This window comes from Protopterus annectens, chromosome 1.part1, assembly GCF_019279795.1.
Source record: "Protopterus annectens isolate FY-2018-M chromosome 1.part1, PAN1.0, whole genome shotgun sequence".
NCBI lineage: Eukaryota > Metazoa > Chordata > Ceratodontiformes > Protopteridae > Protopterus > Protopterus annectens.
The window spans coordinates 1825247252-1825535609 of record NC_056726.1 but is presented as its reverse complement, the minus strand read 5'-3'; the positions used below and the strand labels follow the sequence as shown (position 1 = coordinate 1825535609).

At 43.1% G+C, this 288358-nt stretch overlaps 1 protein-coding gene across 1 annotated transcript; it reads left to right on the top strand.

Moving 5' to 3' along the window:
• The first annotated feature begins 77805 nt into the window (after nt 1–77805).
• On the top strand, nt 77806–257366 carry MRPS15 (mitochondrial ribosomal protein S15). Its single transcript, XM_044084816.1, has 5 exons — nt 77806–77855; nt 130286–130370; nt 193110–193168; nt 200065–200256; nt 257160–257366. The coding sequence occupies exons 1-5, from the start codon at nt 77844–77846 to the stop codon at nt 257280–257282; spliced, it is 471 nt and encodes a 156-aa protein (XP_043940751.1). The 5' UTR covers nt 77806–77843; the 3' UTR covers nt 257283–257366.
• The last annotated feature ends 30992 nt before the right edge of the window (nt 257367–288358 follow it).

Sequence of the window (288358 nt, the reverse complement as noted above, 5' to 3'; positions counted from 1 at the left end):
CACAATAGCAATTTCGATTACTGGCATTTTCGCTCATCTGTGCGTTCACGGTAAAATCTTTTCGATTTTATAATATAGACCCTAGAACTTTACTGCTGCTGAAGAGTATGTTTCTCTAAAGCTTTTGAGGTTGATAGTTTGCTTGGTGCTATTCCTTTACTGGACAGATAAGTTCCCTTTGGGGAAAAATATTGCTCTGATGCTGTCGGTGTCGTTACTAATCACAGAAGGGTCTAGGATCCGACCTCGGATCTGAGCTGGCAACTAAAGAGGACCACTCCTGAGCTCAAGGTCCTCCCCTTCCCAAGATCCCTTGCTACCCACAACCCCCCAGATATCATTTGCCGTGATTTCGTTCAGAGTTGCTTCCTACAGCTCAGGTTTCCAAGTTGCATATAAGTGCTAATGTTAAGTTGTCAATCTCGCCTTCATTCTTGCTGGATGGGTTTGGAGCCGATCCTCAGCTCCGACTCGGCCACTCTAAAAGCTCGAGAGCTAGTTCCACCGGCTCAAGGCTCCCCTATATCCCACAATGCTAGGTGGTAACTCCTCAGATCTCGTTTGCCGCTACAGTGATCGAGGTGCGTTCCTACCGGCTCAGGTTAGTTTTTTGAAAAGAAACTAGTTTTCTTAGCTTTTTTCCCCTTTTTAAGTTAGTTTTTTCCAAATAGTTATATTGTGAAGTAGTCCCAAAACTCTCTAGAAATTTTCCCTCGGGCCTTAGGCCCAGTCCCTCCCTTCTATTAGTGAGTGACTGTGTTTTCTAGGATTTTATTTCTCTAACTTAATTTAGTTTAATTTATTTCTAAGTGTAATCGGTGTGTGTGTGTTTGTGTGATTGCACTTTTCCCCTTAGACATGTCTAAGGAATCAAAGGTCTCGGGCTTTAAGAAGTGTGACTCGTGCTGTCAGAGGATGTCTCTGACAGACGGTCACACTTCTTGTGTGTACTGCCTGGGACCTTTGCACCTGCAGGACTCGTGTGCTGTTTGCCATGGCTTCAGCCCTAGAGTCCTGCAGGAGCGAAAAAATAAACTTATTTTAAGGGGCTTATTAAAGCCTGAGGGTCCCTCGACTTAGTCCTCGGGGAAACCCTCTAAGCCTTCCAGACCTTCGGCTCCAGCCTCTGAGCCGTCTTCTGGGGTCCTGGGCTGTTGAACATCGGCTCCGGCTGGAGCCGATGAACCTCGAACACATGCCCCTACGGTGTCCTCAGCTCCGGCCGGAGCCGAGGAAGACATAACCGAGTCGGCTCCGATCAAGTTGTCGGAACCGACATCTAGAAAAAGGTCCCGATCTCCATCTATCGGCTCCGTTCATTCGGCTCCAGCATCACCTTTGCTGTCTGAACGGAGCCATAGATCCCACTCTTCTAGGTCTTCCAGGTTATCGGACCATGACCTTCAGAGTAGTGAGTCGACTTCTTAAGTCCGAGGCACTAGCCCAGATGCTTCAAAGTCCGACTCAACAGTCGAGAACTATTCCCATCGCTCAAAATGTTCCTCCTCTGACTCTCTTGAGTTCGGAGCCAGGCGGCTTCGGACCCGAGACTCAGGTGGCGTCGGAACCGATACCTTTGTCTTCGGTTCCGTCGTCTGCTCCGATGTCTTCCTTGGAAGAATCTCGGCGCCGGACTTCCCTCGTCGGCTCCGAGGCGGTGGCATCGGACCCTTGTCCGACCCCGTTTTCCCTCGGGTGCCCGGCTGGTGAGTTCGGCTCCGACGCCGGCCTCGGAGCCATCACTGTCGGTGCCGGGGGAGGTTTTCAGTTTTTGGAGCGGAGACCTCCGGCTCCGCCTGACAGGGGTGCCTTCGAGGTCATGAGGAGCGTGTTAGAACCAGGTTCAACTCCACAGTCGGCTCCTTCTGCCCCTCCCCCCCCCGTGCCTCCGGTGGTTTCTACTCACTCTCATCCCGACCGTAGAGAGCCAGCTCCTCAAGTTTCCCCAGTGGGATCTCCTCCTCTTCGAGGCCTCTCCTGACCCGGTAGGAGAGCCCTAGGAAGAGGCAGTGCAAGAGGAAGCACATTGACTCCCTGAGTCTGTCACCTCTGACACTGATTTAGAGGATTCTGAAGGTTCCCCTCGTTCCCCCTCTGAAGATGTCTCCTTTGCAGACATCCTTGAAATCTTAAAACAGAGGGGGAATTGGCCATCCCTCAACCCTTCAGAGGATGAATCAGTGTATCTTGAGGCGTTTGGCTCTCGCCCTTCCACCTCCTGGGTGTCCCCTCCCTTTGACCCCCTTATGCAAGTGGTGGCAAAGAAGGCTTGGGCGGCTCTTGATTCAGTGGAACCCACCCCCAGGAGACCATCAAAATTCATTCTGACCCCCAAGGACAAAGAATTTTTAACCAAAGGCATCTCTGTTGATGCTATGGTGGTGGCTGCGGCCACCAAGAAGGAGTTAGCTGATACTTCAGTGCCTGTTCATCCTCCTAACAAGGAGTCTAGGTCGATGGACAGGTACGGGAAGCGGATGTTCTCGTCAGCGACCTTTACTATGAGATCGCTGAATTACCTGTGTCATTTTACTCGTCTTCAGAGGGATTTGCTCAAGGAAGTGAGTGAAATGTTGAAGGACTCAACAGCTGCGGGTTTTCAATATAGAATGAACTCTCAGCTGGCAACCCCTAATTCTATAACTAACTCCTCCATGCGCCTCCTTTCATATGCGGTGGATGGAGCATGTAGAGTGGCAGGTACAGGTGTAGCCTTGCGTAGGCACGCCTGGATGCGGCTTTGTAACTTTGCAGACCCTTTCAAGGCGTCCTTCACTAATTCCCCCTTTGACGTATCATCCCTCTTTGGTCCTCAAGTGAAGGAAACCCTGACTAGGTGCGAGACTGATGGCAAAACTCTCTCTACCGTCGGAGTCCGTTTTTCTACTCCTTCTAGACCTTACCCCAAAGGCCAGAAGGGGGGAAAGATGTGGTTCCGCAAACAATCTCAAGGAGATTTGCCTGGCCTTTACAAAGTGATTCCCCTCTAGTGGCAGAGGGAAGAATAATGGTAGACGCCTGGCCCTAGAGACAGAGGGGCCAAAATCAGGGCAGTCGAGAATCCTTTTCCGACAAGCCCTTTCAGCATCCCTGAGGTGTTGCCCGACTGTCCACCTTCGGAGGCAGTCGGGGGAAGATTGTCGCTGTACCCAGAAGCCTGGCTATCCCTAACTCAAGACAAGTGGGTGCAGTCTATCATTTCCAAAGGCTACAGAATCCCTTTCCTTTTCATTCCGAAGCAATCCAAAAATCCCTTCCAGGCGTTCCACCCAGTCAAAGGAGCAAGCAGCATTAGAAATTTCAAAGCTGCTGCAAAGAGCCATTCAACCAGTTCCAGCAGACCAAACAGGATCCGGAATCTACTCCAAATTCTTTTTGGTTCCAAAGAAAACAGGGGACTGGAGACCCATCTTGTCAAGAAAACAAAGTTCCGGATGGTCATGCTGCAGTCCATTCTACCCCTTTTGGGGCGAGACAACTGGATGTGCTCGATAGATCTCCAGGATGCGTACTATCACATCAGAATGAGTTGACGCTCCAGGAGGTTTCTCCGCTTCAGGCTGGGAACCAGTCATTTTCAATTCAGAGCCCTGCCCTTTGGTCTCACTACAGCCCCCCGAGTGTTTACCAAATGCATGGCAGTGGTAGCCTCTCATCTGAGACGACAAGGATTCCAGGTGTTTCCGTATTTAGACGACTGGCTCCTTACAGCCCCCACCAAGCATCTCTTACTTCTCGCCAGAGACTACACCTTTCACACATGTCAGGCACTAGGCATTTCAATAAACTACGAAAAGTCTGTCTTGTCGCCTTGTCGTGTTATTTCCTTCATAGGTGCAAATCTAGACACAGTCAATATTTCAGCCAGACTCACAGAGCAGAGAATAGCAGACATACACAGACAGGTCTCTCTTGTCTTGCAGAGCAACAAAGTCAAAGCCAGACTGATCCTGAAAGTCTTAGGGATTATGGCGGTGGCCACCCCCCTTCTACCATTAGCTCGCTTCCATATGAGAATTTTACAATGGATGCTTTTCACACAGTGGTCTTACCAAAGACTTCCAATGTCCCATCCTATTCGGATAACTCAATCGTGCAAGAATCATCTCTCTTGGTGGATCACATCTCCCCAGCTCCTTCTAGGGAGACCTTTTGTCCCTCCCCCTCCGGTTGCTACAGTGACAACGGACGCCTCCCTGATCGGGTGGGGGGGGGCATTACCAGGGCAGGACAGTCCAGGGCATGTGGCAACCGTTCGAGTGCCACTTGCACATAAACGTCCTAGAGAGGAGAGCAGTGCTTCTAGCGTTGCAAGCCTTACAAGACTCTCTTCCCAAGGGAACTATAGCAATTCAAACAGACAACATGTCTGTAGTGTGGTACATCAACAAACAAGGCGGAACCAGATCCTACCCCCTATGTCGAGAAGCACTCAGACTGTGGCAATGGGCGATTTCTTCTCAGCGATTTCTGTTAGCAACGCACATCCCCGGGAGGTCCAATGTGATTGCAGACAAATTGAGCAGAGCTATTCTCATGTGGTCTCTGAAGAATTCAGTGTTGGGGGAAGTTTTTCGAAAGTGGGGCCGGCCTTGCTGCGACCTTTTCGCTACTCCCCAAAACAGCAAGTGCGATGATTTTTTCACCCTCTTTCCCCAACCAGGCCACCCCAGCAGAGATGCTCTAGTGCACGTTTGACCCCGGGGACTTCGGTATGCTTTTCCTCCCTTCCCACTGATATCTCAGCTGATACAGAAAGCCATCGCTCAGGAAGCTTCCATGATCCTCATTGCCCCTTACTGGCCTCAACAGGTTTGGTTCCCATTTCTCCACCGCTATCTGTTGGAGCAACCTTGGCATCTGGACCCAGTTCCAGACCTCTTGACCCATCAGTCGGGTCAGTTGCACCACTCCCTTCCTTTTCTGAACCTCACAGCGTGGTTCCTCCAATTCCAACCTTAGCCAGACTTCCTCTGATATCTCACTCAGTTAAAGATATCTTGATAGCCTCTCATAAATCTTCCACTTGGAAGATTTATCATAACAAGTGGAAACGTTTTTCCTATTGGGCGCATTCAAAGAATATAGATCCTTTCACTGCTTCCATTCAATCAGTCCTAGACTTTCTAGCCGAACTTTTCCACTCAGGTTCGTCTCCGTCTACCATTAGAGTTCAATTGGCAGCAATTTAGAACTTTCATGTTGGAGTCTCAGAGTCCTCCATTATGTCTCACAAACTCTGCAAAGCCTTTTTAAAGGGAGTTTTTTCTCCTCAAACCACCCATCAGAGATCCTTCTCCCCAATGGGATCTTAACTTGGTTCTGACGTCCTTAATTCTTTCCCCCTTTGAACCTGCGGCTTCATGTTCAATGCAGTTACTTTCTTGGAAAACACTCTTTTTAGTAGCTATCACTTCAGCTAGAAGAGTCTCTGAACTCCATGCTCTGTGTAGTCGACCCCCTTATCTTGTATTCCACAAGGATAGGGTGTCCTTGCGTACTAACCCGACTTTTTTGCCCAAGGTAGCTTCACTGGCAAATTTGAATCAAACCATTGAGCTTCCTGTTTTCTTCCCTAATTATTCTAATAGGTCAGAACAAAAGTTACACTGTTTAGATATTCATCGCCAACTTAAGTACTATCTAGACAGGACCAAACAATTCAGGAAATCTGACCAACTGTTTGTTTCTTATGCAGAAGGTAGAATGGGCCTTCCAGTTTCTAAAGTATCTCTCTCTAGATGGCTTACTTCTTTGATTACCCTAGTGTATGAGATAAGACATCAACAGTTGCCATCCAAACCCAGGGCTCATTCAACTAGAGCTTTAGCCACTTCTATAGCTTTCCAAGATAGGCTGCCTATTGATTCGATTTGTTCTGCAGCTACTTGGGCTTCTCCCCATACCTTCATTTCTCATTATAAGTTGGACTTGGCCTCTAGAGACCGGGCCAACTTTGGTTCCACTGTACTCAAGAGTCTGTTCCGATAGGCCACCCGGGACAAGGTGCTAGGGACGCGGTCCCATCCAGCAAGAATGAAGGCGAGATTGACAACTTAACATTTAGAAGTTATGTACCTACCATAACGTTCCATGTTAGTTGTCTTCTTCTCGCCTTCTTTCTTGTGTCCCACCCTCTTTCCCCTAGCCAGGACAGACCTAGAGGAGTTTTTCTTTGTTCCTTATGGAATTTTCTTGCTGGGCTTAGCTTACAAACGAGATCTGAGGAGTTACCGCCTAGCATTGTGGGATATAGGGGAGCCTCGAACCGGTGGAACTAGCTCTCGAGCTTTTAGAGTGGCCGAGTTGGAGCCGAGGATCGGCTCCAAACTCATCCAGCAAGAAAGAAGACGAGAAGAAGACAACTAACATGGAACGTTATGGTAGGTACATAACTTCTAATTTTTCTCTTTCTTCTTTGAGGTTTCTTTCTTATCTTGCCCATCTCCTCTTGCCCCTTTTTCAGGTTAGGTTCCTCCCCTCCAGGTAATGTTTTAAGTCTCCTTCTATGCCCCTTTTCTTTCCCGGGTCTTAAAAAGCCAAGGCTATCGGGTCGCAGTTCCCCGAATTCGAGTCCAGCCTTTTTGCTTTGGATCTGGGCTGTTCTGCTGTGAAAGCCCCAGGTCCCTCTGTCTGATCCGAGAACTGGAGGCCTCAGAGGTCCCTGGATCTGACCCGACCCAGACCTCTCTCAGATCCGACCCTGTCTTCGTATCCATCTGTGGTGCCATTATGTTCCGTGGATCCAAACAGGCCTTTGGATCCGGCGGTTTTGTCAGATCCAGACATTATTGATTGCTCTCCCTCCAGATCCAGGATATTGGTCTCCCTCCTGAGACCGCAGACCCACAGCTGGGTCGGGGCATTCCTCCATCTCTTCCAGATCCACCTAGACCTTACTCGCCTTAGACATAAATGGAATGATGCGGAACTTTCTCAAAGCCCAAATCGAGTTGGGCTTGTTGCCATCCCCTGCTCAATTGCCTAGGGGATGGTCTCCCTCCATGAAACTCTCTCTTCTCGGCAAACCTATCCGGGTTCAGACCTTCAGGATCAGAGCATTCAGGATGAGAGGCTGTTGGTGTCGGGCATGTCTTCCCTTCCCACACTGTCAGAGCCCCTGACTGGTTCACTTCCATTGCTGTTGGAGCTGGCTGTGCCTCTGCCCTGTGAGGTTGGTGCAGTTTCCCAGGGAGTGGGGTCAGGTTCGGAGTTTTCGGACCATTCCCTCTCTCTGAGTGCCTCCTACCTGGAAAGCTCGGGGACCGATATCATCTGGAGATGTTGCTGTTGTGTCGGGGTCACCTCTTCCTTCCCAGGCAGCTGCTGCAGGTGGTGAGGAGGGAAGGGGTGTCGGCCTTCCGGGCAATAGAGAGGATAGTCTCTGGCTGGGCAGCAGCCTCTCCTTTGGCTCTAGGTCCTACCCAGTCCTTCTCAACGTTAGGTGGTGAGGCCTCATCATCCTTCCAGGGTCAGCGCTCCCATGAGCGCCTTCAGATGGGCATTACCCCCCTCGGGGTCCCTACCTCTTCCAAGTACTTCCCAGAGCCCACCGTGGAGGAGCCTACAAGGAAGAGGATGTGCAAGAGGAGACACTTGGACTCCCCTAGAGAGTCCCTCACCAAAGAGACAGATTTCAAGGAAGGAGATTGGTTCCAACAGGCTTCCATTTCACGAGATGTCCTTTGGGGACATCCTCAAGATCTTTAAGCAGAGAGGCGGTTGGTCGTCCCCCGAGTCTTCAGAGGAATCTGTGTTTTTGAAGGCCTTTGGGACAGGCCCATCTTATGAGTGTGTCTCCCTGCCGATGAGCTTGTCCAGCTCATCTCCGACAGGGCTTGGAAGGAGCAGGACACAGTGGACCCATTTCCCAAGAAAGCTGATAAGTTCTGAATTCCCCCCAAGGACAAGGCTTTTTGGAGCAAGGATGTCTCCATTGTTGCTATTGTGGTAGGCACAGCTACTAAAAAGGAGCTCTCTGAGTAGAGCATTATGGTCCTTCCCCTGAACAGGGAGTCTAGGGAGATTGACTTTTGCTCCGGCTACGTTTGGACTGAGAGCAACCAATTACATGGTACACTTTACCCGGCTGCAAACGGACTTGGTATCGGAGCTCTCTACTTCCCTTTCTGAGTTGCTGCCTCAGAGTCTTAAATTGGTCTCTCTGAAGTTGTCCACTCTAACTTCCCTGGTTAACGCCTCGATGAGGTTGATCTCCAATGTAGTGGTGGCCACCTCTCGAGCGGTGGGCATGGGCATTGCTATTGGGCATCATGCCTGGCTTTACCTTTGCAGGTTTGCTCAACCCTTCAAGGCTTAATTCACTAACGCCCCTTTTGACAGGTCAATCTTGTTTGGGCCTTCCATCAAAGAAACCATAACCTGTAGTGAGCAGGAAGGAAAGACACTGTCCGTGGTCATGTTCAAATTCTCTACACCCCAATGATCCTTTCCCAAAAATCAGGGGGGGTAGTAAGAAACTGTGGTTCTGCAGATCTCTGTCCTCCTTCCAGGATGCTCCTCAGAATCCTTCCTACAGCTGGGGAAGAGGGTTTGACAGCAGACGCTGCCCCAGAGGCAAGGGGAGGGGGTCCACAGAGGCAAGGCTCCAGGGAACCCTTCTCAGGGAAGCCCCTGAGCACTCCTGAAGTGCTGCCCGACTGTCCTGCCCTAGAGACAGTCGGGGGTTGACTCTCCCTCCACCCACTATCCTGGACAAGTATCTCAGATCATAATTTCTATGGGTTACTTCATACCATTTTTCAGCCCCTTCCAGTTCAAAGATCTTTCCCGGATGTTCCACCCCACCAGAAGGAGCTGGCCCTTCTCGAAGTTCAAGATCTCCTTTAAAAAAGAGCCATCCAAGAGGTCCAAACAGGAAGAGGGTCTGGAACTTACTCTCGCTTCTTTTTGGTGCTCAAGAAAACTGGGGATCCTATGTCCCATTTTGGTCCTTGGCAAACTAAACTTGTCAGTCAAGTAGTTGAAGTTCCGGATGGTCACTGTTTAGTCCATTTTACATCATCTGTGCAAGGACGACTGGATGTGCTCGGTGGATCTCAAAAGATGCGTACTATCATATCAGAATCGATAGAAGCTCCATGAGATACCTGCGTTTTCGACTAGGGGCCAGTCACTACCAGTTCAGAGCCCTGCCCTTAGGACTCACCACAGCCCCCTGGATATTTACCAAATGCATGGCAGTGATAGCAGCTCATTTCCAACTGTAAGGTTTCCAGATCTTTCTGTACCTGGACGATTGGCTCCTCACGGCCCCCACAATGCATCAACTCACACTGGCCACTGATTACACTCTCAGGCTCTTTCAGGATCTAGGCATTACAGTCAACTGTCCAAATCCCATCTTGCCCCATGTCAGAACCTGGAGTTCATCGAGGTCCTTCTGGACACTGTGTCAGAGACTGCAGCACTTCCCCTATGCAGAGTTCAGATTATTGGAGACCCGGTCCGTCAGTTGCGTGCTAAATTATTAGATGCACCTCTTCAAAAAGATGTATTGTTTGGTGTTAAAGCTGAGGAGGTGCTAAAGAAAATGGAGGAAAAAGCAAATCAATGCAAAGCGGTGAAAGATTTCCCTGCAGGTACAGCTCCAACGCTTAGCATGAAATCATCTTTCAAAAATTTCCAGCCGCCCACAGACCTCAAAGAATACAGGCATCCAAGGCAGGGGTGAAGGCAACCAAAAGGATCTTTCAGGAGCAGCCAGACACAGGCACCAACCAAGAATTGGAGAAAGATAAGATAGAGTAGAAAGATCAACAGACACAATGGCTTGACCTAACCCTGCCAAGCACAAACTTTTAGGCAGCAGCACAGCATTAAGGAAAAAAAACGTTATTCTTAAAAAAAAAAGACATGTTACAAAGGACAAAATATTCAATTGATTATAGACACAGCCTTTCACACTACAGTACACTTCTCAAAATTCCAAGAGAGCATGCCAAACCTAAAACAAAGGCACAAAAGAAAAACAAAACTCTAATAAACATGAGCTGACATGAAAGCAATTCAAGAGTAAACAGAAAGAACAAGGTCTTTCCAGAATTCAGACTATTCCACCATTCAAGATTTGACAACCTTGGAGAGACCAAAGAATTAAATCCATCCTATTGCTATATCTACAATGCTCAATTGCTAAGATGCTCACATTACAGCAGCTTCTTCCCTGCTGGGCAAGAGTCTTGCTGGGCAACATTGGACCTCAAGGAGGCATACCTGCATGTCCGGCGTTTGTAATAAAAGTGTTGAACTACCTGGGATACACAGTCAACAAAAGAAATCAAAACAATACAACAAATAATTTTTTCTGTGTACCTCAAGCAACTCAAATAATCACAACAGACGCCTCTAGATATGCCTGGGGGAGCCACATGACAGATCAGTGCATTCAGGGAAAATGGGACCGAAAAGAAAGCACTCACATCAACCAGTTTTCACAAAGATAACTCAGGCATGGGGACAGTGGACTAGATCTCTTTGCTACCCAGAAATTGCCAGTTGAAAAAAAATTTGTTCAGGACCTTATCATCCACAGGCCTGGAAAGTAGATGCTTCTTCTTGAGCAACATTGACCAGTGGTCTATGCCTTCTCTCTTCCTCTGCCTCTGCAAAAATTATTCTATTAGCCAGAGCAGAGAGGCCGATTCTCATTGCTCCATTGCTCGCTATTAACACTGGTATCTGCTCCCTGAAGAGCCTGCTGACATTCCCACCATGGATCTTGATTTCCCAACCGTTCTCTCTCTCCAGGAGGAGGTGACATCATCTTGGAGGCCAGAAGACCTTCTACTAGAGAGGAAACACTCCGCCAAAATGAAACGATTTTTGCCTGGAATCAAGAAAGGGACCAAGAATCCTTAGGTAATAAATCAATTTACAGTACCCTTACTGTACCTAGAAACAATGGACTTTCCTTCTCCTCTTCTCAGATCCACACTTCAGCCATTTCTGCACAATACAACACACATCCTCCTTCCTCTCGAGGGCAAAAGAATATAAAACCCCCAAGAAAACCACCCAGTCCTGCTTGGGGACCCTTCCTCCCTTGAGCCAGCTTCTTCAACAGAGTTACAGTACTTGTCATGGAAAACAGCCTTTCTTCTGGCTATCACCTCAGCCCCTCATGGCTGTGCAGCCATTCATCATTTTCCATCAAGACAGAGTTTCCTTTTACCAACCCCCTTTATACTATTAAAGGTCTAATCCACAAAACAAAGGAGTATTTGGACAGAACAAAGACATTCAGGAAATCTGAGCAACCAAACAGACAATTTCAAAATGGATAGCCCACTGCATCATTTCATGGAAAAACTGTGCCTGCATGCATTCCACCAGAGCCACAGCTACCTCTGCAGCCTTCCATGGGTCCCTACCAAGGACACACCTGGAGTTCAGTGCACACTTTCTCCAAGCACTATCACCTCCTACTATACTCAAAATCTAGGCCATAGCAGTCCTGCAGGGCATCCTAGCTCCTCCTAGTTCCACTTAGTGCCTACCACCCTTACTTAGCTTTGGGATTCTACCCATCTGTTATGACTGCAGCTGTATGCCATAAATGTAGATGTTCGATTGCTCATACAGCTGCAGTCCAGCCTCCATCCCCTCTTAGGACAGGCCTTATGACAAACACTTTTCATACAACCTTTTTGGGGTATTCTTTTATGGTGTATTTGCTTGCAACTACTGTTTTTTTATTTATCAACATTGTATCTTTGCATAACATTATATTTGCCTTCCCTGACATCTGGGGCAAGAAAAACTGAAGAAAATGGCTTTTATACCCCTGCCGCGACTGACGTCAGGAAGAAGCGGCGACAACCGGCCGCGACCTAGACTTTGGAATTCAAGGACCTGCCTGACGGCAGGATAACCCATCTGTTATGACTGCAGCTGTATGAGCACTCGAACATCTACATTTATGGTAGGTACAAAACTGTACTTTAGTGCCTCTCACCCAGTATCATATGAGGGTTCTGCAGTGGACCCTAGATGTGCAATGGTCAGTTCAGTTTCAACCCATGTTCAGGACTTCTCAGACAGGCAGACATCACCTTGTTTGGTGGCTCCAAGCTCAGGATTTTCTTCTAGAAAGACCTTTCTGGCTTCTCCAATCCAAGGCCACAGTGACTACGGATGCCTCCCTGTTGGGGTGGGGGGTGCATTTTTGGGGAAGGACAGATGGTTCAAGGCACGTGGTCCCCATTAGAGACCAAATTGCACGTAAATGTCTTGGAGATGAGAGCAGTCCTTCTAAAGTTGCAAGCCTTTCTGGACTGTCTCCCTTTCAAGACCTTTGCAGTTCAAACGGACAACATGGCGGTGGTCTGGTATATCAATAAGCAGAGTGGGATACGGCCTTATCCTCTGTGCAGAGAGATAATGAAAGTGTGGGAATGGGCATGGTCTTCCAGGCGCTTTTTTCTTGCAATGCACATTCCCGGCATTTCCAGTGTATTAGCCGACAAGCTCAGCAGATATATCCTGAGTCCTCGCAAGTGAAACCTGAACCCATCAGTGGCACGTTGAATGTTCGACTGGTGGGGTCTCCCTTGCTGTGATCTTTTGCCTCTCTGATCAGCCACAAATGCGGCAACTACTTTGCCATGATCCCCCCATGGGAGAGTCGCCCAGGGACACTCTGGCTCACGATTGGCCACCGGGACTGCTATATGCTTATCGCCAGCTCCTCTCATTCCCAACGTTTTACAGAAAACCCATTGCCTATAGACTCCTCTCATCCTCATTGCCCCCTTCTGGCTTCGTCAGGCATAGTTTTTCCTCCTCTGGTCTCATCTGAAATATCCACCCTGGATATTAGATCCCATTCCGGATTTCATTTCCCATCTGTGGGGGGCTTCCTCTTCCCAAACTCCAGTCTCTTCATCTGATTGCTTGGTTCCTCCACTTCCAGTGATTCTACCCTGTCCAGGCTTCCTTCTCCAGTTAAAGAGCATTATCTTGGCCGCCCAAAAAACATCCACCAAGAAGGTATATTCCAGCAAATGGAAGAGACTTTCTCTATGGGCCAAGCAATCTAGATCCTTTTTCAGCTTCTATCCCAGACATATTTTTGTTTATGGCCTCTCTTTTTTAGCAAGGGGCCAGTTTCTCTACAATTAGACTCCAGTTGGTGGCTATATCGAATTTCCATTTGAATGAAAGTCTTTTCTTTCAGGCTGTGTAAGGCCTTCCTCAAAGGGATCTTTCTTCTCAGACCTCCTATCAAGGATCCCTCTCCTCCATGGGATCTCACTCTGGTGTTGCAGTCTTTGACATAGAAGCCCTTTGAGCCTGCGGCTACCTGTGATCTTAATTTCCTGTCTTGAAAAATGGCATTCTTGATGGCTGTTACTTTGGCCAGAAGGGTCTCGAGTTGCAGGCTCTCTGTATGTAAGCCCCCTTCATGGTGTTCCATAAGGACAGGGTGCGTCTCAGGACCAATCCTTCATTCATCCCTAAAGTAGCTTCGGAGGCTAACCTCAACCAATCTGTTCAGCTTCCTGTGTTCTTCCCCAGTTTCTCACTAACAAAGGAGAATATCAGTTGCATTGTCTGGACGTCCTTGGACAGTTACATTTTTACCTCAAGAGAACTGAAAACAAGCTCTTTGTTGCCATCTGTCTGGCCAGGAAAGGTCAAGCTGTTTCTAAGGTATCTATTTCCGCTGGATCGCCAGCTGTATCTCTTACGTTTATGAAAACAGACACCTGGAGCTTTCCGGACCACTTAAAGCCCACTCTACTAGGTCAGTAGCCACATCTTCTGTCTTCATGGCAAAACTTTCTTTAGAAAGATAGAGATTTGCTCCGCTGTTGCTAACCCCCATACCTTTGTTACATATTATAAGTTGGATTTGGTGTCCAGGAGCATGGCTTCCTTTGGTTCCTCTGTGCTCCGACATCTCCTTCCCTGAGATCTCCCATGGTTCATAGTAGCTGGGGAAACTGACCCATCCATGATCAATAATGAAACAGTTACGTACTTAACATTACTTGGAATCTGTGCTTTCCAGTGTCATTATTCATCACATTTCCACCCTCCTTCCCCCTTCTTGTAGAGATTTAGGAGTTATGGATGGATGTGTTCCTTGGCAGTTCTTTTTCTTTATAGGAAGTCTCCTTTCTTCCTAACCAGCAAACTTGACCTGAGGGCTGTAGGTAGCAAGGGAACTTGGGAAGGGGAGGAGCTTGAGCTCAGGAGCGGTCCTCTTAGTTGCCGGCTCGGATCCTAAACCCATCCGTGATGAATAATGACACTGGATAGCACAGATTCCAAGTTATGGTAAATACACAACTCTTTTTTGTGTTTCTTCAAGAAAGTTGTTTTAAAGCTAGGAACTGCCACAAGACTGTATCATACTGTTTTCTTTTAATTTGTTCCTGTTAGTATAAATGTTGTATAAAGTAATTGAAGACCATTTTGCGATAGAGACAGTGTTTTTATTTTACTTTTTGGGTCTGGCAAAGTTTTTTACTGTGCTTTTCTGTGAAAAGTGACTTTTTGTAATTCTTACCATCATTTACTGCTTGTCTAACAGGAAGGAGGCACCATTTTTGCCTTTAGCATGGAACAAACTACCATTCCCATAGTCAGCCCTTCATCCAGCCACAAAAAGAAAAAGTTAGTGAACAGCCTTTGCCACCACTGTAGGCTAATAGTTTGCCTCAGTCACAGATGTGTGACTCGGCTGTGACCATTTGTTTTACCTCAGACCACCACTCATCTTTTACCACACATCTCTGTGGTGTAACCTACAACCACTATGAACTCTGGGTTAGCCACCCACTCAGTGGACAAGAGAGAGCTGTTGCTGTCATTCTTAGAAGAGGGAACAGGGAAGGCTTCCCTTTTGTGTTAGAATGCTGTACCCTCCCTAGGGAAACTACTGCTGTGATTAGTAACATGGTTGATCCCATTTTTCCTGTCAAAAAAAGAAAACTAAGCATGTGTTGTTACTCAGATTTCCTTAAACAGGAGTAGTTTACTGGGTCTGGCTAACGGCTTTTGTCTTTCTTGTAAAGTAGTTTCTCCTGAAGAGAGTCAAGATTATGTTTCTAAATAAGAAGATGAAGGGACAGATGCTGTTTTTTTTCTCCAGATTTCTGATTCACACTCAGAGGAGAGTTTTTTTCCTGATTCTCCCAGGTGGGGGGGGGGGTCCTCTTTCTCTTGAGACTATTGCTAGAATGTGCCATTGTTTTCAGTGGGAGAATATGGAGGTTTCTCTTTTCCTCGGAAAATAGTATGAATTGCTACAGAAGGAATTTCCAGAACCTATACTATTTCTCTTGTTCTGTCTGGTTTAGAGGATGTATGTGTTAATTGCCTGCAGTTTTCCCTGATAGTCAATTAGCTGCCCCTGAAAAAGCAGCTAGTATGTATAATGTTCCTCAGTATTTTACATTTTTATACACTATTCCCAAACCTGTCCCAGCAGCTAGCAGCTATAGCTTTAGTTGATCCTACTGCTTGTAAGCACTTATTTTCTGTGTACTGTTTTTGGTAAGGCTGGGAAAATTATTGATAAGTATGGGAAAAAGTATGCAGTTCTGCCACTTTGATTTTCAGAATTTTGAATTGCCAGTCAAGTATGTTAGTTTTTTCCTAATTGTGAAAGTATGAGGAATGTTTTATCTACAACTGCTTCTTATAAGGAAAAATGTGCTTTAAATAAATTACTTTCTTATACTACACAAGTCACTAGTGATTGCTTGAATTCTGTGTACGACTCTGCTGATACTTCTTCTACAGCTCTAGTCACTGGTGCTGTTTTAAGGTTTACATGGCTATATTCTTGGAACCCCCCAAAATGATAAAAATCATTTTAAATTCCTTTCTGGGGTAGAGATTTAGTTTATGGCCCCTCTGCTGCAGGGTGATAAAAAGTGTGGTAAAAGGGATAAAGCTGATCCAGTGAATTTCTAAAGATTTTTTATCCCTCCTTTTCTAAATTTTCTAAGGGTTTCTCTAACTTCTCATCCAGTTTTGGCTAAAAGCAGAATAAGCCATTTCAACAAAACACAGGTAAACAGACAATCTGAAGTAGTTAACTTCATTTGTTCATCAACCTGTGGGTATCGGATCTGAATCGGATCCGAGCCGGCAGCTTTATTCAGCTAAGATCCGAGCTCCAAGCTCCTCCCTCTTACCCATAACCCCCTGCTATCCTTCTCTGTCCTCAGATCTCATTTGCCGTGGCTTATTCAAGCACCTAGAACGAGTTCCAGGCGTAGGGTTTCGTGAGATTTTGAAGAAAAATTCCTCTGTTTTTTTACCTAGTTTTTAGTTTAATTGTTAACGAGTGAGTGTTGTTCCCTTTTGTAGTTGATTTAGCTCATTTTTGTTGCTAAAACTTTATATATTTTCAGTTACTGTAGTCTCCCTCTTTCCGTGTGTGTGAAGGTGTGTTTGGGTTAGGCCCTTTTACAACTATGGCCGAGGCCCTAAAACTTTCTTTTCTAAATGCACCGTGTGTGGCCATAAGCTATCCCTGGTGGATGGCCACACTCTGTGTGTTATCTGCCTTGGGGCTGATCATCTTTCTTTTGGCTGCACTATTTGTACAGCCTTCAACCCCAGAGCTTTGAGGGATAGGAGGTCGAAGTTGATTCTGGCAGGACTTCTGCCCCCGGACTCTGCTTTGTCCTCTTCTCCCTTGGCAGCACCGGCTGCTACCGCAGCGGTGCTGCCTTCCATCCTTGCTCCCCTGGCCAGGACTCACCCTCCCACCGAGGCTCAGGAGAACAGGGAATCTAGGAGGGAGAGAAAAAAGGACAAGCACCACAAGCGGTGAGCCGAAGCTTCCTCTTCGGCTCCGCCAGCGAAGCAGCTAGTCTCTCTCCTAGGGCATCCGGGCCTTCTCCTTCCCGGCTCCATTCACCCCGTTTTTTCCCCGGGGCTGGAGGAGAAGGAGACCTGGTCGCCTTTGAGGCGTCACTCCAGGCCTGCCTCGGTGGCCTCGTCAAGATCAACAAGAAGCTTGTCAGATGCAGATATGGGCCGGATGATGCATAGGTTTCTCCAGGCCCAACTGCAGATGGGAGTGATCCTGCCTCCCCCCCCCCCCTCCGGGGGGGAGCTCAACCCCCTTTTTCACCCCGATTGCTCCTTCTTCGACCCACTTGGGTTTGGAGCCGCCGGATCAGGGGCAACATCGGGGGGGGAGGCTTCGGCCACCCTTTTCGGATCCGAGCTCTCGGAGCTGTGAGCTGAGCTTGGGATCCGGAGGTGTTATTTGTCTTCGGCTCAGATTCGGTCGGAGCACACAGGCCCTTCGGATCCGACTGCATCGGCGCCGGCTCCAGTCCGCACCTCGGATCCGAATGGGCTGCTCTCGGAGCTTAGAGAGAGCAGTTCTCCTTCGGCGTTCGATGTTGTGGAGTGGGTCTTGTTGAGGGACTCGAGGCCCCAGGCTCCTGCTGCGGTTCCACCCATCACTCCCTCTCAGACGGGCCTACCTTCCATCACCCGGCCCCAGGGACAGCCTACGCCTACGTCCCAGATGGTTCCCTTAGAGGAACAGGATGTGGTTGGTGAGGCATCCTCGGACAGCCCCCCCGAGGAGGTTCCTCACAAACGTAAGTGCAAGAGGAGGCACTTGGACTCACCTGAGTCCCTGACAGAGAGGACACAGACTTAGAGGAAGGGGAAGGTTCCCCAAGATCACCCCCCGAGGACGTCTCCTTTGGAGACATTATGGAAATGCTTCGTATTAGAGGGGGGGTGGTCAGCCCAAAAGCCTTCCTCCGATGAGTCTGTGTTTCTGGAGGCATTTGACACAGGCCCATCTACCTCTTGGGTGTCCCCTCCTGCCGATCCCCTTGTAGGTCTGATCACTACCAGGGCATGCAAGGAACCAGACACTGTGGAGCCCATACCAGAGAGACCTGACAAAATTCTTAGATCACCCACAGATAGGACAGTTTGGAGCAAGGGTGCTCCAGTAGATGCCATGATAGTGGCAGCTGCCACCAAGAAGGAACTGGCCCAGGAGAGTTCCTCGGTCCATCCTCCCGACAAGGAGTCACAAACGATGGACCGTATAGGGAAGCAGATGTTTGCTTCAGCCACCTTCTCTGTAAGGTCGCTGAACTACATGGCACATGTGATACAACTCCAGCAGGATCTCATCAAAGAATATGCAGGGTCGCCCACAAAGTCCATGTCGGCCGAGGATAAGAAAGTATTCTCAGCCCGAATGGCCAAGTCCATTTCGAACACTTCTATGCGTCTCCTTTCCCATGCCACTGAAGGAGCCGCTAGAGCTAGCGGAGCGGACATTGTCTTATGGCGGCATGCTTGGCTCCACCTCTGCGACTTTGCGGAACCCTTCAAGGTGTCCTTCGCAAATGCCCCTTTTAACGGCTCTTCGCTGTTTGGCAAGACCGTCCGCGACATGCTGGTCCAGAGCGAGAAAGACGGGAAGACGTCTGCCATCGAGATCCACTTCTCAGCTCCCCAGAGGTCCTTCTCCAGGAACCAAAGGGGACAAAAGAAGATGTGTTTCCGGAAATCTCAACAGTCCTGTTTCGCTCCGGAGTCCTCATCCTTCAGAGGCAGAGGAGGACAGGATGGACGCCAGCCCAGAGGCAGATGGGGACTGAAGAATTTCAGGTTGCGAGAACCCTTTTCGGATCGGCCCGCACAGCAACCCTGAGGGGGTTACCCGGCTGCTCCACTCTGGAGACAGTCGGGGGATGCTTCTCGAGGCACCTAGCAGTTTGGGGTCAATTACAATGGATCGCTGGGTGCTTCGAATCATATCCAGAGGTTATACTATCCCTTTTCTGAATCGTCCTCTCAGACTCCGGAGCCTCCCCAATGTCCCACCCAATCAAAGGGAGGCAGCAGCTGCAGAAATAAAGCAGCTGCTAGAAAAAAGAGCAATCCAGCCCATCCCCCAAGACCAGTCCGGATCAGGCTTCTACTCCAGGTTCTTTTTGGTGCCAAAAAAGATGGGGGACTTAAGACCAATCCTTGACCTGTCCTTTCTGAACATAGCAGTCGCCAAAGAAAAATTCTGGATGGTCACCATTCAATCCATTCTCCCACTCCTACAGGAGAACGACTGGATGTGCTCTATAGACCTCAAGGATGCGTACTACCACATTTTGATGGATAGACGATCCAGGAGGTTTCTCCGCTTCTGGCTGGGAGCCAGTCACTATCAGTTCAGGGTCCTTCCCTTTGGTCGCACCACAGCCCCCAGGGTGTTCACCAAAGTGATGGCAGGTGTAGCGGCCCACCTGAGGCTTCAGGGAATACAGGTCTTTCCATACCTAGACGACTGGCTCCTCACCGCCCCCACCAGGCATCTACTCTGTTCAGCCAGGAATTACTTCCTTCACTTGGTCTCTCATCTGAGAATTTCTATCAATCTCAAGAAATCCTCCCTCCAGCCAACTCAGACCTTAGATTTCATAGGGGCCAGGCTAGATACAAACCTGTTGAGGGCCTTCGTAACTCCGGACAGGCTTCGAACTTTGACATTCCATGGGATGGCTCTCTTACAACCCCCCCCCCAGCGGAATTGGTCCTGAGGGCACTAGGTTCCATGGCAGCTGCCATCAGTCTTTCACCATTGGCTCGTCTAAACATGAGGGTCCTGCAATGGACATTGCAGGTCCAATGGTCCATCCTGCAACATCCGCTAAGTACGGCTATCCCCCTCAGCAATGCTTGCAAGAGGTCCCTACTCTGGTGGATCCAATCCTCGGATCTCTGGGAAGGGCGCCCCTTTTCTATGACCCCACCCCAAGCCACGGTGACCACAGACGCTTCTCGCCTCGGGTGGGGGGGGCATTGCATGGGCAGAACCGTCCAAGGCATGTGGGCACACTCAGAGACCTTGTTGCACATCAGTGTCCTAGAGATGAGGGCAGTGCTTTTAGCGTTGCAAGCACTTCAGGCCCTTCTTCCCTTGGGGACAATTGCGATTCAATCAGACAACATGTCAGTAGTCTGGTATATCAACAAACGGGGGGGGACCAGATCCTATCCGCTGTGTCGAGAGGCCATGAGAGTTTGGGAATGGGCGATCACCACCAACCGCTTTCTCATAGCAATGCACATTCTGGGTCAGTCCAACATTTTGGCAGACAAGCTGAGTCAAACCATCCTCTCACCTTACAAGTGGTCTCTGAACCCGAGAGTAGCGAAGCAGATGTTTGTCAAGTGGGGTCAACCTTGCTGCGATCTTTTCGCGTTGCCTTTGAACGCAAAGTGCAGCAAGTACTTCGCTCTACTTCCCCCACCAGGGGAATCCCCCAGAGATGCTCTAGTCCATGCAAGGCCATCCGGTCTACTTTATGCTTATCCACCTCTTCCCCTCATGGTAAGATTCTTGCAGAAAGCTCGTCAGTTGAAGAGCAGAGTGATCCTCATAGCCCCATTCTGGCCTCGTCAAATGTGGTTCCCTTGCCTATGGTCTCATCTGGTCAATCCTCCATGGATTCTGGATCCCTCTCCGGATCTGATTTCTCACCCCCTGGAGTTGACAACTCCAAACCTGGACAATCTCAAGCTCACAGCTTGGTTGATCCAGTTCCAATCACAGCTAGGACTCCCGGTATCTCCTCTTCCGTTAAAGCTATTCTAGTAGCCGCTCATAAACCTTCAACCAGAAAGGTCTATAAGAGCAAATGGAAACGTTTTTCGATCTGGGTGGAACATAGACATATGGATCCCTTTACAGCCCCGATACCAGCTGTATTAGAGTTTTTGTCGCACTTATTTGATCAAGGTGCCAGCTCCTCCACCGTCAAAATCCAATTAGCAGCAATTTCACACTTTCATGTGGGAAATGATCTCAGTTCATTAGCTTCTTCCAAGATCTGCAAAACCTTCGTAAAAGGTACTTTCCTATTAAGGCCTCCTGTGAAGGATGCAGTTCCTCCGTGGGATTTAACCCTTGTTCTTCAGGCTCTTACTGGCCCCCCTTTGAACCTGCAGCTTTACTGGACAATTAAATACTTATCTTGGAAGATGGCTTTTCTCATTGCCATCACTTCAGCTAGAAGGGTTTCAGAGCTTCAAGCCCTTTGCGCCAAACCTCCATATCTGGTCTTCCATAAAGATAGAGTTTCCCTCAGGACCAATCCCTCCTTCTTACCTAAAGTCGCCTCCGAGTCGAACATTAATCAATCTATCAATTTACCAGTGTTTTTCCCGAATTATTAAAACAAAGGTGAATACAAATTACACTCTTTAGATGTGCACAGACAATTGAGGTTCTATTTACACAGGACTGCTGGTCATAGAAAATCTGAGCAACTCCTTGTATCCTTTGCTAAACCCTTTTTGGGCAATCCTGTGTCAAAAGCTACATTGTCCAGATGGATTTCACAATGTATACTTCTTGCATATAAGAGTTCTGGCCGACCAGAACCTGTCGGAGTTCATGCCTATTCCACTCGATCGATTTCAACTTCTGCTGCCTTTTGGTCAAGGGTGTCCTTGGATGATATTTGTTCGGCAGCCACTTGGGCTTCATCCCATACCTTTATTATACATTACAAGCTGGATTTAATTTCCAGAGGAAGGGCGTCCTTTGGCTCTGCAGTGCCCCGGAATATTCTTCCATGAGGACCTCCCATGTTTAGGTAGCTGGGGGACTCTGTCCCACAGGTCGATGAACAAATGAAGTTAACTACTTCAGATAAAGAAGTTATGTACTTACCATAACGTTCCATCTGAGTAGGTAACGTTCCATCTGAGTAGGTAACTTCATTTGTCAGCAACCAACCCCCCCTCCGTCCCCCTAACCTGTAGTTCGTCCCTTTTAGGACCTTGTCTTCTCTGTACAAGATGACATCAGGTTAGGATGTTTAGTTGATCCTGATTGTAGTAGTTTATAAGCTAAGCAAACTCGATGTGAGGACAGAGAAGGATGGCAGGGGGTTATGGGTAAGAGGGAGGAGCTTGGAGCTCGGATCTTAGCTGAATAAAGCTGCCGGCTCGGATCCGATTCGGATCCGATACCCACAGGTTGCTGACAAATGAAGTTACCTACTCAGATGGAACGTTATGGTAATTACATAACTTCTTTTTTAAGAAGTAATGGCAAGGGGGTTCCAAAAAGAAGCCCCTAATCTCCCAAAACCAAGGAAGGTTTGACAAGTCTGAATGACTATTCGAGAGTTCTGATCCCTGCCCACCCTGTCCCCTTTTTTCTTCCGGAGTGATAGAATCAGTTCTTGGTGGGGAAGGGTTTTTATTCAAGTATGTTCTTAGAAAGAAAATGCTTGGAAGACCAGTCCTGTGTCCTCCTTTCCTAAACGTTTTCTATAGTGCCCAAATTCAAAATGATGTCACTTCACAACCCGTTACCTCTTTTTTTTTTTCTCTTTAAACCTTACTGGTAGCATTAGACTCAAAAGATGCTTATCAGCACACCCCTCTTCATCCAGATCTTATACATTTCATAAGGTTTTCTGTGTCTGGATAACATCATCAGTTCTCTTTCTACCCTTTAGACTATCCATTGTACCAAGAGTGTTCACAAAGGGTCTTGCTCCAGTTAATGCTTATTGCAAGCTACCGGTTGCCCATATTTTTTTCATATTTAGACTTGCTTATCTTTGCAGAGTGTTTTCCAAAGTTTCAGGAGTCTCTCTCTTGCTGGAATTCCAAGAGAACACACAGTCTTTTTTGGCTCCTTTATACGGGATTGTGTTCCTGGGATGTCACCTAGACACCTCAGTTCAAAGAGCCTTTCTTCCTCGGGAAAAAAGTAGATCTTTATCTAGATCTATGTTTAAGGTTTTCCACTCAACCTTCGATCACTGTGAGGGAATACCTCAGGATTTTGGGTCTCGGTGCTTCTGTGATCCTCATGATGCCCCTGGCAAGACTCCACTTGAAAAAGCTGCAGTAGTATCTGAAGTCTCTCTGGTTCCAGCACCATTGGCCTTTGTCTTTTCAAATCTCAATGCTGAGTTTGTCAAAAGAAAAATCATTTGGTGAAGACAACAGATAGCCTTAAGTCTGGGTCTCCCATTCTTCCTCCCTGCTCCAAAGCAGTCAGGCACTACAGACATCTTGGATATTGCTAGATGAGCAGTTGCTGGAGAGAAAAGAGTGTAGAGTGTTTGGGACACCAAGGACAGACACAAGCACATAAGTATCAGAGATGCTTGCTGTGATCAAGGTACTCAACTGTCTGAATTATCTTTGGACCCCCGGACCTCTTCAAGTTGTTACAGACAGTACCAGAGTCACTTGACACATCAACAAGCAGAAGGGGAACTAGGTCGTACCCTCCCCTTGTAGACTAGCCATGTTAGCTTGGGATATAGCTTCACAGCACACTCTTACTCTACAGGCATCCTACATTACGTCAGAGCAAAACTGAGTGGCAGACAAGCTGATCAGGACCAGGGTATGCCCTTACAAATGGAAACTAGATCAAGAGGGTCTTCCAGTATTTGATCCAGTTTTAGGAAGTTCCTCAAGTAGACTTCTCTGTATGAGCAACCAGCTGGTGAGATTCTATCCCTGGACTCCATGCAAGAAGGCCTGGAAGATGGATGCTTTTTCTTTTCCTTGGACAGGAATGTTTCTAAAGGGTCTATATTAGATACTCGAACATTTGAAAGTTTGACTGTCATATGGTCGACACCATATGATCAAACTTTCAGAAGTTCGAATATCTAATAAAAAAAAACTACACAAAACACTTACCTGAACGCTCTAAGAGGGGGGCAAGCCCTCCTGAACCCCCCACACACCCCGTTCTTTAAATATACCAACTTCGAGAATCTTCCCAATCTGCGCTGTATGGAGATCTCCGCTACAATGTTTGAACATTCAAAAATCCGATCATATGGTGCTGACCATATGAGACTCAAAATTTTGGATGTTCGAACGTTCATTGTGGAGCATTTCTATATGCTTTTCCCCCCTTTCCACTAACATCCACTGCACTTCTGAAGATTCAGAAGGAATCCCCAAGATCATTGTGGTGTCTCCCTTCTGGCCTATGCAGCCATGGTTCTCCCTTCTTTTGGGAATGGCCAGGCGCATTTACCACAGGCTTCCTCCCAGACTAGATGTACTCGTACAAGAACAGGCATGTTTGATGCACTGTGCCATCTGTCAGCTTCATTTGGCTGTCAGGATGATAGGGTCTTAATTCTCTTTAGGAACTTGTTTACTGAGGATGTGCAGCAGGTACTAATGGAGGCAGGAAAGCCTGCTACTAGAAAATCATATATTAGCAAATGAAAGAGGTTTTCTAGTTGGTGCCAACAACGTAACCAGCACCCATCCAGGGCTAGATGTTCTCTGGTTTTATAATATTTGTGTGAGTTTTTAACCTATAGCATTTCTTATTCCTCTATTAAGATTCATGGTTTCTCCCTCTTTTAATGCAGTCTCATGTCAACATTTTTTGAAAGGGAATTTGCACATGAGGCCTCCAAGCAAACGTGGCCCCTCCTTGGGATCTTTCTTTTGTGTGAGAGACCCTAACACTTGTTCAATGGCTGACTTGAGGATTCTTAACATGGAAAACAGTTTTACTGATTGCTCTGAACTGTGCAAGCAAAGTATTGCAAGATCTCACAGTGAGTTTTACCCTCTGTCAGTTTCCACAGGGTTTCTTTGCAAGTTAGTATTTCTTTTAAAGGATATCCAAGGTTACTTTAAGCTAAACTATCCATGTTCCTGTGTATTTTCCTGAACCTAAAAAGGAGTAAAAAAGAATGTTTCATACCGTGGATGTCCACGGACATCTTCACGGAACTAAATCTTTCAGCGCTTTGGGTCATTTGTTAATTTCTTGTAAAGATAAGACAACTTTTGTCAGAAGAGACCATTTTCAAATCCATTGATCTGAAGTAGTTAACTTCATTTGGGCATCAACCTATGGGTTTTCGGATCCATATTGGATCCGAGCTGGCAGTTTTCAACAGCAGAGATCCGAGCTCCAAGCTCCTCCCCTACCCATAATCCCATGCCAACCCTCCGTGACCCCAGATCTAGTTTGCCGCGGTTGAAGCCAGCAGCTTGATCCTTGAGTTCCAGGCGTTAGTGAAGATTTGTGAGAAAAATTTGATCTTTTCTTTACCCTTTCTGTCAAAAAAGAGTGGTGCATGTGTGATTAGCTTCCCCTTGTAGTTTTTCTCTTCAATTTTATTTTCAGCTTATCCCCCCCCCCCCTTGTGAGAGTGTTAGGGCGTGTCTCTGTGCGTGATTGGGGCCTAGTGTGTGTGTCTTTCCTTACAGTAATGTCTGAGGCCCCAAAGACATTTTTTTCTAAATGTACCAAGTGTGGCCATAAGCTATCCCCAGCGGATGGCCACACTCGGTGCGTGTTGTGCCTTGGGGTTGAACACCTCTCCTCTGGATGTGCTATTTGAATGGCGTTCAACCCCAGGGCACTTAAATACCGGAGGTCGAAGTTGATTCTGGTGAGACTTCTGCCCCCGGACTCGTCTCCGACCTCTGGTCCCCCCGTGGCACCTGCAGCAGCTGCGGCAGTACCCACGATTGCTTCCTTTCCCCTGGCCGGGACTCAACCTCCCACCTCGGGCCAGGAGGATAGGGAAGCCAGAAAAGAGAAGCATAGGGAGAAGCACCACAAGTGGCGGGCCGAGGCTTCTACATTGGCCCCGCCAGCTAAGCGGGCTTCTCCCTCCAAGACCTCCGAGCCTTCTCCTTCCCAGATCTGGTCACCTTGCTCCTCACCGGGGCCGGAGGAGGCCCGATCTCCCTCGAGGTCATCGAGGTGGCACTCCCATCCCGCCTCGGTGGCCTCCTCTAGGTCTACTAAAAGCCTAACGGACGCAGATTTGGACCGGATGATGAGAAGATTCCTCCAGGCCCAACTGCAGGTGGGAGTGCTCTTGCCTCCCCCCCTCTGGGGGGGGAGCTCAACCCTTTTTTTTGCCCCGATCGCTCCTTCTCCAACCCGCTTCTCAGGTTTGGAGTCCTCGGAGCCGAGCGGCGTTGGAGCCTGGGATGTGTCAGCGCCGACCTATCGGGTACTTCGCCGCTGACAGCGCCCCCAAGCCTGTCTGGTCCCTTTTCGGCGGATCTGAGCTCTCGGAGCCGAGAGCTGAGCTTCAGATCCGAGGGTGTCAGTCTGCCTTCGGCTCCATCCAGGTTGGAGCAGACTGGCCCGTCGGATCTGAAAGCGTCGGCCCCGATCCGCTCATCGGACCCGAGGGAGGGTTTGCTCTTGGATCCCAGAGAGAGCAGCTCTCCTTTGGCTTTCGACATGGTGGAGAGGGCTCTGTTGAGGAATTCCAGGCCCCTGGCCACAGCTACGGCTCCGCCCCACACTCCCTCTCAGTTGGCTCCGGCTTCCATCACCCGGCCCCAGGGACAGCCTGCTCTAACGTCCCAGGTAGTTCCCTTGTTGGGACAAGATGAGCCTGGTGAGGCCTCCTCGGATAGCCCTCCCAAGGAAGTCTCTCACAAGCGCAAGTGCAAAAGGAAGCACTTGGACTCCCCTGAGTCCTTAACCGAGGACACAGATTTGGAGGAAGGGGAAGGCTGCCCAAGATCACCCCCCGAAGACGTCTCCTTCGGAGACATCATGGAGATGCTCAGGATAAGGGGAGGGTGGTCCACCCCAAAGCCTACCTCGGATGAATCTGTGTTCCTGGAGGAGTTTGAAGCAGGCCCATCTACCTCTTGGGTGTCCCCTCCAGCCAACCCCCTGGTAGACCTGATCACTACCAGGGCGTGGAAGGAGCCAGACACTGTGGATCCCGTCCCGAAGAGACCTGACAGGATTCTTAGTCCCCCCTCCGACAGAGTGCACTGGAGTAAGGGATCCCCAGTAGATGCCATGTTGGTGGCGGCCACCAAGAGGGAACTGGCCCAAGAAAGTCCCTCGGTCCATCCTCCTAGCAAGGAGTCTTGGGTGATGGACTGCCTTGGGAAGCGAGTCTTCAGTTCAGCTACCTTCTCGGTAACTGAACTACATGGCACATGTCATATGGCTCCAGCGAGACCTCATTAAAGAGTACGCTGGGTCGCCCCCGGAGTCCATGTCGGCGGAGGACAAGCAGATGTACTCTGCCCGAATGGCCACTCTTCGGTCGATTTCTAATACCTCTATGCGGCTACTATCCCATGCTATGGAAGGAGCCGCTAGAGCTAGCGGAGCGGGCGTCGTCATGAGGCGACAGGCGTGGCTCCGACACTGTGATTTCATGGAACCCTTTAAGGCATCTTTCGTTAATGCCCCATTCGATGGTTCTGCCCTCTTTGGCAAAACTGTACGCGAAACTTTAGTCCAGAGCGAGAAGGACGGGAAGACGTTATCTACCATCGGAGTCTGCTTCTCTGCTCCCCAGAGGTCTTTCTCCAAGAACCAAAAGGGACAGAAGAAGATGTGGTTCCGGAAGTCGCAACAGTCCCATGATGCTCCGGACACCCAGTCCTTCCGAGGCAGAGGAGGACAGGGTGGACGACGCCCTAGGGGCAGAGGGGGTCCAGAGAATCATTCTCTGATCGGTCCACGCAGCAACCCTGAGGGGTTACCCGACTGCTCCACTCTGGAGGCAGTCGGGCGACGTTTTTCGAGGCACCTGGCAGCTTGGGAGTCCATCACGACAGATCGCTGGGTGCTTCATATCATATCCAGAGGTTACCAAATCCCGTTTCTTCATCCCCCTCGCAATCCCAGATTCCTCCCCGATGTCCCCCCCGATCAGAGGGAGGCCGCAGCTGCGGAAATCCAGCAGCTGCTAGAAAAAAGAGCCATTCAGCACGTACCCCCAGACCAGTTTGGATCGGGCTTTTACTCCAGGTGGTTCTTGGTGCCAAAAAAGACGGGGGACTTGAGACCAATCCTCGATCTATTCCTCTTGAACCTGTCCGTAACCAAGGAAAAGTTCCAGATGGTCACACTTCAATCTATTCTCCCCCTTTTGCAGGAGAACGACTGGATGTGCTCTATAGACCTCAAGGATGCATACTACCACATCTTGATGGACAGATGCTCCAGGAGGTTCCTTCACTTCCGGCTAGGAGCCAGCCATTACCAATTCAGGGTCCTTCCCTTTGGTCTCACCACAGCCCCCAGGGTGTTTACCAAGGTTTTATCAGTGATAGCGACCCACCTGAGACTCCAGGGAATTCAGGTCTTCCCCTACCTGGACGACTGGCTCCTGACTGCCCCCACAAGGCATCTACTCTGCGTGGCCAGGGACTCCTTCCTCCGCCTAGCTCCCCGGATGGAGATCACAATCAATGTAGAAAAATCTTCCCTTCTGCCGACACAAATCATAGACTTCATCGGGGCCAGATTGGATACAAACCGGTTCCTAGCCTTCTTGACTTCAGACCGGCTTCAAACTCTGAGACTCCATGTGTGGGCCATTCTTCAATCTCCAGCTCCCTCAGCAGTGTTGGTCCTGAGGGCCCTAGGGTCGATGACGGCTGCCATCAACCTGCTGCCCATGGCACGTTTGAACATGAGGGTCCTACAGTGGACCCTCCAAGTCCAATGGTCCTTCCTGCATTACCCTCTAAACCATCCCATTCGCCTCTGCAGTGTTTGCAGGAAAGCCCTTCTGTGGTGGCTCCAATCCCCGGACCTCCTCAAAGGTCGGCCCTTTGTTATGCCCCATCCCCTAACCACGGTGACCACGGACACCTCTCGCCTTGGATGGGGGGGGGGGCATTGTCTAGGCAGGACAGTCCAAGGCACGTGGAACCACATGGAGACCTCACTGCATATCAATGTCCTAGAGATGAGGGCGGTGATGTTGGCGTTGCAAGCATTCCAGAGTCTTCTCCCCATTGGGACTATTGCAGTCCAGACGGACAACATGTCGGTAGTCTGGTATATCAACAAACAAGGGGGAACCAGGTCCTATCCACTTTGCCGAGAGGCCATGAGAGTGTGGGAATGGGCGATCTCCACCAACCGCTTTCTCATAGCGACGCACATTCCGGGACGGTCCAACATCCTTGTGGACAAACTGAATCGCACAATTTTATTGCCATACAAGTGGTCTCTGAATCCCGAAGTAGCGAAACAAATATTCTCCAAATTGGGTCAACCTTGTTGCGATCTCTTCGCTTCTCCCTCAAACACAAAGTGCAACGACTACTTCGCTTTAATTCCCCCACCCAGGGAATCCCCCCCGAGACGCTCTGGTTCATGCTTGGCCACCCGGTCTCCTCTATGCTTACCCTCCTCTTCCTCTAATGCTGAAGTTCTTACAGAAAGCCAGACTGCTGAGGAGCAGAATAATCCTCATTGCCCCAATCTGGCCTTGTCAGGCTTGGTTCCCTTATTTACGGTCTCATCTAGTGAATCCTCCCTGGATTCTGGATCCCATCCCGGATCTGATCTCGCACCCGTTAGACCTCCCGACCCCGAATCTGGACGATCTGAAGCTAATGGCTTGGTTGCTCCAGTTCCAGTCCTAGCTAGGACTCCCGGTATCTCTTCCCCGGTCAAAGCTATCTTAGTGGCAGGCCCACAAGCCGTCTACTAGAAGACTGTATGATAGCAAATGGAAATGGTTTTCTATTTGGGAGGAGCAACAAAACTTAGACCCTTTTACGGCTCCGTTGCCTGCGGTGTTAGACTTTTTGTCAGGACTTTTTGACCAAGGAGCCAGCTCATCTACGGTCAGCGATCAGCTGGCAGCTATTTCGCACTATCACGTGGGGAGTGACCTAGGCCCTTTGATTTCAACCAGATTGTGTAAGGCCTTTTTGAAGGGTACCTTCCTACTAAGACCCCCCCGGTGAAGGATGTAGTCCCTCCTTGGGATCTAGCGCTTGTGCTCCAGGCTTTGACAGCTCCTCCCTTTGAGCCTGCAGCCTCAGTGGATCTCAAACTGTTATCCTGGAAAACAGTATTTCTCATCGCTATCACTTCGGCCAGAAGGGTGTCTGAGCTACAAGCCCTTTCCGCCAAGCCGCCATATTTTATTTTTCACAAAGATAGAGTATCCCTCAGGACCAACCCCTCTTTTCTTCCTAAGATTGCTTCCAAATCAAATATCAATCAAACCATTAATCTACCGTTCTTTTTTCCCAATTACCAAAACAAAGGCGAATACAAGTTGCACTCGTTGGATGTTCATAGAAAACTACGTTTCTATTTACACAGAACAGCTGGTCATAGGCAATCAGACCAGCTGTTCATTTCCTTTGCAAAATCTAATTTTGGAAAATCAGTTTCAAAAGTCACACTGTCCAGGTGGGATATCACAATGTATTCTTCTAGCATATGAAAGTTCTGGCGGGCCCGCACCCCAGGGAGTCCACGCCCATTCTACTAGGTCAATTTCAACATCTGCTGCATTTTGTTCTAGGGTTTCATTGGATGAAATTTGTTTAGCAGCCACTTGGGCTTCATCTCATACCTTTATAAATTATTATAGGTTGGACCTGGTCTCCAGAGGGAGAGCATCCTTGGCTCTGCAGTGCTCCGGAACATCCTTCCATGAGGACCTCCGAAGAATTAGGTAGCTGGGGACTCTGTCCCATAGGTTGATGCCCAAATAAAGTTAACTACTGCAGATTAAGATGCTATGTACTCACCATAACGTTCCATCTGAGTAGGTAAACTTCATTTGGCAGCAAACGTCCCTCCCTCCTTCCCCCTGACCATCGGATGTTTGTTACTATTTGGTCATCTGATTGTATCGAGGTCAGACCATAGGCTGGATATTTGGTGCAGGTGTTGCATTAGGCAAACTCGATCTGAGGTCATGGAGGGTTGGCAGGGGATTATGGGTAGGGGGAGGAGCTTGGAGCTCAGATCTCTGATGTTGAAAACTGCCGTCTCAGATCCGATATGGATCCGAAGACCCATAGGTTGCTGCCAAATGAAGTTTACCTACTCAGATGGAACGTTATGGTGAGTACATAACTTCTTATTATATTCACTATACCAGACAGGGTCCAGGCCCACTCTTCTAGAGCCTTGGCATCCTCTACAGCTTTTTTTGGAAAGAGTTGCATTCTAGAAGCATTCTAGAAGCTGCTGCTTCGTCCTCTGCACATACTTTTACAAGGCACTATAAGCGTGATTCTTTCTCCTGGTCTAGCCTTTGCTAGGACCATTTTCCAGGGGCTGCTGGACTCCAGTATAGTAAGCTAGGGTAATCTCTTTTAGCTAAGGCTACCGCAACAGTAATCAGTATGATGAACACAGTTCAGTTGTTTATATAAATTTGCCTTAACAGCAGATGCTCAAATGATCACTGCTGCAGTAGCAGCCTCCCTTCCTGCTTGTCTCCTTGTTTTTTTATGTTTTTTTTTTATGTGCCAGGAGGTGGACATCTATGCCTGACATTGTTCTTTCAGAACTTAGCCTCCTCCTGTCTGTTGGCAGGAAAGCTCTGAAGGGCCTAGCACCCAAACTTGTCTTTTAATCAACTCAGTTTGAGCTGTCCGGCAGTTTGGGCTCATAAAAGGTACTCCTGAAGCTTTGGAAGCTGGCTGGTTGTTGTATACTTGGCAGGATATAACCCATATAGCTAAGGCTACTGTAGGATCGATCATTTGAACATCTACAGTTATGGTAAGTTTACTTGCAGAACTGTATTTTCATGTTGTTTTAGGTATTATGTATCTAAGAAAAGCATGTGTAAAATAAAAAAAAATAGAAAAATAGTGAGGTTTTAACTTCTTCATGTTGTACTGTCATTCTACTGAGGCTATAAGTGATTCTTCTGATCCATAAATCACTTGTTATATGTGCTATAGGGGGTAGGGGGGCCAGGTGGCATCCTCTCTTTCTCCGTAGACATTTGACCCCTGTTGTAAAGCATGCTGTATGCAGATGGCACATGCTTTTCCTTTTCTTGTTAGTGTTCCTCACTATAATCAGGCACCAGAAATGCATAATCGTCCGCATGAATAACCAGGCGTCAGAAATGCCTAGTTAAGTGTGAACAGTACAGTACTGTATTCCTTGATCTGTGTTTCACTTTACATGTTTGCGTATTCTATTCCATTTACTTCACTAATGTAAAGAGCAATAGGTATAACAGTTAAATGGCGCTACCTGCATTAACTGTGGTGTTCAATGTGTTGTTTTGACTGTGTGTTTCTGTTTTTGCTTGTGTGCATAGACACTGTTTAATTAGTATTTGTCTCATGCATTATAGGTTCATAGGTTCATAGTATTTGTCTCATGCATTATAGGTTCATAGGTTCATACTAGGCTATCTGCCCTAGGGCATTTATAAGCCTAGCCAGAATGTGTTTGGCTTTCGCCACCCATTTTAAATTTATTTTGCTATGCCCTTTTTCGAGGTTAGTATACTGTGCCTCTGTCTAACAGTGATACAGAAGTGATACCCGGGGTAAACCTACGATCTCCCATCCACTCATCAAGATTCCTCTTGAAGAGAGTCAAAGAGGGACTCTGCCTAACCTGGACTGGGATTTTATTCCAGAGTGAAGGGAGCCTCTGGGTTATGAATCTGTCCCTCCAGCATGTCCTATTTATTTCAGTGCTGAGGTTCAAGTCTCTGGAGCGCGTAGCTCGATGGGATTTGGATTTTCTGAGGTGCAGCATGTCTATTAATTCCGGGTTGGACATGGCTTTATACGTCAGGCACAGATCGCCTCTGAACAGGCGGTATGCCACTGAGTAGAGCTGGAGTTTCTTTAACCGGGCAGCATATGGCATCTGTTTGAGCCCTTTGATCCTCTTGGTGAGGTACTTTTGGGGTCTTTCCAGTTGCTGCAGGTGTCTGGTAAGGTACATCCCAAAAGGGACATTGTACTCAATTATGGGCCTGATGAGGGATGAGTAAAGAGGCACGGCCCCCTGATCTAGATGTGAATCCCTTCATGATTAGGTGGGCTATATAAAATGTTTTTCTAACCACTTTGGCCACGTGGTTGTCAAATGAGAGATTGCTATCAACTTGGGTCCCCAGGTCCCTAATTACTTCTTCTGTACTTAATGGATTACCGTCTATGTGGTAATTTGTGGGCAATTTGTTTTTGCCAAAGGGGATGACCATACACTTTTTGGCATTTAGCTCGAGGCCATGGCTCTTGTACGGCATACTGTTACTCCTGTTGGAGTGCTCTATGCAGTTGCTTCCCTTCATGTCCAAGTCATTCACATATCCTACAATTATTTCACCCTTCTGCCTACTGTTTCACACTCATCCTGTTGTGTTTTGTATATGCCTTGATTACTGTTCTGAGAATTGTGTGTTTACTTTGATTATCTATATAGTAGGTAACACTTTCCTTGCTGCTGCGTTCACCATTAAGATGTCTGTGTAATAAGTCATCCCTTGCAAAATGACACTGCCAGCTGTTTTATTAGATGTAAGAGACGTATGTAGACTGCAGGAGAGGGTGATGCGTCTTCCGTTCAAGTAACTATATAGCAGTTAGTCGTGTTGTAACTGCCTTAACACAACTGGTGAATAACAAAGCCCAGATACTTACTGTGTTCAGGTTCACTGTGTTGTTTTTTATTCTGTGTTTGATGTCATTTTATCTATTATATGCATTAGAATTCAGAATGTCCAGAGATATCCTTGTATACCATTGGCAGGTGTCTGTAACATACCAATGAGTTGTTTGCATGGAATGCTGCATAGCTGTCTTTCAGTGTGGTGGTAGTCTGTCATGGTTTTATCAAAACAACATGCTGTACTGATGCACATTTGAAGGTTATGCCAGTATATCATGGTCTTATTAATGTTCAGCAGATGTTCGTGTTACACTGCTGCAGTCATTACACTTGGGTTATCCTGCCGTCAGGCGGTTCCCCAGTCGGCCTGAGTTCCAAAGTCCTGGTCCGGCATCGGTTGCTGTCGCCTCCTCCCTGACTTCAGTGCGACAGGGGGTATATAAGATGCAGCCGACGCCATTTTCTTCAGTCTTTCTTGCCGCGCGGTGCCCGAAGCAGAAGCAGTTTGCAAGTGCCAGTCGGCTGACTCCTGAGATTTTCTTCCGAATCCAGAATCGAAGTCTTCTACAAAGCTAAATACCCCATTGGGGAAACTTTTTCTTGCCTCAGACCGATGTCAGTAAAAGTTAATAACTGTATTTCTTATGGGAAGCAAATACCTCATAAGGATTTCCACTCCTATTGTATTCCATGCCTAGGCCCAGACCATGACGTCACTGGTTGTCGGTTTTGTGCTAGGTTTAACAAGCGCACTATTAAACGTCGGTTTGATTTTGCCCGACATTATTTTGGCAGAAAATTCAATTGCACCATGCTGTCAGAACTTCCGATGACCGGATTACATAAAAAGCACAAAGAGAAGGACAGGCATTAGAGGCCCAAAACTGACAACGAGGCCTCTTCTAAGCCGATCGCCGGTTCTCCGGTTTTCAGTGAGGCGCCTACGCAGCCCCTGACGACCGCTTCCACAGAACCACAGACTGCCTCCGACTCCCACGTGGAGCTGGCTGGGCCTTCGGATGCTGCATGTTTTCAGCCTACCGAAACTAACCCTTCTGAGGGAACCAAAGTAGCTGAGCAATCCACAGCCTCAGAGGGTGTCTTCAGACCTACCCAGTTAACCATTAAAACCCTCTGCTAAGTTTAAGGCTCCCTTAAAAACAAAGAAACAGGTGCAGCATTCTCCAGGACAGGCTTCCATGCCTAAGAAACAAATGCTCAAAATGTCCGAAGACCTAATCACCCTGATCAGGGGGTCCCATCCCCCTCCTGATAAAAGGCCCAGACAGGATGCAGACTATGAATCTTCTGACCAGGTGTCCATTTCTTCAGATTCATCCTCAGACCTAGGATATTCCTTACCCCCTTATGAGGAATCAGTTCCATCAGCCTCTCCGCCAGAGGACTACTCCTTTGGGGAGACCTTACATACCATGAAAGAGCATTTCCATTGGGAAGGCCAGGATTACTCAGAATCCAAGAAAAGTCTCAGAGACTTCCTTTTATTGCCTCAACACAGACCCCTTGCTATTCCGCCAGTGTTGGATATTGTGGATGATGTGTACACTGAATCCAGCTTAAACCCTGACTCCTTACCTCCAGCCCCAGTTAAACCTGATAGATATTACAGAGTCCCTGACTCTCACAAATTTCTGTATAAAAGCCCTATTGCTGACCCTGAAACTATTTCTCAGGGACCCAAAGGGATTAAGGCCTCATCAGCAAAAAACCCAGTTTCCTCTGACAGAGATTCCAGAGCATTAGACAGATGGGGAAAGAAAGTATATATGTCTGCAACTTTAGCAATGAGAGCCTTAAATTGCCAGTTTCACATGTTAAAATATTAGCAATTTTTGATGTCTCGGTTGAAACAAAAGATGCTTCCAGATTCAGATCCTCCTAATTTTAAAGAAATGCAAGATTTATTGCATGCAGCTGAACAAGTCGGACACATACTTTGCAATGTGGGTTTGATTCCTTAGAGGCCTCCTGTAGAGCAGCAGTTACAAGTTCTGTCATTAGAAGGCATGCTTGGTTAAAAGAACATACGTTACCAGATCATGTTAAGGCAAAATTATTGGATGCACCTTTGCAGCGGGATGTGTTGTTTGGAGTTAAGGCAGAGGAGGTATTAAAGAAGATGGAGGATAAGGCAAAATCTATGCAAACGGTGAAGGATTTCTTACAGGTTCAGCCTCCTTGTTTTAGCAGAAATTGGCCAACAAAGAAGTGGTCCTTTCCAGTCACAGACAGATACAGGTGTCCAAGAGGTAGAGGTCAAGCACAAGGTCCTTACAGGCCTCGACAATGGGGTACACCAGGCCAGAAAGTAGGGGAAGACAGGCCACAACCTTATAAAAAGCAGCCTCAATGACTTCCCACTACAGGTGACAAACAGCTCTCTTGGCAGCCCCCTTAGGAGGAAAACTGGCACTTTTCTATCACAATTGGCATTGCATCACCAAAGACAAATGGGTTCTCAACATTGTATCTCAAGGTTACAGGTTCCACTTTCACTCTTTGCCAAGGTTAAAAGGAATGCCAAATCTGCCACCAAATCAATGGGCAGAGGCTCAAAAACAAATTACAGCACTCATGGACATGAGAGCCATTCAAAAGGTACCACCACAGGAGCAAGGACAAGGATTTTATTCAAGACTCTTTCTGGTTCCCAGAAAGGACAAAGCCTGGAGACCCATTTTGGATCTTTCTTCTCTAAACACTTACCTGGATGTTCCAGAATTCAAAATGTTGACACTACAGCAGCTTCTTCTCATGCTGGGCAAGAAAGCTTGGCTCGTGACTTTGGACCTCAAGGAGGCATACCTGCATGTCCCTATCAGACAAAACTGCAGAAGATACCTCAGATTTCTAGCTGGTTAAATGCACTATCAATTCTCTGCACTGCCCTTTGGCTTATCTACTGCGCCCAGGGTCTTCACAAAGTGCCTGGCACCAGTAATTGCATTTTGCAGGCAAAAAGGAGTTCAAATTTATCCGTACCTGAACGACTGCCTGATTCAAGCAGAGAGCAAGGACATTCTTCTAAAGCATCTGGCGTTCGTAAAAAAAGTTATTAAGTTGCCTGGGGTACACAGTAAACAAAAAGAAATCAAAACTAGTGCCCTCACAACAGATAATATTCCTGGGTGCCAGCTTGAACACAACAGCCCAGATGACTTATCTCACGCCAGATAAGCAAGGACAACTGACTCAATACTTTCAGTTGATGGCAACAAAGACCCAACTCCCTGCAAGAAAAGTTCTGCAGGCCTTGGGCTACATGGCATCTTGCATACTACTAATTCCATATGCCAGACTGCATATGAGGAAACTACAATGGTACCTAAAGAGTGTATGGTCTCAACACTGTCAAAGTTTGGAAACAGTTATACCACTAACTCCTTGCCTTCAGCAGGAGTTTCGATGGTGGGCTCAAGCTTGTCACCTCAACAAGGGACAGCCTTTTACTCAACCCACAGCCAGGCAAACACTGACAACAGATGCATCGGATTACGCCTGGGGAGCACACATGGCAGGAAAATGTATTCAGGGCGAGTGGCCCACAGAGCCAAGGCATCTTCACATCAATCAAAAAGAGATGCTAGCTGTACAAAATGCACTTATAGCTTTCAAGGACCTGCTGCATCCAGGACAACTACTACTAAAGACAGACAACACCACAGTTATGTGGTACATAAGCAAGAAAGGGGGCACACACTCCTACCCCCTCTGCAGACAAGCCATGACCTTGTGGAACACGGCTCTAGACTACCAAGTTCATCTGCAAGCACAAATCCTGCCAGGAGAGAAAAACACACCGGCAGACGACCTAAGCAGAAACATCATGGATCCTCATGAATGGGAATTGAATCCACAAATATTCAGAATGATAACACAAAAATGGTGGAGCCCGGACATAGATCTGTTTGCATCCCCAATGAACTGCCAGCTACAGAAATTCTGCACAAGGAGTTACCATCCACAAGCATGGAAAGTGGATGCCCTCTCATTCAGCTGGAAAAACCTGCAAGTATACGCTTTCCCTCCTTTACCTCTCCTTCCAAAGGTACTCATAAAAGCCAGGCAAGAAGAGCCAGAGATGATCCTGATTGCACCAGACTGGCCACGATGTCCTTCAAGGATGCATCTGCAGTCCTTACAAATGGGTTGTCCTGTCGTCAGGCAGCCCTTCGGTCGGCCGGATTCCAAAGTCTGGGTCTGGCCTCGGCTGGTGTCGCACTCCACCCGACGTCATCTCTGCTGGTCTTCGGGTATAAAGGCATCAGCCAACACCATTTTCCTCAGTCTTTCTTGCGCGTGGCTCAAGCAGAAGCTGTTCGCAAGTGCCGGTCGGTCAGATCCAGAGATTACTACTACCGAATACTACTTCGAAGACTTCTAAAAAGCTAAGTACCCCATTGGGGACTCTTTCTTGCCTCAGCCGATGTCAGAAAAAGTGAATAACTGTTTAACTTGTGGGAAACAAATACCTCCCTCTTACTGCTAGGCCCAGAGCACGACGTAGCAGCTTGTTTAGCCTGTGCTTCCTTCAACCGACGAATGCTTAGGCGTCGGTCGGAGTTTGCTGAACAGTTTTTCGGCTCAGATTTTGCGTACATTATGCCGTCGGATCCTCCGACTACTCAAATTGTTAAGAAACGCAAAGAAAAGGACAGACACTCGCGGTCCGCGGTTTCGGCCGAAACCACAGTTAAGCAAACCGCGAGTGTCTCGGTTTCGGCCGAAACCGAGCAAATGGGTCTATCTTCAGCCGAATCCATGACTACTACCGAGGCCCCTACTACCCTAGTTGAATCGGCCTCTGAAGTTTTGCCTACTAATGTGGTTTCTCTAGAATTATCGGACACCATCCCTTTGGATGTCTCTACCCCAGCACGTGGTGCTGCTAGGCCTCCTGCAGCCATGTCTATAAAGGCCTTTGCCAGGGCTAAAGCAGCCAAAACTGCCAAGTCTGTGCCTGTCAAGCCCCCCTCTCACAGGCCCAGTTCCAGTTCCCAAATGCTTACTCTGGCAGAGGATCCCATCTCTTTAATAAGGGGATCCCAATCTCACCCAGACAGGGCCTCCCAACCTCCAGAAAAGAGACCTAGAGCAGAGCCCCCTGAGCCAGTGTCCTCAGATGACTCTTCTGATGATACAGACAATACAGACCATCCAGAGGCTCCTTTTTCTACTTATGAAGATTCAGATGCTGAAGAATCTATTCCTTCTGCCTCTCCACCAGAGGAATTTTCCTTTGGGGAAACCTTACATGCCATGAGAGAGCAATTCCAATGGCAGGGACAAGATTTCTCAGATTCAAGAAAAAGGCTTAGGACCTTTTTACACTTACCGCAACATAGGCCCTTAGCTATACCTCCAGTTCTTCCTGTTGTGGATGATGCATTTAATGATGCTTGCACTGCTCCTGATACTTTACCTCCAGCCCCTGCTAAGCCCGATAGGTTTTACAGGGTACGGGACACACACCACCACTTATACAAGGCTCCTTTGCAGATCCTGAGACTATCTCCCAGGGGCCTAAGGCAGTAGCTTCCGACCTCAGCGAAAAACCCTCTCCTTCTTAAAGGGAATCCAGGTCCTTAGAGAGATGGGGTAAAAAAGTATACACCTCTGCTACTCTCTCAGCTAGAGCTTTGAACTGTCAGTTTCATATGATCCAATACCAAGAGTTTATGCTTGATCAGTTAACTAAGAAACTGTCCTCTGATGATTCCTTAGATAAGAAATATGTTCTAGAAATGGTGAATAACATTCAGCAGGTTAGTAACCATTCTTTAAAATGTGGCTATGATGCACTGGAGGCTTCATTTAGATCAGCCATGACTGGCACAGTTATAAGAAGGCATGCATGGTTGAAAGAACAGGTCTTGCCGGATCATGTTAAAGCAAAGCTATTAGATGCTCCCATGGATAAGGTCAGTCTATTTGGTTCTCCTGCCCAACAAGTAATGAAGAAAATGGAAGAGAAGGCAAAATCTGTACAAACCGTTAAATATTTCTTACAGGTTCAGCCCCCAAGGTTTAGCAGGAACTGGCCTTCCAAAAATTGGTCCTTTCCAGACTCCTCTAAAACTCAGAGAGGCAGGAATAGACGTTCCAGAGGCAGAAATCAATCCAGAGGAGGTGCCTACAGGGGACGCCAGTGGCAAGGCAATAACCAACGAGGCACAGATACAACCACTACCACTGCAACAGGACAATCACAGTGACTTGGCTCTGACACCGCCTACCAGGGAACAAATAGCAGCACCCTTAGGCGGAAAGTTAGCCTTTTTTCAAAAAACTGGCACTATATCACAAGAGACAAGTGGATTTTGCAAACTATAGACCAAGGCTACAGGTTTCATTTCCACACCTTACCAGAAAAAAGAGGAATGCCAAACCTTCCACCAAATCAAAAGACAGAAGCTCTAAAACAAATAGCTCAATTAACAAAGATGAGAGCTGTGGAAAGGGTACCACCTACAGAACAGGGCAAGGGATTTTACTCCAGACTCTTCCTAGTACCAAGAAAAGAGAAAAGTTGGAGACCTATTCTCGACCTGTCCGCTTTAAACACATTCATCATTGTTCCAAAATTCAAAATGCTGACCCTACAGCAACTTCTTCCCATGCTGGGCAAGGAGTATTGGCTGGTAACTCTAGATCTCAAGGAGGCATACCTGCACGTCCCCATACAACCAAATTGCAGAAGATACCTCAGATTTCTTGCAGGATCAGAGCATTGTCAATTCTCAGCATTGCCCTTTGGCTTATCTACTGCGCCCAGAGTGTTCACAAATTGCCTGGCATCAGTAATCGCTCATTGCAGGCTTCAGGGAATCCAAATTTATCCATACCTGGACGACTGCCTGATACAAGCGGACAACAAAAGCAAGCTGACACAAGACTTACAAAGAGTCATTTGCTTACTACAAGCCCTGGGATACACAGTCAATTTAAAAAAGTCAAGACTGATACCATCCCAAACAAGAACATTCTTGGGTGCAGAATTGGACACAGTAAAACAGATGGCATTCCTAACTGCAGAAAAACAAGAACAACTTCCTCTCTACTTCTTGGCATTAACAAAGCAGAACAAACTAACAGCAAGGAAAGTACTGCAGGCATTGGGTTTCATGGCATCCTGCATAATCCTGGTCCCCCATGCCAGACTGCATATGAGAAAGCTACAGTGGTACCTAAAGAATTTATGGTCTTCAGACCTCGGTTGGGGGGCCCACATGCTGGACAAGTGCATTCAAGGCTTATGGACTCCAGATCAGCTGCACCTGCACATAAATCAAAAAGAAATGCTGGCAGTAAAACTAGCAATCCAGAATTTCAGACCATTCCTCAAAGAAGGCCAATTGATGATAAGGACAGACAGCACCACAGTCATGTGGTACATCAACAAACAGGGAGGCACTCATTCATACCCCCTATGCCGAATGGCTCTGGACCTATGGAATATGGCTCTGAGCTACAACATTCAGTTACAGGCAATATTTGTACCGAGAAAAGAAAACATCCTAGCAGACATGTTAAGCAGAACTACCTCGGATGCTCACAAATGGATGCTACACCCGGACATCTTCAAGGCCATCACAAAGAAATGGGGAATGCCACAAATAGATCTATTCGCATCCCCACTCAATCACCAGCTCAAGAAATACTGCACAAGGACATACCACCCACTTGCTTGGAAGGTGGACTCTCTATCCTTCAGTTGGAAAGGCCTGACAGCATATGCATTTCCACCTCTTCCTTTGATGCACAAGGTACTACTGAAAATCAAAGAGGAACGTCCAAGGATAATTCTGATAGCTCCAAATTGGCCAAGACAACATTGGTATCCATTGCTGAGGAGCATGTCTCGGGGGGGAAACGTGGACACTACCCCTGATTCCTTTGATGTTAACTCAGAGCGACTACAACATCCTGCATCCAAACCTGAAAACTCTGCAACTGACTGCCTGGAACATTACATAAGAGCAACTAACCCAGATTTATCCCAAAGGGTTAAAGACATTATCCTTGAGGCCCGCAGACCTTCAACAAGAAGGAACTATGCAGGAAAATGGAAAAGGTTTGTCATTTGGAGTACTGAAAGAGGGAAAGATGTGTCAAAGGTAGATATTGCCAACATCCTGGAGTATTTGGCAGACCTTCTCCATACAGGCCTGTCCTATTCCTCCATCAAGATACATGCATCAGCTATTTCTGCAGAATACAGCTTCGATCCCCCTGTCTTCTCACATCCTCTACTCAGGCAGTTCCTGAGAGGAATTAAGAATGTGAAACCTCCTAGGAAACCACCATTACCAGCATGGGACTTGAACTTTGTGCTAGAAAAATTGACACTCCCTCCATTTGAACCAGCAGCAACAGCAGATCTTCAACACCTATCCTGGAAAACTGCTTTCCTACTGGCAATTACTTCAGCAAGAAGGGTTTCGGAACTACAGGCTTTAATGGCAGTACAACCCTTCCTAATCTTCCATCAAGATAGAGTGTCCATGAGAACTAATCCTACATTTATGCCTAAGGTGGTATCCAGAGTGTCTCTAAACCAGGCAATCCACCTACCTACCTTCTTTCCCAACCCACAGAACAGGGGGGAAAGACTGCTGCATACCTTGGATGTACATAGACAGTTGCGCTACTACCTGGACAGAACCAAGGGCAATAGAAAAACTGACCAGCTTCTAGTAGCTTATGCAACAGGAAGGGAAGGAAAAGCAATTTCCATACAGACAATAATCTCCAAGTGGATAGGAAATTGCATAAGATTCTGTTACTCCTACCATGGAAAGCAAATTCCACAGAACATAAGGCCTCATTCTACAAGGGCTACAGCCACTACCACAGCTTTCTTACGAGGAGTGGCTACCAAGGACATTATTGAGGCTGCTACTTGGACCTCCGTGCATACATTTGCCAAGCATTATAACTTACCTCTATACTCTAGATCCCGAGCAGGGTTTGCCACTGCTGTTTTGCAAGGGATCCTAACTACACCATAATTCTTCTTCCTCCTCCCCTAGTTTGGCTATGGTATTCTACCCATTTGCAAGGACTGCAGATACATCCTTGAAGGACATAGTACAGTTTTGTACCTACCATAAATGTAGATGTCCGAACAGGATAGCATCTGCAGTCAGGATTACCCACCCTCCTTCCCCTCTGTGGTACTCCTAGGGTATTTGCCCACCTAATAGCTAGCTGGGGGGGATCTCTTATGGTGTATTTGTTTGTATGTATGTACATACATGCTTATTTTTTGTTTTTGCCTTCTACTTTTTTGGAAACATTGGCATTTACCCAAAAATTTAGCTATCCAAGAGGGCAACTGGCATCTGGGGCAAGAAACACTGAGGAAAATGGCGTCGGCTGATGCCTTTATACCCGAAGACCAGCAGAGATGACGTCGGGTGGAGTGCGACACCAGCCGAGGCCAGACCCAGACTTTGGAATCCGGCCGACCGAAGGGCTGCCTGACGACAGGACAACCCAGTTGTAAGGACTGCAGATGCTGTCCTGTTCGGACATCTACATTTATGGTAGGTACAAAACTGTACTTTAGCACTGGTACCCAATCTTAAAGAACTTAGCACAAGAACCACCCTGGATTTTGCCTCAAATCCCACATTTGCTGGCACAGCACAACAATCAGATACTTCACAGCCAGCTAAAGACCTTAAACCTAGCTGCATGTAAAATTCCTTAGTCAAGCAAGCAATGCCTCTCCCCAAAGCTGTTATGGATGTCATTCTGGAGACCAGAAGGCCTAGCACCAGGAAAGCCTACTCGGATAAATGGAAGAGATCCTGTGCCTGGAACCAGGCGCACAGCCTTGACCCTCTTGTCCCAAACATTCCTCAGATACTTCAATATTTAACTGAGATGCTGGACAAGGGCCTCTCCTTTTCATCCATCAAGATCCACGCCTCAGCCATTTCTGCTCATTACAACACGGATCCACCAATTTTTTCTAATCCTTTGCTCAAACAATACCTCAGAGGGGCTAAAAACATAAGACCGCCGTGTAGAGCACCTACCCCAACTTGGGACCTCAACTTTGTTTTGGAAAAATTAACTTTACCTCCTTTTGAGCCAGCTAACACAGCAGAATTAAAATACATCTCTTGGAAAACTGCTCTGCTACTGGCAATAACATCAGCACAAAGTGTTTCAGAATTACAGGCACTAATGGCAGTGGAACCTTTCCTCATTTTCCACCAGGACAGGGTGTCTTTAAGAACTAACCCTACGTTTATGCCAAAGGTGGTATCAAGTGTGGCTCTAAACCAAACTATTCACTTGCCAACTTTCTATCCAAAACCACAGAACAAAGGGGAGAGACTACTACATTCTTTGGACATTCACAGTCAGTTACGCTTCTACTTGGACAAAACCAAAGCTTTCAGAAAATCTGAGCAATTATTGGTAGCATATGCTGCAGGAGCACAGGGAAAAACCATTTCAAACCAGACTATCTCAAAATGGATAGGACATTGTATACATTTCTGCTATACTCACCATGGGAAACCTGTACCTAGCAGCATTAGATCTCACTCCACCAGGGCAACAGCCACTTCAACTGCCTACCTCGGAGGAGTACCTACCAAGGATATTTTGGAAGCAACAACATGGAGTTCTGTGCATACCTTCACCAAGCATTACCATTTGCCTTTATACTCCAAATCCAGAGCTGGCTTCACCACTGCTGTGCTGCAGGGCCTTATAGCCACCCCTAATGTCTTATAGAACCAGCCTCCCTACCTCAGCTTTGGGATTCCAACCAAGTGTAATGACTGCAGCAGTTTAACACTATGAACATAGTACAGATGTCCTTCAAGGATGCATCTGCAGTCCTAACAAATGGGTTGTCCTGTCGTCAGGCAGCCCTTCGGTCGGCCGGATTCCAAAGTCTGGGCCTGGCCTCGGCTGGTGTCGCACTTCACCCAATGTCATCTCTGCTGGTCTTCGGGTATAAAGGCATCAGCCGACGCCATTTTCCTCAGTCTTTCTTGCCGCGTGGCGCCCGAAGCAGAAGTTGTTCGCAAGTGCCGGTCGGTCAGATCCAGAGATTACTACTACCGAATACTACTTCGAAGACTTCTAAAAAGCTAAGTACCCCGTTGGGGACTCTTTCTTGCCTCAGCCGATGTCAGAAAAAGTAAATAACTGTTTAACTTGTGGGAAACAAATACCTCATAAAGATTTCCACTCTTACTGCTTACCTTGTTTAGGCCCAGACCACGGCGTAGCAGCCTGTTTAGCCTGTGCTTCCTTCAACCGGACGAACGCTTAGGCGTCGGTCGGAGTTTGCTGAACAGTTTTTCAGCTCAGATTTTACGTACATTATGCCGCCGGATCCTCCGACTTCTCAAATTGTTAAAACGCAAAGAAAAGACCGACACTCGCGGTCGCGGTTTCGCCGAAACCACGGTTAAGCAAACCGAGTGTCTCGGTTTCGCCGAACCGAGCAAACGGGTCAATCTTCAGCGAATCCATGACTACTACCGAGGCTCCTGCTACCTAGTTGAATCGGCCTCTGAAGTTTTGCCTACTAATGTGGTTCCTATAGAATTATCAGACACCATCCCTTTGGATGTCTCTACCCCAGCACGTGGTGCTGCTAGGCCTCCTGCAGCCATGTCTATTAAGGCCTTTGCCAGGGCTAAAGCAGCCAAAACTGCTAAATCAGTGCCTGTTAAGCCCCCCTCACGCAGGCCCAGTTCCAGTTCTCAAATGCTTACTCTGGCAGAGGATCTCATCTCTTTAATTAGGGGATCCCAATCTCACCCAGACAGGGCCTCTCAGCCTCCAGAAAAAAGACCTAGAGCAGAGCCCCCAGAGCCAGTGTCCTCAGATGATTCTTCTGATGACTCAGACATTACAGACCATCCAGAGGCTCCTTTTTCTACTTATGAAGATTCCGATGCTGAAGAATCTATTCCATCTGCCTCTCCACCAGAGGAATTTTCCTTTGTGGAAACCTTACATGCCATGAGAGAGCAATTCCAATGGCAGGGACAAGATTTCTCAGATTCAAGAAAAAGGCTTAGGACCTTTCTACACTTACCGCAACATAGGCCCTTAGCTATACCTCCAGTTCTGCCTGTTGTGGATGATGCATTTAATGATGTTTGCACTGCTCCTGATACTTTACCTCCAGCCCCTGCCAAACCAGATAGGTTTTACAGGGTACCGGACACTCATCACCACCTATACAAGGCCCCACTTGCAGACCCTGAGACTATCTCCCAGGGGCCTAAGGCAGTAGCACCTCAGCAAAAACCCTCTCCCTTCTGAAAGGGAATCCAGGTCCTTAGAGAGATGGGGTAAAAAAGTTTACACCTCTGCTACTCTCTCAGCTAGAGCTTTGAACTGTCAGTTTCATATGATCTAATACCAAGAGTTTATGCTTGATCAGTTAACTAAGAAACTGTCCTCTGATGACTCCTTAGATAAAAAATATGTTTTAGAAATGGTGAATAACATTCAGCAGGTTAGTAACCATTCTTTTAAAATGTGGCTATGATGCACTGGAGGCTTCATTTAGATCAGCCATGACTGGCACAGTTATAAGAAGGCATGCATGGTTGAAAGAACAGGTCTTGCCGGATCATGTTAAAGCAAAGCTGTTAGATGCTCCTATGCATAAGGCCAGTCTATTTGGTTCTCCTGCTCAGCAAGTAATGAAGAAAATGGAAGAGAAGGCAAAATCTGTACAAACAGTTAAGGATTTCTTACAGGTTCAGCCCCCAAGGTTTAGCAGGAACTGGCCTTCCAAAAATTGGTCCTTTCCAGACTCCTCTAAATCTCAGAGAGGCAGGAATAGACGTTCCAGAGGCAGAAATCAATCCAGAGGTGCCTACAGAGGATGCCAGTGGCAAGGCAATAACCAGCGAGGCACAGACACAACCACTGCCACTGCAACAGGACAATCACAGTGACTTGGCTCTGACACCGCCTACCAGGGAACAAATAGCAGCACCCTTAGGCGGAAAGTTAGCCTTATTTTCAAAAAATTGGCACTATATCACAAAAGACAAGTGGATTTTGCAGACCATAGACCAAGGCTACAGGTTTCACTTCCACACCGTACCAGTAAAAAGAGGAATGCCAAACCTACCTCCAAATCAGAAAACAGAAGCTCTAAAGCAGATAGCTCAATTAACAAAGATGAGAGCTGTGGAAAGAGTACCACCAACAGAACAGGGCAAAGGATTCTACTCCAGACTCTTCCTAGTACCAAGAAACGAGAAAAGTTGGAGACCTATTCTCGACCTGTCCGCCTTAAACACATTCATCATTGTCCCAAAATTCAAAATGCTGACCCTACAGCAACTTCTTCCCATGCTGGGCAAGGAGTGTTGGCTGGTAACTCTAGATCTCAAGGAGGCATACCTGCACGTCCCCATACGACCAAATTGCAGAAGATACCTCAGATTTCTTGCAGGATCAGAGCACTATCAATTCTCAGCATTGCCTTTTGGCTTATCTACTGCGCCCAGAGTATTCACAAAATGCCTGGCATCAGTAATCGCTCATTGCAGGCTACAGGGAATCCAAATTTATCCATACCTGGACGACTGCCTGATACAAGCGGACAACAAAAGCAAGCTGACAAAAGACTTACAAAGAGTCATTTGCTTACTACAAGCCCTGGGATACACAGTCAATTTAAAAAAGTCAAGACTGATACCATCCCAAACAAGAACATTCTTGGGTGCGGAATTGGACACAGTAAAACAGATGGCATTCCTAACTGCAGAAAAACAAGAACAACTCCCTCTTTACTTCTTGGCATTAACAAAGCAGAATAAACTAACAGCAAGGAAAGTACTGCAGGCCTTGGGCTTCATGGCATCATGCATAATCCTGGTCCCCCATGCCAGACTGCATATGAGAAAGCTACAGTGGTACCTAAAGAATTTATGGTCTCAACACAGGCACAGCTTAGAAACCGAAATACCACTAATCCCATGCCTGAAACAAGAGTTCCTATGGTGGGCTCAAGCATGCCAGTCAAACCCAGGCTTGCCCTTCCACAACTTTCAAGCAAGCCAAACCATCACAACGGATGCCTCAGACCTAGGTTGGGGGGCACACATGCTAGACAAATGCATACAAGGATTATGGACTCCAGACCAGCTGCACCTGCACATAAATCAAAAAGAAATGCTGGCAGTAATACTAGCAATCCAGAATTTCAGACCATTCCTCAAAGAAGGCCATTTAATGATAAGGACAGACAACACCACAGTCATGTGGTACTTCAACAAACAGGGAGGCACTCATTCATACCCCCTATGCAGAATGACTCTGGACCTTTGGAATATGGCTCTGAGCTACAACATACAGTTACAGGCAATATTTGTACCGGGAAAAGAAAACATCCTAGCAGACATGTTAAGCAGAACTACCTCGGATGCTCACGAATGGATGCTACACCCGGACATCTTCAAGGCCATCACAAAGAAATGGGGAATGCCACAAATAGACCTATTTGCATCCCCACTCAATCACCAGCTCAAGAAATTCTGCACAAGGACATACCACCCACTTGCATGGAAGGTGGACTCTCTATCCTTCAGTTGGAAAGGCCTGACAGCATATGCATTTCCACCTCTTCCTTTGATGCACAAGGTACTAATGAAAATCAAAGAAGAACGTCCAAGGATAATTCTGATAGCTCCAAATTGGCCAAGACAACACTGGTATCCATTGCTGAGGAGCATGTCTCGGGGGAGAATGTGGACACTACCCCTGATGCCTTTCATGTTAACTCAGAACGACTACAACATCATGCATCCAAACCTAAAAACTCTGCAACTGACTGCCTGGAACATTACATAACAGCAACTAACCCAGATTTATCCCAAAGGGTTAAAGACATTATCCTTGAGGCCCGCAGACCTTCAACAAGAAGGAACTATGCAGGAAAATGGAAAAGGTTTGTCATTTGGAGTACTGAAAGAGGAAAAGATGCGTCAAAGATAGATATTGCTAACATCCTGGAGTACTTGGCAGAGCTTCTCCATACAGGCCTGTCCTATTCCTCCATCAAGATACATGCATCAGCTATTTCTGCAGAATACAGCTTCGATCCCCCTGTCTTCTCACATCCTCTACTCAGGCAGTTCCTCAGAGGAATCAAGAATGTAAAACCTCCTAGGAAACCACCATTACCAGCATGGGACTTGAACTTTGTGTTAGAAAAATTGACACTCCCTCCATTTGAACCAGCAGCAACAGCAGATCTTCAACACCTATCCTGGAAAACTGCTTTCCTACTGGCAATTACTTCAGCAAGAAGGGTTTCGGAACTACAGGCCTTAATGGCAGTACATCCCTTCCTAATCTTCCATCAAGATCGAGTGTCCATGAGAACTAATCCTACATTTATGCCTAAGGTGGTATCCAGAGTGTCTCTAAACCAGGCAATCCACCTACCTACCTTCTTTCCCAATCCACAGAACAGGGGGGAAAGACTGCTGCATACCTTGGATGTACATAGACAGTTGCGCTACTACCTGGACAGAACCAAGGGCAATAGAAAAACTGACCAGCTTTTAGTAGCTTATGCAACAGGAAGGGAAGGAAAAGCAATTTCCAAACAGACAATCTCCAAGTGGATAGGAAATTGCATAAGATTCTGTTACTCCTACCATGGAAAGCAAATTCCACAGAACATAAGACCTCACTCTACAAGGGCTACAGCCACTACCACAGCTTTATTATGAGGAGTGGCTACCAAGGACATTATTGAGGCGGCTACTTGGACCTCCGTGCATACATTTGCCAAGCATTACAACTTACCTCTATACTCTAGATCCCGAGCAGGGTTTGCCACTGCTGTATTGCAAGGGATCCTAACTACACCATAATTCTTCTTCCTCCTCCCTAGTTTGGCTATGGTATTCTACCCATTTGTTAGACTGCAGATGCATCCTTGAAGGACATAGTACAGTTTTGTACCTACCATAAATGTAGATGTCCGAACAGGATAGCATCTGCAGTCAGGATTACCCACCTCCTTCCCTCTGTGGTACTCCTAGGGTATTTACCCTCCTAATAGCTAGCTGGGGGGGATCTCTTATGGTGTATTTGTTTGTATATATGTACATACATGCTTATTTTTTGTGTTTGCCTACTATTTTTTTTGGAAACATTGGCATTTATCCAAAATTTAGTTTTCCAAGAGGGCAACTGGCATCTGGGGCAAGAAACACTGAGGAAAATGGCGTCGGCTGATGCCTTTATACCCGAAGACCAGCAGAGATGACGTCGGGTGAAGTGCGACACCAGCCGAAGCCAGACCCAGACTTTGGAATCCGGCCGACCGAAGGGCTGCCTGACGACAGGACAACCCATTTGTTAGGACTGCAGATGCTATCCTGTTCAGACATCTACATTTATGGTAGGTACAAAACTGTACTTTTTGCACCTACCATAAATGTCGATGTTCGTGTGTAAACACTGCTGAAGTCCAGGTTACCCTCCCTCCTTCCCCTCTTACTTGCTGGTACGTACCTATGCCTTTTACCCTTTACTACCTATGGGGAGTATTTGCTGGTAACTGAAAGTTGTTGTTTGCTTTTCTTATGTATGTTTTATTAGCATTTTGAATTGCCTACTTATATGAGGGCACCTGACATCTGGGGCAAGAAAAACTGAAGAAAATGGTGTCGGCTGCAACTTATATACCCCCTGTCGCACTGACGTCAGGGAGGAGGCAACAGCAACCGATGCCAGACCAGGACTTTGGAACTCAGGTCGACTGGGGGAACTGCCTGACAGCAGGATAACCCAAGTGTAATGACTGCAGCAGTGTTTACACTCAAACATCTACATTTATGGTAGGTACAAAACTGTACTTTCTTGTTTCAGCTCCATTTAACTAAGCTTTTTTCCTTTGTGGGTAGAACATTGGTTACTGCTGTGTCCTCTTAGTTCCAGGTTCAGGAGGTGTATCTTGAGAGGTCCTTCCATTTCATTGTTGCAGTATTCTTAACATGAGGAGTTCCCTGACAAGGGTGGCCCAATGTCCAGCCAGTATACCAAAGCCATAAGGTTAACAATACATCACACATATGCTCCTCACACAAGACATAGGCCATAAAGGTGACGTCCATATGTGTCATTCTCAGAACTTCTTTGCAACCAGTCATATCGTTTGAGTCATTGCTGGTTTACCTAGCCATTCAGATAAGTGCCCCTTTGAGGTTTTTTGCTTATCCGTTTTTGCTTTTAGCATTTGTGTTGTTGTGGGGTTTCATATCATCCAGAAAAGGTAAATGCCAGTGTGGGAGACAGATTCCCCATCATACCTCTCAACCATACCGAATTCCTCGGTATTTATCGTTTTGGGGGTTGAAATTTTAGGGTGCCATGAATTCCTGAGTGGTTCCTTTAAATCCCGATTTTGTTTGTTTTTTTTTTGTTTTTTTTCTACATGCTGAAGTTATCGCAATCGTGTATTGCCAGCTTGCTGCTTGTTTATACTGAGGTGGTTAGAAGATGCACCAAATCGGTGCCTTTGTGACAGACATGGGGACTGAGGAAAGTGCAAAGACTGAATGTTTTGGAACTTATTAAAACATACCATGATTTCTTTGCCACTCAGGTATTTCTGGTTTCCTAAAATAAAGTTTTTTGCCAATTTATTTGTGACTTAGGATCGTAACCGTCCGGAAATTGCATGTAAAACGAAGTGCATGGAAAGAGCAGCAGCAGCAATTCCAGTATCTGTAATGGAGTAAAGGATCTCTGTATGCCCAGAATAAAACACCAGTTAAAGGGTTAAAGGTGTTAAGTGGCTATTGCAGCATTGTGTTTTTACGTATTTCCTCTTTAACTCACTTTATTTCTAAATCAGAAGTTGGAGTTGTATAAGAAGGTTGGTGAAAGTATCGTTCACACTTCACTTGAGCTGAAACGGTTACAGTATAAAATGTTATGTTTTAGATATGCCATTATGTTTTTTAGTCATTCATTCATGAAGTCTTTAATATAAATTTAGTAGTAAGCTGTGGAAGTGGTTCTGCTCAGGAGTCTGACCTAAACATAACCAGAGGTCGGGCCCTGTTTGTCTTGTTTTTTTTTTTTTTTTTAAATTCAAGGTTTGTATTAGACTGAACCGTTACACAGGTTAAGAGAACGTTCTACTTGTGTTGGCAACTTTTTTTTTTTTTTTTACGTGTATAGGCACCTATATTTTGCTTGCTTTAGGTGGCTTTGGAATTGTTCTCTTGTTATTTGTGTGCATACTGACTGGGTTGTGATGGTCGTACGTTATAACAAAAGCTCACAAATGTCCGGCAGCCTTAGATTACACATACACTCATTCCTGGACATTTGTGTGTTTAAGAATATGCAGTAAATGTGTGAGATTATACTAGTGGTGACTGGTGATCTAGTACTCAACATCTAGTCGGATTTGCAAGAAATACCTAACACACACACACACACACACACACACACACACACACACACACACACACACACACACACACACACACACACACCGGATTTCCTCTAGTTTCTGTGTTTTTAGGCAATTTGAAATATGTTAACAACAGTCTAATTGGCAATTTGAAATGTAACAACAGTGGTCCGATCACCATTACAAACTGCAGGTCTTCGTGAAATTGAACAGTGAGTTGTAGTTTAGTACTGGCAAGTAAGCATAACTTTTAACCATTGTGAATTTTTTGAGTAGAAGATGTGATGTGTTGTTCTTTCACTTTAGGTTGTGCTTCTGACGTTTAACTGACATTTAGCAAGTAAAACTTTTGTTTTGAATTTTGGAGTTGTTCTTTTGATAGGGTGGTATGTGTGTGTTTACAAACCAAAATATCTGTATCAGCACCCAATTTCAGTTTTTTACATGGGATCTGATATTGTGCCAGCTGTCACCACTTTTAACTCAGTCACTTTTCCACCCACCTCAGGTCTTCTCTGACACATTCATCGTTTCCTTGGTTGGGTGGGCAACTGGCATCCTTGTTTCCTCTTGCTGCTTCTCATCTTTCCCAAATCTGCTTTGCCAGCCCCTGTTATGTTTTCTTGCACATGTGCCTAAACCACTGTAATGTGTTCAGTTTGACATTCTTTGTAATTAGGGCGGGGGGTTGGCGTAATGGTTAAAATATTTACATTACAAATACAAGCTGCAGGGTTTCATTCTCACATGGGTTAATTGGCTAGGTTTAAAATAGCCCACAAGGGCAGTTAGCCTATGCTTTTATTGTATTCACCAAATGAATGCAATTTGATTGGAGATTTTTTTTATAGTGAATGATTTGTATTTTGTACAAGTATCCTTTGTATTAATTTGTGTTTTGTGAGATTGCGTTTTCCTGCAAGGTCTTAAAATGGTCCATGTGGAACAGTGAACCACAACAGGATCAATTGAGTCTTTAGTCTGCCACAGACTTGTGTTATTGCATAAATATATGCATACTACCTGTTGCCTAACTTAATGCACCCCTCTACTAGCTCTGACAGCTGTCTGGCTGCAGTAGTGAGAGGATTAGCATTTGCCATTCAAACCATGTAAGTCCTTATTTTATATTTCAGGTCACCAATAATAGTAGGACTACTGTTATTTCTTACTGATTATTACATTCAGGTTGGTACAGCCTTAACTCCCACAGTAAGCTATCCTTCACTGTCTCATTCTCACACATGTACACCATAGTTTTTAACAATTCAGTCTTCCATTTCACAGCTGACACACACCATAACTGTAGCATACACTGCATTACCTGGAGCTTGTACATTTTGTGTTATTTAATGAAGAAGGCTGAATCGCAGCCACAGTTAATTTTATTGTATTTTAATTTTACACAAGTTCAAATATTAATATAACTAAAACACTATTATTGTTCTGCTTATTTTGTGTTTATGATCATACTTTGGTGGTCTGTTCTTCGGTTTGCATTTAAAAGTTGGTATCCCACAATTCCATTGGAGTGTGTGGGGTTATATAATTATGTATGCAAATGTTATGTTAATCAGCATACAGATTTGTACCTATTTTTCATGGGCTTTGTCCAGATTTTTGATGTTTCCAGGTTGAAAGGTATGTTCCCCATAAAGACCGCCACATGCAGTACTTATTTTGTTTGGATACTTCTCACGAACGTGCGTCCTGTACTATTTGTCAGGCTTTTGTTCCAAAGACTTTACATAGTTGTCTTTCATCCCTTGCCATTTGACATGAAAACCAGTGTCTAAAGCTTTTAGCAAAAGACTCTATGGAAGGTACTCCCCAACCTGAGGGTCAGCCGTCTTCAAAGAAAAAGACCAAAAAAGTCAGGTCAGATTCTTCAGCTGTGCCTGTTCTACCAGATGTCTCTCTTGAGGCTGGTTAAAGCCTGGAGGATTGCCAGTTCCTGGGCTGGATTCCTCTGCCACAACCAGTTCAGAGACCAGCATGGATCTGGCTATTTTGCACGTCCCTGGAGGCCTTGCAGATGTCTGCTTTGGATGCTCAGGGGGAAGCACGGCTGATTATCACTGAAGGGCCCGGGTTGGGGTGGGTCCTCACATACTGGTTAGGGAAGAAGTGCTGACTGTTATTGAGTGTAGGCCAGCGTTAGAGCTTTCTGTGTTTCATAAAGTGGACATCCCTTTAAAAAAGAAGCAAAAGACAAAACATAAACGAAAATCGAATATGGTGGAACCTGACAAATCCAAAAAATCAGTCTGATTAAATAATAAGACGTCAAAGGCTGAGAGTATACTCACTTTAATCATAAAAACAACGAAAATAGGTTAGCGCTTTTGTGGTTTCCCACTTCTTCAGACCTTAATAAAACAGCTGTAGCTACTAGAAGTTTAAATACTAAAACAACCAATAAAATCAGAGTTAATGAGGCAAACCCAAAAAAAAACACCAAAAACAAGGTAGAGCTGATAGGTATCCTTTTACTTCATAGATCTGGTACCTCGGCTGCTTGCCTTCAATGAGGCAAACCCCTTTTTTTCAATAGGGGTTTTAAAGACACCGCACTGTTCAAGCCTGGTGGAACAGAAGCTTTAAAATCAACAATCCATCTCAGCTCACTGTACTCTGTCTCACTGCACAAATCTCCTTCTCTTAAACTCTCATTAACTTTCTGTAAAACCAGATTCTTAAAACTATGACTCACCTCAGCCTCAGACACATGTCTGGCTAGTGCATTCGTCAGCTTATTGTTGCGTATATCATTTTGATGCTCTAACACTCTTTCTTTGAACATACGATTAGTCTTACCTATATAATAACAATCACATAGGTTACACTTGGCCATATACACTATATTTTTAGTACAGCAATCTGCATAAAAGGAAAACTCTATGGGTTTAGAACTCAAAGGGTGAGTTATCATATGCGTTGACCAAATACTGCTACAAGCTTTACATGATCTGCATGCATATGTACCCTTACGTTGTGACATATACTGCCCACATGGTCTACTATGCTTATAACATAAGCGTTGTTTCAGATTCTTACTGTTCTTAAAACTAAACTTAGGGACAGGTTCTATTAGTCTACTTGTTGTTGGATCTGTCAATAAAATAGGCCAGTTTCTTTTAACTATATCACAAGTCTTATTAACTTGGCCAGAATAAGTAAAACATATCCTATTCACTCTCTTAGTGGCTTCTACATTATCTTCCACTGATGCTTCACATATCTGTCAGAGAAGTATCGTTTGGTTTTCATTGGTTCTAGCCCTTTAACTTCTTCTATTGCTCTTTCTATTTCACCAGTTTTATAACCTCTCTTCACTAAATCTATACACAGTGTATCAAGAGCCCCCTTTAGGGATTCAGAATCTGTATGTAGTCTCGTACATCTAAGAACTTGATTTTTCACCACATTTTTAGTAATATGCCTATGATGCATACTTGAATGATGCAAAAAGTTATTTTTTCTGCATGTTTTCCTATATAGTTTAGTGGACAATTTTACCTATCATATCTTTACTAACAGTTATGTCTAAAAAATCAATGATGTCTAACAGGTATTGTAGGTAGAATGACAAGTATGTAGTGGTACTTGGCATGGAGATGAAGAAGAGCTACATAGATTTGTCCAATTTCTGGGTAGATTCTTCTTCTAAGGCTGCTGCCTCTGGCTCTGTTGAGGAGATATTCCTGGCTATGTTTTCAACCTCTGCCTGATGATATTAAGGCTAAGTTGATGGGTGCTCCTGTGGACAATAAATGTTTGTTTGCTGCTACAGCTGATTTGTTCAGGTCCCTGCAGAAAAAAGGTAATGAGTTACAAGACTTTAAACATAGTTTTGTCTCCCCCTGTACCAAAGTTCCAGAGAAACTGTCCCAATAAACCGGTCTTTGTTAGAAGACAGTCTTGTCCTCCTCCTAAAGGTAAGAAGGGTGTTAGGAGGGTTTCCTTTGCTGAGTCTACCCAGACCCATCCTTTTCAGAAGCCTTCCTTTCCTGATAAACCAGGTGATGTCTGACCAGTTTTTTCCAGCCACATTTCTCTTTCATATCCTCTTTCTCTGTCCCTCCCTGTTTGGCTAAGCATAACCCAAGATTCCTGGATTCTTTCCATTATTTGCCAAGGGTATTTCATGGTGTGGAAATCTCTTCACCCCCCCCTTTCGAGGGCATTCCTCATCCACATCAAAACCAGTTGAGCATTTTTTTTCAAGTGGTAATTCAAAGTCTTTTGACTTCGGGTACTATTGAAGAGCTTCCAGCTGCTGAAAGGGAGAAGGGGTTTTTTTGCAGAATGTTTTTAGTCCCCAGGAAGGAGGGCACTTGGAAGACCCATTCTGGATCTTTCTTACCTCATTACTTTTTCTGAAGGTTCCTTCCTTTGGACTTTGTTACATCCACTGCTTCCTCAGGCTTTTATGGTCTCTCTGGATCTCAAGGATGCTTACCTCCGTATTCCTATTTATCCCCTTTTCAGGAATTTTTTACATTTCTCTGTTGCATCCTGGCATTTTCAGTTCTCTGCTTTGCCCTTTGGCCTTTCTACTGCACCAAGGGTATTCACCAACTGCTTAGCTCCTGTGATTGCTTTTTGCAGGCTCAAAGGCATTCAGGTCTTTATTTGTTTAGATGATCTGCTTATTCAAGCTTCCTCTCCATAGATTCTTTTGCAGCACCTTCAGTTGGCCATCACTTGTTGCAAAGCTTGGTATTCACTGTAAATTTCAAAAGTCCTTCCTGTCCCCATCACTGGGTCATGTTTTTCTGGGATGCGGGATCCAGACTGTTCAATACTAGCACCCCTGCCTCTTCCCATGGCTTTGACTCAGATTTCTTTTTTTCAGTCCCTTTTTCCTCTGGTCTTGATTTCAGCCAGGGAATTGCTGAGGACTCTGGGATTCATGGCATCCACCATCCTTATGCTTTTTTGCACATGATGAGAAAGCTTCAGTGGTATCCAAAGTCAGTTTGGCTTCGGTATTCTCTTCCTCTAGAGTTTCCAATTCCTCTTTTTATATGTCTCAAGCTGGAATTTCAGTGGTAGATTCACCAAGTGACTTTAAATCCAGGGTTTCCCTTTCATCCCTTTCATCCCCTGCTTCCTTCTCAGGAGCTGTTCACAGATGCCTCAGGCAGAGGTTGGGGCTTCCTTGAGAAACCTAAAGGTGCAAGGCCTTTTGTTTCCTCAGCAACAGAAGAAGCACATCAGTATCAAGTAGGTGAGAGCTCTTAGGTTGGCCCTTACTGCTTCCCATCCTCTGTTTTCTTCAAGGCCCCCAAAGACCTTTACAGATAACACCACAGTGATGTGGTACGTCAACAAACAAGTTGGGGGGACAAAATCTTCTTTGCAGATTGGCACTCCATGTTTGGGAGATAGTAATTAAGTAACAAGTCACAGTTCAGCCAGTGTACATTCCTTCAAGTCAGAATTTTGTGGCAGACATCATAACACAATGACACGAATGGATGCTTCATAGGGATGTGTTTCTGGACATTTTCCATCAGTGGGGTACTCCTCAAGTACATCTCTTTGCCTCCCCTCTGAACAGGCAGCTTCCTCATTTTTTTTGACTGGACTCTGTGTTCTCTAGTCTGGAAGGTGGATGCCCTATCTTTTTCATGGAAGGGGACGTTTCTTTATGCCTTCTCTCCCCTTCCTCTCATTCAAAAAGTCCTGTGCAAGATAAAACAGAATGCTCCCAAATTCTTGTTGGTGATTCCCTTTTGGCACATCATCTTCTCCACTTTGCCAATGGCAGTCATCATGAGTTATCTCACAGGGTGGATCTTCTCACACAAGACAAGGGATCTCTTATCCACCCCCCACCCCCGTCCATTCTTCAACTGACACTGTAGGTGATAGGATTTTGATTCCTGTAGGTGCCTTTTTTCTGAGGACGTGCTTCGGTTTCTGCAGGAGGTCAGGAAACACACTACTAAGAAATCCTACTTGATCAAGTGGAAGAGGTTTTATGTTTGTTGTCTTTCTCATAACCTGGACCCACTTACTGTGGATGTTCATTTGGTTCTCTCTTGTTTGTGTGAATTGCTTAATGCTGGGTTGACACATTCTTATATTAAAGCCCACCTCTCAGCTATTTCTGCTTGTCTGTCTGTAACTTCCCCTTTGGTCTCTAGGTTTGAAACTGTATAGCATCAAATCTAGAAGCTAATAGAGGAGTTAAAGGTAGACAAGCAGAAAGACCTAAGAAGTGGGCCTTAGGAGAAGAGTAGGCCAAACCAGCATTGAGCAACTCACACAAATAAGAGAGAACAAAAGGAACATCCACAGTAAGTGGGTCCAGGTTACAAGACAGACACCAAATAGAAAACCTCTTCCATTTAGATAAGTAGGATTTCCTAGTAGTAGGTTTCCTGGCCTCCTGCAGGACCTGCAGCACGTCCTCAGAAAAAAGGCATCTATTTAGATAAGTAGGATTTCCTAGTAGTAGGTTTCCTGGCCTCCTGCAGGACCTGCAGCACGTCCTCAGAAAAAAGGTGTCTATGAGGAATCATAATCCTATCACCCACAGTGCCAGTTGAAGCGTGGACAGGTGGGGATGCATGAGCATATCCACCCTGTGAGGTAACTTGTGGTGCTTGCCCTTGGCTAGATGCAGAAGTAGAGGGAACCAGTGCTGTCGCAGCCAAAAGGGAGTCACCAACAAGATTTTGGGAGTGTCCTGTTGAATCTTGAACGGGATTCTCAGAATGAGGGAAGAGGAGGGAATGCATAAAGAAAATCCCCTTCCAAGAAAATGAGAGGGCATCCACCTTCCACATCAGGGGACCTGAGAAGGAAGTTGTCTGTTCAGAAGGGAGGCAAAGAGATCTACTTGAGGAATATCCCACTGGTGAACACTGTCCAGAAACACATTCCTGTGAAGCATCCATTTGTGGGACTGAGTGAAGGACCTGCTCAGAGGGTCTGCCACAATGTTCTGATCTGAAGGAATCTAAACTGCCTGAAGAGTCACTTGATACGCGACAGCCAGATCCCATCCCAGAAGTGCCATTTGGCAAAGAAGTTAAGATCTTGTTCCCCCTGTTTGTTGACATACCACATAACTGTGATATTGTCTGTGAATAGCTTGAGAGGGCCCCAGCAAGAAAAGAGGATGAAAGGCCTGAAGAGCCAGCATAAGAGCTCTCCTCTCTTTGACATTGATGCACTCCTTTTGCTGACAAAGCGGCCGCACTCCTTGAACCTTCAGGGAGTCGAACATTACTCCCATCCACATCTGAAGCATCTGTGAACAGATCCTGAGAGGGAAGAGGAGGATGTAAAGGGAGCCCAGGATTCAGTGACAACTTCTGAATCCACCATAGAAGTTCCTTCTTGAGACAAGGAGAAGAGGAACTGTAAAGTATAGAGTACTTGCATGTTGAAGCCACACAGACTCCAGAAATGACTGGAACTTCCTCATGTGGAGTTTGGCCAGAGGGAGCATCAGAATGATGGAAGCCATGAAACCCAGAGCTTTAAGAAACTCTCTGACTGTAATGGAGGCCAGGGGAAGAAGAGTTTGAAAGTAAAAAATTAGAGTTAAGGCTTTTGGAGAAGGCAGGGATACCCAGAAAGACATGATCCTGAGAAGGAGTCAGGGAAGACTTTTTGAAGTTTATCGTGAAACCCAAGCTCTGAAGAAGAGAAATGGTAAAATGAAAATTTTGCAGAAGGACCTCTGGAGAGGATGCCTGAATCAGCAGGTTGTCCAAGTAAGGAAATATTTGGATCTCTTGAAGCCTGCAAAAAGCAATCACAGGAGTGAGGCATTTGATGAACACCCTTGGGGTAGTAGAAAGGCCAAAGGGCAAAGCACAGAACTGAAAATGCCAGGAAGCAACAGAGAAACACAAAACCTTCCTGAAAAGAGGATGGATCAGAATATAGAGATAAGCATCCTTGAGATCCAGAGACACCAGAAAAGCCTGAGGGAGCAAGAGAGGAAACAGGGCCTGAAGGGGAAACATCCGAAAGGAAGGCACCGTCAGAAAAGTGTTTAGATGAGAGAGATCTAGAATTGGTCCTCCTTTTCTGGGCACTAGAAACCTTCTGGAATAAAACCCCTTCTCCCTTTGGGACACAGGAACCTCTTGAATAGCACCCTAAGACAGATCTTGAGGAATCCCTGGGGGGGATAAAGAAAATTGTTCCCGAGGAGGCTGAGGAATGCCCATAAAAGGAGGATGGGAAATCCGCACTGTGAAGAACCCCTAATGAATGATTGGTAGAATCCAAGAATCTTGGGTGATTCAAAGCCAAATAGGAAGAGAAAGAGGAATGTGGCTGGGGAAGAGGTGGATTGTCCAACAGCACCTGATTTGTCTGGAAAGGAAGGCTTATGAATCCCTGCAGTCTGAGTGCTCTTAGTAGGAGGAGCCTATTTACCACCCTTTTTACCTTTAGCAGGAGGGAAAGATTGCCTCTGGACCAAGCTGTCTTAGAAGGGTAGTTTCTGTGAAATTTAGGCACAGGACAAATGGACATGTTTAAGCTCCAGTAAGGCCTTCCCCTTGTCCTGAAGAGACCTAAACAAACCAGCAGCCACTTCCCCAAACAAAAATTTATTATCCAAAGGAGCGTCCATCAACTTTGCCATAATATAATCAGGTAAAGGTTGAAGCCTAAGCCAAGAATACCTCCTCAGTACTGAACCAAAAGCAGCAGCCCTAGAAGAGGCATCCGCTGCATCATAACTACATTTGACAGAATGATGAACAACTTGACAGGAAGGCCTTAGCAAGGAAAGAGGAGAAGATTTACTCTGAGTCTGGAAGATCAGAAAAAAGTGGACAAGCCTGAGAACGAGGAGCCAACACATACCTAGATATAACCCAAAGACTGCCCATGCTATGGAATAGACTTCACATACATGTCAGACAGAGCACCTCATTGGCCCTCTTCAAGAGAAATCTTGATGAGTGGATGGGAAATAGAAAATTCACCCCATGGATCACTCCAGTGCCTCTACTCGACAGAGGCACTGGGAACCAAGGTCGAGTGGCACGATGCCAGGGTAATCCTATGGGCTAGGCTTGTAAACGCTCCAGGGCCATTAGCCTAGTACACACCTATGAACCTATATGGGTTTGATAATTAATAGCCCTAAAAGGAGGGGTAGCTGAAGTGTAAACCTTCTTAGCCAGCCTGTCCATGGTTCTGCTGTGCTTGTCAGAAGGCAGTAACTTGGACGAAGGAAGCAATTGAGACCGCTTATTAGAGACTACAGACACCACAGAGGGGTCAGCAGCAGGACATTTAAACAAAAAGGAATAATCCTCAGGCACCCTATAAAACCTATCCGACTTCTTGGGAGCAGGGGGCAGAGAATCCATCGCTTTAGAGGCATTGGAAAAAACATCCAGTAAAGCAGCCAGGAGGCAGACAGGAGGAATAGCCACAGGTTTAGGAGATTCTATCTGCAGTAACTCATAGTACCTCTTATAGATATCAGAAACCTGGACACAACCCCACTTAAAAAAAATTCCATCATCCTAGAAATTGCATCCTCAAAAGAAATTTCCTCAGGAGTGTCAGAACTACTAGATTACTGCTCCTCAGTGCCATAGTCCAAAGGAGAAAGAATCTGGATAGAATAAGTAAGTGATTCTTCATCGGACTCCAACTCTTCCTCAAAAGAATTCAATTTCCTGGGCCTTTTAGGTGAAGAAGAGGACCAAGGAGGAACAGGAACCAAAAACCCTTGAGGAGGCCTTAATGACAGTAAAGCATTAAATAACCCTTGAGTAAAGACCTGCCACTCACTTTGTGGATCTCTAGGAGCAGAAGAAACATGTTTAGTTTTCTGTTTCTGTTTTAAGGGAACGTCTGTCGTAGAAAACTAAGAAGGCTCTGACTCAGGACAACATTTGACAACCATAGTAGGAACTTCTTCCTTAAGAAGAAGCTGTCGAACCCCCTACACCCCTCAAAAACAATCAACCATGGTTGCCCCTGAACATCTAAAACAGAGGCCTGCAAAACTTTGTTGGACGTGCTGCCTGCCTCTGACAACACAGCCAGATGAGTCTATGGGTTTGTAACAACCTCGGGAGAAACACACGGCAGAGGTTGGACAATGGAATATTCCAGTCTTAAGTTTTTCACCTTCTTCTTCCCTGATGGCTAACCCTCTGGGCAGGAAGTTCCATTCATACTATCTTTAGTAAGAAGCTAAAGATGCTGTTTCTCAAGATGAAGTGAAAGCGAAGAAAGCCTACTTCAAAGGGTTTTCGGGAGAAACACCTGACAAATCGAAGGAGGAGTATGGTCTTGAGAAGCTTCTAGGTGAAAAAGGCACTTATTGTGGCAGTCTTTATGGGGAATCTGTCTCCCACACTGGCATTTACCCTTCCTGGATGACATTAACCTCCAAACAGCACAAACAAATTAAGAAAAGAACAAAAACCCCAACAGGGTACTTATCTGCAATGCTGAGGATTTCAGCAAAGAGTAGTAATCACCGGAATTCCAACAAACAGAAAAAATGGCAAAAAAAACAGATGGAGGCAAACAAACCGATGGTTGATGAAGATTTTGGACTGGCAGCAAAGAAGTTCTGAGGTTGGTACACCTGAATGTTACCTTTATGTCCTATGCTACATGAGGAGTGTATCGGTGACGTTCAGTGTACCATAAAGCAGTGGTAGGCTTTGGTATACTGGCCGGACGAAGGGCTCTACGGCAGGAAATCCCATAAGGTGTTCTTCGTGTTTCACTGTTGCAGTCATTACATTTGGATTATCTGCTTGCAGTAGCCCTCAGTCGGTCTGATTAACAAAGTCTTGTGTCCTGCGTTGGTTGCTGTCCCTTTTTCCATAACGTCAGGTCATCAGGGGTATAAAACATGCAGCCAACGCGATTACATCAGTCTTTCTTGCCGTGCGGTGCCTGAAGCAGAAGCAGTTTGCAAGTGCCAGTCGTCAGACTTCTGAAATTTTCGTTTTCAAGTTTCAGAACCGAAGTCTTCAACTAAAGCTAAGTACCCCATTGGGGAAACTTTTTCTTGCTCCTTACCGATGTCAGTAAAAGTTAATAATTGCATTACTTGTGGAAAGCAAATACCTCATAAAGATTTTCATTCATACTGTATTCCTTGCCAAGACCCTGACCACAACTTACCTTGCTGTCAGTTTTGTGCTTTATTTAATCAGCGCACTATCCGTCGTCTGTATATTTTTGCCTCTAAATATTTCGGTTCTCTGTTTAATTATCCAGAAATGTCATCAGTTAGGACCAGGATTTTGAAAAAAAGCAAAGATAAAGACAGAGACAGGCCGCCGAGGTCCAAAACTGCCGCCGACACTTCTCCTAAGCCAGTCGCCAGTTCGCCAGTACTCAGTGAGGCGCTTTCGCAGCCCGATACCCGCTACTTCTGATTCGCAGGCCTCTACTGAGACCCATTCAGAGTCCAGTATGCCACGAGATGCTTCAGCTATGGAACCAGCGGATGTCAATACCTTGGATGGGTCCGGAGCCGCTGTGCAGGTACCGGCTTCTGAGGGTGTATTCAGGCCTATGGACTTGCATATTAAACCGACTCCTTCATTTAGGCCTAAATCTCAAACCATGGCTAAAAAAATGATGCCCAGGCCGCATGCTCAGGCCTCTATGCCTAAAAAACAAATGATAAGAATGGCTGAAGATCTTATAACACTAATCGGGGGAAGCCAACATCCTCTTCTAAGAGACCTAGGATGGAAGTTGTTTATGAATCTTCTGAACAGGATTCTGATTTTTCTGATTCTTCTGATTATCTGGATTTGCCCTTATCTACTTATGAGGATTCTGATGCAGAGGACTCTATTCCCTCTGCTTCACCTCCAGAGGATTTCACTTTTGGTGAAACCTTACATACTCCAAGGGAGCATTTCCACTGGGAAAGTCAGGATTTTTCTGATTCAAAAAAGAGGCTTAGGGATTTCTTACTCATGCCTCAGCATAGGCCTTTAGCTATTCCTCCTGTACTAGACATTGTTGATTATGCTTTTTCGGAATCTAGTTTGGCCCCTGATTCTTTGCCTCCTGCTCCCAGAAAACCTGACAGATATTACAGGGTTCCTGATTTACACAAGTTCCTTTTTAAAAATCCTATTGCGGATCCAGAGACTATTTCACAGGGACCCAAAGGCATTAAGGCTTCTACTGCTAAAAATCCTACCCCTTCTGATAGAGACTTCAGGGTGCTGGATAGATGGGGTAAGAAGGTTTACACTTATGCAACCTTGGCCATTAGGGCTTTAAACTGCCAGTTTCATATGTTAAAGTATCAGCAACATGTTACTGGATTGCTTAAACAGAAAACGATGATTCCTGACTGTGTGGAAAATAAAGAATTACAGGATTTAATACATTCTGCTGAACAGGTTGGAAAACATACTTTGCAATGTGGATTTGATTCATTAGAGGCCTCTTGCAGGGCTGCTGTTACTGGGTCTGTGCTCAGAAGACATGCTTGGCTTAAAGAGCAATCTTTGCCTGATCATGTTAAAGCTAAATTGTTGGATGCTCCCTTAAATCAGGACCGCCTGTTTGGCAACAAGGCTGAGGAAGTTCTTAAAAAGATGGAAGATAAAGCTAAATCTGTGCAAACTGGTAAAGATTTCTTACAAGTTCAGCCTCCTAGATGTAGGCACTGGCCCTCTAAGAATTGGTCCTTTCCAGCTCCTTTCAGATATTCTCAAGCCAGACACAGCAGAAACCCTAGGTTTCAGTCCCAGGGGACACACAAGACTAAGCAGTGGGGGGTTTCCGCACCCAAATCAGGGAGTAGTAAGACTCCCCCCTATGGAAAACTGTCTCAATGACTTGCTTTTAAAACTTCCAAGCACTTCCCAACTGAATGCTCCTTTAGGTGGAAAGATTGGTCTGCAGGCCAAAAACTGGGAACTCATTACCCAGGACAAATGGGTTTTAAATGTAGTGTCCCAAGGGTACAGATTTCACTTCCACACCTTACCAACACCAAGCGGGTGGCCAGATCTACCCCCAAATCAGTGGGCAGAGGCCCAAAATCAAGTACTCTCTCTCTTAAGCATGGGGGCTATTCATTTGGTACCAGAAGAGGAAAAGGGACAAGGTTTCTATTCAAGACTTTTTCTGGTACCCAGAAAAGGCAATACATGGTGTTCTATCCTGGACCTTTCTACTCTAAATACCTTTCTGGTGATTCCAAAATTCAAGATGCTGACTGTTCACCAGCTGCTTCCTATGCTAGGCAAAGATGCATGGTTGGCAACACTAGACTTAAAAAGCATACCTGCACATCCCTATCAGGGAGTCTTGCAGAAGATACCTACGCTTCAAAGCAGGCGACATGCACCATCAGTTCTCTGCACTGCCCTTTGGCTGATCTACTGTGCCCAGGGTATTCACAAAGGGCCTAGCTCCAGTCATTGCATTCTGTAGGCAAAGAAATATTCAAATATATCCATACCTGGATGATTGTCTAATTCAGGCAGAAAGCCAGGACATACTTTTGAATCATCTGGCCTTTGTTCAAAGGGTACAGACTTGTCTGGGGTACACCATAAATGAAAAGAAATCACACCTGATACCCTGTCAACAAATTATATTCCTGGAAGCAAGCTTGAATACAACTTCTCAGATGGCTTTCCTCACGCCAGAGAAACAGACTCATTTGACAACCTACTTCAAACAAGTGGCCACAAAAACACAGTTATATCTGCAAGGCAAATACTGCAGTCATTGGGGTTCATGGCCTCCTGCTTTCTTCTAATTCCATATGCAAGCCTGCATATGAGGAAACTGCAATGGTATCTCAAAAGCCTATGGTGTCAACATTCACAGGATCTAGAAGCTATGAGTCCTAATCATACCTTGTCTTCGCTTAAAGTTCCTTTGGTGGGCAGAGGCCTGCCACCAAAAGAAAAGGGACTACCATTCATACTACCCCCTGCCACCTAAAACTTAACAAACGCATCAGACTATGCATGGGGGGGCTCACCTGGCAGGGAAGTGCATTCAGAGCAAATGGAACCCAAGTCAAATGCACCTACACATAAATCGAAAGGAAATGTTAGCTGTACAGAATGCTCTGACAGCTTTCAAGGACCACATTCTTCCAGTACAACTAATGGTAAAGACAGACAGACAACACCATGGTCGTGTGGTACATAAACAAGCAGGGGGGGTACACACTCTCTTACCCCCTCTGCAGACTAGCCATGGCATTGTGGAACACAGCCTTGAGCTACCAAGTGAATCTACAAGCTCAGTTCCTGCCAGGAAAACTAAATACACTGACAGATGGACTAAGCAGAAACCTCATGGACCCACGCAAGTGGAAATTGGAACCAAGGATTTTCAACATGTTGACAAGCAAATGGGGGAGCCCAAATATAGACCTGATTGCCTCCCCCCAGAACCATCAATTGGACAAATTCTGCACAAGGATTTCCCACAAACTAGCTTGGAAAGTGGATACTGTATCCTTCAGCTGGAAAAACCCATCAGTTGATGCCTTTCCTCCTCTGCCTGTGCTCACCAAGGTACTTCTAAAGATCAAACAGGGCAAGCCAAGGATGATTTTAATTGCACCAGACTGGCCATGCCAACACTGGTACCCCCTCCTGTGCAGTGTGTGTCACGCTTGGTCCCATGGCACCTGCCTCAGACTCCTTCCCTGTTGTCTCTGCAGGGGAACCAGATTCTGCACCCTCAGCTGCAAACCTTGAACTTAGCAGCCTGGCTAATTACCTAATGTCTTCTTTACCACCCCTCAGTAAATCAGTGATGGATATCATTTTAGAGGCTTGGAGGCCTAGTATTAGAAAATCTTATGCTGCAAAATGGAAAAGATTTTGTACCTGGAACCAGTCTCAAGGAATGTGCGCAACAGTGCCCGGTTTAACTCAGATTCTACGATATTTGACTGAGATGCTTCATAAGGGCTTGTCCTTTTCCTCCATCAAAATTCATGCTTCAGCCATTTCAGCTCATTATAGCACAGAGACTCCCCTCTTCTGTCACCCACTGCTCAAGCAGTTCCTCAGAGGGGCCAGAAATTTAAGGCCACTGAGGAGAGCTCCAACTCCAGCCTGGGACCTTAACATTGTCATGGAGAAACTCACTCTTCCTCCTTTCGAGCCAGCTGCTACTGCAGATTTAAAATTATTTTCTTGGAAAACAGCTTTCCATTTAGCAATCACTTATGCAAGAAGGGTATCTGAGTTACAGGCCCTTATGGCAGTGGAGCCTTTCATCATATTTCATGCAGATAGGGTGTCCCTCAGACCCAATCCCTCCTTCATGCCCAAGGTGGTATCCAGTGTGGCTCTTAATCAGTCCATTCATTTGCCTGCCTTCTTTCCTAACCCACAGAACAAAGGGGAAATGGATACTGCACTCCGTAGATGTGCACAGACAACTTGGATTCTACCTGAACAGGATTAAACCTCAAAGGAAATTCGAACAGCTGGTGGTGTCATTTGCTACAGGGACAGAGGGGAAAGCTGTTTCAAAGCAAACCATTTCAAAATGGATAGGCCACTGCATCCATTTCTGCTATATAAGCACCATGGAAAACCTATCCCACAGGACATCAAACCTCATTCAACCAGGGCTGCATCTACGTCTACAGCCTTTCTCAGGGGCATCCCACAAGGGACATCTTAAAAGCTGCTACCTGGAGTTCTGTACATACTTTCACCAAGCATTATCATTTGCCAATTTCCTCTAAATCCAGAGCTGGTTTTGCCACTGCAGTCTTGCAGGGCCTTATAGCTGGTCCTAATTCTATTTAAATTCCTCCTCCCAATTTTAGCTTTGGGAATCTACCCAAGTGTATTGACCGCAACAGTGAAACACGAAGAACATAGTACAGTTGTGTACACTTGCCATAAATGTAGATGTTCGAGTGTATTCACTGTTGCAGTCCTAGTTATCCACCCTCCAGCCCCCTTTCTTCTTTTGGCTATACCTCTACTCTCACTTACTATGCTCAAAAAGCTTTTTGGTGTATTTGCTTTTTTGTTGGAGTTGTATCCTTGTATTATAGATTTAATTGCTTCCCATTAGGGGGGCACCTGACATCTGGGGCAAGAAAAACTGACGTAATGGCATCGGCTGCATGTTTTATACTCCTGACGACCTGATATCATGGAAGAAGGGACAGCAACCGACGCAGGACCCAAGACTTTGTTAATCAGGCCGACTGAGGGCTACTGCAAGCAGATAACCCAAATGTAATGACTGCAACAGTGAATATACTCGAACTTCTACATTTATGGTAAGTGTACACAAGTGGTACTTTATGAATACTGCAGCAGTGAATGTAAGGACATCATCATTGATCAGTTTTATATGCCTGACTGTGTAGTATGTACCGCTTTGTGTGTACTGCTACCATGCCTGAAATTTAACCATGTATAATTTGTTGTGCAACTGAGTGAATTCTTTTAGGCCTTTCATACTTTTTTCACAGATCGCTTCTCACTTCTCAGAGTTTATCCAATATTCATTGTTTCTGCTATACTAGTCTTTCTTTCACTCCAAAATTCCCATTTTCCTGCAGATATTTTGATTGTGTTATATGTCTATTCCTATACTTTCTTTTGTCAGTGTACTATCAAAAACATAATTGTATTGAGCTTCTTCCTCGATTCTAGGTTTCTTTTTTCTAAGCCCTGTTAAGTCAGTGTCATTACTCTTGCTTTAGAATTTGGCAAGATCAGAAGGTTGTAGGTTTTCTCATACCTGTCTTTTAGATTTTTTTCTCAGTGCTGACTCTCTGACTCTCTAGTGAAGGGTGAATGAGTGCTACATTACTGATGTGCCATCTTTCAGAAAAGTCATTAAACCGAGCTCCCATTGTAGCTGATGTGGAAGTAAAAAAAGAAGTTATGTTCTTACCATAACGTTCCATCTATGTTGTTGATCTTTATTCATCCATTACTGATGGGTGTCTCTTCCATCCTTGGAACCGAGTCAGCATTATAACAAGCTTGTGTCAGCAAAAAACTCTCGAGCTAAGCTTTACCCATAGTGCCCCTCTCCCTGTTACCTCAGATCGAGTTTGTCTGTGATAAAGAAAGCAGAGACTTTTTCTGAGCAGGTCCCCTAATGTGGGATTCGGACCAAATCCGAACCTCCAGGAGCCCCTTGTAGGGGGAAGGAGGGTGGGACGTAATGAATGAATGAAGATCAACAACACAGATGGAACATTTTGGTAAGAACGTAACTTTATCTGATGTTGTTAATCTTCACTCATTCCTTACTGATGGGACAGAGTCCCTAGCTACTTTATGCCTTGGGAGGCCCTATGGAAGGATGTTCCAGAGTACCATTAAACCAAAGGATGCTCTCCCCCAGAGACCAAATCCAATTTGTAATGAGTGATAAAGGTACGAGGAGCAGCCCATGTTGCAGCTGCACAGATGTCATCCATTGAAGCCATTGAATGAAAAGCAACAGAAGTCGCTACTGATCTGGTTGAGTGTGCTTTGACCTTACTCAGTAGAGGAATTTTGTTATGTTGGTAAATAAAGCATGTATAGTTTCTCAACCACTTGGATAAAGTTACCTTAGAAACAGAGTTTCCCAATGTTGGTCCTGAATAAGAAACAAATAACTAGCTGGATTTACATACTGATTTAGTTCTGTTAAGGTAAAATCGTAATTGTCTATGTACATCCAGTAAAGGAAGGCAATATTCTCCTTTATTTGAGAAGTTTGGGAAAAAAAGACTGGTAGGTCAATTGTCTGATTAATAGTCAATTTTGAATAGTTAGTCCGGACTGATACTCTGTCATTATGAAAGACCATGTAAGGGCGTTTTATGCACAAGGCCTGAAGTTTGGATATCCATCTTGCTGAGGTGATGGCCACTAAAATTAGGGATTTCCAGGATAAGAACTTTATATCACAAGTGGCAGCAGGTTCAAAAGGTGATTGTGTCAGGGATTGCAGTACTAGTGCCAAGCTCCAAGGTTCGATTGGTTCTTTGAAGGGTGGTCTGATGTGCGAGACCCCTTTCAAGAAGGTTTTACAGAGATGATGGGAAATTAAGGATGAGTTTTGAAATCCATTGTGGAAGTTTGAGATAGCAGCCAGATGTACTCGAATAGTGGAGGCTGCTGCTCCCGAATGAAGATGGCTTGACAAATAATCCATTGCTGCACTAACTGGAGCTGAGCAAGGGTCATCTACTTTCTGTCGAGACCAAGTAAGGAAGCTCTTCCACTTGCTAAGATAAATTTTCATGGTGAATGGTTTGTGCGAAGCCAGAAGAATGTTACGTACGGGGGAGATAAGATTATTCTGCCTGGCAATTACTGGAAGTGGCGAAACCAAGCTGTCAGCTTGAGACTGGATATATTTGGATGCATCAACACCTGCGGGTGTGACAGTAATTCCGGAGTTGGATCCAGAATCCATGGTTGGGGTACTAGGTAAGGCCAATGGAAGGGGAACCAAATTTGTTGGGGCCAGTAGGATGCAATGAGGATTACTCTGCTTCTCAACCGAAGGGCCTTCTATAGAAATTGTGGGATCAGGGGAAGGAAGGCATGAAGAAGTCCCATGGGCCAATCGTGTATTAGAGCGTCCCTCGGGGACCCCCCCTGTGGGGGGGGGGGGTTAGGGCAAAGTAGCTGCTGCAATTGTGATTTGCTGGAGAGGCGAATAGGTCGCAGCAAGGCTGGCCCCAGTGGCTGGAGATATTCGCCGCTATGGTTGAATTGAGGGACCACTCGTGAGGCAGGCAAATGCATCTGCTTAATTTGTCTGCAATCACGTTGGAATCCTTGGGAATCTGCATTGCTATCAGAAAGTTGTTAGAAGCTGTCACCCATTGCCAAATTCTCATGGCCTCTTGACACAACGGGTAGGATTTGGTTCCACCTTGTTTGTTGATATACCAGACCACCGACATGTTGTTGGACTGGATAGCAGTTGTCCCTAATGAGAGGGCAGATTGAAAGGCTTGCAGTGCAAGAAACACCACCCTCAGTTCTAGAACATTGATATGCAGATTGGCTTCCAGAGGGGATCAAGTGCCTTGGACTGTCTTTCCTTGGAAGTGCCCCCCCCCCCACCCAAATCAGGGAAGCGTCTGTGGTCACTGTGGCCTTGGGCTGAGATGGGGAGAAAAGGCATCTCCATGGGTCTTTTTCTGGCTTCATCCACCAAGTTAAATCTTGTTTTCATCGGTTTGTTATGCAGATCTGAAAGGACATAGGGTGACTCGAAGGGGACCACTGTGTTAGTAGGAGCCATTGAAAAAGTCTTGTGTAGTCTCGCCAGAGGAACTGTTGTAATTGATGGTGTCATTGATCCCAGAAATTGAAGGATAGCCCGAGCTGGAACTTTGTCTTGAAAGAGTGTCACCCAGAGTTGGGACCTCACTCTTTCTAATCTGTGATCTGGAAGGGAGACTAGGCAAGATCGTGTATAGAAAGTTCCTTTTGTGAATTCCAGGGTTTGAGAAGGAGTCAACTTGCATTTCTCCTTGTTTATTGAGATTCCTAGGAATTTTGTTAGTTTTAGAGTGTAATGTAAGGCTGTAACCAGTAGACACTTGGTGGGGGCAGTAAGGAGCCAATCATCTAAGTACGGAAACACTCAGAATCCTTGCAGTCTCAGGTGAGCTGTTACCACTTCCATGCATTTGCCATAGAAAGTCTGAAGGGCAGCACCCAGAATTGGTAATTGGCTCCCAGCCGGAAGCAAAGGAATCTTTTGGAACATTTGTACATTTGTGTGTGTAATACGCATCCTGAAGATCTACTGTGAACATCCAATCATCTTTCTCCAGGAATGGTAGGATAAACTGAGCGGTGACCATCCGGAATTTTTTTTGGTTGACAAATTTGTTCAGAATGCTGAGATACAAGAAGCAAACACTCTCTTCCCTGACCTGTCCATCGCTCGAGACTCCCTGTTTGTGGGGTGGACAGTATGGCTGTCCTCAGCGAGCTCTTTCTTAGTGGCCACCGCCACCAACATAGCGTCTACTGGCAGGCCTTTGGACCAGTGTGGACTTTCTTCCGGTGGGGAACAGAATTTTGTCTGGTCTCTGAGGGATTGGTTCAGTGGTATCAGGACTCTTCCATGTGTGCTGTATGATGAGTTGGATTAGTTCGTCTGCAGGCAGGGTCACACAAGAAGTAGAGGGTCGAGCATGAAAAGCCTGCAAGAATACAGTCTCCTCAGAGGAGGGGTTGGTGGGCTTCCAGCCTCCCTGCTGTTTTAAGATCTCCAGTACGTCTCCGAAGGAGACATCCTCAAGGGGCGAACGTGGGTATCCCTCCCCCTCATTGTAGTCCATATCTTCCATGAGAGACTCTTCTGGGGAGTCCATGTGCTTACTCTTCCACGATATCTTGCGTGGTACCTCCTCAGTGGGAACATCCGAAGAAGACTCGGAAGAGAGGACGCCCTGGGTATTTTGAGGCTCTTTTGTTCGACATCCCGATGTGGTGGACTGTGTCCACTCTCTACCAGAGGGGGCAAAATGTATGGCACTCTGACGCCGTGGGAATCATCTGTGTGCTTGCGGAGGCAAGGGCCCTCTCCATCACCTGGAAAGCTGGCCCACCCAAAGAGGGATGGGAGCCCAGAATCAAGAAGGACAACCTCAGAACTGAAGTCACCCCCCCCCCCCGCTCCGACGAGCCCACTTCCAGGGAAGAGGACTTGGTGCTGCCAAGACAACAGGAAACATAGTGGATGGCACCACAGAAAAAAGGGGAATTCACTAGGGGTCATGGTGCTGGCAATCCAGTCCTGATCCCGAGGATGGCTGTGCTCCGAATGAGTCAATGGCCAAAGGGTCGGCTCGGAAATCACGGTGAGGTCTACCAGTGGTACCGAAGAAGCTGAAACTGGGAAAGGCATCAGTGTCAGGGCTTCAATACCTTTAAGGAGGTTGAAGGAGGAGTATAAATAGGAGTCCATGAGGAAAAACCCTTGGATCTGGGTGGAGGGAGGGTTTAACAGGAGTTGTGATTCCTCTGGCCACTAGGAGCTTGTCCAAAAGTCTCAACACGTCAAATTCTGAGAGGCTCCTGGAGGAGCAGGTTAATATCTCTGACGTGGAGAGTCAGGTAAGAAGTGGCTAAATTGCTGACCAAAGAGGGGTCTGCTGTGGGGGAATATCAGGTCCAAGGGGCTATTTCACCTTTCAACATTGTGGTCTCGTGACCAATAAGATGCATAGGGAGAGGAGAAGTGACCATTGTAGGTTGAACTATTTTTGGTGCCTAAAGGGTGATTGGAGTCTATGTAGTAATTAAAGGCATGGTCGATGCAGTAGTCTTTGTCGGTACTGTGGGTGGTACCGAGGTGGATACTTCCAATTCTGGAACCGAGGATGGCACTGCGGAGGGGGGGAGGGTTGAGACCCTGGTGCCGAAGTTGATGGCGTCAGTTTTGGAATTTTGGTCTTTGGTTCTGAAGACTTAGTCAGTGCCAGGGGTGAAGAAGGAACTGAAAGGCTCTTATGTTTGTGTTCTTTCTTGGGAGGGGGTGAACCATCTGACCCAGAAATAGCCTGCACAAAAGGAGGTTTTAGTAGGCCCTTGAGTATCAGTTAGTTTTTTCTCTCATTAATAGTGCGAGAACTAAAAGCCTTACAAATTTCGCACAGATGTTGTATAGGTAGATGAGGAACACCCAAACAGTAAACGCAAGACGTTATGGGCGTCCGTATTTGGCATTTTACGACTACACTGGTCGCACCGATTAAATCCAGTCATTCCTTTTTTTTTCAGACATAGCAGGGAAGGACAATCCAAAAATAGTGATGCACTAAACCGATTAATCCACACACACACAAATTATCAACAGAAAAAAAGAGAGAGAACTCTAAACTTTTTTTTTCTTTTAATAGCTAACTAGACAGGAAAGGGGGGGGGTGAATACCAGCAATGGTATTAAGGAATTACCTCAGAATGTAGAGGGAAAGGCCTGTAGGTGATGGTACTAAGAATACCCAAAATTGTTAAGAAAAGAGAAAGGGAGGCACAAAAACAGGTATAGAAACTAGCAACTAACTAATGAAGTAATATATAACAAAATTAGTAAGAAAAACTATCAAAAAAGGTTTTAATAGAAAAAATTCTAAAACACTGAGAGCTAGCTTGACACATCTTGATAACTACATGGCAAACGAGATCTGAGGTACAGGGAAAGGGGCACTATGGGTAAAGCTTAGCTTGAGAGTTTTTTGGCTGGCATGAGCTTGTTATAAGGCTGACTCAGTTCCGAGGATGGAACCGACACCTATCAGTAAGGAATGAATGAAAATTAACAACATCAGATGTTCCTCTTGCCATTAGGAGTTGTTCTGTGGTGCCCCAGCCACTTTTTCGCTCATTAACTTGAGTAGTAACTTGGGTCTCCCTTTAAAAATAAATATCCAGTGGCTAGTATGCTTAACCCAGTCAGATAAACTAAGTAGTAAATCTCATTTTAGCTTGTTTTTTTTTCTTAACCATCTCTTCTGTACCTTCTGTATTTATTTAATTTTTATTTTTTATGGCAGAGTCATTTGTCAGCTTAGCTTTTCCACTTTTCTGCTTTAAATGTCTGTTTATACTTTTTTAATTTCTACATTGTATATAAAACTACCTCACTGTACTCTGCTTCTAACCATTTTATATAAATGAATTTGTTGTACATCACAGAATTTTAAATAAGGCTATTCTTCCTTTTCATCTTCTGTCATCAGGTAATTGTAAATATTCCCTTGTTGTGCATTGCTGGTCAGATATTGATGCTTTTTTGCATCACAGTGCCACTTTAGGCATATGACAGTTTTGTTTAAATTTTTTTAATTGTGGGACAGACTGTGCCTTAATAATTATATTTATCTTGCATATGGTCCTTGTTTCACCTGACTAAACAATTTACTTCTAGGAACTCTCACAAAATGTATGAGATCAGAAATTTAATTACATGTAGAAATGAGAATACTATTTATTTATTAGTTTGAGCATACTAGATATTTTATGCGGCAAGACTTCTAGAATTTTCAGGTCACAAATATATGAAGACAAGTGACTTTGTCAAAGGATCTGTAATGCTCTATATTATATAATGTCACCATGTGGCCAGACTTTGTTTTATGGTATTGATAAGGTTCATAACAGAAGTATTCAGAAACATGGAACAACTACAAATGTTAAGGGACATTATTACTTGTGGGGCACCTTTACTCAAGGGCTTTGTTTTCTAATGTTTTTTATTTTATTTTTTTAATTTGTAGTTGTATGCAGTTATTTCTATTTGCCACTGGATGGTAGCATACACACATTTTGGTTATATTATGACAAAAGGAAAAAATATGTATAAAAATGTGTATGTATTTTCACAAGTGTTTTAGATTTATAAATTAAGGAGCTTGTCCTTTTTATGTATTATAGCTTCCATTTCTAAGGAATGTAGTGTCTAAATTTATGAAGTTTCTAAGGATTTTCACTGCTATGAAATGCTTTCTTTTATTTAATGTCATATTATTTGCCACTCTGTAAAGCTAGGTCATTGTTTTTATTATTAGGTTTGTACTGAAGAAGAAGCTGTGTGCTTTAAAGCGTGTATTCCATTTTGCCTTTTTTTGGTTTATATAAAGTTTTTGTTGCACATTACTTGACTGATGTGTTTTTGTCATGCAACAATACTGGGTTGTTGTGAGGATTTACTACTGGTTTTTTGCTGGCCTTCCTTTGCACATTGCAAGTGGCTGGGACACCAAAGAACAACAACTAATGTCAACAGGAAGTTTTACTTCCACATGAGCTACAATAAAGTCAGATGGGACCTCAGTGTAATCCCTCTTCTGGCTGTGCTTTGGTTGTGGTCTTCCAAATATTGATATGTCCTCCCACATTTTCCAGCATGTCTGATTAAATGAAAGGCACTGAAACCAGATAAAGGAGGAAGGGCTATCTTTACACTGAAACTGTGTCACTGTTGCAGAGCAGATCTAGATGTGTTCTGATTGCAGGAAAGCTTTGAGATCTAGCAGTTTTTTAAGATTTCTGTCATTGAGCAGAGCATTCTTGATGTGGTCCAGACTGGAATTTTCTGCAAGCCTTTTTGTTATATTGGAATTTAGGTAAATTTTGTTATTATAATTTCTTTAATTTATACATTTGTTAACCAGGTAAGCCCATTTGACCCCAAGTGTCCCTTTTCTGGAGTGACCCAGCACGGTCTAATCAAGTGACTTGCTCAGAGCCGCAGAGAAGGCAAATGGAGTTGGAAAGACTTAAACCCTGTACCCCTGAATACAGAATGCAGCTCATTAACACCTCAGAGCCTTAATCCTCTACATTAACTGCCAGACAATAAGAGGTGGACTTTGTTTAAAAAAGGAACTGTGGGGATATCCAAGTGTTTTGGTCATTGGGCAGAATGTGTGGAATGAAAGGTATAATCCATTCTTGGTGAAGTAAACTGAACTGTCAGTCATCTCATCCCAAACTGGCAGTTGCTGGAGCCATCCAGAAGAAAAGTTGCTTAGTCCATTATCTTCTCTTTTTATGTGGGCATTATTCTGGATGAAGGCCAGATTTCACTCGGGGCCAGAGTCTTTGATGCATGCGTAGTTTTCTCCAGTATGCCCCATTGCATGTTTTCCTGGGTTAAGAGCCTGACATCATTCACACCTACATGAGCCACCATCGGTCATGGTAACATTTGTTCTGTTTGAGGGACCATTGGGCCCTTGTCAATTCACTGTTCCTAGCACTGAAAAGGCAGCTGTCACTCTGTCGATCTTAGTCAGTATAAAGTCAGTGTGCCTAACAATGGAATCCCTGATCTTACTAAAACATTTCTACTTGGTCATGCTTTTAGTGGAGTGGATTGTTTTACAGTCCACAACCTGGTGACCCGCCCAGTTGTGCAATTATGGCAAAGTTATATTACCGGATTGCTGTTGAAGGTTTCTAGTCCTGATTCTTGGTAACTTACTTTTTTTTTTAACAGACGCAGTATATATGTTTGTTTAGTGTGATCTTGTGTAGATATTGGGTGTATTCTTGTGTTGCTTACCAAAAAGGAGGTTTTCAGGTTGTATAGATCATTTCTCATACTGGTCAAGTATCGTTGGTGTCAGTGCATATCAAGCAGTTCCTGCAGTGTGTCAGAATAGTAAGTGCACTGAGGCTGGTGCCTTAAGGGGTAGGGGTAGACTGAGCTTCAGTGTTTGCCAGGTGTGTCAAATCACTGTGGGCAGGAATAACTTATTGAACCAGTTTAGTCAACAGAGAGGGATAATGTGTTTGGTAGGTAAGCTGTTACATGGAAGAAATGTACTAAGCGAGTCAAAAGATATGGTAACACTGAGAAAGCAGCTGTGTGACCCTACAGGAAAGAAATTACATAGTACAGTCTAATTCAAAAGGACTGGTATACAAGTGTAGTTTGGTATGGCAAACACATTCAGTATGACAGTAGTAGAAGAGATGAAGAGATTATCCTAATTAAACACAAATCTGAGAGTAGCACAGTGCACAACTACAGTATTAAGAAAACAGCATGCAAATTCCTTATAATGAGTATAAAGTAAGAACAGGTAGTAAAAATTATATACTCGTAAGCTCAGATGTGACTCTCTGTAACGTGCTTGGATGCAGCCAGATATAGTTAGCTGTTATTAGCTAATGTTAAGTGCAGAGGGAAATGTAGATGTCAGTCGTTCAAGTAAAAATAAATAGGTGTTGATGGCTGTGAACTAGTCTGGGAGTAAAGGACCTGTTTATAGCAACAGCACAATTTGAACAACTGATGTCTAACCAGCACCATTTTTTATTAACAAATAGCAGTTACATACAAGGCAGTGCAGCAGATGTGTTGTTCGTTATCCTAGCTAAGTCAAAGATTTAAAATGTACTTTTAAAGTTTGTATAGTGGGTGATTTAAGTGCCTTTTCTAAAACTAAAAATTAAAATTCTGTTCCATTCACAGACTGATGATGTGGTGAAGAGATTGCTGTCATTAGAAATGGCAAGTAACGTAAGTATTTTGAATTACTTGAGATTAAAATATAGAGCCTTTATTTATGTATTCAAATGCATTCAGAGTTGATTCCCGATACAGAGTATTGGGAATACTGATAGTCTAAATGATTTTAAGTCCTTGTCTGTGGAATATGCAAATTTAAAAGTTGTTACCCAGACTGGAAAGTCATTGCAAGCATTTCTCACTTTCTGTGGTAAATTTGTAAATGTGTGCCTTAACTGACACCTTTTTATTTTCCTAATTCTCTTTTTCTCTGTTTACAAATGCACTGCATTCTTATTTAAGCCTGTTTCATTGTTTAGTACATTATTTCTGGCTTGTAACAGAGAATCAAACGGACAGAGAAGTTTCAGGATGGTACTTTAGTTTTTTTATCTACTTTTGAAGTTCCCTTTGCATTTTGCAAGTTTCGGCAATCTAGTGTACTGTAATCTATGCCACTTCAACAGTTAGTGATTTCTCCTTAGTGGCCATATTTCTGAGGACATGAAAGTCTTCATGTGCATACTGGTAATGTGGATACAGTTATCCATTTTCCAATCATTCTGTGAGGTCTTAAAACTGTAATGCAAGACAGGTTGTGTTGTCCTTAATACATGCAAAAATAGAAGTAGCAGCCAACTCTACATCCAGGGAAGGTAACTTATTCTTAACCTGGAAGTTAAGTCCTAGCTGACTTGAGTAAAACTAATCTTTCGGAATTGAATGCAGGATAATTTGATTCCAGAACTTACATTTTTTTTGTTGTTTTATTTTTTTATTGATTTTTCAATAACAATCATTTGAACAACAAATTATGATAAAACTATGTACAAATTTTACAAAGGCCTCAAGCACTGTATAAGGAAAAAAAGAAAGAAAATAAAGGGAACAGCAAGTTATGTAAACTGTAAAGTAGGGTACTATATTCATTCATACTTTCATTATGACTAATTAGATGAAGACATATCTGAATTCAATGACTGAATAAGAGATGGAACTTTTGTCCAAGGGTTGTTAGTCCATTTTCTTGGGTATATTTTTTGATTCTTTAACTTTTATTTCAATTGACGCTACTTCAGCCAAAAGAGTCATGAAGTCTTGTAAGGTTGGAATGAAGGATGACTTCCATCTTCTTGTAATACATTTTTTGGCTACTGCTAGAATTGTCCAAAGAAGATAATTATTTTTGTTATTCAATACAATAAATTCATTTACATTCAGAAGAATTAAAGGTTTGGATAATATAAAGGAATCAGTAAAGATGGCTTGGAGAAAATTTTCAATATCATTTCAAAATTTCTTAATGTGAGAACAATCGGCCTTACATTCTAGAGAGCATTTCCAACATATCACCTGTTCAGAGGAGTTAAATTTAGCAATTTTATTAGGAGTGTAAAAAACTATATGCAGAAATTTCCAGGAAAAAAAATCTTCCATATTTGTAAATTAGAGGTTAATTTAAGAGAGTGTAAAATTTTTGATTTATTCATAGGAGATAGGGACAATGTGCAATCTCTAGTAACAAAATCCCAAAATTTCTGATTAGGAGTAGTTTTATAAGTAAATTTTATAAATTTTTGAGATTAAGTTTTTCCAATTAAATTCACCATGCAGTGTTTCACGCATAAGAATGATAAATTTGAGTGGTGAGCTATAGGAAGAACTCTGCATTGTTCTGCACAAATCTTGAGTGAATGGAAGAAGACCATTGAGAGCTAGCCAGTCTCATTATGGTAGATCATATTCTTTGATCAAATTTTGTGCATCTAGTGCAACTAGGTTATTTTTCTTTCCCAGCAGCTGAGTGTATCTAAGCTAATATTATCGAAAAAGTTTTTTGAGTTTTAAAGGGGAATAGAAGCTGGATCCATAGTTTAATGTCAATATTGTTATTTACGAAACTTCTAAAGGTCTTATAGATATGATTTAAATAATCTAGATTAGTAAATTTATTAGTATTATATTGATACAGAGTACATACCAAAGTTTGTTAGTTAATTTGGTTAATTGTAATTTTTTTATTAGTTTATTTTCATTTAAGATAATACTTGTATGTAACAATTTCCAAGCTGAAGAATATTTGGGGTCTATCCAATTTAATATTGTTTTGAGGTTAAAGGCTTTAATGTAGGATTCTAAATCTGGGAAATTTATTCCTGCAAGTTCCCATGGTCTAATATGATTAGTTAGCGCTATCCTATGCTTTTTAGGGTATCATAAAAATTTTAATAGAGTTTTATTTATTTGTTTTAAAATATTTTTACTGGGTAATATAGAGATGGAAAGAGCTATGTAATTTATTTTTGGCAAAAAGATCATTTTAATTGTATTCTATCTTCAAATTTTAGATGTAAAAAAATCTTAATGATAATACTAATTTGACTACTAATGAAATAATTGGGAAGCAGGTTTCCTCACTGAAGTACCTAGGGATTGAACTATGTGAAAATATTGACCTAACTTTAAACACAAACTATAAAAGCATTATAAACACAGAACTTACATTTTGTTATTCAAAGACTGCAGTTGTATCATGTACTGTGAAAAGGCAACAAAGTGAGTTCTTTATTTTTACTGTTTGCAGTGCCAAAGTCTTGCATGTTCTTCCTCTAATGAGGCAGTGAAGGAAGTTGTTTCAGGATTCTGGGATTTACACAGAAGAGACAGTTACACTAGGAGTCTCCTGAATTCTAACTTATTTGAAAGGTGAGATACGCTGAGAAAAGTAAGTCTTTTGGTCAGGCATACTAAAATTCAGAATGGAGGAGCTGGGCCACTGGCTGTATACCTCACAGGGATAGTTTTATTTTAGTACATGGCAAACTTTTCCTCACTACAGAATGAATGTAAAATTGCTAGGATGGAAGGGTGCTGTATAGGATATTTGCCCCCACCCCCATTTCATGTTTAGTGGTAAATTAGAGGTCTTCGCGTTACACAGTGATCCAGAACTAAAGGGATAAAAAGATTTTTTGGGGGGGGGGGGGTTACAGCATTTATTTTATAAATCACTAATCAGGAAATGCAGTTTGCACTGCATATCTGGAGTGACTAACTTATTAATGGAATATAACTTAGTGTGCAGTAGTATATTCAGTAGAGCTGATTAAATAATTGATGTTCTTCGTGTTTCACTGTTGCAGTCATTACAGTTTGGTAATCTGCCGGCAGGTTGCCCTCAGTCGGCCTGAATAACAAAGTCTTGGGTCCTGCATTGGTTGCGGCCTCCTCTTCCATGACGTCAGGGGTATAAAACATGCAGCTGACACCATTTTATTCCGTCTTTCTTGCCGTGCGGTGCTCGAAGCAGAAGTAGTTCGCAAGTGCCAGTCGGCCGACTCCTGAAGATGTCCTTCAAGAATGCAACTGCAGTCATAACATATGGGTTGTCCTGCCTCAGGCAGCCCTCGGTCGGCCGAATTCCAAAGTCTGGGTCCGGCGTCGGCTGGTGTCGCCTCCTCTCCGATGTCACAACGGCTGGAGTAAAAAGGCATCGGCCGACGCCATCTTCAGTCTTTCTTGCCGCGCGGTGCCCGAAGCAGAAGCAGTTCGCAAGTGCTGGTCGGTCAGCTCCTGTGTTTTCAGTACCGAAGTCATCTAAAAGCTAAGTACCCCATTGGGGAACATTTATTCTTGCCTCAGCCGATGTCAGAACAAATTGAGAAAGTTAATAATTGTTTATCTTGTGGTAAACAAATACCTCATAAGGACTTCCATTCTCTCTGCCTTCCTTGCCTGGGCCCAGACCACGACGTCTCAGCCTGTGCTGCCTCTGCTTGCTTTAATAAGCGCACTCTCAGGCGCCGGGCAGAATTCGCCGAGGACTTTTTCATTTCGGTGAATCTTTTGCGTATATCATGCCGTCGGATCAACCGACAACCCAATCTGCTAAAAAAAGCAAGGACCGGGACCGACATCCTCGGCCCGCGTCCACTACTGATGCTACTCCCAAACCCTCTGCTAGTGCTCCGGTCCCTTCGGAAGTGGTAAATCAACCGCTCCAGGCCGACGACACAGCGTTAACACGACCTTCGGTCTCTGAGATCTCTCCGGTGCCGGTTGTTGATTTTCCTCCGGAAACCGAAGTTCTGGATCTACCCGACACCATTTCCGTGGACAAGATTACGCCTGCACGTGGGGCTGCTAGGCCTCCTGTATCCATGTCCATCAAGGCCTTTGCACGTGCTAAGGCCGCCAGTCAGGCCAAGGCCCATCCTAAACCTACTGCCCAGGCCCCTTCTTCTGATAAGCAGATCATGTCTCTGGCTGCTGATCTTATTTCCCTTATCAGGGGGTCTCAGCCTCATCCGGACAGGGGTTCTCAGCCACCTGCAGAGAAAAGGCCTAGAACTGAGCAGGCAGACGACCTCTCTTCAGATGAAGCCTCTGGGGATTCTGAGCATTCTGATACCCAAGAAGAATCCTTCCAGGCCTACGAGGACTCTGATGCTGAGGAATCAATTCCCTCTGCCTCCCCTCCAGAGGATTTCTCTTTTGGTGAAGTCCTGCATTCCACGAGGGAACATTTTCAGTGGCAGGGTCAGGAATTCTCTGACTCCAGGAAAAGGCTTTGTACCTTCCTCAAGCTTCCACAGCACAGACCTTTGGCTATTCCACCTGTTATGGATGTTTTGGATGATGTTTTCTCTGACTCCAGTGCTAACCCTGATTCTCTTCCTCCTGTCAAGCCGGACAGATATTATAGGGTCCCTGACACTCACAAGCACCTTTTTAAGGCCCACTCTGTGGATCTAGAAACTATTTCACAGGGCCCCAAGGGAGTGGCTACCTCCTCTGCCAAATACCCACTGCCAGCGGACAGAGAAGCAAGGTCCCTGGAGAGATGGGGTAAAAAAGTATATACCTCTACTACCCTAGCCATGATGTCACTTAACTGCCTTTTTCACATGTTTCAGTACCAAGATTTTCTCCTGGATGATTTACAGAAAAAGTTAGCCTCTCCTGAGCCTATCGATAAAAAGGCATTGAAGGATCATATACATAACACTCAGCAGGTTAATAACCATTTTCTTCAGTGTGGTTATGATGCACTGGAAGCTTCATGTAGGGCAGCTATGACTGGGGCTGTGATACGTAGACATGCTTGGTTAAAGGATCAGTCTTTGCCTGACCATGTTAAAGTAAAGTTACTGGATGCACCTTTGGAAAAACAGAAGCTTTTTGGTGCAAATGCACAAGATGCATTGAAATCCATAGAGGAAAAAGCAAAGTCAGTACAGACAGTCAAGGATTTCCTTCAGGTTCAGCCACCCAGGTTTAGCAGAAACTGGCCCTCAAAGAATTGGTCCTTCCCCGGCTCTGACAAGTTTCAAAGGGGAAAAAACAGACGTGCCCGTGGTAGAGGGCAATACCGAGGATCTTACAGGGGCCGCCAATGGCAACCTCCAAATCAAAGAAGTGGCGCAGACAGATCAGCTGCACCACAAGAACAATCACAATGACTTGACTTTCGTTCCGCCTACAAAGGTTCAAAGAGAAGCACCTTTGTGCGGAAAATTATCCTTATTCTCACAAAACTGGCATATCTTAACCAAGGACAACTGGATTCTGGATTTGAGAGACAAAGGTTACAAATTCCACTTCCACACATTACCAATAAGACAAGGCATGCCAAACCTGCCACATCATCAAAGGGCAGAGGCTCTCTCTCAAGTTTCCAAGCTGTTAAGTATAAAAGCAATAGAAAGGGTTCCTCCTCAGGAGCAAGGCCAGGGATTTTATTCAAGACTGTTCCTTGTTCCAAGAAAAGAAAACAAATGGAGACCCATACTGGACTTGTCATCTCTAAACACTTTTCTCATAGTACCAAAGTTCAAAATGCTGACGCTGCAGCAACTCCTTCCCATGTTGGGCAAGGGGTCTTGGCTGGTCACTCTGGACCTCAAGGAGGCATACCTTCGTGTCCCAATCAGACAAAGCTGTAGAAGATACCTCAGATTTCTTGCAGGGACAGAGCATTATCAATTCTCAGCATTGCCGTTTGGCTTATCTACAGCGCCCAGAGTATTCACGAAATGCCTGGCATCAGTAGTGGCAGACTACAGACTGCAGGGGATTCAAATATACCCCTACTTGGACGACTGCCTCATACAAGCAGACAACAAACAAACCTTAAAAGAAAATTTGGACTATGTCATGCATCTACTGCAGGCCTTGGGATACACAGTCAACATTCAGAAGTCAAAACTACTGCCATCCCAACAGATTATCTTCTTAGGAGCCAAACTGGACACAGAAAACCAAATGGCCTACCTCACAGAGGACAAACAGCAGCATTTACCAGAGTACTTCAAAGGCCTAGCAAAACTATCCCAGCTGACTGCAAGGAAAATCCTGCAGGCCCTGGGGTTCATGGCATCTTGCATCCTTCTGATACCTTTGGGAAGACTTCATATGAGAAAGCTGCAATGGTATTTAAAAAACTTATGGTCTCAACACAGCCAGAGCCTAGAGGACATAATCCCACTTATTCCATGTCTGCAAAAAGAATTTTTATGGTGGGCTCAAGCCAGTCAGCTAAACAAAGGCATGTCTTTCAACAGACCTCAAGCAGGCCAAATGATTACAACAGACGCCTCAGACCACGGATGGGGGGGGGCGCACATGGAGGGCAGATGCATTCAAGGGCAATGGACGCCAAAGGAAAGGCATCTGCCCATAAACCAAAAGGAGATGTTGGCAGTGATGCATGCAATCGAGGCTTTCGAAAAATCACTACAACAAGGGCATTTGCTAATAAGGACAGACAACACCACTGTCATGTGGTACATAAACAAGCAGGGAGGCACTCATTCTTATCCCCTCTGCAGACTAACAATGCTTCTTTGGGAAAAATCCCTGAGCCTGAAGATACATTTACAATCCCAGTTTGTACCAGGCAAGGACAATGTACTGGCGGACAACCTGAGCAGAAATTTCATGGCTCCACACGAATGGATGCTGCACCCTCACATTTTCTCTCAACTGACAAAGATATGGGGAAGAACGGATGTAGATCTTTTTGCTTCCCACTTAAATCATCACCTGGAAAAATTCTGCACAAGGACTCACCATCCTCTAGCCTGGAAAACGGATGCTCTCTCCTTCAGCTGGAATTCTCTAAAAATTTATGCATTTCCTCCTCTGCCTCTGCTGACCAAGGTGATACTGAAGATCAAAGCAGAACAACCAACGGGCATCTTGATAGCTCCAAACTGGCCAAGGCAACACTGGTACCCATTGCTATTGACCATAACTCGGACCAAACCATGGCCTCTGACCCTATGGCCCCTGCTCGTAACACAACACAATTACAGGACTGTGCATCAAGACCTGAAATCATTACATCTGACAGCCTGGAGGCTAACATGACTTCTCCACCTAATTCTCTTTCAAAATCAGTTCAAGAAATCTTGCTGGAAGCACGCAGACCTTCCACCAGAAAAACCTATTCAGCCAAGTGGAAGAGATTCAGCATCTGGAATGCCAACAGGGGTCAGGACACAGCATTACCGAGTATACCTCAGATTTTAGAATACTTGGCGGAACTATCTCATACTGGACTCTCATACTCTTCAATAAAGATTCATGCCTCAGCAGTCTCAGCAAAATACAACTGTGACCCTCCAGTGTTTTCTCATCCTCTGCTTAGACAGTTTCTAAGAGGAATAAAGAATATCAAACCTCCCAGAAAACAGCCAGTACCTGCATGGGACCTCAATTATGTGTTGGAAAAATTAACTCTTCCTCCATTTGAGCCAGCAGCAACTTCAGAAATGCAATTTCTTTCATGGAAGACGGCCTTCTTATTGGCAGTCACATCTGCAAGAAGAGTTTCAGAGATACAGGCACTCATGGCAGTGCCTCCCTTCCTCATTTTTCATCAAGACAGAGTTTCTCTAAGAACCAATCCTACATTCATGCCAAAAGTTATTTCCAGGCTGTCTCTAAATCAAGCTATTCACCTGCCTACATTCTTCCCCAATCCTCAAAATAAGGGGAAAAACTACTGCATACTTTGGACATACACAGACAACTACGTTACTACTTGGACAGAACTAAGGCCACCAGAAAGTCTGACCAACTGTTTGTAGCCTATGCTGCTGGAGTGCAAGGAAAAGCAATCTCCAAACAAACAATTTCAAAATGGATTGGACATTGCATCAGATTCTGCTAATCTTTCCATGGAAAGGGTGTGCCAGCCAATATTAGGCCACATTCCACCAGAGCTATAGCCACTTCCACAGCTTTCCTAAGAGGAGTGGCAACAAAGGACATTTTAGAGGCTGCTACATGGAGCTCCGTGCATACATTTACCAAGCACTACAACCTGCCTTTATACTCCAGATCCTGAGCAGGCTTTGCTTCGGCAGTCCTGCAGGGGATTTTAGCTACACCATCCTTATCATAGTTCCATCCACCCCCAGCTTGGCTATGGTATTCAACCCATATGTTATGACTGCAGTTGCATTCTTGAAGGACATAGTACAGTTTTGTACCTACCATAAATGTAGATGTCCGATAGATATGCAACTGCAGTCGGATTTTCCCACCCTCCTACCCCTCTGTATCCTTTTTTTTGGGTCCCTACCCCTTTTTCCATTAGATGGGGATATTTCCTATGGTGTATCTGTTTATTACTGTTGTGCATGTTTGGGATTATTTTTATCCATTTACCAAATTTAGCCTTCCTAGGAGGGCACCTGGCATCTGGGGCAAGAAACACTGAAGAAGATGGCGTCGGCCGATGCCTTTATACTCCAGCCGATGTCCTTCAAGGATGCATCTGCAGTCCTAACAAATGGGTTGTCCTGCCTCAGGCAGCCCTTCGGTCGGACGGATTCCAAAGTCTGGGTCTGGCCTCGGCTGATGTCGCACTTCACCTGACGTCACTGCTGCTGTCGATTGGGTATAAAGGCATCAGCCGACGCCATTTTCCTCAGTCTTTCTTGCCGCGCGGTGCCCGAAGCAGAAGCTGTTCGCAAGTGCCGGTCGGTCAGATCCAGAGATTTCTACTACCGAAGACTTCTAAAAAGCTAAGTACCCCGTTGGGGACTCTCTCTTGCCTCAGCCGATGTCAGAAAAAGTAAATAATTGTTTAACTTGTGGGAAACAAATACCTCATAAGGATTTCCACTCTTACTGCCTTCCTTGCTTAGGCCCAGACCACGACGTAGCAGCTTGTCTAGCCTGTGCTTCCTTCAACCGACGGACACTTAGACGTCGGTCGGAGTTTGCGGAGGAGTTTTTTGGTCCCGCTTTTGCTTACAAAATGCCGTCGGAGACTCCGACTTCACAATTAGCTAAAAAGCGTAAGGAAAAGGACCGACACTCGCGGTCCGCGGTTTCGGCCGAAACCACGGTTAAGCCAACCGCGAGTGTCTCGGTTTCGGCTGAAACAGAGTCCTCGGTTCTTCCTTCGGCCGAAAGCATTCCTCCTGCAGCCGAGGCCTCGCATGGCATGGCTGAATCTGCTACTGAATTTTCTCCTGCTGTAGCAGGCACCCAGGATTTATCAAATACTATTCCTTTAGACATATCTACTCCTGCACGTGGAGCTGCTAGGCCCCCTGCATCCATGTCTATCAAGGCTTTCTCTAGGGCTAAAGCAGCTAAATCTTCTAAGGCCTTGCCTTCTAAAACCCCCTCACACAGGCCTAGCCCTAGTTCCCAAATGCTTAGCCTGGCAGAGGATCTCATTTCTTTGATCAGGGGATCCCAACCTCACCCTGACAGGGCCTCTCATCTCCCTCCAGAGAAGAGGCCTAGAGCAGAGCCCCCTGAACCAGTTTCTACGGATTATTCTTCTGATGATTCAGAAAACTCAAATCCTCCAGAAGGCCCTTATTCTCCATATGAGGATTCTGACGCAGAAGACTCCATTCCTTCTGCCTCTCCTCCTGAGGAATTTTCTTTTGGGGAAACCTTGCATGCTATGAGGGAACAATTTCAATGGCAGGGCCAGGATTTTTCAGATTCTAGGAAACGGCTCAGGACCTTTTGCATTTGCCACAGCATAGGCCTTTAGCCATTCCTCCAGTACTAACAGTTGTGGATGATGCATTCAATGATGCTTGTACTGCCCCTGACTCTTCCTCCGGCCCCTGCTAAGCCCGACAGATACTACAGGGTCCCGGACACACATTATCACCTGTATAAGGCTCCTATTGCAGATCCTGAAACTATTTCTCAAGGCCCCAAAGCTGTAGCAACTGCCAAAAACCCCCTCCCCTCTGAAAGAGAATCTAGAGCATTAGAGAGATGGGGTAAAAATGTTTATACTTCTGCTACTCTTTCGGCTAGGGCTTTAAAATGTCAATTCCACATGATTCAGTATCAGGAATTTTTGTTAGATCAGATAAATAAAAAACTATCCTCTCCTGAACCTATAGACTGTAAGTCCCTTCAGGATTTGGTACATAACACTCAGCAGGTCAGTAATCATTCCTTAAAATGCGGCTATGATGCACTGGAGGCTTCCTTTAGATCAGCTATGACTGGTACAGTGATCAGAAGGCATGCATGGTTAAAAGAGCAATCCTTACCAGACCATGTAAAGTCAAAACTCCTAGATGCTCCCATGGAGAAACTCAGTTTGTTTGGCTCCCCTGCACAGCAAGTGTTAAAGAAGGTGGAGGAAAAAGCAAAATCTGTCCAAACAGTCAAGGGCTTCTTACAGGTCCAGCCTCCTAGGTTTAGCAGAAATTGGCCTTCGAAGAATTGGTCCTTTCCAGACACCAGAGCACAGAGAGGCAGAAATAGGCGCTCAAGAGGCAGAGGTCAATCCAGAGGTGCCTACAGGGGACGTCAGTGGCAGCCTAACAACCAGAGAAGTACTGCCGCAGATCCAGCTACTACCACTTCCACAGGACAGTCACAGTGACTTGGCTCTGATACCGCCTACCAGGGAACAACTGGAAGCACCCTTAGGCAGAAAGCTAGCCTTATTTTCAGTAAACTGGCATTACATTACAGGAGACAAATGGATTTTACAGACAATAGACAAAGGTTACAGGTTTCACTTCCATACTCCACCAAGGAAGAGAGGAATGCCAAACCTACCACCAAACCAAAAGACAAACGCTCTAGAACAAATCAACCAATTACTAAGGATGAGAGCTATAGAAAAGGTACCGGCTATGGAACAAGGACAAGGATTTTATTCCAGACTTTTCCTGGTACCAAGAAAAGAAAACCAATGGAGGCCTATTCTCGACCTGTCCGCTCTCAACACATATCTCATTGTTCCAAAATTCAAAATGCTGACCCTACAGCACCTTCTTCCCATGTTGGGCAAGGAGGCTTGGCTGGTGACTCTAGATCTCAAGGAGGCATACCTGCACGTCCCTATTCGACCAGATTGCAGAAGATACCTCAGATTTCTTGCAGGATCAGAGCATTATCAATTCTCAGCATTGCCCTTTGGCTTATCTACTGCGCCCAGAATATTCACAAAATGCCTGGCATCAGTAATTGCTCATTGCAGGCTTCAGGGAATTCAAATTTATCCATACCTGGACAACTGCCTGATACAAGTGGACAACAAGATCAAATTAACAAAAGATTTGGAAAAGGTTATTCACCTACTGCAGGCCTTGGGATACACAGTCAACATAAAAAAGTCAAGGCTGGTACCATCCCAAAGGATTACATTCTTGGGTGCAGAACTGGACACATCAAATCAAATGGCATTTCTCACAGCAGAAAAGCAAAAACAACTACCACTCTATTTCAAGGCATTAACAACGCAGAACCAGCTTACAGCAAGGAAAATCCTGCAAGCCCTGGGTTACATGGCATCCTGCATAATATTAATCCCACATGCCAGACTGCATATGAGGAAGTTGCAATGGTACCTAAGGAATTTATGGTCTCAGCACAAGCACAGCCTAGAAACCCAAATTCCAATAATTCCATGCCTGAAGCAAGAATTCCTGTGGTGGGCTCAGGCCTGTCAGTTGAACAAAGGACTTCCTTCAGACATTCAGACTGTTTCTTCAACAGGGTCAGTTATGTGGTATATCAACAAGCAGGGAGGCACACATTCATATCCTCTATGCCGGATGGCAATGGACCTGTGGAATGTGGCCCTGAACCTCAACATTCAGCTCCAGGCCTTATTTGTGCCAGGAAAAGAAAATATATTAGCAGACACATTAAGCAGAACTACCACGGATGCCCACGAATGGATGCTGCATCCGGACATTTTCAAAACCATTACAGAGAAATGGGGGCTACCAGAAATAGACCTGTTCGCATCCCCACACAACCACCAATTGAGAAAATTCTGCACAAGGACATACCACCCACTTGCTTGGAAGGTGGACTCCCTATCCTTCAGTTGGGAAAACCTAACAGCATATGCATTCCCTCCTCTACCTTTGATGCACAAAGTGCTACTGAAGATCAAAGATCATCACCCAAGGATCATCCTGATAGCTCCAGACTGGCCGAGGCAGCATTGGTAACCGCTTCTGAGAAGTATGTCTCGGACACACGCATGGCCTCTACCTCTAGTTCCTCTGCTGCTAACACAGAACAACTTCAAGGTCCTGCATCCAAACTTGAAAACACTGCAGCTAGCTGCTTGGAATCTTACATGAAACAAAATAACCCAGATTTATCTCAGAGGGTTAAAGACATTATCCTGGAGGCTCGCAGACCCTCCACAAGGAAGACTTATTCAGCAAAATGGAAAAGATACCTCATTTGGAGTGCAGCAAAAGGAGAAAATGTATCATTGGCAAACATAGCTAACATCCTAGAATATTTAGCAGAACTGTTCCACAATGGCCTGTCATACTCCTCCATCAAGATTCATGCATCAGCAATTTCAGCAGAATACAACATGGATCCTCCTGTCTTCTCTCATCCTCTACTCAGGCAGTTTCTGAGAGGAATTAAAATTGTAAAGCCTCCAAGGAAGCCACCTCTGCCTACATGGGACCTGAACTTCGTGCTGGAAAAGTTAACACTTCCCCCTTTTGAACCAGCAGCAACAGCAGAATTACAGTTCTTATCGTGGAAAACTGCCTTTCTGCTTGCAATCACTTCAGCAAGAAGGGTTTCTGAATTACAGGCATTAATGGCAGTACAGCCCTTCCTCATCTTCCATCAGGATAGAGTGTCCTTGAGAACTAACCCTACTTTTATGCCAAAGGTGGTCTCCAGGGTATCATTGAACCAAGCAATCCACCTACCAACATTCTTCCCCAACCCACAGAACAGGGGGGAAAGACTACTGCACACCTTGGATGTACACAGGCAATTGCGCTACTACCTGGACAGAACCAAGAACAATAGAAAAACTGACCAGCTTCTGGTAGCATATGCAGCAGGAATGGAAGGAAAAGCAATTTCAAAACAGACAATCTCAAAATGGACAGGAAATTGCATTAGATTTTGTTACTCCTTTCATGGGAAGACAACTCCAGAAAACATCAGACCTCACTCCACAAGGGCTACAGCCACTACTACAGCTTTCTTACGAGGAGTGGCTACCAAAGACATTTTAGAGGCTGCTACTTGGAGCTCCGTGCATACATTTGCCAAGCATTATAATCTGCCTTTATACTCCAGATCCCGAGCAGGTTTTGCCACTGCTGTTTTGCAAGGGATCTTAACTACACTATAATCTTCTTAGTGCCTCCTCCCCCAGTTTGGCTATGGTATTCCACCCATTTGTTAGGACTGCAGATGCATCCTTGAAGGACATAGTACAGTTTTGTACCTACCATAAATGTAGATGTCCGAGAGGTATGCATCTGCAGTCAGGATTACCCACCCTCCTTCCCCTCTGTGGTACTCCTAGGGTATTTGCCCATCTTGTAGCTAGCTGGGGGAATCTATTATGGTGTATTTGTTTGTATATATGTACATACATGTTTATTTTTGTTTGCTCTCTACTGTTTGGAATCATTTGCATTTATCCAAATTTAGCCTTCCTAGAGGGCACCTGGCATCTGGGGCAAGAAACACTGAGGAAAATGGCATCGGCTGATGCCTTTATACCCAATCGACAGCAGCAGTGACGTCGGGTGAAGTGCGACATCAGCCGAGGCCAGACCCAGACTTTGGAATCCGGCCGACCGAAGGGCTGCCTGAGGCAGGACAACCCATTTGTTAGGACTGCAGATGCATACCTCTCGGACATCTACATTTATGGTAGGTACAAAACTGTACTTTGTGACGTCAGAGAGGAGGCGACACCAGCCGGCGCCGGACCCAGACTTTGGAATTCGGCCGACCGAGGGCTGCCTGAGGCAGGACAGCCCATATGTTATGACTGCAGTTGCATATCTATCGGACATCTACATTTATGGTAGGTACAAAACTGTACTTTCTCTAATTCGAGTTTCAGAACCGAAGTCTTCAAACTAAAGCCAAGTACCCCGTTGGGGAAACTTTTTCTTGCTCCTTACCGATGTCTGTAAAAGTTAATAATTGCATTACTTGTGGGAAGCAAATACCTCATAAGGATTTTCATTTATACTGTATTCCCTTGCCTAGGCCCTGATCACAATGTGCCTTGCTGTCGGTTATGTGCTAGATTTAACCAACGCACTATTAAGCGTCGGTATATTTTTGCCTCTAAATATTTTGATTCAAGATTTAACTGTCCTGAAATGTTGTTGGTTAGCAATCTGACTACCGGAGTTCACAAAAAACGTAAGGAAAAAGTCAGAGACAGACCATCAAAGTCCAGAACTGACGACGAAGCTTCTCCTAAGCCAGTTGCCGGTTCACCAGTACTCAGTGAGGTGCTTTCGCAGCCCCTAATACCCGCTACTTTTGAGTCGCAGGCCTCTACCGAGACCCATTCGGAGTCCGGTATGCAGCGAGATTCTCAGAGTATTGAACCCCTGGATGTCTGTCCCTTGGATGGGTCCAGAGCCGCTGAGCAGCCACTGGCTTCTGAGGGTGTTTTCAGGCCTCAACATTTTTATATTAAAAATGGACGCATGAGCCACGTGCTCAGGCCCCTATGCCTAAAAAACAGATGATCAAAATGGCTAAGGATTTAATTACCTTGATCAGGGGTTCCCAACTCCCCCGCCCCCCCGGCTAAGAGGCCTAGGCAAGGCACTGATTATGAATCTTCAGATCAGTTTTCCATTTCTTCTGATTCCTCTTCTGATCAGGAATTTTCTGTTACACCCTATGAGGATTCTGATGCAGAGGAATCCAGCCCAACTGCATCTTCTCCTGAGGATTACTCTTTTAGAGAGACACTGCATACTTTAAGGGAACATTTTCACTGGGAGAGTCAGGACTTCTCTGAATCAAAAAAGAGGCTTAGGGATTTCCTTCTTCCTCAGCGTAGGCCTTTGGCAATACCTCCTGTATTAGACATTGTTGATGATGTGTTCTCGGAATCAAGCATGGCTCCTGATTCCCTGCCTCCGGCTCCTAGTAAGCCAGACAGATATTATAGGGTTCCTGACTCCCACAAATTTATTTTCAGAAACCCTGCTGCTGATCCTGAGACTATTTCTCAGGGTCCCAAGGGTGTTGAGGCTTCTACAGCCAAAAATCCTACCCCTTCTGATAGAGATTCCAGGGTGCTGGATAGATGGGGCAAGGAGGTTTATACGTCTGCAACCTTGGCAATCAAGGCTTTAAACTGCCAGTTTCATATGCTTAAATATCAGCAGCATGTTATAGGCTTACTGAAACGGAAAATGATGTTGATTTCTGATTGTGTGGAAAATAGGATTTATTGCATTCAGCAGAACAGGTTGGAAAGCATACTTTGCAATGTGGTTTTGATTCCTTGGAGGCCTCTTGTAGGGCCGTCGTTACTGGATCTGTGCTTAGAAGGCATGCATGGCTCAAGGAGCAAAATCTGCCTGATCGTGTTAAAGCTAAATTGTTGGATGCCCCTTTGCAGCATGATACTCTGTTTGGTAATAAGAAAATGGAAGACGAAGCTAAATCTATGCAAACTGTAAAAGATGTATTGCAAGTACAGCCACCCAGGTTCAGTAGGCACTGGCCTACTAAAAATTGGTCTTTTCCTGTGTCCAACAGAGCCACTCAGGGCAAACCCAGGTACTCAAAAGGCTCCAGATGTCAATCACAGGGTTCTTACAGGTCGAAGCAATGGGGTGCCTCCACCTCCAAATCTGGAGGAAACAAAGCACAACCCTACAGTAAGCAGTCTCAATGACTTTCCTCTACCATCTCCAAGCACTTATCTTTTGGCAGCCCCCTTGGGGGAAAGCTAGCACTTCATGCTCAAAATTGGCAGTTAATTACCCAGGACAAGTGGGTATTAAAGTATCCCAGGGGTACAGATTTCATTTCCATACTTTGCCAATTCCAAACGGATGGCCGGATGTGCCACAAAACCAGTGGGCAGAGGCCCAGAAACAAGTCATGTCCCTCATGAATATGGGGGCTATTCAATAGGTACCAGAAAAGGAAAAAGGACAAGGTTTTTATTCAAGACTTTTCCTGGTACCCAGAAAAGACAATTCATGGCGTCCAATACTGGACTTATCGATTCTGAACACTTTCCTGGACATTCCAAAATTCAAAATGCTGACTTTACAACAGCTACTGCCTATGCTAGGTAAGAATGCTTGGTTAGTAACTCTTGATTTAAAAGAGGCATACCTGCATATCCCAATAAGGAATCATGCAGAATACCTCCGCTTCAAAGCAGGTTTTTTGCATTACCAATTCTCTGCACTGCCCTTTGGCTTATCTACTGCGCTCAGGGTCTTTACAAAGTGCCTGGCACCAGTAATTGCATTCTGCAGACAAAGAAACATTTAAATTTATCCTTATCTGGACAATTGTCTCATTCAAGCAGAGGACAAGGACACTTTTCTTCAACATCTGCCGTTTGTAAAAAGGCTTCTAGCATGCCTAGGATACACCATAAATGAAAAGAAATCACAACTGGTACCCTCTCAAATATTTACATTCCTGGGTGCTAGCTTGAATACAACTGCCCAGATGGCTCACCTCACGCCAGACAAACAAAGGCAACTGACAACATACTTCAAACAAATGACCACAAAAGTCCAGCTATCTGCAAGACAAATTCTGCAGGCTTTCGGGTTCATGGCATCCTGCATTCTACTAATTCCATATACGAAACTGCATATGAGGAAACTTCAGTGGTACCTAAAATGTTTATGGAGTCAACATTGTCACAGCCTTGAAACTATGATTCCTCTCATTCCCTGCCTACAACAGGAGTTTCTTTGGTGGGCAGAGACATGTCACCAAAACAAGAGATTGTCATTCACTCTACCCCCTGCCACCCAAACCCTAACTACAGATGCATCATACTATGGTTGGGGGCCCACCTGGCAGGGAGATGCATTCAGGGCAAATGGAGCCCAAACCAAATGCATCTGCATATCAACCAGAAAGAAATACTAGCTGTTTAGAATGCTATGACAGCCTTCAAGGACTTACTTCATCCAAGACAACTACTGATAAAGACGGACAACACCACAGTTATGTGGTACATAAACAAGCAGGGGGGTACACATTCCTACCCCCTTTGCAGACTAGCCATGGCCTTGTGGAACACAGCCTTGATTTACCAAATACATCTTCAAGCTCAATTCCTGTCAGGAAAGCAAAATACTCTGGCAGCCTATCTAAGCAGAAATCTTATGAACCTGCACAAATGGTAACTGGATCCACAGATCTTCAGCATGTTAACACAGAAATGGGGGTGCCAGTTTGCCTGTCCCCAAAATTATCAGTTGGGCAAATTCTGCACAGGAACTCATCACAAAAAAGCATGGAAAGTGGATGCTCTTTCCTTCAATTGGAAAAACCTGTCAGTCTATGCCTTTCCCCCTCTGCCTCTACTCTCCATGGTCTTACTAAAGGTCAGACAGGAAAAACCAAAAATGATCCTAATTGCTCTGGACTGGCCTTGCCAGCACTGGTACCCACTTCTAAGGAATATGTCACACCTTCCTCCATGGTACTTGCCTCAAATACCTCATCTACTGTCTCAGCAGAACTATCAAATTCTGCACACTCCGCTCCAAACTATGAATCTTGCAGCATGGCTAATCAACTAATTATTCAAACCACACCACTCAGTAAATCACTGATGGATGTCATTTTGGAAGCCAGAAGGCCTAGTACTAGAAAATATTATGCTGATAAATGGAAAAGATTCTGTGCTTGGAACCAAGCACAAGGAATAGACACAGCAAAGCCCAATATTCCTCAGATTTTACGATACTTAACTGAGATGCTTGACAAGGGCCTATCTTTTTCCTCAATAAAAATCCATGCCTCTGCCATCTCGGCTCATTACAACACAGAGCCTCCCCACTTTTCTCACCCACTGCTTAAACAGTATCTTAGAGGGGCCAAAAATTTAAGGCATCCCAGGAGAGCACCAATTCCTGCATGGGACCTCAATTTTTTGCTGGAAAAACTCACCCTGCCTCCTTTTGAGCCAGCAGCTACTGCGGATATAAAATTTCTATGTTGGAAAACAGCTTTTCTTTTGGAAGTCACTTCAGCAAAAAGGGTTTCAGAAATACAGGCTGTCATGGCAGTGGAGCCTTTCATTATGTTTTACCCGGACAGGGTGGCCCTCAGGACCAATCCTTCTTTTATGCCTAAGGTGATATCCAGTGTGGCTCTTAACCAGACCATTCACCTGCCAACAGTTTACCCAAATCTGCAGTACAAGGGGGAGCAGATTCTGCATTCATTGGACATACACAGACAACCAAGATTCTACTTAAACAGGACCAAATCTCTAAGAAAGCCTGAGCAACTACTGGTAGCATTTACTGCAGGATCAGAGGGGAAGGCTATATCAAAGCAGACTATTTCTAAATGGATAAGTCACTGCATTCGTTTCTGCTATGTGCACCATGGTAAACCTGTGCCCATGGGGATCAGATCACATTCCACAAGGGCTGCCTCTAATTCAGCAGCTTTTCTCAGAGGGGTCCCAACCAAAGACATTCTAGAAGCTGCTACTTGGACCTCTGTTCATACCTTCACAAAGCATTATCATTTACCTCTCTTCTCAAAATCCAGGGCAGGCTTTGCCACTGCAGTCCTGCAGGGCCTTATAGCCACTCCTAATGCTGTTTAGTTCCATCCTCCCATCCATAGCTTTGGGATTCTACCCAAATGTAATGACTGCAACAGTGAAACATGAAGAACATAGTACAGTTGTGTACACTATCATAAAAGTAGATGTTCGAGTGTATTCACTGTTGCAGTCCGGGTTACCCACCCACCATCCCCTATTCTATACCTTTCCTTGCCTTAACTATACTCAAATGCCTTTGTGGTGTATTTGCTTTTAGTTGAAGGTAAAGTTTATGTTTCTAAAAGTGCATTTATATATTTACAGTTTATTTACATATATATATTTTTGCTCTCCATTTGGGGGGAACCAGACATCTGGGGCAAGAAAAATTGAATAAAATGGCGTTGGCTGCATTTTTTATACCCCTGACATCATGGAAGAGGAGACAGTAACCGACACAGGACCCAAGGCTTTGTTATTCAGGCCGACTGAGGGCAACTTACCAGCAGATTACCCAAATGTAATGACTGCAACAGTGAATACACTCTAACATCTACATTTATGGTAAGTGTACACAGCTGTACTTTACTGAGGACAAAAGCTGTTAGATATTAATAGCTGTAGGGAGGCTTTGTTGTGGGCCTCCACTGTTATACTGTGCTGCTCAGAATCTGACTCTGCACAGCCCTCCCTTATGTGATGATATTCCTCAAGGAAAATACTCCTGTCTTACTCTGGTGGCTCTGCTAAGGTTACCACTGTATTAAGTGGATGCTAAGCCATGAAATGCTAAGGGTGGTGCATCTAAAATAGTAAGCAAGTTTGGCCTTGGAGTGTGAGACGAAGTGGTACTTGTACTAATAGAATTCCACCAAAGTAATTCAGTGATCATAGCAAACAGTCATTCAACAGCCTAAGGTGTCTTTTCCCTTAGATATCGCCATATGATTAAACACTAAAATTATATTAAGTATATACTTTGCAGTCATAGATGGAAGAACTATCATTGGCAGTCATAGATGAAAGAGGCATGTAAAGTCAGCAAGAACAGGACCTGCATTTGTATGTGCCTCAGACTATCAGATTCTTATAACAAAGTCTAGAATTTAAATTAAAACAATAGCCTTTATATCTACTAGATGCGAGCCTAACAGTATGTCAAATGAATATGTAGTGAGGGTGAAGATCAGGTTTAAGAGAGTGTATCTAGTGGATAGATCTGAAAATCTACGCTCGTAAGTTGATAATATTTTCCAGGATGCAGCAACAAAAAAACTTTCTAAACAAAAAGATTAAGAAGGCAAAATGGGTATCTATGCATGCTTCTGGCGTGACGGAAGAAAACATGAAAGCAAAAGCAATGGAAATAGGTGAAACAATCACAATGTATTGCTCAAGTGTTTAAAATCGCAAAATGCAAGTAAAGCTGTACTCACAGAGAAAATTTACTGAAACCTTATAAAGAGCATTTGTTGTAAAATGTTAAGAACTTTAACTGAAATTGAAATGTTCTTACTTTTAGAACAAAAATGCTTACGTGTTTAAATAAAATGTTTCGCTGAAAGTTATCCATGCCAGTTTTTATTGCAGAGAGAAAATATGGCAAGCTGAATGCAGAATTTTAGAGAGTAGCAAGAATGGATAAGGAGACGCATTTAAATGAACAGAGGAAAACTGGAAGAAGGTGGCAAAATGGGAAAAACAGGACATTTTCATGAAGATTGCCAATATTAAGGGGAACTTCTAGATAAAAGTAGACATGATAAAAGATAAGGATGTGACGGACAGAGCGATGTTAAGAAGAGGTGACAGGATTGTACAAAATTGTATAAGATGGACCCTACGTTCATGGATACATACAATAGAATGTTTGATCTAGAGCCAGACATTCTGGGAAGTTAAATGGAATGTTTTATCTCGATGCAGACATCCTTTGAAGTTAAATGAGCTTTAGAAGACTTAGCTGATAAATGAGTGAAGGAAGTGATTGGATTTCAGCTGAATTATTTAAAATCCTGCACAATGATGTCACAGCATGGCTTGGAATTTGCAGCAAATTTGGAAAATACAGCAGTGGCCACTGATTTGGCAAAGGTAAATTTATAGTCCAGTCCAGACCTCTCACCCGTTCCAAATTACTCTGTTTTTACTGGATTTTGGGGTCCAAAAATGGGGTGCCACAGTTCCAGAGTGGCACCTCTACATTTCCGATTTTTTCAGAGCTTTTTTTAAAATCCCCCCCCCTGCTTTTCAGCTGATGTCATTGTGTGCGTGATGACATCAGCTCCATCAGCCTGTCTGAAGTGAGCTTAAGGGCTCACGTATTTTGCCCGGGAAGAACGTTTAAATGGCTGCTAAAGTAATGCTATGGTTTGGAATTGGAAACATTATGCGAGCGGGAACTTGGGACTGGTTTTTGAATGCTGGCTGGGGTACTGCAGAGCAACCGTGCTGGTTGAATTTGGAGCATGGATGGTGGATACTGCAGAGCTTTTTGAGGTATTTGTCAACGGTTACGGATGCAGAGTTATTCAGAGTCCGACTGCTTGAAGTGTGCAGATTTGAGGTACTTGTGAACGGCTGCAGCAGAGGATAGCTTTTGAGGTGCGAGAATATAGCATATACTGTCTGCAGAGCTATTCGGACTGCTTGAAGTGTGTGTGTTTGTGTGTGCACGTGCATGCTGTTGTTCTAAGTAGATGGCAATTTCCTCCACGCTTTAGCCGCTAAGACTAAGTTATTTGAATGTAGCATACATGTGCATCTCGCAGTCATATATATTCCCCATTTATATTAATCTGAAAGCAGCTCGCAGTCGCAGAATGTGAAATTAATTGCATCTGGTAGCAGTTTGTGATGTGAACCATTAAGCTACGGAGTTATTGGGCTTACTTTTTGTTAGTGAGTGTCTACTTTTCTGAAGTCCAGATGTCTTTGTCTACAGTAGAAAGTTGTTGGTTTAGTTTGCAAATGTAATGCTTGAGCTTTGTATCCACTCCACTTTAGTTGTCATGGCATATGCATTTTCAATAGAACTTTGAACTGTTTCCCCTTCTCGTTAGAGCTTTTATCTGAGAGCACTTCCCTAAAAGGGTCATGGATTTCTTTGTGTTAAGTGCATGCAAGAACAGACCATTTAAACAAAGTTTGCAATATTTATAGCGACTAATACACATTAAAGGGCAACTCCCTATCAGTCATGACTAATGCTTCTGTAACTTGAAAAGTAATGTCACATTTTTGTGCAGACCTTTGTAAATCAATAAATTACTTGCAGACATATAAAAAAAAACTTTCTACAGCATTTTCTTTGTAAAAGGTCTTGCTCTTAAACCTTATCTCCCCCATACACTTTATAATGTCAATAAATGAATACATTGTCAGGGTCTACTGATTTCTGTAAAGGGTTTAGATCCACACATGGCTTTTAAAATTATCATCATGGCTGACCAGGTTGAGTAAAATAATTATGTTATTGACAATGAAAGCAAATGTACTTGAATGTTATTTCTGAAACACCCAGTTTACGTAAAGTATAAACACATTACAGAGATAAACTGTACTAGAGTACAGTTCAGCTGAGGAAGATATATACTTTCATTAAAATGGAATGGATCTTGCCATTAAAAGCTGTCTTTTAAGACACTGGTTTTCAAACAATTCAGATATATTGTTTTGTTTAACTTAAAAGAGCTTGGGGCTGCATATTGGAGACGACATATTGCAAAGGGGTTGCAGAGGAGTGAATTACACAGTTCTTAGCCTGGGTCTGAAAGTATAATGCATCTTTGTGTCTGGTTTGCAATTTGCAAGACTGAGTTGGTTTCACTGAGTAAGTATATATCCACACAGGCCCAGAACAGTTTGTCCCAAGGTTGACTTTCTTTGTTAGCACTTAGCAGTAAGATATATAAAAAAAAAAAAAAAAAAAAAAGCATATTAGTAGTTTGTTGCATTTGCTGCACTTTGCTATACTGAATGCAGTTGCACAGTGTGAAGACACTTCAGCTTAAATGAGTAATATCTGGATGATAGGTTAGACAGTGGAATGGCTACAGGGGGGCTCGGGGGCCATATTTTGGTTTTGTTCTTCAGTTTGCACTTTAAAGTTGGTATCCCACAATGCAGTTGGTGTGGGCAGGGTTACATAATTATGCATGCAAATTTTATGTTGATCAGCGTACAGATCTGTACCTATTTTTCATGCGTCTTGTCCAGATTTTTGAAGTTTCCAGGTTGAGAGTTATGGTCCAGTCCCAAAAAGGGCAGTACTAAAATGTGCTGAAATTATCAGTTATAGTTGTTTTAAGTGCTAGCAATGTACTGAAATTATCAGTTATAGTTGTTTCACATGCTAGCAAGGTAATGCTTCATTCATATCCTGCAAGGTAGTCTCCAGCTGTATATATGACCTGAGAACTGCCAGATGTATAAGCTGGTTTTAAAAGGGCCAAGGGCACCAGAAATTAAATTACCAAACTTCAGTAGATAATTAGAAAGCGAGGGAGTTCCAGATAAAAAATTTAGTTTTTTTTTTTTTTTTTAACTACTTTAAAGCCTTTAACTGTGTGGGCCATAATAAACTGTGGCACATTTTTCATAGAAGTCATAGGAATTTCAAGGCAGTTGAATCTCATGATCTTCTCTTCTTTGTCAGTACTCAGTCTTAAGCCACACATTTTCTGTCAAGGCAGGGGTGAATTTGTAGGTGCCCATTTTAACTGTCTGTGTCCTGTTTGAAGAATGTTAATGCTGCTTAATCTGCAGGGACAGTAGATTCCCTATTTGTGAGAGATGCTGTATGATGAATCAGGCTGTCATTGTGTTTTACTTTTCTGCTGGTAAAGATTTAAGTGTTTGGTTCAGGTGTTTGTGGAACTCTGACTTATGGAGGTGGTGTTCATAGAAAAGATGGGATACTGGTTCGCATTGGGTCTATATCATATGAGCGAATCGCACAAATTGCGAACGCTCATAATATCGAACGTACCGGACCTCAGAGTGCTTTTTCTGAGATTGCAGTACAGTGAAGAATGGGATATTTACTCTTTCCTCACTGTAGTGCGATCTCGGAGTTGGAATATATATTTAGCAGGGGGGACACAGCCCCCCACAATAGGAAGTTCCAGGTCCTGTACTTTCGATATTATGAGCGTTCGCAATTTGTGCGATTCGCTCATATGATATAGACCCAGTCGCATTACTTGCCTCCCATTGAGTTTGCATTTATTCATTATTTATTTACTGGGTTGTCTTTCTTTGTGTACAAGCTGCTCCCTTTCAGCAAAGGCCAGGGGAGAAAAGCTCCAAGTATAAATACATGTACAAAAGGTACAAAAAGCAGAAAATTACTGTGACTTTAAGAAATTTAACAGAACGCATGCAAGAAAGTTGCATAGTAAAACATAAACAGAGTTTTACAAAAGACAACAGAAAAGTAACAGATATTTTTAGTCATGGATAAAATCTGACATAGGTGTACTGCAGTGGTCAAATGAAAGAAAGTAAAAGGAAAGAAAAGAGAGTCATTTGCGAGTGAAAGTTTTCGAAAAGTGAGGTTTGAGAGGGAAAAAGTATTTAAGTAACATGTTGATGGAAGTGATAGTAGTACATAAGTGTGAAGGAGGAGCATTGTAAGAAAACATGTTTGGGAAACAATCCCAGGGAATTACCAGCACAGAAAGTGTTTGGATCAGGCATTGAGTGTGGTAGAGATTAAAACAGACTATTAGTTTACAAACTGATTGAGGAAAAGTGTGAGTAAAAGGATACATGGATTATTATTGTCACAATCAAACAAAATAACAGTCCGACCACCAAGGCTGATGGCATATAATCCAAAACAAGCAATAGTAGTATACGTTTCAAAAAAAAAATTAATGTCACAGGACAAGTGCTTTTACAAAATGTACTATTTCAGATCCTATAAATGCAAACTAAAAAACTGGTAACATTTAAAATACAAAAAAAAAAAATCAGAAAACACAAACAATTAATGATGTAATGGATGAACCTTCAATGCAGGCTTTAAAGGTATAGTAAAATGTAATCCAGGCATTCTTTGTGCCTGCAGTGTTGCTATCCATTTCATTTCCAAACATTCGGTTTTGTTGACAACATCCCCTCGCCTTAAATTATCCTTTAAAATCTATAGGACAGTAAACTTAAGTGTGCCCATTATTACTGCTAATATGCTTATAGAGAGCATTAAGGTTGTTCATCCTCCTAATATCCCCTAAATGTTGTAAAACCCTTCTTGTTCATCTTACCTACATAGAATGAATCACATTCTGTACAACTGACTAGATAGACTAAATTAGTGGACTTACAATCAGCATATAAATTGAACATGTAGCTTTTATTTGTAATTGGATGAACAAAAGTATTAGCGCAAGACATGTGACTACAAGCTTTACATGATCTGCAGGGAAACTTACCCATCCTAGCTGTTCTACAGCTCCCCTTCCTAAAGGGTTTATAACAAAGTTGTCTTCTAAGTGATGCATTATTTCTATAAATAAAACTGGGTGTGTCCCCTACTATTGTATCTTCTCATCCAATCTCAAGATTGATCAATTCCGCCTTATACCCTCACAAACTGACTGTATATTGCTACTGTATTTTAACGAAAAACCACATCTGGGTCTATTAGCGGTATATCTCTGAGCTGTTTTCCCATCCCTATATAAATAGGTTCTACCTGTAGTGTTCCTCAAGTCAACTGCTTTTAATTTATCATTCACATTAGTCAACCTATACCCCCTATTGACAAATTCACTAGCACATTATTGGCTTGCTTGTAATCATGATTTCTAGTATGCAGCCAAGAGACGCATAAAAACTGTCTTTCTAAAACCTTCTTAAATATTCTATTTGGATGCATACTATGTCTAGAAAGAAGACTATTTTTCCTACTTTCTTTTCTAAGCATTAACATATCACTATATCCATTTTCCCTATGCACTAAGTGTCCAGAAAATCAATATGTTCAGTGGAAAAATTCATTGTAAACCTAAAACATGGAATACTTCCTTCTAAATATTTCACAAAATCACATAACTGCTTTGTGCCATTAAAATAATAATGTCATCAACAAAACGCTTCTAGTATATAAGATGATCCCTAAAAGCATATTCAGAGAAAACAACACTAGGTTGGCATAACTGTTCACGCAGGGTGTGCCCATGGCAACACCCAACTTCTGTAAATAAAACTTGCCATCAAATATAAAAACATTATGGTGCAAAATCAAATCCAATAAAATACAAATTAATTCAATTTGTTCATGTGACAAAATAAAACCATTCAAAAAAGAGCGTATATAATCAATCCCATAATTATTCGGTATTATAGTAAATGAAGTATTAATTTACAAGATGCCACTTCCGAGACTTGAGTGAGCCCAAATAAAAAGACAGTAAGTCCAGGAATCCAAAAGGTTTAATAAGAACACAATAATCAAGGTAAGTGTTTTCGTCCAACTCAGTACAATACTTTATCAGAACCAAAGTGTTTGCCTTGAAACAACATTTAAGTAGTACATCAGTTATAAAAACAATCAAGTCTTAAAGGAAAACTCGTTAAGATCAATGAAACAATAAATAAACATAATTGACACCTAAAATTATAAAAAATAAACAAAATACTTCTAAGTCATAAAATCAGTGCTGTATCTTTTAAAAAAGGCATCAAAAATAAGTAATCATTCATACCTGGAGGACAATTGGCGTTAAATTTTAGTTGCCACCTAAATTCACTTTTTTCAATTTGATTAGACCCATCTCCCCCCATGTTTGTCCTGATAACTTCCAAGATACCAAACTTAAAACTTTGGTGTGCAGAACAGGATTGTGTGTCTTTGAATAAAGCATTATTAGTATTATGGGTTTCTGGGGCATAAAAATGTTCATAAATTCTTTTCTTAAGTGACCTTTCATTTTTTCCACTTAAAACCCATTGCACCCGTGACAAACACTAACATATACTAATCCCTTGCTGTTATAATTACCTCCAGCAAGTCTAACTTTAAGTAAAGGTTCATCTATTCAAATCTGTGAGGCATTCATAACATGAGTACAGTAATTGCACCTTCCACATTTTCTAGTCCCCTGTTAGTAAGGATGAGCTCCAATAAGTTTTTAATATTTTGGCCTGCCTTATGTGCTACCTAGGGTGGTGTAACGTTCACTATTACATTCCAAAATCACTCAATTCTTTGTTCGTATGTTCCTGACCTTCTGGCAAAAGGACCAAAATAAGTTGCCATAGAGTGGGAAATTTTATTTTTGGTGTTAATTGGATTGTTGGTGTTGAGTGAACCTTGTCCTAACAAAGGAGTGTACTTGGTATCCCAACCTTCCAGAATATCCTTGCTAATCTGTTGAACCCATGTCTCCGGGTAACCCCTAACCACAAACATGTATGTTAGGTTTCCAAGTTCCCTTTTAAGATCTACAAGAGTGGAGCACATTCTTGCCCCTCGGATCATTTGGCCCCTAACAATGTTTATCTTAAGATAAAGTGTGTGTTGACTCTCATACGATGAAACTGTTTGAGTAAGTGGGTTTTTGGTAAACCTTTGATGTGAAAGTACCTTTATCTCTAGTGATGGTAATGTCTAAAGAATAAATGGCTTCTGTGTTGAATTTATGTGTAAACTTAAAATAATTACAAATATCATTGATGTATTCAACAAAATTGTCCACCACTCCTTTGTTGCTCTTCCATAAGACAAAAATGTCGTCCAAGTAGCGCATATAAATTATCCAATTCTTTTCAAAGCCAGAATTGAAAATGAATCTCTTTTCCCATGTAGTCATCACTAGGTTTGCGTACATAGGGGCACAACTTGAGCACATTGCCACCCCTTTTGACTGTTTAAAAAATTCATTTTCAAAAGTAATGTAGTTATAAAAAATCAGTTCCATAACCTCCATAACAAAAATGACCATTGTACCCTTCAACGTAGAGTATTCCAACACTGCTTTGTGAAAATATTCCTGACCCGTGTCATGTGGGATGGAACTCAAAAGGTCAACCACATCTATTGTGGAAAACACTGTTGTCTGTCAAAAAAAAATCTTGTTTGACCCTCGTAAGGAAATCCCATGAGTGTGTCAACACATGGGTGATAGGGCAAAGGGAAGGATGTCTTTCAATAAACAATCAACAAAAACTCCCAGTGAGTATGTTGAACTGTTTTGTGCTGCCACAATAAGCCGGTATGGGGGATGGTGCACATTTTTGTGCACCTTTGGGATGCCAAAAATAGTGGGAATAAAAGGAAATTAATTCCGCAAGAAATTATAAAGCCCGTGTAACTGATTTATTACTGTTTCCTGCATTTCTGTGTGCTTTCTATCTCAAAAAACAAAAAAATATCCTTGTTTCCTCTCCTCGACTAGTTTAGACCAGTATACAGGCTTTGCTGTATTCTGGGCTGTGGTGTAGTTCCTATGGTGTCACTTGCCTTACTTGAATAGAAGGAAGTTTCTTTGCTCACCAGTGGGAGTGGGGAGCCTTGAACAGCCTATCTGTCTCTGAAGGAGTGACCTCAGCACAAGAGCTTGTAGTAATTGGTTGTTTTGGACCATTTCTAGCTCTTTTGAAGTTCCCTGTTTAAAATCCGTTTGCGGCTTTGCGATTGTGCCATAGCGCGCCAGTTAAACAAGGTTAAACTTTTTCTGTCTCCGCCAAGTCTGCTCTTCAAATTTTCCCTTATGAAAGCTCTACTCTTATAATAATCTAGTCTAATCGCTTTATTATAAGCCTAGCACTTGTTCTCAAAACCTCTCTTCTAAGTAAGCACTCGCTAACTAAAGTAAGCACTACATCCACCTACCTTCCCTGTGAGTACCCACTTCCCTTAAAGGCACAGCACTCCCTTATAATATTCTAGCATGTCGAGTGGTAGATTGCTGGCATCCTCTCCGGTTCAGCTGGTTAATCTGGGAATCTTGAGACAATGCTACAATTGTCTCATGTACACAGACAAACCTCTCCTCCTCCCAACAAACACAAATACATGTGAGAGATGCAACTATATAGCCAAATTGGAGGCTGAACTCTCTCAACTCAAGACTGGCAAGACCAGACAGGAGGAGAAGGTAACCACACACACACCAAACCCAGTCCCACATAGACCTACCACAACTGCAAACCAAACACATAAAAACACAAAGACATACTCGGAGGCCCTAACAAAAAACTTACCAAAACAACAGAGGCTCCCAAAGCAGACACCCAAAAATCCACCACCTCAAAACATAACACATGCATCACATACTTGTATAAATCAGTGTGTCAAACAATCACAGCCCTTAAGGCCAAACACCATCCTGATACACTAGTAATAGGTGACTCTATAGTCAGACACACTGACGTTCTGCTCACCAGGCTGAACAAGGAGAGGGTAACGGTGAACTGCTTATCGGGAGCTAGGATCCGCCACATAACGCACGCACTCAGGTCACTCCAAAGCAAGTACAAATATGACTCCGTCATTGTCCATGCCGGCATGAATGACCTGAGACGTACCTCCCTGGACTACATGAAAAGAGACATAGAGGAGCTCTCTGATTATGTAGCCCAGGCTGGTATGACCCTGACCCTGAGCAGCATCTTGCACTCACCAAGAATTATGCCACAATACAAAGACAAGATGACCAGCTTTAATAATTGGCTCAAATACTGACATCATTCTAGGGGGATCCAATGTCTGCCTGCTTGGGATGACATGCTGGACAAGCCACGCTGCTTCGCAAGGGACGGCTTGCATCTGTCAACACTGGGCTTCCGGATATTGGCTAAGGCCCTTGCCTCCCCCATAGTGCCTTTTTTAGACAAGGCTCAAAAGACAAACCCACCTCCTTAGAAAACAAAAATGGAAAAAAAATTAAGGTTAATGCTGCTCAACGCCAGAAGTCTAAATCTCAAGATGCAGGCTCTCTAAGCACTCCTCAGTATGGAGGACATTGATGTCTGTGCAGTAACTGAAACCTGGTTCAAGGCTCCTGAGAGCACCCCAGCGCTACCAGGCTATACCTCGTATCATGCTTTTCGGCCCCAAAACTCGGGCCAAACCAAAAGGGAGGGAGTGTCCATATTCATCAAGGACACCCACACCTCCAGGTTAGTGGCAACACATGAAGCATCAGAGACCATCCAGGTGCAACTAACCATAGGCAAAACTGCTATACAACTGGTAGCATGTTACAGACCACCCTCCCAATCTCAGGGACCCCATTCAGCCTTCCTGAAGACATTGGAGGATATGAATGTCTCACCAAACACCATCATATTGGGAGACTTCAACTACCCTAACATAGACTGGGTGCATTATTCTAGCCCTAACACCCTAGCCCAAAGGTTCCTGGAATTCATAAATTCAAACGCAGTGGAACAGCTAGTCACCTCTCCCACAGGGGAGATAATATACTAGACCTGATCATCACAAACATGGGGACAAAGTGCTCCACACTGGAAGTATACCCTTCACTAGTGAGATCTGACCACAAACTAATCACCCTGGATATACATATCCCACCTCCACCCCCAACACAAAAGACTACAGTGAAAAATTTCTCAAAAGCCAACTTTACACTTCTTCAAACTGAGATGGTATCCTTTAAGCCCACTGGGACAGTGGAAACCACATCCCACAATGCAGAATCCTTCACAAATACTTTCTACAGACATCTCCAAGAATGCATGGATCATGCAATCCCAAATTAAAACCAAGACCCTCTCCACCAAGGGCAGGCATCCTGTCTGGTGGACCCCAGCCATAGACAAATTGTATAACAAAAGAAGGAAGCTACTGCACAACAGAGCAAAATCCCATAAAGAGAAGGCATCTCTGATCAGCACTAGTAGAAAGCTACGTTCTCTCATAAAAACATCCAAGGCCAACTTTGAGAGAAAAATCGCTATGGACACTAAAGATAACCACAAGGCCTTCTTCAGCTATGTTAGAAACCTGGGCGGAAACCCTCAGATATGTTCAGAGTTAGTTCACAATGACAAAAAAATACACTGAACCCACAGATATTGCCAGCATTCTGGCAGACAGGTTCAGTGCAAATTTCTCCCCTCCCTCACCCCCAAAAGAAGAAATACTTATCCCAGCTGAATGTAACCTCCCTGTCATCTCAGATGTCCAGGTGAGAACCACCCTCAGCAAAGCTAAAAACACAGCATCAATGGGACTTGACTGTATCCCGGGTTGCGTTCTACGTGAACTCCAAGAGGAGCTAAACCCGCACATAAAAATGCTATTTAACCTTAGCCTTACTACAGGATATGTACCTGAAAACTGGAGTACAGCAACAGTAGTCCCACTCCACAAATGAGGCACCTCTACTGACCCTGGTAACTACTGCCCCATAAGCTTAACCAGCCTGGTCTGCAAAGCTATGGAAAGAATCATTATGGAACTAATAAACAGAGACATTGGGGACTTAGACACTTGATCCCACCCAGTTTGGCTTTGTAAAAGGCAGATCCTGCCTTTTAAACCTGGTTGACTTTTTCGAAACGGTCACTAGAGCCATTGACGAGGGTAAAGCAGTCCATACAGCCTACCTGGACTTGGCTAAAGCTTTTGACACAATACCCCACTCTGGCATCATAGACAAGCTCAACAGCTTAAATGTAAATCCATATGTCACAAGATGGGTGGCAAACTGGCTAAAGGATAGAACCCATAAAGTCAAAATCGCTGGAGCCATGTCAGACTCAAAGCCAGTGACAAGTGGTGTCCCACAGGGCTCTGTCCTGGGACCCCTCTTGTTCAGCATTTATTTCTCAGATGTGAAAGCAAACATGGGAGGGTTGTGGCTGACAAAGTTCGCAGATGACAGCAAACTAGGCGCCATAGTCGATACACCAGCTGACACATACATCGTACAGAAAGGCCTCACTGAAACGGACAACTGGTGCCGGAGTCATGGCCTTAAACTAAATGCCAAAAAATGTATAGTCATCTCATTTGGGAAAAACAAAGTGCCCACAAATTATCACATAAGCGGTAACCCATTGAGTACGGAAAAAGTAATCAGAGGCCTAGGGACCCAAGTCGATAGTGACCTCTCATTTGACACCCACGTTGCCAAAGTGGTTAGAAAGACTTTCTACCTTGCCCACCTTATGAAGGGATTCACATCCAGATCAAAGGAGGTCATTGTGCCCCCGTACTCCTCCCTTATCAGGCCCATGATTGAGTACAATGCCTCATTTGGTATGTACCTCACCCGGCACTTGCAACAGCTAGAGAGACCCCAAAAGTACCTCACCAAGAGGATCAAGGGTCTCCAACATATGTCATATGCTGCCAGACTAAAGAAACTCCAGCTCTATTCAGTAGCATACCGCCTACTCAGAGGTGATCTGTGCCTGATGTACAAGGCGATGTCCAATCAGGAATTGATGGACATGCTCCACCTCAAAAAATCCAAATCCATCAGAACCACGAGAGCTAAAGATTTGAACCTCAGCACAAATATGAATAGGACATGCTGGAGGGACAGATTCATAACTCAGAGGCTTCCCATACTCTGGAACAGAATCCCAGTTCATGTTAGGCAGAGCCCCTCACTGACTCTCTTCAAGAGAAATCTTGATGAGTGGATGGGAAGATCATAGGTTTACCCCAGGGGTCATCTCTGTGTCACTACTAGACAGAGGCACAGTAAACTAATTCTATTATGTAAGGGGGTCTTCACTGTGTCACTACTAGACAGAGGCACAATATTCTAAATCTATTCTGCACACTTTTGTACCATTACATGGGGTGGCAAAAGCCACATCACTATGGCTAGGCTTATAAATGCCCCAGGGCAGATAGCCTAGTACCAAACTATGAAACTATACCTTGCAGTAAACTGTCTTCCAAAAATAACTGTGGTCTCCTATGCGCAATATTAATCTCATGTATAGATTTAATCTCCTACTTTTCAGTATCATGTAACATGTTAGCAATGTCAGTCACATAGTCAATTTTGTCCACTAAAACCACCCCATTCCCCCTTTGTCCGGCTTCATAATTCTAATGGAGTTGGACTCCCTAAGATTTCTCAAAAGTAACATCTTTTCCTTACTGAGGTTGTGAAATTTATTTTTATGACTATGATATTCCTGGTAAATTTCCTTGGCGCAAATTCTTTTCAAAGTGGGCCAGTGTCAGTTGCAAAGGAGGATTAAAAAGACTTTTCTTTCTGAACCTGTTCGTAGGTAGTTAAGCCTGATCATTGTTGTCATGAAAATATAATTGAAAATATAACTTTCTGCTGTAAAGCTTCAGTTCTGTCAAAATGTTGGCAGTGTCCGATTTGTTACCCAGGACAAATTTGAAACCCTTTTCAAAGAGAGAAAGTGTGTCAGTAATTTCCTTGTCTGTGTAATTATAAATATTGAACCTGTGTGAACTTAAAAGTTTACCTTGAAAACTGGAAATGATTGGCTCTACTTGTACAATGTGGTTCAGTACCTGTTGTTGTTGTTCCAATAATTCCTCTACCCCTTCTGTGTCCGCCCCCTCGGAGTCTGTGGTGGACCTAACAAATTCTGTCTGTTCCTATTCCTGTTCTGAATTCTTTCAGATCTACGTAAGGGAGGGTAATCTTGTTCAAACACCTCGTCGGTCTCACCATTTAAAAATTTAGCTTGTAAATTGTCATCTCCCCATCTTACTTCTTAACTACACGAGCCTAATTCTGAACCAACATTACCTTCCCTGTTCCCACCTAAAGTGGGTCCAAAATAGTTTTTGAGGACCTGGTAAGCCTCCATTTGTTTGTATTCCAATTCATTCCTTTTTAGCTTTTTTGTTCTTGTCTAGTAACATTCTCTTTAACCTGCTGTTCTATTTTGTAAAAAATGCTATCATATTTGTTCTCATAATTGACAAAACTAACTTCATTCAAAATTTCATTGTTCAGTACATTAACTTCATCCAATAAAACTTAAATTCTGTTGCTGTTAATTTTGATAACAAAATGTCACAGTTTTGATAAAATGTCACAACTCGATGCCATGTCCATCAACCATGGCAAACAAATCGTCCAGTTCCTGTTGGCCCACAGTAAGACCATTAGGAAATTTTCTCATTCAGAGTCCTTTGGGTATTCTCTGGACCTGAATGCACTCTGCAAGGTATACATTATCAACTTACAAGTTATGTACCTTGCTCATCTTAGACTCAAAAGAGTGAAGATGGTTGTTTATGTCCACTGGTCTCTCTAATCTCTCTTCGTGAAAAAGCAAAGGTCTGTTATTAATCCACTGTTCGAATCGGGTCATCCTGTTGTTTTCTAGTGAAAAAATATTCCCTGTAACCTGACCACAAGGAATATTGTTCAAAGTGACTGATGCTAGGACTTGCTGACTGCTGAAAGAACCTTCCCCTGTTAAGGCGGAAGTGATCACCGGTGTAGTCTGGGAGTGAAGCACTGAGGCAGCTGGGGGTTGAGGTCTGTCAAGGGTGTTTTGAATCTGCTGATATTCCAGAGACACTTGTTTGTCTTTTCGGCTTTTCCCGGTTAGGGGTTGCCACAGCAGAACTCCGGTCTGCTAATGATTAGCAGTAGATTTTTTATGGTGCCGAGTTGCCAGCCTGACGCCCAACCTTCAGCAAAGTCATGCCCATTCACGCATGTCTTTCAGAGGCCACCCGACCGTGGGGAGAACATGCAGACTCCACACAGAAGGCACTCCAGCTGTGAATCGAACAGGAGAACCTGTTGCTGTAAGGCAGCAAAGCTACCACTGTACCACCGTGGCTTCATATATTCCAGAGACACTAACGTGATTAAATGAGCAAGATTTCCTTCATCATTGTTCCCAGTGTTGTCGCTGGTTAAAACGGCACCTTTATTGCCAGTAGAAAGTAAGTCCCGTCGCACCACTAGGCTCCATGATGATACTGAAGTGTAAAAATTATTGACATGCCTCAAAAAGTTAAACTCAGTCTCCAAACGCTCCAAAATACATAAACAAGCATGTAGAAGTGGAAAATTGGACCAAATAAACAAGATACCACTTCCGAGACTTGAGTGAGCCCAAGTAAAAATACATTAAGTCCAGAAGTACAGAAATCCAAAAAGGTTAATAATAACACAACAAGCGAGGTGACTGCTTTCTTCCAGCTCAATACAGGACTTTATCAGAACCAAAGTGCATGCCTTGAAACAACATTTAAATAGTACATCAGTTATAAAAACAATCAAGTCAAAGTATTAATATCAAATGTGACAAATATAAAGTTTCTATGAATATCATCTAAACCTCACATACATTCCCCAAAAGTCTGAAGGAAATCTACCGTGTCTCTTATTACAGCTGGAGCCTTCTTCAAATACATTTTCAGTTGTTCAACAAAAATGGACAACGATTCTGTGACCCACCTGTGCCCTGCTACAATGGGTCATTCAGGTGGATTGACACTCCTTTTATATATTTTAGGAAGAAGGGAGTCAATGGATGTTCAACTAATAAAAATTCATTGAGTTCCTTTGTTAACATATTTGTCAATAACAAATCATATAAGGAAGCATGAACTTCTTGTATATGGCGTTCAACATCAAACTTAGCTATAGGCAAATATGTATTAGAATTACCTACAGGCTCCATCATACCATTCAAATAATTTTTTTCCATGACAACAATTGCTCCGCCTTTGTCAGCAGGGCGTATACAAATCTCAGTATTTTCAATTAATTGCTTAAGTGCTGCATGCTCTTCTCCAGTAAAATTGTGAAAAGTCCTAGTGGAAGGTTTCTCTAACATTGCATGCAAGTCATTCTCACAAACTTTAACGAATGCCTCAACAGTCGAGGAAAGTTGCGGGTTAAATAAATTAGGTTTCGTTAATCCTGCTGCTGGTTGCTACTCATTATTGTGAAATAAAACCTTCAATGCCACTTCCCTAGCAAGCTTCCATAAATCAGTTAAAACCTCACTAACCTTGGAGGGTTTGGCAGGAATAAAGGATAAGCCGTAGATCAAGAAACATATACTACTGTTGCTTGTTTTGGATTATATGCCATCAGCCTTGGTGGTCGGACTGTTATTTTGTTTTGTTTGTAGTTTTCTTTGTTACAGACCGACCTTTAGTTGCTAGTAGCATTCTACTTTTGATTATGCAGGTTATTATTGTGCAGAGAGAATGTAAGGTCCCAGCATATGGTTTGTAACTGGGTAGAGGGAGAAGGGATGTTATGTGAAAGGGGGTAAAGGAAGAGGTAGAGAAAGCAGAACAAGAAGCATCAGTTGAAACAGACTGGAATAACTCACTGGTTCAAGATTTGCAAAGGAGTGTAACAAGGCTGTATATATTGTCACCCTACTTATACGAGGAGTCTATCATATGAAATACTAAGTTAGACGCTTCAGAGGCTAGAATCAGAATTTCTGTGAGAAATGCTAACAACCTCAGATTTGCAGATTATTTTACTTTGATGGCTGTTAGCTTGCTGCTCAACATAAAAAATAAAAATTGCCATCTAGCTGTATCAGTTCATTGCATACAGATGTGGAAGAAGTAGAGGCAGTGACAGATAGTCTTGAAGATCTCTCCAGACAGTAATTGCAGCCATGGAATGAAAAGGTAGTTGTTTTTTTGGAAGGAAAGCTGTATCAAATCTGAATAAGATTAAATATCAAAGACATCACCCTTGTCAACAAAGGTTTGTATGGTCAAACCATTGACTTTACCAGTAATGTCATATGGCTATGACAGTTGGACTATAGGGTTGTATACTTGAAAAAACTGTGGTGTGGGAGAAAACTTCTGAGAATTCCATGGACTGCAAGATCAAGTTGGTCAGTACAAAAGGAAATAAAATCAGACTGGTCATTGGAGGCTGTTATGGCAAACTAAAATTCAACATAATGTGAAGACAGGATTTACTACAGAAGACAGGAATGAAAACAAAACAAGAAGGGGGCAGCACGTGGCTAAAATAGCATTAGTAATAAATTTTAATTTGCAAGAACTTAAAGAAGAAGTTGTTCACCAGCCTGGTGTGCATTTAAAATCCTTGAGATCAAGAAAAGTTTTAGTCAACTAAATGACCAGGTAATGTAATTCAAAAACATTCTACTTTCATGAATTCCATTACCTGTTCTTGGCACAGTCTGAAAGAGAATGATCCCACCTTGTAGCCACTGATGCTCCATAAACACTGCCTGAATATTACATGTATTTTTCTGTAATATGGAAGTCATAGTAGGTAAAATCTTGTCATGTATACAATATTACAAATGAAATACAGTATGAAACATGCACTGGCTGTACGTAACAATAGCATAGATTCATGGGTATTCCAGAGCCACTGAATCTCATGACCATCCTTGCTTTGCCAGTACCCTCCCTCAGGCAGCATCTCCTTTCCCCAGAAGGATCATACCAGTCAAACATGGAGTAAATATGTGGGTACCCACATCCAGTTATCTAGTTTATGTTTAAAGAAAGATAGTTGCACTACTTAACATACAGGGAAGCTTATTCCAGAGTTTTGGGAGGTGTTGGGTTATAAACCTGTCCTTCCACCATGTTTTAGTTTTCTGTTTGCGAAGATTTAGACCTCTAGTTCTAGTATTGCTGGAGGTACTGGATTTGTGGAGAAACAGGAGGTCCAGAACAGTTGGGTCTCTAATGGCACAATAAGCAGGAGACAAATTTCCCCTCAAAAGTCTGTTTGACAGCGAATAAACTGATGGAGCTTCCAGCCCCTACCTTGGTAGCTCTGCTAGTTTAGGCCTGTGATCTTTTTGGTTAGGAACCTTTGGGTCTTTCTAATTGTTTGATATGCTTAGTGAGATGCAGTCTGAAGATAAAATGATTTCCTAACAACCATTCTTACATGATGGTCAAAAGAGAAGGAGCTATCAATCCAAATACCTAGGTCCCTAATTACATTTTCAGTTTGTAGAGGAATTTTGTTTAGACAGGATCACAGAGATGGTTTGTCTACCAAAAATAAATTTTACAATTTTTTAGTATTTAGTTTCGGCCCATTTTAGTACACAAAGAGGGCCCTCGTAACACTGCAGATTCCTCCCCTTGAGACAGATAATCATCTCTGTCTTTACTTAGCCTCATGAGTGGAGCATCTGTGAGCCTAACTATGGAGTCACCAATACCCAGGATGTTGCCAGGTGAACTAGCTTGATCATGTTGCCTTAAGGGCTTCTTAATGCTAGTTGTGTGACCCTTTTTTCTGGATGTCTTTGCATTGTTCTAAACACTATATTTTTATTTCCGTTTGTGATTTTATATATATATATATATATATATATATATATATATATATATATAATTTTTTTTTTCTTTCGGCCGCTGCTGTTAGGGGTTGCCACAACGGGTCATGTGTTTCCATTTCTTCCTGTCCTCTGCATCTTAGTCTGATACACCAATCACCAGCATGTCCTCTGTCACCACTTCCATAAACCTTATTTTATGCTTTCATCTTTTCCTCTTACCTTGCAGCTCCATCCTTAGCATCCTTTTTCCAATATACCCAGCATCCCTTTTCAGCACATGTCCAAACCAACCCAATCTCTCCTCTCTGGCTTTGTCTTCAAACCGTCCAACCTGAGCTGACCCTGTTAATATACCCATTTCTAATCCTGTCTGTCCTTGTCCCACCCAGTGCAAGTCTTAACATTAACTCTGCCACCTCCAGCTCTGACTCCTGCCTTTTCTTCAGTGCCACCATCTCCAACTCATATAACATAGCTAGTCTCACTACCACCTTGTAGACCATCCCTTTCACTCTTACTGGTACCCGTCTGTCACAAAATACTTCTGACACTCTTCTCCACCCACTACACCCAGCCTGCACTATCTTCTTCACCTCTCTTCCACACTCACCATTACTCTGAACTGTTGATCCCAAGTATTTAAATGCATCCACTTTTGCCAACTCTACTCCCTGCATCTTCACCATTCCTCTGTCCTCCCTCTCATACACACACATGTATTCTGTCTTAGTCCTGCTGACCTTCATTCCTGTCATGTCTAGAGCATATCTCCTCCTCTCCAAGGTCTCCTCAACCTGTTCCCTGCTCTCACTACAGATCAAATTGTCATCCGCAAACATCATAGTCTACGGGGACTCCTGTCTGATCTCGTCTGTCAACCTGTCCATCACCATTGCAAGTAAGAAAGGGCTCAGAGCTGATCCTTGATGTAACCCCACCTCCATCTTAAACACATCCGTCACTCCCACCACAGACCTCACCGCTGTCACACTACCCTCGTACATATCCTGTACCACTCTTACATACTTCTCTGCCACTCCCAACTTCCTCATACAATACCACAACTCCTATTTAGGTACTCTGGCATATGCTTTCTCGAAGTCCACAAAGACGCAATGCATTTCCTCCTGACCTTCTCTCTACTTCTCCAGCAACACCCTCAGAGCAAACATCGCATCTGTAGTGCTATTTTCTGGCATGAAACCATACTGCTGCTCACTAATCATCACTTCCCTTCTTAACCTAGCTTCTATTACTCTTTTTCCTATAACTTCATGCTGTGGCCAATCAGTTTTATCCCTGTAGTTAGTTGCTTCAGGTCTGCACATCACCCCTATTCTTAAAAATCAGTACCAATGCACTTCTCTGGCATCCTATCACTTTCCAAGATTTTGTTAAACAATCTGGTTAAAAACGTCCACTGCCATCTCTCCTAAACACATCCATGCTTCCACAGGTATGTCATCTGGACCAACAGTCTTTCCATTCTTCATCTTCTCCATAGCTATCCTTACTTCCTCCTTGCTAATCCACTGCACTTCCTGATTCACTATCCTCACATCATCCAGCCTTCTCTCTTTCTCATTCTCTTCATTCGTCAGTCCCTCAATGTACTCCTTCCATCTGCTCAACACACTGTCCTCACTTGAGTATGTTTCCCCTCATTATTCTTCATCACCCTAACCTGCTGCACATCTTTCCCAGCTCGGTCCCTCTGTCTAGCCAATCGGTGTATATATGTCCATCTTTCTCTCTCTTTTCTATACATAGGTGTGTGCATGTCTGTGTTTATATAATGTGTCTATAAATCTGTGTATATATTTATATATATATATATATATATATATATATATATATATATATATATATATATATATATATATATATATATATATATATATATATATATATAAAATGTGTGTATTAGCTACCTTTCTTATTGACACAGCATCACTGTAGACTGCTGACTTGATTTTTACCTATCTTTGTTTGATAGTACTGTGCTAAACAGAGACAGAGGCTACAAAAATGTGCATGTAGTCAAGACAGTCTCCATTTAAAGTCAGAGCAATGTTGCTGGGCATTGAAGTCATAAAAGTAACCGTGGATGTTCTTCGTGTTTCACTGTTGCAGTCATTACATTTGGGTAATCTGCTGGCAGGTTGCCCTCAGTCGGCCTGAATAACAAAATCTTGGGTCCTGCATTGGTTGCTGTCTCCTCTTCCATGACGTTGGGTCGTCAGGGGATAAAACATGCAGCCGACACCATTTTATTCAGTCTTTCTTGCTGCACGGTGCCCGAAGCAGAAGCAGTTTGCAAGTGCCGGTCGGCCAACTCCTGAAATTTTCGCATTCGAGTTTCAGAACCGAAGTCTTCAACTAAAGCTAAGTACCCCTTTGGGGAAACTTTTTCTTGCTCCTTACCGATGTCAGTAAAAGTTAATAATTGCATTACTTGTGGGAAGCAAATACCTCATAAGGATTTTCATTTGTACTTTATTCCTTGCCTAGGCCCAGATCATAACGTGCCTTGCTGTCGGTTTTGTGCTAGATTTAACCAACGCACTATTAAGCGTCTGTATATTTTTGCTTCAAAATATTTTGGATCCAGATTTAATTACCCTGAAATGTCGTCTGTTAGCAATCTGAAAAACCCAAAGAAAAAGACAGACTGTCGAGGTCCAAAACCGACGACGAAGCTTCTCCTAAGCCCTTCGCCGGTTCACTGGTACTCAGTGAGGCGCTTTTGCAGCCCCTGATGCCCGCTACTTTTGAGTCGCAGGCCTCTACCGAGACCCATGCAGAGTCTGGTATGCCGCGAGATTCTCAGAGTATTGAACCCGCGGATGTTTCTCCCTTGGATGGGTCTGGAGCCGATGAGCAGGCACCGGCTTCTGAGGGTGTTTTCAGGCCTCAACATTTTTATATAAAACCGATGCCAGCTTCAAAAACTAGATCAAAAACATCTTCTAAGTCTAAAACAATGATGCATGAGCCATGTGCTGACGCCCCTATGCCTAAAAAACAGATGATCAAAATGGCTGAGGACTTAATTACCTTAATCAGGGGTTCCCAACCCCCCCCCCCCCTGTTAAGAGGCCTAGGCAAGACACTGATTATGAATCTTCAGATCAGGTTTTCATTTCTTCTGATTCCTCTTCTGATCAGGAATTTTCTGTACCACCCTTTGAGGATTCAGATGCAGAAGAATCCATCCCATCTGCATCTCCTCCTGAGGATTATTCTTTTGGATAAACCTTGCATACTTTAAGGGAACATTTTCATTGGGAGAGTCAGGATTTCTCTGAATCAAAAAAGAGGCTTAGGGATTTCCTTCTTCCTCTGCATAGGCCTTTGGTTATACCTCCTGTATTAGACATTGTTGATGACGTGTTTTCGGAATCAAGCATGGCTCCTGATTCACTACCTCCGGCTTCTAGTAAGCCAGACAGATATTACAGGGTTCCTGACTCCCACAAATTTCTATTCAAAAATACTGCTGCTGATCCTGAAACTATCTCACAGGGTCCCAAAGGTGTAAAGGCCTCTACAGCCAAAAATCCTACCTCCTCTGATAGCGATTCCAGGGCGCTGGATAGATGGGGAAAGAAAGTCTATACATCTGCAACCTTGGCAATTAGGGCCTTAAACTGCCAGTTTCATATGCTTAAATATCAACAGCATGTTATGGGCTTATTGAAACAGAAAATGACGTTGATTTCTGATTGTGTGGAAAATAAAGAATTACAGAAATTATTGCATGCAGCAGAACAGGTTGGAAAGCATACTTTGCAATGTGGCTTTGATTCCTTGGAGGCCTCTTGCAGGGCTGCATTTACTGGATCTGTGATTAGAAGGCACGCCAGGCTCAAGGAGCAAAATTGCCTGATCATATTAAAGCTAAATTGTTCGATGCCCCTTTACAGCATGATATTCTGTTTGGTAATAAGGCAGAAGAGGTTTTAAAGAAAATGGAAGACAAAGCTAAATCTATGCAAACTGTAAAAGATTTCTTACAAGTGCAGTCACCCAGATTCAGTAGGCACTGGCCTACTAAAAATTGGTCCTTTCCTGTGTCCAACAGATCCTCTCAAGGCAAATCCAGGCGCTCAAAAGGCTCTAGATACCAATCACAGGGTTCTTACAGGTCAAAGCAATGCGGTGCCACTACCTCCAAATTTGGAGGAAACGAAACAAAACCCTACAGTAAGCAGTCTCAATGACTTCCCTCTACCATCACCAAGCACTTATCTTTTGGCAGCCCCTTTGGGGGGAAAATTAGCACTTCATGCTCAAAATTGGCATTTAATTACCCAGGACAAGTGGGTATTAAACATAGTATCCCAGGGCTACAGACTTCATTTCCATACTTTGCTAATTCCAAACGGTTGGCCAGATCTGCCACAAAATCAATGGACAGAGGCTCAGGAACAAGTTATGTCCCTCCTGGATAAGGGGGCTATTCAACCAGTACCAGAACAGGGAAAAGGACAAGGTTTTTATTCAAGACTGTTCCTGGTACCCAGAAAAGACAATGCTTGGAGTCTAATACTGGTCTTATCGATTTTGAACACATTCCTGGACATTCCAAAATTCAAAATGCTGACTTTACAACAGCTACTGCCTATGCTGGACAGGAACGCTTGGTTAGTGACTCTAGACTTGGCATACCTGCATAACCCAATAAGGGAATCGTGCAGAAGATACCTCCGCTTCAAGGCAGGTTTTATGCATTACCAATTCTCTGCATTGCCCTTTGGCTTATCTACTGTGCTCAGGGTCTTTACAAAGTGCCTGGCACCAGTAATTGCATTTTGCAGACAAAGAAGCATACAAATTTATCCTTACCTGGACTACTGTCTCATTCAAGCAGAGAACAAGGACATTCTTCTTCAACATTTGGCGTTTGTAAACAGGCTTCTAACATGCCTAGGGTACACAATAAACAAAAATAAATCACAACTGGTACCCTCTCAAAAAATTACATTCCTGGGTGCAAGCTTGAATACAACTGCCCAGATGGCTTACCTTACACCAGACAAACAAAGACAACTGACTATATACTTCAAACAGATGGCAACAAAAACCCAGTTATCTGCAAGACAAAGTCTGCAGGCTTTGGGGTTCATGGCATCCTGCATTCTACTAATTCCATATGCAAGACTGCATATGAGGAAACTTCAATGGTACCCAAAAAGTTTATGGAGTCAACATTGTCACTGTCTGGAAACAATGATTCCTCTCATTCCCTGCCTACAACAGGAGTTTCTTTGGTGGGCAGAGACATGTCACCAAAACGAGGGACTGTCATTCACTCTACCCCCTGCCACCCAAACCCTAACTACAGACGCATCAGACTATGCTTGGGGGGCCCACTTGGCGGGGAGATGCATTCAGGGCATATGGACCCCAAAACAAATGCATCTGCATATCAACCAGAAAGAGATGCTAGCTGTTCAGAATGCCCCGACAGCCTTCAAGGACTTACTTCATCCAGGACAACTACTGATAAAGACTGACAACACCACGGTTATGTGGCACATAAACAAGTAGGGGAGGGCTACACATTCCTACCCCCTTTGCAGACTAGCCATGGCATTGTGGAACACAGTCTTAACTTACCAAGTACATCTTCAAGCTCAATTCCTGCCAGGAAAACAAAATACTCTGGCAGACGACCTAAGCAGAAATCGTATGGAACCGCACAAGTGGAAACTGGATCCACAAATCTTCAGCATGGTAACACAGAAATGGGGGAGCCCAGACATAGATCTATTTACCTCTACTCAAAATTATCAACTGGACAAATTCTTCACAAGGACTTATCACAAACAAGCATGGAAAGTGGATGCCCTATCCTTGAGTTGGAAAAAACTATCAGTCTATGCCTTTCCCCCTCTGCCTCTTCTCTCCAAGGTCTTACTAAAGGTCAGACAAGAAAAAACAGAAATTATCCTAATTGCTCCAGACTGGCCTCGCCAGCACTGGTACCCATTTCTAAGGAATATGTCTCAACTCCCTCCTTGGTACTTGCCTCAAATACCTCATCTACTGTCTCAGCAGAGCAGTCAAATTCTGCACACTTGGCTCCAAACTCTGAACCTTGCAGCATAGCTGATCATGTAATTATTCAAACACCACATCTCAGTAAATCTGTGATGGATGTCTTTTTAGAAGCCAGAAGGCCTAGTACTAGAAAATCTTATGCTGATAAATGGAAGAGATTCTGTGGAACCAAGCACAAGGAATGGACACAGCAAAACCAAGTATCCCTCAGATTTTGCAATACTTGACTGAGATGCTTGACAAGAGCCTGTCTTTTTCTTCAATAAAAATCCATGCCTCTGCCATCTCGGCTCATTACAACACGGAGCCTCCTATCTTTTCTTATCCTCTGCTAAAACAGTATCTTAGAGAGGCCAAAAATTTAAGGCCTCCCAGAAGTTCACAGTCTCCTGCATAGGACCTCAATTATGTGCTGGAAAAACTCACCTTTCCTCCTTTTGAACCAGCAGCTACTGCGGATATAAAGTTTTTCTCTTGGCAAACAGCTTTCCTTTTGGCAATCACTTCAGCAGGAAGGGTTTCAGAACTACAGGCTCTCATGGCTGTGGAGCCTTTTATTACATTTTACCTGGAACAGGGTGTCCCTCAGGACCATCCTTCATTTATGCCCAAGGTGGTATCCAGTCTGACTCTTAACCAAACTATTCACCTGCCAACATTTTACCCAAATCCGCAGAACAAGGGGGAGTGGATTCTGCATTCATTGGATGTACACAGACAACTAAGATTCTACTTAAGCAGGACCAAATCTCTACGAAAGTCTGAGCAACTTACTGGTGGCATTTGCTTCAGGATCAGAGGGGAAGGCTATATCAAAGCAGACTATTTCTAAGTGGATAAGCCACTGCATTCGTTTCTGCTACTTGCATCATGGTAAACTGGTCACATTACACCAGGGCTGCCTCTACCTCAGCAGCCTTTCTCAGAGGAGTTCCAACCAAAGATGTTCTAGAAGCTGCTACTTGGAGCTCTGTTCATACCTTCACAAAGCATTATCATTTGCCTCTCTTTTCTAAATCCAGGACAGGCTTTGCCACTGCAGTTCTGCAGGGTCTTATAGCTGCTCCTAATGCTATTTAGTTCCATCCTCCCATCCATAGTATTCAACTGGACGTATAAGAGACTTTAAGTACCTTTATCTGCACTTTTTTTTTTCAAAAAATACAGTATTTAAATTGATTTTAACTGTGTTGCAGGAATATTAACTGAACTGGAAGTTAGTCAGTGTTTGCTGAATTTTATTATTTGCTAGTAATTACAGGTGTGGGGGTAGCCACATTCTTTGATTTCCTGTCCTTGCCTATTTAACTGGTACAGTGTGAAATATTTTCTGCTACAAAACCTCAGCTTTGGCCGGCTAAGAACTAGCTGTATTCAACTGGATGTATAAGAGAATTGAAGTACCTTTATCTGCACTTTTTTTTCAAAAAATACAGTATTTAAATTGATTTTAACTGTGTTGCAGGAATATTAACTGAACTGGAAGTTGGTCAGTGTTTGCTGAATTTTATTATTTGCTAGTAATTACAGGTGTGGGGGTACCCACATTCTTTGATTTCCTATCCTTGCCTATTTAAGTGGTACAGTGTGAAATATTTTCTGCTTAAAAACCTCAGCTTTGGCCGGCTAAGAACTAGCTGTATTCAACTGGATGTATAAGAGAATTTAAGTACCTTTATCTGCACTTTTATTTTTCAAAAAATACAGTATTTAAATTGATTTTAACTGTGTTGCAGGAATATTAACTGAACTGGAAGTTTTGACCCTGCTCTTCAGTTAGTCCCACCCACCCTCCCTGTTTTTGTTTTGGTGTTAATCTTAGTGGCCTTGAAACTGCTCGCCCCTCTTGTAAATTTGTGTTTGGATACCTTCTGGGCCCATCTCATTTGCTCACAAAACTGAGTGCAGTGAGATCATATTCTGATTTCAGGCACTCCTACTGTGTACAAAGAGAGCATCTGGGAAACAGAAAAAAAAAATTAAGCTTGTTTCCTGCCTTTCCTGTTAAGTGGTATAGACTATTTGTAGGCTTCTGAGCCCCCAAGCCCTTCTGTGTTGGAGGGAAGCCTTCTAGCTTAGTTTTTTTTTACTTATAACTAGCCAGTTTTCTAGTTTCAGCACTCAAATCTGTTTCTTTGATCTCAGCACTTGTTCAGAAAAAAAATATATTTCATCTGCTTTTACTGTACTTGTGTTTCTACCTACTTTATTTTACTTTTGCATCATCTTAAAAGTACTCAATTGTATTTATTACTGCTTGGTGTAACTCATTCTAAGCCTTTTGGTGTAAACACTTGGGCTTTGGACCAGTTGTTTTGCACTGAGAGGGTTTGTGGTCTGCACTGTAGTGGCAGAACAGGTAGCTTACATCCTTCTAGGTTGGGAACTGCTGATTGAGGGCTCAGTGTCTGTTATTCTAAAAGTGTATTAATTCTGGTTTAAGCACTTGGGCTTTCAGGCCAGTTATTTTACATTAAGAGGGTTCATGGTCTGCACTCTTCTGGGAGGAGAGGCTGGACTCTGCCCTTCTGAGCTGGGAATTTCTGGTTAAAGGCTTATAGTACATGCATATCTGAACTGCTTCTTACTGAAGTTGGTGCGCCTTGTTTGCTGTGGCATAGACTGGATTCAGGTCTTGGTTCTAGCTTTGTTTGTGTAACTTGAGCACTAATCCAGGCATTCTCTAAAGTATTCAATTGTATTTATTACTGCTTGGTAGTAACTTGATTAAAGTGTAGCTATAATTCTAAGTCTTTTGGATTAAGCACTTGGGCTTCAGACCAGTTGTTTTACATTAGGAAGGTTTGTGGCATGCACTGTGGTGGCAGGACAGGTAGCTTTCATCCTTCTAAGTTGGGAACTGCTGATTGAGAGCCCAGTGTCTGTTATTCTTAAAGTGTATTAGTTTTGGTTTAAGCACTTGGGCTTCAGGCCAGTTATTCTACATTAAGAAGGTTCGTGGTCTGCACTCTTGTGGGAGAAGAGGCTGGACTCTGCCCTTCTGAGCTGGGAATTTCTGGTTAAAGGTTTATAGTGCCTGAATATTTGAACTGTATCTTACTGAAATTGGTACACCTTGTTTGCTGTAGCATAGACTAGATCCAGGCCTGCTGAATCTAGCTTTGTTTATATGCTTGTTGTTTGTTTGCTTGTTATTTCCTGGAACGCTAATTCCACCTAATACGGCTTCTCAGCTTCTGTGGATCACTAGTGATATCTGCATTGCTTACTGTACTTATTTCCTTGTTTCACTTGAAAGAAAGTTACTGTTTGTCATTTTGCATTTAAGTTACCTGTAACACATTGCACTTAAGTTACCTGGCACTTGCTCACTAAAGCAATTATACAAGTCAGCACTAAAAATTAAAAGCACTACACCCTCACTCCCCACTGGCCCTTGTTTTCAATTATAAAGGAATTCCCAATATTATTCTACCATGTCCAAAGGTCAGTTGTCAATCTCCTCTCCGGTCCAGCTGGTGAATCTGGGAATCTTGAGGCAATGTTACAACTGCCTCATGTACACAGACAACCCTCTCCTGCTCCCAACAAATTCCAACACATGTGAGAGATGCAACCATATAGCCAAACTGGAGGCTAAGCTCTCTCAACTCAGTACTGGCATAACCAGTCAGGAGGAGAAGGAAACCACACTCACTACAATTCCAGTCTCACATAGACCTACCACGACAGCAAACCAAACACATAATCACACAAAAACATACTCAGAGGCTCTAAATAAAGATCTGCCTAAGCAGCAGAGACCTCCAAAGCAGACACCCAAGCAACCACTACCCCAAAACAAAACACGTGTAACACATATCTCACAAAGCCAGTGTGCCGAACAGTCACAGCCCTTAAGACTAAACAACACACCGACGTCCCGCTCACCAGGCTGAACAAGGAGAGGGTCACGGTGAGCAGCCTGTCGGGCGCTAGGATCCGCCACATAACACAAGCACTCAGGTCACTCCAAGGCAAGTACAAATATGACTAGTCATTGTCCATGCTGGTGTGAATGACCTGAGATGTACCTCCCTGGACTACATGAAAAGAGACATAGAGGAGCTCTCTGAGCATGTAGCCCAGGCCGGTATGACCTTGACCTTGAGTAGCATCTTACCCTCACCAAGAATGATGCCACAATATGAAGACAAGATGATCAATTTCAACAATTGGCTTAAGTACTGGTGTCATTCAAAGGGGATCCAATGCCTGTCAGCTTGGGATGATATGCTCGACAAGCCACGATGCTTCGCTAGGGACGGCTTGCACCTGTCACCCCTGGGCTTTCGGATATTGGCAAAGGCTCTTACTACCCCCATAGTGCCTTTTTAGGCAAGGCTCAAAAGACAAACCCACCTCCATAGGTATCACAAGGGATAAGAAACTAAGAGTAATGCTACTCAATGCCAGAAGTCTAAACCTCAAGATGCATGCACTCGAAACTCTCCTTAGCATGGAGAACAGCGATATCTGTGCAGTAACAGAAACCTGGTTCAGGGCTCCCGAGAGCACCCCAGCACTACCAGGTTATACCTCATACCATGCTTTTCGGCCCCAAAACTTGGACCGAACCACAAAAGGAGAGGGAGTATCGATATTCATCAAAGATACCCACACCTCCAGGTTGGTGGCAAAGCACGAAGCATCAGAGACTATCCGTGTGCAACTAACAGTGGGTAAAACTGCCTTCCAGTTTATAGCCTGCTACAGACCACCCTCCCATACCCAGGAACCCCACTCGGCCTTCCTGAGAACACTGGAAAATATGAAGGTCTCTCCAAATGCCATTATATTGGGCGACTTCAACTACCCAAACATAGACTGGGAGCATTACTGTAGCTCTAACAATCTAGCCCAAAGGTTCCTAGAATTTATAAACTCAAATGCTATGGAACAACTTGTTACCACTCCCACAAGAGGGGAAAACATACTGGACCTGATCATCACCAACATGGGGACTCTATGCTCCAGACCAGAAGTGTATCCCTCACTGGTAAGATCAGACCATAAACTAATCTCACTGGATATTCACATCCTGACCCCACCCGCTGCCCAGAAAACCACAGTGAAAAACTTCTCTAAAGCAAATTTCACACTCCTCAAAACCGAGGTGGAATCCTTCAAAGCCCCCGGGCCTGTGGAAAATACGGCCCAGACCGCAGAATCCTTTATAAACACATTCTATGAACGCCTTCAGGAATGCATGGATCATGCGATCCCAAATAAAACTAAGACCCAATCCTCCAAAGGCAGACGTCCTGTCTGGTGGACCCCAGCCATAAACAAACTATACAATAGAAGGAGGAAGCTACTAAATGATAGAGCAAAATCCCAAAAGGGAAGGCATCACTGATCAGTATTAGCAAAAAACTACAGGCACTCATAAAATTGTCTAAGGCCAGCTTCGAGAGAAAAATTGCACAGGACACTAAGGATAATCACAAGGCTTTCTTTAGTTATGTTAGGAACCTGGGTGGTAATTCCCAGATATGCTCAGAATTAGTCCAAAATGACAAAAAAATACATTGAACCCACAGACATTGCCAACATCCTAGCTGACAGGTTCAGCGCAAACTTCTCCCCCCCTCCCCACCAAAAGGGCAAATATCTATCCCAGCAGAGTGCTGCCCCCCTGACATCTCAGATGCTCAGGTAAGAGCCGCCCTCTCCAAAGCAAAAAACACAGCATCAGTGGGACCAGACGGTGTCCTGGGCTGCGTCCTACATGAACTCCAAGAAGAGCTAAACCCAAACATAAAACTACTGTTCAATCTCAGCCTTACTACAGGATATGTGCCCAAAGAGTGGCGTACAGCAACAGAGGGTCCTCCTCCATAAAGGTGGTGCCTCAACGGATCCTGGAAACTATCGCCCCATAAGCCTGACTAGCTTGGTCTACAAAGCTATGGAAAGGATCATCATGGACCTCATAAATAAAGATATTGGGGACCTACAGACACTGGCTCCTACCCAGTTCGGCTTTAAGGGCAGATCCTGCCTCTTAAACCTGGTTGATTTCTTTGAAACAGTCACCAAGGCCATTGAAGAGGGGAAGGTGGTCCACACAGCCTACCTGGACCTCGCAAAAGCCTTCGATACAATACCCCACTCGGGCATTATAGATAAGCTCACCAGCTTAAATATAAACCCCTATGTCACTAGATGGATTGCAAACTGGCTCAAGGACAGAACCCACATGGTTAGAATTGCTGGAGCCATGTCAGACTCCAAACCAGTTACAAGTGGTGTCCCACAAGGCTCAGTCCTGGGACCTCTCTTGTTCGGTATATATTTCTCGGAGGTACAGGCCAACACGGAAGGACTGTGGCTGACCAAGTTCGCAGATGACTGCAAACTGGGCGCCATAATCAACTCTCCAGCCGACACAAGCATCCTCCAAAAGGGCCTCATAGAAACAGACAACTGGTGCCAGAGCCATGGCCTCAAGCTAAATGCCAAAAAGTGTATAGTCATCCCTTTTGGCAAAAACAAAGTGCCCACAAATTACCACATAGGTGGTAATCCATTAAGTACAGAAGAAGTAATTGGGGACCTGGGGACCCAAGTTGATAGCAATCTCTCATTTGACAACCACGTGGCCAAAGTGGTTAGAAAAACATTTTATATAGCCCACCTAATCATGAAGGGATACACATCTAGATCAGGGGAGGTCGTCGTGCCTATTTACTCATCCCTCATCAGGCCCATAAGTGAGTACAATGCCCCTTTTGGGATGTACCTTACCAGACACCTGCAGCAACTGGAAAGACCCCAAAAGTACCTCACCAAGAGGATCAAAGGGCTCAAACAGATGCCATATGCTGCCCAGTTAAAGAAACTTCAGCTCTACTCAGTGGCATACCGCCTGTTCAGAGGCGATCTGTGCCTGACGTATAAAGCCATGTCCTACCCGGAATTAATGGACATGCTGCACCTCAGAAAATCCAAATCCCATCGAGCTACGTGCTCGAGAGACTTGAACCTCAGCACTGAAATAAATAGGACATGCTGGAGGGACAGATTCATAACCCAGAGGCTCCCTTCACTCTGGAATAAAATCCCAGTCCAGGTTAGACAGAGTCCCTCATTGACTCTCTTCAAGAGGAATCTTGATGAGTGGATGGGAGATCATAGGTTTACCCTGGCTGGGTATCACTTCTGTGTCACTGTTAGATAGTTGCACAGTATACTAACCTCGGAAAAGGGCATAGCAAAATAAATTTAAAATGGGTGGCGAAAGCCAAACACATTCTGGCTAGGCTTATAAATGCCCCGATAGCCTAGTATGAACCTGTGAACCTAAATGTAATGACTGCAACAGTGAAACACTAAGAACATAATATAGTTGTGTACACTTACCATAAATGTAGATGTTAGAGCGTATTCACTGTTGCAGTCCGGGTTACCCACCCACCATCCCCCTTTTCTATAACTTCTCTTTCCTTCACTATATTCTAAAGCCTTTGTGGTGTATTTGCTTTTAGATGAAGGTAAAGTTTATGTTGCTAAAAGTGCATCTACACATATTACTGTATGTATGTGTGTGTGTATGTGTGTATATATATATATATATATATTTTTTTTTTTTTTTTTTTTTTTTTTTATTGCTCCCCATTTGGGGGGCACCTGACATCTGGGGCAAGAAAAACTGAATAAAATGGCGTCGGCTGCATGTTTTATACCCCTGACGACCTGACATCATGGAAGAGGAGACGGCAACCAACGCAGGACCCAAGACCTTTGTTATTCAGGCCGACTGAGGGCAACCTGCCAGTAGATTATCCAAATGCAATGACTGCAACAGTGAAGACACTCGAACATCTACATTTATGGTAAGTGTACACAACTGTACTTTATAGACTGCAGATGTTCAGATGCATTTAAAATTGCATAATTTGTTATGTAAGTGCAGCCAAGAATACTTTGCTTAGACATAAATGTGGAAATTGTAGGGTTTTTTGGAAGCGGTAAGAGATTTGGGGAGGGGCATCATAAATTATGTAGTGGCATGTGCCAGTGCAGTGTACTGAAAGATGACCAATAATGTTCCTGTTTTTTTTTTTTTTGTTGTTCACAGAAGGAGAAGTTAAGAGTTAAGATGGAACAGCTTGCGGACAAAGTCAGAAGAAGTCCAGTTGATTGTGGTTCATTTGAAGTACAAAGTAAGCTGCCTGGAAAAATGTGTGGGCTATTCTGAGTTATTACATCCTGGTTCTTATCACTTGATTTCTAGTGTTGTGACTGCTATTTCTATTATGCTGAGTCTGCCTTTGTTTGCATATTACATTGTTTTGGTAATTAGTTGTAACAGGGTATGTCTGCAGAAGATTTTTGTTGCCACAATATTGCACTTAGTGGTAATTATCAGCATTTTCCATTAAAATTGGGGTTGTATACAGGAATCTGATCTTGCTTCAAGTTTGTACATATGCCAGTATTGATTCGGACATTAAACTTGAGGTTGATACTGCAGGACTTTGATCTTAGTTCAAGACTGGTCTCTTGCCAGTGTTAATTCAAGCAGTAAAACTTTGGGAGGGAGGCCGTACAGCTGGGTTCTGATGTTTCAAGGTTTTGTTCTTTCTGTAGCCTAGCTGTGTAAGATGTCTATATGGCTACTACTTCCACTACAATGTAGGCTGCTTAGGTACCAATGTTCATGCACAAACCCTAATATAAAGAAAATCTCCAGTGGTAGAGAAGATTTTGTATAGCAAGAATGTATTGTTCATTACAATTTTTCCAGCTGCAGTTTTCACTTTTGAGATTCTTGACTGCAGGTAGCTTGAGTGGGCAGCTGCTTTCCAGAGTTCTATCTTCCCTCCAGGCATCTGACAAAACCCTCTTACCCCACTACACAAAGACTTTGGTGATATAAGGGGTGGGTCAGATAGTGCCATCTCCAGACCTTTCTTGCCTTGCAGTAATGTGAAACACATGTTAGTGTTGTCAGTCCATCCATGCAGAAGCCAGATAAGTATCCCATAGGGGCTTTTCTTATTTCTTAAGCAGAACTTGGTATTAGCTTATGTCTGATTCTGAATCCAAAACATTTTCTCGAGTAAATTATTAATAATGCTTGTGGAAAGCAAATTCTTCATAAGGATTTTTATTCTTTATGCTTATTTTGCCTCAGCGCAGAGGATGATATGCACTCTTGTCAGCACATTGCCAGTTTAGTCCCAGAGACAGTCTACAAGATAAGATGGTCTCTGCAGGTGTTTGCATCCAAAAAAAGGGTGCACATCCAGTTATTTGCCCCAGTGGCATCAACTAAGGCCTCCAGAAATACTCTGCTGAAAAAGAAACTTCCCAACAAAGAAACATGGGGAGGGTAATTACTGGGCCGCTAACAGCATCTTAATAGATGACTCTGGTCTTCCTGGATCCAGCAGTTCTGGTTATAGAGAGGCAGTTTTTTAGCCTCACCATTGGACTCTCTTTTGATTTTGGCCTCTGGAATGACTGCTTTGCATGCCACCATAGCTTCAGTATCTCAGAAGTCCTGGATGATCTCCTGTTACCAAGGGCCCATCTTTCTTGGCAGTCCATATCTTCATTACTGAAAGATAGAACAGTAACCCTATAGAATTTTTTTGAGGAGATTTCTAGGGTCCGGATTGAGGTCTGTGACCCAAGGACTCCATGGCAGTCTTCATCCGAAGCCATGAGTCACTAAGTCAAGGACCACAATTTTGCCAGCCAACTTGCCTCAGCCTAGATTGGGCAATGTCTTGATTCGTACTTCCTCCCAGGCTTTTGTTAAGCAACTTGTCCAACTGGCTCCAGGTTTCATGTTTTTCTGAAATACAAACTGCCAGCATTGGAAATACCTGAGGTATCAGGGGCTCATTCTATAAAGAGAAGGGTGGAACCAGCAGTTGAGGATTCATATTCCTATGGCATACCATTGTAGGAATACTAGACAGCATTACCCTAGGGCACTGTAACTGCAGTTGCTGAAAGCCAAAGTGCAAAAAGGCTTTCTTGCAGAAACAGGCAGTAGGATGGCTATCTTTTCTTTTAGGTCCTCTCTTCCAAGGTGAAGTGATTAAAAAAACATGTACAGTATGCCATGGCAGTCTGTTAGTTTAGTTTGTTATTTTGTAAAGCTGTACAATTAAAAAGTAATTAAACCTACAGAACACTGTGGCATACTGTACATGTTTTATCACCTCATCCTCAGGCAGACTGGTGCAAACATACCTCTCAAATTCGTAACTGAAGAATTCTGAAAAAATCCAAATGTAATAGGGACAAAGGACAAAACCATGGACAGTTTTTGGGTAGTGCTGTAGGTCACTTAATAATCCTACTAGAGCAGTATGTTTTAGGTTAACATGCATTTTCTGAACATTAAGAAGTGTGAAACTCTAATGCCTGACATTATTGACTTACTGTAATCCTCAACAATTTACCAAAAAATCAAAACTTTTATGAGGGAATAGTGTAAAACATATGAGGGAGAATCATGGATGTTTTACAAAGTCAGGGACACTTGAGAGATATTTGTGTTAATGTAAAACAAAATAGCCATCCTGCTTTCTACTTCTGCGAGAAAGTTGATGGCTTTCTTGTATTTCAGCTGTTTGCAGCTGTGACTGGAGTGCATTTGCTGTAATACTGCATGCTTCCTTTAGGTCCACAGGTTTACAATTATGATCCGATTCCCATGATTCTGTAACAGCTATGCTGGATTATGTAGGCCAGATTCCCGTCTACTGCTGCATTTAAGTTTGACACCAAGGACATCTACTGCTGCTTTTTGTTTCTTTTGGGGATGCTCTTCATAAAACTAAAGAAGACTTCTAGTGTGAGGCTAAAGACCCACTCAAATGTAGGGCATTCATCAGCCTGCTTGAGCCTAGAGCTGTTGTTCCTGAGTCATGGATATTCTTGTTCAGGGGTAAATCTGTGTAGCCAGATTCCTTCCCCACTGCACTGAGGAACCTCAACATTTCTATAGGGTCAAGCATTCCCACAAATTCCTTTCTTCAAATCCTCTAGCGGATCAACTTGTAGTATTTCTGGATTCCAGCAGATGATCTGCTCCAGCTTCATCCCAAAACTCAAGAGGCTTTACATTCAGCAGATGTCCATAACCGTTAAGGTGTCTGCAAAATATCCCAACTAACATCCAAACCATAAAGTAAAAAGGTCACACAGGCAAACCGGTTAGTTAAAGCTATAAGAAAAACATAGCAAAGCTAGAGTTTTCACTGTGTGATACCTTAAACCTCCCGTAATAGAGACCAATTAGCTTTGGCTTTTTTGGCCTGAATATATCCACAAAGACTTAAAAAGAAAAAGTAAAAAATATTGGACATTCAAAAGCTGAAACACTTGATTTTCTTAAGGTGTCATTACATATATCCCATAGGCCTCTAATACTGGAGGTTTAGAGTATCACACAATGGTTTTTCTTGTAGTTTTTCTAATTGATGTTCTTCGTGTTTTACTGTTGCAGTCATTACATTTGGGTAATCTGCTGGCAGGTTGCTCTCAGTCGGCCAGATTAACAAAGTCTTGGGTCCTGCTTCGGTTGCTGTACCTTCTTCCATGACATCAGGTCGTCAGGGGTATAAAACATGCAGCCGATGCTATTTTCATCAGTCTTTCTTGCCACGCGGTGCCCGAAGCAGTTCACAAGTGCCGGTCAGCCGACTCCTGAAATTTTCGTTTTTGAGTTTCAGAACTGAAGTCTTCAACCTAAAGCTAAGTACCCTGTTGGGGAACTTTTTCTTGCTCCTTACCGATATCAGTAAAAGTTAATAATTGTATTACTTGTGGGAAGCAAATACCTCATAAAGATTTTCATTTGTACTGTATTCCTTGCCTAGACCCTGACCACAACGTGCCTTGCTGCCGGTTTTGTGCTAAATTTAGCCAACGCACTATTAAGCGTCAGTATATTTTTGCATCTAAATATTTTGGCTCAAGATTTATCCTGAAATGTCGTCAGTTAGCAATCCGACTGCCGGAATTCACAAAAAACGCAAAGAAAGACAGAGACAGACCGTTGAGGTCCAAAACCGACAACGAAGCTTCTCCTAAGTCAGTCGCCAGTTCGCCGGTACTCAGTGAACCGCTTTCGCAGCCCCTGATACCCGCTACTTTTGATTCGCGGGCCTCTACTGAGACCCATCCGGTATGCCGCAAGACACTAAGTATTGAACCCGCGGATGTCTCTACCTTAGATGGGTCCGGAGCCGCTGAGCAGGCATTGGCTTCTAAGGGTGTTTTCAGGCCTAAAGATTTGTATATTAAACCGACGCCATCTTCAAAACCAAGGCCAAAACCAACTTCTGTATCTAAAAACTGATGCTTGGGCCACGTGCACTGGCCCCCGTGCCTAAAAAACAAATCATCAAAATGGCTGAGGATTTAATTACCTTGATAAGGGGTTCCCAACCCCCTCCTGCTAAGAGGCCTAGACAAGGCACTGATTATGAATAGGTTTCCATTTCTTCTGATTCCTCTTCTGATCAGGAATTATCTATTCCACCGTATGAGGACTCTGATGCAGAAGAATCCATCCCTTCTGCTTCTCCTCCTGAGGATTTTTCTTTTGGAGAAACTTTGCATACCTTAAGGGAACATTTTCATTGGGAGAGTCAGGATTTTTCAGAATCCAAAAAGAGGCTTAGGGATTTCCTTCTTCCTCAGCATAGGCCTTTGGCTCTACCTCCTGTTCTAGACATTGTTGATGATGTTTTCTCAGAATCCAGCATGGCTTCTGTCCTGATTCCCTGCCTCCGGCTCCTAGTAAGCCAAATAGATATTACAGGGTTCCTGACTCCCACAAATTTCTTTTTAAAAACCCTACTGCTGACCCTGAAACAATTTCTCAGGGTCCCAAGGGTGTTAAGGCTTCTACTGATAAAAATCCTACCCCTTCTGATAGAGACTCCAGGGCGCTGGATAGATGGGTAAGAAGGGTTTACACGTCTGCAACCCTGGCAATCAGGGCTTTAAACTGTCAAATTCATATGCTTAAATATCAGCAGCATGTCATGGGCTTACTTAAACAGAAAATGATGTTGATTTCTGACTGTGTGGAAAATAGAGTTACAGGATTTATTGCATTCAGCTGAACAAGTTGGAAAGCATACTTTGCAATGTGGTTTTGATTCTTTGGAGGCCTCTTGCAGGGCCACTGTAACTGGATCTGTGATAAGAAGGCATGCTTGGCTCACAGAGCACAATCTGCCTGATCATGTTAAAGCAAAATTGTTGGATGCTCCTTTACAACGGGACAGTCTATTTGGTAATAAGGCTGAAGAAGTTTTGAAAAATATGGAAGACAAAGTTAAATCTATGCAAACTGTAAGAGATTTTCTACAAGTGCAGCCACCCAGGTTCAGTAGGCACTGACCTACTAAGAATTGGTCCTTTCCAGTACCCACCATAGCCGCTCAGGCCAAACCCAGACACTCCAAAAGCTCCAGGTTTCAGTCACAAGGAACTTACAGAACAAAACAATGGGGTGCCTCCACCTCCAAATCTGGAAGTAGCAAGGCACCTCCCTACGGTAAACAGTCTCAATGACATTCCTCTGCCATTTCCAAGCACTTATCTTTTGGCAGCCCTTTTGGGGGGAAAACTGGCATTTCATGCACAAAATTGGCATCTAATTACCCAGGACAAGTGGGTTTTAAATATAGTATCCCAGGGATACAGATTTCATTTCCACACGTTGCCAGTTCCAAACGGATGGCCAGATCTGCCTCCAAATCAGTGGGCAGAGGCCCAGAAACAAGTTATGTCCCTCATGAATATGGGGGCTATTCAGCCAGTACTAGAAAAGGAAAAGGGACAATGTTTTTATTCAAGACATTTCCTGGTACCCAGAAAAGACAAATCATGGCATCCAATTCTGGACTTATCCATTCTAAATACTTTCCTGGACATTCCAAAATTCAAGATGCTGACTCTACAACAGTTACTGCCTATGCTAGGCAAGGATGCCTGGTTGGTAACTCTAGACTTGAGGCTTACCTGCATATCCCAATCAGGGAATCTTGCAGAAGATACCTCCACTTCAAAGCAGGCTATTTGCATTACCAGTTCTCTGCACTGCCCTTTGACTTATCTACTGGGCCCAGGGTCTTCACAAAGTGCCTGGCACCAGTAATTGCATTTTGCAGACAAAGAAACATTCATATTTATCCTTATCTGACAATTGTCTAATTCAGACAGAAAACAAGGACACTCTTCTACAGCATCTGGCATTTGTAAAAAGGCTCCTAACTTGCCTAGGGTGCACCATAAACGGAAATAAATCACAACTGGTACCCCTCTCAAAAATTACATTCCTGGGTGCAAGCTTGAATACAACTGCCCAGATGACTTGCCTCACGCCAGAAAAACAAATCCATTTGATGACCTACTTCAAACAAGTGACCACAGAAACCTAGTTATCTGCAAGACAAATTCTGCAGGCCTTGGGGTTCATGGCTTCCTGCATTCTTCTAATTCCATATGCAAGACTGCATATGAGGAAACTTCAATGGTACCTAAAAAGCTTATGGAGTCAACATTGTCACAGCCTGGAAACAGTGATTCCTATCATTCCTTGCCTGCAGCAAGAGTTCCTATGGTGTGCAGAGGCCTGTCACCAAAACAAGGCATGGTCATTCATTCCACCCCCTGCCACCCAAACCCTGACTACAGAAGCATCAGACTATGCTTAGGGGGCGCATCTGGCAGGGAGATTCATTCAGGGTGAATGGAGCCCAAATCAAATGCACCTGCATATCAACCAGAAAGAGGTGCTAGCTGTACAGAATGCTCTGACAGCTTTCAAGGACTTTCTTCATCCAGGACAGCTACTGATAAAGATTGACAACACCACAGTCATGTGGTACATAAGCAAGCAGGGGGGTACCCATTCCTACCCCCTTTGCAGACTAGCCATGGCTTTGTGGAACACAGCCTTGACTTACCAAATACATCTACAAGCTCAATTCCTGCCAGGAAAGCAAAATACTCTGGCAGACGAACTAAGCAGAAATCTTATGGACCCACACGAATGGAAACTGGATCCGCAAATCTTCAGCATGTTGACACGCAAATGGGGGAGCCCAGACATAGATCTTTTTGCCTCACCTCAGAACTATCAGTTGGACAAATTCTGCACAAGAATCCATCACAAAAAAGCTTGGAAAGTGGATGCTCTATCATTCAGCTGGAAAAACCTATCAGTCTATGCCTTTCCCCCTCTGCCTTTGCTCTCCAAGGTATTACTAAAAGTCAGACAGGAAAAAAAATGATTCTGATTGCTCCAGACTGGCCTCGCCAACACTGGTACCCACCCCTACGCAATATGTCACACCTTCCTCCATGGTACCTGCCTCAGACACCTTATCTACTGTCTCAGCAGAACTTTCAAATTCTACACACACAGCTCCAAACTCTGAATCTTGCAGCATGGGTATTCAACTAATTTCACCAGTTACATCTCGCAGCAAACCTGTGATGAATGTCATTTTGGAGGGTAGAAGGCCTAGTACTAGAAAATCTCATGCTGATAAATGGAAAAGATTCTGTGCCTGGAATCAGGCACAAGGAATAAGCACAGCAATGCCCAATATTCCTCAGATTCTGCAATATTTAACTACGATGCTTCACAAGGGCCTATCTTTCTCTTCCATAAAAATCCATGCCTCTGCCATTTCAGCTCATTACAACACTGAGCCTCCCCTCTTTTCTCATCCCCTGCTAAAGCAGCATCTCAGAGGGGCCAAAAATTTAAGACCTCCCAGGAGAGCACCAACTCCTGCATGGGACCTCAATTTTGTGTTGGAAAAGCTCACTCTACCTCCCTTTGAGCCAGCTGATACTGCGAACATAAAATTTCTCTCTTGGAAGACAGCTTTTCTTTTAGCAGAAACTTCAGCTAGAAGGTTTCAGAACTACAGGCTCTCATGGCAGTGGAGCCTTTTATTATTTTCTACCCGGACAGGGTAGCGCTCAGGACCAATCCATCCTTTATGCCTAAAGTGGTATCTAGTGTGGCTCTTAATCAGACCATTCATCTGCCAACTTTTTTCCCAAATCCACAGAACAAGGGGGAGTGGATTCTGCATTCATTGGATGTACACAGACAACTAAGATTCTACTTGAACAGGACAAAATCTCTAAGAAAATCTGCGCAACTACTGGTGGCATTTGCTGCAGGGGCAGAGGGAAAGGCTATTTCAAAGCAGACCATTTCAAAATGGATAAGCTATTGTTTTCGTTTCTGCTACATGCATCATGGTAAACCTGTTCCAAGGGGATCAGATCCCATTCCACCAGGGCTGCATCTACTTCTGCAGCCTTTCTAAGAGGGTTTCCTATCAGAGACATTCTAGAAGCTGCTACCTGGAGCTCCGTTCATACATTCACCAAGCATTACCATTTACCTGTCTTCTCTAAATCCAGAGCAGGCTTTGCCATTGCTGTTCTGCAGGGCCTTATAGTTGCTCCTAAATGTAGATGTTCAAGTGTATTCACTGTTGCAGTCCTGGTTACCCACCCGCCAGCCCCCTACGTTTCTCTTTTTATACCTCTTCTTTCTGTTACTATGCTCAAAAGCCTTTTTGTTGTATTTGTTTTTATTTGGAGGTATATTTTTTGTGTTCTAAATTACATGTATGTGTGTGTGTGTGTGTGTGTGTGTGTGTGTGTGTGTGTGTGTGTGTGTGTGTGTATATATATATATATATATATATATATATTTATATATATTTTTATTTGCTCCCCATTTGAGGAGCACCTGACATCTGGGGCAAGAAAAACTGATGAAAATGGTGTCGGCTGCATGTTTTATACCCCCGACTACCTGACGTCATGGAAGAAGGGACAGCAACCGACGCAGGACCCAAGACTTTGTTAATCAGGCCGACTAAGGGCAACCTACCAGCAGATTACCCAAATGTAATGACTGCAACAGTGAATACACTCGAACATCTACATTTATGATAAGTGTACATAACTGTACTTTCTGGAAATAGTACAAATAGGTAGCAGAGGGGGTGACATTAATGGATGTTTTTGAAAGAAATTAGTTAATATGGCAATTTAAATTCATTGCTTTTCACAAGTTGGGCCTAATTGATGATAACCTTGGTTGCTTCTTAAAAGCTTGGTCAATCCATTACTGAATTTCAAACAGTTGGAAAGTTATGATGTCATTTGTTGGCATTTTAGAAGGAGTGCTATGTATATTAAGTTTTGTCTGAGGAAGTTTGTTCAATCAGTTTCAAACAAAAGTGAATAAATTTTGTCTTGTTTTAATAAATTCTCTGAGCAGAAGTTCTTGTGTGTAGTCCGTTAGATAATACAGTACCTCCTTTGGGAGTTACCATACCAGATATACCAAAAAGTATGAAAGACCCTACACAGTACCTCCTTTGGGAGTTACCATTACCAGATATACCAAACAGTATGAAAGACCTTAGAGGTTCCTAACAGAGGATTTATAGATTTGAAAAAATGCTAGAAACACTGCTCTTTATTCTTGTTTTATAGGCTCCTTAGAGGAGACCATTGCCTTGACTTCTAATCAATCTGGGACTCAGTGGTCCAGGATCTTGATGTTCCTTCATAAGTCACAGTCCCACAAATACTAGAGAAAGGGCTAAGCTTACTTCAGCAGATCAGTGAAGCAATGTGGAGAGAGACGGATTATCCCAGAGGTGAGGGAGATGCTGAGTAGTCAGATTCCCCTTTCAGATAAAGCAGTGTGATGCACTGTCTTCCTTCAAATGAGACCTGGAAAATTGACTGGGTATTCATAAATTAAACCAAGGGATAACTAGCGTAGCCATCTTTGATGAGGGAGGTACAGTCTTTGCTGAGAACTAGCAAGGAGTAATGGTAGAAAGACTCTGTATCCTTGAACTCCCTGTAATTCCTGTCTATTTCTTCAGCTGTCCATATGGATAGCCATCATGCTAACAAATATGATTATGGACTATTGTATCCACAGATTATAAAATCTTTTTTCACACTTCCACTTTCTTCTGTTACCTCCTGTCTGAGGAGTACAGTGATAAAAGATGTCATCAATTTCCTTCTGAAAAGGACCATCCAGGAGGGCCCATGAGATCATAGTATGTCATAATACTATTCAAGATTCATTTTGCTACCAAAAATTCAAGACATCAGACTGCTCTTTAATCTAAGTGATCTAAATGAATTCAACCCCATACAAAATATCCAGATTGTCTCGATGTAAACAGTTGTTCCCTGATTGTCATGAGGAGATTGGGTGTGCTGTTTGGACCTCCAGAATACTTGCTTGTACATAAACATTGCAAAGGAATGAAGAAGATGCTTCCATTTTTGGGTAAGAGTCAGTCATTTCCAGTTTCTCACTCTTCCCATTTGGTCTTGCCTCAGCCCCCAGGGTGTTCACCAGATGTTTGACTGGAGTCTCAGCACACCAGAAAACTGCAGGATAAAAAGCCTTCCCTCACTTGACTATCTACCGTCTAGTTACACCAGCTTTGGATAATTTAATTGCAGCACTGTAGTCTCTACTGTGTCTGTTCTACTCTAATCCTTAAGTGTTAAGCCCTCAGGACTGAGTACACCAGCATCCAGCACAGAGGGGTCTGTCAGCACACTAATACACTGTAGATAGGGCCATGACAGGTCTTCAACTTAATTTGGTATCTTATAGATACTGTCTCTTCCAAGGTCATTTTAGCAGCAGATAGGATTCTGTTGATTCATTGCATTGACTTCTCTACCCGGTGTCGTTTCCGCTAGCCTGTATGCCAGAGGGCTACAATCACAATATGCATAATGTCTTATACCAGATTTCACGTGAGGGTACTGCAGTGGATCCTTCAAATACAGTGGTAGTGTAAGATCTCATACTTTTTGATGCACTCTATGAAGATTTGCAAGGTTTGCAAGAAACATCCGTGTTGATGGCTGTGTACACCAGCCTTACTCTGAGCAATCCCTTTCAGCTTCCAACTTATGTTATGACAGTAACCATAGATGCTTCACAGCCCTGCAGTGTGGGGGATTACCTTGGAGCTATGTATTTTTGCCGCCCATTCCATTCAGTAGTCAGGTGTTCAGTCCTAACACCGGCAACACTAGTATAAGCTCAGACATTTCAGCTATCAGAAGGCAGGACTTCCTTGCTTAAACTAATTATTTTAAGGCATTCCAGTCAGGAGACTCTTCCTGGATTGCAGTTGTCTTGACTTCTCTTGTATTCTCATTCCTGCCTTTTTTAACTGTATACTGTAAAGAAAATCAGAGGGAGATTATATTAATATTTTCAAGGATGGCCGACTATCATCTTTGATGGATGATTGCTGAATATTGTAAAACAATATGATTGCAAAAAAATATTCCGGGAGCCGTTATGAGTTACATTGTCAAGAAAAACTTCCTCCTGACTGTGGCCCTGTAACATAGAATGATAAAGCATTGACTACAGCCCAGACAGTCTGGGTTTAACTGGCAGTCTCTGCTCTGGAAAGACCTTGGCAAGGGAGGATGAGAGCAAATGAGCAGTGCTGGCTGACCCATCAGGGAAGGGGTGGGCTGTACTTCCTGCACCACTGACCACAGCCAGAGGGTTGAGGCAGTACACAGATAGCTGTGAGAATGAGTGATATGCACCACATAAGCCAGGATATGGTCTTGGAGGTAAGTAAGGGTCGGGTCTCAGGGAGTTTCACACTGCAGCAACACAGTGTACCCACCACTCACCGTATGGATAGATGGAGATTGCTAGGTACGGAATGCCCCTGTCTGAATGATGGTCCACTTCCACATCTGAATCAGCTCAGTAGGTAACAAATGCTCCTGTAGTTTCTAGCATAGAGCATAGAATGAATGGGCTTTAAAGTTCTGACTGGATCAGGGATGGAACAGGCAGGATGTTACCTTAATGGGTCATTATAGTGGGAGAGATGCTCAAAGATAGTGCATTTTGGAGTTTTAAAAAAACTTTTTAGGCACAATCCCTTCAACAGAAGAAGACAGTGTGTTTGCTTCCAGCCTAGATTTTGCTCACTCTTTCTGCTATTGTCCAAAAAGTTGAGTTACTTGTAGTCTTGATTTCTAATGTCTGCTCAGCCCTTTTTATTTTAGATTTAACATGGTGTGGTCCCCTTGCTGATTCATGTGTTTAGGTTTCATTCTTGCTTGCATTCCAGTTCACCATTTTGTTTCTCTGAAGCATTGTGCTTAGGCAGTCATGCAGCTTAAACTGGCACATGCGATGATGTCATACTTTGCCTTAGCAGGGTGTGATTAGCTTTTGAGCTGCCCGTTTTTCTGCTGCTCACATGGTTCAGACCTCAGTCTAACTTAAGTCATAGTAAAGCTCCTGGGCCCAAGGCCATGCTGAAGCCTTCAGAATGTTCCTGTGGCTGACATACAACAATCTGTACCATACCAGCACTGTCTGTACTGGCTAGAAGAGTAGCTTAGTGTGAAGCTCTGCAGTGATGCAGCCAAACCTCAAGTAGATGTAAATGTAGATAACAGGATAGGTCAGGATTTTTTTTTTTTGTCAGGAAACTGTTCAGCACAAGAATTTGCAAGATGGCACCAATGCAGTCTCTGGCCTTTGTCAAAATACCACAGGAGGATGTGGAAATCAAAACTAAATCCCATCCTTCTAGGGAAAGTATATTATAGAGCCTGCCCACAGGTTTGTGCTTGTCACAAGCTCACCCTCAGCTAGTGAACTGTTGAGCTCAGAACTGTTGTGCTTGTATATAGAATATGAGAAGCTGAAGCTGAAATGAAGTATGCTGCCAGCTCCCACTCTGACAGTGTAAACTGGCATATAGACACTGACCATTCTCTGTGTCATGGACTGGTGAATAATTGTGTCCAGACTGATGCCAGGAGGCAGCCCCTTGAGTCATTTGGCAGTAGCGCAGTGGTTGCATTCAGTGTAGAAAACTTATCTTCTTGAGTGCCGCTCCCCCCTTCAAGATTCAGAATATTAAATTCAAAATGTTAAATTCAGACAGTCATTTGAAGTCTGATATGATCTCTTCATGTAAGTCCAGTAATGCAGCCTTGGGAATATGGCCTGTAAGCACTGGACCCAGTGCACAGCTTTCATTATTGCTACATCACAATTTGCAGGATTTTTTCTGAGTACTTGCACCCTACTGCCCAACACCCAACACTTGCTCTGTTATACATTGGGTGTGCACTTTCTTTCTGGAGCTGTTGATGGGTGAGGTTTTCATCCTCCTTTTAGAGATCCTGAGGTCACTGCCTGTGGATCTGAGCACCACCTTTGGGGAAACACTGAGGCTCATTAAGTCCTCAGTAGAATGGATTGTATTCCCTATTTATCCAGACCCACTCATCCAGCCTGAAATGTCTGAGTGTCCAGGAAGAGAAGGATACACCTTCCATAGATGTTGATCTTAAATTAACTTGTATTTTTCATAATTTTAAGCCCCTTGCAATATTGGCCCAAGCCTTCGAGGGGTCAAGGTTCTAAGTTCACTTGTATGTTCAAAACCTGCTGGGTAATTAATTCCATTGAGTCAGTCACACTGCACATAGTTTGCTTGCTTTAAGGAAGCACTTTCCATTTTTTTTCAGATTTATGTCATCAGGTTATTTTGTCTGGAATTTTAATGTATACAGTAACTCAGTGAGGAAGCAATGAGACTAGTATTAGATATGATGCACAATAAAGATTCTGGTTGGCTGTATTGGCATAACAAGCAGCTGTAGTAACGTTTCAGTAGTACATCTTTTAATTTTACAGTTTAAGTAAATTAGAGAACACTGTAATCCAGAAATGGGCCAGTAAAACATCAGACTGTGTTTTAACAAAACTAGTTTGTATCAAAATGTAAGGTTACTTTTTGTAGGGCAGAAAATTTTGGGTCTGCCTCAATTGATTTTAGTACCAAATTGTTGAAAGCCATATGGTCGACAGTTTGGTTCACCTAACCTTTCTGATTGAGATCATGGTACAATAGAAATCAGGGAATTTGTCCTTTTCCCCATTGTAGTGCAATTTCGGAGTTAGTATAAGTAATAAGCAAGAGGTCTGGGGGGTGCAGGGCCTATCCCTTTGCAAAAATGTTTGTGTTGTTGGCAGATGTCATGTGGATTTATGTCAGTTTTTAAATTAACTTCATTGTTGACCATATGGTCTCAAGCATATGGGCCTAGTGTGTTTTTTTGATAAACTGACATAGATCCAAAAATGTGCAGTTCAGCCCACAGTCGTGCAGTTTTATTTATTAATCATTTAACATTTATTTACCAGGATAGTCCAACTGGGCTTGAGCCTCAATTTTAGTGTATGCCTAGGGAGAAATGCTTCACACAAAATACTTAAGTTTATAAAAAGTTTCAATTAGAACAGTACAAGTCTATTAAAAACATAGTAGCAATTGTTGGTTAATGGTTAGAAGACACAAAGTGCATGTTACTGAAATGAGTAGGTAGTCTTAACTATTAAACCAAAATAGAAATGAAATAAGATATATTGAATGTTAGCAACAACTAAGTAGAGCTATTACAGTGCAGAAATACATTTTTGCTTTGGACATGTTAACAGATATGGTTAAACATGTTAAATATTCAACAGTAAGGGAGAAGAGGGTAATGTGAGCAATCCCCAGTAAATAAATAGAGCTAGCAGCTTGTCAAAGTAAATTATTAATACTGGCAGCTGTAGATGGTGTGAGAGAGATGCTAGGAGTAGTTTGTAAGGGGTGGAAGAATGGTGGCAAGTGTTCTGAAGAAATCTAGAGTTACTAGATGAAAGCGCTCAACATTTAACAGCGTCTTTACTTGTTGTATGGTTTTATAATAAAAGAATTTTACTGCAGTGCTTCGTGGTTCCTGATTAAGCCGTGCTGTGCTTATATTTTGTGACATAAATGGTGGCAAGTAGATGGAGGGCCATTTAGTTGTAAGTGAGAAGACTGTAGACGGCCATTTAAAAAATACAAGGATGATATTGAGATGAAAGAAGAACCTAGTGAAGTAAGCTGGATGAGGTGTGTGAAAGAGGAGTTGTAATAGAGGGGATAAGTGAAAATGTGTAGGAGGGGTGGCTAGAGAGGGTTTGTCAGTAAAGAGCAGGTAGCTAGAAAAGGGTAAAGAAATTATTTCAATAATTGTTCTATGTGAATGGATATTTATGACATTTGGAAGAAGAGATTTAGTGAGTATTAAGGAGTTGAAGTGCTAAACTGGTGAATGGCATGAACATAGCCACATTTCCATCAGATGCTGTTTAAAAGATTAAGAGGTTATGGGTTTGTTTTAGGGCATGAAGGGTGGTGGTCCTGATTTTGGATGCATAGGTGGAGTAGAGGGAGTCACTTGTAGTGTTATTAAATTTTGTGACTAGTAATACGTGTTTGTCTATGAAGTGAAAGGTTTTGTTAATGGAATATTGATGAAGTATGTTGCTTTTGCTAGGGTGTTTTATCTGATTTGTAGACTGGGTTGTGTGTAGTGACTAAATAAGAGAAAGTTGGAGTAGGCTACAGTTCAAACTACTGAGATTGTTTTAGCCATAAGCAGTGGTGTATTGTTTAGGGGGTATTAACAGCAAATGATGCTCCTCTGTTATAGCATTGTTTGAGTAAGTGGTATTGGGTGGCTTTTAGATTTATAAAAATTGAAAGACTATATGAAAGGGTAAGGGGTAAGCAAGCTGTAGCAATGGTTTTCCTAATGCCATTTATGAGGTAGGGCTTTCACTTATAGGGGGCACCAAATTTAATTAATTAATTTATTTCATGTTTTGGATGAAGGTCATATTTCATGTTTTTGTCAATTATTTATATATATATATATATTGTGTGAGATACTAGTTTAGTTTTGGTACAGCTAAAAGAGGCTTTATTAAAGAGATTTTTCTGGTGTGAGAATTGCTTGGGGGTGAGTAGGACTGGTTTAGATTGTTTGGGTTTTAGGAGCAGCTGTGAGTCATGGAGCTTATGTTCAGTAGATAGTAAGGATTTGTGAGTTGTATTTTACAGTTTATCCAGATTCTTTGCAGAGCAGATTAGGGTGGGTTGATCTGTATTCTGGATGATGGTAATATGTTTTATTTGAATTTTGGAGGTTGTTTATAAATATGTTGAAAAGGATTCGACCTAGGAGTAGATCCTTAGGGGTCACCCACTGCTGCTTTTACAAAGGAGGCGATGTCAGCCATATCATGGCCTTTTTTCAACCAGCAATATAGCTGTCAAACCAGCAGAGAGCTGATGGCCTTAGCCTTAAGAAATAAAGCCTATTTGGCAGATGGTGGTTGTATCAAAGGTCTTTGGTAGGTGTAAGAATATTGTACATACAGGATGACTTTTTCTGCTTTGGTTGATGGAGGAGGTGAAGTTCGGAAGGGCAGAAATAGCACTGTGATGTGGACAAAATCTGTGCTGTATGGGAAAAGGGAGATTATTATCAAAACGAAAGTTATGTAGTTTGGGTTGGATATGTTTTTCTAGTACTTTAGAAGGAAGAAACAGAATGGAAATGAGCTGGTAGGTGGAGAGATCTGTGGCATTCCCACCTTTATGCAGACATAATATATATGATTTTTTTTTTCTTCAAAGCTATGGGACTTAGCTTTCCCTGATTGAAAAGTTGATTAGCATGGAGCTAGGGTAGGCCAAGGCAACAGTCACAAGCTTGATGTGTTCTGCTGGCGGGTTGTCTTGGACAGCAGTAGTAGCTTTTAGCTTGATTAGTAGAGAGGTGTATGGGCTGGAATCAGTTTACTGGTGTGTTGAGCAGGGTCAGGGAATGGAAGAGAGTGCTAGGGTCTTTGTTTTTAGTAGAGAGGTTACAGTATAAATGAAATGCGAGTTGAACTGGCTGGCAGTGCTTTCAGAGTGATTACTTAGAGAGCAGACTAACCTGGGTGAAGAGGCTAATTTACTGAGGACCGGTGTAATTTAGGGTTGAATCTAATAGAGGTTTTAATAATACATTATTTTATCTAATTTGATTTTGCTTTTAGCTGAGTTTCTTGACTGTTTCTATTTTAGTAGGTTAGCTTCATTTTTTTGTTTGTTTATTTTGTTTCAGGTTATGTCAAGACCTGCCCCTTTGGTTCATTATTTGTTTGTCTCAATAACTATCGACCTGGATTACTGTCTTAGTTTTGGTATGGGCCAGTTTGTTTTGAATATTTAAAAAAAATGGTTTGAATAACGATCCTGCTGCATCCATTTGGATGGTGTGTAAAAGATTCAGTTGACAAAATTTTGGTTGGAGATGACAAGGTCTGTTTGGAAGGGGGACAGGTTATGTGCATGATTGTATAGATGGAACTTATGCATAGTGACATGCTACATGAGAATGTTACTTAAGGTGCCAGGAGTGAGCACGTGGAGGTAATATTGCTTGGGATGTTAGTCAGGATCCAGTCTAACACAAATTTTGTGTTAATGTTTTTACTGTATCTAATTGGTGTGATAGAAGTCACAGAGCTTGACAGCATACAACTAATGACAAAAAGTTATACTATAGCTCTGCTCAACTTAACAACAAATCCAATCCTCGAAACTTTTGGTCAACTCTCAACAACATCCTCTATCCTGGAAAGCCCTCTAATCCCTCCCCATACCCTAACTCTTCCTCTCAGGAAACAGCTACCCTCCTGAATAAACATTTTATCTCTTCCATCCAAAATCTGGTAGCCTGTAAGCCAAACTCTACTTCGACACCCACCTCTCCAAGTCCCACTAACACAACTTTTTCTTTTGAGCCAGTTCCCATTACTTACATCAAATGTCTACTACTCGAGCTAAAACCTTGCTCTTCTTCCACTGACAATCTATCTCCTACATTCCTCAAACTTGCTGCTGACTCAATTGCCTGTCCTGTATCTATACTAATTAATCGATCTATTCTGGAAGCAACTGTCCCCACCCTTTGGAAATCTTTCTTCACTATCCGTCTTCATAAAGGTGGAAACTCCACTGACCCCTCAAACTACTGACCCGTTGCCATTCTGTCCCCCCTCTCCAAGATATTAGAAAAATGTATTCACTCACAGCTTCTCAATCACCCCCTCACACACCACTTACTTACTCCTAGCCAACATGGATTTCCTCCTCACCACAGCACCACCACTGCCCTCCTCTCCTTCACTCATATCATTGCAGAGGCCCTAGACAACAATAAACTCATTTCCTGTCCCTTTCTAGATCTCTCCAAAGCCTTCAATACCATCTGTCATCCTCTGCTACTATCCAAACTCGCAAATCTCCACCTATCCCCCTCCACACTTGCCTGGTTTAATAGTTACCTATCTGGCAGGGAACAGTCTGTCAAATGGCTCTCATCCTTCTCACCTTTCCTTCCCATCTCCACTGGTGTTCCCCAAGGCTCCATCTTGGGACCCCTTTTGTTTAACATCTTCACCAATGATCTTTACACCTCATGCAAAGAATCCTTCCTTATTCAGTATGCCGACGACTCCACACTTATATCCATCTCAAATAACATTCCTGAACTACACTCCCTGACCCAACAGGCCCCTACTATCCACTGAACAATGGCTCTCTCACAACCTATTGATCCTAAATCCCAAAAAGACCAAACTCCTACTCTTCCTTCCCCATTCTCTTTCTCATCACAAAATCTCCTTTTTTATTACATCTTCTAACAATACAAACATCCAACCTGACACCCACACAAAACTCCTAGGGGTCGTTATCGATGCCGAACTCAAGTTCAACCTACACATACTCCAATGTATAAAAAAAACAAACCAGAAATTAGGTCTGCTATATCGGAACAAAAAAATCCTAACCCCTGAATGTAGACTTACCCTGGGCCAGGCACTCCTCCTCCCCTCCCTCTTATACGCCTCCCCAGTTCTTACCAATATCCAGGCCTCCACTCTAAACAAACTGCAACAGACTTACCATAAAATAGCCAGATCATTACTAACTCCCCATACAACTCACACTACTGCATTTCTTTAAACTCTCTTCAATGGCTTGAACTTCCCCAGTTTCTGCTATCTTATCAATTTCATATGCTACACTCTATTCTTTATAAACCCTCCTTCTGTCCATCTCTATCTTCCTTAGTCTCCATCTACATCCCATCCCGGACCCTCCGTACTTCTAACCAACAATTACTTGATATCTACCACCCAAAAAGGTCAGTAGGCAAACTACTCTACAAACACTCCCTTGCCCATGCTTGGAACAAACTTCCCCTTGACTTACGTTTACTCTCCCACACCTCACACATTAAAAATGAACTAAAAGCTTATTTTCTCAATTCCAGAACCTGCCCTTGCCATGACCCTACCTAGTCTTTCTTCAATTTATGTACCCTCAAAAGGACCATACTTAGATGGCTTAGTGGTAAATTGCTCTGGCTATGTTGTGCAGGGTCCTGGGTTAGATACTTGCAAGGGCTGGTAATTTAACCTATGAACCTATATGAGTGGATGGGAGTTCGTAGGTTTACCCCGGGGGTCATCTCTGTGTCACTACTAGACAGAGGCATAATAAACTAAACCCTAAAAGAGCGTAGTATTCTCATCCTAAGGGGTGGTGTAAGCCACATACACTCTGGCTAGGCTTATAAATGCCTTAGGGCAGATAGCCTAGTACAAACCTATGAACCTCATTACACCTCTCTCTCCAGTGTGTCTACTATGCATTTGCACAATTTTATACGAACAAAAAATGTTTATTGTTGACCTATAGAACTATATCAATGTAAAATTGTTACTTAGCTTCTTTTTAATGCATCTTTAACTTTATGCATGTAACCCAACATATGTGAATCGTTTTGCTATAACTGCTGTTGTATCAATATTGTTTAAAATTGTACTTGTTTTAAAATGCATTACTGGAGCTTTTCTCCTCGGGTCTCCACTGAAAATGGGCCACAAGCCCAGTTGGACCAACCCGGTTAATGGGGGTAGGGTAGGGGAGCGAAGTGAGCCCGAGCTTAGTGAGGCGAACGGAGCAGGGCTAGCACCCTGGTCAAGATGAAGTCATAGAAACAATCAGAAAAGATAGTGAAAAACCAGCTTGAGAGACGAGGATATAAAGTTTCTAAAGGTATAGTCACCTGAAATAAAAAGAAATAAAATATGAGCAGACGTAAGCTTACAAAAGGACACTGGCCTCGAGCTACACAAGTAGATTTACTTGAAGGAAACCCAGTGCTGTATGGTTAAAATAAGCTACAATAGAGAGGGGCTTTGCAGGGGGAGAGAGAGGTATTACTAGCAGCTAAAAGCAGGGCAAAAGATAAAAAAAACATTAATATGTAAGAGTCTGAAGACAGTAAAATAGGGCAGGTGTACTAGGAAAGGCAATTATGAGTGAGGCTAGAAATGAATTCAGGGAAGGGTAAAGTGCAGAACAGGAGAATATACACAGAAACAGTATGAGGATAGTGGATAACCAAAAGAGAAAGGATAGGAGCTGCTGGTGTCTGCTTTTCGTGGTGACTAGCAAAAAAAACTGTAAATTCTTGATGTGCTTATAAAGTCTAGCATTAATTAAAAGATTAGCTTATGTAGTAGTTATTTACTGGGACACATACTTCAGTGGTATTATTTTGGCTTTCGGACAGATAGAGTTGCAGGGTATCTGTTAAGGTCCTCAAACCTGTGCTGCCTGTACTGTGGCCAGGAGAAAACCGCAGAGAAAAATCCACTAGGGCTTACACAGAGCAGCAGATGCTCAGCAGCATGAAGGGGAAAGAAGGTTGATAGTATTCTTTGAAAAATGTTGCCACTCCACTTGCCCTACCCTTTTTTTTTTTGTCTGATCTGATGACATTTTATTCATGTAAAAGAATCTCCTCCTCCTTTTTGTATCTTGTTTCTGTAACTGTTATAATATCTGGAGATGGCTTGGGCTATCCTTAGGAGAACTTAAGTTAGCGTGTTTCTAATGCTTCATAAGTTAACAAGTAGTCCTGCACTCAGGTTTGTAGGCCAGAGATTTTTGTTGGATCTAGAATAGTAGTAGAAGTAGGAGGTTTTGGTAGCATGGGAATATCTACTGGATGATGTGGGCCTGGATTTGGATAGATATTATTGCAAAGATTGATAGTCAGAGGATAGCATAGGTGTGTATAGGGACAGTTGTAAGACATAGTTTATTATGTAGAGTTAAGTGAATATTGAACATGTTTGATCGTGAACAAGTGAATAATAGATTGAGAGAATAAGTTGGCAGTTATGGAGAAGTAGCAGGAGGAAGTGTATGAAAACACTGTACGTGAGGAGGTGGGTGGCAAATTATAATATATATGGTTGTGGAAGGATGTTATGTGCTCAAACCATGACAACTGTAGTCCTAATATATTGCATTATTTAACTTGGTGAGTAGTAGAGATAAATTGTGTTGCCAGTTGTGATTTGGGGATGTAGGTGGTAGTATTAGGAAGTTATGGTTGAACTAGACGGTGGTGGGAGAGCAAAGGTTTGTAGAATGCTGATGGACATAAGAGAAATAGTAAGTGAATTGAAGAAGGTTTTTACAAATAGGGGAAAAGTCAAGTATCCCTTTAAGGAGGGAGCGGTTTATGTGTAGTGATGGGTAAAGGGAGGTAATTATATAAAATATGTGTAAGGTGGCTGGGGATGTAGTTTGAGGGGGGCAAGGAGGGAACGGTTGCTAAGACAATGGGACGTAATCATTGCTTTGTATGTGTGTTTCACATAGCTTTCCAAAAGGTAAGTTATCGCTTACCTGTTATGGTTTTAGTGCTAACATTTTATGCAAATGGAGCAATAGTCCTAACAGATGATTTGAAAGCACAAGGACTGTCGTATTCCATCAGGATGCAGTTACTGTAGTCCGGTTTCAAGCGGGAGAAGCTCTGCAAATGATTATGAACCCATAAAGGAGATTTGATGTCTTTTCTGTTTGACATCAACCTGTGGGTTATCAGATCCAACACGGATCCAGAGCTAGCTTTTTCGCAGATTATTTCAGTTTCAGATTTTTGCCTTCTCTGTCCATAATACTCTGCTGTCCCCATCCACCCCAGATCTCATTTTGCACCTTGTGAGACTACAGCATGATCAATAAGCTCCATATGTGTACCCTTTCTCTTAGGTTAAGTATATATATTTTTTCTCTATCCCTTGGGTGTTTAGGTGTCGTAGTTATAGAGTTAGGAATGCTAGCTTGTCTAGTGTAGTTTGTATTTTGTGTTAAAATATCTGTTTCGTACATTCCTGCCTTGATGCCTTTAAAAAAAGTTATTTGGTGTTCTTTTAAGTGTGCTGCCATGTAGTTTTTCCTTCTTAAACTGTTAGATTGGTACAGTAGTTAGACGAAGTCCAATCCAATACCAAGCACTCGAGTGGAAACAGGAGCAAATTCCCAAAAACTATGTTAAAGCAAAGCTTCAGTTTATTCCACAAACCACAGATGGCACAGTTGAATAATCCAACACAGTATAGACGAACACAATATAGTGCACTGCAAAAGACAAGTAATACACAGATGGTTTAGCGCTTTCATCTGACAAGTGCAGATTTCATCAGAACCATTTTTACTCAGTCTCATCAGTTTAAATAACCAACTTTTTGGCGCCAAAACCTTAATTGGTAATTATGTATATATTTCACCAAAACCACTTTCCTCTCCTCATATATTTTACAAAAAACCATCCCAAAAGTATGGATAACAAACATAATTATAAAATTCCATAAAACATTATAATAAATATGTGTAATTAAATATGTATAAAAAATACAAAATTATATATATATATATGTACACATACATTAGTCCTAAAAAATACATAAATATGTACAATCTAAAAAGAAGTATAAAAAAGTTGGGATACTAAATGGGGGAACTATTAAAATGGGAGTAATGATATAATAAAGGGGACCAACACTGGTATGTACTAACATCTTAAGGGCAACCCAAAATCAAAAAAGGCTTAATGCTGATGAAATCATTAATGCCAGGGTACGTGGTTGCATCTAAAAGTATTTGCCATCTACTTTCCAAGGCCCCTAATTTAGCTTTCCAATTGCCACTCCCCACCATGCTCTCTACTTGATCCAAGATGGCAAACTTGAACCCATGTTCCTTACCATTTACTATAATGTGTTTACTCAAGGCATTTTTTGGGTCACCTTTTTTCATCTTGTAGGTATGTTCATAGATCCTGGTCTTGAACTTTCTTTCTGTTTTACCTACATAATATGCGTCGCACATGATGCAGGTCGCCAAGTACACTATCCCTTGACTGTTACAATTTCCCATTTTGAATGTACATTTACTATGTATGCTGTTCTTCAATTTTAAACAACGCTGTTCATTAATGAGTGGGCATTGTTTACACATACCACACTTCATTGTACCCTTAGATTTATTACATTTCTTAATAATATGGTTGTTCTTACTTTCTATCATTCTTTTTATATTACAGCTAGTTTTGAATGTAATACTTGGTGTTTTACCTATAATATTCATAGCTTCCTCATCAAGGTTAAGGGTATGCCAATGTCTGTATAAAATTTCCTTGACAACATTGGCAAATGGATTATACATAACTACACATACCCGTCTGTTGAATATTTCCTTTGGGTCTTTTTTCATCTCAATTTGCCCTAATAATGGTTTATATTTCTTTCCCCATTCAGAATTAACATAATTGGTTACGTCCGTAACCATTTCCCTAGGGTATCCTCTTTCCTCAAATAACCTTTGTATTGTATCCAATTCTTTAATCATATACTCTCTAGTGGAAGACATCCGAGCAGCCCTCACACATTGACCTTTAACTATATTCTTAAACATGTGAGGTGGATGACTACTCCCATATTGAATATAACCGTTGGAAAATGTAGGTTTTCTGTACAATTGAGAAAAAAATCCTTTGTTGTCAGAGCCAATGAATGTATCTAGGTATGCTATACCCTTTTTCTCTATAGTATGGGTAAATTTTAAAAAATCAGTAGTATTGTTAATGTAATTAATGAAATCCTGAATGCTCTCAGTTTCCCCCTTCCACACTATAAGTATGTCATCTAAAAATCGTGTATACATAGACATACGTTTGAAGTATTCACTGGAAAATATAAATTGGTTCTCCCATTCGAGCATGACCATATTTGCAAATATGGGTGCACAAGATGCACCCATTGCAACTCCCCTTGTCTGTCTGAACGTTTCTCCTAGGAATTCAATATAATTATGGTCCAAGATAACTTCCATCATGCTCATAATCAGTTGAATTTTGTCCCACGTACATGCTGAATATTTTATCAAGCTCTTACTAAAAAATTCCATGCCTGTATCTCTGGGTATACACGAAAATAAGTCTTTTACATCTATCGTGATGAATGTAATATCTCCGTCCCATATATCATGATTCAACTTGTTTAATAAATTCCACGAATCCTTGAGAAGATGTGGAACTTTATCATAGATATGCTTGGTCCAGTGATCCACTGCTACACCTAAATTAAATGTTTTAGACTTAGACCCAGAGATAATAGGTCTGTAAGGGGGTTCCTGTACATTTTTATGAATCTTCGGGATCCCTATGATGTGGGCCAATATGGGATATTCATTCCTAACAAAATTATATAGATCTTCATTAATTCTATTGTCCAGTAAGTACTCTTCGATGATCAAATCTATCCGTCTATGTCCTATATTTATCTGATTCCTCGAGATAGCTTCATAGTTGCCTGACTCAAATAATATATCATGGATTTTTTGTTGATATTCACTTGTGTATGTTAACATAATCCCCCCTCCCTTGTCGGGTTTCATTATTCTAATTTCATTGTTAGACATGATATCCAGTAACATTCTCCTTTCTTTCTTAGTCAAGTTATCTTGGTAAAAACATGATGGTTCTACTCCTTTCATAATCCTATTGTAAGCCGCATATATATCTCTACTAACTGCTTGTTCATACAAAGTCACCTGAGTGTTGTTGGGAGGGATAAATGTACTTTTCTTCACCAACTTTTTTGCATGACCTATCCCAGGTCCATCACTATCCTTAAAGTGCAAAGCCAGATTTAACCTACGACAGTATAATTTTACTTCCTTTATTACATCAAATAAATTAAACTGTCCTGTTGGGATGAATTTCATCCCTTTACTGAACAATGTAAACAACTCTTCCTTAATATCTAAACTAGTATAGTTGTATACCATAAATCCTTTAAAATTATGTATCTTAGGGTTTTTAGCTGATGAATTAGTGTCTGTAAATACCAGACCGTACTTTTGACCGGTCTTATCACTGCCTGACCCATCACAAGATATAGTATCCTTTTTCCTATTATTGTCATTTAATACCTTTGTTGGAATCTCTTCGGAGCTGGGAAAAATCTGCCTCCTTGAAAATTTGCTTGACCATCCTGTCTAGAATGTCCACGTTTCCGTTCACTATACCCAAAATGATCAATATTAGTATCACTCCTACCTTGTGGCCATATATATGCTCTGCCTACCCTATATAGCTCAGTGTCTCTCTTTATTTTGTTTAATTTCCTATTATAAATTGTTTTAACTTTATAACTAGCTGTCTGAAATTGTTTATAATATAGTTCTTGCCATGTGTCAAATTCATTATCCATAATAATCTCATCATTTAATTCTTCCAACTCTTTATATAAATTTGCTATCTTCTCATCATTATACTTCATCAACATTTTTATGTACATATTTCCAAACACATCAAACAATTTGTTAAAATCATTCTTGACAGTACTATTATATTCAATCCCTAGGGGCAATTTAAAGAAGCGCAGCCCTTTAGGTACAATTTTAGTATTAATGCACTTCTCCAAGTATAAATTATCTAATTTTACACTTTTAAACTGTGTTAACTTTTTGCCCATAAGGAAAATTTTGTTTCTCAAACTGTTCACCACTCCATTACATACAAAATTGTCATGTCTATTTTCACTTTGTACATCGGTTTCAAACACAAATTCATCATTCAAAAAGTTTTGCATTAACTTATTGTTGTTTTCTCTACCATTCTTAGATGCATTTCTATCAGATTTTTCTTTATCAAATACATCAATATTAGGGCTAAACACAAAGTCTTTAAACACAGTACCTGTGTTTATTTTGTTGGCGTTCTTCTTGGTCACCTTAGAATACGTTTTGTTGTTATCCCATACCTTAGGTTTAGCCCCCAGTCTTTCACTCTCCTTTCGATGGTGAAAAACACTAAAATCAAAAGTGAAATCAGTTTCTGAAAGCAAATTTTCTCCCATATCCTTAACGTCGATGGCTGTAGTAGACCTGCCTGTTTGGACAATATTGTTGCAGCCTGGAAGTTGTCCGTTGGGTATATCACCCATGCTGTTAAGTTCTACTCGCTCGGCTAGAAATGGAGGTGTAGCCGACGCATTATTCTCTCGTTGCGGTGAGCTGGTAGTGTTACCAGCCTGAATTGAGGTAGTAAGTTTCCCTACCAAGTCCAAAAGCTTGTTCACATCCGCCTTCAGCGTCGTTACTTCCGCTCGCAAAGATGCATACTCCGCTCCACACAATGAAGTGTCAGACTGTACTGGATCGGTCATACTGCAACTAGGAATCAAGAGTACGAAGTCACCAACCTGGACGAAATCCAATCCAATACCAAGCACTCGAGTGGAAACAGGAGCAAATTCCCAAAAACTATGTTAAAGCAAAGCTTCAGTTTATTCCACAAACCACAGATGGCACAGTTGAATAATCCAACACAGTATAGACGAACACAATATAGTGCACTGCAAAAGACAAATAATACACAGATGGTTTAGCGCTTTCATCTGACAAGTGCAGATTTCATCAGAACCATTTTTACTCAGTCTCATCAGTTTAAATAACCAACTTTTTGGCGCCAAAACCTTAATTGGTAATTATGTATATATTTCACCAAAACCACTTTCCTCTCCTCATATATTTTACAAAAAATCATCCCAAATGTATGGATAACAAACATAAATATAAAATTCCATAAAACATAATAATAAATATGTGTAATTAAATATGTATAAAAAATATACAAAAATATATATATATATATATATGTACACATACATTAGTCCTAAAAAATACATAAATATGTACAATCTAAAAAGAAGTATAGAAAAGTTGGGATACTAAATGGGGGAACTATTAAAATGGGAGTAATGATATAATAAAGGGGACCAACACTGGTATGTACTAACATCTTAAGGGCAACCCAAAATCAAAAAAGGCTTAATGCTGATGAAATCATTAATGCCAGGGTACGTGGTTGCATCTAAAAGTATTTGCCATCTACTTTCCAAGGCCACTAATTTAGCTTTCCAATTGCCACTCCCCACCATGCTCTCTACTTGATCCAAGATGGCAAACCTGAACCCATGTTCCTTACCATTTACTATAATGTGTTTACTCAAGGCATTTTTTGGGTCACCTTTTTTCATCTTGTAGGTATGTTCATAGATCCTGGTCTTGAACTTTCTTTCTGTTTTACCTACATAATATGCGTCGCACATGATGCAGGTCGCCAAGTACACTATCCCTTGACTGTTACAATTTCCCATTTTGAATGTACATTTACTATGTATGCTGTTCTTCAATTTTAAACAACGCTGTTCATTAATGAGTGGGCATTGTTTACACATACCACACTTCATTGTACCCTTAGATTTATTACATTTCTTAATAATATGGTTGTTCTTACTTTCTATCATTCTTTTTATATTACAGCTAGTTTTGAATGTAATACTTGGTGTTTTACCTATAATATTCATAGCTTCCTCATCAAGGTTAAGGGTATGCCAATGTCTGTATAAAATTTCCTTGACAACATTGGCAAATGGATTATACATAACTACACATACCCGTCTGTTGAATATTTCCTTTGGGTCTTTTTTCATCTCAATTTGCCCTAATAATGGTTTATATTTCTTTCCCCATTCAGAATTAACATAATTGGTTACGTCCGTAACCATTTCCCTAGGGTATCCTCTTTCCTCAAATAACCTTTGTATTGTATCCAATTCTTTAATCATATACTCTCTAGTGGAAGACATCCGAGCAGCCCTCACACATTAACCTTTAACTATATTCTTAAACATTTTATATTTATGTTTGTTATCCATACATTTGGGATGATTTTTTGTAAAATATATGAGGAGAGGAAAGTGGTTTTGGTGAAATATATACATAATTACCAATTAAGGTTTTGGCGCCAAAAAGTTGGTTATTTAAACTGATGAGACTGAGTAAAAATGGTTCTGATGAAATCTGCACTTGTCAGATGAAAGCGCTAAACCATCTGTGTATTATTTGTCTTTTGCAGTGCACTATATTGTGTTCGTCTATACTGTGTTGGATTATTCAACTGTGCCATCTGTGGTTTGTGGAATAAACTGAAGCTTTGCTTTAACATAGTTTTTGGGAATTTGCTCCTGTTTCCACTCGAGTGCTTGGTATTGGATTGGACTTCGTCCAGGTTGGTGACTTCGTACTCTTGATTCCTGGTACAGTAGTTAGGTAGAGAGGCAGTAGTAGTAGTAGTGATGGCGGTTGGATATTATTATATATTTTTGTGGTGTAATTTGTTTTTCCTTTCCCAGTTGTCATTGACATGGAGAAGGAGAAAGCTAAGGAATTCAGTACTTTTGTATTTTGTGACCTTATGCTATCTGTCTATCTTTTCAGTACACACACATGAGCCATGCTTCTGTTGTCTAGGTGCATCGCACCTGGATGCCAAGTACATCCTTTGTGTGGATTTGGAACTGGGAGGGCTTAACAAGCACTGAGCTAAACTGATGTTGAAGGGTTTGCTGCCCTTGGCAGCTGATTCTACTTCTTCCACTTGCCTGTCACTGAAGATGAAGCATGACAAGGGTGACTGGTTGGAGCAAGGAAAAGGATCTGAGAGTTCAGGAAAAGGACAGAGGGGGCTGCACATGAAAAGCTCCTGGACCTTCTGACCAGCCAGACCTGAAGGTCCACCAATCTTTAGCTCTTACTGTTTCCTCTGTGCCAGAGTTGGTTCTGCCCTCCCAGGTCCGATCCCTTAATGTACCGACATTGGGGAAATCAGTAACCCCTACTCTTAGTATTGCCAGCCCCTTTTTAGCTTAAAGTGTTGATAAAATTAATGAACAGTATTTTATATGCAAAGGGTGATTTTCCTGTGACAGTACTGGAATAATTTATGGTTTGAAATGTCCCTGTGGTAAGGTATACATGGGGAAAGTAAAAGAAGTTTCAAACAAAGGTTGAAGGAACATGTTAGGGATGTTCAGAAGGCCAAAGAAGAAAGTCCTGTTGCATTACTTTTTTAAAGCATGTCACAGTGGAAATATACCAGGCTTGCAAGCTAGAATATCAGGCAAGTACAACAAATGTATGACTTTGATATTAAAAGACAACTTTGGAAGTTAGAATCTACTTTAATTCTGAAGTTTAACACTTTATTTTTGTATGGAATGAATCAAGAATGTCATTGGAGAAGTTTTCTTTAATTAATGTAGGCCTATGATTGGTTAACTGTTTGTAATCATGCTATTTAAAGATAGAATATGTGAAGTAGGGATATACTCTGTAGAGGCTGAAGAGTTGAGGCGCTGGAAGAGTCTGCATTTTATGCTTTGTATTTGCTGCTAACCAGATTTTATTGGATCCAGCGTGTGTTTATTTTACCTGTTTTGTGGGACTACATTGTGGATCTACTACTGGACTGGACTACATACAATTTCAATAAAATATAAAGGTAATCACTGGCTTCTTTCCTTGTGCGATGGTGAGTTGTTCTGTTTCCAGTTCATGGTGAAGTAGAGTAATATGGCCAGTGATCCTTTTAAGTCTCTCCCTAGAATATTTAGAGAGACTTCTCAGGAAATTTCACAAAAGACTCTGGACAGTTTTCTCAATATGACTGTTGAGAATACAGCTTCAGCTAGTCTAAGTAAAAGCCAAGAAGGGGTAAATGTTTTAGCTCACAATTCAAGTGAAGCCATGCCTGCTCCGTGTGCCAATGTGGGGAGAAAGCAGAAATCAACGGAATGGTAACCCTTTTGCTTCAATTGGAAAAAGCACAGAGACAACAGCTACTCCAGAGTTGCAGCAGCTGTATGATGAGGTGGAGAGACTGTTTTTTAAGGAAACATTGGTTTTTCTTTAACACTTTAAGTCTGCAAAGGTATGTGGAACTTAACATTACCCCTAGAGGCTTGAGAGCTACGAAAAGTCTTTCCTCTCCCTTTAAGTTACATGAGGCAGAAGAGAAAAGCTTCCATGGTAGATGGATAGTTGCTGCCCACAAATGCCGCACTGAGTGGGTACATATTTTTATTGAGAGAGACGACCTCAAAAGAAGGAAATTAGTGACTGAGATGAAAGAGGCATGTCAGAACATCATTCAGCAGTCTAACAATTCAGTTTTAGAAAGTTTCCTGGCTGGAATAAATGAAAGACTGTCAGGTTATGAAAAAGAACTTATTGCTCGCAAGAAGGATAAACTGCAGAGGGATAAATGTGATTATGAATGGAAGTCTGCATGTAATGTTTCAACTAGCCAGTCATACAAACGGCAAAGGGTGAGATTTCAGCAAGAAGCAGGAAGAAAAGTAGATAATTAAATAATGGCGACATTTCATCAGCAGGCAGTGAATCTTCGTTTGTGAGTGATGAAGAGAACAGGTTTCCAGGACTTCCTGAACCACCTAACCCTGGCTATATGGCCAAGAATTTTCATGAACCAGGGAGAAATTATGGTAAAAAGAGGTCCAGAAACTATGAACATGGACAGGGCAGTTATGGGGAATATAACCCCAACTACCGGACATATAAAAAGGCAAGTGGTACTGAGTTAAATGTAAATAATGAGTATATAGTAAATTTGGATGTATTTTATCAGATACTGATGTAGTACTGTTAAATAGAGGTTTAAAGTTTATTCCCACGGCTTTTCCTAGAGGGTACGAACTGAAAATTGAAGTGTTTAAACTTATTAGAAAATTGTATTTAAAATCTTTTTTTGCACAAGTTACAAATATAATTCATGAAAACAATGTGGACAGTGAAGATGATCTGAATGAAATGGGTTTTCATTCATGTGTTTCTGGTTTAGAAACTGATGCTTATTGTAAGTTAAACACTGAAAATGTGACATACAAAAGTGATTTTATTCCTGTGTGTAGGGATGAAAATATACAGCAACTTTTTCTTCTGCTTTACAATTTTCAAATAGATAAAGAGCTTGAAAAGGTGAATAAAAACAAGAAAGACGTTAAATATAATTTAAGTAGAGAAGAATGGTAAAGTCTATTAAAGTTAAGTGAAAATAGGGAATTGGAGTTTAAACCATCAGATAAAGGGGGGTAAATTAGTGGTTCTTCATTGTAATCACTATCTGAATATGTGTTATGCTCATTTAAAGAATGTTAAAGTTTATGCTTTGGTGGAGCTGGGATGTTATCAAGAAGCAGTAATTAGAGGCAAAGCACTGCTAATGAAGGGGTTAAAACTAAAATATTCCTCACAAGAGGATATATATATATATATATATATATATATATATATATAAAAAGAAATTTGCAGTTAAAGATAACACTATGGCGTACTTCTTTTGTGTCCCTAAAATACACAAAAGTTTAGTGGATCCACCATATTCTCTGCGTGCAGTAATTTTACACATAACTTAGCTGTTTTTTTACATTCCTTTTTGAAAGAAGAAGCAGAGACATTAAGGTCTTATATCAAAGATTCCTTTGATTTTAAGTAAAATCAGAACTGTGAAGTGGAAGGCCGTGTTTTTCATTGTTATGGATGTTACCAGTTTATATACAAATATTGAACATGTACATGGCTTGGAGGCAGTATTATTTTTTTATAAGGACTTGCCTAAAATACATTTTATTATTGAACTAATACATTTTTGTTTAAATAATAACATCTTTGAATTCAATGGGGAACTTTATAGGCAGCTTCGTGGAACAGTCATGGGGGCAGGTTTGCCCCCATGTATGCAAATCTTTTCATGGGCATGTTTGAAAACAAATATGTATATAGTAATTAATTTTTTAGGAAATATGTCATGTTATTATAGATTTATAGATGACTTAATATTCATTTGTGAAGGGGATGGGAAGAAGTGAATACATTTGTGCAAAAAATTCAGGTAAATCCCTATAATATCAAGCTTGATGGAATACAGACAGGTGTTAAAGTAAACTTTCTTGATATAACTTTGCAAGGTATTAATGATGGTAGAATACAAATAAGTTTACATAGAAAATTTGAAGGGAGTGGTCATATACTGCATCGGGAAACCTGTCACCCCCCCCCCACACACACACACACACACACACACACACACACACACACACACGCACTCACACACTATTAAATATATCCCCTATGGGGAATTTCTTATAATAAAAAGAATATGTAGTGATAAAAAAGAGTGTTTGAAGGAAATAGAAAAAAAAACAGCACACCTGTTTGTAACTAGAGGTTACAAGGAAATGGTGGAAGAAAATAAAAGGAGGGTAGTACAACACAATAATACTAAAAGCAGGTATAGCATGCATGGCAGAGTGCATCAACAGGATAAACAAAAATTGTGTTATGTGACCAAATATACAGTGTTTACAGATGTTTTAATAAGTTTGGTAAAATATCATTGGGGTATTTTAGAAAAAAATAAATTCTTTAATACAAGAGCAAATGAGTATCCCATGTTTTCTTATTCGAAAGGTAGAAGTATGAGATTTTTTGGTGCATGGCAAGTTTCAGCTGCCTGTAAGTTATAGGAGTTTGAGGGAAGGTGCAATAGGTACTTTCCCTTGTGGAAAGTGCAGTTGTTGCCAGTATCTAGTAAAAAGTTTTGATAAAATTAATGGAGTATTTTACATGCGAAGGGAGATTTTCCTGCGACAGTACTGGAATAGTTTATGGTTTGAAATGTCCCTGTGGTAAGGTATACATGGGGAAAGTAAAAGAAGTTTCAAACAAAGGTTGACTGAACATGTTAGGGATGTTCAGAAGGACAAAGAAGAAAGTCCTGTTGCATTACTTTTTAAAGAGTGTCACAGTGGAAATATACAAGGCTTACAAGCTACAATTTTGGGGCAGGTACAACAAATGTATGACTCTGATATTAAAAGACAACTTTGGAAGTTAGAATCTTCTTTAATTCTGAAGTTTAACACTTTAATTCTGTATGGAATGAATCAAAGTCATTGGAAATGTTTTCTTTAATTAATATAAGTATATGATTGGTTAACTGTTTGTAATCATGTAATTTAAAGATAAAATATGTGAAGTAGGGATGTACTCTGTAAAGGCTGAAGAGGTGAGGCGCTAGACAAGTCTGCATTTTATGCTTTGTATTTGCTGCTAACCAGATTATTGGATCCAGTATGTGCTCATTTTATCTGTTTTGTGGGACTACATTGTGGATGTACTAATGGATTGGACTATAATTTTAATAAAATGTTAAGGTAATCACTGGCTTCTTTCCTTGTGTGGTGGTGAGCTAAAAGTGTTGATAGTTTGAGTGGGCTACATCTACCCCTTTTCTCCCATCACTCTGAGGGAGTTCTTATCTGAGTCTTCCCCATTTCCACCCTGGATCCAAACTCACAGTACTGCAAGAAGGGTGTCAAAGCCCAGTGTTGTGGTCTCAACTGCTCAGTCTGGCCAGACTGTTGGAAGTCTTCAGATTCGGAGCAGTTGCTGCATTCCTTTTTGCAGTCTCAGATATAGTTAGGGTTCCTTCCTGCCACCTTGGCTGCAGTGCCGGGGGTTCCCTCAAACTTTTACTGTGTCTGCCTTTGGCCATTCTGCTCTGGGTTTTACTGTTCCAGCAGTTCAGCTGCTTCAAGACCCAAACCCTTCCTTGGCCTTCTTGACTCCGGCAGAGTCAGAGTTTGGGATACCCAAGAGCTGTGACTTCAGGGTCAGGCTGACTCTCCATGTTTTGGAGTCTTACCTCCCCCTTGGGACCTTGCCACGTGATAGTTTGTCTCTAGCCTCTGTCTTGGAACAAATTGTGTCGATTGTGGAGACCCGTCTCACTCATGTCTTCAGATCCAAGGTGTAGTGGCTTTCAGTGTCTGTCCTCTGCTTCTGCTTTCAATACAGTAGAGAGCATTTTCTCTATGTCAGAGATGTATTGGTCAGCAGAGATTGGTCATCCACCCCACCTTCGATACCTTCGATATCTGAACCTAAAGATGAATGTCATTTGGCTCTGGGACAGCCCACACGTCTGTGTCTCTTCCATCTGTATTCTGCCATTCAGGAGGGGCATGGAAAGAGCCATTACAAAAGGAAGCATATAGAGCCCAGTGAGGAATCCCTCATTGAGGGCATGGACCTCAATGAAGGATAGGAATCCCCAAGTTTCCCTATGACTGTGCCTCCTTTTGTGATCCTAGAGTTGTAATGACAGCTCTGGGGCTGGACTGCTGAAGCACCCTCCTGGGGGAGTCCATGTTTTTGGAGACCTTTGGTGTGGGCCCATCCTGGTGGTTCTCCCCTTCAGATGCACTTATCGATCTGGTGTCCCAGAGGGCATGGAGAGAACCAGATGTGGTGGGACCAATTCCCCAGGAAACCTGATAGGATTTTAGTACCTCCCAAGGACTGCCCACATTGGAGTAAGTTCCCTGCAGCTCATGCGATCATGGTGATGACAGCCACTAAAAAGGACATTTTGGAAGAGACTTCCTCAGTCCATCCCTTGAACAGAAGCACACCTGTGTCTCTGTAACATTCACGCTAAGAGCTCTAAACGTTTTAGTTTGTTTGACAAGACTTCAGTGGGACCTAGTGTCAGAAGCCAGAGTCCCCTCGTGTTGGCCTGGACTTCAGAGAAGTAGATACCAAACAGGAGGGGACCGAACCATGTGGGACTCCACTCGTGACTAGTCGGCAGTCTGACTTGGAGTCAGTTACTTTCACACTGTGGGTTCTGTCTGTGAGCCAGTTTGCAACCCACCTAGTGATCTAGGGGTCAGTGCCTAGCTTAGTGAGTTTTCCTATGATTCCTGAGTGGAGAATGGTATCAAAGTCCTTGGCCAGATCAAGGTAGGCTGTATGAACCACCTTGCCTTTATCCACAGCTCTGGTGACTCAAAGAAGTCGACCAAGTTGAGCAGGCATGATCTACTCTTCACAAAACCAAACTGTGTGGGATCCAGAGTTTGGAGATTCCCTATATCCTTGTTCATTAGGTCCATGATGATGCTTTCCATATCAAACTTGTCAGGCTAATGGGGCGATAGTTCACAGGGTCTGTAGTCGCTCCGTCTTTGTGGAGAGGGATGACTGTAGCAGCGCGCCATTCGGTAGGGACAAAGTCTGAGGTGAGGCTGTGATTGAATGAGGACACATATTGTGAGGTGCCAGTTCACTCTGTAGTTCATGTAGAACACAGCCAGGAATATTGTCAGGTTCCATAGAAGCTGCGGTCTTGGCCTTGGGCAGTGCTGTTTTAACCTGTGCAGCAGTAATACTGGCAGCCTGGCAATCTACTGGTATTGTGATTGGTCCTTTTTGGGGAGTGGGGGGTAAAGTTGGCACTGAATCTGTCTGCCATTATTGGCAATATCTGATGGCTCAGTATTGGAGCTACCATTGTGCAGTAGCACAGAGCAAATCTAGGTATTGCCTTGGAGATTCTCTACATAACTATAGTAGGCCTTGTGATCTTTTGCTGCAATTCTGTTTTCATAGCTAGCTTTAGAGGATTTGATGAGAGATCTCAACTTTTTGTTGAGGCTGATAAGGGAGTTTTTCCAGTCTTGGGACTTCACCGTATTCCGCATCAGTTTCCTCCTCCTGTTGTAGAGTATTTTTGTGGCAGGGGACCACCTTTTTTTGGAGGAGAGCATCTTGTTTCTATTGAATATGACGAGATCCATGCCTTTAGTCAGTCTGCATACGACATGCATCTTAAACTTTGTATTTCTTTAGTGAGAAACCTCTGGGGCCACTTCAGTTGGTATAAGTACCTAGTTAGGTACATGCAGAAGGGATCATTGTACTTGATTATGGGCCTGATGAGAGCCAAGTACAATTACACTATGACTTCCTTTGTTCTTGATGCCATGCCTTTACATAAGTTGAGCCACACAGAAGGATTTCCTCACTACTGTACCTTCATGGTGGTCAGAGTTTAGGTTACTGTCTGTCTGTGTTCCTAGGTCCCTCTCCACTGGGTCTACTTTTAGCGGTGTGCTATAAATATTATAATTTGCAGGGATATCTGACTTACTAGTAGCAGGTTTCTTATTGGGAGTTGGTTCACCTATCTGGATAGCATGTGTCCTGTCAGTGAGCCAGTTGGCTATCCGTCTGACACTATAGGGGTTTATGCCTAACTCAGTAAGTTTATCTATGATCCCCAAGTGGAGGATTGTGTTGAAAGCTTTGGCCAGGTCTAGATAAGCAGTGTGTACCGTTTTGCCCTCATCTATGGCCATCTCATCTTCTATCTCACAAACCCCAAGGCCTTCATGATTCTGAGGCTCTTGGGACACTTGGCAGCATCAAGTTGCCTGGTACTTCTGGCAAGGTACCATATGAGGATTCTGCCTTGAATATTAGCAGCTCAGTGTTTGTACTAAACACATCCCATGAATTTCCTGGTTATCGTAACAAACAGCTGTCAGGTGCAGGTGAGATGGTAGTTAGATTCCCTACTTGTCAAGATGGGGCAGCCCCAACTTCAGGCCATGGTCACTAAGGACGTCTCTATTCAGGGGTTGCGGGCATTTCGAAGGGGAGACAGTCCAAGGGACATGGTTTCCCTCCAAGATCAATTTCCACATCACTGTGAAAGCAGTTCTCAAATCATTGCAGACCTTTCAGAACCTTCTACTCAAAGGTGTGATCTCTGTTCAGAGGGACATTCTATGGTTTGGGACCTAAAGAAGCAGGGGGGAACTGTTTCTCACCCTCTTGGTTGGGAAGCCATGAGAATGTGGAGTGGGTGATTTACTGTCAATGGTTTTTGACCGCAATGCACATCCTGGGGAAGTCCAGCATCTTGGAGAACATTTTAAGCTGGAACATCCTTCTTCCTCACAACTGGTCCTTGAATCCAGAAGTAACCACTCAGATTTTCTAATGTTGGGGAACCCTTTACTGTGTTGTGTTTGCCACCCCATCTAACACACCACCTGCTGCAGTTCCTATGCCTTGGTTCCCCTTGAGGGACTATCACCGAGGGATGCTCTTCTGTCTGCTTTGCCCCAAGTCTCCTGTACGCTTACTGCTGATTCCCCTCATAGTAAAATTTCTTCAGAAGGCAGCCCTTTGCAGAGTAAATGAAACTCTCATTGCTCCATGCTGGCCCCTGACAAGTATGGTTCCTGTTCTGTGGCCTTGTCTCCTGCACCCATTCAAGGGTTGATTTCCCATCTGACAAAGATTTCTTTGGGGAGCCTTCATATTCTCAGGTCAGCCACATGATTTCTGCTGTTACCACAACGGTCAGGGATCCCAGGCTCTCTTGACAGAGTTATCAGTATTCTAATCTTGTCCCAGAAAGCTTCTGTATGGAAGATCTGTGTTAGTAAATGGAAAAACTCTGCAATTTGGGCTTTATCTAAGGGTCTAGACCCCTTTTCTGCTGCACTTGATGCTATTTTGGCTTTCCTTGCTGATCTCTCTCAATCCATTCTGAGCTGTTCTAGACTATTCTACTGCTAAGGTTCCACTTTATGCAATTTCTAATTTTCACATCGGCAGAAATAACAGTCCTTTAGCTGCCCTAAAGATCTCTCAAGCTTTCTTGAGGGGTATATTCTTGTTGTGACCACCAGTTGTATGTCCTGACCCTCCTTGGGATTTGACTTTGCTGCAAGTTTAGCAGGCCCTTCTTTTGAAACTTTAGCCACCATTACCTTAAAGTTGCTACTTTGGAAAACTGTTTTCTTGGTGGCTGTTCCATCCTTAGCTGAGTTTTCATAAGGATCAGGTTACATTCAGGACTAATCCTTCCTAATAGCCGTAGGGTCTACTTGAACCAGCTTAATCATTTGCCTGTGTTATTCCCATATTTATTAACAAGGGAGAATATATGCAGCATTGTCTAGACATTCGTAGATAGCTGAGATTCTTTTTGGGTAGAACTAAAGCCTTTAGAAAAACAGAGCAGCTCTTGGTTTCCTTTTCCAAGGCCAGGCTGGGTTAGCCAATGTTTAAAGCAACCCTACCCAGATGGTTTCTGATTGCATTTCCTTTGTTTACAATTTGAGAGGTAGGCCCTTGCCTACAAAACACAAAGGCCATTCTATCAGGGCAGTGGCTACCTCTACTACCTTTTTCTCAAGAGTCTCCATTGATGACATTTGTACCACTACTACTTGGGCTAGCTCTCTTACTTTGTGTCCCTTTACAAATTAGATGTACAGTCAAGGTTCAGGGCCTCTAATTCCATCGTTCTGCAAAATGTTTTCTCCTTGGGTCTCCCTGAGATGATACGTGGCAGGGGACCTGTCCCATAGGTTGAAGCAAAACAGAAAAGACAACATCAGATACACAAAGTTATGCACTTACCATGTTGTCTTTTTTTCTTAGTGGTTCAACCATCTCTCTGTACAATCCCTGTCCTTTTAATGGTCTGTCTTTCATATGAGTGGGCAGATGGGCCTTCAGAGGTTTCCTTGTGGGTCCCTTATTAGGCTCCTGGTGTTCTTGCAAGTTCTTGTATGAGTATGAGGGGTAAACTCTATCTGAGGTGGATGGGGGGTGCATTGTATTATGGATAGAGGAGGCGGAGCTCTGGAATCGAAGTGTGTGAGAAAATGTCGGCATCAGATCCAGTAACCCACAGGTTGAACCAGACAGAAACAGACAACATGGATCTGTTTCTGTTGCTGTGTTAAATACATAACTTTTGTTTTTCCTCAGAGTTTACTGCTTGGGGGGGGGATGGGAATGGACAAAATTTGGCTTGAGAGAACAGTACAGAAATTATAATCAAAATGACTGTGACGGAAATCACTGTTATAGCTTAAGGTTGTGAGCATGTGTTCAGTAACCGGCTTCTGTGCTCTCACTAATAATATTGGAAAGCTGTCAATAATAAATCAAGAACAGTAGTCCACTAATCGCTTTATATGAATAATACAGTGATCCTATACAAAATTGCAATGGTACAAAGGTCCCTTATGAAAGTGAACTGTGTGGCTGATGATATGAGACCAGTGTTCAGGCTTTTTAACAAAAAGTAAAAAAATAAAATAAAAAACAAAACAAAGAAACCTAGTGGTCTTAAAACTTTGTTGATGAGCTCAGTCACAGTAATTACTAAAGTTATGAAACCCAGATGTCTTGTTGCTTAGGAACACGAGATTTACGGTTTTTGGAAATTGAGACTGAGCTCATCAATGAAGTTTTAAGACCACTAGTGTCTTTGTTTTTTTTTATTTTTTTCCTCAGCACTCATGGTAGTAAGGTTGGGACTGCACAGATTCCTGTGCTTCTTCATTTTTTTATTTTTATTTTGTAACAGAAGGGGGGGGGGTCATGAGGGGAAAAAAAAAACTTGTATTCAGCTTACTGATAGAGGTGAGCACACAGTGTCCTGTATTACTGTAACAGGAGCAAAGGGAACAAGCCGAATGACAAAGGTTTTTATAGGTAATAGATGCCACTGATGTAAATTGTATTGAGAAGAATGTTGTATGAACTAAGGATTGTATAGTTTGTCAAGAGATATTTGAAGAAAGATTGCAAAAATAAAGATTGTCGAGATCCCATTCAGTTAGCATTCCACACACTAGATTTTATATAAATGAACACCGAAATCTGGAGTCTTCCTGTCTGGCTGTTAGCATAGAGGATTAAGGTTATGAGCTGCAAAGAAGGTGATGATGTTAAGTTGTCAATCTCGCCGTCATTCTTGCTGGATGGGTTCGGAGCCGAACCTCGGCTCCAACTCGGCCTAATACTAAAGCTCGAGAGCTATTTTTACCGGCTCGAGGCTATGCTATGTCCCATAATGCTAGGTGTGATATACCCAAATCTCGTTTGCCGCTTCGGCTACGAGGTTGCATTTTCACCGGCTCCAGGTCGTATTTAAGATTTTTTTATATTTATAGTTAGTTTTTGATAGATATTTTTCCCTGAGATCTTTCCTAGTAGTGTTAGTAGTCTCTCGACTAGTCTTCCCCTCCCTTTATTAATAGTTTGCCTTACTCTTCTCCACCCTTAAGGTGGTTAGGCCTTTACCCCTTTACAGTAGTTTTGTACAAGTTCCATTTAGTGTGTGTGTGTGTGTGTGTGTGTGTGTGTGTGTGTGTGTGTGTGTGTGTGTGTGTGTGTGTGTGTGGAACTTTGTTTTGTTTTACTGTAGTAAACTTAATTTTTCTTTGAGAGTGTCTTTTCAAGTGTTGTGTGTGATTCTGTTGCATCTGGTATACTTGTCTAGACTTTTTTGTCCCGTTCCTGTGGTATCATGTCTAAGGATACCAAGATATTGGGATTCAAGAAGTGTGACTCGTGCTGTCAGAAGATGTCTCTGACAGACGGTCACACTTCTTGCATGTATTGTTTGGCCCCTCTGCACCTGCAGGACTCTTGTTCCATCTGTTATGCTTTTAGCCCAAGAGTCCTACAGGAACGCAGAAATAAGCTCATTCTAAGGGGCTTATTAAAGCCCGAAGGTTCTCCTACCAAGCCTCTGCCAGAAAACCTTCTAAGCCCGCCAAACCGTTGGCTCCATGTCCGGAGCCGGCGCCGAGCGGACCTTCTTCTGCCTCGTCGGTTCCAGCTGGAACCGATGCATCGAGGCCTCAGTCGGCTCCGACCTTGGTGCCGGAGCCGTCTCCAAGCCGAAAGCGTTCCCGATCTCCTTCATTGGAGTCGGTCAGCTGGGCTCCGAAGTCCCCTTTGCTGTCGGAGCGGAGCCATAGGTCTCACTCCTCTAGATCTTCCAGGCTTTCGGACCACAACCTCAAGATTGTAGTCAGGCTTTTGAAGTCACAGGCGCTCGTCCAGTTATTGCATAGCCCGTCTCAACAGACAGCGGCTTCCACAATGCCTGCTCCAGTTCCTCCTCCGACTATTCCTTCAAACTCGGAGCCGGAGGCCGTCGTGGTTGGTACCGTGGGGGCGTCAGAACCGATTCCACCCTTATCGGTTCCTTCGTCGGCTCCAATCCCTTCATTGGCTCCGTCCTTGGAGGGATCCGGGCGCTGGGACTCCCTCGTCTGTTCCGAGGGGCATCGGTCCCTTGTCCGACCCCATTCTCCCTCTCGGAGCATCGGTACAGGTGTGTTCGGCCCCGACATCGGCCTCGGAGCCTTCCCTCTGTGTGCCGGGAGGAGCTCTCATCTCTTCGGAGCTGGGTCCTTCTTCTCTGCCTGATAGGGGCGCCTTTGAGGTCATGAGGAGCGTGGTGGCTCCTATACCGGCGCCACGGTCGGCCCCATCGGCCCCTCCTTCCATGGTGCTTGCTTCGGCCTCTGCCTACCCTCCCGAACCCAAGCGTGGAGAACCAGCGCTCCAGGTCGCCCCATTGGGCATATCCTCCTCTTCTGAGGCCTCCCCTGATCCTGCGGGGGAGCCCCCTTGGAAGAAGACATGCACGAGGAAGCATGTGGGCTCCCTGGAGTCAGTGACATCCAACACCAACCTGGATGATTCAGAAGGGTCCCCAAGGGTCCCCTTCTGAGGATGTCTCATTTTCTGACATTCTAGAGATCCTTAAACAGAGGGGGAACTGGTCTGCCCTCAACCCTTCTGAGGATGAGTCTGTGTACCTGGATACGTTCGGTTCTCGCCCTTCCACCTCTTGGGTGTCCCCGCCTTTCGACCCACTCATGGAGGTGGTGGCTCGGAAGGCATGGGCGGCTCAGGATACTATGGAAACAACTCCCCGGAGGCCCACAAAATTTATTACAGCCCCTTCGGACAAGCAGTTTCTCACTAAGTGCATCCCCGTTGATGCCATGGTGGTGGCGGCGGCCACTAAGAAGGAGTTGGCTGACCCTTCAGTTCCTGTCCATCCTCCTAATAAGGAATCTAGGATTATGGATAGGTACAGCAAGCGGATGTTTTCTTCAGTGACCTTCACCATGCGTTCGTTGAATTATTTGTGCCATTTCACCCGTCTTCAGAGAGACCTTCTCAAAGAACTAGGTGATACCTTACAGGACCCATCCGCTGCGGGGTCTCAGGAAAAGATCAACTCCCAGCTGGGGACCCTGAACTCTATTGTAAACTCCTCCATGCGGCTCATTTCTTATGCTGCCGATGGAGCGAGTAGGGCTGCAGGCACGGGCGTTGCTCTAAGGAGACACGCCTGGATGCGGCTTTGCAACTTTGCTGACCCCTTCAAGGCGTCCTTCACTAGCACCCCCTTTGACGGTTCTGCCTTGTTTGGACCTCAAGTGAAGGATACATTGACCAGGTGCGAGCAGGCAGCCAAGACTCTCCCTGCCGTGGGAGTCCATTTTTCCACTCCTACTAGACCATACCCTAAGGGTGGAAAAATGTGGTTCCGGAAACTCCAGGGAGTACTGCCTGATGCACGTGGCGAGCTTCCCTCCAGAGGCAGAGGAGGGAACAATAACAGGCGTCGCCCTAGGGGCAGGGGGGGTCCACAAAATCAGGGTAGCAGAGAATCTTTCTCTGACAAACCCTTCCAGCACCCCTGAGGAGCTTCCCGACTGTCCACCTTCGGAGGCAGTCAGGGGAAAGACTATCACTGTACCCAGAAGCCTGACATTCCCTCACGCAAGACAAATGGGTACGGTCGATCATATCCGAGGGTTACAGAATTCCCTTTATTCACACCCCACATCGGCCAAAAGGGCCCCTTCCAGACGTTCCATCCGGTCTGAGAGATCAAGCAGCACTAGAAATTTCAAAGCTGCTAAGAAAAAGGGCCATCCAGCCAGTCCCAGCAGACCAACAAGGATCCGGAATCTACTCCAAGTTCTTTTTAGTACCAAAAAAGACACGGGACTGGAGACCTATTTTGGATCTCAGCAGGCTGAACAAGTCGGTTCAAAGAACGAAGTTCCGGATGGTCACGCTACAGTCCATTCTACCCTTTCTGGGTCAGGACAATTGGATGTGCTCTATAGACCCTCCGGATGCGTACTACCATATCAAGATGAACAGGCGCTCCAGAAGGTTTCTCTGCTTCCGGCTGGGAGCCAGTCACTACCAATTCAGAGCCCTGCCCTTTGGCCTCACCACAGCCCCCAGGGTGTTTACCAAATGCATGGCAGTGGTTGCGGCTCACCTGAGACGACAAGGATTCCAGGTGTTTCCATATTTAGACGACTGGCTCCTTACTGCCACCACCAGGCACCAACTACTCCAATCCAGAGATTACGCTGTACAAACGTGCAATGCGCTAGGTATCTCTATAAATTTCAAAAAGTCTGCATTGTCGCCTTGTCAGTCTATTACCTTCATAGGCGCCGTTTTAAACACAGTGGAGCTCTCAGCAAAACTACCTACACAAAGAGTTTCAGACATTCGCAACCATGTTCAGATCCTACTACAGGAGAGCAGAGTCCAAGCCAGATTTGTACTAAAAACACTTGGTCTCATGGCAGCAGCAATCACTTTACTCCCCCTAGCGTGTTTTCATATGCGGATCCTGCAGTGGATGCTTTTTTCTCAGTGGTCCTTTCAGCAGCTCCCCATGTCACACACCATTCTAATCACTCAGTCATGCAAAAGACACCTTTCTTGGTGGACGGTCTCCCCTCAGGTACTCCAGGGCAGACCTGTGATCCTTCCTCCTCCTGTTGCCACTGTGACAACGGATGCCTCCCTGATCGGGTGGGGGGGGGGCATTTTCGGGGCAGGACAGTCCAGGGCACATGGCAACCCTTCGAACACCACTTGCACATAAATGTCTTGGAAATGAGAGCGGTACTTTTAGCATTGCAGGCCCTTCAGGACTCTCTACCCACCGGGACTATTGCAATTCAAACAGACAATATGTCTGTAGTATGGTACATCAACAAGCAGGGCGGAACCAGATCCTACCCCCTATGTCGAGAAGCACTCAGACTTTGGCAATGGGCGATCTCTTCTCAATGGTTTCTGGTAGCAACGCATATTCCCGGGAAGTCCAATGTCATAGCGGACAGACTGAGCAGAGCCATTCTCATGCCTCACGAGTGGTCTCTCAACCAGATAGTAGCGGAAAGAATTTTCAAAAGGTGGGGTCAGCCTTGCTGCGACCTTTTTGCAACACCTCTAAACAGCAAGTGCCCAGACTTCTTCACCCTCTTCCCTCTCCCAGGTCTATCCCCCAGAGACGCTGTAGTTCACGATTGGCCCCGGGGTCTTCTGTATGCATTCCCCCCCTTTCCCTTGATTACTCAATTAGTCCAGAAAGCGACTGCCTTGAGAGCCAGGATGATCCTCATTGCCCCTTACTGGCCTCGACAAATTTGGTTTCTGTTCCTGCAACGCCATCTACTGGAGCAGCCCTGGCATTTGAACCCAGTGCCAGATCTTCTGACCCATCAATCGGGTGGGCTGCATCAGTCCCTTCGATCTCTCAACCTCGCAGCTTGGTTGCTCCACTTCCAACCCTAGCCAGGCTTCCCCTTATCTCTCAACTAATTTGCGATATCATCCTCGCTTCTCATAAGTCTACTACCAGAAAGACTTATGCTAGCAAATGGAAGCATTTCTCTGTCTGGGCAGGGGAAAAACACGTGGACCCCTTTACAGCTCCTGTCCAGACAGTTCTAAAGTTTCTAGCAGAACTCTTTCGATTGGGTTCCTCCTCAGCCACCATCAGAGTTCAACTGGCAGCTATTGCAAATTTCCACGTTGGCTTGTCAGAGACCAGCATCATGTCCCACAAACTTTGCAAAGCCTTTTTAAAAGGAACCCTTTTACTTAGGCCCCCGGTTAAGGACTCTCCCCCACCGTGGGACTTAAATTTGGTTCTGTCTTTAATTCTTCCTCCCTTTGAGCCGGCGGCTTCTTGTTCGTTGAAGTTGCTCTCGTGGAAAACACTCTTCTTAGTAGCCATCACCTCAGCAAGATGGGTCTCGGAACTTTAAGCCCTTTGCGTTCGCCCTCCTTATCTTGTTTTTCACAAAAACAGCGTGTCACTTAGGACTAATCCATCTTTTTTACCCAAAATAATCTCAGAGAAAAATCTGAATCAGACCATAGATCTTCCAGTCTTCTTCCCAAATTATACCAATAGAGCTGAACAAAAGTTACATTGTTTGGACGTTCACAACCAGTTACGCTTCTCCCTGGATAGAACTAAGCAGATGAGAAAATCAAACCAGCTCTTCCTGTCTTATGCAGAAGGGAAGCAGGGCCAACCAGTCTCTAAGGTAACCTTGTCCAGGTGGTTGTCTTGTCTTATAGGTTCATAGGTTCGTACTAGGCTATCTGCCCTAGGGCATTTATAAGCCTAGCCAGAGTGTATGTGGCTTACACCACCCCTTAGGATGAGAATACTACGCCCTTTTAGGGTTTAGTTTACTATGCCTCTGTCTAGTAGTGACACAGAGATGACCCCCGGGGTAAACCTACGATCTCCCATCCACTCGTCGAGATTTCTCTTGAATAGAGTCAGTGAGGGGCTCTGCCTAACATGGACTGGGATTCTGTTCCAGAGTGTAGGGAGCCTCTGGGTTATGAATTTGTCCCTCCAGCACATTCTATTTATTTCTGTGTTGAGGTTTAAGTCACTTGTTCTCGTGGCTCTGATGGATTTGGATTTTCTGAGGTGGAGCATGTCCATTAATTCAGGATTGGACATGGCCTTGTACGTCAGGCACAGATCACCTCTGAGTAGGCGGTATGCGACTGAATAGAGCTGGAGTTTTTTCAGTCGGGCAGCATATGACATATGTTTAAGACCCTTTATCCTCTTGGTGAGGAACTTTTGGGGTCTTTCCAACTGCTGCAGGTGTCGGGTGAGATACATCCCAAACGGGGCATTGTACTCAATCATTGGCCTGATAAGAGTACAGGGGCACAATGACCTCTCTTGATCTAGATGTGAAACCCTTCATGATAAGGTAGGCAATATAGAAGGTCTTCCTAACCACTTTGGCAATGTGAGTGTCAAATGAGAGGTTACTGTCAACCTGGGTCCCTAGGTCCATGATTACCTCTTCCGTACTTAATGGATTACCGCCTATGTGGTAATTTGTCGGTACCTTGTTTTTCCCAAAGGGTATGACTATACATTTTTTGGCGTTCAGCTTAAGGCCATGGCTCTGGCACCAGTTATCCGTTTCTATGAGGCCTCTCTGAAGGATGTTTGTGTCCACTGGAGTATCAATTATGGCGCCCAGTTTGCAGTCATCTGCAAACTTTGTCAGCCACAATCCTCCTACGTTTGCCTGTACCTAGGAAAAATAAATGCCGAACAAGAGGGGTCCCAGGACTGAGCCCTGTGGGACACCGCTTGTGACTGGCTTAGAGTCTGACATGGCTCCAGCAACTCTGACCCTGTGGGTTCTGTCCTTGAGCCAGTTTGCAACCCATCTTGTGACATATGGGTTTACATTTAAGCTGGTGAGTTTGTTTATGATGCCCGAGTGGGGTATTGTGTCAAAGGCTTTTGCAAGGTCAAGGTAGGCCATGTTAACTGCTTTACCCTCATCAATGGCCTTAGTGACTGTTTCAAAAAAGTCGACCAAGTTCAAAAGGCAGGATCTGCCCTTGACAAAGCCAAATTGGGTAGGATCCAATGTCTGTAGGTCCCCAATGTCTTTGTTTATGAGTTCCATAATGATCCTCTCCATAGCTTTGCAGACCAGGCTCGTCAAGCTTATGGGGCGGTAATTTCCAGGGTCCGTAGAAGCACCGCCTTTGTGAAGTGGGACCACTGTTGCCGTACGCCACTCTTTGGGTACTTATCCTGTAGTAAGGCTAAGATTAAACAGCAGCCTTATGTGTGGGTTTAGTTCCTCTTGGAGTTCATGTAGCACACAGCCCGGGACACCATCCGGTCCTATCGATGCTGTGTTTTTAGCTTTAGAAGAGGGCGGCTCTCACCTGGGCATCTGAGATGTTTGGGAGGCTACACTCTGCTGGGATAGTTATTTCTCCTTTTGGGGGGGAGGGGGAGGAGAAATTTGCACTGAACCTGTCTGCAGAATGTTGGCAATGTCAGTGGGTTCAGTGTATTTTGTGTTATTTTGGACTAACTCTGAGCATATCTGGGAGTTTCCACCCAGGTTTCTAACATAGCTAAAGAGGGCCTTGTCATTGCCTTTTGTGTCTTTTGCGATTTTTCTCTCAAAGTTGGCCTTGGATGATTTTATGAGTGATAGTAGTTTTTTGCTAGTACTGATCAGAGATGCCTTCCCTTTTAGGGATTTTGCTCTGTCATGTAGTAGCTTCCTCCTCCTGTTGTAAAGTTTGTTTATGGCTGGGGTCCACCAGACTGGGTGCCTGCCTTTGGGGGAATGGGTCTTGGTTTTATTTGGGATTGCATGATCATGTTGGTCTACCAGTTGAGGAACAGGGAACTTCCTACTAAGCCTAGAGCCCACTCGACCAGAGCTTTAGCTTCTTCAATAGCCTTTCAGGCAAGATTGCCGATGGATTCCATTTGCGCAGCGGCCACTTGGGCCTCTCCACTTACCTTCATTTCTCATTACAAGCTTGATATGGCCTCCAGAAGTCGGGCTGATTTTGGTTCCACTCTACTCAAGAGTTTGTTCCATTGAGACACACAGGACTTAAGTGCTAGGGATGCTGTCCCATCCAGCAAGAATGAAGGCGAGATTGACAACTTAACATTGAGAAGTTATGTACTTACCATAACATTCCATGTTAGTTGTCTTCTTCTCGCCTTCTTTCTTGCGTCCCACCCCCCATCCCCCTAGCCTGGGAAGATCTAGAATACCTTGTGAGAGAGTTATTGCCACCTCAGTTATATCCCCAGCTAGCTCCCTTGTCCCCTTTTTTTGCTAGCTCTTCTAGAGGGGTTTATATATATATATATATATATATATATAGATATAGATATATATATATAGATATAGATATATATATATATATATATATATATATATATATATATATATATATATATATATATATAGATAGATATAGATATATCTTCAATTTTTGTATCTATGATTAGGTGGATTATTCTCTGTTGTGGTGGGACGTATATGTCCATAGTGTTAGCTATCAAACAAGATACAAGATCTGGGTATATATGACGCCTAGCATTATGGGACATAGTATAGCCTCGAGCCGGTAAAAATAGCTCTCGAGCTTTAGTATTAGGCCGAGTCGGAGCCGAGGTTCGGCTCCAAACCCATCCAGCAAGAAAGAAGGCAAGAAGAAGACAACTAACATGGAACGTTATGGTAAGTACATAACTTCTCATTCTTCGTCTTTCACTGTTGCAGTCCTTACATTTGGGTTTATCTGCCTGCAGATAGCCCTCAGCCGGCCTGAATATCAAAGTCTTGATTTCTGCGTCTGATGCTGTCTCTTCTTCCATGACATCAGGGGTATAAAACATGCAGCTGACACCATTACATTGGTCTTTTTTGCCGCTCGGTGCCCGAAGCAGAAGTAGTTCACAAGTGCCAGTCGGCCGACTCCTGAAATTTTCGTTTTCGGGTTTCAGAACCGAAGTGCTCAAAAAAGCTAAGTACCCCATTTGGGATCCTTTTTCTTGCTCTACCGATGTCAGTAAAAGTTAACAATTGTATTACCTGTGGATAGCAAATGCCTCATATTTTCATTTGTACTGCATTCCTTGCTTAGGCCCAGACCACGACATCCCTCGCTGTCGGTTTTGTGCCTTATTCAACCCTTGGACTATTCGTCGTTGGTTTCTTTTTGCAGAAAATTCTTTTGGTACTCAGTTTAACTATCCAGAAATGGCTTCGGTAAACCATCCGACTACCGACATTCCGAAAAAACCTAAAGATAAAGACAGAGACTGACCGCATAGATCCGAAGCTGCCAACGACGCTTCCATTAAGCTAGTCGCCAGTTCGCAGTGAGGTGCTTTCGCAGCCCCTGATACCCGCTACTTCAGATTCACAGGCCTCTACTGAGACCCATTCGGAGTCCGGTATGCCATGAGATGCCTCTTCGACTATGGAACCTGCAGATGTCTCTACTTTGGATGAGTCCGGAGCCTCTGTGCAGGCACCGGCTTCAGAGGGTGTATTCAGGCCTACTGACTTGCATTTCAAACCAACGCCATCATCTTCAAGGCCTAAAACTCGACCCACGCCTAGAAAACCGACATCCAATCTGCATGATTAGGCCCATATTCCTAAAAAACAAATAAGAATGGCTGAAGACCTTATTACTTTAATTAGGGGAAGCCAGCCTTCATCCTCTAAGAGACCTAGAACTGATTTTCCTTCTGATTTTTCTGATCAGGATTCTGAAATTTCTGTTTCTTCTGATTGCCAGGATTTGCCCTTATCTACTTATGAGGATTCCATTCCTTCTGCTTCCCCTCCAGAGGCTTTTTCTTTTGGTGAAATCTTGCACACTCTTAGGGAGCATTTCCGTTGGGAAAGCCAGGATTACTCTGACTCCAAAAAGAGGCTTAGGGAATTCTTACTCCTCCCTCAACACGGGCCTTTAGCTATCCCTCCTGTCCTGGACATTGTAGATGATGCCTTCTTGGAATCGAGCCTGGCCCCAGACACTTTACCTCCAGCTCCCAGGAAGCCTGACAGGAATTAGAGTACCTGACTTTCACAGGTTCCTCTTCAGGAACCCTACTGCAGACCCAGAGACCATTTCCCAAGGACCTAAAGGCATTAGGGCTACTACTGCCAAAAACCCTATCTCCTCTGATAGAGATTCCAGGGCCTTGGACAGATTGGGTAAGAAGGTGTACACTTCTGCTACTTTGGCCATTAGGGCCTCATTCCCTCCAGTAGAGCTCTTTAAAGTGTGTATCTTTAACTCCCAGTGGGTGTGGCTTCAGTCTTTAAAAATTAAGTTATCACCTCACAGTTCTACCAAATACTAATTGACAGAGCTCATATATGAATACAGTTGTGTTTGCCATCATGTATGCTTCAAGATAAAACATTCTGATACCTTGTATGTGGCATGGTTTTGGAATTATTAATACAAATATGAACAGGCAATATTTGACGCCTAGAGGAGCAGTAGGAGGTAACTGCAGAAACGCCTGGAGACGTCACTCGGCTGTAATGAGCTCTGCCAGTTTCATATGTTAAAATATCAGCAGCATATTGTGGGACTACTTAAACAGAAAATGATTTTGATTCCTGACCGTGCTGAAAATAAAAAAATTACAGGATTTAATGCATTCTGATGAACAAGTTGGTAAACATACTTTGCAATGTGGTTTTGACTCTTAAGAAGCATCTTGCAGGGCTGCTGTCACTGGGTCTGTTCTTAGAAGGCATGCTTGGCTTAAGGAGCAAAATCTGCCAGATCATGTTGAAGCTAAATTACTGGATGCTCCCTTAAACCAAGACCGCCTGTTTGGCAACAAAGCAGAAGTCCTTAAAAAGATGGAGGAAAAAGCTAAATCTATGCAAACTGTTAAAGATTTTCTGCATGTACAGCCTCCCAGATTTAGCAGGCATTGGCCTTCTAAGAATTGGTCCTTTCCTGTCTCTTCCAGGCCTTCTCAGTCCAAACCCAGGAACAGCAGACCACCTAGGCTACAGTCTCAAGGTACGCACAGACCTAAGTAGTGGGGGGCTCCCACTTCCTATGCTGGAAGTAGTAAGATACCCCCTATGGAAAAATGTCACAATGACTTAACCTTAAACCTTCCAAACCCTGCTCAACTGCCTGCTCCCTTAGGGGGAAAGATTGCCCTTCATGCAAAAAACTGGGAACTCATTACCTGGGACAAATGGGTTTTAAGTATAGTTTTCCAAGGATACAGATTCCACTTCCACACCTTACCAACCCCAGACGGTTGGTCAGACCTACCCCCAAATCAGTGGGCAGAGGCTCAACAGCAGGTTCTCTCTCTTCTAAGTATCAGGGCTATTCAACCTGTCCCAGCAGAAGAAAGGGGACAGGGTTTTTACTCGAGGCTTTTCCTGGTACCCAGAAAAGACAGCTCCTGGCATCCTGCTGGACGTCTCTATTCTAAACACCTTTTTGGTAATCCCAAAACTCAAACTGCTAACACTTTAATAGCTGCTTTCTATGCTAGGCAAAGATGCCTGGTTGGCAACCTTAGACTTAAAGGAAGCTTACCTGCACATTCCAATAAGGGAATCTTGCAGGAAATACCTCCACTTCAGAGCAGGCACCATGCACTATCAGTTCTCTGCACTTCCCTTTGGCTTATCTACTGCGCCCAGGGTATTCACAAAGTGTCTAGCCCCAGTCATTGCATTTTGCAGGCAAAGATATACCCTTACATGGATGATTGTCTAATTCAGGCAGAAAGCCAGGACATGCTACTAAAACATCTGGCATTTGTAAAGAAACTTCTAACCTCACTGGGGTACACCTTAAACAAAAATAAATCTCATCTAGTACCCTGCCAACAAATTGTATTCTTGGGAGCAAGCTTGAACACAACTTCACAGATGGCTTACCTCATGCCAGAGAAACAGCCTACTTCAAACAACTGGCCACAAAGACCCAGCTATCTGCAAGGAAAATCCTGCAAGCCCTGGGGCTCATGGCCTCTTGCATTCTACTTATTCCATATGCAAGACTGCATATGAGGAAACTACAATGGTATCTAAAAAGCCTATGGTGTCAACATTCTCAGGACCTGAAATCAATAATTCCTATCATTCCTTGCATAAAGACAGAGTTCCTTTGGTGGGCAGAGGCCTGCTACCACAACAAGGGGCTCCCATTCAATCTAACCCCTGCTGCCCAAACCCTAAAAACAGACGCATCAGACTATGCATGGGGGGGCTCACTTGGCAGGGCAGTGCATTCAGGGCAAATAGAACCCGAGTCAGATGCACCTCTATATCAGTCAAAAAGAAATGTTAGCTGTACAGAATTCCCTGACAGCCTTCAAGGACCACATTCTTCCAGGACAATTATTGGTAAAGACAGACACACCACTATTATGTCGTACATAAACTAGCAAGGGGGAACCCACTCGTACCCTCTCTGCAGACTAGCTACCAAGCGCACCTACAAGCTCAATTCCTGCCAAGCAAGCTAAATTCACTGGCAGACGACCTAAGCAGAAACTTCATGGACCCACAAGAGTGGAAACTGGAACCAATGATATTTAGCCTTTTGAGAAACAAATGGGGGAATCCAGAGATAGACCTGTTTGCCTCCCCTCAGAACTACCAATTGGACAAATTCTGCATGAGGACTTCCCACAATCATGCTTGAAAAGTGGATGCCCTGTCCTTCAGCTGGAAAAGCCTCTCAGTTTATGCCTTTCCCCCTCTGCCTCTCCTCTCGAAAGTTCTGCTAAAGATCAAACAGGACAAACCAAGGACAATACTGATTGCACCAGACTGGCCGCGCCAACACTTGGTACCCCCTCTTGCACAGTATGTCACTGCTGGAACCATGGCACCTGCCTCAGACCCCTTCCCTGCTGTCCCAACAAGAGGGCCAGATTCTGCACCCTCAACTTCAAACCCTGAACCTTGCAGCCTGGCTGATTCATTGAGCTCTCCAATAACATCCCTCAGTAAACAGGTGGTAGATGTGATTCTTGAGGCAAGGAGGCCTAGTACTAAAAAATCCTATGCTGAAAAGTGGAAAAGATACTGTTCCTGGAGCCAGACTCAGGGGATGGGCACAACAGTGCCCAGCTTACCGAATATTCTTCAATACTTAACAGAGATGCTCCACAAAGACCTTTCCTTCTCGTCAATTAAAATTCATGCCTCTGCCATTTCAGCTCATTATAATACTGAACCACACCTCTTCTCTCACCCCCTGCTAAAGCAATTCCTCAGAGGGGCCAAAAATTTTAGACCACCCAGGAGAGCTCCTACTCCAGCCTGGGTCCTCAACTTTGTATTGGAAAAGCTCACTGTACCTCCTTTTGAGACAGCTGGAACTGCAGAGTTGAGATTCCTTTCTTGGAAAACAGCCTTCCTTCTAATCATCACTTCAGCAAGAAGAGTGTCTGAATTACAGGCACTCATGGCAGTGGAGCCATACATCTTCCATGCAGACAGGGTGTCCCTCAGGACCAGTCCTTCCTTTATGCCCAAGGTGGTGTCTAGTGTGGTCCTTAATCAGCCCATTCATTTGCCTACTTTTTTCCCAAATCCAGAAAACAAAGGAGAACGAATACTGCACTCTCTGGACATGCACAGACATCTTAGATTTTATTTGGACAGGTCTAAGCCTCTCAGAAAATCTGAACAGCTGCTAGTTGGCTTTGCTGTAGGGGCAGAAGGGAAGGCCATTTCAAAGCAAACCATTTCTAAGTGGATAGCCCATTGCATTCATTTCTGCTATAAGCACCATGGAAAACCTACCCCACAGGGGATAAGATCACATTCCACCAGGGCTGCATCTACCTCTACAGCCTTTCTCAGAAGTGTCCCTACAAGGGACATCCTAGAAGTTGCTACCTGGAGCTCTGTACATACCTTCACCAAGCATTACCACATGCCTATTTTTTCTAAATCCAGAGCTGGTTTTGTCACTGCAGTTTTGCAGGGCTTAATAGCTGGTCCTAATGCTCTCTAACCTTCCTTAGCTTTGGGAATCATCCCAAATGTAATGACTGCAACAGTGAAACAAGAAGATCATAGTACAGTTGTGTACAATTACCATAAATGTAGATGTTCAGGTGTATTCACTGTTGCAGTCCTGGTTACCCTCCCTCCAGCCCCTTGACTTCTCTTGGCTATACTTTCTTCTTCTGTAGTGTATTTCAGCTTTCTGGTGTATTTGCTTTTTGTTGGAGGTGTAACCTAACATATAATTGCTTTCCATTATGGGAGCACCTGACATCTGGGGCAGAAAAATTGATGTAATGGCGTCGGCTGTATGTTTTATACCCCTGACGAACTGACATCATGGAAGAAGAGACCGCATCCGATGCAGAAATCCAAGACTTTGATATTCAGGCCGGCTGAGGGCTACCTGCAGGCAGATAACTCAAATGTAATGACTGCAACAGTGAATACACTCTAACATCTACATTTTATGGTAAGTGTACACAACTGTACTTTTCCTTTAGTTCCAGGTTTGTTTCTGTCAACCTCCATTTGCTTACTGTGTGACAATGAACAAGTCTCTTACCAGGTTGTACACTGGAGTGATTTGGAAATTGAGTTTGGTTCCTCTATGGTCTCCTGGATTGCGTTCTTAGTAACTGCAGATGAGCTTATCTTATTTTACCACATGCCCAGGACAGCGGCTGTAAAGTTTAGCATCTTCTGAAGCCTACAGTAAGCAGACTAAATAAACTTGTAAAGAAGCTTTGTGCAGTGTAACTGAGTCATTGGACTTCATCCAGTTGGATTTAAATGTGCAAGTAGAGTAATTTCTGGGCTTAGAACTATCTTTCCCAGTGAAGGCTTGTGCAGAGCTTCCTGAAGCTTTTAATGTTGTGAATAAAATTGTAACTTGGATGACCCCCACCCACCCAATCCACTATGAAGCCTACGTTAAGATGCTGTGTATGTAGTTTCAAAGTACTTGGTGCTGCTTTGGCTCCAGGAAGGCAGGTTTTCTCTGTAGGTCCATGACTAAGTGAAACAGAAAAATATCGACAAGGCATCCTTCAGCAGATATCTACAAGATCTCCTTGGTCGAGTATAGAACATGGAGAGATTTTTTTTTTTTTTTTTTTTCCCCACTTTGCCTCTCTACATGGAATCAGAAGTCTTGGGACAATGTGAACAAGAGAGGAGAATTGCAGTTAGGTTTTTTATCTGTTATGTTTATCTCATCTGTCTTTATTCTGGATTTCGTTAGTGAATCTGGTATTGGAAAACCTTTCCTTCCTCTTTGAATTTATAAGCTCTAGATCCTGACTACAGTTTAGAGAGTTGGGCTTTCACATGGCTCATTGTAATTATTACTGCACTGATGCTACAGCTGTGGTAGCGCGCTCAGGCATACATATGTGCAAGAATACCTTACAGAAGCTGTCCTTGCTCATGAGGCAGGGCACAGCCATCCTGAGTGTCCTCTTTAAAGGAGGGAAGGTATTATTTAACCAGCCTTTGTAGGACTTGGTAGACAAGTTCTTGATGAGGAAACACCTCCTTACCACTGTTGAGGACTGGTTTGATTTCCCACCAGACTCCTCTGAGCCTTTAATTCTTTCAGGTGAGCAAGCCTTTTAAGAACACATGAACAACTAACCTAGTAATGTATTTACAACTGAACAAGAAAAGAGAACTATGTAGCGTGTTTCCGTTTCCTGTTTGGTTGTTAATATGTTATGTACTAAGTTTCTGATTTGTACTGCACCTGATGTATGTGTGTTAAAAGTCACCATCTTGGTAGTTTCCTGTTACAACAGAGAAGTAACTGCTCTTGGGAGAGATGAGGTATTTGACTGTCCCAGAAGACTCTTTGTTGATACAGTGGCAGTGACAGCTACATGAAATTATGGGAAGGAAGGTCCCAGCTTTAGTTGTCAGGCAATAGTCAGTGTTTTCCTTTCCTCTTCAGTTCTTAATGCATTCCTAGGTTACTTGTTTGCACTGTCAATGTGGTTTTGGTGGAAAGGACCGACAGCTACTGTTTGGGGAGACCAGCTTTCTGACCGTCCAGAGCATACCTCCCAACCTGTTAGAGGAAGAAATCTGACAAAGCCAAAAGTAACGGGGGGACAAAGATCCAAAAATGAGGATACATTTTAAACCGTGTTCTAATAAACTTTAGCAAGTTTCTGGAGTAAAAGGCTTTCCTTTAGCTTGCATTTTCTGAAGTATATGAAATCTGAAACTCAAGCGTTTGTCATTATTTAGTGACTTCAGTCCTTAATGATTTTCCAGAAAGTCATAAATTTTGTGAGGAACAAATCAAAAATGTAAGGTGAAAATCCAGATGTTTTGCAAATTCTGGTCAGTTGAGGAGTATGTTCTAGAGACACCTTGTTGGTCCAGTGTCAGTGACAGTTACATGGAATGTGGGGGTCAATCCCAAACAAGGGTCTTTGTGTTCGTCTCCTGTTCATTTGTTTTCAAGAAGCAGCAGCAGCATCTTCATAGGCTAGTGAAGGGCCCTCAAGCATCACACAGTCTTACCTGTCTCCTGCCAATGGCAGCTAAATTGCTGAAGAGGACAAATCCACTGACCCAAAGTGGTGGCCAGAGTTATGCAAGAGAAGAAACTCTTTTCCCTTACCTAAATGACTTGCTTTGTGTGGCATCATTGAGTGACTCCCTAGAAGCATCCCTGTTGTGGACTGTTGCATGACTGTATTCTGCAAAGCTGTCTGCAAATAGGGAGACATATGATCCTGTTTTCACTGAGACAGAGTTGAGCACCCTTTATTGCTACTCCTCTCTGCCCACTGGAAAGGCCCATCATGAACTTGTAAGCCTGGATGTAGATGCAATTTTCTAGATTGAAAAGCCACCCCTCCAGACCACACACCCCCTTCCAAGGGCATTATAACTGTGTCAGTCTCTTGATGGCGCTGCTTGTATAACTAAGGACCCTAGATGTTACAGTGGACTTGTGTTTTCAGAGCCACTCTTTCATTATGCATTTTTTCCTTGTGTCATCTCCACCCCCCCCCTACACACACACACACACACACACACACACACACACACACACACACACACACACACACCTACCTCCTTCATAGAGTAGTATACATTCCTCACCATCCTATAGGTCACATTACTGTAACCAAGCCAGTATAATTTCCTAACATTGAAGATTTCTCTGGAAGAGTATTTGGTACACACCTTGGTTCCTCCAATGTTCAGGGGAAATCAGTCTCTTGAAAAGTGGGAAGCACTTCAGTCAGTTGGTGATTCATGCATTTCTTCCAATGCTTAGGACTATGGAGGGAAAACTGCTTCTGGGTCACTTTTAATTTGGTCTTGACACTTAGTGTTAGAGTAATTCCTACAAAAGAAAGAGGACAGAAAGAAAGAAGTTTTACATTTTTAGAGAAACCATGTATATCTGGTAGTGGGCTATTGGCGTATGCATCAGTTTCTCAGTGGTTCATTTCCCTAGTGAAGTAAATTGCTAGTAGTTTTTCTTCTGTCTTCTCCTTCAGTTGTGGATTCAGGAACCTTTGGAAGTTCAGGAGGTGTGGTACTTTGTTGATTCACCTGTTTGCTGCCAAGGAGAATATAGTTTGGTTATCCCCTCCTTTTATTCTGTGCTGCAGAGCAACAGGGAGTGCATAATCTTTATGATTTGGCAAGGAAGGTTCCTGAGTGGCTTTCTTATTTATTCCTTTATTATATGTATGATTGCAGAACTCATGGAAAATGATCAAAATTAATCCTCTTCATGACACTGTTGTCATGTAAGAGTAAGGTTTTAGAATTTAAATATTTACTGGCTATACATGTAACCTTCCTGGTTCTAGTGAAAGTGTTCCTCAAAAGTTGGATCAACAGCCAACATATTGTCCAAGCTTGGATTGTACTGGAAATAGGCCTGACAAAGTAAATGGGGCTGCTTTGAAGCCTTTTGCATGGCAGAATGGCAGATGTACTGTGCCAGATGGAGAATGTTCTCTCTGAGCAGGACTTGATCCCATACTGCCATTTCAGTCATTTTGTAGGTGGTTCAGATCTGTCTTGACAGCTATATTGTTTCACCCTCCTTTATTCCATGGCCAGTGTATTTTGGATGCAGGATTTTAAACATCCTCTAGTGAAACAGTTCAATAAGGATTTCTGTATCTCAGCCCTCTTTAAAGAAAACCTACCATCCATGGGATCTGGACTTCATGCTTCACAGGTTTGCATCTTCTGTTATTCTGAAGGTAATACGATTAAATGCTTTTCCTATTAGCCATCACTTCCATTCAATGCATCTTGGAGCTTCGGGTCCTCCAGTAGGGGACCTTGTCTGGTAGAAATATTTTTCTTAGTCTGATATTTTTTTCCTGAAAGTAATGTTAGACTTTGCTCCTAAACCAGTCTGTTCATCTTCCAATGTTCTTTGCAGTGGCAGAAACCAGGAGCGAGAACTTTTCATTTCCTGAGTGTGCACATTCAGTTCCAGTTTTAAGTGAAGCTGGTGCATGAGTTCAAGAAAGGAACAGCTGTTCATCTGCTTTTCTTTGGAGATGGATGTACTGGCAGCTACAAAACATACAGGTTCCAAATGGACTTCATACTGCAGTGATGTTTGCCATGATCAGGCAGTTCACTACCTACATTGGTCATTAGAAGAGGCTGATATCTGAGATCAATCCACCAGGGGCATCAGAGACCCCAGGAGTGGAGCATTATTTGCTACACTAGTTCTTCATGTATCTTTTTTCTTTTTTTTTTAACTTTTCCTCTTGGCTGTCTTCCAGCCTTTTCCAACTTGGTTGTCCTTATTACTTGGGATTCACCCCTATGATGCACTCCACTAAGAAGGGTCATTGATGTTGGATACAGCAGATTTGTTCTTACCCTGTAAGTTGATCTGTGAGGGTCCCCTCATGGATATGCCATCATACCTGTCGACTGTTTAGAATTTGGCAGAATGTCCCTGATTTCATTTTATTTTTTCCTTCTCCTTCATAAATGTTTTAGATTTTTCTTGTAAAACACATGGGATTAGTCAGTCAGTAAGGCCATATATTAGACTTTCATACATATTGCTAGAAAATGCAGGCTGATGCCAAACCTGTTAGTGAAATTTTATGTGAATTAGAGTAATATTTAAAAAATGTCAGATTATTTTTTAGCCCTTTGTCCAGAATTCTTGAGTAACGAAGAAGAGAGGTATATGTGAGATAAATACCTCTGTTATCCACTTTGCTTGCATCAGTAGGTGTTGTAGTTCATTGTAAGAAAATCAATTATACATTTATATGTCATTATAAAGGTTGTAGGTAGCAGATCATTTTTTTTCCTTTTTTCCATTACACCAAGGAAGTATGCTTGCTCTTTGTTTTGGGGTAGGGGTGCAAAATGGTGGATTTTTCATCATGTAGCATGTGATGTCACTGCATGTGCTAGTGTGGCGTATGTGCACTCCTTTTGAGATTGAGAGCTTCTTGGAAAAAAAAACATCAGATTGGAAGAGAAGAGAGGATAATCAGGTAACAGCCTCTCAGAGGAAGGTCTCTTCACAGGCCCGTTGCTCCATTAAGAAAGTATCTGCTCTTTCCAGTAAGTTGGCCTTCCTAAGTAATATTTTCTATTTAAGTCATAATGATCAGAAAGAAAATTTCTGCTCTGTCTTTGAAATAGTATTACCATTAAATTGTATGTCTTTACATAAATTGTAAATCTAAGTATCTTATATCAGGAACTTTTGGCATAAGCTTATGACATTCCTCCGAAGGCTTGTCTTGATTTGGCTGAGAAGAAACTGTGTGTGCATTCCATATTTCTGATTGATGTATCCACATTTCTTCTGGGTGTGGACTGGCCTAGTGAGTTTCTTCAGTGGAGCACCTACAATCAGAGGTGTTGCATCTTAATCTTCATTTGTTATGACATTCGATTAGTTACACCTAACTAACTCTGGCTCACAAGCTAGTATATAACCCAGAGAAATAAAACAACTTCTGATCATATCAAAACCAAACAAAAGAGCAGGACAAAGCCTATAGTCCTATTCCATAGCTAAATTATGGAATATTCTACCAACATCTATTACTTTGGTAGATTCCTTTAATGCTTTTTAATCTTCACTAAAAAGCTACTACCTTAACAACCCCACATATCCTTGCTCCCTTAATACCAGACCCCATAATCTTTTCCTTAGTACTCCTCTATCCAAAGCTATAGCCAGTCACTAATGACCGGTCCACCTACTATTTCTCCCTAACTCATTCCTTGGTGAAAAAAAATAGTTAGTGGGTACTGGTGTATATTTCAGTTTTAAGGCAATGTACTAATTTTGTTTTTCTGCCAAATGTCTTTACCTTCACCTCTATAGTAAATAGAAGGTGCTACAGTATTTGTAAAAAAAAAGTTTGCTGTAATGTGATAATTGTTGTATAATTTTTTTTTAATATAGTTTAAACTCTTTCTTTTTAAAATTGTATAACTGCCTATCGTCTGTAATCTGATGATGTTATTTTACTCATTGTGGAGCTTTTCTCCCCAGACCTTCACTGAAAATGGGTTTCTGACCCAGTGGACTTTCCCAGTCAACAAATGTCAGTAAATAAATAAAATTCACAAAGAACCGGATAAGAGCAGTGATTTAACTGAACTTAGAAGATCTTTGCATAGCTTGCTTATTGGCTGTTGTGCTGTCTTAAAAATCATGAACATTGTGCCACCAGCAGAAGCTTCAGCTATCCAGCTGACAGAGAAATAGACTTCTTTCTGAGATGTGCACCATGCCCTGCTGTTAAGCTCTATGCAAACTCCTTATGATTATAGACTTAATAGTGATGCTCCTCAAAGGTCATTTATAAGATCCCAGAGTTATTCTTCACTTTTTTCATCCTTTAGATTTTTGTAACAGATAGAGATCAACCACCCATTGGAGGAATGCTCCGACAGTGAAAATTATTTGCATATCTGCACCTTGGAAATTGGGGTAACACTTTGCTCTTGGGACAACAGAGGCATATCTAGTTTTAGGGCACCTTATTGATGTGGACTGACTGGTTGTAATTTAGTATCTAAACTGAGAGGGGCACAGTAGGTTTGTACCTCTTGTGACAGACTTTAGTAAGTCTGGCCTAGTTCTCTGAGATGAGCTTTGTCATCTAAGCCTTGTATTTCCTGCAGATTTATTTAGTTATGTTTTCCGTAACAACATGGACATAAACTTGATCTGGAGGTAGCTGATGATGTGTTATAAAGGTGGGCATGACCTTAACTGAGTCTTAGAATACTTCAGAAGTAAATTCTTCCTTGCTTAGGGGCAGAAGATGAAGATCTGATAGCAGAGACATCCTCCTTAATGAGTGCTGCTGTTGGGATTTTTCTTTCCACCAGTCACCTCTGATAATTTTTGCTCAGTGGATTGTGCATACTGTAATATTTTATTTATGTATTGCTGATTGCTAACTGAGTATGAGGGGTAGCCAGTGACCCTTTGCAGCCACGACCTGGGCACAGAAAGAAAAGTGAAATGATGTAAGATAATTTGAAAAGCTGAACCACAAAAATGCAAATGGTATATATACCTCTTACCCATTGAAATAATAACATGCATTTTATCATAGAAGCAGGAAAGAATTTCACATCACTGAAATAGTAACCTAGCCATTTTTTGGGAGTAGGTACTTTGTTTTATTTGAAGAATTGCTTTTTGTTTGATCTTGAAGCCTGCCAAAGTTCTCCATGTCTTTACTTCAATTGGAAGCTGATCCTAGTTTACTAAAGACCCTTTTCCCTGTTGCAGATTTGAAATGTGGTTGGACTAAAGAAGTGGCTTCATTCTGACTTATTCTGAGTTGATATGCTTATCTTCTGAGAGGAAGTTCTACGTTTAGCAGGGCAGTAACCTAAGTTAAGTATTTTGAATAGCAGAGTACTTAGTAAAAGGGAAGTCCTGCTTGGATCTGGTAGCCATCTGAGACTCAAAAAAAAAAAAAAGATCATACTGGTGGGTATGTCTATTGCCAACAAGACAAATCTAAAGATTTTATTTTCTGCTACTTGAAGCCTAAAAGTATTAGTAGCAAAGTGAAGAGTTAACAGGGAAGGAGGGTGCTGTAATTTGGGTATTAGCACATTTCTTACTAGTGCTATAAAGCAGGGAGGGGGCATAGGAGATGGGAAATTGAGAAGATGCTTTTAGTATCTTGTCTATGTGATTGGTGAAGGTTTTAGATGGAATAGGAGTGAGTTTTAGATAATTTAATCCTTAATATCAAAGAACAAAAAATATTTATGTTTTTAAGTTTAATTGGTAGAATATTTACACAGCAAACTTCAAATTGAGTCAGTCTGACAAGCTGCTGAGCTTGTCATTCTTTTCTATCTTGCTTACAATTTAAATGTTTGTTATGCACATCAGAGCCCATTTTATGTGGGGAAGGCATGATGTGAAACTGCCACACGGATGCCAGTGCTTCTACCCTGCCACCCAGAGATATTGAAGGGAGAAGCTCTTAGTTTAAGTTTACACCAGGAAGATGGCGACATTTGAAAGCTCCTCACAGGAGATTACCAGGAGGGTCATACATACAGTCCCAGGACACAACTAGCACACAACTACATGGACTGAAGTTCAAAGAGTAGGCCATAACCCCTGCCCTTCAGAGGAAAACCTGTTAATAACATCGCCTTCTGGGTCCTACAGGTGCTGAGCTTCTCCTTAACAAACAAGGCATTAAACCTGTGCCAGTCCTCATCTCAGTGCATTTTAAGGAGCCTGGGTGATGTGCATCTGTTTCCTACCTTAGAGGCTAAATTTCACATTTGTAACACCATTACAACCCTAAGTCTAAAACTAGAAGATTAGCAGTTGGATTAACAGAGAGAGAGAGAGAGAGAGGATTTGTTAGATTAATTACCTCACACAAAAATGCTTTGTATATTTCTTGTGCGTGTGCATTTATATGTATGTATAGCATGAACAGTGGGACATTTTCAATGCTGTGCTGTAATGAATGGCAAAGCTAACGAGAGAGGATTTACAGTTACGACAGCCACATAATTAACAACAAAGAAGTTGGCAATTTATATCTATAACTGACGATTCTTTTTATACATCATCTTTTGTTTTTAGAATTTGCATGTGTGAGTTTGAAGCTTATTTTCTTTGCTTGTTGTATGCCTTTTGTTGGTTCACTGCCCTTGGTAAGTACATTTGAAGTGAACATATCCAAATGCTACTCTTTGGTGGAAGAAATGTAAACATTGCTTACCTGCAGTTTTGTAGTCACTGCTCGTCTAGGAGTTGTAATTCTTGCTTTCTTTCTCCCTCCAGTTGCCAGATTGACAGCAAAGATTAGAAATTTGCAAGAGCATTCTCAGAACCATCCAAAGGTAACACTCTAATGAACACTTCACATTAGCTTTTTGTATCCTATCCCTACCTGGAGGTCTTGCATTTTTGTTGGACTTATTCTGTTGAGATACTTAACAGCATTTTTATCATATCTGTCGTGCCTGATTTCTTCTGTGGTTTTAATTACTTTTAGTCAGTCAGTTTCTCTCACTCCTTTTCTTCTCTAAGTTTACACTGTAATAGTTGATTTCCTTTGACTAGCATCCGTCTTCTGTCTTTCCTTAGAAAAGAGGACCTGGTAAATGCCATCAGTATCCCAGAAGGGGGGTAGACATTATTCTTTTACTGTTCCTATATGCAAAAAAAGTCTTTTTTTTTCCTTTCTAGTATTTCATTCCCACACTGATATGAATCCTTTGTCAGCTGGTGACATTTATTTAGCTGCTCCCCTATAATTTCCACTCTTCAGAAAAGGAAGGCACAAAACTGTGGTGGTAGATTCTTGGAGCCATCACACTGGGTTAAGGGGCTTATGTAATGTTACTGTGAATTTTTCCCCCATCACCACTGTGATGCAGAATGTGCTGTGGTGGACAGGTACATTTTTGTACATGGATATTCACCAGATATCAGCTCATTTCTAACATGAATTCTGTTGATAGTGCTGAATCCTCACCTATACTCATCCTTACCATGAGTAACAAGCAGTAGCTCTTGGTCTCTTGACCGCAAGACAGACACACTGTCCCTGTACTAGTAGATGAGCATGTTGCTGATCTTTCACCAGAGTTAGTGGGCAAGCCCACCTGCTGTGCTGATATTTGTATATTCTGCAAAGAAACAATTTTCCCACAGACATCTCTGAAATGTCATCCAGATTGTTTGAGTAAGGAATATTTTGCATGTATAATGTACTTAAAGTAGTTTTTTTTTAATTATGTTTCATTAATAAAAGAAGTTATGTTTATGGCCCTGTAACTTAAATTTTAAGGTGCCATTGGGAGTATACCCTTTGTAAAATAAGTCATAGTCCTAGAATATATGAGGCACCTGGGCCATGTAGCCATTTACACCTTGCCTGTACCCATGCTTAGACCTTGTCTCCTTTTCCAAGAAACAAAAGACCAATTATACTGGGGTGAATTTGTGAATACTCATCTAGTTGTATAATTCCTTGCTAAGGAAGATAGTTTGTCACATTGCACAATCTGGCGAGACAGTTTGTTTTATAGAAGGGTTAGTTGCCACATATTGAATGTGTTTGTACGACAGGATTTATTTTCTGAAGCTGGTTCAGCTCTCTGGTTGTAGGGTTCACATGACAGTGTGATGTGGACTGCCAGATCCCTAATGACTGAGAAGGCAAGGCACAGACTGTCCTTAAGGAATCTGTAGAACACTGAATACAGGGGGAGGGTCTTCAGTCACCCTTTATGGTTCAAGTCCTTCAGTCCCATGATCTTTTTGTCAGGAACCTTTGGAGTCTCTTTATCTGCCTGACTTGTTTAGTAAGGTATATCCCAAAGGGGACATTGTATGCTATGACAGGCCTGATCAGTGCAGAATATAGAGCAGTCAGGACTTCTTTGGACCTAGAGGAAATACTTACTTGCCTAATAACAGTTGATTTAATGTTGTCAATCTTCATCTATTCTTGACTTTAGGGTCTACTGTTCAATCCTCAGAACCGGTCCGGCCGTTAAATAGCTCGCGTCAACCAAAAAATTCTCTTGAGCTACAAGTCTACCCACAATGCCCCACTTTACATTACCTCAGAACTTGTTTGCTGTTCTTACAGCAAGATGCATCAGCTGACTCCTGTCTCGTAGCCAAGTAAAACTTTGTATTTTTTGTCCATTTTTCTAAAATTAGTAGTCTCTAAACTACTTAAAACGCTTTGTTTTCTCTGGTCTACCCATAGTGTGTGTGTGTGCGCATTACCTTTGCAGTTGGTAATGTCCACTTCCATCATTGGTAGTTCCCTTCCCCCTCTACTTTACGGTTAGGTAATCTTTCCTACTTATTGTTGGTAGTGTTTTCCTTTGTGGTGTGACTGCTTGTTGGTTCTTTTCTCCTCTTTCCTTTCTTCTGCCTCTCCTGTATATTTTTAATTAGGGTGATGGCAGAAAAATCTAACAGCTCCACTACTGGATTTAAACAATGTAAAGAGTGTGGCAGGAAAGTGCCAGACTCAGACAGACATGATTGTTGTGTATATTGTTTGGGGGAGCCCCACTCAAGTGCTGACTGTATAATCTGCCAGGGTTTCAGTCATAGAGCCCTGGTAGAATGTAGAAATAAGCTTATCTTCAAAGGGCTTCTTAAAGCCCCTTTCGAAGAAGCCTTGTCCAAGGCCAACCAGTGTCCTCCAGCCTCTGGTTCCAAAGCTTCCCATTTGGTGCCAGCATCTCTGTCCGACTGTTAAAAAGCATAACCATGCATCTACAGGTTCCTCTTCAGAACCAAAATTTAAGGTTCCGAAGCTTTCGGAACAGACAGTCTTCGGCACCGTTACCCTTACTGGTGCCATTGACACAGACCATGATGCCAACTCAAACTATGACTCATACTGCTCCCACTTCATCTACAGTTCGAACAAATATACCGATTGTCACAGCTGCCATGTCAACGTCAATATCTCCCACGGCTCCACAGAGTTCCGGACCTTTGGAGTCTTTAACTGCCTGCCTTTAGTAAGGTACATCCCAAAGAGGACATTGTATTCTATGATGGGCCTGATCAGTGCAGAATGTACAACAGGCAAGACTTCTTTGGACCCAGAGGAAATACCTGCATGCCTAATAACAACTGTTCTAGTACAGAAACCTGTGATACCCCACTGGTTACTTTCTTGCTGTCTGAGGCTGTGCCTGCCACCATCACAGTGTGGGTTCTTTTCCCAAATCTAATTAACTGTCCTTGTAACTATATAGGGATCAATTTGGAGTGTGTTTAGCTTGTTGATAATGTTGGCATGTGGTATAGTATCAAATGTTTTGGTGAGGTTGAGATACCGTTAAATAGGGCACATATCAAGATGAGCCTGTATTCCGGTATGGCTACATGTTTTTAGAAGATGAAAGACAAAGGCTGATATGAACTGCAGTTGCTTCATTCAGGAAGACCGTGAAGCTGCTTTTTTATTTTAAGAGAAGTTTTCTTAAAATGAATTGAAAAAGAAGATTTAGTTGAAGAGGGGTGTAAGATTGCAGAAATGGGATAAAGTTGACTGTTGAAAATGTGAACTTAGATTTGAAGCATTCAGTGATGTAGAGGGGTTACTCTGTGACTTACTGTGTTTGTCTTGAGTGCAGTTTATTTCACATCTCTTTGAGTAGAACCAGAGAGTTTCATTGTGATAGAATGTGTTTTTTTGCCTTCTAAAGGCCCTTTTGCTTTGGTTTCTGTGGATAATATAGTGAGTTTTGGATTCCATTTTCAAGTTTTGCAGGCATATTCCTTGCTTTTTAAAAGGTGATGCACAACTGGGAGCAAAAGGGCATTTCTTTTAGCTTTTATATATTTAAAGAAGTGAGGGAAATGTTTGCTTTGAAAGTTTAGTAGTTAGTTGTGCATGCTGAGTCAGGAGTCTGAGTCTAAAAGAACTGAGACTTGTTAGCAATAAGCAAATAATTTTTCAGGGCAATAAGCAATTAATTTTTCAGGGCATGTAAGTTGCCTGAAGATCTGTTTTTGAGGGGTAAACTTTTTTTTTGGGGGGGGGGGTGGTTAAGGAAGACCAGTTAAAAGTCTGAGCTTTGGTTAGGAAGAATGACCGTCTGATTGTGGATTTGGAGTGATTATTTGTGATTACTATTTCTGAGACACTGGTTATTACACTGGAGGTGTGGTCGTGTGGGTTTGTGATTAAAGACAGATATGCTGAAGTCTGTAAGAACCTTAGGAGGCCGTGTTTGGTAGGAACAAGGACTTTAATTTTTCAGGTACTTAGAAGCAAGTTATTTTGCCCAGAAGTATGGGCAAAAAGAGTTTGAAGGAAATTACGGAGTGTAACTAGGGAGGAGGAGGAGAGTGGATAATAAACCAGGGCAATTGTGACTCTGACTTGTGTGGTGGAAAGGATAAAGAGGTCAGCATAGTGATAGTTTGGTGAGCATTTACTGGAAATGAAAGAAGGTGCCACATGATGGTATTGAAAGAAGATTTAAATAGCAGAAGACAGCCTCCTTCAGTATGCTTGTTTGATCAGCCTTTTTGAGCTGTGTTCTACTTTGGGAAATGATCATATAGCTGAGAGCTTGGATTGAGCATGGTTGAGCTGAGAGTTTGAACTGAACAAGTTTTCACAAAAAGAGTAATATCATTGTTCTTTTGCTAAAACCAGGCTTGGGTAAAATGTAATTTATTGTTTTTTTCTGCAGTTCCCTATTGAAATGTTGGCACTCTTAACATCAAGTGCCAGCACACTGGAGAGAAAAAAAATGAAAAAATGCAGGAGAAGAATGAATATTAAACATCACTCTTCTCCTTTAAACTCCTCTTTGCAAAGGGGCAAGCTTCCCCTGCACCCCATCCACTCCTCCACACCCCCTGAACTTATACGTACCATTCCTCAGGAGGAAAGGGGGTATTTTGAGAAATTACCATCTCAGACTTGGTATATGCAAGTACTCAATAAAGTGGGTCCTGACATTTCATGTTGTTAGCTTATCCTGTGGATATATAGAAAGTGAAAATTGAGACTAGTATGTCTGTGGCAAAGGATGAGAGGAGTGGCATATGTTGATGTATATTGAAAGAGACAATAAGAGAGCTGGCATGGGTTTCTGTATCATCAGATTGAAAGAGTGGAAGCCAGCTGCCAGCACTATGGAATAAATGGAAGCATGGGCAACCAGTTTGATTAGTGAGCCGGGTGCTTGATGGCGCAAGCAGGCAAGACCGTGCAGAGCAGAAAGCATGTAGTTAGTCTCTTGGAAGAGTTATGGCATTGCAGAGGACATCCTGGGAAAGTCTTGTGGCTCCCCAAGTCACCACCAGATGATAGCCCTTGTTTGTGATTGCATGGGAGTGTGCAGTCATGGGGAGGATATTGTGAGTCCTGGCTATGGAGCAGGTAACCCATCTTTCCTCCTCAAGAACTTATACTGAATGCTGCTATTGTGATGCTGATGAGAGCACTCCCCGGTATCTTTCTGAATGATGGCCTCTCCAGAGGGCTTTCACACTAGTGGATCTAAGGACTCTGTACTGCTAGGAATGAATGGGCTTGGGTTTGTTGATGGGAGGCTTGATGCTTAGCAGGCAGAGAAAAATAGAGAGGAGGAAGTAAAAACAAGTTCATACAGGAGGATATGATATTGAAAGCATTTTTGAAGCCAGAGCAAGAAAAAAAAATAACCTATGGAAGTGATCGGGAGAATTTTTTAGGAGTAGACCAGAACTGAGCATTTTAAAGGGACTAGACATTTTGATGGTAGAATGCAGTATGTTATGGGGAAGTGGATGGATGTTGGGAGTAAGTGAAGAAGAAATGTTAAAGCGTTAACAAGCTGTAGGGGGTAAATAAAGATAAAATTTAACAGGTTGAGGCAGTCGGTGAATAACAAAGCATTAAGAAGATGGGAGGAAATCAGGAGCAGTAAGTATAGTTTTGAGTGAGGACAGTGACCTTGTCCTGAAGGATAAGGATGTAAAGTTTTAGCAGGATAAGATAAGGCGAGGAGGGCGGATAACTGGGGTGGTTAAATTCAGCGAGTTAAATAGAGATAAGGAAAAGGCAGGAGGGGGGTAGGAGAGCAAAGAAAACAGTACACACGTTGGTTAAGTTAGGTTAAGAAAAAGCTGTCAGAAATAAGCTGTCATGTAGTTAAAATGAGGGCAAAGGGAGGTAGCAGGAAAAGCAATGAGAGCAACCACTGAACCCACACTTAGGTGGACAAAAATTGTAGAAGCTTACAGCAGTGGAACGAGTATGGTGGATTAGTATGGCTTAATGCAGGTTTTGATTCCATTTTACTTTTGTAGGAGTGAAGCTGATTTTACATTAAATGTGCATTTTTTGTTTGTTTCACAACTTTATAGAAATTGTACATGGTGGCTGTTTACTTGCATTTTTGGTACACTGCTAATTACTGCAGTGGTCTACTACCCTTGTTGCTGTGTTTTGATGGATTTTAGATTCCTGACTGGAGTGCATTCCATTCTTTTGGGAGATTTTAACTTTCCAGCCAAGACCTTAAGACCTATAAATGTCCTCCGATGTTTGCCTAGCTATTTATTTTCTCTGTTCTTTCATTGTGCATGTATGTATGGATTGGATATAGTCTGATGCAGCAGAAGAAGGTTTGTTTGCATTTGTTTGTACTCTGCTATATTATCTAATTCAACAGCAAATATGTCCATTAAGTTGTACGTCTCTGCAGAAGTTAGTAGGGTGAAAGTTGTAGGAATCTGTACCTTCCATCTACATAGCACAGTAATTTTTAATTGTCAGATATTTTTATGAATCTCATCTACAGTGTTTTGTGAACATGTGAATAATTTGTATCATTTATTAGAAGGATGTTGGTCTGTGCTGGTTTGGGATTTATGCTGCTGTTTGTAAAGTATAGAGTATATTATATTAACATTGGAGTTGCATGGGACAAAGACTCGTGCATTTAGAGACATGAAATTGAATACCATGATTTTTATTTTGTTTTTGTTATGTACCATTAATATCTTTGTATGTGCAATATGGTTAGGAAATGCTTTGATTTTATTTTAGGCCAGTAATTTTCATCTGTTTAGATTTTTTATGCTGTAATGAATACAGATTAATAGGTTCTAACCAGCTTTCTTGAGTAGCAAGTATTGAAATCTCTTTGTGTCCAATTAGTGTAGTCTAAAACACTGTTGTAATAATTACATAATTTACTTTTGTTTTACTTTGTGTCATTCAAGAAGAGTCTTGTTTTTTTTTCTTTCTCAGGATAAAGTGAACAAAAGAAATATGCTAATGGCAATTGACCGACGGAAGAAATTGCTCAAGTACTTGCGTTGCACACGATATGATATTTTTGAGAATGTCTGCAAACAGCTTGGTATCCAGTACACATTTCCTCCAGAGTACTACAGGAGGGTGACTCGGAGATGGTTAGCTAAGAAGGCCCTTTGCATAAAGGTGAGTGTGAAGCATATAATTTCTGGGTCTAGTTCACGTTGTCGTAAGTTGACAATATTGAATACGATATTGTCGGCACGACAATATCGAAAATTCAGAATATCGTGCAGGTAAACGGAAATCTCCGTAAGGGGGAGATTTCCATTTACCTCAATGTAGTGCGGTCTCGGAGTTGATATATTTAAGTAGGGGTGTGTGGGGGGTGCAGGGGGGATTTTTCCCCTGCCTACGCTAGTTAGTTTTTTTTTTTATTGATTTTTTTTTTTTACGTTATTTGGTATTTTACTACTTCAATCAATAAAGTTCGACCTTTATTGATTCGATGTAGTAAAATTTCAATAACGTGATATAGATGCATACTTTCTTTGTGTTTGAAATGTAAAGGTACACGAAAAGCTTATTTTTCATTGACATTGAAAGCATACTTTATAGATGCTGTATTCTCAAACATTTACTATACAGGCATGTAGTGCAAAAGGATTTTCTCACAATAAAGCCATGATACTACTTTTTTAAAAAATGAAATGGCATATTGCAGAATCAGAGCTTAATTCCATTCTATTTTTGTGTAGCATTCCAGAGTTCAAAGTGCTTGTGCTGCATTTTCTTTTGTTGTGCTTTGAAGAGGAAAGGACATGACTTATCACTATTTGAGTACCCAGTCTGTCGATTACTGTTGGACATTACATTTTTGAAGTTCTTACACTCTTTTGCCTCTATTCCCCATAGCCAACTACCTTTCTGTGTTGTTGCTGTTTTATGTTGTTATGGATTAGTCATGTCTCTCCCTTTCACACTGAATGTTAATTGACACATTATCCTTTCAAGCCATTCATAGGTTCATAGGTTCATACTAGGCTATCTGCCCGAGGGCATTTACAAGCCTAGCCCATAGTTTTGTGGCTTACGCCACCCCTTTAGTATGGGGAACTATACCCATTATTTTGCTGTGCCTCTGTTGAGCAGTGACACTGAGGTAATCCCTGGGGTATATCTGCGATCTCCCATCCATTGGTCAAGATTTCTCTTGAACAAGGCCAGCGAGGTGCTCTGCCTCACATATACCGGGATTTTATTCCACAGCATAGGGAGTCTTTGGGTGATGAATCTATCCCTCCAGCACATCCTATTAATAGCCGTGTCGAGGTTTAAGTCTCCCGCCCTTGTGGCTCTGACGGATCTAGATTTTTGAGGTGAAGCATATTCATCAAATCTGGGTTTGACATGGCCTTGTATGTTAGGCAAAGGTCACCTCTGAGCAAGCGGTAAGTGACTGAATAGAGCTGGAGTTCTTTCAGTCGGGCAGCATAGGACAGATGTTTGAGACCCTTTATCCTTTTGGTGAGGAACTTTTGTGGCCTCTCCAGCTGCTGCAAGTGTCGGGTCAGATACATTCCGAATGGGGCATTGTACTCGATCATTGGTCTGATGAGTGATGAGTATAGGGAGACTATGACCTCCCTTGATCTAGATGGGAATCCCTTCATGATAAGGTGGGCAATGTAGAAGGTCTTCCTAACTACTTTAGCTACATGGGTGTCGAATGACAGACTACTATCAACCTGGGTCCCCAGGTCCCTGATAACTTCTTCTGTACTCAGTGGATTGCCACCTATTTGGTAGCTAGGGGTAACCTTGTTTTTCCCGTTCACGTTGTCGTAAGTTGACAATATTGAATACGATAGTCATAGATAGCCATTAGTTTTTATGGCTGTTATCCTTTATCCAGTGAAGACAGTCATCAAAATGTGGCGAAAATATGGGACAACAGTGTCATTGCAAAGAACTGGATGCCCCTCAAAAATTGATGAAAAGACAAGATGAAAACTGGTCGGGGAGGCTGCCAAGAGACCTACAGCAACACTGAAAGAGCTGCAAGAATTTCTGGCAAGTACTGGTTGTGGACTACATGTGACAACAATCTCCCATATTCTCCATATGTCTAAACTATGGGGTAGGGTTGTAAGACGGAAGCCTTTTCTTGCACAGAAAAACATCCAGACCCAGCTAAAATATGCAAAACAATACATCAAGACTCCCAAATGCATGTGGGAAATGTGTAATGGTCTGATAAGACCAAGGTTGAACTTTTTGGCCACAATTCCAAAAGGTACATTTGGCGCAAAAACACTTTGTATCACCAGAAGAACATCATCCCCACAGTGAAGCATGGTAGTGGCAGTATCATGCTTTGGGGTTGTTTTTCTTCAGCTGGAATTTGGGCTTTAGTCAAGGTGGAGGGAATTATGAGTAGTTCCAAATACCAGTCACTTTTGGTCCAAAACCTTCAGGTGTATGCTAGAAAGCTGCAGATGAAGAGGAGTTTCACCTTTCAACACGACAATGACCCCAAGCATACATCCAAATCAACAAAAGAATGGCTTCACCAGAAGAAAATAGGATTGGAATGACCCAGCCAGAGCTCAGACCTAAATCCAATAGAAAATCTGTGGGGTGACCTGAAGAGGGCTGTGCACAAGAGATGTACTTGCAATCTGACAGATTTGGAGTGCTTTTGCAAGAAAGAGTGGGCAAATATTGCCAAGTCAAGATGTGCTGTGCTGACAGAATCCTACCCAAGAAGACTGAATGCTGTAATTAAATCAAAAGGTGCTTCAACAAAGTATTAGTTTAAGGGTGTGCACACTTATGCAGCCAGCTTTATGTACGTTTTTTATTTTTTATATTTTTTCCCCTAACAGATTTGTTTGTTTTTCATAGGTTCATAGGTTGGTACTAGGCTGTCGGCTCTAGGGCCTATACAAGCCTAGCCATAACAATTCCCTGACTATTTCTTCTCACACTATTTACTTCCCTGTACCCCTGATAAACAGCCTCTGCAAGGCTTAAACACAGGACCCTCCACACCATAGACAAAGTGATTTACCACTAAGCCATGCCAGATATTCAATTGAATTATACAGGTTATAGGTCACGTTAAAGATAGGAAAAGTTTTGAAATTATTTATTGTGGTCTATTTTTTTTTATATCACAAAAAACTGGCATTTTAATGGGGGGGGTGTATATCCACTGTGGGTGACCAGAGTCATTCCTGAGATGCAGAAAGTCAAACAGAAGTCAGCATATTATGTTCTGTACTGAAACTCAGTTTCTTGTGTGTGTGTGTGTGTGTGTGTGTGTGTGTGTGTGTGTGTGTGTGTGTGTGTGTGTGTGTGTGTGTGTGTGTGTAGTGTGTGTAGTGTGTCACTAAGTTGTGCCTTACATATTGCTTACCAGGTTGTCCCTACTGGGATTATGGCCTTTTTCAGAGGGGAACCTCATCATGCATATACATGACTCATCTCTCCATGTTGACAAAATAATAGTAGTCAAGTATATTTGAAATAAATAGACATAAAGCAGATATATAAAATGGAGGGTTCCAGTGGGAGGATCCATCCTAGGGTTGATACAACAGACAGAAGCATGTCAAAGTTCAAAATTATACATATGCATATAAAGTAAGGCAGTGTACAAGTTTAAATATACAGTGTGGGTATTGTGTGACAACTGATGGGCAGACAAAAGACTAGGCAGATTACGTAAAGGCACATAGTGTTGCAGCCACAAAGTTTCTGCCCACAAGTCCTACTGTTGTTAGCAGGATGGCAAGGTGTTCTGACCTCTGTCAAGGGCATATTGTGTGTGCATAGGTTAAAAATTTAAGGAAGTCAGTTGCAACACCCATCAGCAGCAGTGTCCCTCTTCTGCCATGTAGTGTGATCTTGAATTTGGAGTATTAACCGTGTAGTATGGATGAAGCTTTACCTCAACACCCACTGACAAGGCAAGTAGTAACTCAGTTTTCCTCATTTTATTTTACAATCATGAAAAAACTGATTACAAAAAAATAAAAAAACTCTTTCTCCCTCTCAAAAAACATTAAAGATATTAATTTATGAATATAGTTGATATAATAATGAAACATTTATATTACAGTTAAAAAAAAATAAAATGCATTAAAATCCAGCCCCAGAAGTTGGCATGCTATTTATTAAGGGTCCATATTAGAAGATTGAATGTTTAGGTGATCGAACACCTAAACATCGATCTTCTAATATCGAAAGCAAAAAACGGCGAATGGACGATTTAATGCAGGGAAAGATTTCCTTGGCCGTTCGCCGGATTTTGCCGTTTCCTATACTGTAGAGCGATCTCGGAGCTGGTATAATTAGGGGGGGGGGATACAGCCCCCCCATGTGTGAAGCCCCCCCCACTTTGGATGTAAAGTTTTGTTTTGGTGGCCAAAGGACGTGTTTCCCTGTGACATTTGCTGTTTTCAGATTCGATATTAGAAGATCGATGTTTAGGTGTTTGATCACCTAAACATTCAATCTTCTAATATAGGCCCTTTATTAGCATACTGTTACCTTCCTTTTCAGATGGCCTAGTACTTTGTAAACTAAGCACTGGCATCTTTTCTGAAGAGCTATCATTGTTTTCTCTGTGACCTCTAGTCAGATCCTCAAAGACCGCAGACACTGTGGTCTTCAGAGACGGTTTTCTATTACATATTTACAAAACTGATATTGAATACCATGTTGTTAGCACACAGTACCAATAGTAGTGATCTCTACATTTTTTAAATAAGTGATCTAGGTCAGGGTTCAAAAATGTGAGGGGTAAGTGTTGCTCTTTACTGGAAGCCAGATAGAATCCTTCACAAAGATCTGAAATGCTATTGTATTATGTTATGTTTCCATTATGGTTGGGTATATGACTTTTTTTAAGGGTGAAAATTCAGCACATCCAAAATGTATATTTTGTTCTGAATTGTCCTTTCATCAGAAGTAAAAAGTTATGTGTATTTCTCTAAAAAGGATAACTTAATTTACAGAAAATTTACAGTCACCAAAATGTCACTGCCATATGTAATGCTAGGCCCTTGCAGGCCAGTTTAAGCCTAGCCAGTTTCCCTTTTTGTTCTCGAATTAGTCAATCCCATTTGGTTAGAAATTGATCTTGCCTATCCCATGCTTGATAATTATATATCGCCCCTAATGAGAATAACTGGGATCATACCATAGATAATTTGAGAGGACCCTTGCAAATATACAGCATGGAATAATGCATTTAGGAGCTGCCTCTGCCCATTAGTACCACAAGAGGCAGTCCTGGGGTAAGTTTCTCATGCATAGATCCAAGTTGCACTTGAATTTGAGTGGGGATGAACTTCGTTTTATGTGGATGGGAAGTGTGTTCTTGAGCAGAAGTATCCTCTGTGATATATGTACCCCACCAAACTGTTCTGTTGATGTTGCAGTACAGGTTTAGAACCCTAAACCAAATATTTCAGATGCCATTTAACTTATTGATGTGTAGTAAATCCATCAATACTGGATCGGGGGATGCCTTTATGCCAGACACAAGTCACCTCTTTGCAGTCTGTAGGATACTTTGGAAGGTAACAGGGCTTTGAGTTGGTCCATGTATGGCATGTTGTTTAGGACTTGTATCATTTTAGTAAGTTATTTCTGTGGCCATTCCAGTTGCACGTGCCTGGACAGATAAGGTGGCATTATATTCTATGATTGGGTTTATGATGTCCAAGTTAAGGGGGGCATTGACATCACTAGATCTAGACACAATCATTTGTTTATAAGCTGTGCAGTATAGATGGATTTTCTTACAACAGTGGACAAGTGCTGTTCAAAAGTTTGGTCACTGCCCACATAACATCCCAAATTTTGAACAACAGGGTTAACTATTAGGGACATATTGTTAATGTAGTAATTCCCTGGGTCAGATGACTTCCCAAAGGGTACAGTAATGCATTTTTTTAGCATTTAGTTTCAGTCCATGATTTTGGCGACAGTTATATTTTTTGGGGCAAACCTTCTTGTAGGATGGCTAAGTCATTTGGGGATTCAGTGACTACTCCTAGCTTGCAGTCCTCTGCAAACGTAGTCAACCAAAGCTCTTGTATATTGGCTTGTACTTCAGAAAGTAAATGCTAAACTGGGAAGGTCCTAGCACAAAACCCTGGGGGACTCCACTGGTGACTGGTCTCTTTCAGGTGGCAACTTCCCCTATTTTGATTTCCGGCATCCTATGTGTGAGCCACTTCGCATTCCAGAGTGTGACACAGCAGGTTATTCTTAGTTTACTTAACTTTTCTACTATGCCTGTGTGAGGAATTGTAGCAAAAGCTTTGACCATGTCGAGGTATTTGGTGTGTGTACCATTTTGCCTTCATCCATTGTTCTGGTGACTTTTTTAAAAAATCTACTAGGTTGAGTAAGCATGACCTGCCCTTGCTGATGCTGAGATGGGTCCAGTGTTAAGAGGTTCCCAATGTTCTGGTTGATTAGTTTCATAGTAATTCTTTCCATGGCTTTGAATATGAGGCTGGTCAGACGTAAGAGTCTGTAATTGCCTGGGTATGTGGAAGATCCTCAGTTACACAGGGAAGTAACTGTAGCTGTTCTACATTTGTTTGGTTCTAAACCTGTATGAAGGTTGAATATTGGTGTTAGGGGGTGTTGCAAAATCATGCTTCATGCTATTTAAGATGCATCCAGGGATGTTGTGGGGGGGGCTGCAGGAGACATGAATGGGTGAGGCCAATGTGAAGGGGTGTGGCCAACTAGAAAGGGGTAGGGCTATGCCCAAAACCAGAACAACTGGAACTTTAATTAAATACGCTGCCCTGGGTGCCAAACCATTGGGTGTGGCCAACTAGAAAGGGGTAGGGCTATGCCCAAAACCAGAACAACTGGGACTTTAATTAAATACGCTGCCCTGGGTGCCAAACCATCATTACGAAAGTCCAATCAAGACAAAATGAAGTGTAGAAGAAAAAAATATTTCAATGCATTGGCTACATGACAACTTACTTGATATCTAGATGGAAACACAAAGGTTGTGATGCATGAAAAAAATAAATAACTTTTTAAATGCATTACTGGAATGCCAGTCAGAATCAAGTATTAAAAAAAAAGCAGCAGCACTCAACTCAAACCACTTCTCCTCGCACTGCAGTTCTAATTATAATTTATATTCAGCTTTATTAAAGTACCAAGTAACATGCTGAAAGTAGCAATCTCTGTGTGATACCCCCACTTGTAAAAATGTTTCTTATCCAAAAATGACCTGCTGCTTGACAACGACTATCTACTTGTTTCATGGGGAAGACATGATCAATGTAAAAAATGAACAGCAAACAAGAAACAAGCTCAAGATAAACTGCTTAAAGGATTACTGCACAATTTATGGACCACACATGATAGACTGTTTAGTTTATGGATAAAGCCTGCAAAGATGACTGCAAGTCTCTAACAAATGTAATGAGCTTCTGAACATACTGTAATCCAGTCGTTTATTACAAATACTGTCATATGCATTTCAATACCTAAGGCTTATACGTTATCTAGGTATGTAAATATTATCTGCATGGCAACAACGAAAAGGCTTTCAATGTTGGTAATTCTTTAACAGTATGCTTATTAAAGCTTACTTGCATCTTAATATCTCTGACAAGCTTACCTGATGGTCATTAAAGCATTGCTATTTAAACATAGAGCAACAGGGCACTGTAACAGCATGCATTTTCTGAATAATCAGAAGCATAAATCAACAGTATAAAAATATGACAGAAAACCAGAACATTCTGCAAAATCAAGGACAGATGAAAAGCCACGGTCTTACTTGTGGTCTACCTTGGATGGGGGAATACTCTGCGCGCTTACACTCCATAACTGCTCCTTGCCTTGCTTGGACACATCCAGGGCCACTACAATGGGGAGTGGGGTGCAATAAGTATGTCACAATTTGAAATGTCTCTGGCTGACAGTGATGGCTGTGACACTCGTACCTGAATCTGGACAAAGCCATACATAGAAGTGGGACACAGGCCCAAACATATAAGGACAGTTTTTAAATATTGCTCTTATAAGCTTAGAAAGTAGTAAGTCTTGCATAGTATGAATTTTCTGAAAGGTATGAAATCTGAAACTCAAATGTCTGCCATTATTTTCTAACTTCAATCTTTAATGATTTGCCACTAATTTGCCAGAAAACCGCAATTTTATGAAAAACAGACCAAACGTGATGCAAAAATATAAAATTGCCGCACAATACAGCTGGGAACCTGTCAAAGAAGGGACACCTTTTTAATATTAATACTGTTAACTTGAGCAGCTGACAAAATAAGAGCATCTACATGCATTTCTGAAATAAAAGTAATCTATAACTCTGATCATTACAACTATTTATAATTGTAAACCCTCCACATTTTTTTCCAAAATTGCCATTTTGCAGAGGGATTATTAGGGGGAGGGCAACATTTTGAGCCAGAATTGGGGACAGTTGAGAGGTTTGCATAGTCCTAATTGTATAAAGTGATTTATTTGCATGTACCTCTCAACCTGTTAATGCAGGAAATCTGGACAAGGCCAAATATATTGGGGGAACATACAAACAGTACTAAAAATTGCTCTTGTATAAACTTAAGACAGTTAATAGAATAACAGGTCTTGCTTTAGCATGCATTTTTCTGGAGGTTATGACGTCTAAAACTCAATGTCTGTCATTTAGTGACTTCATTCCTAAATAATTTGCCAGAAAACCACAAATTTTATAAGGAACAAACCAAAAATAAGAAACAAAAAATCTATTCATGCTGCAAAAATCTGGACAGTTAAAAGGTATAGTTCAGCTGGGGCCGTCTTTGTGTTTGCTGCCCTTCCCCCTCACAAAATCATGGTCGAATGGAGCCTCCCTCCTGCAGCCATTCCAATGTCCCATTCCTTGGTTATTTCACCCCACTTACCATAAGCACTGTAATGTGCATACTGCTTTACTTCTGCGATGATTTGGATTTCATTTAAAAGTTTTATTTTGCATTTTACAGCTCAAACTTTAATAGATATCTGCTAAACAAAGTAATGCAGTCTCACAATGAAAATAGACTTGGCATTAAAACTTCTCTGCCCTTGAAACTAACATTCATTGAAACAGCATTGAAACCCACATTCAAAGAAAATACATTTTGCCAGTGGCAGATAAAGATTAACTTTGGACTGCTTTCAAAATCATAGGCCCCTTGAACACGAAACATACATGTGCTCTTTGATAGACCTTCCTAATTGAATTAAATTATATTCCTTGTACAATACAGTACAGTTGTTGGAGGGCATTTTAAATTTATTGTTTTGAACATTTTTCCAGTAAACAATGAAACAAAATGCATGCACCATTAATGACAAAACTGCCCAATTCAGAACAGTTCCATCATAAAAAGTATTTTCAAACTTCTACAGTCCACCAGTATCAGTAAATATACACACTCTGAAGAAGTAAGTAATCTAAATAATTCCACATTAAAGAAATATGTAACTAATGAAGAGGTTGCTGCTAGCAAACAACTTTATATGTCATTGTTTCAGCTACAAATAAAGTGCCTGTTGCCCTTGAGGAATAAATTGCCTATGTTGCATTAACAAAATGATAAGCTAGTAATGTCGCAATAGAGAATGGATGGCAAACTGATAACAGGTTCATAGTTACTAGGTATCTTCACCAAAAAGGACTGCAGCATCCACTCCCTTTACAACACAGTACACTATCAGCAATGCATCTACCTACTGTGGGAGTAGAACCCACAGTCTTCTGCATCAAAAGCAAGTACACTACCTGTTGTGCTATTAACAATGCAAGCAGACTCAGCATAAGCAGCACTAAACTTGTGTTCCCCTGCAGCACACACAGCTCCTTGTAATATCTCCTCGACACTCAGCTGTATCTCTGAACTTAGGGGGGGGGCAAAAGCCCAAAAAACAGGGGCACATTTTAAAAATTGCTTGTATAATGTTGGAAAGTTGCTAGAATAAAATGCTGTGTTACAACCATACATTTCACTGCTAAGTCTTGAACCCAGGGGACCCAGTGCAAAACAGTCAGAGCAACATACCACTATGCCAAATCATCTGTTTTGTGAAAGAGAAGAAGACTGAAACTTAAATGGCTACCGTTTAATGAATTCAGTTCTCACCATAGCTGTCAACCTCTTAGCACAAAACACCTGAACAAAGCCAATAATGGGGGAATACAGCCCCCAAACATATTCCGTGAATTCAATTCTCACCATAGCTCTCAACCTTAGCACAAAAATCCTGGACGAGGCCAATAATGGGGGAATACAGTCCCAAAAATAGGGACAAATTTCAAGTATCCATGTTATAAACTTAGAAAATTGCTAGAATAAAATATTGTGTAACCATGTACTTTCTGAAGAATATGAAGTCTGAAATTCAAATGCCTGTTATTTTTATTTAACATTTGTTAACCAGGAAAGTCTGACTTGGAACAAAAGCCAATTTTCAGCAGAGCAGGGAGAAACACTCCAGACACATGCTCTTTATAAGATGGGAGGACATGCAGACTCCACACCAAAGGCACCCCAGCCAAGAATCAAACCAGAGAACCTGTATCTGTCAGGCAGCAATGCTACCAGTGCACCACAGCGCTACCGACTTTGCAAGGAAAAACAAACACACAGAAACCACAGAAATATGAGGCAAACATCTGCAAATTCTTTTACAAATGGTGGTGGGTAGGGAATTCAGGCCCTTTCCACCTGCACCCAAGGTACAGGGTTCAAACGCAGTCTGGTTTCGTTCTTGTCTGTGCAGTTATCACCGTACAGACTTCTGGACTGGCAGGGTGGAGATGCCTTTCTCCTCTATCCAGACTGCCTAACACAGCAGTCTGGAGTTCTATGAGTATCCAGGAACTCCAAGCATGCATGCGTGGAGTTCCGGGACTCGCAATTTTTTTTTAATTTTCTTGTACAGGTGGGGGGATTTCTTTTGTACAGGTGGGGGTATTTTCTTCTTTCTTTTGTACAGGTGGGGGTGCTGCAGTCCTATAGCATGAGCCGCCCCTGGTCAGGACTCATCCATGCAGTATTTGTAGCTTTTGATAACACTTTTAGGACTTGCTCTTTGTCAGATCGCTGGAGGTGTGGTAGTTTCTAAAATACCTTGAGGAACAGACAGAGGGAAGAGAGGGGTTAAGTTAGAGCTAAATTTGTTGGCCAGTAGTTTTGCTACATCATGAGCCTTTGTGAACAAAGTTACCTACACAATCAGCTCAGTCAGTCTTTTGCTTGGGTATTTTAGCCTCAAACTTGGCTTTGGTGTATTTTTATTAAGCTCCTGAGTTTGTTTCTTTCAGTGATAATGGCATTCTTGGCATTACTCTTATTTCAAGCATGTTGATATGGTTTCACCATGTGAGTTTTTCTGGGTTTTCCCTACAGTTGTTCCTACATGGTAAAGTTGCATCTCTGTATGGCTGTAGTGTAGTGGTGTTATGTTTCTGCATATACAGTAGAGTTAACTGGGTTTGGTGAGGATTTGAAGCTTGCCGATGTGTCACTTGAGTAGGTAGTTCGTCTTTAGAAATTTCTGAAGGTACCATGGGTGGAAGTGATCTCTTGATTTCAGTTTTATTTAGGAGGAGACTGCTTTATGGTCAGACCTACCAAGTGTTGATACTCAAGGGATGATGCAAGATGCTCCCATATTAGTAAAGACAAGATAAAAGCTGTTATTTCCCCTAGTGGGTACGTTAATTGTTCTAGGTGTTTTTATTGACAAAGTCTTGCAGTCTCTGTGCTTGTGCAGTAGTAGGGGTATAGGTTTCCAAGTCTATAGTTGGATAGTTTAGATGAGTTAGGAAAATGGTTTTGGGTTTAATAATGAGCGATTCAAATTCCTGTAGATAGATGCGTTGTGGCTTTCTTGTGTCATATAGGGAGATTTTCTTCGTGTTTCACTGTTGCAATCATCACATTTGGGTTATCCTGCCAGGGGTAGCCCTCAGTCGGCCCGAATACCAGAGGCTTAGTATATCTGCATCGGTTGCTGTCTTTCCAGGACTGACATCAGGTCGTCAGTGGTATAAAATCAGGCAGCCAACACCATTACATCAGTTTTTCTTGCCGAGGAGCCCAAAGCAGAAGCAATTTGCACGAGTGCCGGTCAGCCGCTACCAGAGTTTTTGTTTACGAATTGAAGTTGAAGTCTTCTAAAGCTAAGTACCCCATTGGGGATCCTTTTTTCTTGCTCTAAACTATGTCAGAAAAAGTTAACAATCGTCTTGCCTGTAGAAAGCAAATACCACACCGAGACTTCCATTCTTACTGTGTCACCTGTTTAGGCCCAGACCACGACATCCCCCGCTGTCGCTTTTGTGCTTTGTTCAACGCCAGAACTATATGTCGTCGGGCCCTTATTGTAGCTAGGTATTTTCGCTCTCAGTCCTTGAATTCTGATATGGCTTTGGTAAGCCATCCGACTACCGATCTTCCGAAAAAACATAAGGATAGAAGACAGAGACAGACCGCACAAGTCCAAAACTGCTGACAACGCTTCCGTTAAGCTAGTCGTCAGTTCTCCAGTCCTCAGTGAGGCACTTTTGCAACCCCTGATGCCTGCTTCTCTGGATTTGATGGCCGCTACCAAGATGCTTTTGGAGTCCAGTATGCCACAAGACTCTTCTTCAACTAAGGATCCTGCGGATGTCTCTACCTTGGATGGGTCCAGAGCCGCTGAGCAGGCACCGGCTTCCAAGGAAGTACTTCGCTCTACCAGTACTCAACACAGACCGACAGCTTCTTTCGCATCTTCAGTTCTTTCGAAAACTACCAAATTTCTAAGGCCCAGGGTATGAACCACACCCAAAAATACGACGACCCAAGCTCAGACATCTGCTTCCTTGCCTCAGTCCCAACTGCTTAAAATGGCGGAAGACCTTATAATGCTTATTAGGAGAAGCCAGCCTACCCCTTCCAAAAGAAGAGACTTGTCCCCAGTAGTTTTATCTGAACAGGAGTCTGATGACTCTGATGCCTCTGAATATGAAGATATGCAACCTCTCTCTGCTTATGAGGATCCTGATGCAGAGGAATCCATCCCTTCTGCCTCTCGATCCAAGGACTTTTCCTTTGGGGAAACCCTACATACTTTAAAGGGAACATTTCCAATGGGAATGTCAGAACTATCCTCAGTCAAAAAAGAGACTCTGAATTCTAAGTTCTACCACAGCACAGACCTCTGACCATTCCTCCTGTCCTGGATGTTGTGGATGATGTTTTTATGGAATCCAGTCTGACTCCTGACACCCTCCCTCCTGCTCCCAGGAAACCTGACAGGTATTATAGAGTCCCTGACTCTCATAAATTTCTTTTCAAAAATCCTATTGCTGACCCCGAGGTCATCTCTTAAGGACCTAAAGGAATCAAAGCAAATTTATCTAAGAATCCCACCCCTTCAGATAGGGATTCATGAGCATTAGACAGATGGGGTAAAAAAGTATACACCTCTGCTACTCTTGCTATTAGAGCATTAAATTGTCAGTTCCACATGCTGAAATATCAGCAACATACCATGGAACTCCTCAAACCAAAATAGCTTCCTTTCCTGCTTCTGCAGAAGATAAAGAGCTACAAGAGTTAATGCATTCTGCAAGTCAAGTAACTAAGCACACCTTACAGTGTGGTTTTCATGCCCTAGAAACATCTTGCAGGGCAGCAGTCACTGATTCTGTCCTTAGAAGGCATGCTTGTCTTAAGGAACAGACCTTGCTAGACCATGTCAAATCCAAATTATTGGACGCACCCTTGAACAAAGACAACTTATTTGCCACCAAAGCAGAAGAGGTCTTAAAAAAGATGGAAGAAAAAGCTAAATCTATGCAGACAGTTAAAGACTTCTTACAGGTCCAGCCACCGAGGTTCAACAGCCATTGCCCCTCCAAGCACTGTTCCTTTCCTGCCCCCTCCAGGCCAGCTCAGCCCAGACCCAGGGGAAGCAGACCCACCAGGCAACAGCCCCAGGGAATCCAGAGATCTAAGGAATGGAGTTCCTCCTTCTTCAGGAAGTGCAAAGCCACCCCCTTATGGTAAGAACTCACAATGGCTTTACACTTCCACCCCCCTCCCTCTGTTCACCTGCTCGTGCCCCTGGGAGGAAAACTCTCTTTCCATGCAAGCAACTGGGCCACCATTACCAATGACTACTGGGTCTTCATCGTAGTGTCCCAGGGAAGCAAGTTTTATTCCCACACACAGCCAACCCCAAAAGGGTTCCCAGATCTTCCTCCAAACCAGTGGACAGAGGCCAAAAAGCAAGTCATTTCCCTGCTCTCCATGAGGGTAATAGAACATGTTCCTGCAGAACAGATAGGCCAAAGTTTCTACTCCAAACTCTTCCTGGTACCCAGAAAAGAGGGCACATGGCACCCCGTCCATGATCTATCCATTCTAAACACCTTTCTGGTGATACCAGAATTCAAAATGCTCACCCTCCAGCAGCTTCTACCTATGCTTTCTAAGGGTGATTGGTTAGACACCCTAGACCAAAAAGAGGCCTACCTACACATCCCAATCAAGGAATCATGCAGGAAATACCTACATTTCAGGACAGGATATATGCACTTCAATTTGGCTTATCTACTGCTCCCACAGTTTTCACAAAATGTCTGGCTCCCACCATTGTTTTTTTGCAGACAAAAAAATATTCAAATTTACCATTACTTAGACGACTGCCTGATTCAGACAGACAGGAAAAGCTACTACAGCACCTGACCTTTGTAAAGGACCTACTGACCTCCCTGGGGTATACTATCAATGAAAAGAAATCAAAACGAGTCCCCACACAAAAAATTGTATTCCTGGGAGCAAGCCTGGACACAGCATCCCAGATGGCATTCTTTACTCCAGAAAAACAAGCCTACCTAACAGGTTACTTCTCTCATCTAGCAACCAGAACCCAGTTATCCACAAGGAAAATCCTGCAAGCTCTAGGATTCATGGCCTCTTGCATTCTACTCATTCCATATGCCAGACTGCACATGAGGAAACTACAATGGTACCTAAAAGGCCTTTGGTGTCAGCACTCTCAAGACCTGAAAACTCTCATACCACTGATACCTTGTCTAAGGAAGGATTTTCTTTGGTGGGCAGCAGCATGCAATCGCAACAAGGGACTTCCCTTCTCACAACCCCATGTCACCCAGACAGTCACCACAGATGCATCAGACTATGCCTGGGGTGCTCACTTGGACGGCAGGTGCATTCAGGGCCAATGGAGCCTAAATCAAATACATTTGCACATCATCCAAAAAGAGATGTTAGCTGCTCAGCATGCCCTGACAGCTTTCAGACCCCCTACTCTCGCCGGGGCCTCTACTGATCAAAACAGACAACACCACAGTGATGTCGTATATCAACAAGCAGGGAGGAGCTCTTATCCTGTCTGCAGGCTCGCCATGACTCTTTGACACATGGCCTCAGCCATGCAACTACACCTGTTAACACAATTTCTGCCAGGCTCTCTAAACTGTCTGGCAGACAACTTAAGCAGAAACTTACTAGACCCACATGATTGGCAGCTAGACCACAGAGCCTTCACCCTTGTAACCCAGACATGGGGCACACCAAAGGTCGACCTCTTTGCCTCCCACTCCAATCATCAGCTTAGTCAATTCTGCACCAGGGAACCTCACAGCAAGGCCTGGAAAGTGGATCCTCTATCCTTCCAGTGGGTAAACCTCTCAGTCTATGCATTTCTGCCTCTACCACTCATTTCAAGGGTACTGCTCAAAATAAGGGAAGAAAAGCTAAGGGTAATCCTGATTCCCCCAGACTGGCCATGCCAGCATTGGTACCCACTGCTGCACAGCCTGTCACCCCTGCCACCTCAGATCCCAACACTCCTGACCCAGAGGAATGGAGAATTCATGCATCCCCAATTGCAGACCCTCAACCTGGCAGCCTGGCTTATTCCCTGACCTCTCCTCAAGCTGCCATCCTAAGCAAACAAGTTCTAAATTGTATACGTGAGGCCAGGCGCCCCAGCACTAGAAAATCCTATGCTGACAAGTGGAATAGGTTTTGCACCTGGATCCAGGCTAAGGGAGCTGGAACGGCACAGCCCTCAATACCTCTCATCCTGGATTACCTGGCAGACCTACTACACAGGGGTCTATCCTTCTCTTCTATTAAAATTCATGCCTCGGCCATCTCTGCTCATTTCAGCACAGAGCCACCTCTCTTCTCTCACCCTCTCATCAAACAGTTCCTAAGAGGGGCTAACAACTTAAGGCCACCCAGAAGAGCTCCTACCCCAGCTTGGGACCTTAACTTTGTGTTGGAAAAGTTCACCCTGCCCCCCCCCCCCCCTTGAGCCTGCTGCTTCAGCAGTGTTAAAATTTCTCTCTTGGAAGACAGCCTTACTTCTGGCCATCACTTCAGCTAGAAGAGTATCAGAGCTACAAGCACTTATGGCTGTAGAGCCCTTCATCATTTTCCATGCTGACTGGGTCTCCCTCAGGACTAACCCATCGCTCATGCCTGAAGTGGTGTCCAGTGTGGTTCTCAACCAATCCATTCATTTGTCCATCTTTTTCCCTAACCCACAAAACAAGGGGGAAAAGGATTTTGCACTCTCTAGATGTGCACAGACAGCCCAGATTCTATCTGGACAGGACTAAATCTTTTAGGAAAAACTGATCGGTTGCTAGTCAGCTTCCCTGCAGGAGCAGAGGGCAAGGCCATATCCAAACAATCTCCATATGGATAGTACACTGCATCCATTTCTGCTACAAACAGCACAGGAAACCACCCCAAAGGGGATCAGGACGCATTCCACCAGAGCAACCTCCACCTCTGCAGCTTTTCTCAGAGGGGTCCCCACCAGGGACATCTGGAAGCTGCAACATGGACATATGTTCATACCTTCACCAAGCATTACCAACTGCCTATCTTCTCCAAATCCAGGGCAGGCTTTGCCACTGCAGTCTCCTGACTGCCTCCACCCTTTTCTTCAGCTTTGGGAATCAACCCAAATGTGATGACTGCAACAGTGAAACACAAAGAACTTAGTATAGTTGTGTACACTTACCATAAATGTAGATGTTCGAGTGTATTCACTGTTGCAGTCCCGGTTTTCCTCCCTCCGTCCCCCTTGACTCTCTCTCTCTCTCACTCCTCACAAGGAAATTTTGGTATTTACTTTCTACTGGTGGTGTTCTTCCACCATAACCTAGCTCTCTATTTGGGGCTCCTGACAGGGTAAGAAAAACTGATGTAATGGTGTCGGCTGCCTAATTTTATACCACTGACAACCTGACATCATTCCTGGAGAGACAGCAACAAATGCAGCAATACTAAGCCTCTGGTATTCAGGATAACCCAAATGTGATGACTGCAACAGTGAATGCACTCGAACATCTACATTTATGGTAAGTGTGCACAACTGTACTTTCTTCAGCTAGCTAATTTCTGGTACGGAACCTTTTTGATGTTATCTGGACCTGAAGAAGCTGTAGTACAGCGTGCTGCTTTACCAACCTTGATTGATGCGAGTCTCTTCTGAGTATAGATTGAGCACCTCCACCCTTTTTTCACTCCCGCTTCAAAGCTGGTCCAAACATTTTTAAACTATGTCTTAGTTCACAGATGTCAATGTCCCCCAAGATGAGAAGGGCTTGTAAGGAGTGGAGTTTCTTGTTTAGGCTGCTAGCATTGATCAGTAACACCTTCATATTTTTATTTGCTTGTTATGTTAGTAGGTTTATCAGGTTGGCATTGGCTAAAAATAAACTATGAGGTTTGACAGTGTCTTTTCCAATAAACAAAGCTATTGAGGGTACAGGTGCAGGCCATCCCCGGTCTTTTGATCATATCCTCCCAGGCTGACAAATACTGCACTACCTTTGAATGACACCAAAAACAAAGTCAGTTATTTGATTTTGTCTGTCTGCTTATTTATTTTGCTGATGTTGTGGCATTTTACTTGGAGAAGTTAGAATGCTTCTCAAAGCCAGGCTCATACCTGCCTTGAACACACAGTCTGATCTCTCCATTATGCCTCTCTTCATATAGTTGTAGTAATGTGACAAGTACAACTTCAGCGTTAAGCTGCATTAATTAAATCACAGTAAAATTCTTAGAACCATTTGTACCTGAATGTCCATATATTTCTCTGGAGGGTTTCCAAGCAGTGTGAAAACAGGACTAATATATGGCTTTTTATGCATAGTTAAAGAATGTATACATTTACATGCATATGACATTGTGCAGATGCATAGTATTCTGTTTTTCAGTATGGGGTGGGTATATAACAACTAACAACTTTTCCTAGTGATGAATGCATCATGTGTGTGCATACCTCTCAACCTTGAAACATCAAAAATCTGGACAAGGCCCATGAAAAATAGGTACAAATCTGTGCGTGATTAACATAAAATTTGCATACATAATTATGTAACCCCACCCACTCCATTGGAATTGTGGGATACCAGCTTTCAAACGCAAACTGAAGAACAGACAGCCAAAATATGGCACCACTGACCCCCTGCAGCCATTCCAATGTCCCATACCATTACCTGGCTATTTCGCCCCATTTACCATAAACATTAATGTGTGCATACTACTTTACTTCTACAATGATTATTTGCATTTTATTTTTACATTTTATAGCACAATGCACAAACACTAAGACATCTGCTAAACAAAGCAATACTGTCTCACAATGAAAATAGACTTGGCATTAAAACGTCTCTGCCCTCAAAACGCACATTCATTGAAACAGCATTGAAACCCCCTCTACATCCAAAGAAAATGCATCTGGCCTGTGGTGGATAAAGATTAACTTTGGGCTGTTTTCAAATCATAGGTCCATTGCACACAAAACAAGAAACATACACATGTTCTTTGATACACCTTGACTTTAAATATTCCTTGTATAATACAGCACATTTGTTAGACATGGAGCGCATTTTAAATGTACTGTTTGAACATTTTTCCAGTAGGCAATGAAACAAAATGCATGAACCAATAATGACAAAACTGGCCAGTTCAGAACATTTCCATCAAAAAAGTCTACTTCCACACACACTCACTATAAAAACAGAATGACAGTGTAAGCCATAGGCATCTTGCACAGCTTCTCACACTTAAGAGTGTGCTACCACTTTAAAAATGCTAAATAAATTGCAAAAGAATATATGAAATGTAAACTATTATCACTAAATAAAGACTTCTGATTACAGCACAGCATGAACTAAACCCAATCACAAAAAGCTTAGTCTGTCACACTATACTAATTTTAAAGTGCTTAAAACTTTACTATTCATCAAAATAAAATTACTTAAATAAAATAGTCTCATTTACAAGCCTCCCAGTACTTGGGGGTGTATATGATGTTACAGTCACGACTATTTCCAGATTTACAGAACCAACACTAATTTTCAGCTTTAACATTGACTCAATGAATTTCAAATCTAATTAGAAAATGTAATGAGCTGCTGATTTACAATATGAATAAACATTTGAGAGGATACTGAAACTATTAATATATACATGAGTGAGTGAAATGTTACTCTAGAGCAAGCTTTATAAGTAACTTTAATTATTTTCAGCTAGTAATTAGACTAGTAATCCATAAACAAATTAAACTGAATTAATGGATACAAGATTACATTTTCCATTAAACATTCTCATACACACACACACACACACACACACACACACACACACACACACACACACACACACACACACACAACAAGCTGAAATGTTTCCCCCAACGAGATCCCTTCAATCAGCAGTCAGTCCAAGAAAAAGTCTTAGCAAGCCAAACAGGTAAATTAAAGATACCCTTATCTCCAAAATTACTGTTAATTAAATGAGTCAACTACAGTGTCTGCTGAATTCCGAGTCCCGCTCGGTCTCTGTGAAACATTCTTGTTAAGTGGAATCCGTCCTTCCTCCTGGTTCACTTGCTCTGAAGTATCCGAGGTTAACGGAATTCCAGAAAAATAAAGAAATGCTTGGCTTGTGCCCAATATTAGATAATTACCTGACCAATACACCCAACCAAAATGAATAACAAAAAAGAAAACCGGCATTCACACTCTTGCCAGAGCAAGAACCTTTGTATCTGTGGTATTTCTTGCGATAACTTAATAGGAGGCTGGTGTTAGCAAGTGCGACATTTTGTAGTACAATTTTAGCTGTGAGAACACTTTGTTGAAAGTAACTATATATTTACGGTAGGGTAGGGTACTGATACGTCGTTCAAAGGCTGGTACTAGGCTATCGGCCCTAGGGCCTATACAAGCCTAGCCATAACAATTCCCTGGATATTTCTTCCCACAATATTTATGAAACAAAAATTCAAGACATCAAATTTCACAACCACTAACCCATACTAATTTATTATATTACCAAAGAAAAGTTTTATCTACATCACAGTCTGAAATCTGGCCCTGCAACTATACAGTGCCTACAACTTGTGAAGCACCCCATACATCTTCCTTTCCAACAAATATTTCAACTGCCACCCGGCACAGACCACTGGTTTTCTACACTACTCCCAAGCCTATGGAAATTATTACCAGCAAAACTAAAATTAATCTCCTCCTCTGAACCTTTCATCCAGCTCATAATATTTATATTCAAAGAGGCCACTTTTCACTGCTTTAGAAGTGGTAGACTCATTTAAACTATAGTAACATACCCCATTACCTTACACAGCACGATTCTCTGTTGATATTCCACAACTAAAATCCACTGTATTCTTAAACCATGATACTTATAAATAAACGCATTTTGTTAAGTTGCGAGCTGCCTACTTAAAGTATTTATTAAGTATTCCACATTTTATACACTTGTTCCATATCATCATGCGTAGGAGTGTTTTGCATTTTGGAGATGGAAGATTGAGAACCGTTATTCTGGTTTTAGATTTCTGGTTCTCCCTGGGCCGTACCTGAAATGGTTCACATGAATCTGCATGCTATCTCAGTTAACAAAATAATAAATAATCTGTAATCTACCACCATTTGCAGAAATGAACGTGTCTGAACAACCTTTCAAAACGAGTTTTCAACTTGCAATTCTACTTTTCAAAACTTTTTATAATCCTGGATTATCAAAAGTTTTGAAAAGTGCGAGCGACCGGAACTGTTGGAAACTCTGGGATTGTTTTTCCGAGTTAGATTTATTTGCTGCTGGAGTTTTGTAAAGTACAAGTGAAGCGAATTTTTTTGCAGTGTTAGCACACACACATTCTTCTTGCGACTGCATGATCTTTTAATATCCTTCTGTATCATAGTCATTCCTCAGAAATTAATTACAAATAAATGTGTGTGTGCTAACACTGCAAAAAAAATTGCTTCACTTGTACTTTACAAAACTATAACCTACGCAATCTCTACGCTGTCAACAAGGAGATCACACACACACACGAATACCTGAAAGCAGCTCTGCAGTCCTTACCTGAAAGCTTTCTCAATGTTTACAATGGCAGTCCTACAATGCAGCAAATAAATCTCACTCAGAAAAACAGTCCCAGAGTTTCCAACAGTTCCGGTCGCTCGCACAATTTCCAGCATCAGCAAATAAATACAGTGCAGTCCCACTCGCGCAGGTGCAAGTGCACCACCATTGAAGTGTTTCCTGGTCCCGCTCACAGATCCAATTCAACAGCCAGGAAAGCTCAATTCCGACAGGCTGACTGTGTTGACGTCATCGCATACGCGATGACGTCAAGTCGAATAGCGAAAAAAAAAAACATTAAAATGAAAGCTGGGAAAAATCGGAAATGAATGGGTGCCACTCGGGAATCGTGGCACCCCATTATTTGGACCCTAAAACTCAACGATTAATTTGGGACAGTTAAGAGATATGTGTCTGTGTCCTCTGAGTAAATATTACATCAGAAGTAAACATATGTATTTCTCCAGAAAATGTTTGTCACTGAAAGTTTGCTTAAAAGGCAATTAGGAATTGATGAGCTACAGACATTTTGAAAACATTAATTCTAAAGTGCATTTGTAGCTGTCAGTCTTCTTTGAAATATCAAACATAAAAGCCCTCTATAACAAATGTATATAGCAGTGGCAGTGTAATTTCCAGGTGTAAAAATTTAATATTTTGCTTTCTTTTTAGTTTTTGTGGTATTAAAGTAACATCAAAATGGCTTTCATTAACATTCAAGCTACATCTGATTCTTTGCATTGAAAGCAAAATTGAAGAAAGTTCAGTAAGCAGTTTTACCAGTGCTGTTTTCAGAAACTTTTGTAAGATTGAAAAGACCAGACACAATGCTTGAACTTAGTCTCACTAATGTAAGTTAAGAAATGTAGAATTAAAGAAATTAAAATCTTAATTTGATGCAGTTTGCTTTCAGGAGAGATGGATATTTGACCTCAAAATGATAGGCAGGATATGGGGTAATTGTGGTCATACAAGTATCAGAATAAGTACCCTAGTTAAGATTCAGAAAGGTATCCATTAGAAACTGATTTGTAATACAGACTTGTCACCTTTCACTCTACCCCCTGCCGCCCAAACCCTAACAGACGCATCAGACTATGCATGGGGGGTTCACTTGGCAGGGCAGTGCATTCAGGGCAAATGGAACCTGAGACAGATGCACCTGCATATCAACCAAAAAGAAATGTTAGCTGTGCAGAATTCCCTGACTGCCTTCAAGGACCACATTCTTCCAGGACAATTATTGGTAAAGACAGACAACACCACAGTTATGTGGTACATAAACAAGCAGGGGGGAACCCACTCGTACCCTCTCTGCAGACTAGCCATGGCTCTGTGGAACACAGCCTTGAGCTACCAAGTGCACTTACAGGCTCAACTCCTGCCAGGCAAGCTAAACTCTCTGGCAGACCTAAGCAGAAATCTCATGGACCCGCACGAATGGAAACTGGAACGAAAAATATTCAACCTCTTGAAGAACAAATGGGGGACTCCAGAGATAGACCTGTTTGCCTCCCCTCAAAACTACCAATTGGACAAATTCTGCACAAGGACCTCCCAGTCAAGCTTGGAAAGTGGATGCCCTGTCCTCTACCTGGGAAAGCCTCTCGGTTTATGCCTTTCCCCCTCTGCTTCTCCTCTTGAAGGTTCTGCTAAAGATCAAACAGGACAAGCCAAGGACTATACTGATTGCACCAGACTATCCATGCCAGCATTGGTACCCCCTCTTGCGCAGTATGACACTGCTGGAACCATGGCACCTGCCTCAGACCCCTTCCCTGCTGTCCTAGCAGGCAGGCCAGATTCTGCACCCTCAACTTCAAACCCTGAACCTTGCAGCCTGGCTAATTCATTAAGCTCTCCAGTAGCACCCCTCAGTAAGCAGGTGCTAGATGTCATTCTGGAGGGAAGGAGGCCTAGTACTAGAAAATCCTATGCTGAGAAGTGGAAAAGACACTGTTCCTGGAGCCAGACTCAGGGGATGGGCACAATGGTGCCCAGCTTACCTCATATACTTCAGTACTTGACAGAAATGCTACACAAGGGCCTATCCTTCTCGTCAGTTAAAATTCATGCCTCTGCCATCTCAACACGTTACAATACTGAACCACCCCTCTTCTGTCTCACCCTGATAAAGCAATTCCTCAGAGGGGGCCAAACATTTAAGACCCCCCAGGAGAGCCCCTACTCCAGCCTGGGACCTTAACTTTGTATTGGAAAAGCTCACTCTCCCTCCCTTTGAGCCAACTGCAACTGCAGAGGTGAAGTTCCTTTCTTGGAAAACAGCCTTCCTTCTAGCCATCACTTCAGCAAGAAAGAGTGTCTGAATTACAGGCCCTCATGGAAGTGGAGCCCTTCATTATCTTCCATGCAGATAATGTTTCCCTCAAGACCAATCCTTCCTTTATGCCAAAGGTGGTGTCTAGTGTGGCCCTAAATCAGTCCATTCATTTGCCCACCTTCTTCCCGAATCCACAAAACAAAGGAGAATGAATACTGCACTCTTTGGATGTGCACAGACAACTTAAATTTTATTTTGACAGGACTAAGCCTCTCAGGAAATCTGAACAGCTGCTAGTTGGCTTTGCTGCAGGGGCAGAGGAGAAGGCCATTTCAAAACAAACCATTTCTAAATGGATAGCCCATTGCGTTCATTTCTGCTATAAGCACCATGGAAAACCTACCCCACAATGAATAAGATCACATTCCACCAGGGCTGCATCTACCTCTACAGCCTTTCTCAGAGGAGTCCCCACCAGGGACATCCTAGAAGCTGCTACATGGAGCTCTGTACATACCTTCACCAAGCATTACCACATGCCTGTTTTTTTCCAAATCCAGAGCTGACTTTGCCAATGCAGTCTTGCAGGGCTTAATGCTGGCCCCAATGCTCTCTAACATCTTCCTCCCTTCCTTAGCTTTGGGAATCAACCCAAATGTGATGACTGCAACAGTGAAATACGAAAAACATAGAGATGTGTACACTTACCATAAATGTAGATGATGATCATCGTGTTTCACTGTTGCAGTCATTACACTTGGGTTATCCTGCTGGCAGGCTACCCGCAGTCGGCCTGAATTCCAAAGTCCTGGTCCGGCGTCAGTTGCTGTCACCTCTTCCCTGACGTCAGTGCACCAGGGGTATAAATGATGCAGCCAACGCCATTTTCTTCAGTCTTTCTTGCCGCGCGGTGCCCAAAGTAAAAGCAGTTCGCAAGTGCTGTTCGGCCGACTCCTGAAATTTTTGAAATTGAATTTCAGAACCGAAGTCTTCAATAAAGCTAAGTATCCCGTCGGGGAAACTTTTTCTTGCTCCAGACTGATGTCAGTAAAAGTTAACAATTGTATTTCTTGTGGGAAGCAAATACCTCATAAGGATTTTCACTCTTACTGTATTCCTTGCCTAGGCCCCGACCACAACGTTGCTAGTTGTCGGTTTTGCGCAAGATTCAACCAACGCACTATTAAGCGTCAGTTTGATTTTGCTTTACATTACTTTGGCCGAAGGTTTAATTATATAATGCCGTCAGAACAACCGACCGGAATTCATAAAAACCGCAAGGACAAAGAAAAGGACAGGCATCAGAGGTCCAAAACAGATGAAGCCTCTTCTAGGCCAGTTGCCAGTTCCCAGTGAGGCGCTTTCGCAGCCCCTGACACCCGCTACCTCAGAGCCACAGGCCGCCTCCGACTCTCACGTGGAGACATCTAGGCCTCTGGAAACTCAAGGTATTAGGCCTAAGGAAACAATTCCCTCAGATGGGTCCGGAGCCGCTGAGCAGGCATCGGCTTCTGAGGGTGTTTTCAGACCTACACAGCTTACTATCGGGACTTCTTCAGCAGCCAAGACAAAGTCTAAAACACCTATAAAGACAAAAAAACAAGTTCAGCATTCACCTGGACAGTCATCCATGCCAAAGAAACAGATGCTTAAAATGGCCGAGGAACTAATTACTCTGATCAGGGGTTCCCATCCACCTCCTGATAAAAGGCCTAGGCAAGATACTGATTATGATTCCTCTGACCAGGTTTCTATTTCCTCTGATTCTCTTCCTCCTTATGAGGATTCTGATGCTGAAGAATCTATCTCTTCATCCTCTCCTCCTGAGGATTATTCTTTTGGGGAAACCCTGCACACCATAAGGATTCCTCTGACCAGGTTTCTATTTCCTCTGATTCCTCTTCAGAGCAGGGATATTCTCTTCCTCACTATGAGGATTCTGATGCTGAAGAATTTATCCCTTCAGCCTCTCCTCCTGAGGATTATTCCTTTGGGGAAACCCTGCACACCATGAGGGAGCATTTCCATTGGGAGTGCCAAGATTATTCTGAATCCAAGAAAAGGTTCAGAGATTTTATTTTATTGCCTCAGCACAGGCCCCTTGCTATCCCCCCCTGTACTAGATATTGTTGATTTTTTTTCTGAATCCAGTTTGTCTCCTGACTCTCTACCCCCTGCACCAGTTAAGCCAGACAGGTACTCCAGGGTCCTAGACTCACATAAATGTCTTTATAAAAACCCTGCTGCTGACCCAGAAACAATTTCACAGGGTCCCAAAGGGGTCAAGGCTTCCACTGCAAAAAATCCTGTTCCATCTGATAGGGATTCAAAAGCACTGGACAGATGGGGGGAAAAAAGTCTACACCTCTGCTACTTTAGCTGTAAGTGCTTTAAACGGTCAGTTTCACGTGCTTAAATACCAACAATATCTGATGTCTTTGCTCAAACAGAAAATGTTTACAAGCTCAGAATGTACTGAAAATAAGGAAATGCAGGATTTGTTGCATGCAGCTGTAGTGTGGTTTTGATTCATTAGAAGCTTCTTGCGGAGCCGCAGTTACAGGTTCTGTTATTCGAAGGCATGCTTGGTTAAAGGAACAAAGTTTACCTGATCATGTTAAAGCAAAATTGTTAGATGCTCCATTACAGCATGATACTTTGTTTGGTGTTAAGGCGGAAGAGGTGTTAAAGAAAATGGAGGATAAAGCAAAATCAATGCAGACAGTAAAGGATTTCTTACAGGTTCAGCCACCCAGATTTAGCAGGAACTGGCCTTCAAAAAATTGGTCCTTTCCAGTGTCAGACAGGCCACAAAGAGGCAGATCTCAGCCACAAGGCACTTACAGACCTAAGCAATGGGCTGCTTCTACCCCCAAAGGCGGAGAAGACAAATCACAACCCTATAGGAAACAGTCCCAATGACTTCCCTCTACCAATGCCAAGCACTCACCCTTAGGGGGAAAACTTGCACTTTTCTCACAAAATTACCCAAGACAAATGGGTACTAAATATTGTTTCCCAGGGTTACAGGTTCCACTTTCTCACCCTTCCAAGGCCAAAAGGTATGCCAGACCTGCCACACAATCAATGGGCAGAGGCACAAAGACAAAATTCTGCTCTCATGGACATGAGGGCTATTCAAAAAGTACCACAGCAAGAGCAAGGACAAGGATTTTACTCCAGACTTTTCTTGATACCCAGAAAGGACAAAGCTAGGAGACCAATACTAGATCTGTCAACTCTAAATACTTTCCTGGACGTTCCAAAATTCAAAATGTTGACACTGCACCAACTTCTACCATTCTGGGCAAGAAGGCTTGGCTAGTTACTTTGGACCTCAAAGAGGCATATCTGCATGTCCCAATCAGACAGTCTTGCAGAAGATACCTCAGATTCATAGCTGGCTCAATACATTATCAATTCTCTGCACTTCCCTTTGGCTTATCTACTGCGCCCAGGGTCTTCACAAAATGCCTGGCACTAGTAATTGCATTTTGCAGACAAAAAGGAATTCAAATATATCCCTACTTGGATGACTGCCTTATTCAAGCAGACAGCAAGGACATTCTACTAAAACATCTGGCATTTGTAAAAAGATTACAGATTTGTCTAGGGTACACAGTAAACGAAAATAAATCAAAACTAGTGCCCTCTCAAGAGATAATATTCCTGGGTGCAAGCTTAAATACCACTGCCCATATGGCTTATCTCATGCCAGACAAACAAAGACAACTGACTCATTATTTTCAAATGATGGCCACAAAGACCCAGCTACTTGCAAGAAAAATTCTGCAGGCTTTGGGCTTCATGGCATCCTGCATCCTGCCAATTCCATATGCAAGACTGCATATGAGGAAGCTACAGTGGTATCTAAAAAGTGTTTGGACTCAACATTGCCACAGTCTGGAAACAATAATTACTCTCATTCCCTGCCTGCAACAGGAGTTTCGATGGTGGGCACTGGCCTGTCACACAAGAGACAGCCTTTCACTTTACCCACAGCCAGGCAGACACAAACAACAGATGCATCGGATTATGCCTGGGGAGCACACATGGTGGGAAAATGCATACAGTGCACGTGGCCCACAGACCAGATGCATCTTCATATCAATCAAAAAGAGATGCTAGCTGTACAGAATGCCCTGACAGCCTTCAAGGATCTGCTACGTCCAGGACAACTATTACTAAAGATGGACAATACTACAGTCATGTGGTACATAAACAAGCAAGGTGGCACACATTCCTACCCCCCTCTGCAGGCAAGCCATAACTTTGTGGAACACAGCACTGGCCTATCAGGTACATCTGCAGGCACAATTCCTGCCAGGAAAGAAAAATACTCTGGCAGATGACCTAAGCAGAAAACTCATGGACCCTCACAAGTGGAAACTAGATCCACAAGTCTTCAGCATGATAACAAAGAAATGGGGATGCCCAGACATAGAATTATTTGCTTCCCCTCACAACTGCCAACTACAGAGATTCTGCACAAGGACTTATCACTCACAAGCATGGAAGGTGGATGCTCTATCATTCAGCTGGAAAAGCCTAACAGTTTATGCCTATCCACCTCTACCTCTACTCCCCAAGGTACTCCTAAAAGTCAGACAAGAGAAGCCAAAAATGATTTTGATTGCCCCAGGCTGGCCACGCCAGCACTGGTACCCAATCTTAAAGAGCTTGTCACAAGGACCAGCCTAGACTTTACCTCAAATTCCTCATCTGCTGATGCAACAAAACAATCATTTCCTGCACAGCCAACTCAGAACCTTAAATCTGGCTGCTTGGCGAATAATATAGCCACTCAAAACTCACCTCTCTCTAAAGCAGTTATGGATGTCATTTTGGAAGCCAGGAGGCCCAGCACCAGGAAATCTTATGCAGCAAAATGGAAGAGATTCTGTGCTTGGAACCAGGCACAAGGACTTGAACCACTTGTCCCTAATATTCCTCAGATTTTACAATACTTGACTGAGATGCTGGACAAAGGCCTATCCTTCTCATCAATTAAGATCCATGCCTCTGCCATTTCAGCTCATTACAATACGGAACCTCCTATTTTCTCTCATCCTCTACTAAGGCAGTATCTCAGAGGGGCAAAAAACATAAGACCCCCAAGGAGAGCACCTATACCAACATGGGACCTCAACTTTGTCTTGGAAAAGCTCACACTGCCTCCTTTTGAGCCAGCCAGTACAGCCGAGATAAAATTCTTATCATGGAAAACTGCTCTGCTCCTATCAATAACCTCAGCAAGAAGAGTCTCAGAGTTACAGGCATTAATGGCAGTGGAACCTTTCATCATTTTTCATCCAGACAGGGTTTCTCCAAGGACTAACCCAACATTTATGTCAAAGGTAGTATCCAGTGTGGCTCTTAACCAAACCATTAATTTACCAACCTTTTATCCAAATCCCCAGAATAAAGGGGAGAGACTTCTGCACTCTTTGGACAAACACAGGCAGCTACGCTTCTACTTGGACATAACAAAAGCTTTCAGGAAAAACTGAGCAACATTTTGTGGCATACGCTGCAGGATCACAAGGAAAGGCCATTTCAAGGCAGACTATTTCAAAATGGATAAGACACTGCATTCGTTTCTGCTATGCACAGCATGGCAAATCAGTGCCTGAGAATGTTAGGCCACATTCTACCAGGGCAGCAGCCACATCAGCAGGCTTTCTCAGAGGAGTACCAACCAAGGAACTTTTGGAGGCTGCAACTTGGAGTTCAGTGCACACTTTTACCAAACACTATCACTTACCTCTTTACTCTAAATCCAGAGCAGGCTTTGCCACTGCAGTACTGCAGGGCCTCATAGCCACTCCTAATCTTATTTAGACCCAGCCGCCCAACCTCAGCTTTGGGATTCAACCCAAGTGTAATGACTGCAACAGTGAAACACGATGAACATAGTACAGTTGTGTACCTACCATAAATGTAGATGTTCAAATGTATTCACTGTTGCAGTCCAGGTTACCCTCCCTCCATCCCCCTTTCATTGCTGGGACTTATCTGTACCTCTCTATGCTATACAACCTATGTGGTGTATTTGCTTGTAGAGGAAGCTAATGTTTATGTTTGTGCATGCTTTTTTATTTGCAAACTTTTTTTAGCCTACCCTTTTGGGGGCACCTGACATCTGGGGCAAGAAAAACTGAAGAAAATGGCATCGGTTGCATCTTTTATACCCCTGGCTCACTGACGTCAGGGAAGAGGCGACAGCAACCAATGCTGGACCAGGACTTTGGAATTCAGGCCGACTGTGGGTAGCCTGCCAGCAGGATAACACAAGTGTAATGACTGCAACAGTGAATACACTTGAAATTCTACATTTATGGTAGGTACACAACTGTACTTTCCAGTGTATTCACTGTTGCAGTCTTTGTTACCCTCCCTCCAGCCCCCCTGACTTCTCTTGGTTCTACCTCTCCTTCTTGTTTGGTGTAGTTAACCTTTCTGGTGTATTTGCTTTTTGATGGGGGTTTACCTTAACATATAATTGCTTCCCATTTGGGGGCACTTGACATCTGGGGCAAGAAAAATGGATGTAATGGCATCGGCTGCATGTTTCATATCCCCGATGACCTGATGTCATGGAAGAAGAGACAGCATCCGATGCAGGAATCCAAGACTCTGGTATTCAGGCAGGCTGAGGGCTACCTGCAGGCAGATAACCCAAATGTGATGACTCCAACAGTGAATACACTCTAACATCTACATTTATGGTAAGTGTACACAACTGTACTTCTCACCTGTCTGAGATTTGGAGAGAGGTTGAGAATAATGCTGTCTTTAAACACACATTCCTTTAAATTTCGAGTAGTTCAAGTTGTAAATGTAGGTATAAGTGCTGGTGACATTACACTTCAGACTGAGCTTGCGTAATGTAAGTGGATAGATTATTTTCGAGCGTCTGTTTTTTTAAATATTTAATTGAATTAATTGAATGTTGTTCTTTATTGGCTGATTTGAATATTTATTGTGACCATTACCCTAGCTGTTTTATGCATTGAGAAAGAGCTTATGCTTGAAAGTTTTGCGTTTGTCTTATTAAAAACAAGTCGACGTTGTATTCCTAGTTTATTTCTGTTTTTTCTGATGTTCTTCCTGTTTCACTGTTGCAGTCATCACATTTGGGATATCTGCCTGCAGGTAGCCCTCAGCCGGCCTGAATACCAGAGTCTTCGGATTTCTGCTTCAGATGCTGTCGCTTCTTCCATGACGTCAGGGGTATAAAACATGCAGCCGACGCCATTACATCAGTGCAGAAGCAGTTCGCAAGTGTCGGTCGGCAGACTCTTGAAATTTTCATTTTTGAGTTTCAGACCCGAAGTCTTCAAAACAGATAAGTACCCCATTGGGGATCCTTTTTTCTTGCTCTAACCAATATCAGAAAAAATTAACAATTGTCTTGCCTGTGGAAAGCAAATACCTCATAGAGATTTTCATTCTTACTGCATCACCTGTTTAGGCCCAAACCACGGCGTCCCTCGCTCTCGGTTTTATGCCTTGTTCAATGCCCGAACTATTCATCGTCAGGCTATTTTTGTAGCTAAATACTTTCGTTCTCCGTACTCCGAAATGGCTTTGATAAGCCATCTGACTACCAATCTTCCGAAAAAACGTAAGGATAAAGACAGAGACAGACTGCATAGGTCCAAAACTGCTGACGACGCTTCCATTAAGCTAGTCGCCAGTCCGCCGGTACTCAGTGTGGCGCTTTCGCAGCCCCTGATACCTGCTGCTACAGATTCACAGGCCTCTACTGAAACCCATTCGGAGTCCGGTATGCCGTGAGATGCTTCTTCGACTATGGAACCTGCGGATGTCTCTACCTTGGATGGGTCCGGAGCCGCTGTGCAGGCACCGGCTTCTGAGGATGTATTCAGGCCTACAGACTTTCATATTAAACTGACTGCATTGTTTCCAACTAGAAGTACTGAATTCCTCAGGCCTAAAACTCGCACTACGCCTAGAAAACTGACAACCAAACCGCAGACTCGGGGCCCATATGCCTCAAAAACAAATGCTTAGAATGGCTGAAGACCTTATTATCTTAATTAGATGAAGCCTGCCTTCCCCCCTCTGAGACCTAGAACCGATTTTCTTTCTGATTCTTCTGATCAGGAATCTGATATCTCTGCTCCTTCTGATTACCAGGATTTGCCGTTATCTACTTAAGAGGATTCTGATACAGAAGATTCCATTCCCTCTGCTTTCCCTCCAGAATATTTTTCTTGTGGTGAAACCTTGCATACCCTTAGGAAGCATTTCCGCTGGGAAAGCCAGGAATATTCTGATTCCAAAAAGAGACTTAGGGAATTCTTACTCCTGCCTCAACACAGGCCTCTAGCTATCCCTCCTGTTCTGACTATTGTAGATGATGTTTTCTTGGAATCTAGCCTTACCCCAGACACTTTGCCTCCAGCTCCCAGAAAACCTGACAGGTACTACAGAGTACCTGACTCTCACAAGTTCCTCTTCATGAATTCTACTGCGGATCGAGAGACCATTTCCCAAGGACCAAAAGGCATTAAGGCTACTACTGCCAAAAATCCTACCCCTTCTGATAGAGATTCTAGAGCCTTCGACAAATGGGGTAAGAAGGTGTACACTTCTGCTACTTTGGCCATTAGGGCTTTAAATTGCCAGTTTCATATGTTAAAGTATCAGCAGCATATTATGGGACTACTTAAACAGAAAATGATGTTGATTCCTGACAGTGCTGAACACAAAGACTTGCAAGATTTAATGCATTCTGCTGAACAAGTTAGTAAACATACGTTGCATTGCAGTTTTGATGCTTTAGAAGCATCTTGCAAGGCTGCTGTCACTGGGTCTGTACTTAGAAGGCATGCTTGGCTTAAGGAACAAAACTTGCCAGATCATGTTAAACCTAAATTACTGGATGCACCCTTAAACCAAGATCGCCATTTTGGCAACAAAGCAGAAGTCCTCAAAAGGATGGAGGAAAAGGCTAAATCTATGTAAACTGTTAAAGATTTCCTACAAGTACAGCCTCCCAGATTCAGTAGGCATTGGCCTTTAAAGAACTGGTCCTTTCCAGTCCCTTACATGCCTTCTCAGTCCAAACCTAGGAACAGCAGACCACCAAGACTTCAGTCTCGGGCTATGCACAGATCTAAGCAGTGGGGGGCTCCCACTTCCAAAGCAGGGGGTAGTAAGCCATCCCCCTATGGAAAAATGGCATAATGACTTAACCTTAACCCTTCCAAGCCCTGCTCAACTACTTGCTGCTTAAGGAGGAAAGCTTGCCCTGCATGCAAAAAACTGGGAACTCATTACCCAGGGCAAATGGATTTTGAACATAGTTTCCCGAGGATACAGATTCCACTTCCACACATGACCAACCCCAAATGGTTGGCCAGACCTCCCCCCTAATCAATGGGCGTAGGCCCTACAGCAGGTTCTCTCTCTTTTCAGTATCAGGGCTATTCAACCTGTCCCAGCAGAACAAATGGGACAAGGTTTTTATTCAAGACTTTTTCTGGTACCCAGAAAAGAAAACTCCTGGTGTCCTATCCTGGACCTCTCTATCCTCAACGCCTTTCTGGTGGTTCCAAAATTCAAAATGCTAACTCTTCAATAGCTTCTTCCTCTGCTAGCCAATGATGCCTGGCTGGCAATCATAGAATTAAAGGAAGCTTACCTGCACATCCCAGTAAGGGAATCCTGCAGACAATACCTACGTTTAGGGTGGGCTCCATGCACTTTCAGATGTTCATCTTGTTTCACTGTTGCAGTCATTGCTCTTGGGTTATCCTGCTGGCAGGCTACCCTCAGTCGGCCAGAATTCCAAAGAATGTGTCTGGCGTCAGTTGCTGTTGCCTCTTCCCTGACGTCCGTGCGCCAGGGGTATAAAACATGCAGTCAACGCCATTTTCTTCTTCTTGCCGCGCGCTGCCCAAAGCAAAAGCAGTTTGTAAGTGCCGGTCGGCCGACTCCTGAGATATTCAAATCCAAATTTCAGATCTGAAGTCTTCATTAAAGCGAAGTACCCCGTTTGGGAAACTTTTTTCTTGCTCCAGACCGATGTCAGAAAAAGTTAACTATTGTATTTCTTGTGGGAAGCAAATACCTCATAAGGATTTTCACTCTTACTGTATTCCTTGCCTAGGCCCTGATCACAACGTTGCTAGCGGTCGGTTTTGTGCTAGATTTAACCAACGCACTATTAAGCATCGGTTCGATTTCGCATTTCATTACTTTGGCCGAAGATTTAATTATATAATGCCGTCGGACCAGCCAACAACCGGAGTGTACAAAAACCGCAAGGAAAAGGATAGGCATACGAGGTCCAAAACTGATGAGACCTCTGCTAGGCCAGTTGCCGGTTCTCAGTGAGGTGCTTTCGCAGCCCCTGGCGCCCGCTACCTCAGAGCCACAGGCCGCTTCCATCTCCCACGTGGAGCCGACTGGGCCTCTGGATACTCAAGGTATTGGACACTCGGAAATCATTCCCTCAGATGGGTCCGGAGCCGCTGAGCAGGCATCTGCTTCTGAGGGTGTCTTCAGACCTACACAACTATATATTAATCCATCTTCAGCTTCAAAGACTAAAGCAGCTCTAAAGACAAAGAAACAAGTACAGCATTCTCCTGTTCAGACTTCCATGCCTAAAAAACAGATGCTCAGAATGGCCGAAGACCTAATTACTTTGATCAGGACCTCCCATCCCCCTTCTGATAAGAGGCCTAGGCAAGAGACAGAGTATGATTCTTCTGATCAGGTTTCTATTTCCTCTGATTCCTCTTCTGAACAGGATTACTTCATGCTTCCCTATGAGGATTCTGATGCTGAAGAATCCATTCCTTCAGCCTCTCCTCGTGAGGATTATTCTTTTGGGGAAACCCTGCATACCATGAGGGAGCATTTCCATTGGGAGAGCCAAGATTATTCTGAATCTAAGAAAAGGCTCAGGGACTTTCTACTACTTCCTCAGCACAGACCCCTTGCTATTCCACCTGTTCTAGACATTGTAGATGTATTTTCAGTGTCCGGCCTGTCCCTTGACTCTTTACCCCCTGCACCTGCTAAGCCAGACAGATACTACAGGGTCCTGGATTCTCATAAATTCCTATATAAAAACCCCGCTGCTGACCCAGAAACTATATCTCAGGGTCCCAAAGGGGTCAAAGCTTCCACTGCAAAAAACCCTGTCCCCTCTGATAGGGATTCTAGTGCTCTAGACAGATGAGGGAAAAAAGTCTACACTTCTGCTTCCCTGGCTGTAAGGGCTTTAAATTGTCAGTTTCATATGCGTAAATATCAGCAATATTCAATGTCACTGCTTAAACAGAAATTGTTGACAAATACTGAATGTTCAGAAAACAAGGAATTACAGGATGTATTGCATGCAGCTGAACAAGTGGGAAAGCATACTTTGCAATGTGGTTATGATTCACTGGAGGCCTCTTGCAGGGCCGCTGTTACAGGTTCTGTTATTAGAAGGCATGCTTGGTTAAAGGAACATAATCTGCCTGATCATGTTAAAGCAAAATTATTAGATGCACCATTACAGCATAATACTTTGGTACTAAAGCAGAAGAGGTGTTGAAAAAAATGGAGGATAAAGCAAAATCCATGCAGTCAAGGATTTCTTACAGGTACAGCCACCCAGGTTTAGCAGGAACTGGCCTTCTAAAAATTGGTCCTTTCCAGTGTCAGACAGGCCACAAAGAGGCAGATACAGGCATCCCGGAGGCAGATCTCAGCCCCAAGGCTCATACAGGCCTAAACAATGGGGTGCTTCTACCTCCAAAAGCTCGTAACTTTGGACCTAAAAGAGGCATACCTGCATGTCCCAATCAGACAGACTTGCAGAAGATACCTCAGATTCATAGCTGGCTCAATGCATTACCAATTCTCTGCACTGCCCTTTGGCTAATCTACTGCGCCCATGGTCTTCACAAAATGCCTGGCACCAGTAATTGTGTTTTGCAGACAAAAATGAATTCAAATATATCCCTACTTGGATGACTGCCTAATTCAAGCAGAGAACAAAGATCTTCTTCTAAAACATCTGGCGTTTGTAAAAAGATTACTAATTGGTCTAGGGTACACAGTAAATGAAAAGAAATCAAAACTAGTGCCCTCAAGAGATAATATTCCTGGGTGCAAGCTTAAATACAACTGCCCAGATGGCTTATCTCACGCCAGACAAACAAAAGCATCTTATTTATTTGTTTATCAGTTTGATTACCGGGGAAGTCTACTGGGCCAAGAAGTGCCCATTTCAGTGGAGGCCCGGGGAGAAAAGCTCCATGAACAATATAATACAGTAAAGGTTGCAAAATGCAAATAAATGTTACAAAGTGAAATACAATACAATATAGGTTGCAAAAAACAAATAAAGGTTACAAAGTGAAATACAAGAGTAGGATTGGAAAGAAAATGATTGTTCCTATATAGCATACCTAGCTTTTGGTGGGTTTTCTTTGTTTTGTTGTATGTGAAGATCGAATTTGAGGTGTTCATCTATGGTAATGCCAAGGAGTTTTGCAGAAGGGACCACTTCAATGGTAGTGTTAGTTTGGCTTAGGACATTGAAAGTGTTTTTGTCCAAGGAGGAAACCTTGGAGGGGAGGAAAATTAGTATGTTAGATTTATTGGAGTTGAGTGAAAGGTGGTTTTGGTGCATCCATTTCTCTGTAGTGGAAAAGGCTAATTGAGTTTTGGTCAGTAGTTCAGGAAAGTTGGGGGCAGAACAGACCAAGGTAGAGTCATCAGCGTATTGGATGACTGTGGTATCGGGGATGACGGTGTGAAGGTTATTTATAAAGATGTTGAAAAGCATGGGTCCAAGGATGGACCCCCGAGGAACACCAGTAGGTGTAGGCAAGAAGGAAGAGGAGGAGTTCTTCCGTTTGACAGCTTGAGATCTGTCAGATAGGTAACTGGAGAACCAGGATAGAGTATTAGGGGAGAGATTGAGGTTAGTCAGATGATGAAGAAGGTGTGTATGGGAGATGGTGTCAAAGGCTTTCAAAAGATCTAGCAGTACTGTGGATACAATGAGTCCAGAGTCTTGTGCTTGATTGACAGTTTCTAGGAAGGATAGTAAGGCAGTTATGGTACTGTGGCCAGGATGGAAGCTGTGCTGGGTGGGTGTTAGGAGGTGATTCTGAATTAGATAAGGTAAAAGTTGGTGGTGGACACATTTTTTCTAGAATTTTAGATATTGGAGAGAGTAGGGCGATGGGGCGGAAGTTAGAAATAGTGGTGTTTTTGCCTCCTTTGTGTAGAGGTAGAATGTAGGCTGAACGTCAGAGTTTCGGTACGTACGACTCATTTAAGGATCTATTAATCAGAATACTAATTGGGAGAGCAATTCCTTCAGCTGCATGTTTGAGGAAGGAGGAAGGAATGTTGTCAGGGGCATTAGAGCATGGCTTTAGCTTGGATAGAAGCTTTTTTATAAAAATGGTGGAAACAGGTTTGAGATGGAAATTAAGGGGATTGTTGTTTGGGTTGTTGGGCGTTGTGAAGAGGGAGTTAGGTGGGTTCTTATTTGGGAATGTTTTAGTTAGCTTAGCTATGGATTCAGTAAAGACGGTGTTGAAATGGGAGCTCAGTTCACTGTCAGATTAGGGACAGGGCAGGGATTGTTCCGCGATCCAGGATGGAGAAGGGAGTTGACCGATTTCCAGAATTGTTTTGGGTTCTTATTGTTGTTGGACTGAAGTTTATTATAGTAGTTTTTTTTGTCCTTGGTAGTTTTTTACTTGGTTGCGGAGTTGGATATCTTGGAGCAAGGCAGAGGACAGTTTATTTTTCTGATAGAGCTTCCAGGATTTGTCTCTGTGATGTATAATTAGTTTAGTTTCTTTGGTCAGCCATAGGGCAGAATTAGCTTTGATTCATTTATTTCTTAGGGGGGGGCTAGGGTGTTGAGTATTTAAGAAGATAGAGTTAAAATGCTCAACAGCATTGTCGAGTGGGAGAGTGTTTAGAGATTGCCAGTTAATTTGTTTAAAGATGTTAGAAAAAATTAAGGGGTGGAAGTTACTGAGGTTACGAGTTTGAACGTAGAGATGTTGGTGTTGGATGGAGCTAGTTGATCGATGGATGAAGGCAGGGAGATGGTCACTGAAGGTGTCAGGGATAGTGCCACAGAGAGTGATTTTGTTTGGATGAGAGACTAGAATCCAATCTATGATGGACCATGGGGGGTGATTTTTGTTAGGACGAGTTGTTGAAAAGTTTACTTGAGTGAAGTTGAGAAAGTTAATGGATAGAGAGGGGGATGGCGTGTTGATTTTATTCCAGTCGATATTGACATTTCCTAGAATATAGGTTTCGTACTTTATTTCAGTAGAGGCCTAGTATAGAATATCTTCAAGGGTGGAGATACTGTTGCCTGGGGAGATGTATAAGGAAATGAAGCAGATATTTTTGTTTGTTCAAACTGGGAAGGCTTGCTGTGATTTCGGAATTTTTGAATTTAGGGGTAGGGATATGAAGAGGAATTGGAGAGAGAAGATTGGAGTAGATTAGAGCAGAGCCTCCACCTTTTTTGTTTAAACTGTCAGTTCTGAGGATGCGGTAACCAGGAGGTAAGATTTCAGAGTCAGTAATGTGGGGTTTTAGCCAAGTTTCAGAGATGGCTAGGATGTCGGGTTGATTGTGATTAATCCAGGCTTGAACATGGTGAAATTTGTTGTTAAGGCTCTGGGCATTGATAGTGGAGATCTTAAGAGTGCTATGAGGGGGAGTGTTATTTGTTGTAGGGGAAGGAGAGGGTGGAGGGATGGAGTAGCTTGTGCTGAGGCAAGGGCCAGGGTTAGGATGAATGTCTCCAGATAAGGCTAGGACATTACAGGTGATAAGTTTTAATCTGTAAGGTTTGTGTAGTAGGTGTTTGGGGTTAGCAGAAGTTTAAAATAGAGAGTTTTAGCTGAGGTAGAGAATAGTTTGGGATGAAAAAGGTGCAGTAGGTTGGGTGGAATAAGGGAGGAGGATATGGAGTGAAAGTGAGAGAGTTGGAAAGATTGTAGTTGGGTGTTAGGGATAGTTTGAGTAGGAGGGAGGAATGGAGGAGCTTTATGGGAGTAAGAAGTAGCAAGATACAGAGGTATTAGTAAGATGAGAAGGGAGCTGAGGAGTTAAGGGGAGTTGGTTGGGCATGCTAGGATAGGGTAGGGTAAAGTACAGTGAAGAGAAAAATAATGTGGTATGCTAGTTAAGAAGGGAAGGTCTAGAAGTGAATGGAGAGAGTTAGGTATTGTAGACAGGGACAATGGAAGAATGAGCATATAGAGATATAGGAGTTGGGGTGGGAGGAGTAGTAGTGGGAGAGGAAAAGAGGAGGAGTATTCTTTGATGAGAGAGTAAGGGGGAGGGGTAATAGGAAGAGCATCGTGATTGGATAGTAGGTTTGGTAGGTGGTGTTTGTTAGGTATAAATGTAGAGATGCTGGGGGCTGGTGGAAATTGGGGGCAGGGTAGGGGAGCGGAGTGAGCCCGCAGGGCAAACAGAGCGGGTTCAGACAGGTAAGTGAGCCAGTCAGCAAAATACCTAACAGTAAGCAGTTGACTACTGAGTTCCTTAGTTGAGACAGGGTAGGTCAAGGGGGATAGATAATATTGATTGTGAAGGTAAGGGGTAGCAAAGCAAAGTAAGCAGAAAGTAGCAGGTAGAGATAGGGCAGAAAGACAGTTCACAAGCCTAGGACAGAACATTAAAATACTTTGAAGATCAGGGAAGAATGGAAGAGTTAGGTACTATCCTGGTTTAGAATGCCATCTAGTGGTCAGATAGAGTTATAGCAACAGAGGCAAGTGAGCAGTGAGATATATCAAGGTTTGGGAAGGCTCCTAAGGATAGTTTCAGGAGACAGCACAGAAGTGATAAACATCTAAGTGCTAGGGGATAGAGAGGGGAGAATGGCCACTGGGTATCCTGGCTAAGGTAGCATATAGTGCATACACTAGATATTAAGCAAGTGTTTAAATATTACCACTTTTAACACATATTTTCTTGCCTCCTAGTAAACAGGGTTCATTAAGCAGGACGGCAAGTCTTTATGCTATAGAAGAGTTGAATAGATTTGGTTTGCAGGGAGTCCTTTCACCAGGTAGGTCTGTTCAAGGTATTAGTGTAGGATAGAAGGTTCAAACCTAGGAACAGTGGGGACAAGGAAAAAAAAAACAAATAGTGAATGGGGTAAGAAAGAGATATTCAGGATAGGGTAATGCAGACAAGCATGCGGTTCAAACAAGCTAACAGGTATTAAAATACAGTAGTGGTAGTACACAGTGCATTTGAGTTCATACAAACAGTTGAAAAATATTCATAGTAACATATATAGGTACAAAGCAAAGCATACCAACATCTATTCAAGCAAACATTTGAAAACGTTCATTGTAAAGTTAGCAGATGGAATGCAGGGCATCTCCACATATATTCAAGCTAGCAATAGGTACAGAGTAGTCATACAAATAGAGAAAGGTCTAAGCAGTGTGCAATAGACAAGCTAGGTAATACTTAATAAATACAACCAAAAGGAGCTAGGTTCTGACTACTTACTTCAAGAAATTGGCAACAAAAAACACTTATCTGCAAGGAAAATCCTGCAGGCCTTAGGTTTCATGGCACCCTGCATTCTACTAATTCCATATGCCAGACTGCATATGAGGAAACCACAATGGTATCTAAAAAGTGTTTGGACTCAGCATTGCCACAGCCTGGAGACCGTAATTGCACTCATTCCCTGCCTGCAACAGGAGTTTCGATGGTGGGCAGAAGCCTGTCACCACAACAAGGGTCTGCCATTCAGTCTACCCACAGCCAGACAGACACTGACAACGGACACATCAGATTATGCCTGGGGGGGCCCATATGGCAGGAAAATGTATTCAGGGCACATGGCCTGCAAACCAGATGCATCTTCACATCAAACAAAAAGAGATGCTAGCTGTTCAAAATGCCCTGACAGCTTTCAAGAACCTGCTTCATCCAGGACAGTTACTGATAAAGACAGACAACACTACGGTCATGTGGTACATAAACAAGCAGGGAGGTACACATTCCTACCCCCTCTGCAGTCAAGCAATGACCTTATGGGACACATCATTGGCTTTTCAAGTTCACCTGCAAGCACAATTCCTGCCAGGAAAAACAAATACTCTGGCAGACGAACTAAGCAGAAACCTCATAAATCATGGAAACTGGATCCACAAGTCTTCAGCATGATAATAAGGAAATGGGGATGCCCAGACATAGATCTGTTTGCCTCCCCTCACAACTGCCAATTGCAGAGATTTTGCACAAGGATTTATCACAAGCAAGCATGGAAAGTGGACGCCCTATCCTTCAGCTGGAAAAATCTAACAGTATATGCTTTTCCTCCACTGCCTCTCCTACCCAGGGTACTCCTAAAGGTCAGACAAGAGAAGCCAAAAATGATACTGATTGCACCAGACTGGCCACGCCAACACTGGTACACAGTCTTAAAGAGCTTGTCTCAAGGTCCAGCATGGATATTGCCTCAAACTTCTCACTTGCTGACCCAACAAAACAATCAGATCCTGCACAGCCAACTCTGGACCTTAAATCTGGCAAGCATGGCGGATAATGTAACCATTCAGAACACTCCTCTTTCAAAAGCTGTTTTGGATGTTATCTTGGAGGCTAGGAGGCCCAGTACCAGAAAATCTTATGCAGAGAAATGGAAGAGATTTTGTGCTTGGAACCAAGGCATTGACACGTGTGTACCAAATATCCCTCAGATTTTAAAATACCTAACTGAGATGCTGAACATAGGCCTTTCTTTCTCATCAATTAAGATTCATGCCTCTGCCATTTCAGCCCATTACAATGCGGAACCACCTATCTTTTCTCATCCTTTAATAAGGCAAAACATTAGGCCTCCAAGGAGAGCACCAATTCTGGCCTGGGACCTCAATTATATTCTGGAAAAACTCACACTGCCTCCTTTCCAGCCAGCATCAACAGCAGATATAAAATTCTTATCCTGGAAAACAGCCCTGCTCCTAGCAATAACCTCTGCAAGGCGAGTCTGAGTTACAAGCACTCATGGCTGTGGAACCTTTCATCATTTTTCATCCAGACAGGGTTTCTCTGAGGGCAAACCCTACATTTATGCCTAAGGTGGTGTCCAGTGTGGCCCTCAACCAAACCATTCACTTGCCTACCTTTTATCCAAATTCACAGAACAAGGGTGAGAAAATTCTGCATTCCTTGGACATACACAGGGAGCTACGCTTCTACTTGGAAAGAACTAAAGCTTTCAGAAAGACTGAGCAACTTTGTGTCATATCCTGCGGGATCACAGGGAAAGGCTATCTCAAAACAGACTATTTCTAAATGGATAGGCGATTGCATTAGTTTCTGCTATTATCAACATGGCAAATCAGTGCCGAAGGGCATTAGGCCTCATTCCACCAGAGCAGGCAGCCTTCCTCAGAGGAGTACCAACCAAAGATATCTTAGGGACTGCAACCTGGAGTTCAGTGCACACCTTCACAAAGCACTACCACTTACCTCTTTACTCTAAGTCCAGAGGAGACTTTGCCACTGCAGTCCTGCAAGGCCTCATAGTCTCTCCTAATCTTATTTAGCCCAGCCACCCATCCTCAGCTTTGGGATTCAACCCCAGGAGTAATGACTGCAACAGTGAAACACGATGAACATAGTACAGTTGTGTACCTACCATAAATGTAGATGTTAGAGTGTATTCACTGTTGCAGTCCAGGTTACCCACCCACCATCCCCCTTTTCTTTGCTGGGTCTATTTGCACTTCTCTGTCCTATACAACCTATGCGATGTATTTGCTTGTAGATGAAGGAAATGTTATTTTTGTGCATGCATTTTTATTGGCATATTTTTCAGCTTGCCAGTTTGGGGGCACCTGACATCTGGGGCAAGAAAAACTGAAGAAAATGGCGTCGGCTGCATCTTTTATACCCCTGGCACACTGAAGTCAGGGAAGAGGCGACAGCAACCGACGCCGGACCTAGACTTTGGAATTCTGGCCGACTGAGGGTAGCCTGCCAGCAGGATAACCCAAGAGTAAGGACTGCAACAGTGAATACACTCAAACATCTACATTTATGGTAGGTACACAACTGTACTTTCTCTGCATTTCCCTTTGGCTTATCAACTGCACCCAGGGTGTTCACAAAGTGTCTAGCACCAGCCATTGCATTTTGCAGGCAGGGAAATATTCAAATGTACCCATACTTGGACGATTGTCTGAGTCAGGCAGAAAGCCAGGACTTGCTATTACAACACCTGGCATTTGTAAAGAAACTTCTAACCTCACTGGGGTACACCATCTACAAAATGAAATCACACCTAGTACCCTGCCAACTGAGCAAGCTTGAACACAACTTCCCAGAGGGCATTCCTCACTCCGGAGAAACAAGTTTGACAGCCTACTTCAAAGTATTGGCCACAAAAATTCAGCTATATGCAAAGAAAATACTGCAAGCTCTGGTGTTCATGGCCTCTTGCATTCTGCTAATTCCATATGCAAGACTGCATATGTGGAAACTCCAGTGGTTTCTAAAAAGTCTATGGTGTCAACATTCTCAGGACCTGGAAACAATGATTCCTATCATTCCTTGTCTAAGGACAGAGTTCCTTTGGTGGGCAGAGGCCTGCTACCACAACAAGGGACTCCCTTTCATTCTACCCTCTGCCACCCAAAACCTAACAACAGACGCATCAGACTATGAATGGGGTACTCACATTGCAGGGCATTCAGGGCAAATGGAACCCAAGACAGATGCACCTGCATAGCAGTCAAAAAGAAATGTTAGCTGTACAGAATGGTCTGACAGCCTTCAAACACCTTATTCTTCCTGGACAACTATTGGTAAAGACTGACAACTCCACAGTTATATGGTACATAAACAAGCAGGGGGAACCCACTCCTACCCTTTCTGCAGACTAGCCATGGCTCTGTGGAACACAACCTTGAGCTACCAAGTGCACCTACAAGCTGAATTCCTGCCAGGCAAACTAAATTCACTGGCAGACAACTTAAGCAGAAATCTCATGGACCCACCCAAATGGAAACTAGAACCCGAAATATTCAACCTCTTGAGGAACAAATGGGGGACTCCAGAAGTAGACCATTTTGCCTCCCCTCAGAACTACCAATTGAACAAATTGTGCACCAGAACTCCCCACAGTCAAGCTTGGAAAGTGGATGCCCTGTCCTTTACCTGGGAAAGCCTCTCTGTTTATGCCCCCCCCCCCCTCCGCCTCTCCTCTCAAAGGTTCTACTAATGATCAAACAGGACAAGCCAAGGACAATACTGATTTCAGGCCACACCAGTACTGGTAGCCCCTCTTGCACAGTCTGACACTGCTACAACCGTGGCACCTGCCTCAGACCCCTTCCCTGCTGTCCCAGCAGGCGGGCCAGATTCTGCACCCTCAGTTTCAAACCCTGAACCTTGCAGCTTGGCTAATTCCATGAGCTCTCCTCTAGCATCCCTCAGTAAACAGAGGTGCTGGATGTCATTCTGGAGGCAAGGAGGCCTAGTACTAGAAAATCCTATGCTGAAAAGTGGAAAAGATACTGTTCTTGGAGCCAGGCTCAGGGGATGGGCACAATGGTACCCAGCTTACCTCATATAACAGAAATGCTCCACAAGTGCCTATCCTTGTCAAGATTCATGCCCCTGCCATTTTAGCACATTGTAATACTGAGCCACCCCTATTCTCTCACCCCTTGCTAAAACAATTCCTTAGAGGGGCCAAAAATTTAAGACCCCCACCCCACCAGGAGAGCTCCCACTCCAGCCTGGGACCATAACTTTGTATTGGAAAAGCTCACTGCCCCCCCCCCCCTTTGAGCCAGCTGCAGCTGCAGAGTTAAAATTCCTTTCTTGGAAAACAGCCTTACTTCTAGCCATCACTTCAGCAAGAAGAGTGTCTGAATTATAGGCCCTCATGGCAGTGGAACCCTTCATTATGTTCCATGCGGACAGGGTTTCCCTCAAGAGTAATCCTTCCTTTATGCCCAAGGTGGTGTCTAGTGTGGCCATAAACCAGTCCATTCATTTGCCTACTTTTTTCCCTAATCTACAAAACAGAGGGGAACGGATACTGCATTCTCTGGATGTGCACAGACAACTTAGATTCTATTTGGACAGGACTAAGCCTCTCAGAAAATCTGACCAGCTGCTAGTTGGCTTTGCTGCAAGGGCAGAGGGGAAGGCCATTTTAAAACAAACCATTTCCAAATGGATAGCCCATTGTATTCATTTCTGCTACAAGCACCATGGAAAACCTACCCCACATGGGATAAGATCACATTCCACCAGGGCTGCGTCTACCTCTACGGCATTTCTCAGAGGAGTCCCTACCAGGGACATCCTGGAAGCTGCTACCTGGAGCTCTATACATACCTTTACCAAGCATTACCACCTGCCTATCTTTTCTAAATCCAGAGCTGGATTTGCCACAGCAGTCTTGCAGGGCTTAATAGCTGGCCCTAATGTTGTTTAACTACCTCCTCCCTTCCTTAGCTTTGGGAATTAACCCAAATGTGATGACTGCAACAGTGAAACACGAAGAGCATAGTACAGTTGTTTTTGCAGTCCTGGTTACCCTCCCTCCAGCCCCCTGACTTCTCTTGGCTCTACTTTTCCTTCTTGTTTGGTATATATTTTATCATGTGTATTTGCTTTTTGATGGAGGTGTACCATACTATATAATTGCTCCCTATTGTGGGGGCACCTGACATCTGGGGCCAGAAAAACCTGATATAATGGCGTTGGCTGCATGTTTTATACCCCTGATGACCTGACGTCATGGAAGAAGCTACAGCATCCGACACAGAAATCCGAAGACTCTGGTATTAAGGCCGGCTGAGGGCTACCTGCAGGCAGATAACCCAAATGTGATGACTGCAATATGGTAAGTGTACACAACTGTACTTTCTTTCCTAAATCAGTTTGTGATTGTGCCGAAGTTCAAAATGATGCCACTTCACAATCTGTTACCTCTTCTTCCCCTTTCAAGTTTCCTAGTAACACAAGACTTAAAAGATCCTTATCACATTCCTGTTTATCCAGACTTCAGGCATTTCTTAAGTAAGATTTTGTGTGTCTAGATCACATTATCCGTTCTCTGCTTTACACTTTGGACTTTCCACTGCACCAAGAGTGTTCATAAAGTACCTAGCTCCAGTTATAGCTCATTGCAGGCTACGGGGTATCCACATTTTTCCATATGTAGATGACTTGCTTATCTTTGCAGAGTCTTTTTTATACTGTCAGGAATCTGTCTTTCTTGGGTGACAGGTCTTTTGCACAAGCTGGGATTCCGGGAAACATTCAAAAGTCTTTCTTGATTCCCTTGTATAGGATTGTGTGCCTGGGATGTCAACTAGACACCTTGGTTCAAAGAGCTTTTCTTCCACAAGAAAACTTTTATTTAGATCTATTTCTAAGTTTTTTACTCAGACTTCACTCACTGTGAGGGAATACCTCCAGGTTTTAGGTCTCACGGCATTCATGATTCTCATGATACCCCTGGCGAGACTCCACATGAGAAAGATATATTGGTATCCGAAATCTCTTTGGTCCAATTATCAACACCCGTTATCCTTTCAGATCCCAGTACTGGGGTTTGTCAGAAGAAAAATAATTTGGTGGAGATGACAGATATCCTTAAATCAAGGTCTTCGCTTTTCCCTCCCTGCTTCAAAGCAGTCAGTCACCACATATGCTTCAGACTTTGCTTGAGGAGCAGTTTTTGGAGGGGAAAAGTGCAGGAGGTGTGGAAAACCAAGGACAGATGCAAGCACATAAATATCAAGTAGATGCATGCCTTGATCGACACTCAATTCTCTGAATCATCTTTGGTCTCCAGGACCTCTTCAAGTTGGTTACAAACAGTACCACAGTGATGTGGTACCTCAACAAGCAAGGGAGAACCAGGTCATGTACCCCATTTGCAGACTAGCCACATTTAGCTTAGGATATAGCCTCTCTTGCACAAGAGGCCTCCAAGGAAGCTGGTGGCCTTTATTTGAGATCTTAATTTTATGTTGGAGAAAATAACACCTGCGCCATTTGAACCAGCTAATCTGGCTGACCTCTGCAAGAAAGGTATCAGAGTTGCAAGCACTTACGGTGAGTTAACCCAGTCTCATTTTCCATAAGGACACGTTTTATTTTTTAAGACCTAATCCTTCTTTTATGCCTAAAGTGGTACTGAATTTACTTTGTCAAACTGTCCATCTCCCCATTTTCTCTCCTGAACCTAAAAATGAAGGAGAAAGGCTACTCCATAGCTTGAATGTCTAGTCAACTTGAGTACTGTCCTGACAGAACTGAATCTTGCAGATCATTGGATTAGTTGTTCACGTCTTGTGAATGTAAGAAGAAGGGACAGCCCATGGTGAAACAGACTATTTCCAAATGGTTGTCTAAGGCTAAACTCACCGTAACAAATCTATTCAGGCCGGTTCAAGTTCCACTCTTCAAGGATCTTGGCTTCTTCTGTGGCTTTTTGGAAAAGGTTAGATTCTAGAAGTGTTCTAGAATCTACTGCTTGGTCCTCTGTACATACTTCTACAAAGCACTATGAGCTGAATTCTTTCCCTAGGTCTAGATCATGCTTTGCTAGGACCATTCTCCAGGGCCTCCTTCTTCCACCTCCCAAATATAGTTAGCTACAGTTGGTGTTGTGTCTTTCGGCTTTTCCCGGTTAGGGGTCACCACAGTGGAACTCAGGTCCGCTAATGACTGGCAGTAGATTTTTACGTGCCGAGGTGCCAACCCTGACGCACAACCTTCAACAAAGGTACGCCCATTCATTGTTAAGGGTACTGCAGCAATAATCAATATGAAGAACATAGTACAGTTGTGTAAGTAAACTTACAATGATGATAGATGTTTGAATGATCACTGCTGCAGTAGCCACTCCCTGCCTCCATCCCAATTGTTTTTATGCTAGGGTGGGGACATTTATTTTTTGTTTTTCCTAGCCTTGCCCTTTCAGAACTCAGCCTCCCTCCCTCTTCTGGCAGGAAAGCTATGAAGAGTTTTGCACTCAAACTTGTCTTTTAGTCAGCACCGCACAAGCTGCTTGACAGCTTGTTTGTGTAGAAGGAGCCCTGAAGCTTTGGAAGCTGGCCAGTTATATCCTTGGTGTAGGATATAACCCATATAGCTAAGGCTACTGCAGCAGTGATCATTTGAATATCTACTGCTATGTTACGCTCAACTTAGATGGCTGTACTTTCTACCAGGAAGTTCTACTTCAGATGTCATTCTACTATGCCCATCTGAAGCCTTGCTTTTCATTTCCTACAAAACTTTTTTATTCCCTTCTGGTGAGTTAAATGTTCTCGTTCTCCTCCTAGTAAAAGAAATTGAAACATAACCGGGTACAGTAGTTTGAGTATAATTCCCAATGCCCTTACCATTCTTTGTACACAGGTGAGCATATTTTTATCAATCAGAGGAGAAGTTGTAGATAGCAATTAATAAGAAGCTGAAGGGCTGTATCTGGAGGGGGAAGACAGCAAGAGTCAAGTGGCATAAGCTGATTCTTTTAATAGAACAGGGCAGATTGGGATTACCCAATTTGAAGGGGTATTTCAGATCTACACAGTTAAGACTGCTATACATAACACAAGCAGAAAACTATAATTCAAAGTGGAAAGGGATGGTGATGAAATGGGGAGGGGAGCTTAAGAAACAAGAAGAGTTTGGGATTTTGGATGCAGGTCTTTAAGGAGAGTAACAGTAATCATACAGAATATTATATGCATAAAGTAGCAGAAAGTATTCTAAGAACTAAACCAACATGGGAATGGACAAAGAAGATTCTGCCGATAGGGATGACTGCAATTAGGGATACAAGCAATAGGCAAGAGGGGGCTGGAATTTATTGGAGAAAACTGGCAAAGGAACCAAGGTATTGGGCGCAAATAACTAGAGAGAAAGATGATAGAGAGAGAAGACACCAAGAATTTATTTGGACTACAGGTTAGAGATTGTCTTCCTTATCAGGGATGCATAGTATAGGCAAAGAGAAAGAAATAGGATCCTAAATGAAAGACCAACACTGGTAGAGTTTTTAGCAGAATCCACAGCAGAAGCTGCCATTAAAAATGAATAATTAGTAGAGCATACAAAATATTGCATGATATCTATAAGAATCAATCAGAGGAGGTTAGAAATGATTGGGAAGAGAAAGAGAGTGGAAAAGCAATTCACAAAGAAACAATGAGAAGATATATGTATGTCTTCCAAATATGCAACAAAATCTAGAAGATTTAGAATTTTTGCTTGAAAATGTTTACATATATTTTTTTAAATCCCAAGTGGACTCCAGAGAATTTTTCCTCAGGCAGAGAGCAAATGTTGGATGTGCAAAGGAGAAGAAAGATGTAATAGGGAGCATATTTTCTGGGAGTGCGGTGAGTTGGTTGACTTTAGGGATTCCCTGCAGGATGCACGGTCAGAGATTCTGGGTGTGCAGATTGGTCTGACGAGGGAGATGATTTTTCTCCACTCTGATACAGAATTGAAATTGCCTAGACATAGTAAGGCTTTGCTGTGTCTAATAATGGTGGCCACCAAAAAAGCAATTACTAGAAAATGGAAATCAAAATCTAAACCAATTATACTGGAAGTAGTGAATATAGTAATAGAGATAAAACAGCTGGAATTGAGATCTTTAGAAAAGGGTAGGAGCAAACTACCTAGGAAAAAATGGGAAGTGTGGGAACAATACATATGAGGGAGGAATGAGGTTTAAAAGTTGGCAAGACTTAAATGAGCTATTTAATATTTGAGTTAGAAAGATTGGGTAGATTATAAGTGATGTAAAATTCTTGCAACTATTAGTGTGTTGGTGTGGTTTGTTTTCATTTGTATAAATGTACGATTGCCTATGTAGTAAGTGATAGTTTAATAAAGATGTTTCTTCTTTAAAAAAAAGGCAGGAATTGAATAAATGTATGTATGTAATGTTGCTTAAGTTATATGATATATAGCAGTATATGTGAAGTATAATGTCTGTTATGTTACAGTTAATGTCACACAAATGATAATTCAATAAAGGTGTATTTGAAAAAAAATAAACTGGTTAGAACTGTCACAGCAACTAACATATACAGAACTCCTTACCACCTATAAAATTACCTCGCATCCATCTGCCTGTCCAGCACTAAAAAACATTCTACACAACTATGCTCCCAGTTAGTCATTGGGATTCAGTGACCAAACATTCCTGTCTATTTTTATAGACCTAGCAAATCTATCTACTGGACCTTGTATGTACTCGTACAAGGCTGCTAAGGCCTGGAACACCTTTCCTGTATACATCAGGTCTATACCCTCCCTCCCATCTTTCAAAACCACTCTGAAAGACTTCCTAGCTAAAATCTGGCTCTGTTCTTGCTCAAAACCAGGATAAACTATATTCACAAATGTGAACAATTATCCATTCGTGTCTTATACCCCCTTATTCTCCCTTTTTCACTTACTTCCTTACTGCTGTCTAATTCTCTTCCCTGACTTTCTCTCTAACTATACCATAAGCCTGTTTTTCCCTCATTTCATATTGCAGTTCCTGATGTTCTTCGTCTCACATTGCTGCAGTCATAACCTGTGGGTAGTCCACTGTCCTCGGTCGGCACGAATACCAAAGTGTTAGGCTGGCGTCGGTCATGGTCGCTCAGAGCTGATGTCAGTACGCAGTAGTACTTAAGCGCATGACCGACGCCATATCCTCAGTCTTTCTTGCCGCGTGGTCCGAAGCAGAAGCAACGTTTGCAAGTGCCGTTCGGCGTTCTGAAATTTTCGTTTTTCGAGTTTCAGACCGAAGACCAAGTTGGGCTAAGTACCCCGTTGGGGAATATTTTTGTCTTTTCTTGCCTCAGTTAATCCGGATGTCAGAAAAAGTTAGTAATTGTATTTCTTGTGGGAAACAGATACCTCATAGGGACTATCACTCTCTCTGTATTCCTTGCTTGGGGCCTGAGCACGACGTAGTCGGGTGTCGCTTTTGCGCTAGATTTAATAAGCCCACCATAAAACGCAGATTAGACTGTGCTAGGCTTGTTTTCGGTAAGCGGTGTAACTATAACATGCCGTCGGATCCTCCGGCGCCACCGCTGAAAAGCGAAAAGATAAATCTTTAAAGTCTAAACCGGATGAGTCGTCCGTTGCGGACGCCGGTTCTATGGAATCTACGGTTGAATCTGTGGATCCAGCCGAGGTCTCGGCTGAATCCCAGGGGGAACCTCTACTTTTACAGGAGTTGGCCTCTCAGGAGTCAGGTCAGGCCGAGGGGGCTTCTCAAGTTTCTGTGGTTCCATCCTTACAAAAGGTTATTAGGCCTTCTACTTCTGTCAATAAAGGCCCTGCTAAGGCTAGACCTGGTCTTTCTGGTACAGGCCTTAGCCCTAGTTCTTCGGGCTCTGTTCCTAAAAAGCATATGTTGAAAATGGCAGAGGATTTGATTACTTTGATCAGGGGTTCTATGTCCCCTCCAGAGAAGAGGCCTAGGGTGGAGACAGATTTAGAGGGATTGGAGCATTCCTCAGATTACTCTGAGTCCTCAGCTGAGGATATCCAGGATTTTCCTCCCTATTCTGATTCAGATGCAGAAGATTCTTGTCCTTCTGCTTCTCCTCCAGAGGATTTTTCCTTTTCCGAAACCTTGTACTCCATGAGGGAGCATTTCAAGTGGGAAGGTCAGGATTTTTCAGATTCTCGTAAGAGGCTTAGGGAATTTTGTTTTGCCACAACATAGACCTTTGGCTATTCCCCTGTTTTAGATGTTGTTCAGGATGTTTTTCTGAAGCTTCCCTTAATCCGGATTCTTTACCCCTGCCCCTGTCAAGCCAGACAGGTATTACAGAGTTCCAGAGGCACATAAATATTTGTATAAGAGTCCTAGAGCTGACCCGGAAACTATTGTTCAAGGGCCTAAGGGTGTCAGGGCTTCTGTAGTTAAGAATCCAGTTCCTCTGGATAAAGATGCTAGAGCTTTGGATAGGTGGGGTAAAAAAGTGTATACCTCCTCTACGTTAGCTATGAGGGCTTTAAATTGCCAGTTTCATATGCTGAAGTATCAGAACTTTCTGTTAGGCCAGTTGAAATCTAAGGTAGATGCTTTATCTGAGGTTATAGAGTGTAAGGAATTGCAGGACTTAGTTCATGCTTCAGATCAAGTTGGTAAGCATTCCTTGCAGTGTGGCTTCGATGCTCTTCAGGCTTCTTCCAGGGTGGCTGCTACTGGTTCAGTTATTCGTAGACACGCCTGGCTTAAGGATCAGAATTTGTCAGAGCATGTTAAAGCTCGTATTTTGGATGCTCCTCTTCAATCTGAAGTTCTTTTTGGTTCTCCTGTGGAGTCAGTTTTGAAAAAGATGGAAGACAAAGCTAAATCTATGCAGACGGTTAAGGAATTTTTGCAAGTGCAGCCCCCTAAGTTTAGCAGGAATTGGCCTGCAAGAGGATGGTCCTACCCTTCTTCGGATTTTCAGTCTAAGGGCAGGTCTAGACGTGGTAGGGGCAGGGCTCACGCTCAGGGTTCTTTCAGACCTAGGACTTGGAGTTCTCCTGCACAATCTTCTGGTGAGGGCAGGGGTCAGCCTTTTCGTAAACAGACCCAATGACCTGTATCTCCAGCTGCCAGATTCTTCCCATCTGGCAGCTCCTCTAGGAGGTAAGTTGGCACTTTTCAAACAAAATTGGCATTTGGTCACCCAGGACAAATGGGTGTTGGACATAATAAATCAAGGCTACAAGTTTTACTTTCACACTTTTCCTCCTTTCAAAGGCATGCCAGATGTACCTCCTCAGCAAAGGCTGGAGGCTCACGAACAAATTTCTTTGCTTTTGCAGATGGGGGCAATCCAGGTAGTACCTCCGTCAGAAGTAGGCCAAGGGTTTTATTCTCGCCTGTTCCTTGTGCCAAAGAAAGGAGACACTTGGAGGCCAATTCTGGATTTTCCATTCTCAATACATACCTAGACATTCCAAAATTCAAGATGTTAACTTTACAGCAACTTCTGCCTCTGCTAGGCAAAGATCACTGGATGGTAACTCTGGATCTCAAAGAGGCTTATCTTCACATTCCTATCAGGCCCAGTTGCAGGAGATTCCTGCGTTTTCGGGCTGGTACTTCTCATTATCAGTTCTCTGCATTGCCCTTTGGCTTATCTATTGCGCCAAGGGTGTTCACAAAGGTTCTGGCTCCTGTAATAGCTTTCTTAAGATTGAAAGGAATACAAATTTATCCTTATCTAGACGATTGCCTGATTCTTGCTCAAGACAAAGACAAGTTACTTCAACAGCTACAGTATGTAGTGGCAGTTTTAAGGTGCCTAGGGTATTCTGTGAACGAAACAAAGTCCAGTCTAGTACCCTCTCAAGACATGTGCTTTCTGGGTGTGAGACTGAATACAGCCTCTCAGATGGCTTTTTTGACCCCGGACAAACAAAGAAATCTTCACCTATACTTCCGGCAATTATCAGTACTGTCCAGGCTGACTGCAAGGACAGTCCTTCAAGCCTTGGGGTTCATGGCATCTTGCATTCTGGTACCTCCCAATGCCAAACTGCATATGAGGAAGATACAATGGTATCTCAAAAGTGTATGGACTCAACACTGCCACGATTTGGACACTGTCATTCAGATAATATCTTGCATCCAAAAGGAATTCTTCTGGTGGGCTCAGGAATGTCACCTAAACAAGGGACTCTCTGTGACCCGACCAGAGGCGAGTCAGATCTTAACGACGGATGCCTCCGACCTGGCTTGGGGAGCACACTTCAATGGGAAATGGATTCAAGACACGTGGCCTCCCAGACTACAGCATTTGCATATCAACATGAAGGAGATGTTAGCAGTCCAGTTTGCCCTGATGGCCTTCAAGGACCTACTTCAACCAGGACAGGTGTTGATTCAAACAGACAACACAACTGTCTTGTGGTACATCAACAAGCAGGGGGGAACCCATTCTTACCCTCTTTGCAGACAAGCTATGATATTGTGGGAGACTGCTCTGAATTTGCACATCACTCTTCAAGCACGGTTTCTGCCAGGAGCACAGAACTCCTTAGCAGATGTATTGAGCAGACAAATTGTGGATCCCCACGAATGGAAATTGGATCCTCACGTATTCCAACAGTTGACAGTGGCTTGGGGAACTCCAGACATAGATCAGTTTGCTTCTCCACTAAATTTTCAGCTGCCAAAATTTTGCACAAAGATGTTTCATCCAAAAGCTTGGAAAGTGGATGCTCTATCCTTCAGTTGGAACAACCTTCACGTCTATGCTTTCCCTCCTCTGCCTCTCCTTCCCAGGGTACTCTTGAAAGTCAGGCAGGACAAGCCTTGTATGATTCTAATAGCACCAGATTGGCCACGACAGCACTGGTATCCTCTGCTGAGGAGTTAGTTCAGGAGCCTCCTTGGCCTTTGCCACCGATTCCTCACCTGTTGTCCCAGTCAAACAATCATTTTCTCAATGTCAGGGTACAGTCCCTGCATCTAACAGCCTGGCGTATTCTGTTTTAGACCCTGGGGGGTCTCCGCTTCCTCAACAGGTTTTGAATGTCATTTTGGAAGCCAGACGGCCTAGTACTAGAAAAGTTTATGCTGATAAATGGAGGAGATTTTTTCTTTGGAGCACAGCAAAGAGCCTTGATGTCTCAGTGCCTAATTTGAGTTTTACACTACAGTACCTTACTGATTTACTAGACAAGGGTTTGTCTTTTTCCTCCATGAAAGTTCATGCAGCAGCCATTTCTGCTCACTATGATTGTGACCCTCCTTTATTTTCTCACCCTTTGTTTAAACAATTTCTTAGAGGGGCAAAAAACATAAGACCCCCACGTAGAGCTCCTACTCCTTCCTGGGATCTCAATTTTGTGTTGGAAAAGCTTACTTTACCTCCTTTTGAACCTGCAGCTACGTCTGAGTTGAAGTTTTTGTCTTGGAAGACTGCTTTTTTGTTGGCCATTACGTCTGCTAGGAGGGTATCTGAATTACAGGCTCTCATGGCAGTTGAACCCTTCCTGATATTCCATAAGGATAGGGTGTCCTTGCGTACTAACCCTACTTTTATGCCTAAAGTTATTTCTAATGTGGCCTTAAACCAGTCTATTCATTTGCCTACTTTTTATGCTGATCCCCAAAATAAAGGGGAAAAAGTTTTGCATTCTTTGGATATTCACAGGCAGTTACGCTATTATTTGAGCAGAACTAAAGAGTTCAGGCAGACTCAACAGTTATTTATTTCTTTTGCTTTGGGTTCACAAGGGAAAGCTGTTTCAAAGCAAACTATTTCTAAGTGGATTGGCCATTGTATTGTTTTTTTGTTATTCTCATCATGGTAAGGATGTTCCTGCTGGGATCAGACCTCATTCCACTAGGGCTACTGCCACATCTACTGCCTTTTTAAGGGGGGTAGCTACTAAGGATATTTTGGAGGCAGCTACTTGGAGTTCAGTGCACACTTTTACTAAACATTACCATCTCCCTCTTTATTCCAAGTCTAGGGCTGGGTTTGCCACTGCAGTCTTACAGGGCATGTTAGCAGCTCCTAATGCTTTTAGTTTGCCAGCCTCCCTTTACCTTTGCTTTGGGATTCTACCCACAGGTTATGACTGCAGCAATGTGAGACGAAGAACATAGTACAGTTTTGTACCTACCATAAATGTAGATGTTCGAGGATCCACATTGCTGCAGTCCAATTTTCCCTCCCTCCTTCCCCCCTATAGTTTGGGGTTGCTGTGTTTCTTTTGGGATAATTATTATTTTCTCTATGTTGGTTGTTGGGTATTTTCTATTTTGGCTATGGATTTTCCTTTTTAGGCCTTCTGACATCTGGGGCAAGAAAGACTGAGGATATGGCATCGGTCATGCGCTTAAGTACTGCTGCGTACTGACGTCAGCTCTGAGCGACCATGACCGACGCCAGCCTAACACTTTGGTATTCGTGCCGACCGAGGACAGCGGACTTACCCACAGGTTATGACTGCAGCAATGTGGATCCTCGAACATCTACATTTATGGTAGGTACAAAACTGTACTTTTGTATTAGACTAATTTACCTTTAATTTTTATACAAACTGACATTTCTATGAATATTAAATGATTGTTATATACCTTGTATTGATTCTTAACCAGTGCTTTTATATTATGTCTAATTTGTTATAATTAAACTGCAGATGTTTTTGTTTTATTTTTGAAGATTGTATAATTATTTTTAGTTAAAATGTTTTGTATTAATTTGGAGCTTTTCTCCCCTAGCCTCCACTAAGAATGAGCTTCTACCCAGTCAGAGTTTCACGGTAATCAAATGTCAATCAGTCAATAAATACATTTTCTTCTCCTTGCCTGGTTCTCCAGTTCAATTAGTGCAGCCTCCAGCATACTCCCTTGAACATCAGCCACTTCCACCTTTGCTTTTAGTAGTTAGTTCTCTTAGATCATGGTTACATGCTCATTAACATCTTCAATTAACTCTCCATCCAACTTATTTTTTTTATACAGGAATCAGACTTGGAGTTTAAGGAATTCAGTTCTCAAAATCCATCCTTATGTGTGAACTCTTCTTTATCCTTCCTATCTGGCTGTTGCAATTCATTTCTTCCTGCCTTTGTGCACTCTTCCTCAGTTTTCTGCCTTTCCTTCATAACTGTACACTCCTCTCCTAGAGGACATTAAGATGCAAGGAAGAATTATATCAATTTTAACACTGCTTTTTCTAATTTACAAGGAGGAATGTGTACTTACAACAATCTTATGTTGTCATGGCTTAGTGGTTCTGTACTTTGATTATGATGCACAGGGTCCTGGGTTCGAACCTTGTCATTCTTTTAGGGTTGTGAGGGTGGCCTAATGGTTAAGGTGTTTGCCTTACAAACACAAGGTGCAAGGTTTAAGTCTCACAAGGGATAATTGGCTAGGCTTAAAATGGCTCGCAAGGGCAGTTAGCTTAGTACTAATCTTTGAACCTAAAGACACTGCAAGTGAGCTTACTCTCTCTGCACCATGCCAGAAGTCCATTATCGTTGTTTTATGCACTTCTGCCATTATATTTCTCAACATTTTTTTCACATAGCTTAACTGCAGAACTTAATTGATTTGGAGATTGCTACTGGGTGACTCGGTGAGTTTTTACCAGTCATCAAAGTATAACAAAAAACTTTTACAAATCTCCATAAGGTATGAAATGGAATTTACTGTGCATGTTATATATTTCATTTAAAACTTGTACTGCTTTTTCCATGTTACAGTATTTTCTTCACTTTTACTGAGCACTGCAATTTGTTCAACCTTTTATCTTCAGATATACAATGAAGTAAGGAAACGGCGAGCTGCTGAGAGACAGAAGCAAAACAATTTGACATCCTCAAGTATCACAAAACTAGAAGTTCCTACAGATCCTAAAAAAGAAGGAACACCTGTCTAAAAAGTACATATATTAAAAGCAGTATCGTTGTCATATTTGCTTAACGTGTATTTTAGGGAACAAATAAATATTTGGTTTGCATTGTTTTGCTTCCAGTTGATTATTTTGCCTTTACAGTATGCTGGCCAGTTGAGTAAAATTTTACTTAATTCCACTAATACATTGAACCGGGCTTCATAGATGTTCATCGTGCATACAGCTGCAGTCATAACAGATGGGGTTATCCTGCCGTCAGGCGGGTCCTCAGTCGGCCGAATTCCAAAGTCTAGGTCCGGCGTCGGTTGTCGTCGCTTCTTCCCTGACATCAGTGCGGCAGGGTATAAAAGAGCCAGCCGACGCCATCTTCTTCAGTCTTTCTTGCCGCGCGGTGCCCGAAGCAGAAGCAGTTCGCAAGTGCCGGTCGGCCAGCTCCTGAGATTGACGAAAATATTTCAGCCAAAGTCTTCTTGAAAGCTAAGTACCCCGTTGGGGAAACTTTTCTTGCCTCAGACCGATGTCAGACAAAGTTAATAATTGCATTTCATGTGGGAAGCAAATACCACATAAGGATTTCCACTCTTTCTGTATTCCTTGCTTAGGCCCAGACCACGACGTCTCAGCCTGCCGTTTTTGTGCTAGATTCAACAAACGCACTATTAGGCATCGGGCGGAGTTCGCCCTTCACTATTTTGGTAAAAAATTTAATTACATTATGTCGTCGGATACTCCGACTCCAGTTTTGAGTAAAAGACGCAAAGAAAAGGACAGACATACGAGGTCCGCGACTTCTACTGACACCACGCTAAGGCCGACTACCGGCTCTCCGGTTCTCAGCGAGGCGCCTACGCAGCCCCTGAGTACCGATGACACTACATTACCGGTGACTTCAGTACCCAAGGTCGCAGGCTCCTCGGTCCCCATTCCAACTACAGATACCGACGCCACTCTTGGCGGGGAAACTCAGAGTTTAGACAGGCCTGTCATTTCTCAAGGACAAAAGGCCCAGATTAGAGGAAGACTACCCTTCCTCAGATCAAGCCTCTATTACCTCTGGACATTGTGAGGACCAGGACTATACCTATTCTCCTTTTGAAGACTCTGATGCAGAGGAGTCTATTTCCTCGGTCTCCCCCCCCTGAGGACTACTCTTTTGGGGAAACCCTGCATACCTTGAGGGAACACTTTCACTGGGAAGGCCAAGATTACTCAGATTCCAAGAAAAGGCTCAGGGATTTTCTCTTGCTCCCCCAGCATAGGCCCCTGGCTATCCCTCCTGTTTTAGATATATTAGATGATGTGTACATAGAAGCCAGCCTCAACCCAGATTCCTTACCTCCAGCTCCTGTTAAACCAGACAGGTATTACCGCGTCCTTGATTCACACCAGTTCCTATACAAAAGCCATACTGCTGACCCAGAAACTATTTCACAGGGTCCCAAGGGAATTAAGGCCTCTACTGCTAAAAACCCATTATCTTCAGAGAGAGATTCCAGAGCTTTAGAAAGGTGGGGGGAAAAGGTGTATACCTCGGCCACTTTAACCATGAGGGCATTAAACTGTCAGTTTCATATGTTAAAGTATCAACAGTTCTTCTTATCTCAGTTGAAAAGCAAAATGACACAACCAGAACAACCTGATTTAAAAGAGTTGCAGGATTTGTTGCATGGTGCAGAGCAAGTGGGTAAACATACCTTGCAGTGTGGTTTTGATGCTTTAGAGGCCTCATGTAGAGCTGCTGGTACAGGGTCTGTCATACGTAGACATGCTTGGCTCAAAGAGCAAGCCTTACCAGATCATGTCAAAGCCAAATTACTAGATGCACCTCTTCAAAAAGATGTATTGTTTGGTGTTGAAGCTGAGGAGGTACTAAAGAAAATGGAGGAAAAAGCGAGATCAATGCAAACAGTAAAAGATTTCCTGCAGGTACAACCTCCACGTTTCAGCAGAAACTGGCCTTCAAAAAATTGGTCCTTTCCAGCCACGGACAGACCTCAAAGATGCAGATACAGACGCCCGAGGGGTAGAGGGCAACCTCAAGGATCATTCAGAGCCAGACAATGGCAAGCACCAACCCCAAGAGGTGGAGAAGATAGATCACAGTCATTCAGAAAGCAGACACAATGACTTCCCCCTTTACCTGCCAAGCAAAGCTTTAATGGCAGCACCTTTGGGCGGAAAACTGGCATTATTCTCAAAATATTGGCATGTTGTCACAAAAGACAAATGGATTCTGGACATTATAGACAGAGGCTACAGATTCCACTTTCACACCCTTCCAAAAATGAGAGGCATGCCAAACCTGCCACAAAATCAAAGGGCAGAGGCACAAAAACAAATTTCAGCTCTCATGGACATGAAAGCTATTCAAGAGGTACCTGCAAAAGAACAAGGTCAAGGGTTTTATTCCAGACTATTCCTGGTACCAAGGAAAGACAAAGATTGGAGCCCTATTTTAGACCTATCCATCCTAAACACATATTTACAGGTACCAAAATTCAAGATGCTCACATTACAGCAGCTTCTTCCCATGCTGGGCAAGGAGTCTTGGCTGGTAACATTGGACCTCAAGGAGGCATACCTGCATGTCCCTATCAGACAAGATTGCAGAAGATACCTCAGATTTTTTGCAGGTTCAACCCATTATCAATTCTCTGCATTGCCCTTTGGCTTATCTACTGTGCCCAGAGTGTTTACGAAATGCCTGGCATCAGTAATTGCCTTCTGCAGACTTCAAGGAATACAAATATACCCATATCTGGATGACTGCCTGATCCAAGCGGACAGCAAGGGCATACTTCTGAAACACCTGGCGTTTGTAATAAAACTGTTGAACTTTCTGGGATACACAGTCAACAAAAAGAAATCAAAACTAATACCCTCTCAAAAATTATTTTCCTGGGTGCCAGCTTGAATACAACCACCCAGATGGCCTACCTCACGCCAGACAAACAAGGGCAACTATCTCAATACTTCAGCAAAATGGCAACCTTCACCAGGCTGACTGCAAGGAAAGTCTTGCAGGCTCTGGAATTCATGGCATCTTGCATCCTTCTGATCCCATGTGCAAAGCTGCATATGAGGAAACTTCAATGGTACCTAAAAAACTTATGGTCTCAACACAGCCACAGTTTGGAAACAATTATACCACTCATTCCATGTCTTCAAAAGGAATTTCTGTGGTGGGTTCAAGCATGCCAAAGAAACATAGGTCTCCCTTTCTGCGTACCTCAAGCAACTCAAATCATCACAACAGCTGCCTTGGACTACGCCTGGGGGGCACACATGACAGATCAGTGCATTCAGGGAAAATGGTCCCAAAAAGAGAAGCACCTACACATTAACCAAAAGGAAATGCTAGCAGTGCAAAATGCTATGGCCTTCAAAGACCTACTGCATCCAGGCCAGCTATTGATAAGGACAGACAACACCACAGTGAAGTGGTACATAAACAAACAGGGGGAAACTCATTCATACCCCCTGTGCAGACTAGCCATGACCCTATGGAACACAGCTCTGGAATTGCAAATCCAACTTCAGGCACAATTCCTGCCAGGGAGGGAAAACACACTGGCAGACAGCCTAAGCAGAAATAAGACAGATCCACATGAATGGAAGTTGCATCCTCAAGTTTTCGCAAAGATTACTCAGGCATGGGGACAGCCAGACATAGATCTCTTTGCTACCCACAGAAATTACCAATTGAAAAAATTTTGTTCAAGGACCTATCATCCACAGGCCTGGAAAGTGGACGCACTTTCTTTCAATTGGACAACGTTGACAGTCTATGCCTTTCCGCCTCTTCCTCTGCTGCCCAAAGTTCTATTAAAAGCCAGAGCAGAGAGGCCGAAAATGATTCCCATTGCTCCAGATTGGCCAAGACAACACTGGTATCTACTCCTGAAGAGCCTGACACATTCCCCACCATGGATCCTACCTCTAGTGCCTCTTCTGTTGTCCCAGCACAACTTCAAAACTCTTCACAGCCAGCTCAAAACCCTAAATCTAGCTGCATGGAGAATCCCTTGATTTCACAACAGACCCTCCTCTCCAAGGAGGTGCAGGATGTCATCTTGGAGGCCAGAAGACCTTCTACTAGAAAAGCCTACTCCACCAAATGGAAACGATTTTGTGCCAGGAATCAGAAAAAGGGCCAGAATCCTTGGGTAATAAATTTACCACAAATTTTACAGTACCTAGCTGAGATGTTAAACAGTGGACTTTCCTTCTCCTCCATCAAAATCCACGCTTCAGCCATTTCTACACAATACAACACAGATCCTCCTTTATTCTCTCATCCTCTCTTAAGACAGTTCCTCAGAGGGGCAAAGAATATAAGACCCCCAAGGAAACCACCAGTCCCTGCTTGGGACCTCAACTTCATATTGGAAAAGCTGACCCTTCCTCCATTTGAGCCAGCTGCTTCAACAGAACTACAATACTTGTCATGGAAAGCAGCCTTCCTTCTGGCTATCACCTCAGCACGCAGGGTTTTGGAACTACAGGCCCTCATGGCTGTGCAACCTTTCATCATTTTCCATCAGGACAGAGTTTCCTTACCAACCAACCCTACCTTTATGCCAAAGGTAGTATCCAGTGTAGCCTTGAATCAGACTATCCACTTACCTACCTTTTATCCTAACCCACAAAACAAAGGGGAAAGACTACTGCATTCCTTGGACATTCACAGACAACTTTGTTATTATTTGGACAGGACAAAGCCATACAGGAAATCCGAGCAACTCTGTGTCCTATGCTACAGGTGCTCAAGGAAAGGCTATCTCCAAACAGACAATCTCAAAATGGATAGCCCACTGCATATGCTTTTGTTACTCATTCCATGGAAAAGCTGTGCCTTCAAGCATCAGATCCCACTCCACAAGGGCCACAGCTACCTCTGCAGCTTTCCTCAGGGGGGTTCCTACCAAGGACATTTTGGAAGCAGCCACTTGGAGTTCAGTGCACACTTTCTCCAAACACTATCACCTTCCACTTTACTCTAAATCTAGAGCGGGATTTGCCACAGCAGTCTTGCAGGACATCCTTGCTCCTCCAAGTTCCTCTTAGTGCCTGCCACCCCTACTACTTAGCTTTGGGATTCTTCCCATCTGTTATGACTGCAGCTGTATGCACGATGAACATAGTACAGTTTTGTACCTACCATAAATGTAGATGTTCGAGTGCTCATATAGCTGCAGTCCAGGTTCCCCCCCCTCCATCCCCTCTTAGGACAGGCCTTATGACAAACACCTTCTCATACAGCCTATTTGGGGTATTCTTTTATGGTGTATTTGCTTGCAACCACTGTTTTTTGATTATTCTATATTGCATGATTACATAAGTTTATGTTTTGCCTTCCTTCTGGGGGCACCTGACATCTGGGGCAAGAAAAACTGAAGAAGATGGCGTCGGCTGGCTCTTTTATACCCCTGCCGCACTGACGTCAGGGAAGAAGCGACGACAACGGACGCTGGACCTAGACTTTGGAATTCGGCTGACCGAGGACCCGCCTGACGGCAGGATAACCCCGTCTGTTATGACTGCAGCTGTATGAGCACTCGAACATCTACATTTATATGGTAGGTACAAAACTGTACTTTCCTTCTTTTGTGCTTTGACCTTCACTTTGACCAGTTCCACAGTGAGAGCATTACATGTTCACATTTCTTTCTAATTCTGAATTATGTTTTTGTGAAGTGGTTTTATTATGTGTTCTATATAAAGCCTGCTGTGTATATAAAAAAAGATTGAGAACTGAAATAAAAAAAAATTGATATAAAAATAAAGTTAGCAGCACCCCATTTTCTCCTCTTCCAGCTTAAATGAAATTAAGAGACTTGTGTAAAAAAAAAAAAAAAAAAAAAACTCTTGTTCTTTGCCTTGTTATTTTTAGCTAGCAGGCATATATTGAGTATGTATCTTTTCCAATTATAAAGGAAGTATTTTACACCAGGCCACATTAATGGTACCTAACCCTCAGTATTAAGTATGTGTGAAACATTTTTAGTGTCTGTAGTGAAATTGGAAAACCAGTTGCCTTGTAACTGTAAACATTTGGAGTGAAGCACATCCTGCTCATATGTTTCTGATTTAAATCTGCTTGTGTCCATTTGTATTGCTGTGTCCTACCTCTAGTGAACACCTTGAACGATGTCAATTATTTTCTTAACTGTTACTGTAGTTTCATATTTTCAGAATCGTATTGTAGCATACTGCTTCTGTTGCTTCCCCAAAATGATTATTTTAAGGCACACACTTCTATTCAGACCATATGAAACACACCCAACTTTGTTTGGCCAGCCAGCATGTCAACACATATGCATTGGTGGCTGCAGTAGTGTTTTAAAATGTCATCCTAAGTAGCTGAACGAGTGATTGCCAATATAGGCAGTGAGTGTTTTGTAGTCTGAAATTATGGGCACCGAGTGCTTTGTAGTCTGAAGTATTGCTGTAGAAGTGTTAATTGATTGCTTCTAAAGCTTCACCAAAGAAGTACAAGGATCAGCAGTACTCTTTCCCCCCAGCCCCCCCCCCCCCCCCACTATTAGTGCAGTGGCCTCTTCCATGAACCTTACCTTCAGTGTATCCACTCATTGTTTTTTGGCTTTACATTCACGTCCATTGGACCTTAAGTTGGTAGTGTGACTTGCCCCAATTCTGGCATCTTCACTTTAGTCTTGCAGCTTAGACCTTCCTATTCTTCCATAGATTCCAAGTTGTATTGCCCATCTTGCACAGATACTAATATTCCTACTGGAGACATGGTCACAGCATCCCCTTCATCATTTCTTCTCAGACCTCACAGCTATCTGTATCATCTCCAACATAAAAACCTTTGTCACATTTTGGAGGAGTTGCGTATTCCTGACACCTCCTTCTCCTGGCATTCTCTTAAAAAAAAATCAGCTTAAGATGATTACTCCTGACCCAGATTTTTGTTCTAGTAGCCTAACTATGAGATGAAGCCGTTAAGATGTCACACTTACAATGTATACAGTATAATGTGTATAATTTTCACAATTACCCCTCAAATGGGGATATTTGTCAGGATAGATGGAATTTTTTAGTGATGGTAACTGAAGTCACTACCACAAAAGATGCATTCAGCACACTCAAATTAATTTGAATTTGCTACTATTTTGACACTGTAGTAAGTTTGTTAAAACTTATCTTAAGATAAAAAATATCCATATTCCTGAACCTACGTATTCACTCACTGCTGTTTGTTAGGAACTTGGCATGCTGCACATGCAAAAGTGAGTTAAACTGCCACACTTCATTGCTTAATTCTTCTCACTGCATCTATGCATGTGAGCATACTGAACCATGCATTTATATAACTTGTGTTGAAGTCGTCTTCTCTGGATAGGATCACTGGAAACAGCTCCCATTCTGAAAGAGCAACATTATACAGTTGTCATTTTAAAAAAGGTAAGAAACTTTTTTTTTTTAAATTACCTTGATGGGTAATCTAATAAACATTTTCTGACTGTGGATAATGCAAAATGTACTCCCTTACAATGAAAAATGTTGCCTCTTATAGTTAAATCTTGCATCACCCACAGTCGAGCAGTAATTTAGTGTAGTTGATGGTTCATTTGCAGTCTGTGTTCTGTAGCTGTATTTAACTACCATTAAAATTACTGCTCTTATTCCCATTAAAATATGCTATTGGAAATGTGACCATGTTTATGGCCCCCAGTACACATCAGTAGTATTAATTTTGACGGAGTCTGCAAACTGACCGTTAGTCTCAGGGCCCAAAACCAGATCTAAAGGAGTTTGTGTTTCCAGTGAAACCACCCTGTCAAGAACCTGTTTGTTTTGAAGTGTTAGATGACAATATTTGTGGGAAGGCAGAGCATACATTCCTCTTAAAGGATTCCTCCTTAGGCTTACAGGTTTAAATATCAAGCTTGTAAACTTTTGATCTCCAAAATAATTTGACATAACCTCCACGTTGTGTTTCGTACTGCCCCTAAAATTCTTTTTTGATTTACTAAATTTAAGGTGAGGTTTGCATTCTTATAATCTAGTAAATCCCGCATCACCAACAAATCTGCCTTTTTTCCCATCGTTTGTATTTGCCAGCAAGTTACCTGAATTGTTAGCTCCATGGGTTGTGTCTAAACATTTTTAAAAGCATCTAGGTCTGATAGTACTTTTAAGAACAGTCACAAATCATCCATTGGGAGTCTGTGTGACACTGAGTACTGTAAGAGCTCCCTTATTGTGAAACAGCATGTGGTTCAGAGGTTAAAATATTGTTCAGTCCTGACTTCTGATCACTATCTCTGTGAAGGTGGCATGTTCCCCTCTTGTCAGCATGAATCTTTTTCTAAGTTCTTAAGTTTCCTCCAGCTTCCAACCTCACATGTTACCAGCAGGGTGCCACAGGGGTCAGTGCTGGGCTCTCCTACTGCTTGATATGTACTTCTCAGAAATTCAGGTCAAAACTAAAGGGTTGTGGCTGACCAAGTTTGCAGACAGCTGCAAACTAGGTGCAATTACTGAATCCCCAAATTATGTCAGTATACTCCAGGATGGTCTGACACAGACCAACGACTGGTGTATTAGTCATGGTCTCAAACCGAATGCAAAGAAATACATCATTCCCTTCGGCACAAGCAATGTCCGTTCACAAAATTGAATGCAAAGAAATGCATCATTCCCTTCAGCACAATGTCCCTTCACACTCTCAAATCAGTAATACCTTAAGTACCCATGAAATGGTAAGGGACCTGGGATCGCAGGCTGACCACGACCTTAACTTCGACCACTACATGTCTACCATTGTAAGGAAAGCTTTCCACGTAGTTCAGTTGATTAGCAAAGGCATCTCCTCAAGAACAAAAGATGTTATAGCCCATAGTTTAGTATAATACCTCATTCGGTGTGTACTGTGCTGAGCATCTACAGCAATTAGAGAGACCTCAGAAGTTTTTTAGCTAAGGTGATTCTGTTGTGGGTAGAACCTTATCAAAGAAGATCCAGGGGACAGCAAGAGAAGCTTTACAAGTCTCTAGACACTCCCTAAAGTGTGGCTATGATGTCTTAGATGTATCATGCAAAGCAGTTGCCACAGGTTCTGTCATCTGCAGACATGCCTGGCTCAGGACCTAGCCCCTTTCAGATCGGGTCATGGCTGAACTTTGGATGCTTCACTAGACAAATAATTCCTTTTCAAACTGCAGCTAAACAAGTGTTTGAGAAGCTGGATAATAAAGGAAATCAAATAAAGACTGTGAAGGAATTTTTATCTGTGTCTGACACCAAGGTACAGTAGGAATTACCCCTTAAAACATTCTTTCCCCTAGAGAAGACAAGGGTAGGCCTCCTCATGACTAGGCCCAGACAGTCCAGGAGATGGCAACCAGAACAGTTACCCAACACAAGAGACCAACTGTGTGTCTATGTTCAACTCCAGCCTCCCCTTCATCCACTGATTCTCCTCCTTCCTAAGTCAGTGGAAAACCATCATCAGGGACCAGTGGGTACTCAACCTCATAAAAAGGGGGTACTACATCAAGTTCAGAGAAATTCCACTTTTCTTTGGCATTCCAAAACTACCAGAAGAGCAGGAAAGCTCTTTACCACTTATCCTCTGTACTATTTCGCCAAGGATCCATTCAGCCTGTTTTTCAGGGTCGGGAGGGAAAAGGCCTCTCCTCAAGAATCTTTCTAATTCCAAGAAAGGAGGGCACTTGGAGGCCAATCTTAGACCTTTCAAAACTAAACAAGTTTCAATATCCCAAAGTTGAAAATGCTTGTGAAAATTACTTCCCATGATCTTTCAAGATGCTTTCATGGTCACTCTGGACCTAAAGTCACAGAAAATACCAATGATTTGTAGCAACAGGCTCTCATCTCCAGATGTTCTTTGTGTTTCAGTGTTGCAGTCATCACTTTATCCCTGCTGGGTAGCCCTCAGCTGGCCCGAATACCAGAGTAAAGGTTTTCCCTCCTGCGTCAGCTGCAGGTCACCAGGGACTGACGTCAGGTCGTCAGTGGTATAAAGCAGGGCAGCCGACGCCATTACATCAGTCTTTCTTGCCATGAAGCCTGCAGCAGAAGCAGTTTGTGTATGCATCAGTTGACCGCTGCCAAAGTGAAATAGAAAACAACTAAAGCTAATTACCCCGAAAAAGTAAACTATTGTCTCCGCTGTGAAAAATAATACCACACCAAGACTTTCATTACTTGTGTGTAACCTGTTTAGGCCCAGAACACAATGCCCCCAATGTTGGTTCTGCGCTCTTGTAGGATCATCCATCGTAGAGCAGAATTTGTAGCTAGGCATTTCAAAGACAGTCCTTTGCAGTACGAAATGGCATCCATTGGTCAGCATTCAGTGGATATTTCCAAAAAAGAGAAAGCATAAAGAAAGGGACAGAACATAAAGTTAGGCCTTCAGATGACTCTGCCCAGAAGTCAGCCATCAGCATAATTCAGTGAGCCGCCTACACAGCCCCTGACACAATTCCTCTGCAGGCCTCTACCGAAACCCATTCAAAGTCAGTACACTGCCGGATCAGACTATAGCTGCCAAGTTTTCGGTTTTCAGCCCCGCAGTTGTCTGTAGCTGCTGTGCAGGCACCACCTTCCAAGGAAGCCTTACGGATAACCGATGCAAGACAAAGACCGATGCCAACTCCGTCTGCTACAGCCGCACCTAGGCCGATTGAATCTCTGAGACCTAAAAGTAAGACCACTCCCAGAAAACCTATTTCTACCAGCCACCTTCCTCAAGCCCAACCTGCTCAGTCACAACAGCTTCTTAAGATGGCTGGGGATCTTATCTCACTTATTAGAGGTAGCCAGACTACCCCAGCTAAAAGGAAAAGGGACATTTCCCCATAGATTCTCTCAGAACCTGACTGAAGAATCTGAATATTTGGATTCAGACAGTGAACAGCCCCTTACCCCATTTGAGGATTGATATGCAGAGGAATCCATCCTATCTGAATCCCCCCTGGACCTATCTTTTGACGAGACCGTACACACCCTTCGAGAACATTTCCATTGGGAATCTCAGGATTACCCCAGTCTAAGAAGAGGTTAAGAGAGTTTCTGGACCTTCCCCAGCAGAAACCCTTGGCCATTCCTCCCATTTTGGATGTGGTAGAGGATGTTTTTATGGAATCTAGCCTCACTCATGATGCACTGCTCCCTGCATCCATAAAGCCAGATGGGTACTGCAGAGAGTCGGACACCCACAAATACTTATTCAGGGACCCAAAGGGGCTTAAGGCTAGTTCCTCCAAAAATGCTATTCCATATCACAAGGATAGCAGAGCTCTAGACAGATGAAGTAAAAAAGTATACACCTCTGCTACTGTAGCTATTAGAGCTCAAAACTGCCAGTTCCACGTGTTAAAATATCAGCATACCTTGGAACTATTAAAGCAGAAAATTTCCTCCTTGCCAGACAGTTCAACTTTTAGTGCTAGGGGAACTCTTACACTCCAGCTCTCAAATGGCAAAACATTCCCTCCACTGTGGATACGATGCCCTAGAAGCCTCTAGCAGGGCTGCAGTTGCGGGGTCAGTCAGTAAGAGACTTGCATGTCTAAAGGAGCAACGTCTGCCCAATCATGTCAAATCCAAACTCTTAAGACGCCCCCTAGATAAGGACCATTAGTTTGGATCTAAGGCAGAGGAGGTGATCAAGAAAATGGAGGATAAGGCCAAATCTATGCAGACAGTTAAAGATTTCCTCCAGGTCCAACCTCCCAGATTCAACAAAAACTTCCCCACCAAACACTGGTCCTTTCCTTCCCAATCCAGGCCTGTGCAAAGGAGAGGACGCAGGGACAGATCCCCCCAGATAACCACAAGGACAGCAGAGGCCCAGACAATTGACCTCTACTACCCCAAGGGCAGGGAGTTCTAAGTCCACTCCATAACCTAAGGACTCGCAATGACTCCTCATTCCCCCTCTGCCCCACACCCCGCACCCAGAGGTTAGGAGGAAGGATTTCCCTTTTCAAAGACAACTGGCAATCCATCACAAAGGACCGATGGGTCCTAAACATCATTTATCAAGGATACAGATTCACATTCAAATAGAACCCAATCTTAAAGGGGTATCCAGACATTCCAACAAATCAGCGGGCAGAGGCCCTAAGCCAGATTCAGAAACTCTGTGTTCAAGGAGTAGTGGAGTCTGTACCCCAGGGACAAGTCGGAAAAGGGTTTTATTCAAGATTATTCCTGGTACCCAGGAAAGAGGGCACTTGGTGCCCTATTCTGGATCTATCCACATTAAACCTTTCATGGCAAGTGCCAAAATTCAAAATGCTTACGCTCCAAAAACTACTGCCCATGCTGTACCCAGATGCATGGCTAGTCACCCTGTACCTAAAGGATGCCTACCTCCATATCCCTATAAGGGAGTCTTACAGGAGGTTCCTTCACTTCAGGGCAGGCTCACAACACTTTCAGTTCTCTGCTGTGCCCTTTGATTTACCTAATATTCCCAGGGTTTTCACCAAATGCCTGGCCCCTCTCATTGCCTTCTGCAGGCAGAAAAACATTCATATTTACCCCTGTCTGGACGACTGTCTCATCCAGGCAGCAAGCAGGGAAAAGCTCCTGCAAGACCTAAACTTTGTCCAAACCCTCATTACCTCTCTGAGATTCACCATCAACAAGGAGAAATCCCATTTCCAGCCCACCAGACAGATCACCTTCCTGGGAGCTCTCCTGGACACATCCATCCAAAGAGCCTTTCTCTCTCCAGAAAAACAAAGCTTCCTGCCCCATTAATTCTCACAATTGGCTTGCAGAGCACACCTCACAGCAAGGAAGTTCCTTCAAGCTCTGGGATACACGGCATCCTGCATCCTACTAGTGCCCTTGGCCAGACTACACATGAGAAAAATGCAATGGTACCTCAAAAACCTATGGTGCCAGCACTCTGTCTCTGGAACTAAAACTGCCCCTGATCCCCTGCTTGAGACAAGAACTCCTATGGTAGACCGAAGTCTGCACCCTGAAAAAGGGCCTACACTTTCTAATTCTTCCCCAAGGCTAGATCATCACCATAGATGCCTCAGACAAAGCCTGGGGGGCACACTTAGGGGACATGTGCACCCAAGGCACTTGGGACCACAGGGACTTAGACCTGCACATCAACGTAAAGGAAATGATGGCAGTACTCAGGGCTATCGCAGCCTTCAAGAGCCACCTTAAACCAGGGGTGCTCCTGATCAAAACAGACAATACCACAGTCATGTGGTACATCAACAAGCGGGGGGGCACACTCCTACCCACTTTGTCATCTAGGCATGCTCCTCTGGCAGACTGGCTCAGTGATGGGCCTTCATCTGATAGCCCAGTACATCCCAGGGGAGCACAATACCCTAGCCGACCACCTCAACAGAAGTGTCTTGGACCCCCGCATGAATCGCAACTTCAGAGGGAGACCTTCCTCTCAATCACCCAAACTTGGAGAACCCCGAAGGTAGACCACTAAGCATGCATACCGAACAGACAGACCAGTTTCTGCATCAGAGAGTCCCATCCAGAAGCCTGGAAGGTGGATGGCCCTCTCCTTCTACTGGGGCAACCTGTTTGTCTACTCCTCCCCCCTTGCCAGTGATCCCAAGGGTGCTGCTAAAGATCAGACAAGAAGGGCAAAGAGCTATACTAATTGCCCCAAATTGGCCCAGGTAACATTCGTACCCCTTGCAACTCAGCCTAACAAGGAACCACCCAGGAACCTGCCTCTCTCAGAAGGGCTTCTAACCCAAGAAAAAGGGACAGTGCTGCATCCCAACCTGCAAGCTCTCAACCTGTTTGCATGGCTTTTACCCCAGAGGCGTATAACCATCTGTTGAGCAAGCATGTCCTGGAGATAATTAAGGAGGCCAGTAAGCTCAGCACCAGTAAATCATACTGTTGTATTTGTTATTTGTTGCATTTTGTATTACTTTATTGCCTTTTTATATTTTGAATACTGTGATTTGTTTTCTTTACCTTGTTTTTTACTTTTATAGTCTGCTTTTAACTGCATATTAAAACTTCAAAAGAGACCACAGCTCTGTCTCTTGTGAGTCAGGCAGAAATTATTTCCCACCCGCCCACTCTGTTACTATTCTGTTCTTACATACCACTGTCTTTCTAGTTGCTTGTCTCTTATATTAATTTGACCATATATCTCATTTCCTCTCTGCTTTCACTGGCTTGTGTGAGTAAGCACAAAATTATCATTTTGTGAAATCACTCCCCTTCAACTATTTAAATTTACTGGCCACCCTACTCTATTCCATAGTAGCAAAATACAGAAGTGACCACCCCCTTTCAATCTATCTTGCTGTTTTAAAAATAGTGACTCCCCACTAAAACTTAATACCTACTTTGACATCTAACTTCTCTAGTGCACACTGCAGTGTTTAGGATAAACATTTTTTTTAATCTTACCTTTAAGCATCCCTGTGACTAGCACTTGCTCTAATACCTGCTGGAAAGCACTAAGAAGCCTTAAACTGATACAAGCACTCCACTCTCGTTAATAAGGATAAATTAATCATAGGCACTAAACAGCCTATAATTGCAAAGTAGCTTGCTAAGGTAAGGGAAAGCAGCTCCTGTACTTTACAAAAAAATCACCAAACCAGGCATGTCCAATGGTCAGCTTCCAGTAATTCCTCCTGTCCACCTGGTGAATCTGGGCATACTGGAGCAATGCAGCAATTGTCTCATGTACACAAACAACCCTCTCCTACCATCCAACACTACAACCTGTGAGAGATGCACTTACATAGCCAAACTGGAAGCAAAGCTCTCTCCACCCAAGATTGTGCTAGACAGTCAAGAAGAGAAGGTTAACACCCACACTACATCTCAAGCAACACATAGTCCTTCTAAACCCACACCAACACACACACATAGCAACACTAAATCCACATATGTGGAGGCTCTTAACTGTAATCTGCCCAAGCAACAAGGACCTCCGAAGCTGAAACGCTAACACCAATCACAACCAAAGTGTCACATAGCTCACAACACCAGTGTGCCACCCAGCAGCAGCCCCTAAGGCAAGACGATGTACCTAACACTTTAGTCATAGGTGACTCTATAGTCAGCACACTGATGTCCCACGCACCAGGCTGAACAAGGAGAAAATTAGTGTCAGCTGCCTGTCTGGTGCCAGGATCCACCGCATAACACATGCACTCAAGTCACTCCACAACAAGTAGAAATATGACTCTGTCATTGTCCATGTTGGAGTGAATGACGTGAGAAGTGCCTCCCATGAAAAGACATGAAAGAGCTTCTGTGATCATGTGGCCCAGGCAGGTATGACCCTAACCCTGAGTACATCCTGCCTTCACCCAGAATGATACCACAATATAAGGACAAAATGATTGACTTCAACAATTGGCTAAGCTTCTGGTGTCATTCAAAGGGAATCCAGTATCTGTCTGCCTGGGACGACATGATCGACAGACCACGATGCTTTGCCAGAGGTGGTCTGCACTTGTCACCCCTGGGATTCAGCTTACTGGCTAAGGCTCCTGCCACCCCTATAGGGCCTTTTTTAGGCAAAGTTCAAAGGACAAAATCACCATCGTAACGGGTACAAGCGTGCAAAATCTGAAGGTAATGCTACTCAATGCCAGAAGTCTAAACTTCAAAATGCACTCTCTCAAGGCACTCAAAATGGAGAACATCGACATCTGTGCAGTAACTGAGACCTGGTTCAAGGCTCCAGAGAGAACCCCTGCAATACCAGGCTACAACTGTTACCACACTTTTCGGCCACCAAACCATGATCAAAACACTAAAGGTGGAGGAGTGTCCATATTCACCAAGGATATTCACACCATCAGGCTAGTTTCCCAACACAATGCATCTGAAATTCTCCAGGTGCAACTAACATTAGGTAAGACTGCAATCCAGATTGTAGCTACAGATCCCCTACCATGCACCAAGGTTCCCTATACACCTTTCTAAACATACTGGAAAATATTAAGATACAACCAAACACCCTAATACTGGGTGACTTCAACTACCCTGCCATTAACTGGGAAAACTACTCGTGTACCAACACCTTTGCCCAACAGTTCTTGGAATTCATAAATTCCACCGCCCTGGATCAACTAATCCATTGTCCCACCAGGAGCTCCAATATCCTAGACCTGGTCATTACTAACATGGGAAATCGATTCTCCACACCAGTGGTCACCCCCTCATTGGTCAGGTTAGACCATAAGCTAATCACCCTCAACATCCACATCCCACCCCAAACCCCCAGTAAGGAAACCTCCATAAAAAACTTATCCAAAACCAACTTCATGCAACTCAAGTCAGAAGTGACAAACTTCATGACACCCATGCAGATGGGAACTGAAAGTTCAACTGCTGAGTCCTACACTAAGGCACTGTACGAGCACATCCACTCATGCATGAGTCTTGCCAGCCCAAATAGAGCCAAGATGCTCTCCTCCAAAAAAAAAACGAAGCCAATCTGGTGGTCCTCTGCCATAAACAAACTTTACAACAAAAGGAAGAAACTGTTGCAGAAGAGAGGAAAATCCCAGGATGCAATAAACTCCCTTACCAGCCTCACTAAGAAGCTGAGATCCCTCATAAAATCCTCCAAAGCTAGTTACGAAAATAAAATTGCCAAAGATTCCAAAGACAACCACAAGGCATTCTATAACTATGTTAAGAATCTAAATGGCAATGCTCAGATCTGCTCTGAGCTACAACAGAATGGCATTAAATATACTGATTCCAAAGATATTGACAAAATCCTGGCAGATCGATTCAGTGCCAACTTCATCCCCCAATTGGCCCATCTCAGTACCGGAAGATTGCCAAATTCCGGTAATGTCCACACAAGTAAAAAAACGCACTCTCCCAAAGCTAAGAATACAGCATCCGTGGGACCAGATGACATCCCGGGCTGTGTACTACATGAGCTACAAAATGAACTGGCACCTCACCTAAGTGTCATGTTTAATCATAACCTCACCTCAGACTTCATGCCCACTGAAAGACACACAGCTACAGTTATCCCACTCCACATGGGGGGATCCACCTTGGATCCCGGGAACTACCGCCCCATCAGTCTGACGAGCCTGATTTGCAAGGCCATGGAATGTATTATCATGGAGCTTATAAACAAAGACATTGGCAACCTTCAAACACTGGACCCCACCCAGTTTGGGTTTGTGAAAGGCCGATCTTGTCTACTTCTCTGAAGTACAGGCCAATACTAAGGGACTCTGGCTAACAAATTTCGCAGATGACTGTAAACTGGGAGCCATTATTGAATCCCCAAATGATGTGGATATTCTACAAAAGGGCCTTACAGAAACATATGCTTGGTGCCAGAGCCATGGGCTGAAGCTCAATGCCAAGAAATGTATAGTTATTCCCTTTGGGGAAAAAACATGTACCCATGAATTACCACATAGGTGGCAGTACACTAAACACCGAAAGTGTGATAAGAGACTTAGGGGCACAGGTGGACAGTGGTCTCACCTTCAATAACCACATCGCCACAACAGTCAGGACATCCTTCTATGTGGCACATCTCATCACTAAGGGCTTTTCATCCAGAAAAAAGGAGGTCATTGTCCCACTGTACTCATCCCTCATTAGACCTATTATAGAATACAAGGCCCCGTTTGGTATACACCTCTCAAGACATCTGCAACAACTGGAAAGGCCGCAGGAATACCTCACTAAAAGAATCACAGGCCTAAAACAGATGCCCTATGCTGACTGTCTAAAAAAACTCCAGCTATACTCTGTCGCATATCGTCCACTCAGAGGCGATCTCTGCTTAACATACAAGGTCATGTCAAACCCAGAGCTGTTGGACATGCTACACTTAAAGAAATCCCAATCCCTCAGAGCCACATGCTTCAGGGATCTAAACCTTGTCATCACAATGAACAAAACATACTAGATGGACAGGTTCCTGACCCAGAGACTCTCTAGACTGCCCATACATGTCAAGCAGAGAGCCTCTTTGACCCTCTTCAAAAGGATCCTTGACGATTGGATGGGAGATGAGAAATTCACCCCGGGGATCATGTCAGTTGCCTGCTAGACAGGGGTCCAGGGAAGTAAATATTGTGGGAAGGAATAGCCAGGGAATTGGCTATGCTTGTATAGACCATAGGGTCAATAGCCTAGTACCAACCTATGAACCTCTTCCATGGGAAAACTCCTCCAAAGCCCATCCATACCCATTCCACTAGAGCAGCATCTACGTTCACTGCTTTCCTCTGGGGGGGTCCCTACCAAGGACATCCTAGAAGCTGCCACTTGGACCTCCAGCCACACCTTCACCAAACACTACCATTTGCCTCTTTTCTCCAAAACCCAGGCTGGCTTTGCCTCTGCAGTCCTGCAAGGCATGCTATGTCCTGCTTAGAGCAGTGCATCCCTATCCTTCTTTCCTTACTCTTCTACCATCCACCCTACCTTCAGCTTTGGGAATCTTCCCACAAGTGATGACTGCAACAGTGAAACATGAAGAACATTGTACAGTTGTGTACACTTACCATAAATGTAGATGCTCGAGTGTATTCACTACTGCAGTCCTGTTTTCCCTCCCTCCTTCCCCCTGTATTTCTCTCTCACTTTCCTTCATACCTATCTATACTTATGGCCATTCTCCAGATATGTCTTCTTCAGGCCTTCTGGTTAGGGCTGCTATATGTTGGGGCAAGAAAAACTGATGTAATGGCATCGGCTGCCCTGTTTTATACCACTGATGACTTGACGTCAGTCCCTGGTGACCTGCAGATGACGCAGGAGGAAAAATCTTTACTCTGGTATTCGGGCTGGCCAAGGGCTACCCAGCAGGGAATAACCCACAAGTGATGACTGCAACAGTGAATACACTCGAACATCTGCATTTATGGTAAGTGTACACAACTATACTTTGTGCTTTTAACAGTTGGGCTATCCATTGTTGCCAGAGTTGTCAAAAAATGCTTTGCCCCTCTGATAGCACATGGCAGAAGCAGATCTTTGAGAGTTCATATTTACCCCTTCTCAAATTACTCATTCAGGGAAAATCCACAGCAGAGACATTAGATGCCTTGCAGATTTTAGAAAGTAGGTCTCACCTGAAGCTTCAAAAGTCACAAAGTCTTCCACAAACAAGTATCCTCTTTCTCGAGATTCAGCCTAACAAAAAGCCTTCCTTCCACAGGACAACATATCTTTCCTGACAAACTATCTGACCAGCCTGTTTCCAAAATGATGCATCTCAGCAAGGGAATTTGAGAATTTTGGTTAACATGGCATCCTGCATTCTCATGGCACCACTTGCAGAGTTGCACATGAGAAAACCTTCAGTGGTTCCTAAAAATGCTTGGGAATAGCATTCACAGTCCCTGGATAACACTATTGCCTCTTCTCCAATGCCTAAAAAAGGAGTTACTATGGTATAAGAACACCATACTGCATAAAACAGGGACATATGTCTCTTTACCAGAAACAGACAAGACCATCACCATGGACAGTTCAGGCACAGGTTGGGAGAATCCACTTAGATTCCCTGAAAGTGCAGGACATCTGGACACAAGTGCAGAGAACATTGTATGTAAATCAGAAGGAGCTACTAGAAGTCTACCCAACCCAATAGAATTTATGTCCAGGGACCTTGCAGATCTGAGCAGGTAATGCCACAGTGATGTGGTACGTAAACAAGCAAGGGAATACCCTGTCCTACTCTTTGTGTAGCCTCACTAGGAAGATTTGGATGCTGGCTCAAGAACTAGGACGAATGCTCAATACCATATTATATTCTAGGTTAGAACAATACCTGTGCAGATTTCCAAGGCAGGGATCTTTCAAATCCCAACAACTGGATGCTGAGGGTAGAAAGAGAGGTGTTCCTACAGTGTGTGTGGAGGGTGGGGGGGGGGGGGGTTCCTCAATATACCAGTTTGCATGTCTCCAGAACAATTACAGAAGTTCTCCAAAACTAAACAGACAAGGCAAAGAAAATGGATGCTTTCTCTTTCACATGGACAGACTTGTTGCTTTGTGCATTCCTGCCCTTGCCTTTGATCCCCAAGGTACTGATAAAATTCAGGGAAGACAGACTTGGTGTGATCCTAGTGGCCCTTTTCTGATCGAGGCAACAGTGGTTTTCCCCTCTCTTATCCCCCAGCAAGGGGAGACCCTACCACAGGAAATAGATCTCACCTAAGGGATCTGTCTTCCATCCTCAGTTAGCCACACACGTTAACAGCCTGCACGATTGGATTTTGACACCAAGGAATGCCTCCTATTCCATGGACGTGGTTTCCATTCTAAAGGAGGCAAGGAACACTTGGAAGATCACAATCCATATAGCTGACATATCGGCAAGAAGGCTGTTGGAGCTACAAGCCCTTGTGTAAAGAGCGTTTCACAGGGATAGGGTAACCTGTAAAACAAACCTGTATTTTATACCTATGGTGGTATCAGAACTTGCCCTAAAAAGGCAAGCCACCTGCCCATCGTCTTCCTAAATTTACAGAACGGGGTAGAACAAGTTCTTCATTCCTTGGATGTGCACAAGCAGATCAGGTACTGTTTAGATTGGCCAAAAACCCTTAATAGAGCAAAACAATTACTGAAGGATTTTGCAGCAGGTAAATATGGCAAGCCTATCTGCAAACAAAACATTTCTAAATAGGTAGCCAACTGCATTAAGTTCTGCTACCCCCACCATGGAACACTTTACCTAGGCATGTTAAAGCCCCTCCACCAATCATGGGACAACTACCACTGCTTTCCTCAAAGGAGCCTCTACCTAGGCCATTCTAGAGACAGCCACAGGAATTTCTCTGCACACCTTTACAAAACACTGTAACCTAGGCAATGTCTCCTGTGCACACTTTTACAAAACACTGTAACCTAGGCAATGTCTCCTAGGCTAGACCAGGTTTTACTACTGCCATCCTGCAAGACCTTATTTCCTGGAGTCATACAGATGACCTACCAACCACCTGTTGGCTTTGGGATTCCACCCAAAAATCTGTACTGCAACATTGACTATGAAGACTATAGTACAGTAGTGTCCGACTTAGCATAACTGTAGATGTATGAGTAGATTAGTGTTGTAATACATACTTCCAGCCTTTGTATATGCGGACCACTTTTCTCCCCATTGCTGGGTGCAAGGAGTAGAGGAGTTCTCTGCAGATAAGCCTGTTATCCCCAACATCTCCCCCTCCCAGTCTCCTATGATTTCCTTCCTTCTCACTCAAATTCAGACAACTGGGGAGATCGTGCTGTATACAGGCATCAGACTGCTTGTTCACTGCTTATGAAGACCAGAAGATGATGCCAATAGACAACCTTCTTATATCTTGACAGCCAGATGTCAGTCTTCAGGCATGCATCAGTTAGGGATGATGCAAAGGCTCTGGAAATTGGTTTGACTGTGGGTCTCTGCATGGCAGGAAGACCCAAGAATCAGTACTGGTAAGATGGATAAGAAAGGGAAACAAATTAAAATGATTAAAGAATTTTATTTTTCTTCCATACCTAGATACAACAGGAGTTACTCCTCTAAGGGAAGTAAATACTGTGGGAAGAAATAGCTAGGGAATTGTTATGGCTTGGCTTCTATAGGCCTGAGGGCTGATAGCCTAGTACCAACCTATGAACCTAAATCTTGGCCATTTCCTCCAAGACAAGAAAATGGGAGGCTTCCTCGAGACAAGAATCCATGGCAGAAATGGCAAGCAAATCAATGACTTAGACCTGGGAGGTCCAAGGATGTAATGCCTCTCAGAGACCAGCATCCCACCCCCCAAAAACAACACCCAAACCCCCTCCTCTTAGCATGGAGACTTTCCTCCTTCCTGCAATAGTGAAAAGTCATTACTAGGGACTAGCGGGTCTTAAATGTCATAGAAACAAGCTATTTCATCCAGTTCAAGGAAAAAACACTTTCTGGGAATGCCACTACCCCAAAATACCAAGAGGATCTCCTTCCCCCCAATACTAACAGAGCTGCTTCAACAAGGGTGCACTCAAGAATATTCTTGGTCCAAAGAAAGGGATGCACATTTTCCTCTGCATACCAAAGTTCAGAATGCTAATCTTTCAAAAACTACTGCCCAAGATTTTCCAGGGAGCATATGTGATGACCTAGACCTGAAATATCCATGCCTTCATATTCTTGTAGCCAAGGAGCACATAAAGTATCTGTTTTCTGGTAGGAGGATTACACTACTAGTTCTGTCATTTACCATATAGCTTATCAACTGCTCACAGAGTATTCACCAGATGTCTAACACTAGTTATAGCCCATTGCAGAATGTTAGTTCACATTTACCCTTATCTAGATGGCTGCTTTATCCAGGGCAAATCCACCCTGGGACTTCAAGCAGCTCTGCAAATCACTGTGGATTGCTTTCAGAAGGTAGGCCTAACCCACACCCTCCACAAGTCTCAACTGCAGCCACAAACAAGAATTCTCCATCTTGGAGCACTGATAGACTCAGTACTACATAATGCTGTCCTACTCCAAGACAAGGCATCCTATTTGGCAAACTATCTATAAAAAAGCACAACCAAGGAGGCGGTAAACATGGCAGTTAAAAGATAATGAGTTTAATGAAGTATAAGCACTTTTGCATTGCTTTCACAACGCTTCTTCAGATACAATAAATAACTTCTCAAAATGCTTGCATTTAAGTCTCCATAAACCAATAAAAATGCTAGTAGTAGTCACATGACATATAAAACAATCCCCCTAACTCTTCACTTAATACTAGTCACCTGATCTAAACTCCAGCATGCAAAATCCCAAATAGCACATGCATCGTAAAAAAAAAAAAAAAAAAAAACAAATATAAAACATTCAGCCTGTGATACAAAGCTGAAAAGCTGGTAAAAATTAACATATAAAGTTCTTGAATAAAGTATACATGCATGTTTATATATAACAAACAGTACTCATACTATCAAAAAGCATAATCATATTAATAGCAGTCAGACACCCCTAATGAAAGTCATAGGAGCTAGCAAATAAAACACATAAAAGGCTGCTCAATGACCTCTTCAAGATGTATAAGGCCTGCATCACTGTGTTTTGTTTGAATTTCTACAACCTTTTCATATAAAAAAAAACAAAGTTTGTAAAAAAAATACTTAATATGCTCATGCCCATGGCTTCCACTTAACGCAACTTATAACTACTCAGCAAATATATGCGTTTCAAATGAGTCTGCATACAATTGCCATTTCAAAACCAAGTTAAACAGTCCGTGCATGTAGATCTAAACAACAATAGGTTCATAGGTTGGTACTAAGCTATCGGCCCTAGGGCCAATACAAGCCTAGCCATAACAAATCCCTGGCTATTTCTTCCCACACTATTTACTTCCCTGGACCCCTGTCTAGCAGGGTGACTGACGTGATCCCTGGGGTGAATTTCCTTTCTCCCATCCAGTCGTAAAGGTTCCTTTAGAAGAGGGCCAATATAGTTTTGTGTATATGTAAAGAATAGCAAGATAAATAAGAAATACTTATATGGACACCTCCATGGTTTTACTAAACACATCTTGTTTTAAATCAACAAGTTTATCTATTGTACATGACTCTGCATACTAATGCCTTTCCAAAGTCAACTGTTACAGTTTATGCATACAGATCTGGAAGACATGGATTGGCTCACTGAATATAGACTAATAGATAAACCTTCCTGCTATCCAACATGATCATTGCACATGAAAAAAGTTCTAGGTTTATAGATTAGTACTAGGCTTACTGCCCTTGTGGGCCATTTTAAACCTAGCCAATTACCCCATGTGAGAATCAAACCTTGCACCTTGTGTTTGTAAGGTAAACACCTTAACCATTATGCCACCCCCCCCATTTTAATTTTTCTCACCAAAAGCTTCACTTATATGCAAGAGTTCTTACTAGGGTTACCACCTGTCCCTCTTTGGATAGTTGTGTCCTGCGACAAAACCTAAAAAATGGCAAATGTCCTGAGATTTTAAGACAAAATATATTTCTTAAGTTTTCTTTAATAGTTGCATAAAACAGTTATTTTGTATCTGAAACAGATAAATATTATATGAAATAGCATTAGCAATTCAAATGCTACAAAATAAGCTTTTATATTGGCAAAAAAGTGAAGTTCTGTCCTTTGTACTGGCTGGGGTATGTTTTATCTTACAAAATCTCACATTTCTACAAAAAATGTCCCACTTTGGGCATCTGAAAAGATGGCAACCCTAGTTCTTACAGAGCAATTGTTGAATAAGTTTAAGCTTTCTTGGGTACAAAACTACCTGGGTTGTAAACAGCATTCAAAAGGAGAGTCTGTTTCTGAATTAATTCCAGGATAGCTAGTGTAACTTTTGCCCTCTAGTGGTCAATGAAAAATATGAATCAGTCTCACTATTAGAAAAACAGGCAATCACAGTAAGGGAATTCCTGTGAGCATTGGGCACGTGGCATCCTGCATCGTAATGGTACCTCTTGCAAAGAACATAAAGGAACTCCAACAGTTCTTAAAATTACTTGAATCGGCACTCCTAACCTTTAGAAACCCTGGCTCCCCATTCTTCCCTGCCTGAAAAAGGAACTAATTTGGTGGAAAGAAAGCATTCTACAGAACCCAGGGATAAGCTTCTGCCCACCAGAGATAGACCACACTATCATCTTGGATATAGACTGGGGGAGCACACCTAGGACAGCTGAAGATGCAGGAAATCTGGACTCTAGAGCAAAGGAAACTGCACATAAAACAAAAATAAATACTGGCAGTCTTTCTAGCTATAAAAGCCATTCAAAGCAGCCTGAGTCCAGGAGCACTGTAGATTTGGACAAACACTACAACAGTTATGTGGTATGTAAACAAACAAGGGGGAATTCATTCATCCCCTCCTGTGCAGTCTAGCAATAAATGTATGGCTTCTGGCACAAGGACTACAACTGACATTAATAGCATCCTACATCTTGGGCCAGAACAACAACATAGCAGATTCTCTAAGCAGGGACCTTCTGGACCCCAGTGAATGAGTGCTGAAGAGGGAGATTTTCCTGGGTCTCAACCACCAATGTAGATACCTTTGCCTCTCCTCTGAATAGATAGATGCCCTTTATTATCAGTGTTGTAGTATTCCTTATTAAAGGGATATCCTGCCGAGGATAGAAAAATATCTGACCAGCATACCAAAGCCGTAGCTTCTTCCAGGTATAAGGTACATAAGTGACATATGAGCACCTAAACCTCAACTTCTTTGCTCATAGTCTGAACTCTACTTTTATACTTTGGTCTGCAGTCATATGTCACGTAGATACAGCTACCAAGTCTTCAAATGATAAGATATCCCTGTTGGGCTGCTTTTCTTTGGATTGGATTGCCTTTTACATGTCATCCAAGAAGAGAAAATGTGAGTGTGGCAAGCAGATTCCCCTTAAGGATAGCCACGAGGAGTGCCTTTTTTTTTTGTCTTGCTGCTACCCAAGATCATACTCAACATGAGATTTATCAGGTTTTCATACTGAAGACGTTTGCCCAGCTGTCTGTTTCCCTTTCTGTCTGTTTAGAAAACCAGCTACCGAAGCTTCTTGTTCAGGGTTCCATGTCTTACAAATTTTCCCACCCCGACATTCAGCCACCACTTAAGAAATAAAAAACTACTGAGTCTTCTGCTGTCCATCCTCCTCTGGACATTTCCATCGGGTTGGATGCAAAACCTGAAGACTGTCCGATTCCATTGACAAATCTGTCTCATAACTCAATCAGAGAGTGACATGGGGCTACCTACCTGCACATCCACTGAGACTGCAACTCCATCTGCCTTAGATGAGGAGGGAAAACCACATATTATTTTGGATGGGCCTGGATTCCCTAGATTGTGCTTAGGGAAGAAGTCCCTGATTCCCTTATTGAAATCAGGCAAAGGTCTAAACCCCTCCATTTGTTAGAGCTGATGTTCCTTTAGAAAAGAAACTGAAAACCGACATGGCTCCAGTAATATCCACACAAATAGAAGTCAGGATTTCACTCGGGGTCTTTTCGAGGGCTTTATGACTTTGAAGCCCTATTGCGGATTGTCTGTTCCTTCTTGTTCCCTGGTCCTCTACTCCTTTTGAAAAACCTAGAGATCCTCATGAATGGATACTTCACATGGAACTTTTTCTGGTCATAGAACATTAGTGAGTGCAAGTAGATCTTTTTGCCTCCCCTCTGAACACACAACTCCCCTAGATGTTCTTTGTGTTTCACTGTTGCAGTCATTACATTTGGGTAATCTGCTGGCAGGTTGCCATCAGTCGGCCTGAATAACAAAGTCTTGGGTCCTGCGTCGGTTGCTGTCTCCTCCTCCATGATGTCAGGGGTATAAAACATGCAGCTGGCACCATTTTAAAAGGTCTTTCTTGCCGCGTGGTGCCCGAAGCAGAAGCAGTTCACAAGTGCCGGTCAGCTGACTCCTGAAATTTTTGTTTTTGAGTTTCAGAACTGAAGTCTTGAAACTAAAGCTAAGTACCCCGTTGGGGAAACTGATATTAGTAAAAGTTAATAATTGTATTACTTGTGGGAAGCAAATACCTCATAAGGGTTTTCATTTGTACTGTATTCCTTGCCTTGGCCCTGACCACAACTTGCCTTGCTGTTGGTTTTATGCTAAATTTAACCAACACACCATTAAGCATCTGTATATTTTTTCTTCTAAATACATTGGTTCAAGATTTAACTATCCTGAAATGTCAGCGGTTAGCAATCTGACTACTAGAATTCACAAAAAAACGCAAAGAAAAAGACAAACAGACCGTCGAGGTCCAAAACCGATGACGAAGCTTCTCCTAAGCCAGTCGCCGGTTCTCAGGTGCTTTCGCAGCCCCTGATGCCCGCTACGTTTGAGTTGCAGGCCTCTACCGAGACCCATTCGGAGTCCGGTATGCCGCGAGATTCTCCAAGTATTGAACCCGCGGATGTCTCTCCCTTGGATGGGTCCGGAGCCACTGAGCAGGCACCGGCTTCTGAGGGTGTTTTCAGGCCTAAAGATTTGTATATTAAACCGAAGCCATCATCAAAAACAAGGCCAAAACCAACTTCTATGTCTAAAAAACTGATGCATGAGCCACGTGCAGAGCCCCCTATGCCTACAATATAAATGATCAAAATGGCTTAGGATTTAATTACCTTGATCAGGAGTTCCCAACCCCCTCCTGCTAAAAGGCCTAGGCAAGGCACTGGTTATGAATCTTCAGATCAGGTTTCCATTTCTTCTGATCAGGAATTTTCTATTCCCCCCTTATGAGGACTCTGATGCAGAAGAATCCATCCTTTCTGCTTCTCCTCCTGAGGATTTTTCTTTTGGAGAGACTTTGCATACCTTAAGGGTACATTTTCATTGGGAGAGTCAGGATTTCTCTGAATCCAAAAAGAGGCTTAGGGATTTTCCTCCTCTTCTTCAGCATAGGCCTTTGGTTATACCTCCTGTTTTAGACATTGTTGATGATGTTTTCTCAGAATCCAGCATGGCTTCTGATTCCTTACCTCCAGCTGCTAGTAAGCCAGACAGATTTTACAGGGTTCCTGACTCCCTCAAGTTTCTTTGCAAAAATCCTACTGCTGACTCTGAAACAATTTCTCAGGGTCCCAAGGGTGTTAAGGCTTCTACTGCTAAGAATCCTACCCCTTCTGATAGAGACTCCTGGGTGCTGGATAGATGGGTTAAGAAGGTTTATACATCTGCAACCCTGGCAATCAGGGCTTTAAACTGTCAATTTCATATGCTTAAATATCAACAGCATGTCATGGGCTTACTTGTTGTTGTTGTGTCTTTCGGCTTATCCCGGTTAGGGGTCACCACAGTGGAACTCCGGTCCGCTAATGTTTGGTAGTGGATTTTTACGTGCCGAGTTACCAGCCCTGACGCACAACCTTCAACGAAGGCATGCCCATTCACGCATGCCTCCACACAGAAGACGCTCAAGCTGAGAATTGAACGTGACAAAGTCTTGCTGTGAGGCGACAACGCTACCGCAACACCAACAGAAAATTATTTTGAGTTCTGATTGTGTGGAAAATAAAGAGTTACAGGATTTATTGTATTCAACTGAACAAGTTGGAAAGCATACTTTGCAATGTGTTTTTGATTCCTTGGAGGCCTCTTGTAGGGCCGCCATAACTGGGTCTGTGATAAGAAGGCATGCTTGGCTCAAGGAGCAAAATTTGCCTGATTATGTTAAAGCTAAATTGCGGGATGCTCCTTTACAGCAGGACAGTCTGTTTGGTAATAAGGCAGAAGAAGTTTTGACAAAGATGGAAGACAAAGCTAAATCTATGCAAACTGTAAAAGATTTCTTGCAAGTGCAGCCACCCAGGTTCAGTAGGCATTGGCTTACTAAGAACTGGTCCTTTCCAGTACCCAATAGAGCCACTTGGGTCAAAACCAGACACTCCAAGGGCTCCAGGTTTCAGTCACAAGGATCCTACAGGACAAAACAATGGGGTGCCTCCACCTCCAAATCAGGAAGTAGCAAAGCACCACCCTACGGTAAACAGTCTCAATGACTTTCCTCTGCCATTTCCAAGCACTTATCTTGGCAGCCCCTTTGGGGGGGAGGGGGGACTAGCACTTCATGCTCAAAATTAGCATCTAATTACCCAGGACAAGTGAGTCTTACATATAGTATCCCAGGGGCACATATTTCATTCCCACACGTTACCAACTCCAAACAGAAAACCAGATCTGCCTCCAAATCAGTGGGCAGAGGCCCAAAAACAAGTCATGTCCCTCATGGATATGGGGGCTATTCAACCAGTACCAGAAAAGGACAAGGCTTTTATTCAAGACTTTTCCTGGTACCTAGAAAAGAAAAATCATGGTGTCCAGTTCTGAACTTATCCATTCTAAATACTTTCCTGGACATTCCAAAATTCAAAGATGCTGACTCTACAACAGCTACTGCTTATGCTAGGCAAGAATGCCTGGTTGGTAACTCTAGACATAAGAGGCTTACCTGCATATCCCAATCAGGGAATCCTGCAGAAGATACCTCCACTTCAAAGCAGGCTATTTGCATTACCAGTTCTCTGCACTACCCTTTGGCCTATCTACTGTGCCCAGGGTCTTCACAAAGTGCCCGGCACCAGTGGTTGCATTTTTCAGACAAAGAAACCTTCAAATTTATCATTGTCTAATTCAGGCAGAGGACAAGGACACTCTTCTACAATATCTGGTGTTTGTAAAAAGGCTTCTAACATGCCTAGGGTACACCATAAACAAAAAATAAATCACAACTGGTACCCTCTCAAATAATTACATTCCTGGGTGCAAGCTTGACTGCAACTGCCCAGATGGCTTACCTCACACCAGACAAACAAGTTCAATTGATAACGTACTTCAAACAAGTGGCCACAAAAGCCCAGCTATCTGCAAGACAAATTCTGCAGACTTTGGGGTTCATGGCATCCTGCATTCTACTAATTCCATATGCAAGACTGCATATGAGGAAACTTCAGTAGTACCTAAAAAGCTTATTGAGTCAACATTGTCACAGTCTGCAAACAATGATTCCTCTCATTCCTTGCCTGCAACAGGAGTTCCTTTGGTGGGCAGAGGCCTGTCACCAAAACAAGGGACTGTCATTCACTCTACCCCCTGCCACCTAAACCCTGACTACAGATGCATCAGACTATGCTTGGGGGACCCATCTGGCAGGAAGATGCATTCAGGGCAAATGGAGCCCAACTCAAATGCACCTACATATGAACCAGAAAGAAAGGCTAGCTGTACAGAATGCTCTGACAGCCTTCAAGGACTTCCTTCATCCAGGACAACTACTGATAAAGATGGACAACACCACAGTTATGTGGTACATAAACAAGCAGGGGGGTACCCACTCCTACCCCCTATGCAGACAAGCCATGGCCTTGTGGAACACAGCCTTGACTTACCAAATACATCTACAAGCTCAATTCCTGCCAGGAAAGCAAAATACACTGGCAGACAACCTAAGCAGAAATCTTATGGACCCACACGAATGGAAACTGGGTCCGCAAATCTTCAGCATGTTGCCACGAAAATGGGGGACCCCAGACATAGATCTTTTTGCCTCTCCCCAAAACTACCAGTTAGACAAATTCTGCACAAGAATTCATCACAAAAAAGCTTGGAAAGTGGATGCTCTATCCTTCAGCTGGAAAAAACAGTTTATGCCTTTCCCCCTCTGCCTCTGCTCTCCAAGGATTTACTAAAAGTCAGACAGGAAAAAACAAAAATGATTCTGATTGCTCCAGACTGGCCTAGCCAACACTGGTACCCACTTCTAAGGAATATGTCACACCTGCCTCTGTGGTACTTGCCTCAGACTTCTCATCTATTGTCTCAGCAGAACTATCAAAGTCTGCATACTCAGCTCCAAACTCTGAATCTTGCAGCATGGCTAATCAACTAATTTCACCAGTCATATCCCTCAGTAAACCTGTGATGGATGTCATTTTGGAGGCTAGAAGGCCTAGTACAAGAAAATCTTATGCTGATAAATGGAAGAGATTCTGTGCCTGGCACAAGGAATAAATACAGCAATGCCCAATATTCCTCAGATTCTGCAACATTTAACTGAGATGCTTCACAAGGGCCTATCTTTTTCTTCTATAAAAATCCTCTGCCATCTCGGCTCATTACAACACAGAGCCTCCTCTCTTTTTTCATCCCCTGCTAAAGCAGTACCTCAGAGGGGCCAAAAATTTGAGACCTCCAAGGAGAGCTCCATCTCCTGCATGGGACCTCAATTTTGTGCTGGAAAAACTCACCCTACCTCCTTTTGAACCAGCTGCCACTGCAGATATAAAATTGCTTTCTTGGAAGGCAGCCTTTCTTTTAGCAGCCACTTCAGCTAGAAGGATTTCAGAACTACAGACTCTCATGGCAGTGATGCCTTTCATTATCTTTTATCCGGACAGTGTGTCCCTCGGGACCAATCCTTTTATGCCTAAAGTGGTATCCAGTGTGGCTCTTAACCAGACCATTCATCTGCCAACTTTTTTCCCAAATCCTTAGAACAGGGGGGAGTGAATTCTGCATTCATTGGATGTACACAGACAGCTAAGATTCTACTTAAACAGGACAAAATCTCTAAGAAAGTCTGAGCAA

Excerpts from the sequence above, each read along its gene's own strand:
- MRPS15 (XM_044084816.1), top strand. Across the intron at positions 193,169-200,064 it reads ATTCTCAGAACCATCCAAAG|GATAAAGTGAACAAAAGAAA; the intron begins GTAACACTCTAA and ends TTTCTTTCTCAG. Across the intron at positions 200,257-257,159 it reads AGAAGGCCCTTTGCATAAAG|ATATACAATGAAGTAAGGAA; the intron begins GTGAGTGTGAAG and ends TTTTATCTTCAG.